The following is a 288,358-nucleotide window of genomic DNA, read 5'->3' on the forward strand; positions in this document are numbered from 1 at the left end:
TGGTCTTATTCCTATTTTCATTCCTTCTCCCTGACTTTTCTCTTTCTATTCTTTTCCATTCTTCTACTTAGAAGGAAAAACAATTGCACTAATAATTTAAGAAAACAAAGTCTGGTATTATCAAAAGCACTGGATGCAGTTTCGAACCTCAAATACTTATTCCAGGAATGTCCAGGAAGAGTATGCCAAAACTCTCACCTTTCTCTGCTGCCATTAATTGTGTTTATTATTATTATTTCTTTTTGAGAGAGAGAGAGTGGAGAGAGGGACAGGGGGAGAGGAAGAGAGACAATCTCCAGCACACTTGCCACTGAGTGTGAAGCCTGATGTGGTGCTCCATTTCACGATCCTGAGATCATGCCCTGAGCCAAAATCAAGAGTGAGCTGCTTAACCGACAGCCACCCAGATGCCTTGTTTGTTTGTTTGTTTGCCATCAATTTAGATTTGAACTTGATATTAACCTACCCATTTCCCTGCCACAGAATCACAAGGGTGTGGAGAATATATGAACAATACGTATTCTAGGAATTTTGTATCATGGAATGAACAGCTTTCAAACTCCATGACTTTCCACAGTACAATTGATGTTCAAGCAAACATGCTACTTGACTCCTGCAATTATGTCAGAGCTGCGACAAGGCCTAGTTGCCTTGTGTATGTCATTTATTGCCAGGTTGACATACAAGGATGAACTCCAAGGCTTAGACTATGCAGAGATAATAGGCGTGCCTGAGAGAAAAGGAAGCGAGGGATAAACCAAGGAGAGCCATCAGATAAAGAATTGATTATTTCTTCTGAGTATTACACATGGCGTCTTTCTCCTTATTCCAATCCTCTCCCCCAACCTGTCCTCAGTCAAGCCAAGCACCTATGAAAGGGAGAAAAATGTCTCTTTTATTATCCCTAAAATTAACATTTTCTACCCAGAATGGTGAATGTTCGCTAATGACCAGCAAGCTGCTGGGTTGTAGGGGCATTTGAAGCAGATTTTGAAGGACAAGGAAACAGAATGGATTTGCCAGTTGCCTTGGTTATGCATCCAACATAAATTCAAAACCCAGTAATACCTATCGTGTTTTGCATACCACCAAATGAGTAGCCCCTTACCTAGAGTCTTATTTGGCATTTTTAAAATGAACAGAACCTGAGTAAGAAATCCAGAAGGAGAAGCCTGAATCCACACATGAGGGAATGGAAAGAGGGAGGCAGAGAGGATGGAAGGCCAAGAAAGATGCCTTTCTAAAGCCACTGTGCAAGACAACAGGGTTGGGCTCTGTAGGGAGCCCAGAGGAGTGCACACCACATCCTGCAAGTGAGCACTGGGGCAAGTATCCCCTGCCTCCCATCCCATCTTGGATAGGGCCACTATGAGGGGGGTTGACTGCCTCCAACCCCACTTCCAGCTACCTGGAGGAAAGCTCCACTGCAGAAAGTGGAAAAAGGATCCATGTACTGCAGGTGGGTGCAGTTACTGCCAATGCAAGCAGATGCATGACTGTCTAGCTCAGCCACAGCTGCCATCCAAGGCGGCCCCACACACCAGGATGCAACAACAAAAGGGTCTGCTACACACAGATACATATCATAACCCCCTTCTGATCCTTTCACCTCATGACTTTTGGGCAATGTCTATGGAGAACAATTCAGCAGTGTTTCCAAATGAAAAATCACATACATATCGCTTGATCAAGAAGTTCAGTGATTTATCATACGAATATTCTTGCTCATGTGTGAAATGTCATATGTACAGTATTTGCTGAAGCAATATTTATAATGGCAAACAAATTGGGAGAAAAATAACTCAGCACCAATCAATATGGAACCAATCAAATAAACAATGATATATCCATGGAACAATGGAATCATGGCAATAATTAACTATGCTTAACAAGCTGCATGAAATGGTAAGTAACAAATCAAATCTACTGAGGGACACTCAATAGATCAGAAACCAGCTGGCACATCCGTAAAGATGCACACCAGCTGAATGTCAGTCACGAATGGCAAACCATGTGACAGTTAAACTATGTGACCTCCCTGTAGTCACAGTTCTGCTCCTATTTTTGAAGTTGATTTTAAATCATTGTTCAGGTAAGAAGCTCAGGTTGCAAGAGCAACCATCTTGCACTCAATTCCCCTGGCTAAATTCTTCTGCCCTGAGCACAGAACAGCCTTCCAATAAGCACACAATGTCCATGCTTCATTTAAAGGGTAAATGAAAGAATCTCCTCCATACACTAGGCTTATTATGCACTTATTAGTAGAGTTGGGTTTTTTCCTGTTCTGCTCTCCATTTTATCCTAGATTTTTAAGCAGTTGATTCCATTATAAAGCCAGAGTCCTGCATTTGAAAGGCCAGACCTCACAGAGTTAAACTAATTCCCCAGCAGGATCACTTCATCAAGCAAACTGATAAATCACACTCAGCAGGGCTATTTCTTCTTCTTGATAGCTTTCCTCTCAGCTTTCATATGCAAACAAAATTGAATCAGCCGGAAGAAGAAGTGTCCAGAACCCAGAACACTGCTCAGTCTTCTTCATGGGAACTAACATCCTGGAGAGCCCTGTCCAGCCCCGTCTGAAACCAACCTCCCCATTTGGCCTCCTACATTCTTTGTCTTCAAAGGCAAAGAAAATTCATCAAACTGCACTATGCCTTTTAAATCCCAAAAGATGCTCACCTAGATAGAATCCTATGCCTGGTATCAGGCCTTATTCTCAAGGAGAAAAATAAATTCTGGTCCTGGATGGGACCCTCCTTGAGTGTGAGTTAACCCTGCAGGGTTCTTCCTGCATCCATTTATGTAGGTCATCCTTCTCTCAGCTTCAACATGTGTTTCATGGGCAGGATGTCAACAGGGTGGGACGCACCCAAAGCAATCATTATGATTTAAACTGTCGAGGAAGCAGAAAGCAGTCCCTATCTAGTATCCTGTCTGCCATTCTGCCTTTTTTCCCAGTGGAAGAAATCCCTGAAGATAACAGGGAAGCTTCTTATACCAGGGTTAATTCCAGGAGTGGTGCAGATTCCACACAGTGTACAAGAAGGTCTCTGTCCATTAAAAACATCTTTCTTCAGCTGGATGTTTTAGGACTGTGAACAATCCCATAAAGCAAATGAACATCCCCCCTCTCTTTTCCCAACCATCGAGACAAAAGTTGGGATCCACAGCAGCTTAAAACAAAGCACATGGTGGGAATGTTCATTCATCACACTGACAAGGACTGCGGGAAAATTTCAAAGAATTGGGCACTATTCAACGATGTTCACAGGGGCTGAATATGATGAAAACCTTGTGGATTTCCTAGTCTTCAGGAAAGATTGTGGAGCTCAGGAGCTATGGGGAGGTGAAAGGGCTGATGATGGGGAAATGAGTGCATGAATCAGAGAGGAGGGGTTTGTGTGCTGACATCTGGTTGGAGCATCAGTCTCCAGACAGGCTTGTCCTATTCCTCTGCCTTGTCTCTGAACCTTGCTCAGTCAGGACTCACCTAATGAATTTGGTGAAGTCCAAAGTTTAGAAATACAGCTTAGGCACTTCCTGCTTAGATCTTGTAGTTAAAGGAAGGGACACATGATGCGGTTGGTTTGTTGTTGTTTTTTAAATTTTAAAATACTATTTAAATTAGTAGAGGGAATGTTCCCTCCTTTAGGACCCTTATTTTCCATTTGTCCTTTGAAAGATTTCAGATATATAAAATAGCCCCGTCCCCACCCTTTAGTTTCTCTTTCCTCCCCACATCCCCCATGACAACTATTCTAAGTCTGGTGATTATTTTTCCCACAAAGGCATCCCTACTTCAATTACATATGTATATACAGTTGACCCTTGAACAACATGGTTTGGAACTGTAGAGATCCACTTGTGGGTGGATCTTTTTCTTTTTTAAGAAATGACAGCAAAAGCCACAAGGCATTTATTCACAACTACCACCCCAGTCTCCATGTGACCGAATAGAAGACACAGAGGTAATGCTTGCTGCTCTCTGAGCTACTGGGGAAGACCCCCTCAAGGCCACCACCCCAGGGCTGGTACCAATCAATGCTACAGATTCCCCCTCCCCATGCAGAAGGGCTGGTAGAGTCAAGTGTAAGGACCAGTGGGCAGGATGCTGGGCTGAAGCAGAACACCATGTCCAGAGGGCAGAGGTGGTACTGTGCAGGGAGCCCAGCAGCCCCAGCTTCTCTGCCCTCTCTCCTACCAGTGCCCCATGCTGAGCTTTGGGGCTGTACAAAAGTGGCAGACCTCTGATCCCTCTTGGATTAGGCTTGTACCCCTCCCTACTACTGCACCCCAACCCCACTCATGAATGGCCACAGCTGTCCATGGCCACAGGCAGGGGGTGTGTCTCCAGGCAGATGAGACAGCTGTACTGTGCCTCTATGCCCTGTCCTATGGGGTAGCCCCCAGCTGCCTACTGAACCAAGACCTCCAAGCTGAGGAAAATCTCCATCCCAGGCCTTCTGCCATCCCCAGCATAGCCTGCCTCCAGGCAGAGTTTTTTTCAATAAATATAAAAACAGCGCTACAAATATATTTTTCTCTTCCTTATGATTTTCTTAATACTTTCTTTTCTCTAGCTTACTTTATTGTAAGAATCCAGTATATAATACATATAATATACAAAATATATGTTGATGGACTGTTTGTATCATCGGTAAGGCTTCCGGTCAATAGTGGGCTACTAGTAATGATTTTTAGGGAGTGCTAAATTATTCATGGATTTTTGACTGCAAGGGTGTCAGTGCCCCTAACCTATGCATTATACAAGGGTAAACTCTACTACTAAATAATACTTAGTATAATTTTGCATACATTTAATTTTTAAAAGATGCACATACTTTCTTCTGCACTTGATATTCACCCATATTGATCCAACTCCTCTAGTTTAATCTAGCTGCTATCTCTTCCCCTGCTGGTGGGTATTTAACTTGTTTCCACCTTCTCACTATTGTAATAGTAAATACTGACACACATCCTTGTGCTTGTCTCCCTGTGCACTTGGGAAAGAGTTGTGATAGGTTTTGTTTTGTTTTGAGAGAAATAGCACTCACGGGGGTGGGGGATGGAGCAGAGGGAGAGGGAAAGAGAGAATCTCAAGCAGGCTCCATGCTCAGCAGGGATCCTGACTTGGGACTCCATCTCATGACCCTGAGACCATGACCTGAGCTGAAATTGAGAGTTGGCTGCTTAAACCCAGGTGCCTCATTGTGATATGTTTTTAATGAGACAGTACAGGAGATATTTTCATGCCTGTCCATGTTATTTAACTCATCATATAACATCTCCATAGCATTCTAGGTTAGGAAAGCACTATTTCTAGTCCAGGTTTATTGCTGGACATTTATTTTATTTTTATTCATTTGTTTTTTTAAGTAGGCTCCATGCCAGCATGGAGCTCAATGCAGGGCTTGAACTCATGACCTGAGATCAAGACCTGAGCCAAAATCAAGAGTTGGGCACTTAACCAACTGAGCCACCCAAGCGCCCCCACTGCTGGACATTTAGATTGCCCCTTCCTTCACATGTGCTATTAACAACTGTGCTCACATATCTCCATGGATACACGTGACAGCTGCTTTGGAGGATGTATCTACAGCTACAATCACTTGGTCAAAGGGTATGTGTACTTTCAACTTTGCTACATATTGCCAAATCACTCTCCAAAGTAGCTTTACTCATGTGCACAACCACCAGCAGTATATGAAGATATCCACTCCTCTACCACCTCACTGTCTCTTAGTACTGTCGGTCTTCTACGTTTTTGCTGTTGGATGGATTTGAAACGACATCTCATAATATTTATTTTCATTTACATGATTAAGATTGAAGATCTTCTCATGTGTTTATTGACCATTTGTTTTTCAGCTTCCACTAATTACATGTCCATATTCTTGTTTCCTTTTCTTTTTGATGACCCTTATAAAAGTCTGTTCTAAATAATCCCCATATTCTATTTACTTTATAAGAGTCTAGTACATGGAAAGCCTGATTGAGGAAGAATCTAATAAGTGAATGATAAATAAAATAAGTCTAATTAGGTAAATAATTGAAAAATCCAATAAGTAAATACAATTAATTCATGTCTGCTTCTCAGAGTTCTGGAAACTCAACAATGATAACTGTACTGTATGTGAAAGATATCCCCCTGAGGAATGTGGGTCTCTGATTGCAGTGCTTCATGCCCCTTGGGCTAAGGGAATAGGAAAGGAACTAACATTGTTGAATATTGACTCTTCATTCAGTTTAACAGATAGCACCTCATTTAATCTTTGGGAAAAAAAACTGAAAGAAGTATTATTTCTCTCCCTTGAGGATGAGGAAATGGAGTCTCAGAAAGAATAAATGTTTATCCTACAGTCACAGATTGTATTCAGCAGAGCCAGAACTTGGACTCAGCTGTTTCTGCCTCTAAAGCACATACACTTCCCACTGTACAAAAGAATCATAATCTTTATGGATATTTATAGTTTGAAGAGAAGGTTAGTATGTAGAGGGGTAGCCATCCTTTCAAAAATAGTTATTGGAGAATGGGGGGGTAGCTAAAGACTATGCCTAACCTTTTCTGACTCCAACCATTAGAGATTTTCAAAGTCATACTATACTCTCACCTCACCACACCCCCAAAAGGAAACTGTGGCCATTGTGTTATTTTTCAAATATTATACCTGGCATGAGGAATTGATATGCATTCTCTTCTTCTCCTTCCCTTTGACTACTTGTCCTCTTGCTAAGAAAAAAAATGGTTAGTTTTTTCAGGAAACAACATCAGCTGCTTCCTCAGGGGGTTGATTTGACAAGGCATGCGAAGGGGGAGAGATGAATCAGGCTTTCAGAGAATATAAAACAAGTTTTAGTTTCAAAAAATGCTAGAATTTATTCTGAAAAAATGTAAATCAAACACACACCCAATGAATATATTACACTTTTTTTTTTTTTTAAACCAGTGGTTTATTTCTCAACTACAGTTGGGTGGTTACAGAAGAAAGCCAGACTGAGCCCTGACAGTATGCAACTGTGGGAAACTTCAGGAACTTCTGAAGTAATTTTCATAGCTCTTAAGATTTCTTGAACCCTGTAAATTTCTCATGAAGTTTAGGGCAAGGCATTTTCTTCCACCATGACGAGTAAATGGCCAAAGGCCTCTGCATTGTACATAGTCACCTTAGATGTGATTTCAGCTGAAACTCTGCTGGACAGTTCCCACTGAACTCTTCCACCTTCCACAAACCTTTCTCCACTTTCTGCCTTAAGATTCTTTCAGTGGTCAAAGAAACTGGCTCAGACTTTGTAAAGAACCAGAATTTCCAAAGAGTTAATGTCTCTTGAGGTTATTCTCATCCAATAGAAGACTGAGCCAATAAATGACTGTCCCATGTCTGGCCCTTCAAAGGGAATTTGTGCAGTGTATTCAACATCCCATTCACCACATAAGTACTTCATTCAATCTTGCACCTTTCTTGGCTTTTCTTCCTTCCTTCCTCTCATTCTCCCTCCTATCTCAATCCTGCCTCCTGGGATAAACTCCAAAACAAACTAGTCCTTTTCTCAGGTTCTGCTTTTGGGAGAACCTAAAGCAAGACCTCCAAATTCTCCTATGTATCCATCATCATTTTATTTTTTTAAGGTTGTATTTATTTATTTGAGAGAGAGGGAGAGAGAGAGAGAGGAGAAAGAGATAGAGAGCATGAGCAGGGGGAAGAGCAGAGGAAGAAGCAGACTTCCCACTGAGCAGAGTGCCTGATGTGGGGCTCAATCCCAGGTAGGACCTTGGGATCATGGCCTGAGCCAAAGGCAGATACTAACCAAATAAGCCACCCAGGTGTCCCCCATTATTATTTTAGACATAACCTCTTCCTCCAAGAAGTCTTCTCTGACCTCTTCTAAGTATAAAAAGTGCAGCTGAACTTCCCTTTTTACCACAATATGTGTTAATATACTCTTTACCCATATTCTTCATTAGTCTGTGAGCTTCCTGAAGATAGGGACTGCATACCATTGCATGTCTAGCTCCTAGCATAATATCTGGCACATAGCAGGCACTCAATAAATATCTAATGAATAAACAGAAACAGCGTGCAGATACTGGGCTAGGTAGTCATTAGTCATATATCAAGATGAAGAGTATTCACAGCATTCCCTTTGGTCAAGAGAATTCGGTGCACTAGAAGTGACAGATAAAAAACAGATAAATCACAAAGCAACATGTTTTGAGCTTCAATGATACATTGCCTAAACTGTACCTTGAAAGGCCAGGAAAAAGCTCTCAGAAAAGATGTTTGAGCAAAGACTTGAAGAAATCTGGTGTATCTTCATTAAATGAGTAGATAAAATCAATTAAAATAACTCACATTTGTTGAACCCTTATTCTGTACCTGCAACTTGTACAGAGGACTTTCTAGGCATTATCTCATTTAACCTCTATAGGTAGATGTGGAACAATTCTATTTTCCAATTGAAGGCTGAGGCTTATGAGGTTAAGAATTTGTCTCGATTTGCACAGGCAGCAAAGATAAAACCAGCATTCCAGATTATTTAATGCCCAGACTCTTAACCCAGCATTTATTATAATAAAACTTGCTAATTGAAAAAAAAAAGAGTCAAATCATGGGTTATTCCTTATGTGCCATGAATTCTCATGTGAAACAGGCTATAGGAAAGACAAAGAAAGCCTCAGGCAAAAAAGGTACGGTGTCATCTTTGAGGAATGACAAACACTCTCACGCATTCCCACGTACCCCAGCCATAGGCTCACCCCACACCAAAGCTCACATTTATCCTTTTGTAGTTGTAGAGTTTCAGGGTCTGCTTCCCTCTCTAATTGAAATGGGGTGTACCAGTCTCTTTCTAAAACCTCCCTAAAATATGGTTCTACTTGGAATCAGCTTGTTGTTCTTCAAACCTTTCTCAATCGTTTTAAATCAATCCTCAGAACCTCCCCAGAGATTCATTTGTGCACACTACACACACACACACACACACACACACACACACACACAGAAAGATGCACCAAAGAACAATCTCCAACAACCACCTGGGTTATACATATACGGTGTGCTTTAGGAATACTATTCACTAATTAAGGCTAATGCAAAATATTTTAGGGTGAAACTCTCAAATCAAGACTTTGAATTTCCTCTCAAAATCTGATCATCTCTGCTGTAGAAACAGATTATTTTTGGTGTTTCGTTTTCTGTAGATTCAGAGTACTATTTTGGCACCTCTTCAGAGGTGAGATTATGCTTGGCACGATCTATTACAGAAGTCATTGTATAAAAGTGATAGAAAAAGAGAGAGAAAGAAAGAAGACAGGAGGACGGGAGGAAGAAGAGGGGAAGCTGCTTATTCTCTAAGGGGAATAAGGGTAGCTGCTTAATAAAAAATAAATGGTAGGGATCCAAAATCATTTTTGAGGTTTCTTTTCCATAAAAACTAAAGAGGAAGCTCCTTTGTCTCTGTTCTGCAGGACACCAGACCAGAGGAAAAATTCCAGAGGAGAAAAAATATTTTGCCCTTATTTTTTTTAAAGATTTTATTTATTTATTCATGAGAAACACAGAGAGAGGCAGAGACATAGGTAGAGGGAGAAGCAGGATTTCTGCAGGGAGCTCAATGCAGGACTCAATCCCAGGACCCCAGGATCATGACCTGAGCCAAAGGCAGATGCTTAACCACTGAGCAACCCATTTCAAATCTTGCCCTTATTTGAAATGCAGTGTGGATAGATGAAGAAATTGAGATCTTCTAGTGGCCCAGATGAAGTAGAATTGATTAAGTGAGGAGACTGGGATGAAATGAGTGACTACACTTTATATTCTTTAAAGGAACTGGCCTAGGGTCAGCAGAAGAGGGGGCAGGCAGTTATCAGTACAATTCGATCGAAGTTTTGTGAATCAGATCGTAGAACAAGAATGGGGCTTCAAGCTGGTTTAGCCTAAGACAGTAAGAACCTCTTCCAGTAAGACTCTAATCCCCGTAGGATTAAAGAAAGCGACCGCACTGTGTAAAACATGACCACAATTTATGGCATACTTTCTGGCGAAGATCTCAGGCAGCCCCTGAGGGACCTATAAAGTTGTGATTCCACGTTAATTGATGCAAAGGGTGCTGCTTTCCAGATGACCTCACGCCTAATTGAAAGAGGCAGATACACTTACCACATGTGATCATGTTTATTGCATGCATTATCATCATTTAGCATTTACCACCCTTTACCAGTAGCACAGGACAGTTAAGAGGAGTGGCTCTGAAACCAAACAGACCCATGCCCCATCAAAAAAAAAAAAAAATAGCTCTGTGAATTCAATCATCTTTAAGATTATGGCAAAGCACAGCACTTACCATGAAAAATTGTTGTAAGTGAAGCAGACCAATGCATGAAAAGTATAATATTAGGCATACACTAAACATCTGTAAGTAGTACTATCATCTGCATTTCCTGAAAGCATTATGGGTGTATTAGCTAGACTTCGCTCCTTGGTCATATTCAACTGGTATTTTTCAAGGATCTATTTTGTACATAATGCTAAATGCATTCACACATGAGTTTTAGCCCTCACAGCACTTCCATGAGATAGGTATTATGACTCCTACTTAAAAGCTAAGAAAATCAAAGCTCAGGTAGGACAAAATAATTCTCTCTTCATCACTTGGCTATAAAGTTGAAAAGTGTTTGATGTGTGCTCATGTCTCTGACTCCAACACATGGACATTTGCCCTCCACTGTAACATGTTCAGACCTTTGACATACATGAATTTTTATAGTCCATGCAAATTCTACCCACTGCTGTTCTGGTAAACCAACTCTCCAAAGAATAAGCCCTGATTTGTCAAATTTGCCAACTTTTATAGCATAAGTACTCTCATATGGCTAATTCCAAACTACCACCAGCCATCTTGGAAAATTCTTCTATGCTTAACAATCTGCTCTCACTAGCCATTATAAGGAGATGGATGGAGGTAGATAGGGAGAGGTTAGTAAAAGATACAAACTTTCAATCATAAGATGAATAAGACCTGAGGATCTAATGAATAACATGGTGACTGTAGTTGATAACACTGTATTGTATCACTGAAATTTACTAAAATTTCCATGTTCTTATCAAGAAAGGGAAGGAAGGGGTAAATATGTGAGGTAATGGATGTGTTAATTAATTCAGTGGGAGAAATCTTTTGACAATTTATACATGTATCAAATCATCACATTGTACATTTTAAATATCTTACAGTTTTGTCAAATATAACTCAATAAAGCTAAAAGATAAAATGGTATGATAATAAAAATTAAAAATAAATTATTAGCAATTAAAAATAATAAACACAGGGGCTTCTGGTTGGCTTAGTTGGTTAAGCAACCAACTCTTGATTTAGGCTCAGGTCATGATCTTGGGATCATGAGATTAAATTCCACGTTGGTCTCTGTGCTCAGTGGAGAGTCTGAGATTTTGTCTCTCTCTGTCCCTCCCTCTTCCCCCACCTCTGTCAAATAAATAAATGAATCTTAAATAATAATAATAAAATACCCAGTTAGCACTAAAATTTAAACTTCCACCCAGTAGTTCTCAACCTCAACTGTACAGTAAGACAACATATCATATAGTTGAATTCAGTAATACTAGGTTTTAAAAATTGATATTATCACCACTAAAAAGCCAACTCTGTCTCAAGCAAAAGAGACTATTTTTATTTTATTTGATCCCATTTTTTGAGCTCAAGTAGAGATTATTGAATTGATCACCTTCTTAAATACCTGGCACATTGTTATCAACTAATCAACTAATCATGCATGACACACTTTTCAGATTGTTTTTCACCTTATTTCCTGCCCCAGTGCTATTCTCTTTCCCTCATAGACATGGAAAATACAAATATGGCTTGTGGGTAAATCCTTTACATTTACATGTATACCATGGTCTTAGTTAAGCTCAGGCTACCATAACAAAATACCATAGATGGGTGGTTAACCAGCAGATGTTTCTCACAGTTCTAGAGGCTAGAGTCCAAGATCAAGGTGTCAGCAAGGTTGATTTCTCCTCAGCCCTCTGACTTTGGCTTACAGATGGCTGCCTTTCACTGTGTCATCACATGGTCTTTCCTCTGTGTAAACACATACCTGGTCTCTAAATTTCCTCTTTTTGTAAGACGTCAGTCAGATTGTATTGAGGCCTAGCCTAAAAACCTCATTTTAACTTAATTATCTTTTTTAAAAAAAAGATTTTATTTGTTTACTCATGAGAGACACAGAAAGAGAGGCAGAGACATAGGCAGAGGGAGAAGCAGGCTTCTTGCAGGGAGCCCAATGTGGGACTCGATTCCCAGAACCTAGGATCACAACCTGAGCCAAAGGCACACACTCAATGGCTGAGCCACCCAGGTGTCCCATAAATTACCTTTTTTAAGTCTTTGCCTCTAAATGTGGTTACATACCAAAGTCCTGGTGTTAAGTCTTCAACATCCGCATTTGGAGGGAACACAATTAGGTCTATAACAATTATTGTTCTATTGTAGTAGATTGTTGCAGTCCTGGCAGCCAGTGAACCACACACATCTCCTTGGATCCATGCTCTCAAGGACACTCTTTGTCTGTGACTCCAGGTGTGGTACATAACTTGTTCTGGGTAATGGGACATCAGCAAACATGATCAAGCAAAGGCTTAATAACACCTTGTGCTTTGGTGCTTGACTTCTCTTGTTGCTGGAAGGGTCCTATTAGTAGGTGAGGGAGCCCAAGCGAGCCTGCAAGTTGTAGCAGACATGAGGCCCTCTGAGACAGAAGGAGCCAACATCAATGCCCACTTGGGCAGGTGAAGCCATCTTACACAACCTTGTAACAATTGTTCCAATTGCCAGCCAGTTGTAGGGGAAGGAATGAGGCCAGGAGAGACCAGCAGAAATGCCCTGTGCATTCAAACTCAAAATGTGGACTCACACCCTTGTGAGCTAAGAACAGTTGTTATAAGGCAGTAAGTTTGAATTGATTTATTAGCAGTAACAGATCCCATTCTACGATCTCATTCTATTTCCTACTATTTTTCATTTGACATTATGTATTTAAGATAGTGCTATTTATAGATTTGTTTCCCTCCTTCTGGTTGTTATATGGCATTCTGTCATATACACAGGTTGCATTTTACATACCCATTCTTCTAGGGAGGAACAGTAGGGCTGTCTCCAACTTTTTAATTCTACACATATTCTCATAGATTCTTATCATCCACCTGTGCGAGAGGTTCTCTGGATACACTACTCAGAAATGAAGCTGTTGACCTACAGGGTCAACATTTTCTACAGGGAAAATGATCACTTAATTGCACTAAATATTGTTGGATTGGTCTTTGAATAGCTGCAGTAATTTACAATCCTTCCAGAAGTGAAGGAGGGTCATCCAGGGGACTTTAATGTTTCTTTTTAGAGCAAGAATCAATCATCCCCTGATGGTGGCTAGCTTTCAGCATACAATAGAAAGTAAGAACAAGTCCCTATCTGGAACACCAAGGAATGGTGTTCCAGAAATCAAAGCCCAGTTACTGCTACAGGCATATCTTAATACTCTTTCCCTCTATCTCTCTTCATTAGCCTTACCTGGAATTGACATGCCATTGGGGTTTTGTTGTTGTTATTCACCTGATATATTATAAAATTCAGTTTTATATTCTCTAGGGTTAGATAAAAATTTTGTGATTTTTAGTATTTTTATTTCTCCACAATAAAAGGTCTAAAAGGTGATGAGAATTTATTGGTAATAGACAATTTTATTAAAACCATTTGTTCAAGTTCTTGATATGACTGAAATCATGTGAAGATTTTTTTTAAAAAAGTATTTTTTGATAATGTTTAAAATTACATTATATTGTTAAAGGATAAATATCAAGATATAGGTTATATGGAAAACAATCATATTATCTTGTTATAAGAAAAAAATCATTGCATACAGGATATACAATGAATAATCATAGGTTTAACAAGTGGAGCATTTGCTTTGAGGTTATATGTCAATACAAACTGCTTAGACTCTGGTCCTAAGGCTTTGCTAAGCAAGAGGCTCAAAGCCTGCCTGAGGTTGGAATTATTACAGGAGTTCTTTCCCTCAATAAGCATGACTCTTAAGGTTAGGGACAAACCAGACCAAAGCCATCTTCCAACCTCCAAATTCACAGACATACATAGCCTAGCATAGGCCAGGAAGCCTCAAGCTTCTAAGGCACTTTGGAGGAAGACCAATTTATCTTTGACCTCAAGGAATCTGAACAAATATTTTTCAAGTGCAATGACCAGAAGCTGGTGAATATAACCAGCTGTACAAGGAAGCAAGGCAACATGAAAGAAAATTGACAAAAGGAATAGACAGCAGAATTGCACACTGATTATAAGTCACCATGACCGTTACATGTGCAGAAATAAAAAGCAAGCTCAAAGATATTCAGTGGCAACTGAAAACTGTAAAAAATGATACAGTAGATCTGAGAAAAAGACTAAACAGAACTTCTGCATACAAAATATACAGTAAAAGGAATTAAGAGTTCAGTAGTTGTATTGGACAGCAGATTAGACATAGCTAAAGGGAGACTAGGAAAGAAGATGACATTTTCCAAACCCCTGGGTGTCTAAGTCCCTGGGGCTGTTGTAACAGAATATTACAGACTGGGCAGCTCATAAGCAACTAAGATTTATTTCTCACAGTTGGGGAGACTAGGAAGTCCAAGGTCATTGTACCAGCAAATCCAGTATCTGCTAAGGGCCTGCTTCATTTAACATAGATGGCATCTTTTTGGTGTGTCCTCACATGCAGAAAGAGTGAGCTAACCCTCTAGAGTCTCTTTTATAAGGGTACTGATCCCAATCACGAGGATTTACCCTTATGACCTAATCACTTCCCAAAGGCCCCACCTCCTAATACCCCCACCTTGGGGTTTGGATTTTAGCATATGAATTTTAGGGGAATGAAAGCATTCAGACCACAGCATGCATGTACAACACAGAGACAGAGAGACAGGAAGCTTGGTGATTATAATCTTAGAAGGAGAGGAAAGAAAATGGAAATAGAGGCAATATTTGAAGAGCTAATATCTGAGAATTTTTCTGAATTGGTGAATGGAACTAATCCACAGATTCAGTCTCAGAAAATCCAAGCAGGATAAATATAAAGAAATTAATATCTATATACAACATAGCCAAACTATGACAAAAGACAAAGTGATACAAATAAAGAAGAAAGAGAAAGAGAAAGAAAGAAAAAGAAAGAAAGAAAGAAAGAAAGAAAGAGAAAAAAGAAAGAAAGAAAGAAAGAAAGAAAGAAAGAAAAGAGATTATTCTCAAAGTTTAGCAATGGAGAGATAGCAGACTTCAACAGCAACAATGAAATCCTCATGTACTGAAAGAAAATTAATACAAGCCTAAAACTCTATAGTCAGTGAAATAATCTTTGGAGAATGAGGGTGAAGTAAACACTCTTCAAACACTACAAAACCAAATTCATGATCAAACACCTCACTGACAAAGGATATATTTCAAACCAAAGGAAAGGGATCCCAGATGGAAAGCCGATATGTAAGGGGGAATGAAGAACAAAGAAAATTGTAAATATGTAGGTAAGTACACACCAAATAATGCTTGGTCACATATATGCATATAAACAATGTCACACATATATGCATATGCATAACCCACAAAAGCGCATCCCTAGAGGATTAAAATGCCATTTAACAACAAGATGAGGGGAGGGGTAACTCAAATTGAAGTATGCTAAAGTCTATCAAAGTGGAAGGGCATGACTTTTATTAAATTTTAATTTTTAATAAGTTAGGTGTGCATGTTGTCATTTCTATGGTAACTACTAATGTAGTCATGGAAAAACAATAGAATGAAAATAGACCATCTATATTAACAATTCAATCCTTCTATGCACATAAACAGCAACTGAACAATTAAGTAAATGGATAGATGCTAGGAGTCAGGTTACTCACTGTTTGTCTGAGTTTACAGATAAGCAAGGGAGGAAGCTGGAATGGCCATGCAGTAATGCGCAAAAGTTGGAGACACCAGTAAGAATTCATGTTTAGCTTAATATAGATACATATGTTTACCTAATTGTAATATTTAGAGATATGCGTATACCAGTTAATATATACACACATATTTCTTTGCTCTGTCAGCTAAGAGGAAGTAAAAGAAATGATATTTCAGTAGCCATAAGCTTACCCAGAATCCAGATTTTCATTCCTAATACCATCCTCCAATAAAAGGAACGAGGGCTGTTTGGAGACACGGTTGCTTCTAGGATCAACAAAAGAAATAAGATGAACCTGGGATGTCTTGTATTGCCGTAAGGAAGTAAGGAAGTGTTCAAACACACACACACACACACACACACACACACACACACACACACAGTTTGATAAAAGTATTTCATGGAGGGGTACCTTGGTGACTCAGTGGTTGAGTGTCTGCCTTTGGCTCAGGGCATGATCCTGGTATCTGGTATCCTGGGATTGAGTCCCACATCAGGCTCCCCATAGGGAGCCTGCTTCTCCCTCTGCCTATGTCTCTGCCTCTCTTTCTATGTCTCTCATAGACATAGATAAATAAAATCTTAAAAGACATAAATAGACATAATAATATGTCTCTGCCTCTCTATGTCTCCATAGACATAAATAAATAAAATCTTTAAAAAAAAGTGTTCCAAGGAGACAACTCAAAGAGCTCTTAGTGGCCAAAGATGACATAATTTGAGCAATAAAATATTATTATTATAGCCAAAACACAAAACAAATATCTATGACTCAATAATGACATAAATACACAATTGAATAAATTAATAAATGGAAAATAAGAGATAAATCTGTACAGAAGAATTCCAAATAATGCATGTAGCTACTCATATGCCTTCCCACTGTTCAGCTGTGAATTTCCCGTAATATGTTCCTTCCAAAGAAGACAGTGTGGGAAGAAGGGGAAAAGAGTAACTTTACAGTGGTAGAATGATGAATACTACCTTAGCCGGGTGACCAAGGTCAACATCAACAGTCATAAATCACCTGAATGGTATATACTTTTTTTTAGATGACATAATGACAGTATCACTTTGTCTCTGGAATCTTCCTTCCCCAAACATGTAACTCCAGTCTAATCATGAGAAAAACATCAAAAAAAATTCCAATAGAGGGATATAGCTGACCAGTACTCCACAAAACTGTCAAGGTCATCAAGAACAAGGGAAGTCTAGGGGCTAGACTCAGTTATTGAGCATCCAATTCTTGGTTTCAGCTCAGGTTATGATCTCAGGATCCTGAGATTGAGCCCCGTATTGGGTTCCACACTCAGTGCAAAGTCTGCTTGAGATTCTTTCCCCTTTCCTCTCTGCTTTTCCTCAGTGCTCATGCTCCATTTCTCTCTCTCTCTCTCTCTCTCTCTCTCTCTCTCTCAAATAAATGAATGAATAAAAAATTTCTTAAGAAAAAAGGAAAGTCTAAAAAACTGTCACAGCCAAGAGGAGGCTGAGGAAGCATGACAACTAAATGTAAGGTGGTATCATAGGAGGGATACTGGAACAGAAGAAAGACATTAGATGAAAACTAAGAAAATCTGAATTAACTATGGACTTTAGTTAATAATAATGTATCAGTATTGGTTCATTCGTTCATTGTAACAAGTGTTACAATTAATGTACAGTTTAGGGGCACATGTATAGGTAATAAAACTATAAAAAAAACTATAAAATTACAGTGATTATCCATTAGTAAGGGAGGAGGTTGCAATCACAAGAGACATAGAGGTATTTTCTGAGATGCTTATAATATTGTATTTCCTGACCCAAATGATGGGCAATAGATATTAAAACAAATGTTTGATTTAGTAATATTCATTAAGTTTTATTACTATATATTAATCTATACACATATGTTTTATATATTTTTATAAAAGACCATAAAAAGTGGTATGAAACGCACTGAAATCACAAAGAAGATTTTCTCTGACTGGTGAGATCATGGATATTTTTTCTTCTTCCTACATTTTAAAGTATTTTCTGATTTGTCTGCAATAGTCTGGATGACATTTATTATCTGAGAAGAGTAAACTCTCCTTGTTAAAGAAGGAGAGAAAATCAGAGTGTCACAGAGTATCTGGCTAGGAATAGTCTTTTTCTTTCCATGTACAGCTTTTTGTTGTGCTAAGAGTCAACTAGAAATATGCCAGTTATGGTCATTTAATTGCATACCAAATGGAAATGTAAGGTAGAGTACAATGCCTGAAAAATCTAGCAATGCTATTGTAGTTTGCCATACGTCATTCTAATGCCTTAAAAGATTGTTTTCATAATTCCCAGTTTGGAAATCAGCTAACAAACAACAAAAATACAATGACTTTGGAGAAGACACAATGACCCACAGAAAAGATGGCAAAAAGTTGCTTATCATTTCCCAGCTTCCATTTAGAAGCAATTAAGCATCTGGCCTTGTGTTTTCATTTGTAATATCAAATACCAGAGGGGAAATTATATGTGAAATAGACAACAGCCTCAGCTTGATTCTGTGCAGGCATTTCAAGGGAGCTGCTCCACAAAATGTTCATTCTTACAGAAGTCCAATATTGAAGGTTTTTTTTTATTATATGTGACCTTTTGCAAGTCACAGAGGCCTCCCTGGACCTCCGTGTCTTCATCTGTAAAATGAGGGAAAAGAAATGACCTCTAAGGACCCTCCCAGCATTAAAATCTCTGGCTGAAGTCTATCCAACATACAGGAAGATAGATCTTATGCTAAAATCAATGGTAAAGAAAATGGCATTGAAGATTCTGTACAATTTTAATCTGTAATAATGTTTTTCAATTTATGTTCATTTTATCCTCAACAACTTATATTTTTGGAGGTAGGAATAGAAATGTCATTAGTTGAAATGAGAAAGCTGAAATGAAGTGGATACTGACATAACACAATAGAAAGTAATATAATGCAACATTCTGGTGTAGATTGAAAACTAGGACCTGGCACTAAATAACTGTGGGCTTTCCCGCATTCTGGATCTCAAGGTTTGTTGTTTGTTAGTTTTTCCTATCTATAAAACGAGCAGGTTGAATGAGGTTAGATGATCTCTATGATTCTCTTATTTTACAACTACAACAAATTCACATTCGAACAAGTAGAGGTGCTTAGACCAAAAGCAAGGTCCCGATCATGAAAATAGCCTTCCCTAATCAATGGTCACCTTATAGATAGCTCAGAAAACATATATATGTGTGGAAATCAATGCAAAGTAATCATACTGGTTCATGTATGGTTCATACTGGTTCTTAAATCTCTCCAAATTGTAGGACATTTGCTTTAAAAAAAAGTCATTCTGGGATACCTCAGTGGCTCAGTGGTTAAGCATCTGCCTTTGGCTCAAGGGTTCCTGGAACTGAGTCCCACATCAGGCTCCCCACAGGCAGCCTGCTTCTCTCTCTGCCTAAGTCTCTGCCAATCTCTGTCTCTAATGAATAAATAAATAAAGTCTTAAAAAATAATAATAAATTAAAGTCGTTCTACCACATTCTGTGTTGCACAATTCTCTGTTAATTTGAATATGTCTTCTCTCCCCAGTTTGATTAGATAGCTTGCATTCCAAGCTCCACCACCAATTATCTCTTGACCCTGAGCAAATTCTTTAAACTCTCTGTGCCTCAGTTTCCTCATATGGTGGTTTTGGGGACCAGAATGACTGTGCAAGTACACCTGTATATGACACTGATCAATGCAGAGGGGAAAGTGAGCCCTGTATGTGTTTGCTATTATTGTAAGCTGCTTAAAGAAAAAGACAAGGTAAATAGATATGTTTTAATAAATGGTAATCTTATAAAGGAATTGATTTCTCTAAGTAACTAAATTCAATTAATAACAGAGGCCTATCGCTTATAGAGTTAAAAATCTACAACTGCTCACTTCCTAGGAAAATGGATTGATCTGATTTAGCAGAACTAATGAATTCAGTGTTTGCTCACAAATACATTGACAGGTTGCTGGTTTTCATGCTTATTTTTCATTTTCTCAACACCTTTGCCTTTCTTCTGACAACCACCTACTGCCATCTGACAAGATGCATCCAGATGGCTACCAGGCGAGCCCTGTGAACCAGGCACCTCTTCTGAGTTAAGCCAACCAAAGGGCTGGCATGGGAACCTTGGAACCAGAACCAAGAAAGAAAGTCAGTGAGTCCTTGAGGGGTTTATTGTAGGATGGGTTGTGCAGGCTGGATTTATATTCTGGTTTCCTATGATAGGAGACTAAAGAAATGGAGGGACCACTTATCCATAAAAAGAGGGAAGAAAGAAACTGATATGTAGAGAGAATCATAGGGCACCTGGGTGGCTCAGTCCAGTAAACATCCAACCCTTGATTTTGTCTCAGGTTGTGATCTCGGAGTTGTGGGATCCAGCCCTATGATGAGCTCCATGCTGGGTGTGGAGCCTGCTTAAGATTCTCTCTCTCCTTCTCTCCCTCTATAAATAAATAAATAAATAAATAAATAAATAAATAAATAAATAAATACATTGGAGATAAAAGATATAGAAATTGAATTCTGAGGGTATCTGAGTTTCTGATCCCAGGAACTGGTGATATTTGTGTTCCCAGGTTCTGTGAGACATCCTAATGTCCTTCAAATAAATCCCTCTTTTGTCTAATTTAGCGAGAGTGATTTTCTTCCACTTGTACCTAAATGATCCTAAGTAATAGTATATCCAACCAAGGCAACTTCTCTTAAGGTCATCATTCATGTAGATATAATTGAGGCTATACCCATAATTCTCTAGTAACTTAGGTGTTATTTTTACTGAAAAAAAACGTGGCCATTAAAGTCTTCATCTGAGATATAATATCCAAGATGTTCAGTTCTTGAAAAAGAAAAAAAAGTTTTCGTGAAATTACAGAAGATCAAAGTCTGAATCTTACACAGGGCTCAGAGTCAATAAGAAGAAATAATGCAAGAGACAGGTTAATCCAGGCACAACTGGACTGCTTCTCCAGTTCAGCTCTGAGCTAGCTTCAGGATAAAATGATACCTTAGACTCCAGTGAGTGCTGCACATTCATAGCCTACCCCACTAGATGAGTGCACCAGACTCCAATAGACATCTGTAATCTCAGAAAAAGAAGTCTAAGACAAGGGGGAAGAAAGATTAATAAAAAAAAAACAAAGCTTCTTTCTGGATCTTCTCAAGAAGTCTTAAGCCACATTTCCAGAGTCCCAACCGGGCAATCAGAAGGCAAGCTTACAGGGTTAGTGGTGATGGAGGAGGATGACTCACAGGCCAGGCTTAGAGCTGTTCCCCTAAGAGCTGCCCTGTGTTGTCTGAAGTTGTGCTATGGTCTCCATTGTCCAGAAGAATGTTCAATGCTGCTCTAATAGGCACTTCCGAGAACTGACAAACCACAATCTGGGTTTAATGGTTTCCTCCTTATCTCCAAAGTAAAGTTATCAAAAAAAATCAGGAAGACTTCCCATGTGAGTCACAGCTATATTAATATGATGGCTGTTGCTAACATGGCTTTAGACTCGATTTTAATGGGAAAACCTAGCAGCATGTCTCCTTCCGCTGATATGCTCTATCTCGCTGCCCCATCCTACTGAATACCTGAAATTTACACCAGTCTGCAGAGGGAATATTTTAAGAAAACGTAGGAGTAATGAAGCTTTTGCCTAACCAAAGCCTCCTAGGTTGGGATCGTGCTATCATTCCCATGGCCTGTAAATAAGCAGTTAGGCAATATTACCCTTTAGATTCCATTATGATATACATCCTTTATTCATTCATTTGATTCCTGCCTTCAAAAGTTTGACTTCAATTGATTTTTTTTAAGTTTTTACTCATTCAAGTGATCTCTATAGCCAATGTGGGGTTCCAACTCATGACCCTAGGATAAAGAGTCATGTACCCTTCCAACTGAGCCAGCCAGAGGACCCCAATTGATTTTTTAAATTGTCCTCTTGTAAGGTGGAAAAGTCCAAAATCTCACACCATAACAAAAGAGAAGAGAAAAAGAGGTGGTCTGACTTAGAAAAGCACTAGAATAGAGAGGAAGAGCAAGTGATCATGAGAGCATTTGTAGCAGGACCTTTCACTTAAAGACGTCCAGAAGATACACTTACTTATCTCAACTAGTTAGGAACAAAATCCCATTATGACCATGTGGCCCTCTTGATACTAACTGTTGAAGTGTCTAGACAAGGGGATAATTATAAACTCTGAGATGCATATAAATAGGTAGTTATGGCTACTTTTTAAATTCACTTATCTTATAAGAGTTCTCTTGTTAAGCTCATCAATCCTGCCTTAATAGTTATACTCCTTCAGGGAAAAGACTGGGTAAAGAGTCTATGAAAACTTATCACTGTAATTCTTCTGGGTTGGCATCCTTAGTTCCTAAACTCAAGGCTGAATCCCCAGCTCCACCATTGACCATTATATGACCTTGGACAAGTCACTGAATCTCTCCAAGCTTCATGACCATCATTCAAAAACATGAAAACAAAAAGCAAGAAAGAATGAACACCTGCCTGAGAGCTGCTCTATGCTCTCCCATTTGTTCTTTCAACCAGCAATTATGATTCAATGTCATAACTGCAATAAATAGATTTGAACAAAACCCTGTGGCACAAAGAAGGCAGCACAATACCGTCTGGAGGAACAGGATGGGTGCTCAGGGAAGGCAGGGAGCACTGTGCATGTAGAGGCTGGCAAGGAAGGTTGGGCTCATTTCAGGTGCACTTGGAATCAAATAGGAAACTGCACTGGGAAACACTTTCTAAGTTGTAAAAAGAACATGAATATCTGCTGTTATTTTTTTTTTTGAGATTTTATTAATTTATTTGAGAGAGAACACAAGCAGGGGCAAGGGAAGAGGGAGAAGCAGACTCCCCACTGAGCAGGGAGCCCAATGCAGATCTCGATCTTAGGACCCTGGGATCATGATCTGAGCTGAAGGCAGACACTTTAACCCACTGTGCCATCCAGGTGCCCAAACATCTGCTATTATGATGACTTATTTTTCTCTTTTCTTCCCTAGTCTTTCTTAAGTGCTGCTCAAAATATCAAATTCTCCCATTAGGGTTTCACAAAGAGAAGCTTTGAAGCCTTCAAAACTGTACTTGAACCTTAGCTCCATGTACTTGCCCTGGGGATCTCCATCCTCTGGGGATGATAATACCTACTCTGCAAAAATGTTAAGGATGGTGAAGGTCACTCACTTATATGGAAGGCCTGGCACATTCTAGGTGGTCAATAAATGGTAGCTATTAGCATATTTTTATTAGCAATAATGTATCTAAAGTGCCAGGATCAATGCCTGGCACAGTGGAGGTGTTAATAAATCCCCTTCATTTTCCTTGGAGGTGACAAGGGCAGCTTCTGAATTAGCATTGTTTGAGAAAAGATCAGAATTCTACATCCCCCAATGATTCTCCTCATCTGAAATTTCTACTCTCGTTCAATAGGTTATGGGAAAATGTATCTGAAGTGTGTTTTTCAGGCAAATTGGCTGTATGGTCTGAATATGTATTAGAAACACACACTCACATGCAGAACCATGCAGCATTTCCCAAACTTATGTGACCTCAGAACACTTCCTCTGTCAAGACACTCAGCTGGAGAAGAGGCAGATAGGGCTTTATCTGTTGGAGGGCCCTGTTAACATTCAGACATCTTACCCAAAAGGAGATAAAATTTGAATATCTTATAGTAATAGTGATAATATCTACAGATCAGCATTCTTATATGCTTAGACTGTTACATGCATTATCTCATTTAATTAATGTTCATTAAGATCTTAAGATAATAATGGCCACAGTTAAAGATTGTATTTATTTATTTGAGACAGAGACGGAAAGAGCATGAGCAGAGGGAGGGGCAAAGGGTGAGGGACAAGCAGACCCTTGCTGAGCACAGAGCCTACATGGGGCTCAATCCCAGGACCCAGAGATCACGACGTGAGCCAAAGTCAGATGCTTAGCCAACTGAGCCATCCAGATGCTCCAATATTGGCTATGCTTACATAACACTTATATAGTTATGTAACCATAATGTCATTTCCATTAATACAGGGATCCATTGCTGGACTTGTAAAATCAAGGCACAAAAACAGAAGAAATGTTTCACAGGGAAATTGAATAATGCTTATGAGAAATATGACAAATACCCAGAGCAGCCTCTGAATTTCCTGGGCAAACCTGAAACAAGATGTAATTACCTCTGGAGATCTGGTTATTTTTTTTATTTATTTTTTAAGATTTAATAAACATCATTACAACCCTTGGAATGGGGGGAAACAACTGCAATCACGTAATTTTAAAACGGAATTATTTTCTACTCCAGGTGACAAGCTGTTACAAGAATATTTTGGAGTATTCTTGCACAGTTCATCTTGGAATTCAATCTTAATATTTTGTGTAGCCTTACTTTCTGTTTTTTTGAGAGGTGGGCTTTCTAAGCTTTTATAAGTTTTTTAATTTGAATTCTTCTTCTAATACTTTCTACCAAACCTTCCTGACCCAAAGACTGCAAGAAAGCCATACTTTGAAATTGACTGCACTCCACTTTTTGGAAAGATTCTGAACTGGTTAATAATTCCTTATTTATTTATTTATTTATTCATTCATTCATTCATTCATTCATTCATGAGAGGCACAGAGAGAAAGGCAGAGACACAGGCAGAGGGAGAAGCAGACTCTCTGTGGGGACCCTGATGTAGGACTCGATCCCAGGACCCCGGGATCATGACCTGAGCCATAGGCACATGCTCAACCACTGAGCCATCCAGGTGTCCCTGGAGAGCTGGTAGAGAAAACAGCATGTACCGTCATACAGTAGAGGTTGAGATACACGAGGAGCCAGTCTCACCTCCACAAGACCCTGGAAGTTCACAAGAAAATGTTTATCAGACAACCCTAAGCAAAAGAAGTCCCTTTTCCTGCCTTAGTGGAATCCCTAATTTGATATAGCACCTCTGGAGGCCAGTGATGGAACTAATATTAGCAATAGTGGTTTGCCCCATGAGCACCTCCACCCCAGAAAACACCAGTGACTTGCTACCCAAACCAGCCCTAATTGGATTAAACATCCCCAGGGAATGGGGCACACCTGCTGCTCATCACACTTGCTTAGCTACTTCCTTGTTAAACCAATTCTAGGTCCACTTCACTTACTGCTTTTCAATTTAACAAATGAGGCAATATGGCTCCTTCCTCAGATTTACAAAGCCACACAGGTTCAGTCCTACATCTGGCTAAAATATCTTGGACCATAAAATCAACTCAGTGGGGCTGGAGCTGGGTGCCATGTGTCATTGTCATTGACAGCACCTGCACATGGCTTTGGTTTTCCTCCCTCGGGCACAGTCACACTAATATCACATTGAGGACTTTATTACTTTTCCTGCAAGCTTGCTTGTCTTCTGAGGGAAGAGAGGATTTATAGGAGCTCAAGAACCCCCATGCCCTGAGACCTTCCCTGCCATTACTCAGCAGGCATCAATTCTCTGAAACCAACAGGACACCAGCCCAGGTAACTGATGCTCAGGCTAGAGGCCTCAAAACCTCCCCATGAAATAGTTTACCTCATATGAGCCAGCCAAATGATGAGCTATCACACAGCCTCAAAATGGAATTAGGAAGAAAACAGTGAAAGAATTGAAAAGCAATATTTTGATGTAAGAAAATTTAAAACAGCAAAATTCAGAATGTCCCATATACTCCGGATGCAACTATGCAAAAGTATCTACACACGTGATATTTCATTGGTAATGTGAAAGTCATTATTGTACTAGTGTGTTGGAAAAATAACTTTTTAATTTATAGTATACACTTTTTAAAAATGTTTGATCAACAATGTATAAGATGTTGACCATATAAGAGGCATATATCCCATGATAGCTTTGTAAAGCAAGGAAGTTAATAGCCACTGATTATGTACTACATGCCAAGGGATGTATATACAATATTGCAATTAACTCTTGAAACAAAATTACAAGGTGCATACTATCATCTCCCTCTTTCAGATAACACCAAGTAACTGGAGTGCTGGTTCCCAACCTTTACCTCAACCCCAATAACAGTATCATACATCCATTCCCACTGCCATGTAAAGCTAGTGCCCCTTTGACTCTGAGTTCAGCTGCATGACTTGTTATGGCTGATGGGACATTAGCAGACAGGATGTAAGCAGAGGCTACAAAAGTGCTTGTGTAATTGGGCTTGTTTTCTTGTACCTCTGCCATCATCAGCCTAGTTTTCTGGGGTTCTAAGAAGACACATGAAACAGAGCACTTCAACTGAATGAAGCCTTGGTCAGTCTAGCCCCTAAACACTCAACCCCACCACCACCACTGTCCCATGATACATGAGCTGAATTGGTCCTTACTGCTGTGCAATCCTGAAATTTTGTGGTTGGTTGTTACTAAGCATTATTGTGGCCATTGTCAGTTGAAATGGTGTCTAAATTCAAATTTAAGCTTAGCCACTCACTCCAAATCCATAGTCTTTTTTCTGTGCCATACTAGCACACAGTCTAAATTTCTACTAAAATCACACTTGATATATGGGAAATTGGGCTGAACCAAATGGAATACTGGACAAGTTCATCTTTGTCATCTCTTTCCCACTATGATCTCCCACCTTAAATATTCACATGACAATGAATTCTATTAAACCTATTTCAGCATGAGTATTTTCCTGAACCTCTAAAATTTGGCTAGACATGGTTGAGAATAAATTTTACATATTAATGTCTGCTCCTAGATAAACAGAATCATAGTTGTTAGAGATCTAGCAGGGAAATGATTGAATAGGGAAATAGCTGAATAAACTGTGGTATATCCGAGCAATGGAACATGACCCCTCTGTTTTATATACCAAAAAAAGCTAAATAATGTACAGTTGCTTATCTTTGCATGAGTATAAAGTGTGGAGGGATACACACCAAACAGTTCAAATGATTGCCTGAGGGTGAGTAGGGAACACAGCTGTGAGTGAAAGATTAGCAGCATTTGTTCTATATAATCTTTATATTGCTTCACTTGCTATAACAATTATACACAACTTTAAAGCCATTATTTTTAGGGCAGTCCCGGTAGCTCAGCAGTTTAGCGCCGCCTTCAGCCCAGGGCCTGATTCTGAAGACCTGGAGTTGAGTCCCACGTTGGGCTCCCTGCATGAAGCCTGCTTCTCCCTTTGCCTGTGTCTCGGACTCTCATACTCTGTGTCTCTCATGAATAAATAAATAAAATCTTTTTTTAAAAAAAGGCATTATTTTTTAAAATATTTATTTATTTATTTATTTATTTATTTATTTATTTATTTATTTGAGAGAAAATGAGAGAAAGCATGAGCAGCAGGAGGAGAAGCAGAGGGAGGAGAGAGAATCTCAGGCAGACTTAGTGCTGAGCACGGAGCCTGATGAGGCACTCCTGATGAGATCGACCTTGAGATCATGACCTGAGCTGAAATCAGAGTCAGATGCTTAACGAATCATGCCACCTAAGCACCCCAAGTTATTATTTCTTTGAACATTTTCTCCTCTTTTCTCTCTCCTCTCCTGGAATGCCCACAATGCATACATTGGTACAACTGACAGTCGCCCGTGTTTCTCTGAGATGCTCCTCATTTTTGTTCATTCTTTTTTCTATTTCTCATTTTGCACGGTCTCTACTAATCTACAGGTTTGGTAATCCTTGTTTCTGCCATGTCAAGCCAACTGTTGAGCCCCTGTAGTAAATTTTTATTCCAGTTCTGCATTTTTCAAGTCCAGAATTTCCACTTAGCTGTATGTTATAATTTCTATTTCTTTGCAAATATTCTCTATTTGGTATGACATTGCCATCATGCCTTCCTTTTATTTCTTTAATCATAGTTTCCTTCAATTCTGTGACCATCTGGACAAAGGCTACTTTGAAGTCTTGTTCATTCTGACATCTGGTCACTCCCACAAGCAGTTTCCATTGTCTTCTTTTTTTCCCCTCGTGTGTAGGTCAACTTTCCTATTTCTTTATAAGCCTCCTAAATTTTCATTGGTAACTGGACATTTGAGATTATGTATCGTAGCAACTTTGGGTACTGGTATCCCCTTCAAGACTTGTTTTGTAATTTGCTTATTTTTTGGCATCTAACTAGATTTTAGAGAAGTCTATTCTACATGCCCCCTCCCCACCACAAACACACGCTCCACATCAAGCCTCTGAGGAGTGTTGCTCCTGAGCAAGGTGCAGATTTGGGTAACCCCACAGTCTTGTCAGGATAATGAAGGGATTAGTTGGGATCTCTTTTCTCTCTTCCTCTGACTTTGCCCAGCTGTTAAACACTCGTCATTGTCAGTTGTTTTCAACAATGCCCCAGGGCATAAATTGCTCTATCTGCCAATCCAATCAAATTGTGACTCCTTTGGAGGAACACTTTTTGTGAGTTTGTGTCTGACATTTGTTCTGAACCCAGAAGGTCTCCGCCCAGCTGTCTTTATGCTCCAGTTCTCTCCTGAAAACTAGACTCTGCCTACTGTCTGCACTGCACTTTCATGAACTTCTTGAGTCTCCACCCAATTAATTACCTTTCACCACAACCTTCTCTGTTCTTGAGAGTGCCCTTAGGTTTGAACTTTTTCACACTGGATTGAAGAGGTTAGGAGCTATCCACCTTATTATGGTCTGCTTATCCCCTAGGCAAATCTCTGAGTGACATCTCTGGAGCTGGTGGTAAGAATAGGGCAAGCTTTGCTCTGAGTGACACTTGGCTCTATGTGCTGAGCACCTGGTTGGAGGTTGAGAGGGAGGCACAGCCTGAAGTCTTCTTGACTTGCCTTTCCTGGTATGGAACCACTACCTCATAAGCTCTGGCAAAGGCAGTAAGACCTCAGTATTGACAGTCCCCAAGGTAGAATGTTCTCCCACAAGTGGGGGCTGGACAGAAGAAGGGAATCTCTACCTCCCATTCCCACTCACCTGGATCTTAGCTTCAGCATCAAATAATTGGGGGCAAGATGAGAAAAGCTGAAGTCCTTCTCTTTCTGAGAAGAAAGCCCTCCAACTGGAAGCAGGAGTGAGGGAACACTGTATTCCCTACAGAAGCCTGGAATGGAGTCTCCTCTTTACTGGGCAGGAGTGGTGACAAAGGAAGTGATCTTGATTCAAATGCTACAAGCTCTGCCCTTTCTTACCAAATTTTCATAGTTTTCTTTCCTTTTTTTTTTTTTTTTTTTGGAGGGAGGGGATAGATTTTTTTTTTCACTTGCTGTTTGCCCCATAGGACCATTCCCAGAGGTTCTTAATGGTTGAGTCTTTAAACCATTTTCACCAGTTTCACTGGTGAGTGGATCAGCAAAGGTCCTCATGCTATCATTTCAGAAGTCTCTATTCAGTCAACCGACCTTATACAACATTTGTAATTAATGAAAATGTAAAGTGACAAGCAAAAGATCTGGAAGACATTTTTCTCCAAACCTAATTATTTGCAGGCATACAACCTGAAGCCCAAAGGCAGTGGTTCACCCTCATCCTCCTTCCTTTATTATGTCTCCCCAAAGCTGTGGCACGCTTGAGAACCCAGGCAGGTGCAGGAGAGATGTGGTAGGTGCAGACTAGGGGAGGATGACAAGAATCATTGTGTTGTCCTGCTTGTCCTTCCTCATTCAACAAGATTGCTCCCCTTGAGGAGATATCTTATTTATGTGGCACACAGACCCCAGCAATGCCAGCTAAAGCAAACATCACTGTGGAGCCAATTCCCAGATTTCCTTAAAATTATTACATTCAGTCACTGCTCCTTCCATGTTATATTACTAAAGATAACTCTGCTTTGTTTGACAAAAATGCATCTGGAGTACAGAATCTTAAAAGAGAATGTGTCCAGATGGTAGCGGTATTTAAGGAAATATAGTTTTCCAATTTGGGAACTTGTAACCCCCTCTGATTTCATTTGTATGATTTTTCAAACCCTCCTTTTCCCCATACACTGTTCAAGTTGCCAGGGGAGTTTCGTGGTGTAGTCATGGTAACCACAAAGCCTCACTATGATATCTCCCCCCCACCACACACACGCACATGCATACACTTGACATGCTTTACCCATCAACTACAACTCACACTCCAAAACTCATTTATATCCTGAAAATGGGTTTAAAATAACAAATACCAAAAGTTGTATGAACCACCACATGTTGTGTTTTTATCACTATATCTAATTACTATTCACATCGAAGGTAAAAAATATAAATGGAATTCAGTAGCAGATTGCTTGCTGTTGAGGATTTCCTTTTTAATAGGAAGAGAATGCGGGATTTGTGCATTCCCCCGCTCTGTTAGCAGAGCTGAAATTGAAGGTGGCTTTAAAGATGTGCCCCTTTCTGATTGTTTTTACTTTCCTTGCAGTAATAATTATTCTTGGCTAATAATGTTGGTTTTTAAAGCAGGTAATTAGCTTCCAACATTGTAATTGAATTCTCTGAAAGCCAAGAACTGCATTCTACAATCCGGGTCCCAATTATTTGACCAAGAGCTAAATCTCCAAGACGAGAGGCAAGAATTTCCCTGCAATTCCTTTAGTCAGACCACAGCTGGTGGGATGTCCTGTGCTCAGGAGACCGATTTCAGGGGCAGAGTGATGAATAGGTCTGTATTCATGGGCCGGAGACCAAGTCTGTGAACAGATCTGGAAACTGTGTCTTAAAACTAAGCCTGGGGGAAACTGAGAGCCTTTGGTCTGGAGAAGCCTGTGAGATTTTAAGTCTGAAAGTCTGTGTTTTATGTGAGATGATCTCTGAAGAGCAAAAAGGAGTGTCCTTAGCCAGCGAGAAACCTGCCCCAAGCATGTTCTGCCTCCACAGAACAAAAGATGGAGAAAAGTGTCCACATTGTTTGCCCTGATGCCCTCCTACCTCTGCTCCCCCTGGTGACAGGTGATGTTCAAGAAGCCTTCCCAGGGAGGCGATCCTTACCTGCTTCTCACTCAGTCTATTATTTTCCTAGCCCAGGTTAGCCTAGAGCAGAGCCAGAGACAAAGGTGGATGTTAGAGTCATTTATTTGGGAGGATGATTCCAGGAACAGGACTGCAGGACATGGGGAGGGAAAGGAGACTAAGGAAACCAAGAAAAAGAAGCGTTTGCAGGGGCAGCTTGTGTGGCTCAGCTGGTTCAGCTGCCCAACTTTTGATTCAGCTCAGGTCATGATCTCAGGGTACTGGGATCGAGTCCCACAATGGGTTCTGTGCTCAGTGTGGAATCTGATTCTCTGTCTCCCTCTGTTCCTCTGCCTGCTTTCTCTCTCTTTCTCCCTCAGATAAATAAATGAAACCTTAAAAAAAAAAAAAGGTATTTGTGGGACACCTGGTTGGCTCAGTGGTTGAGCATTTGCCTTTGTATCAGATTGTGATCCCGGAGTCCTGGAATCGAGTCCTGCATCACGGTTCCCACAGGGAGCCTGCTTCTACCTCTGCCTATGTCCCTGCCTCTCTCTCTATGTCTCTCAGGAATAAATAAATAAAATGTTTTTTTTAAGAGGTATTTGCATTGTCTAAATGGCCCTTGCTCCTGGGTGACTTACTCACACATGATCACCTGAGAAGTCATGAAATGCATCTTGGAGTCATCTTCCTGGGATAATGACTTCCTGGAGTCATTATCCTAGGTTCCTGTTCCCTGACGGTCCGGGGATGCTTCCCCTGCAGGACACTGACTCCCCTCTATTTCAGAGCAGAGCATCTGTGAATACTAAGCAGTTATTTGAGTGTGCCATGCCATGTGTCAGAAATGCCCAAGGCAGCAAGCAGGAGGTGCATAGCAGGGACCTGAAGAAAGGTGCTGTCAGGTCACATCTGCAAGAAACTACAGGAAAACCTGCATGGATTGATTGCCACAGTATCATTAATTAAAATAAGAGGCAAATTCATGAGGATTCAAAGTGGTGCCCCAGAGGTATGCAATCCCCCCATCAGAGGAGTCACAATGAGGGCAGAGCATAAGCAGATACTGTTCTGGAATCCTTGGTTATTCCTGGGGCATGTAATACTAAAGACCTGACTTTCCATCCCTGACCTACGGATGCAGTTTCCCGTCTCCCGCTTTAGAATCTTCCCCAACTACTGTACTGGATGTATATCCATCTAAAACTGTGCATCCTCAGACACGAATCCCATCTCCCCCTGACCTTCTGGAATGTGTGGTGGAGACTTAAGCCTATAATCTATGATTCTGCACCTCTTCCCTTTCCTTCTGTTGAGGGAATCAGAATTTCCAAACATGCTCTCCTTCTGTCTTCCTAGAATTTCTCATGATGACCTCTTTTTTCGGTTCTGTGTACACCACCGGCTGTCCCTTCTCACCTGGCCTCCATCCATGTCCTGGCCTCCTCCTCCCCTTCTGTGCTCTTCTGTGCCCATCGCCTAATTCATTCTCTCTGAATCTCCTCTTGATCCTCTTTCCTTTAGGCTAGTTTCCCTGGGGGAAATCCTCTATGCAGAGAAAATTACATCCAAGAACTTCATGCACAGGCGATACTGATTTTTTAAGCAAGACCGTGTAAATTGTGGATAGTCGATTAATTTGCTTGTCAAAATTCCTTTAACAATATCATGAAGTTGAAGTTCTTTAATATAAGGCAGGCCAAAATCCATATGATGAAATCATGAAAACATGCAATTCTTTAAGATTTTTAAAAAATTTATTATATATTCATGAGAGACACAGAGAAAGAGGCAGAGACACAGGCAGAGGGAGAACCAGGCTCCCTGCAGGGAACCTGATGCAGGACTCAATCCCAGGACTCCAGGATCATGACCCAAGCCAAAGGCAGATGCTCAACCACTGAGCCATCCAGGCACCTCAGAACATGAGATTCTGGAACATTCTATTGGTGTCTCAGGCATTGCATTCAGACTCCATGACACCCTAACACCAGAGTTTTGAAAGAGACAAAAATTTCTGCTAAATTTCACTTAGTCTTCTTACACCTGTTTTCAAGAAACCTGAACCTCCCTCTGTCATTCTTCACATGGTGCATGGCCTTGGTTTCTCAGTTTCCTGTAAAGTGGGTCACATTTGCAGTAAGCACCTATGTCTCTTAAAATGTCCTCCAGGCTGTTAATGTAGGATTTCCAATCCCATTAAGAGTTCCACCTGGTTATTTCTGTAAGTCCACGAGAGGTGCCACATGTTTGTATAGAACTGCTTTCCTCAAATTCAACTGTCAGCATTGGTTCCCTACTTGAGGTATGGCCTTCCACAAAGCCATCCCCACTAGCACCATTGCAAGGATTGCTGCTCACAGCCCCACAGCCGTCCCATCCCCACCAAGGCTCCCATGCAAGTCCAGGAAGTAGCCAGTAACCCATCTCTGAGACAACATCTTCTTCCCCACCCTTCTTTTCCCCAGGCATGCTACACACAACCGTCTCTGTTCTTCTCCAGCCAAAATGGATTCTGCTGTGCAGACTAATGCCAGGAAGGTCCATTTCATGATATACACCAGAACTCATGCTCAGACACATTTCCAGATCCTTCAGCCATCTGTCTTTTCTGGTCTCCTTTCTTTGTGTGCTCATCTTTAGCTGTGGAACATTCTGCAAATGGCGTGGTTTCTTCAGTCCAGACTTAGTGCACTGTGATTTTTCTATACACTCACTGGTACTCTTTCTACCCATTAGCTTTAGAGACTTGTTGTATTGAATAGATGAAACAGGAAACACTTTTTTTCCCCTTAGAACTACAGATTCAAGGGAAAGCAAAAGGAAGAAGTAACTAACATTTACAGACATTGGATGAGAAGGAAGAGGCTCAGAGGTCTCTCACTTGCCCAAACTTACCCATCTAGTAAATGACAGAACCAGGATTTGAACCCTGGGAATGTCTAGCTACATCTCTCTCTCTCTCTCTCTCTCTCTCTCTCTCTCTCTCATTTCTGGCCTTTCTGATTACCTTCTTTTGCAGTTTCCATTGTTACGGCTAAATGAAGTTTCCTGTCACTGTTTTGTAGACATCTCAGTTAACATCTGAACATAAAACTAAGCTCCACCTTCTCCATAGAAAAATCATTTTTCTTTTTTTCTTTAAGTTAGCCCTCAGCCCAGATTTCAGATTTCCCTCCACATTCCACTTACAGGTCACCTGCTGCTTTTTTCTTCAGCAAAAGGCACTGTGTGGAGTAAGCAAAGTACATCCTGTCTCAAAATGAAACATACCTAACATCACCTACATCTTCTTCCTTGCATCCTGCTCAGACTCACACTCAAACATTCTATTCTTTGTTTTGCTTTGTAAGCATTCCCTAGGGGACATTGTTCTTACTGTAGAAAGTCAAAACTTGGAGGGGCTTACATCCATTTCTCCATCTCTACTATTTTAAAGATGAGGAAACTGAGATTAAGTAACCAGCCTAAGAACTCATAGCCTTTCCCTTGATCATGCAAGTTAGGAGTAGAGCCAAGAACCCCCGACCTCCCAAACTGAGCTTCTCCTAGGGCATCTGACCACCTTTCCATGGATCAGTTGCGCTGGAAAGATTTGCTCCCATGAGCTCAGTTAGGGTAGGGGCTACAGGTGTTTAAATATGGTTGATGTCAGGGCCACCTCCCATACATCGAAGAGTTCAATATTTGAGTAGACACACTAAGAATATACAAAGCACTACTCACTTCTGCATTCTCATTTATAACACTTCATCTTCACAAATTCCCAGGCACACCCTGAGGTTTTGTCCACTATGAAATCATCCAGCAACAGTAACTGGGGAAGGACTCACCAAATCAGCATGGGTTAAACGTCAGCAGTCTGCTATGATGGTGCTATGTGCTTCACATGGGCATTTAATAAATGTTTACTAAATCAGGTCTAGATGAGCCCCACCAACATGAAAAAGGTCTTTGTGGGGTGCCTGGGTAGCTCAGTCAGTTGGGCATCTGCCTTAGGCTCAGGTCATGATCTCAGGGTTCAGGGATCAAGCCCCGTGTCAGGGAGCCTGCTTCTCCCCTATCTCCCTGCTCTGTCCCTATCTCTGTCTCTCTCTTTCAAATAAATAAATAAAATCTCTTAAAAAGAAAAAAAAAAAAAACAGAAAGAAAGAAAGAAAGAAAGAAAGAAAGAAAGAAAGAAAGAAAGAAAGAAGAAAGAAAGGTCTTCCTATGTCAGGCTGGAGTATATTTCTCCTGGTAGAATGCCCTGGGCTCTCCAGCAAATGTGTTCTGGAATCATCTCTATGTTTGGTTGGATGCATCTTAAAGAAGGGAAATATGCATAGCTTTGCAAAAGCTGTTTTATTCCACTTGACAGAGACTGAGAGGAAAGGCTAACAGGCCTGGAGTAGAAACCTATTTTGCATCTTCAAGGTCGTTACTGCCCTCTAGTGTTTTAGGAATCCAGCAACACTTGTCCATGGTAGAGTCTAAATCCAGCCTCAGTTTTTCAATTAAAGGCAAGTCTCTTGGCAGCCTCAGGAAAACACTACTTGGAAAACACCACTAGAAAGGGATGCCACACGGGGTTGACCAGTTGTGACCCCCAAGATTTCTACACAGCCAATTTACACCAATACTTCCATACTTGTTACAATATTGAAATGCTTTTATGCTGGTTGGCAAAAAGCCACTACCCTATGTGTCCCCATATCCACACAGTCACCCCAGAACCAGGACTCTCCCTTGGACGCCTCCCTGGGGCTCCCCAGCATCCAATAACACCAATGATGCTTGGTGAAGAAAGGGACCTCTAAGACCCTGATCCAGAGCTATGGGTGCAGGGTTAGGCCAGTGTTTGAATCCATTCAGTGATTAAGTATTTCAAATGTGACACTTCTTACCATTCAACTATTGTGATTCCTCATCTGTCCATTCATCATTAAGTGAGGAGTGTTCTATGAAACAATCACCGTCCTGTGGAATTCTCTGAACTTAAGATGTGCATCTGATTTGGTTAATATTGTCTTAATTGCCTGGAAACATCTGCAACCAATGATTAATCTATACCCAGGCTTCTTAGGGGAGAATTCAGGGAGATGATTACACTATCCTGTAAGCCCAGTGAGGAAGGATCAGTCCTTAGCCTCACCTCTCAACAGCTCTTTGGCCTCGGGCAAGTTACTCTGCCTTTCTATGTTTCAGGTTCCCTATCTCTAAAGGGAAAAAAAAAAAAATAACACATCATTAAGTTATGAGGATAATTAAGGGAGGTAATCTTTATCACATTCCCTGTCATACAGTAAGTCTTCAAAAAAGGTTTGCTAATACGTGGATCACAAAGCATTAAAGGTTAAAAGTTTAGTCAGCAATCATCAAATCAAATGTTTCTACTACTTTAATATACTAAAGAACAAAAACTGCTTGGGTCATCAGAGCAATTCCACTTTCCAAGGACAGTCAGATGGAAAACACTTAAAGACAGAGAGAAACTAGAGCGTGAAAGATAGGAAAACAAGAATGACTCTGGTCACTCTACGCTCGCAGTGTGAGCTTAATCATTCAGTGGATGCATTCACTGCACATGGTATTGTTGACAGACATATCCAAGCAGCTCTAGATGGACATATGGCAGAGGTTTATCCAGCCAGTCGTCAAGTCATTGAAACCCAGGTCATGGGTCCCCCATGCAGACTTCCCTTTCATGGCTCACAGCATGTGGCTCTGTCCTCCTCATGGTCATGGAACTGAGGACAGGTCAGTATGACACAGGTCTATGAAATACACCTGACTTATTGTCATCTCAACTGGAAGATGCTTTACAGAAAGATAGCAAGCTTCCAAAGACACCCTCTTCCTCCACTGGCTGTGTGTTAGCACATTTCATCAATAGCAATGGTATTACTAATGCCTTCTATCCTACAAAGTATTGTTCACAAATCTTAGAGCATTTCATAGGGCCACCAAGAATACCTGGTGAGATTACCCTTAAGTTTTTCCCAGACACCACTGTTCCAGGAGCTAGGAAGTATACCATCTAGTCAGAGGACTGAGATAGCCACATTTGTAGCAGTGGCTGTAGAAAAGATTGAAAACCATTGGCCAGACATTTAGGGAGACCATGAACAGTCACCCACATCTGAAACTTTTGACTTCTCCCCCTATATGGCATGTTTCTCAGCCCCCCTCCCACCAGAGAATAAAAACTCTTAATCCCCCAGCATTGCTCTTTGGAGCCTGGAAGCTTCATTTGGACTTTTCAAATTTAGCCTACCTATTTGAAATAGAAAAAAAGGTTCATAAGCATAAATTGGTATGGAAAGAAGCACCTGTGAACTTTAAGAGTTCTTCCTAACACCTCAGCCTCTTTGTCCACCTGTGCCCATCACATCAAGAACAGGGAAGGGATAATAAAGGATACAGATACTCCCCTAATCGCTTAGGTTTAGGGACCTCCAGGATTCAGATGGATCAAAAATCTGGGGCCAAATCTCATGCAGAAAATTAATCTCACACACTCCTCCATTCCTGAAACTGGAAATGTACAGATCAGCTATTTTAATGTTTGACCCCATTTGAAATGTAGAATTGACAAATCTGCATTTAGCTGCTTGATCAGGGTTTCATGTGTATACATTTTTAAATATCTCTTAGATATTATCCCTTATATGAAAATAGCCCAAATCAAAACTGGACCAATTCATGGCATGTAGATTAAACAATAAGAGTTTGCATATCTAGATGTTGTGGGTAGAATTTTTTTTTATTTTTATATGTCGCAAATACTTCCATCTTCCCTAAAATGTAACTTTAAAATGTTGAGCTATCTTTCAAAATAATGTGTTAAATGTGCTGGATACACATCGATATCCATTTTGTGCTTCACCTATGATCACCTAAGTTCTAACATACATCTCAGCAATGAGCAACCTATATTCTGAACACAAATCTTTGGGGCACCTGTTGGCACAGTCAGTTGAGCATTTGACTCTTGGTTTCAGCTGGGGTCATGATCTCAGGGTTATGAGATCGAGCCCCAATCTGGCTCTATACTCAGCACAGAATCTGCTTGGGATTCTCTCTCTGTCTTCCTCTGCCCCTTCCACTCATGTTCTCTCTCTCTCTCTCTCTCTCTCTAAAAGAAAAAAATAAAACTTAAAAATATTGTTGTTTATAATTTTTTCTACTGTAAAATATATAGACTGTAGGTTTCTAAAAATTATCCTTATTAAAATCATTAGTAGAAAGACCAGCAAATCAGGTATCAGTGATCCACTCCAAACATTTGTGAAACTTGGATTTCCTTGACTTCAACAGACAAATTCCAAATTGAAAAGAAAGCTATATCATAAAATACATCTTAAAGTTTAGTTTTATCACTCTCAAATATTTTCAAGGTCAATAGAATTTGCTTTGTAATTCTTTAGGAGATCACATTAATAAATAAGAGTCACTTATAATTAATGTGTTCATCTTTAGTTTACCACTTGTTTTTCTGAGTATTTTTGAAGCAGTCTTTTGTGATATGGTCCAAAGTCTGATTTTCCTGCAAAAACATTTTTACGGATCTTTTGTTCATGCCCTACTGAAATCACACAGGCTGCTTTTGAGATATTGGAATAACTGAGATTATATATTATATATAAGAAGTGGAGGATGGGATAGTGGGCTTGAGTGATAGTCACTGATTAAACAGACTCCCCCTTCTCAGAAAAATGATCAAATGTGGTGGCCACATTAACTTGGGTGGAGGACAGTCCCTTTCTGAAGGAATACATATTTGTCATCTCTGAAATTTTAAAATCATTTAAGTCAGCAGAACCAGAGGTGCACGGACAGCTAAGTATGTGTTTCAGGTGAAGTGACAGGGACTTGGCTCATGGCTCAGAATTTCGGAAGGTGTTATAGTCCTGTTAAGCAGATCCCCTCTTCATTCTGTAATTAGCAATGATGTAACTTTTATTTCTCCACTTAACCTTTGTTGGATAGCTCCAGTCTCTGTTTCATTTCATCATTAATCTTTTTGGAAACTTCATTGCTGTCACCAAAACCAAGCATATAAATTTCCTCTCCATACTTGTACAAATTAAATAAAACAGGCTTTAAGCTTGCCTCAAAGGCAAAGGGATTTATTTCCAAGCTGTTCCTAGGGTTGTACCTGAACAACACAGCACAGCTACCCACAAAAGCACAAAGCTTTGGATGGGGTCAGGAATGTGGGGACCACTTAAAAGTAGGGACCCACAGGACACATGGGAGCCATTCTATAAATATGTGTTGAATGAAGTCTAAGTAAAGACTCTGTTTTTCCCACTCTGCTTTTCTCTTACCTAAAGGAGAAATATCTTCACTTTTTTCAAGAGACATCTCCAGACCAAGTTCAAGTTGACTGTCAACAGGTCAGGTTCACACGTAGGTATGTTTTTATTACCCCCCTGTGCATCCCTAGATAGGAGAAAGCTTTTGGTGGCAAAGAGTACCAATATAATGCCTAATGGATTACAGTGTGGCACACATATATTTGTATCTATAAAAATCATTACCACAGGGGAACAGGCAAAACAGAGCTCATCAACCTCAGGTAAAAGGGTGTGTCCACCCTCTGCTGAGCCTAGGAAAGAGTTAGAGGCCTACAAATAGACATGGGCTCTTAAGTTCAAGGCCTGAGTGAAACCAAGCTGCTTCTAGGGAAGGGAACATTTTTATTGAAGCTCTTTGGTTACTGATGCACTGCCACTACTTGACTGTCTATGAACCTTGGGAAGATGGTGATCATTTTTCATGAGCTGCTAGCTTTTGTGAATTTCTGGTTGGGCTGGATTTAAATGATCAGGGTAATAGAGCTTCCCTCAGCAAATCAAATCAGCAGGTTGTCAGTGCGGCTCAAGATATGCCGCAAGGACTGACACCACCCACAGTCACCTAGGAGCTGTTAGAATTGCATATTCCCTGTTCCCACCCCAGCTGGGGGTGGGGCCCAGCACTGTGAGTTTGAATGTCCCTCCAGATGATTCTGATACACACTCAAGTTCAAGAGGCAGGAGCCACCTATCCTTTCCCCCTCCTCCCTTAGTGCCAGGATCCTCAATTTGGACAAAGGGTGACAATGTTCCCAGGCAAATGGCATATTTCCCAGCCACTTAAGGTTGATGATAGACATATGGAAGCAACTGGAAGAGGCATCTTAGAGAACAGTTTCCAGGGAGGTGTGCTTAGCGGGGACGTGCTGCTCCTTCGGCCCTTCAGCCCTCACTCTTCCTTCTGCTTCCTACCTAACTATGGATGCGAGGACCAGCGGGAAAATTGCCATCCCAGTTCCTGAGGCAGTCTCCTGGAAAATGTGCACTAAAAATTAAGGGCCTAAAGGCAGGAGTCTATTCCCAATAATCAGATCACAAAGCAGCCATATCAGCTATTACTTTTTTTCCTCCAGATTTCCTTAATACAAGAGAGAAATAAACCCTTAACTTATTATGAATGTACTCCTGCTGGTTTGAGTTTTCAGTTGTATGTTATCTATCCTAATCCTTTTTTAAAAAATATTTTACTTATTTATTTGACAGATCAAGAGAGCACAGGCAGAGAGAGCAGCAGGCAGAGGGAGAGGGAGAAGCAGGTTCCCCACTGAGCAGGGAGCCTGATGCAAGGCTCCATCCAGAACCCCAGGATCATGACCTGAGTCAAAGGCAGATGCTTAACTGGCTGAGCCATCCAGATGCCCTATCTAACCTCATCCTATCCAAACCCCAAATATGGTCAGTGTTAGCTCAGATGCCCAATAGAAGAGCCAACCATGAAAGTGGAAACCCCTTTCCTGAGACTCCTGGGAGCCTTGCCCACTAACCAATGTCCTGCTTGCATTCCTGGCTCCTATCCCTTCTTCCATGTACAACCCTCTATAAAGTCAATGAAGTAAAAATGAAGTAAGTTCTGGAGAAAATGAGCAAGGGTATCTTTTCCCTTACCTGGTTTATAAAGATAAGAAATTTACACACTCTTGAAGAAAAGAAACACAGGAAAGAAAACAATGACATGCAGAAATCCACAATTGACTAGTAAGGAAATAAGAACACTCTTACAAGCAGAAGGTACATTTTACTGATGATAAAATCATTGTACTTTGTTATTATTGCCAACCTAATAACCATCTTGCCCACTTGCCATAAGTAAAAGGAGGCAAGAGGCAGAAACCGTGACCAGAGTTTTCACCACTGGGTCCCCAAGGCTTAGAACAGAGCCTAGCACACAGTACAGGCTCAGCAAGGATTTACTGAATAAATGAATGAATCAGTGACTAGATGGATTAATAAATACCAATCTTTTCATATGTATGATGTTCCTTCCACTTGTTCCAGGTAAGACAATCATGTGACTTTTCAATGAGTGGCCTCCAGAAATGTAGGGTAAATGTTTGTCATGCCATCCCATTCCTCAGAGACTCAATGGGAGGCCTTGTAGTAGGAAATTACTGATTGAGAGCTTACTCCAGAATTATAGAGAGAGCATCACTGTAGGTCTTATAACCAACTCCATTGGTCCATGTTGGTCTTATAACCAACATCATTTGACCTCTCAAGGTCCCCAAATGCAAAATAAGAAAGGTGAAGAAAATACTTCTCAGCATGCCAACCCCAACTGATCCAATCAACTTAGGAATCCAGAAGAAACTTCAGTGTCTGGAAATAACCTCTAGCCTCAGTTCTTAAAGGTTGGTTACAATTATTTTTATTATTATTTTTAATGAGCTAATACAAGGTAGCAGGGGGACCCTGGGAATGCAGTTATTTATCACATGACCTCAGGTGCATGTGCTATAAACTTCACAAATAGGCACACCCCTGTCACTAATTATTTCCAATAAAACAGAAGGTCAAAAATCAGCATCAAGAGATGACACAACACAGTTGAGCCTGTTAAAAGTAACTACTCCCAAAACAGGCATCATAAAATACATCATGAACCATGAACAGCTTTGCTCAATGAAGGAGAGCTTCATCCTTCCACGCTGCAAGGATGCCACCGGGAATTTCTCAGAGTAGAACACGAAATGAAAAAGAAGTGCTTGGCCGGGAATGTTGTACATTATCCCCCAAAGACCTGCCACAGAGACTATTTTTAAAGAAGCATTTATCTCAGTAGGAATGACAGCACTTCTTAAGAAGTGGCCAGGTACCAGCGCCAGGCAATCCTTTACAAGGAAAGGCTGCAGAGTATGGCTGCACCTTTTACAGAGGCTTATGTGATGGATAAAACAAGAACTGCCCTTGGTTGGTTAGGTGATTGGTTTAAGGAGCCATAAAGTTAGAGCTTGAAAACCCCCAACTGACCTCCAAATTATGGCAGCCACCTCCATACTCAAAAATTAATCAGATGTTAGATTTACAAGATCCACCTTAAATACAAATGCAGACTCTAACTACTTTGTAAATTTCTTACATAGTAGCTGCTCATTAAATTGTATTATCCCACTGACAAATAATGTTACAAGGGATGTGGCAATCTCTGGTTTATACAATTGTCTTGAACAAACCTAGCCACTGTATTTCATATTGTCAGAATACAGAAAGTATATTACAGGTATGTTACACTGGGCCTTTCATTATTGACATAGCATTTACCTTAAGTAACTCCTATAAAACACTGAAAGAAATGTTAATACACAGTAGTATATTTATATACTTGGGGGGGGGATCAGGGTGTCACATCAGAGTTGACATGTCTTCCTTCGCTGTACAGAAAATAGATAAATCAAGAGGTAGGGACAAGAGAAGAAGCAGAGTAAACATTTTAACCATTAAAACTGATCTCAGATCCAAGGTGGAAAGGTGTCATAATATTTACTCTTTCCTCCTGTCTACCTGTTATTTCAGAGAATAACAGAAAGAGGGCCTGGAGCTATCGTGGGACCTGTCTCCCCAAAGCCAAGAAAATCTTCCATGTGGTCATTTTCCTGCTTAAGTTTTTAGAGATTTCTGGTAGGGAACGTGTGGCACTTGACAGCACTAAACACATTGCAAATCAACTCAAAGCACGGGTTCTTGCAAACTGATATTCATCTGGCCTCGGCCAGTTCACCTCTAGGAACAAGAGCTCATAGCTCACTGTCTTTCCATGCTAGACAGTTCTGGTGGATGAAACCTTCCTTTTCTGTGTTGTCAAGACTTCAGCCAATTGCTGACCCTTGCCAAAGTAGTTTTCCTGGGTTCCCCACTCCACCCCCACCCTCACCCCCATTTATGTTCCAAAAGGTCTCAAAAAAGAGTTCACTTGGAACAGTGAAGGGAAACATATTTCACATCTACTACATGCCCTAATTCCCATGCCAGTGACAGCTGTTTCGAAAGTCCCTGACCTAGACACACAGCATAGATTTCTCATAGGACATGACCATGATAACAAATATAGATCATGTTTTTCAGCTAAAAGAAACAGAAAGAATTTATGTTTTGGAAAAGTGTGGCTACACTTCCCCATCCCTCCCTCAATCAACCATGTTCTCCACTGTGTTTTATTCTCGTCTACAAAGAGAATGCCAGAGGCCCCTGAGCCCTTCTCGTGTTGTTTCTGGGGGAGCAGCAGCATCTAAAGCCGGTACTCACAATGGGTGAGCTTGAGTTTCACAAGTGATCTGTGTAAGAGAGAAAAGTAACTACTCCACCTACATGAAGAATAGTGCCTGGATTAAATGAACTGTACAATGTGAGCTTGCAAAGTGCATCCTCCTGACAGCAGGTTAAATGGCTATAAGTAAGATTATTCTTGCATTTCACTCAATCAGACCCAATCTCCTGGGACCCCAAACACCAACTCATCCCAAAATATGGCTACAGTGCTGGCAAATATTTGCAGGTACCATTTCTGCAAATTAAACCCAAATACAGTTATGTACAAAGTTAGTTTACAGAAAACCTATCACATTTAAGTTTCTTTGAATAGATCAAAACAGGAGTAAATAGCATCCTTAAATTCACCACCTAATCATCATGGAAAACTTAGGACACTTGGTTGAGGGGGGGAGTAGACTTCTATAGATATTGCTCAAATATCTGGTTTTCTATATCAGAGTATCTTCAATGCTATGTGCCAATTTTCAAATGGAACATATGATTGGTGATACTTTTAAATGCAAAAATATAAGTATCTTGTATTCCAAGCCCAATATTTATATGACTCTAGTTTCCTGGCAAGTCAGTTTGTTAGGTCATTGGGCTCCAAGGAACTTTATGGAGGAAGAGCTTAAATGTTTCTTACCCTCAAATTCATTTTGAAATGCAAATAAGTCCTTGCACCTAATCAGGGGGAATACACACTCCTTGCTCAGCATGTGTACCCACTGGAAGGTGTGATCCTTCTTCCCCTGCTTTGGGCTGGGGAGACCTGAAGCCAAGAATGCAGCTCTGGGATTCTACAGGTGATTCAGAACACCCCCAAATCAGTCACCTGAGTTACAAACATATTGACAGCTGAAATGGTTTCCTAAACTAGGAGTCACAAAATCAACTTCTCCTCCTGTGTCCTCTGGACAGTGTCCTCCAGACAGTGATAGACACAAGCATGGATGCATTGCAGGTTCCTAGATAAGGTTCTTCCAACATTTTCTTTCCCCTGAGGTTGCTTTCACATCAGGACCTGTTCTCGGGTTTCTGGCAGTCGAAGAGCAATCAGGCCACCCCCGACGAGAGAAGCAGCCGCCAGAAGTATGGGAACCACTTTGGTTATCCCAACAAAAGAAGCAAAGATGGTGTTTCCCAGGATGGCACCGAATTTGCATAATCCATTGAGGATGCCAAAGGCTGTTGCCCTGTAAAAGAAGAAGAAAGTAACTCATTCTGAAAGATGAACCAGTGCTCCTTAGATGAGTGGGACTGAGTCCTTTCTTTCTCTTGTTGTGAGAGAAGGCATGGTAAAGGTATGGGAGGGAACTTTTTTCTTTTCTTTTTTTCTTAAAGTCTTTTATTTATTTACTCATGAGAGACACATAGAAAGAGGCAGAGACACAGGCAGAGAGAGAAACAGGCCCCCTTCCCACGGGGAGCCTGATGCAGGACTCAATCCCAGGACCTTAGGAACATGACCTGAGCCAAAGGCAGACAGACACTCAACCAATGAGCCACCCAGACGCTCCAACTTTTTTTCTTAAATATAAAAGTGAGACATTCTCATTTTAATCAAATTTGGAAATACAGAAAAACTTAAAAATGCAAAGATCTGTAATCCCACCACTGAAAGGCAATCACCACTATTAACATTCTGGAGTATTTCCCTCAAACTTGTTTCTTTCCTTTTTCGAAATTGTCACAAGTAGTACACGCATATTGTGAAACACTGAAAAAAAAAAAGGAATGAAGCAGAAAGTGTCACTGTTCCTTCTTAATAACATCTGACCCTCTTACGGCAAACGCTGCGGGATGTCCCTAACAAGCCTTTCTCCAGATGTAGACTACATTTCCCAGACTCCCTTGCTGCGGAGTCTGGCCATGTGACCAAATTTTTAGCCAATAGGATGTAAGTGCAAGTGGCAGCTCCCAAGAAATTTCCTTAAGAGGTGTCATGAGTGGTATTTTTTGCACTCTTCTCTTGCATTTTTCTTCCTTCCAACCTGCTTCCAAAAATGTAGATAGACCCATCTGGGACCATAGCTGAGCTCATGAGAGGGTGAACAACAAGATAAAAAGAGCCTGCAGTGCCTGCTCTGGACTCTATGGGAGAGAAAAAGGAAATGCCTACCTTCCTTAGGCTGCATTTATTTGAGATCTCTATCACCCACAGCAAAACCTAATCCTGATTAGTATCCTTCAGTCACACTTCTGAGGGGCAACTATTACTTTTTTTTTTAAGTTCTTTTTTTTTTTTTTTTTTTTTTAGTAATCCTTACACCCAAGGTGGGTCTCAAGCCCACAACCCCATGATCAAGAGTCAATACTCTACTGAATGAGCCAGCTAGACGTCCCCTCCATGATAACTGCTACTAATCATCTGTCCTTTCTTGCCTCCGTCTGTATACAGAGATTATATTCCCAGCACCAACTCTCTTCAACTGAAGCAAAATATTTTTTTCATACCATAGGTTTGTTAAGAATGTGTTTATATTTTTTGTACCTAAATAATTTTTACACTTTAAATCACTTTTTACATAACCAGCCCCATCCCAATCTTTTTGTTTTCAGGATTTTCTTGGATATTTTCACATATTTTTCCAAATGAAATTTCCAAAGTTGTCCCAAGTTTCCAGGAAGAAGGGGAAAAAAATCTCATTGAATTCTGAATGGACTCTTTGAAGTCAAAAGGAAACAAAAGAAAATTTGAAATTTGTGCAAGAATAAATCTTAGAAAAAAAAAGAATAAATCTTAGAATTTCATAAGGTATACCTTGATATATATATGTAAGTTTTCTGTTTTATCTTGCAGTAAAGCTTTATGGTTTTCTTCACCTTTCTTATTATCCCACATATTCTTATATTCCTAGATATTTCATGATTTCTGCTATTATTAAATAGAATTAAACTTTACTTTTAAATTTTTGGATACATTATTAAATCCCATATGCTATTAAATTAGTTTTATTATTGACTACCTTATCAAATTATTTTACTATTTCCAGCAGTCTCTAATTAATTGTCTTGAGTTTCCTAGATGTAAAATCATATACTGTTGAAATAATGATAATTTTTCCTCCTCTTATTTTTTGTAAAACTTAGAAGCTCCCCAGTTTAGGGGAGAGGGGCTCCAAATATGGGATGCTGTGCATTGCCGTAGCTATTCATATTCAAATATCTCTGTCATCAATTTGGGGAATATCATTAAGATTTTTTAGAGAATTTCATTTCCCTGCCTTCCACATCACTTCTTACTCCTTTTTGACTGTAGGGCCACCTATCTGCTATCCTTAAAATTCAAAATTCCTTCTCCATAAAGAGATAACTGCTACATAATGGCTTTGACTCTTCCAATCAGGCCTCTTCCATGTGGCTTGCACAAAATAAAAGTAAGCACTGAGCATTTCTGCCACATCTCTGTGAATGCCCTAGACCACTGAGTCGCATTCCCACCATTATCTGCCCTTGCCTTTCCCTCGCCCTTTGTTTATCTAGTTCTTCACCATCCCCCCGGCCCCACTACACCATTAGAGGCCTGTTCTCACCCCTCTTTGGGTTTCATGATTCCTGTGGTGGCACCCTCACTCCTCTCTCCTGAACATGGTTTGCCCTTGTCCTTCACACCTAGCCACTCACTCCACTACATCAGGCCTTAGCCTGCTCACCTCCATGCCTATGCCAGCCCCCATGCAGGAGAAACTCAACAACCAAAGAGATGGTTGGTCCGTGAAACACCAGAAGACCAAGATGGCTTTGGTGAAGGACATTGGAATCAGTAGACTTCTGGCTAAAGTCCAAACAAGTCCCAGAGGGAAGCCCAGGGAAGAACTGACCTCTGGTTGGTGGGATACAGCTCCACTGTGATTACATCCAGAGCATTCCAGGCAGCAATGCTGGTCCCACAAAACAGGCACTGCCAGCCAATCATCGCAGACTCGCTGTTGCCAAAAAACAGGAAGAAGCAGCAAACCGCAGAGATTAGCATGGAGCCACCTACAGGGGGAGGTCAAGGGCAGGAAAAAAACAAACAAAAAAACAAACCTTGAAGCCCATGTTTTAGACAAGACTGTCACCCACAGGCCTTTCCACTCTCCCATCTTCACAAATGTACCTGAAGTAACAGGTTACATCAAGTAACAGGCCCATCTCTGCAGGGAGAAAACACAGCTTGAACCCCCTGCACGATACTCTGGCCATGGGATTAGAGCCCTTAGCATGGGTCATGTCACCAGAGTTAGCTTCCAAGAAGGATTTTGAAATCCTCACCCTGTGGTGCTGCTCAGCCCAGAATTACTGGGGATGGGGAGAAAGGACATTCCTTGAGAATCTCTTAGGTCCCAGACATTGTTCTGGGTGCCTGAGATACATCAGTATCACAAAATCCTCGTGGAGCTTATATACTACTGAGAACAGAACTGTAAATGGGCTGCAGAAGAAAACCTAAAGGCCCCTGCTGTTTATGCTCCATTTATCCCATCTCCACCCCAAGTATCTGATCTGCCCTTCTCAGTCCTGCCCTGTGTCCTGAGCAGCTAACCCCCAGGGACTGTGTACCTGTGGCTCCCTTAACAACTGGGAGCAGGTAGGGGTTGGAGTATTTCTTCTCAATTCCTATCCAATCTATATCTCCTTTTATGGTGATGGCTACACTGCCCCCCCCCACACACACACACACACTCCACTCTCTGACCTGCTAAGGACTACAGGTCCTTTTAGGAGCCTCCACCTCCACAGTTCCAGCTTACCCTGGGCTCTGTGAGTGTGCTGTTCTCTCCCTGTAGTCCTAGAAGCAGTACGAGCTGCCAGTTTTGCTAGCATCTGGGTGCCTCATTTACATTATTTGTTCCTACAAGCCTGCCCACCCCTCTAAAAGCCACATCCCATCTGTAAAGTCTCTTCTACTAGAACTATCTGGTGTGGATTCACTTCCCACCTGCACTCTGACTGATGCAGCTAATGATAAGAGGTCCCACCAAAAGAAGGCTGTCTCAAATGCTGCCCAGATCCATTATATCCAGTCCAGAAGAGCCTGGGGAGTGTGGAGTGAATGCAGGGTGTGGACCAGGAGCATGGCTGAAAATGCAGTGGGAATAGTTAGCAGAAAGAAGAAAGCATCTTCCAGACAACCAGCTGGGAGACAGGCCAAGGGTCCCAGCCAGGCATCAGGACCCTGGGGGAGAGAGGTCCTCTAGGAGAGGCCTTCCAGTTGCCAAGAAGTCATGTTGGTGGCTGGCCTTACCCACAAAGGCCTCCTTGGAGGGCCTCTGCCTGGAATCTCACCCTCAGACCTGGAGCTACCAACACTGATGCCAAACCCTCTGCTGATGAGCCATGACATGGTAACTATGGCCTAGATTCTGCTGATTCTGGGAAGGGGCAGGGCTGTGAGTAGGCCACCTGGTGACCTCTTTCCAAACAGCTAGGAAGGAGACAAACATCTATGAGACCACAAGTGCCTTGAGAACTATATCACCTAAACTCATGCCTTCCTCAAAGTGGCCAGCCATTGGCTCCTGGTTTACAATAAATGTTGACAAATGTTTATTGAATACAAAATATTACCCTCAAATAAATCAAGTGATATTCAGTGATCTGACCTCTCAACTATGTTAGGTAATCCTGCTATAGCTCCTGGTGGTCCACTCTCCTTCCATCCTGTTAATTCTCTTCTCCATTATGATGGAGAGGCCTGAGTCCAAGTCCCAGATTCCCCTGTGTGACCTTCTGTGAGTCTCATAACCTCTCTGTCTCACTTTCCCTATCTGTAAAATGTTGGCAAAAAATAGTCCTTACCTCACAGGGTGACTGAGTTTTAAATATGTTAATATTTTTAAAATGTTTGGCACACAGCCTGACCTATAATACATGCTTTGTGTTTGTTCAATGAAATTTCTAGTTCATGTCTCTCTCTCCCAATAGATCATTTGCTCCGTGAGCATGAGGATGCTGTCTGTGTCAATTACTGCTGTTTTCCCATTGTCTGCCATACCGCCTGGCAAAGAATAAGTGCTGCATAAATTACTGCTTATTGAATGAATAAATGAGGACTAACAGCCTCATCAGGGAAACTTCTACTCTGTTGTTAACAAGACACTACTTCTGCCCAGGAAAGAGCACAGAGTAAGCAGGACAACTTTTATGCCACAGCAAATTCTACAGGGAATTTGAGGAAATAACTCTGTCTTTTCCTAAGACTATTTCATGAGTCTCTTTCAAAGACTATTTCAGAACAGGTCATCCACATCCCATCGAGACGTTTATTGAGCATCTATTATCTGCATGCACTGAGAATATCACAGTTCGCCTTCTGCGTGCCAGACCTTTACTAAAGCTCACTATCTACTCTCACACGCCTTATCTCATTGGAGCAAACAGAGGTATTACTTTAACAGTTGTGAAACAGAAGCTCAGAGAAGGAAAGGAAGGTATGCAGACTCTAAAGCAAATGTTGGCTGAGATGGTCACCTGATTCCCAGCTGCTGGTCTTGTGCACCGTGCAGTTACCTTCTGCTGAAAAGCTCAGGCATTTACGAGTTAGTAAACACTGCCCTATCCTCAGGGCTCTAACCAGGGCCCCACCTCAGACACAGGAGACAGCTCGCTCAATCTGCCATGCCTAGATGTGACTCCATCCTCACCACACACTTTAAAAGCTGAAATCTTATGCTCACCATTCTGAATATTCCTGCTACTCTATAATAATAATACTCAATGAGCCCAACAGCAGGAAAAGATTCCCTTGCCAAGCTCTCAACAATTTGCTCTTCTCTGACAAAATGACTATGTGATTTATTTTTGTTTGCCTTTGGGCTTTGCTGCTAGGGAGTTGGTATTAATTTTCCTGATCAACTACATCCCTGGAGCAGACCTTCCATGGCATGTGTTTCAGCATGTGGTTCTTATCCCCACCCTGGCCTTACAATATATATATTTTGCTATACGTTTTCCCTAGCCCCGGGTGTACATGCTTTGTTTGTTGTTTGCCATGCACGCCATGTATGGCATTTCTGTGGTAAACTGCTGCAGATCCTAGTGTAGTGAAGCATGGATACATGAATTTTGTGACCATTTTTGAGAACCTACAGTGCACCAAGCACTATGAGATGCTCTGGCTACATTATGTTCAAACCTCACAAAACTCTGCCAGCTAGTTATAGGTACAGATATGGAAATTGAAGCCTGGAGAAGTAAAGGAACATGTTCAAAGTCAAATAGCCTCAAGGTGATAGGATTCAGACATGAGTCTTCCCACCTACAAAGCCTAAGTGTGATCACTATGAAATAATAAGTGATGCAATTTATTTTAAGCCCATCAAATGAACCAATGTTCATTGAAGAGCATTTTATATATTTTTCTGACTATAATCTTACAAAGCAAGTAGAATGGGCATGTTTAGTATTCCTCCTGAAGTGATTGTCACAGAATCATCCAGTTGGGAAATGAAAATGAGTCCCTGACCTGGACCATAGGTCTCAAACTACCTCCATGGAGTCCTAGGGTTTTGGAGACATAGCTGCCTCCTGGGCTCCACACCAGCAGATCCTATCCTACCTGTTTGGTTTCCAGTGAAAGATTTCTTTGAGAAAAAGATTCGTCTTCTTTAATACACTTTGAAAGCCATGGTCCTCACTTACTGGAGGAGATGTGGCATCCCTAACTACTCACCAATCATCTTGAGCCTTCCAACTCTATCCATGAGCAGGGCAGAAATGATGTTCCCGGGCAAGACAGACAGACTGCCAAGGAAGCTGACGAGGTAAATCAGGAAGTCATTATCCTGCTCAAAGTCCATGTGGCAGCCCTCCTTCTGCATCAGAAACGTAGAGTTGATAAACCGGCAGTTGATGAACTTATGCTCATAGAGGTCTGGGGAGAGAAAGAAACCTTTGATTCATGTACAGTGGACAGGGGCTGCAGAGAGATGGGGTAGAGGCAAGAATGGAGTCATGCTCTTTCCATGGGTAGGCTGCCCTAAGCCTCCAGCAATAAGACAGTCTTAAAGTCAAGGTGACATGAGGCCAGATGTGGATGAAGAGAGAAAACTGTAACAGTGTGATGACTGCTTCAACTTCCCGTAAGCATAGGAAATGAAACAAATGCTCACAGAGAGGCATGTCTGAATACATCATCTCTCAAGTAGGAAGCAGTCCTGTTTCTATCAATGAGACAACACTAAGGTCCACACCAAGGCTGAACCACTCCTCCGAGGCTACCCAACTTATAGGAAAGAGAAGACAAGAGAATTGAATCTGAATTGAGGTGACCACTCTAGAGTCCATGCAGAAACCTGAACATTCTTCAAAATAAAAACTGTTTGCAGGGTGCCTGGGTAGCTCAGTTGGTTGAGAGTCTGACTCTTGGATTCAGCTCAGGTCATGATCTGGGGGTCCTAGGATTGACCCCCCACATCAGGCTTCCTGCTCAGTGGGGAATCTGCTTGGGATTCTCTTTCTCCTTCTACCTCTTCCCCCACTCGTGCTTGCTTGCTCTCTCTTTTTCTAATAAATAAATAAAATATTTTAAAAAATAAAGATTAGATAAAATTTTAAAAAAAGAAAAGTAAAAACATTTGCTCAGTAGTTTCCAGGGTGGGGAGCAAGGGAGATGAATATGGAGAACACAGAGCAGAGAAAATGCTCTATATAGCATAATAATGGTGAATATATGCCATTATACATTTGTCTATGCCCAAAGAATGTCTAACATTCTTTACAATGAACCCTCCTGTAACCTCTGGACTTGGGATAATTATTATGTGTCAGTGTAGGTTCATCAGTGGTAACCAATACACCACTCTATTGGGGAGATGTTGATTGATAATGGGGAAGACTAGGAGAGGACAGGAGTTCTATGGAAATCTTTGTACCTTCTTTCTAATGAAATTAGAAATCTAACACATCTCCAAAAAAATCAAGTCTTAAAAAAATAGAAGCCATTCGCTTTGGACCTAGTTCCCAAGTCTTCCAACACCTTCTAACACCAACTCTTTAAGCAGAGAGTGTGTCTAAGTGGGCTCTCAGAAAATCTGGGTTTCAGGAACTGGCTCTACCACTGACCCTCTCTAACCTTCCTTAAACCTCCTCCTACAAAATTAGAAAAGTACACCTGGTTCTCTCCATCACTTCCCAGCACTGACATTTCATGACTGCAGGTGTCTGCAAAAATCCCCACATGAGAGTATGCAAACCACAAGGCAACATTAAAACTTGAAAGAAGAAACTAAAAGATGCCTGAGGTTTTAATGACAAATAGGAAGTGTATAGCACTCATTTTTTTTTAAGTTCAGCCTTAAAAAAAATTTAGGAAGGTACATCTCATAATAGATCATTTAGAGACTGAAGGGTATGTGGAGGCCAGATATTGAACCTCTAGAAGCTGACCTCATGGAAGAAGATGTTCTTGCATAAACCATGGTGGTGAGGCCTTGGAGAAAATACTGATATTGGCATGGTAAATGGAGTACAGTGGAGAGATCACAGACTTTACAACCAAGCAACTGAGGAATGAGTCCAAGCTCCCTCGGCTTGCTAGCTGTGGCCTTAGGCAAGAGCTAGCTATAAAATGGGAATAATTGGGATGCCTGGGTGGCTCAGCAGTTAAGCGCCTGCCTTCCGGCTCAGGGCGTGATCCTGATGAAGTCCCACATGGGCTCCCTGCATGGAGCCTGCTTCTCCCCCTGTCTGTGTCTCTGCCTCTGTGTGTGTGTGTGTGTGTGTGTGTGTGTGTGTGTGTCTCATAATAAATAAATAAAATCTTTTTAAAAATGGGAATAATTGTGCATTTCTCACTGGAGACAATGTAAATGAAGCCCCTGGAAAAGCTCAGGATGGTCTCCTCATGTCCCAACTCCACTCTGTATGTTATTAATATATGATGGTAGTAAATGTAACAAAGAATGATAGAATGGTGGAACTTTGTGAATATTTTTTTAATCATCGAAGCCTGAAAGGTACCTTTTAAAAATATTCTTATTGTCTCGTTTTATGCACAAGGCTTGAGAAGATACAATTTTCCCTTTTCCTTGATTATTGTGAGAACGTGAGCCTTGAAGTTTGCAAAACTCAAATATGTGAGGTCTTCAAGAATGCACTCCATGCATAAAATGCTGCTCTCCTGGAATGCTTAGTTTTCATCTGTGTCATATTTTGTTCCTACCAAAGATCTGAAGCACATATAACATCAGTCTCATTGAGATCAGAGCACTCATCCAGAACTTTTGTTTCCACTTCACACGTGGTAAAACATGAAGACAAATTAAATGCATTGGTAAGGACTGGGCAACTAATCTGTGCCATACTTGGGCTAGAACTCATTTCTCCAACCTAACACTCAGTAGTCATATCTGTGTATACCTTGATACTCTTAAAGCTTATGACTGAGCACTTTGCTTCTTACATAAGACCAGTCCACCCTTGATACTGTGCACCCACACCACCCATGTTCTCACCTGTGTTATAGAAGACAGTCGATTCAATAGTGCAATTTTTGAAATAGGTATCAGTAGATGTAACATCTTCAAAATAGCACTCGTCAAAGAATGTGTCCTCAAAGAGCACATGTTTAAAGTACATCTTTGTGAACCTGTGGAAAAGACGTTAGTCCCTGAGTAATTCAGCCAGGAAGAGAAAAGACTTGAGACCAAAATGGAAAGCACAGAAAGGCAGAAAAAAGAGAACTTCAAACCAAAAGATGCTGAAACATTATTTTCCAAGGTTAGTTCCCTATTCCTTAGCTGATGTTTATAAAGGAGGGAGGGCAGCAGGAATGTGGAAGCTGGTATCCAGTCTGGGTAGATACCGGGGTGTTATGAAGCAGCCTGGTGATTCCCAAATGCATTCATGGACCTTCTGTATCAGACTCATCGAGATATGGACTAGTGTGAAATGAAAATACTGATAACATGGCACTTTATGAGGAGCTTTAAAAACATGCAGGTCTGGGGTGTCTTGGTGGCTCAGTTGGTTAAGCGCCTGCCTTTGGCTCAGGTCATGATCTATCTCAGGGCCCCACTTTAGGCTTCTTGCTCAGCAGGGAGTCTGCTTCTTCCTCTCCCTCTACCCCTCCCTCCCCCCACTTGTGCATGTTCTCTCTCTCTCTTGCTCTCTCTCAAATAAATAAATAAATAAATAAATAAATAAATAAATAAAATCTTTTTTAAAAAAATGCAGGTCCCTCAGCTGGTCTTAGTAGGTTTGGAAGCAATAGATTTGTGAGGGGCTAAGAATCTTTGTTTTAAAATTTTCCCCCAACAAAGATTTGGAGGGACAGGCACTTTCATCCATATGGTTGGTAGAATAAAATTAGTGCAGCCTCTTGGGGGAGCAATTTTGCAAAATTTCAAACACGCAATCTCTTTGCCCTAGAAATACGACCTCTAAGAATTTATCTTACCTAAGCTTGCTCACGCATCCAAAGAGATACATTCACCAATGTTGTTGCAAAATTACTGGCAGCAAGAATTGATTACTAGATGGATGATGAGTAGGTAGACAGACAGACAGACAGACAGACACCACCCAGTGGAATAGCATGTGATTGTTACAGTTTTTAGGTAGTTTATATACCTTAATATGGAACAATTCTCAAGGTATATTGTTAACTGAAAAAAAATCAAATGCAATACAGTGTTTCTAGCCTGTGACTATTCATATAAGATATGCCTCTAAATGCATAGAATACACACAAGAAACTGGTGGATGTGGTTGGTCCTGGAGAGGTCCAATGGGAGTTGGGAATGAGATAAACTTAATTTTTCCTTTACATCAAGCATACATATTACTTTTTCACTTAATAATAAAACAGATGAAAGCATATAGGGGACTTTGAGGTGCAACCACATTTGAGAGCCACTGCTGTACTCCAACTCCTACATGAACTTAATAGGAAAAAAAACAATATTGCATTCAGAAACATATACCAACATACATTAACATCATCCTCTGCTGGACCTTTACCAAGCTTGGTCAAACTTGAAACTAGAAACCTTGGATATGTTTTCATTTGTGGAGAATTACAACTCATTTATTTATCTATTCATTTATTTATACACTCAATCTTCAGCAAAACTTACTTACATGGTATTAGGTGCTACGAATACAGAGAGGAAAGATATGGTTCCCGCCCTCAAGTCTAATTGGAAAAAAAACAAGCAGACAACAATACAGTGGGAATCACTGTGATAGACGTAGCATAGGCTATTCCTTTTCAGGGCAATCATATTATTCATCCCATGACCTCAGATAATGATCAGTTTCCCTTTCCATTTATGCTATATTATATTCTGCTAACAACCCTAATCTAGAACCACCTGTCACGAATTTCTGCAAACAGACCCCCACCACACCCAGTAAAAAGGCCTGAGCAAGTGTTTCTCAAAGAGAGATCCCCAGAACACTTGTGTCAGAACAAAACAGAATGTTGTTTAAAAAAGATGCAGTTTCCTATTTTCCTAGACCTCTTGAACCATAATCACCAGAGGCAGATGTCAGATCATTTAAAACATGTGAGAGTCACTGGTCTAGATTAGTCAAATTATTTTATATAACTTTTCATAGGGTCAAATTTGCTACAGACTTTTAAACAGGGGCCTCCAAAGGCTATCACTGGACTCTTCATATCTCCATGGAGATTGGTAAGCCTTGTATTACAGGAAGATGCCTTCAATTTCAAAATTAATGTAATTTGTGTGCTGAATATGTTTACTCAGGAAAGCTATTCCTGGATTCTGTCTCAGGTCTTTGCCTTGCTTAATATATCCTTCTCTTTAATATAGTAATAGGCTGCTGATGTGGCCCCCAGATATATTTTAATGTTCTTCCAAGAGTGAGTGAGGGAGCAGAGCCATAAATCATAATGGGCCTGACGCAAGCAGACCTTAAAATGTATCTTCAAGTGAGTTATAAAAAGCCAAAGTTATAAAGAAAGAGATAAAAGGAGAAAGGACCAAGGCATATTTCATGAGTCTTTATATAAATCATCCCCTAGCTCTCATTTATACACTGAAATGGTCTAAGATTCTTCACTCAGGAGAGTTCAAAGGCTGAAAGAAAAGTTAGTGCAAGTATCTTCTGGAACATGTTCTATTAGAAAACAGGAGCCATTGGCAATCCAGAATCTATGGCAGAATTATTACTACAAATACTTTATGTTAGTCACCCTCATGGCTGATGGTCAGTCCACCAGATGGTCTAAACTATGCCAAAAATTGTATCCGTTTAGTCACTGTGTTTTACTTGATGGCATCCTCAAGAAGCTCAGTCTAATGAAAGAGATAATCAAGGAAACTGGTCATTAAGATTTAGTGTGATAATTATCAAGATAGGGGTATGTTTCAAGATCAGTTCAAAGGGGGCACTTGTGATCTGGTTGGGAAAAGCATGAGGTGACCCATTCTGAAGGACAAATAGAGGTTATCCAAGAGAAGACATGGAGGACGTGCAGTCCAGGCAGAGGAAACAGCATGTGCAAAGACATGGAGTTGTATTACATAGACCCTTTAACTGCGTTTTCAAAAAATTGAAAAGTAGAAAATCCTCTTTTAGATAAATTAATTCACCTTGTGGGAAGAAAACCAACAAAGGGTACAGTTCTCCAAAGCTTCCATATACATATCTTACTACAATAAGCCTTCCAGCCACAGCAAAATGAAATAGAATGCTTTGGAAAATAACTGGAATTCTAGTCTCTCACACATTATCTCATGTCAGGTCCTAACCTGAGGTAAAGCAGAGCATAAAGAAGAGGATCATTTGCTTCAGAAAATATATGCTAGAGCGTGCCTAATTTTCTTAAAGAGATAAGGAAAGTGGTAGTCTTGCCTGATATTCCATATAACTTGTTAAATTCTCCAATGTGGTCATAAGGCCTTTCTCCCACCTCTGATACCACTCTCCAAAAACCAAAGAATGGAGTCCAACTTTCAGAGCTTAAGCACCAAGAGATCTCAGGCAAGTCTTTTCTCCTCTCTAGGTTGACACTTAAAAATCTTTAAAATAGAGGTATTGAGGAGGAGTTTTTTTTCCAGCTCTGTATAGTTCTATAAATGAGGAGTGTCTTAACTGTCTGTTGCCTAAAAAGAAATAAAAGAGGGGGGTCCCTGGGTGGCTCAGCAGTTTGGCACCTGCCTTCGGCCCAGGGCTTGATCCTGGAGTCCCAGGATCAAGTCCCACACCAGGCTTCCTGCATGAAGCCTGCTTCTCCTCTATCTGTGTCTCTGCCTCTCTCTCTGTGTGTGTCTCTCTCAAGAATAAATAAATAAAATCTTTAAAAAATAAATAAAAGAGTGGACTGAGGATATGACCATCTTTTTTCTCCAAATTGTGAAAATATTTTATCATGGAGAATAAGTATTCATGGAAATACTGGTTCCAATGTCAATCTAATAGACTCTCTAAGAACATACATTCTTTTGCCTTGGTGAATCTGCCAGTAAACCCAATTTCCTTTCTTCCCTTTCTTTTACACTCAGGCTCCCTGAGGAGGGAGCAAGATCTCATCCCGTTCCTTTTACAAAGATCCTAGCACATGACAGCCTTTGTAAACAAAATCTTAAGCAAGAATTATAAAAACAAAAAAAAATTTTTAAAGAATTATAAAAATAGAATTTAGGAAAAAAGAGAAATAATAAAGAGAAAAGCAATTATTGACTTGCAAGAGGAAAAAAGTAGAACAACTTCATATGTAAATATTGTTGTAAGCATCCTAAGTGAAACATTAATTTAAACATGCCAAAATCTGGAAAAAACACAAAATTCCTTCACCTGCTAAATGGATAAAATTATAGTAGTACATTCAGACCATGGAATAGTAAGTACTCTGTCATAAAATAAACTGCTGAATGTGCAACAATATGGATAGATCTCAAGTACACAATGCTAAGTGAAAAAAATAAGATTAAAAGGCTTCAATGTTGTAGGATTCCATTTATGTGACAGAGAGATCACTGGTTGCTAGTGACTGGAGGTGGAGTAAGGGTTGATAAAAAGTGGCATAGGAAATCTGGGGAATAATGGTATCTAGATTGTGGTGGTTACATGACCATATGCACTTGGCAAACTCAGAATTATACTATAAGAACGGTGAATTTTACTATATATAAATTATACTCCAATTAAAAGGAAGTCCCGGGCAGCCCGGGTGGCTCAGGGGTTTAGTGCCGCCTTCAGCCCAGGGTGTGATCCTGGGGACCTGGGATCGAGTCCCATGTCAGTCTCCCAACATGGAACCTGCTTCTCCCTCTGCCTGTGTCTCTGACTCTCTCTCTCTCTCTCTCTCTCAAGAATAAATAAATAAAACCTTTAAAAATAAATAAATAAATAAATAAATAAATAAATAAATAAATAAATAGAAGTCCCAACAAATTTCTATGGTAATAAACAAAAAAAAAACAAAGTTCAAATACTAACTAGATTGATTCAAAACTCCCACACCCTGTAAATGCTTAGCAAAAGAGATGTACCCATTCCTAAAAAGGTCTCTATTGTCCTACATATCTGACTTTCAACCAAATATTACAATACACACAAAGAAGTAAGAGTAAAACAGCATTATGTTAAAACAATATTTTTTAAAACAGGTATAAATACGATATCATTGCTGGAACTATTAGGTAATTTAATATAACTTTAACATAATGCCTTAGTGGAAAAGGTGAATAACATGCATGCATTATAGAGAATTCTAGCACAGAAATGCAAACTATTAGAAAGAGTCGACTAGAAATGCTAGAAATTTCTTAAAGCAGTAAAACAGATTAAGAATACCTTTGATGAACTCACCAGTAGACTCATCATATTCAAGGAAAGAACTACCTGGCTGGTATATAATTCAAGAGAAGTTATCAAAACTATGACATAAAGAGAAAGAGAAAGGGGAAACCCAGAAAAGAGTAACCAAAGACTTTGGGAAACTATCAAACAATCGAACTTAAGTGTGATTGGAATTTAAGAATGAAAAGAGAGAGAAAATTTGGCATAAGACATTTTGAAAGAATACTTGGGTAGCTCAGTCAGTTAAGTAGCCAACTTTTGATTTTGGCTGGGGTCATGATCTCTGAGTCATGAAGTCAAACCCCATATTGGGCTCTGTGCTATGTGGAATCCTCTTGAGATTCTCAATCCCTTACCCTCTGACCCTCCCACTGATGCCCTCTCCCCCTCTCAAATAAATAAATCTTTTTTAAAAATAGCATTTGATACTTAAAATGCACTTCTAAATAATTTGTGAGATGAAGAGTAAATATTACTGGAAAATATAAAATATATATTAGTAAGTATAAAAAGTTGTTTGATGCAACTAAAGCAAAATTGAAATGAAATGTACCTAATTAAATTCATTAACTTTTAAAAAAATCAAGAAATACAATAAAGAAACTAATGAGACATAAAAAAGTAAATCCTAAGAAGAAATTATTAAAGAAAGGAATATTATTATTTAAATATAAAATATGCAAAACTCCAGTAAGACTGATTATAAAATAAGACCAAAAGCACATGCGTAGTATTAGCAATAAAAAGGGAGGATTTATTATTGAAAATCTAATAAAAACTTAGAAGTCATAAAACAATGTTATGAACTTTGTGACAATATATCTAAAGCTTAAAAGAAATAATTTTACAAAAGAAAAATGAGCATACCTGAATATATTAATGCCATTTAAAAAATAAGTTGGTAATCAAAATCTGTTGCCTTGATTAATGGCAAGCTGATATAGTTATAAAGGCTAGCTTTACCAAATCTTTAAGGAAACAACTACCTCTATCCTATATAGTTTGTTTTGAAAAAGACCAGGGAGAGGGACAGAGAGAGAGAGGCAGAAGCAGACTCCCTGCTGAGTAGGGAGCCCAATGAAGGGCTTGATCCCAGGACTCTGGGATCACAACCTGAGCCAAAGGCAGAGGCTTAACTGACTGAGGGACCCAAGCACCCTCTTCCTTTACTTTCTAAAGATGATGATTCAAAAACACACAGCAGATGTCATACTTAAGAGGGAGATACCAAAAGCACCCTCTGATGTCAAGATACCTGTTAGCACTGCTCGTATCCATCAACTGAATGAGAGATCCTAATCAATGCAACACAATGAGAAAAGAACCCAAATACCAAGGTAGGAAAGGAGGAAATAAGACTATCATTAATTTTTTTCAGTGTGTCTGCCATATACAAGAGCTAGGCAAATCTACCAAGAAGCTATCAAAATGAATGGAGGGTTGGGCCAACATGTTAGAGCCCAAAAAATCATGTATAAGGGAAAAAAGGAAGAATAGGAAGAAAAGAAAAGAGGAGAACCACAAGAGAGAAAAGAGAGGAAGAGGAGAAAGAGGAGAAAGTAAGGGCCCCACTCACAACAGCACCAGGAGCAATGAAGCATCAACAATAAACCTCACAAAATACATATGAGATCAATTTTTTTAAAGTAGGCTACATGCCCAGCATGTAGCCCAATGTGGGACTTGAATTCATGACCCTGAGATGGAGACCTGAGCTGAAATCAAGTGTCGGACCTTTAACCAACTGAGTCACCCAGGTGGCCCCATATGGAAACTTACAGAGAACGTTATAAACCATTATCAAAGAATGACTAAGTAAACAGAGAAAAATACCACATGGAATGATTGGGAGATCCTGTATTCTAAAGATGTCCTCCAATGAATCCAGACATTCTATGTCATTCCAATCAAAATCCCAAAGAGCTGTTTTCAATGGAATTTTAGAACTTGATCCTAAAATTTGTCTGGAAAAGCACAGGGGCTAAACCACCCAAGAAAAATGTAAATAATGAAGTGAAAGAACCTAATCCTCCTGGAAACACAACAAAACAATAAAGTTACAGCAATGAAGTCAGTATGGTAAAGAGAGAGACATGATTACTGCTTCTCTCTGTTTGGTTCCATGTCCGTTAGAACCATGGAACCAAACAGAGTGCACAGAAACACAGTAATACAGACAAGAAATCTTGACTTACCATAAAAGCACCACTACTTGTCAATAGAGAAAAGATGGGCAATTTTACAAACACGAAAACAATTGGCTATTCACATGGGGGAAAAATCAAATTATTCCTGTCTCATAGAGACCACACCCAGGTAAGTTAAGGCCTTGAATGTGAAAGAAGCTTTAAAGAAGAGAAACAAATGGAAAATGACTTTATGACTTCAAACATGAAGGATTTCTTCAAGAACCTTAAAAGGAAATGTGACAAACTTGGCATTAAAATATGAAGTATCTGCCCTTTCTTGGGGACTCCTGAAGCGAAATAAAAAAGCAAGCTACAAACTGTCAGAGCCATGAGGAGCCTGAGGGGGCATGACTACTAACATGGATGTGGTGGCCTGGAAATGATCTTGGAAGAGAGAAAGAATAGGAGGTAAAAGGAAATCTGAGTGGGGCACCTAGGTGACTCAGGTGATTAAGTGTCTGCCTTCGGCTCAGCCCATGCTGGGCTCCCTGCTTAGCAGAGAGTCTGCTTTTCCCTCTGCCTCTACCCTTCCCTGCCCCTGCTCATGCTCTCTCTCTCTCTGTCAAACACATAAACAAAATCTTTAAAAAAAAGGAAATCCAAGTGGAGTATAGACTTTACTGAGATGTCCTGATATTGGTTTATTAATTGTAACCAACATGCAATAGTAATATAAGCTGTTATAACAAAAGAAACAAGGTGCAAGATATTCAGAAACTCTCTACACTACCTTTGCAATTTTTCTGTGAAACTAGAACTGTTCTAAAATTACAATCTTATTTAAAAAAACACAGAAAAATGTCAAACATATAATTGACACTTGATTTTACACATAAGTTTAAAGAACTCATGTACTATGGACTGGATGTTTGCGTCTCCCTCAAAGATCCATATGATGAAACCTAATCCTCAATGTGATAGTCTTAAGAGGTAGGGCCTTGGGGAGGAGTTAGGTCATGAGGGTAGTGAATGGGATTAATGCCTCTATAAAAAGGGCCCCAGAGAGCCCCCTCCTGCATTTCTTCACATGAACACGCAGCAAACAGATGTCCATCTATGAACCAGGAAAAGGGTCCTTACCAGATATAGTATCTACCTGTGCCTTAATCTCAGACTTCCAGCCTCCAGAACTGGAAGAAATAAATTTCTGTTGTTTATAAGCCACCCAGTCTGTGGTATTTTGTTATAGCAGCCAGAAGAGACTAAGGCATTATGCAAATTAATATGAAAATGAATATCCAATAAATAAAATAAACAAAGTCCATGAACAGGTATAGAAGAAGAAACCCAAAGAGCCAAGAAACACAGGAAAAGATAATCTCACCAGGATTGGAAAAATATAAGTTAAAAGACAAAGGAATACCATGTCACACTCCTCAATCTCACAAACCAAGAATGGGCCCAGTAGTAGAGAGAGGCGTGCTCAGTCTGCTAAGTGGGAAGTATAGTTAGTACAAGGCTCGTGGAGACTAATGTGGCAGAGAAGCTGAAGATGTTCACATCCTTCTGTCTGGCAATTCCACCTCTTAGTATCAGGCTAGAAAATTTCCCCCATCAGAACACTCATTGCAGTATTATATGTAACACCCAAGAATTGCAAGTGACTTATATGTCTATCTAAAGAAGAACAGACAAACACACGATGGAATACTCACGTAATGACATTTCAATGAATGAAAGTGAATTATGTAGCTACGTTAACCAACAGAGTCTTCCAAACCCTGATTTTACACCAAAAAAGTTGCGAAATTTATAGTATAATTATACATTTGCATATATAAGATGGTATAATATTTATCTAACCTTTAAATCATGCAAAAGAACACTGTACAATGTTTATAGATATAGAAATACATGGGAAAAGTATAAAAACACGAATGTAAAACACCCGATTTATTAACAATGGTGATCATCACCACTTTGGGAGGGAAAGGAATTGTATTGAGGGTCACAGAGTGAGAAATGTTTAATCTATTTTGAAATCTGAAGTAAGTCTAGCACAGCTTATGATTTTATAAAGCTAGATGCTCTGAATCAGGTTGTTTGCATTATTCTCTATTCTCCACCTCCTTGATGTACTCCACAATGGAATATAAAAGAGAAGAAAGGAGACAAAACAGTGATTATTTGCAGAAGATGGGATCATACAACAATCACAAAGGGAAACTCTTAGGACTAATTAAAAAGCTTAGGTACCAAGTAAACACCTCCAAATCAATAGGATTTCTATTTATTTGCAATAACCTCTGTCAATATTTGATGGAGAGGAAGCAACCCAATTTTCAGTGGTGAAGGAGGTTATAAAATATCCCGGAAGAGTCTCCACAAAGAACTCTGCAGGACCTGTATTAAATGGAGAGATTTAATCAGCTCTGAAGCAGGAGGTATGTTATCTATCGATATTACGGCTTTCAGATGTGGAATCGGAGGCTGACACAGGTCAGATAGCTCAGCTAGTCTCCAACCCATGAAGCCTAAAACCCAGTCCCTCAAGCTACTTCCTCAGACTGGGAAGCCAGAAGGTGCTTTTACCCATTTCCCACTCTGGGCAGCTTCATGGAAATTCACGGCCTTGAAACAGACCCAGGGCAGCTGAAGAAAATTCTTCTTTCTACCTCACTCGAAGGAGATTTGCAGTGTGAGTAATGCCTCAGTGTGATGTTTGAAACCAGACTTCTCTTTTCTGCCAAGCCACCCTCATTTCAGAGTACCATCCCCTGACCTTCTGTAAGAACTCATGAGAGCTTTTCTCCAATTTCCCTCCCCTTGGCTGACTTGTATCATACTCTTCCCCCATCTTCACCCTCTCAGAAAGAAGCCCTGCCCAGCAGGAGTCTTCCCAAGCAGAGAGGGTAATTAATTAATTAGTTTACACATGCTCTCATATCCTGCTTTCAATTAACAGCACAAGAAGCCTAGCCTGATGTTTTGGCTTGGGGTTTAGAATATCAGTTTTTTTTCTCTTGCTTTTCTTGCATTTTCCAAAAACATACAAGTTCTAGAGCAAAAGCAGTATGAGAGTTCAGAGCCACCTGGTCCCATTAGATGCCCAGGAAGCCTGCAGGACGGTGCTTGGGGAACAAGTGCAAACTAATCTGTATATTTTCATTTCTTCTTGGGGCCAAAGGGATTGTCTTAGAGCAGGATGAAGTTTGGATGTTTTTTTTAAGATTTTATTTATTTAATCAATAGGAAGAGGGAGAAGCAGGCTCCCTGCAGGGAGCCAGATGCGGAACTCGATTCCAGGACCCCAGGATCACGACTTGAGCCAAAGGCAGATGCTCAACCACTGAGCCACCCAGGCGCCCCTAAGTTCAGATTTCAAGAAGTTTTCCTTTATTGACAAAGCCTGTGGGTAAAGTTTGAAGCCCTACTTACACAAAAGTCATCTTCCCCCGTGTGCAATAGTCAATGAGGTAAACAATTTCTATTTAAATTTTAAATTAGTCAGTGTGGATAAAGTCAGAGGAGGAATACAGGGCATGTATGGAGACATGCGCCACCCAAGCTCAAGTACAGCAGTTCACTCTCCAAAGAGGGTCAGGGTTTTCAAAAATATGGTGCTTTCTAGCCCATGATCAGCAGGTGGCAGCATAACTCAAGAAAAGAAACCAAGTTCCTTCATTTCTTAGGTAAGTTTCAAGGTTCCTAATCCTACAAAGAGGAAAACACCCTTTTTATTCAATTTGCTGAGGGTAAAAATGATGGGTTTCACATGATAGTGATTGTACTTTTAGGATCCACTGGTTAAGAAATGTAAATGAGGGTGCCTGGAAGTTTGGTTTGGTTAGGCGTCCAGCTCTTGATTTCAGCTCAGGTCATGACCTCGGGATTGTGAGATCCGGCTCCCAGTTAGGCTACGTGCTGGGTGTGAAGCCTGCTTAGGATTCTCTCTCTGCCCCTCTTGTGCTCTCTTTCTCTCCCTCTCTCTCAAAAAAAAAAAAAAAAGCAACATATAAATGACAAGTTAAAATTAACTCACTGCAACTTCTGAAGGAATTTATGTTGTAAAAACTACACAGAAACATTCACATGCTCTTGAAACATGGAAACATATCTGTGCATGCAGAATATCCTCACCCACTCTCAGACAATCCTTGGCATGCCTCTGCATTCCCAGACCCTTGGTAATAACTGTATGGTCCCCGAGGGGGTTCTGGGTCCACACAAGACCTCCACTTTCAAGAACCCTTGCTTCTTCCCACTCCCACTCAGAAGCTTAATGAAAGCTTCCAGAGGCTGAGAAAGGTTAGAAGAACAGAGTGAGAAATGCCTGGGTGGCTCAGCAAGTGAGCGCCTGCCTTCAACTCAGGGCATGATCCCAGGGTCCAGGGATCAAGTCCTGCATCAGGCTTCCTGCATGGAGCCTGCTTCTCCCTCTGCTTGTGTCTCTGCTTCTCTCTCCCTCATGAATAAATACACAAAATCGTTTTTTAAAAAAACAGAGTGGATCAGAAGTTCCCATTTTTTATGTAGCTAAGTCTAAAAACTACAAAACCAACCTGCTGCAAACTATGAAGGAGCTGGCATAGGGATGAACTTTTTAATGCAGAAGATACTATGTAACACAGGGCCTCTGTGGGAACAGAAAGTTTCCTGGTGAAACGATATCTAGTTTTTATGGCAGCCACATTTATGATCATGAGCTTCATTATCAATGTCATACTATCATTATTATTACTAATACCACAAGAGAGTACCAGTGAACATTGGAAACTTCATGCATGAGGTCTCTTACTGAATTTGTCTCTGGAGAGAATGGTGTCATGTCATGGGTGACATCTGGCCATACATAACGTCCCTTCATTTTCAACATTTCCAAAGCATTCTTATAAAGCAAGGGTAACGTTTTTTCCTTGGCAATGCTACCACAAGATCTCTGATTTATACCAAAGATCCCTGAGAGTGAGAAATCCCAGGGTAACCACTGCCCACCCCTACTAGCTCAAGATGCCATCCCTGGACTGAATGAAGTGCAGACAAAGGGGCTGTGTGCATGCATGGGCATGTGAATGTGTAGATGTTTGTGATTGGGCTTCTTCATTAAAAAGAAAAAAAAAATCATCTGAAAGTCTAAATTCCTTATCTATTCATGTTTGGTCCTAACCTTCCTCCCCAGAGGTCTTACATTTGCAGAAATGATATTCCCCCCTTTCCTCTCTCTCATCCTGAATAACAGTGAATGTCTGCTCAGGTGTGGCCTGTACGAGCGACATGGACTAGCAGCCAGCAGAAGACATCCTCCAGACTGAGGATCCTCTCCTGATGTGGCTGATAGTCACGGGCCAGGCCACTTCACTTAGACACAGAGGTGGGCATAGGGGTCATGGGAGACCATGCACTGCAGGGGAGAATTCTTGGTGTTAATTCTTGTATGGAGGTGGTAAATGTGGGGCAGTTTATATCATTGATGCTGAACTACCTGGGCCGTGGTATTTCCAATGCTGTCCTGCATCCTGACTTGATGAGCTTGCTAAGTACAATTCAAGAAGGGGAACAGGAGTAGATGTTCAGCTTGGTGAATAATGTGGCCTGGGGTCAACTTTATTTTTTTTAATAATAAATTTATTTTTTATTGGTGTTCAACTTGCCAACATACAGAATAACACCCAGTGCTCATCCCGTCAAGTGCCCCCCTCAGTGCCCGTCACCCATTCACCCCCACCCCCCGCCCTCCTCCGCTTCCACCACCCCTAGTTAATTTCCCAGAGTTAGGAGTCTTTATGTTCTGTCTCCCTTTCTGATATTTCCCACACATTTCTTCTTGGGGTCAACTTTAATGTGTTGTCCTGACCCATGTGGGGGCTTTCAGAGGGCAGCTTCAAGGAGGCATTCTCAAAGCCCAGCGATGGGACTGCCCACCTAGTTGGTCCCAGGAATAGGAAGAGAAGTGTAAGTGATTGAGGAGGCAGCCCCACAAAGATGTGGGTGGGTCTCTTCCAATACACCACTGATTTTACCCCCAAGGGACAACAATGGCAATTGTTGTTGATGGCAATGGGCCATGCTGACCAACCCTTGGAGGTAATATTGGGTGAAATAACATAAGACAATACCACATTAGCCTCTAGATTTGCTTCTAGAGAAGCTTCAAAAATCAAAGAAAAAGCTAAAAAACAAGCAGTAGATTGGTATAGGGAGCTCAACTCTCTGGGCCCTCTTTCTAGGCAGACACTGATAAGAAGCCACAGCCCTGTGCATATCTCCATTAAAGGTATGATGTCTCAGGAAACATGGTCTGATTGCCTCTCCCCAGTCAAATGTCTCTATCCTTGGATGAATCAGCTCTAGCCTGGTGATGAGGGATAAGTGGAGCCTCAGTAGGCCTCGTTGTGTTTCTGAGATTCTACAACAGTCTTGGGGCTCATTCACCTGCCATACTGAATTCTCTTTCCAGTGGCCCCTCTCCCAAGAAACAGTCCCCAGAGACTGCTCTCCTGATCTGGGGAAAGCCTATGGTCTCTCACTTACTTGTCATTCACAAGTTTCCCACGTTGGTGAATCTGATTCTCCATCGTAAAGTTGATGGTGGCACCATACACGTGCTCACCATAAAACACCTTCATTTTGGACTTGTATTCTTCATCTTGAAAATACCGGATCATATCAGGGAACCAAACTGTCAGTCCGTAGTAGCTGTAATAAAGAAGACAGAATATTCAAGCAGCAACATGATTTATTCTTTCATGATCACAGTCTATATCCCTAATCTGATGTAAATCCAGCTCATTTTAAATGTATGACTATGGTTCATTATTAGAAATTAAGACATTAGGGCTATACTATCACTCATTATATGAACAGATCTAAGGGAAAAAATCATGACTATCCCCATAGATGCTGAAAAGGCATTTGATTTTTTTTTTAAAAATTTGTTCCTGATTTAAAAAATATAGATTTGGAATTGGTGGGCACTCCTTAGCATGTAAGAAAATACATATCTCAAAGGTAGAATCATACTTCAAGTGGAAATAGTAAAGACAGTTCCACTAACGTCAGGGATAAGACCCAGACACAGGTGATGGGAAACCAAGCAATTTCACAGATGGAAGTTTAAAATCTTGTTGACAGTTCCTTGTTGATAATAGTAATTAATTGAGCACTTCCTAATTGCCAGAAACTATAGCAAGCATGTTCTTTATACAATAAATAGCCTCATAATGCTGTAAGTGACTTAAGTGGCATAAAGAAGGTCATGATATTTGGAAGTGCATGAAATGAGAGGGGTGAGAACCTGCCAGTTAAGAGAGGAGCCAGCTAATCACCATTCCTATTATATTCGATTTTCCGTATCGTGGGGCACAGTACTGCAGAGTCTCACTGTTGTATCCCATAGCCACAACACAACCGAAGGCTGCCTACATAGCCCTCTTCCCCACTCACTTCTGGAGAACGGAAACTAGATTTTGTTTGGGTACCAACCCTCAGGAAAGCTAATGGTATTTTTAGCTCAGACGCAAATCCTGATTAGTTTGAAATCACTGGGAAATTATAACCCCTTCACCAGTGATTAGTTTGGCACTAGGTGTGTGACACACATCTGGGTAATAGAAAAACTGCTGATGTGGGGGCATGGGGTGGGGGTGCTCCTGAGAAAGCTTTCCTTGCTATTACTAAGAGAAGCTCAGAGAGGCAGCCTCTTCCTCCTTGGGACATTTTCCCACATTGACAGGGTGCCAAGAAGAGTACAGGCATCTGTCAAACACCAGGAGATCTAGCCTGGGGCTGAAACCCCACATGGAGCCTGCCTCTCTATGGAATTCTTGTTACAAAGGACAAGACATGTGGGTTGCCTGTTACTTGCAGCCCAAAGCATCCAAACTCTATGAGTTAGAACTAATTGTAATCTCTGCTTTACAGATGAGGCGCTGGAGGCATAGGGAAATTAATGGAGTTAAGTGAGATAGAATTTACCTTAGAGCCATGGTGAACCAGATCACAGCCAGAATCAGTGTGTTCATCCTGTAGGGCCCCATCACACAGTACAGAGCATTATCCCAGACCTGCAACCCACAGAAGGGTTATTAAAGCAAGAGACTTGAGACTTGAAAGCTCATTTCTAGGATTTTCTGATAAATTTCCTAGGACCCCCATGAGAGAATGGACAATCGTGATCTCCCAGAGGCAGCAATTCTGTTCAAATAACAAAGCTTCTTCTTTTCTTACTGCCTGGCCTTGGCCTCCAACATAACAGTCCCGGGGCATCTTCCCTGGGAACACAATAATCCATCATTAAAAGCACTGGGTTGAGATTTCGAGACACTGGATAAACTTGAGTAGTGAGCTTTGCTTCTTGCCTCTGGAAATAGGTGATATTCCTAACATTTAATAACCATTAAACCATTCATTGGCTGCCTCAGTGCCCAACAGCTGAGTTGCCTAAAGGAGTCACTTCTAGGGAAATGACCTTGCCCTTCACAGACACCTTCTCAGAAACCACCAACACACCTCAAAGGGCCATCTATTTCACTCATTCCTTTCTTCCTATGGATTATGTAGAGAGAGGGATGTTTAAGAGTAGACATTTCACCTGCATTCAAAATTTCTGCCTTGGGAAGGAAGAGCAAAGAAAAGAAATGAAGGTTTAGAGAGTTTGTGGCTCAAGTCACACAGTGAATAAGAAGCAGGCACAAGCTGTGTCCCAAGCATCCCCATCCAAGGCACTTCCTCCTATCACACTGCCTTGGGTTGATGGGGGTGTTCAGGGTCTTTATCCTTCATCCACCAAAGTTACAGATTTCTAGACATCCTCTCTCTCATCTCTCACATGTACCCAATCATACCTGCTTGAAAGTGGTCTTGAACCTGACCAGACAGCGCTGGTACCAAGTTCCTGTTGAACTTTGGATCTCAATGAATTCATCCATTTGCTTGGGAGTTTTGATGTGGGAAACCTGCAAAACAAAGATAGTCTTAACCCCACTCTGTGTCAGACTTTTCAATGTTTAGTTTAATGTAACTGAGTTTCTATTACTTATCAAGGGCTACAGGAACCTTGAATGACCCTCTAGGTCAGTGATTCTTTTTTTTTTTTTTTTTTTGGGTCAGTGATTCTTAACCAAAGATGTATATGGCCTCTCTTTGGGATCTTGCTCAGAGAGATAAGTCCCACTGCAGACAAGATGAACCCACCTTTTCACCACATCATGCTTTTGAGAAATTTATATTCATCAGTCATAATATGCTGAATTCCCATGTACATGTGATTTGCCACAGTAAAGTTCACTCCACCTTAAAATTCACCAAGGCTATCCATAATTGGTATTAACAATTAACATCACAGAAACAATGTAACAATAGTGTGTATGTTAGACAAGGAGGTTGCTGTTTAAGATTTTTTTTTAAGATTTGTATATTTGAGGGGGAGGTAAAGAGAGAGAGAGAGCTTGCAAGCAGTGGGAGGGGCTCAAGGAGAGGACAGATAGAGAATCCTCAAGCAGACTCCCTGCTTAGCACAGAGCTGGACACAGGCCTCAATCCCAGAACCTTGAGATCATGACCCAAGCTGAAATCAAGAGTTGGCTGATTCACCAACTAAGCCACCCATATGCCCTACTACTTAAGCTATTTTTAAAACACAGCAGAATAAGAGATATCATGTCCTCCTGGCTGTCTCTGGCTTTCCTAGTGGAAACCAAAGAAATGGGGAGTGAGGATAAGGTTATATGTCTCAGTGCTCCGCCGAAAGGACCCTGGAAAGTGTTGACTTGTCTAATGTCAGCAGGTAGCCCCAATGAGCAATTCTGACTCACGAAGACAGTGATTGTCAAGTTAAACAATGTTTAAAGCAACCAGTGTATTCTGTAACTAACCATCATGTTAAGGAGATCCCCAACCACAGGTACACTTTTTTAGCCAAGTTGGGAAGATACATGCTTGCAGACATTCAGAGAAAAATAGAGGAGCACACTCAAAAAATTCAGAGTTTCCATCACCCCGTCCAACAAACTTTTGTCTAGGGAAAATTGTTTTAGTCGTAGGAATGTCTCTATTGCCTTCTTCAGCCATATGAGATTGTGAGGAGATGGGAAGAGATACGGAAATAAGGCTGGTAATCCACAGGAAAAGAAAGAGCTCCTGGGTGTGGACAACAGACTCATTAACTCTGAGCACTAGGACCAGAATGGCACAGCTATGCTTTTCTAACCTAGAAACAGTAGTTATTAAACTTTGGGGAGGGCTGCATGCCCCTTTGAGAATCTGGTGAAAGCACCATGTTCTTCCTAAAATTGGAGGTACATGAGCATGCTGAGAGCCTCCTGGGCATGTCCTCCCATCTGCAGCTGTGCGCCCTTTGCAAATCTCTTTGCCTAGCTTTGACAAGGACACAGGAGAATGAATGCACAGACCCTGCAACAGAACTCTCGGCTGGAGCTGGGCTTCATGTTATCAGATACCCCCAGGGAGACCATGAACTCTCCAAAGCAGCCAAAAGAAGCCAGAGGACAAGGCTGAAACCAAATCAGGAAGCATGTCAAAAATCATACTCCAAAGCATTAAGATATCCACTCAAATGCAATTTTTTTCCTTTCGTAGTTCCTAGGGAAAATAACATTCTATTCCCTAGGTATTTGGGAGTGAGTGTATTTGACAACCTCAAGCAAAATTGCTCTAGTTTACAATTAACTAGGATACTTGTCCTTGATTGGGTCTAAATCAGAATATGGCCTGTGTTCACCCCAGCCCTGCAGAACATTCTATTGGGGACACTTGCCAGGTAGCAGTTTAGAAGCTCTTGAGGGAGCCAGCAAATGGGATGGCTGAAATCTGGGGCTTTGTAGGGGATGAAGAAGTTTCCCTAACCTCTTCCAGCATCCTAAGCTGGGTCTGAAAATTAAACTGACAAAGGAGAAAAGCCTGAATAACAGGAGAAAAGCCTACACATTTTATTGAATTTTAACATGGACAAGGGAGCCTTCTGAAGAGAATGAAGGCTTGATGAAGTGACCAGGGCAGAAAGCTTTTGTCTCTTTTAGACCATGAAACAATAAATTTGTGAAGAATCGACAAGACAAAGGGGTGTGAGCTAAGAGTAGCAAATGGTGAAGAAGTAACTGGGAAGAAAGAAAGTTTGTCCCTCTACCAGGAAGAAGACTTTCTTATCACCAGAGATGGGTGGAGAGATCAAGAAGGCTGCGTAAACAGTCACTTCACACAGGAGATCTATGACCTGTTCCAGAAGAAGGGTGACTGTGGAGAGGTCAGAGTAACCTTCCGGCTTCTATCACTGTTTCGAACTCCTTCAGCTTATGATATTCACTATGCCAAGGTGCCACATTTTGGGGTAGGTGTCCTGAACCCCAGCTGCTCAAAGATGAAGGTGAGGACCCTATCATCTGTTGCTCTCCGCCAGGCTCCCGAGTACATACATTCAAGGATGCATTCATTATTTACTGTGGGGAGCATTCGGGAGCAAAGCAGTTAACCCCATGTAGCAGGAGTTCACTCCCCGACAGCCTCTGCTCTCTGACCAGTCAACACTTTATGGTTGTTTCTTTCTTTTCTTTCCCTTTTTCCCATCCACTCATCTATTTCTACCTAATCAATGTGATTACCAATGCTGAAGCCACAACCTTTCTGAATTTCTTTCTTGTTAGATGATTCTGATTCTGATTTTTATTCCTTCTGATTCTCTTTCCTATTAGATGAAAACTACTAAAAGCAGAAGTGATGCCTGAGAACGTATGGCTGGCATGCAGGTTGGGGTAAGAGAAACTGCCCACCTACAGTTCACATTCCTGCTGCAGGAGCCCTGCCTGAACTCTTCTTCCTCGGGATGCATATCCATCCCAGAGGTGAGGGGCTCTAGTGCTGAAGTGAAAGGCTGAGCTTTTGCCTTTGCAAACTGGAGGCTTTACTGATTTCCAAACTAAGTAAGACCTCATTCTTCAAAATCAGGCTGCTTAACAATAAACCTGTTGTGAGGAGAGAATGTGGGATCACTTTTCTAAAAAGGACTCCCAGTCTGGCAAGCCCACGCATTTGGTTTAGAAGTGGGTCTTCCAGAAGCAACAGACGGGGAAGCCACTGGGGGTGAGATGCTGCATGGCCACGTGGGTAAGACGAAGGCCAGGAAGAGTTTACAGTCACTTTGGGCAGGTGGGGACAGACATACAAATGAGATGGAGAGCAATCATCCATCAGGACTCCTCCCAGGAGAGCTCTGGGTTTGCTTGGAATAGATACGCTAATAGTCTACTTGAGGGACTCGGGAATGCCTGGGAGGAGCAGCAGCCTGCCCTGTGCCAGCTAAGGAAAATTCACTATTCCACAGGGAGGGCAGGGGAAAGAGGGAAAACTAGAAAGGAGGAGGAAAGGAGGGGGAATGGGACACGGAGGAAGCTCCTCAAATTGTCACAAAGATTATTAAACTCACAAATGCTTGGTATAAGTGAGATATGTCTGTGTGTTTGTGTCTTCATGTCTATGTGCATGCATGTGTCTGTATTCATGTGTCTGTGTGTATGTGTGATGTGTGTGTCTGTGTGTCTGGATGTGCCTGTGTTTATGCGTCTGTATCTGTGTGTGTGTGCATGTTTCAGTATATATGTGTCTGTGTGCCTATATGCATGATGTTTGTGTCTGTGTGCGTGTGTGCATGTGTATCTGTATGTGTGTGTCTGTATACATGTGTCTGTGTGCCTATATGCATGATGTGTGTGAGTTTGGATCTGTGTGTCTGGATGTGTTCATGTGTCTTTGTGTCTGTATGTGTCTACGTGTCAACATGTGTGTTCCGTACCAGATTGATGTGGCCCACAATCCAATGCAGCTGATGTGGATTCAGAACCTTGAGGCAGAGACAGAAGACCATGAAGACGTCTCTTGGGAACAAGCAGGAGTTTGAAGGGCAATCTATGGAATGGGTAGGGGTGGGGATGGGACCGAGCCAAGCACACCCAAGCCCTGGTGTGGGGGGAGCCCGCGAACATCTGGTGCCCACACCTGCCGTCCAGCTGCAGCATTACAATCCACCAAGGACAGCAGTGGAGATAGGGAGCTTGGAAGAACCATCTACGCCCTTAACATCTTTGATCTGTTAGTTGTGCTTCTTAATAAATGTCAAAAGAAAGCACCGGTCCCATATTTTAGATATTTTTAGGAGCACTGGAATTGAGGGAAAGAGGCAGTAAAATTTATTGCTTGAGTTAATTTAAGAAAAAAATATGTCATAACGGTTTTGAATAATAGTTGACATCTATGTAGCCCCTACTCCAAGGCAGGCAGTGGTTCAGGTACTTTATTCAATCCTTACCATGACCATATTTACAGCTATTATTATCCTTCTGTTCCCAATAAGGAAACTGAGGCAGAGGGAGTAACTTGCCTAAGGCCACATAGCTAGAAAGTATCAAAACTGGGATTTGGACCAGACTGTCTGGCTCCAGGCTGTGGATTCTTAGCTGCCACATAATCCTGCCTGAGCATCAGGGCTTCCAAGCAACGGTTAACAAGGACAAGGGTCTTGTCCAAGATCAACAGCTGAGGCCAAAGAAGCAAAACAAGTGAATTGGAGTGGGAAGGGGTTAACACAAGAGGGCTTCCTAGTGGAAATGGATTTGAAGTCAGCCTGAAAGGAAGTTATGCAAAACAAGGACCCAAAGCAGGAATTCCTCCTTGGCCCCAGGGTTTGTGGAGGGAGGCAGGGCAGAGCACAGATCTTGGTAACTAACAGGACATCTTTATGGAAATTGTCACTCACTGGTTTTTCACTTTTTAAACTAGCAAGAAACGAAATTCAGGCTAAGAGCCAATGCTGGTAAGGGTGGAGAGAAATGGTTATCCTGCTGCTTATGGCACTGTAGACTGGCAAAACCCTATTGAAATGCAATCTGGCAATATAACTCATGAGCTATAAAAATACTAGTGCTTTCTAAGCCAGTCATTTTATTTCTAGGAGTCTATCTTGGAAAACAAACCTAGAACATCAAGGGGAAGGAACTATGTGTGTTGCATGAAGGTTCACTGAAACAGTATTAATAGGAACTAGGTAATAAAACAGGGTAAATAAATTTCTAGTATTCAGGACACGTTTAGGAAGACTGTGTTAATGTTCCCAACCTTAATGTTTATTAAAATGATAATTATGAATGTCATGAGACAACATACAGAATGCTTATGAGTACTCTTTAAAAACATGTAGATGCAGGGGCGCCTGGGTGACTTGGTTGGTTAATCATCTGGCTCTTGATTTCAGCTCAGGTCCTGATCTCAGGGTCTTGGGATCAAGCCCCGTGTGCTGAGCACGGAACCTGCTTAAGATTCTCTTTCTCTCCCTCTCCCTCTGCCCCTCCCACCCTGCTCACACATACTCTCTCTCTCTCTCTGAAAAACAAACAAACATGTAGCTGTAAACATATATACATATGCTTATCCCCATATGAATACAGCTAATTTTTTCTTTCAGTGATTTTTTGAACAATTAGCAGTTACAAGAAGGATATCTATCAAAATGAACAAATAATTATGACACCATAATAGGAATGTCAGGGGTTTTATTCTCCCTTTGATACATTTCTTTGCCAGATTAATATAACATCATACTAATATAATAAAATTAATATTTTTAGCAAGCCAAAACAGTAAAGAGGGGAGGCCCCCTCTTGCTGGCATAGGTGTCACACACTCACCGTGAACACCTTCTCCGGGGCCCCTTTAGCCCTCATGTTGGTGTCATGGACTTGCTTGAGAATCATCCAGGCTTCATCGTGTTTGCCCATCTGGTTAAAGCAAAGAAAGACGGATAAGAAATCCTTTGCTGATGAGGGGTGGAAACCCTGCACATCCAACCCGGAGTGTGAGGTGATTAGACATGAATACACTGCCAACTAGGGCTTGTGAAAGACCAGGACGAGTCTCTGTCCCTAGCCGATCTTGGAAGGATACTAAGGTGGTGCCTCCACGGTGTAAACATGAGGCAGTTATTACATTATTACAGTGCTATTTCCACTACATAGTACAACCCTACTAGTCCGAAGGTTGAATGACTGCTGGGTGGAAGCCATATTCTTCCCCAAAAGAGAAAGCAGAGAAACAACATGTAATGGATTGAATTGTGTCCCCACCCCCAACCCCTGGTACCTTGGAATATGGCCCTATTTGGAAATAGGGTTACTGTAAATATAATTAAAATGAGATCATATGGGAGTAGGGGTGGGCCCCTAATCTAGTTCGACTGGTGTCCTTATAAGAAGCCAGGAGAATGCCAGAGATGGCCCAGGCAGGAAGCATAGTGGTGCAGCCAAGAGCCAAGTAATTGCCAGCAAAGCACTGGAAGCTGGAAGAGGCAAAGGAGGACTCCCCCTACAGACTTCAGAGGGAACATGGCCCTGCTGATGCCTTGGTTTCCAGCCTCTGGAATTGTGACACAATTTCTGTTATCTGAAGCTACTCAGTTTGCAACTTAGTCCTTTGTCACAGCAGCCTTAGGAAACTAGTATACCACAAAGGGTAACTTTTGGTATATCCCTGGTTAAAAAAGCCTTCCTGCAGTGCCTGCCCCTGATCAATGGGACAAAAGGGAATTTGATAAGGATGGTCACTCTGTAGAAAGATCTAGAAGGAGACACAAAAGAGTCCTATTGCTCCCCTGCCAGCCCCCTCTGTCTGATCACTGCAGCCACAAGCAGCCCCCCCCCCCAGGTTGGAAAGACTCTTCTCAAGATACCAGGAGTGGCTTTCCCATGGGGAAGGGTCCTGGCTGGTCAAGAGTCCTGAAGGGCTTGGAGGCAACGCAAGTTTTCCCCACAGATCTTATTGCAGCAAGTTGAAAAAAAAAATTTCACAACTTTGAAGAGTTCCTAGAGAGGGTGGGTGCTGGAAGCAGCATCAGAGGCCCCCCCTCTGTCTCTGACAGTCTGTGAATCCAGGGTAGGCAGCCATCACAGCCGGCAATGAAACCAGATGTAATGATGGGCCAGGTGGGTTGACATGGGGGTAGTTTGCAACATGCCAGTGGGAGAGGAGGTGGGGCCAAAGGGCTATTGCTCTCGCATGGGGGGTGGTGTGGGGTCAGGGGCCTGACTCACCTCTAGCAGGAACCTTGGACTCTCTGGCATGAATCTCAGGGCCACCATGGACACGGTACAGGGCAGAGCACAGATGATGACAAACACCCTCCAGCTGTGGAAGTGGTAATTGGTGCCCATGCTGAAGCCCCAGCCTGTGAAGACAGGGGATTTATGACATTCTCTTAGAGTAACCTTAAAGCCTGGTTCTCCAATGAGGGCATGAGAGCATCACCTGGGGAGCAAGTTAAAATGCAAACCCTTAAAAAATAAAATAAAATAAAGTAAAATAAAATAAAATAAAATAAATAAAATGCAAACCCTTGACTGCCCCGAAGCTTCTGATGCAGAAGTCTGGATAGGCACTGGCAATGTGCATCTCAAGAACCTCTCCCCAGGGTTGGCCAGATCTGACATTCACAGGGCTTTGGGCAAGAGTACACATGGAGGCAGCATCCCATATTTCTCTATATTCATTAAACTTTAAGTTAACAAACTGTTAAATGACAGATGTTCTATCCCCTTGCCTTGACAAATAAGGAGCCAGAAGGCTAGGCCGTGACCCACCCTTGCAAGACCCCTTTCATTTTTTCTCCTAGCACCTCCCACGGAGTGAAGGGGCCTCATGTTGACACATGTGAACACATCACATGCCACCTCGGTGACAATGGGTATCCTTGTCATGATTCCTTGAGTTTAGTGGGATCTTCTCAGTTCTGAGTACCCAGAGCATGATCTGAATGGAAAAGAGGATGATCATGCATCAGGGGAAAGAAAGCCAGATCAGGGCCTTATGACCAGGATCCCTCTTACCTAGGTCAAACGGCAGTACCAGCCCCAGCTGATTCTAATGCAAAGGGTTCAGGATCACACTCTGAAAAGCACTATCAGTCATATTATAGGCACATCTCATTTTATTGTGCGTCACAGATATATCATTTTTTACAAATTGAAGGTTTGTGTCAACCTTGCATGGAGCAAGTCTATTGGTGTCACTTTTCTATCAGCATTCACTCACTTTGTGTCTCTGCATCGCATTTTGGCAATTTTCAAAACCTTTCAAACTTTTGTATTATTATTATATTTGTTATGGTGATCTGTGATCAGTTGTTACTACTTGCCAAGAGCTCAGATGATGGTTAGCTTTTTTAGCAGCATTTTTAAAATTAAGGTATGTACTTTTTTTAGACATAATGCTATTTGCACACTTAGTAGACTACAGTTTGATGTAAACATAACTACTATTAGATGCCCTAGGAAACCAAATAATTTATTTGATTCATTATACTGTGATATTTGCTTTATTGGGGTGGTCTGCAACCGAACCCATATCTCCAAGGTATGCCTATATTAATTTTTTTTTAATTTTAAGGAGACAGGGCTTCTAAATTCAAACAAATTCTATCATCACTGAAATGGAGAGCTCCTACTCAGCATTCGTTATTGGAGGCATTTCTTTTTTAAAAAAATATTTTATTTATTTATTTATTAGAGAGAGAGCACAGTGGTAATTGGAAGTGGCAGAGAAGAGAGACAGACTCCCCAATGAGCAGAGAACCCAACGTGGTGGGGCTTGACCCCAGGACCCCGGGATCATGACCTGAGCTAAAAGCAGATGCTTAACCAACTGAGCTACCCAGGTGCCTCTTGAAAACATTTCTAAAATTCATTTTTAGAAATTGCCTCTGTATCTACAAAACATTATTTCAAATATCCTCATGGGTCACAGAAGTCCCTCCTTTATGGAATGGGTAGCACAGTGGAAAGAGCCTAGATTTCTGTAGTCATGAGATCAAAGTAGAAATCCTGGTTTTCTCATATAATTACTGGGTTGGTGGGTTTTCACAGCTGTAGAATGCAGGTAACAATATCACCACAGATCTGATAAGTGCAAAAGCTCCTGCCAATCAATAATAATTCATCTGCTTTGAGAGTAGATTTGGTTTGCTTAGAAATAGCTAATTTACATTTAGTACCAAAGTTGTTGACTGAAATAGATGAACATCAGCAAGGATCAGCAAAATAATTGCTTCTTAAAAAAAAACAACCCAAGGTTAAGGGGCATCTGGGTGGCTCAGTGTGTTAAGCATCTGACCCTTGATTTTGGCTTGGGTCATGATCTCAGGGTCATGAGATTGGGCCCCACATTGGGCTCCATACTCAGCGGGGAATCTACTTGAGATTCTATCCCTCCCTCTTCTTTTGCCCCTCTCCCTACTCATGAAATAAATAAATAAATAAATAAATAAATAAATAAATATTTGAATAAATAAATAATCCAAGGCTCTAAAATGGCTTGGTTTTCTCATGCCACTCAAAGTAGCTCTGAAGACCATTCCAACAGCATTTTTTTAAAAAGACAAAACTATAAATGGAGGACATCTGGGTGGCTCAGTGGTTGAGCATCTGCTTTTGGCTCAGGTTGTGATCCCGGGGTCTGGGATCGAGTCCCACATCAGGCTCACTGCAGGGAGCCTGCTTCACCCTCTGCCTGTGTCTCTGCCTCTCTCTGTGTCTCTCAGGAATAAATAAAATCTTTTTTAAAAACTGTATAAATGAATATATTTATTTCTAAAGGTCAGAGGGTAATCATTATTGGGACATAAAATCTCTATTCCATTTACTATCTGTGAAGCACAATAAAATGAAATGTCTATGCATAAAAATATATCATGTGGCCAACTGCAGTGCTGGCAGTGAGTGTCTTGAATGCTCTATTACTCTCATTGTGATTTGACCATTTCTACTTGCCCTTGACTCTTAACTCATTGTGCTTCAACTCACTCTACTTGCACTGCTGTTTCTGCTGATATTTCCTACTCTGTGCTATTGAAGGACTTGCCAGAGGGAACCCCGGGTGGAAAAATGTGGGACTGAAGCTGCTGTGACACATTTGTCCACACAACACACACATCATCCAACTTTCTCAACCAAAATCAAATCTCTTTTTGCACAGCATGCTCTCCCTGGGGTTTGTTTGTTTTCATTTTAATTAAGAAACCTTTCATTTCTCCTGACAGTAACACTAGAAAGAGGAAGATAAAACCATAGTAATATTTACACATCTTGCAGCTCATATCAAAAGCTACTCTGGAGTAATTAGAAGTCAAGTTGATCAAAACTACGTAGCAGTCAAACTCAGGTGGATAATGAGAGAAGGACAGCAGAAGTGGGTACGTTTATAAAGTATTCTTCCTGAGACTAATTTTTTTCTTTATGATAATATGTGTAAATTATCCCAAATACGTTACTCCCTAATGCCTCTATGATTTTTATGGTGATTTTAGTAATCTGCATTTATTGCATTCATTAGGCAGATCTTTGGGACTTTAAGTTAAATAAAATTAAATAGTGAACTGCTTCCAAATATATGGAACAACTATTAATTTGGAGACAGGGATTGTTCTGTTCACTGATCTTTTAGCTTGCCCTACTTTTCTCCATCAGGATTTCACAAACAGCTGGTGGTGCTGACTACAATGGGAATTAATCTTCCATAATATATCCAATTTTTTTTCTGGGCTGTGACCATGAGTTCCCAAGAAAACATTCTGAATTTTGTAATTTTCTTTCTCAATGACTCAGTCACCCAAATTCCTGGTGCCAAGACCTCCCATCACTTCATTCCTGCAAAAGCGATTAAGTGGGTTGCACAAGCCATCCACAAACATCAGTCTCCTTTTCTGTTGTCACACTGGCATTTGTCCCTGCTGAGTGGAGGGGTGTTAGAGGATTAACATCTTGGGCACATTGAGAAATATCATCAAATGTATGGTTCACTGTGGACACAACATCTGGTCCTGGTAAAATGAGGCTTAAAATGAATAATCACTCCTGTTATGCTGTGATTCTAGAACACCATGTTTCTAGGGTGGGTTTCCCCCAGCTAATGCTTGTTTCAATGAAACCCAATTGCCCAAGTGGTTTGGATCTTTTTTCTTTTTAAGATTTATTTATGTATTCCTGAGAGACACAGAGAGAGGCAGAGACATAGGCAGAGGGAGAAGTAGGCTCCTTGTGGGGACCCCAATGTGGGACTCAATCCCAGAAACCCGGAATCACACCTGAGCCAAAGGCAGACACTCAACCACTGAGCCACCCAGGTGCCCTAGAGGCTTGGATCTTAAAATTGGACATAAAAGTCACAGATTTCATACAAGCATACAAACAGGAAAAATATCTTGTACGTTTGGGGTAAAATAATTGAACCACAAGCCCTGATGTTGGCCAGCAGTGGCCAGTCAGCAGCCATGTGGCCCCTCTGCCATGGGCATCCCATTCAGTCTTGGTCAACACACTCCCAGCCTAAATATTTGTATCACTTCCTTAGCAGCCAGACCCCCGACCGGATTGTGTGCTTGTGTGTGTAAAGCAGAATGAAAAAGCGACGCAGCATGTAGTAACTGTTGTGCATGGCCCCTGTCACAACACCCCACCAGGAGGGCTCCACTGTGCTCGGCCACCTGATATGGGTGGGACTGACCCTACCCCATCCCCACCCCTGCTGGATTTGAGGAAGGAAGTATCCGGAAACCAATCAGGACCCAGCATCCTCTGGAGTGTAGTGATTGGTTGAGGTGGGAACATGACCTAAACCTAGGCAGTCGAGGTTCTCTGGTCAGGTGGGACCGCAAGCTTCCCTTAGGGAACAAGCAGTCTGCAAATAAGGAGGCTGACATTGTTAATGTTATCAGGAGGGAAGCTAGCTCAAGTGTAAGAATCGTTTTAAATATTTTATTTATTTATTCACGAGAGACACACAGAGAAGCAGAGACATAAGCAGAGGGAGAAGCAGGCCCCACAAAGGGAGTCTGACATGTGACTTAATCCCAGGGCCCTGGGATCACGACCTGAGCCAAAGGCAGATGGTCAACAATTGAGCCACCCAGGTGCCCAAGAATTGTTTTAAATATATTCTCTGCACTGCTCTTTGCATCTCAGGAATTACTGAAGGTGAGGGCTGGCACAATATCTACAGTCTGCTCTTTTGCTTCCTTCTCTCTCCTTATAGGTAAAGGAAGACACCAGACAAGATGGAGGGACTTATCCCCAGTCACACACCACCACTATTTTGACTCAGCTTTTATTCAGATTTTACTTGTCGCCCATGCCCCCCCCCCAAAAAAGGATTTTTTTTTTTTTACTCATTTAATTTAAATGTGGAAATAGTTTCTTAGCACTCACACAGTTGGACCAGTTAACAGTATAAATGATGTTACAGCAAGAACTGGGGAGAGGGGAAGTGATTCCTCTGACCCATATAACCCACAGCACAGTACAGGGATCATTAAAGTGTGTGTTCGGGTGCTGGACAGAGTGCAGAAATGATGTTAGGAGTAATATGATTTTGTATCTAAAAATGATGGAGAATTGCTTTTGGTGACAGAATTATCTGGAAAACTCTTTAGCTGTTTATTTCATTATTCTTGTTCATATTTCTTCTCTGTTTCTTAGATGAAACCCAGTGGGTTCTCAAAGACTAGACAGGACAAAGATTACTTGTTCCCAAATCAGTTTCTGGACACACAACAAGATTACATTGCCAAGTGTCCTTGGCAGTAGGGGTGATCAGATTACAGATTTGGGGCCAGTGAGTTGTAAGCAGGAAGGACACATTCCATTTCCCAGCCTGCCTTTCAGAGCCTTCCATCTAGAACTGCCCATGCTCTTTCCCCAACCAGAGACTTCAAGCCACATGTTGAAGACAGTGGAATCACATGTAGGAAGGAGTCTGAGCCCCAATATTACCGATGAAGCAGAGCCACCTGCAGATCAGAAACATTAGCCATACTTTACAAGTGGGGAAACTTTTGTTGTGTTAAACCACTGAGATTTCAGGGTTTATCAGATTACCAGAATAATGCACCCAGGATCACCTTAACTATAAAGTAGGCATTGTCTACACTACAGCTGCTTCTTAAAGAGATATACATGGAACCTCCATCACCTGCAAATACACAGAGGATGAGGTTTCAAAGACACCAAGGAGGTGAATGGGTAGAAAAATGTTGGTTAGCTTCAGGGCAGTTACCTGCTACCCTTCTAGGTCTGCAGGTTTCTAAATGATGACAAAGCCTATACCCGTAATTGGTGGTTTACAAAAAAAAAAAAAAAAAAAAAAAAAAAAAAACTTGAAGGACGCGATGGCAGTTTTTGCCCAGGATGCTCAAAAGACATAATCAAATTCAAAACTGCTGCCTTCTCCCTACTTTACTCTTAACAAAACCAATTGTGAAAGTAAACATTGCCAGGTCTCTGTCCAGAGAATCCGGTTTTTGCAATTACCCAGGATAATAAAATTGTCCCGGCTGAATCCAAGACCTTGTCTGTAAGGGCTCTCCACTTCGGCAGCCAAACAAGAGCGACAGCAGGCACTAGAGTGGAAAGTACTACATGGGGGTAGGAGGCAGGCAGAGCATCAAGTCAAGGTCATGCCGGGGACCTGACCTTAGCCAAGTCACCAACTTCTCTTGACTTCTGTTCCATCATCTATAAATGGGGTTCCCGAAGCCTAACTTTATGCGTGTGGGAGGAGGGCTAGGGAGGTAAAGATTGAAATTCTTTCAAATAAAAGGAAGTAAAGAAGAAAGGAATGGAGAGAGGGAGGGAGGGAGGGAGGCAAGAAGAACAGTTTGTATTATTTCCAGAAAGACATGTATATTGAAATTAGTGATGTGTATCCAGTATTGGAAGTTCTATAGAAAGATCAAAGGTATAAAAGGGAACTGTGTGTGAGTATGGGGAATAAGGTTAAGGACAGGAAATGTTGGCTGCAGGTTCCATAGTAACAAGGGCCCCTGGGCTATCTGAAGGCAGTGCACTCACCGTAGTGTGGAATGATGCTCCAAGCCATGGCAGATGCATAGATGCCCCCCGTCATCCAGAAGATGCCCAGCCAACTAAGATGTTCTCCTCGCTTCTCACGAGATAAGAATTCAGAAAAATAGGCAAAAACAATGGGCAGAGCACCCCCGATCCTGTGAAAATAAGATGCCAAAAAGAATCAAGTCATAACACTAAAAATGGTCATGCCAGAAGCCTAGTTACTTTATACTCCACCTTTGTGAGTTTGAAAGAGCAGCCAAGGCAGTGCCAGGTTATGTGACCTTACACACTGACTTTACAACCTTTTCTAAGGTTCAACTTTAATACAGTATCTTGGAAGTCAAATACAAAACTCAGTCCAAGGTTTTCTGGAGGTACCACTCAGAGCTAGAGTAGCAGGACGGTCTACAAGGGTCTAGCAAAGCCCTGCATGTACATACCCTATGCCTGAGAGGAGACGGCAGAAGAGGAAGGCTCCATATCCCTGCACGAAGGAGGAGAGAGAGGCGAAGGAAGCGTTGAGGGCCAGAGACATGCTGAGGACTCTCTTCCTCCCCAGCTTATCTGCCAGGCCTCCCAGGACGAAGGCCCCCGCCATCATTCCTAGGTAGACAATCAGCCCTGTGAGGGTGAAAGGAAAAAGAGAAGAGAGGGTGGAAAGAAGATACAAAACATTAGAAACCATGCAATGTGCTAGAAAATCCAATGCCCATTTTTATGTATTCTAGAAATTTCATGTCAAAGACATAAAAGGTGGGCTATAACAGATGTTCATGGCAAATTAGAAGTATGGTACAGACTCAAATCCTTAAGAATGTTATTCAAAAAAATAGCCTCACAGATTGATACATATGTGCACATACTAAAATAGATCAACCATAGCTCGGTCTGATGTACCTTTCTTGAAGATGACTCTTTTAGAGGCATAATCTGCAGAAGGCAGTGCTGTCATTTTATTTTTAAGTGAAAAAGAATGTTTGTGTATAAAAATCTCTACCTGCAGGGGTAGGTTTAAAGAGAGAATTTCCAGGGAAAAGGCCAAAAGGGTGGAAGGAACATGGGAAGGAAGAAAAATGTACAAGTGTAAAGTAGCAATTACCAATAAGCCTGGCTATTTTATTGTTCCAAAAAAGATCTTCTCCACACTACAACCAATGTTCAGATTTCTTAGGGGAATGCAGAAGAGACAAGCAATGAGCTGTCCTGTCTTTAACACGTGTAACTTCTACTTGTCTTCTAATAATAAGATCAGTCAATTTAAGGTGTCATATAAATATATTGTTGTTGACATGTTTATGGTGTTCCAGTGAAAGTCAGCATCCTGACAGACATGGCACATCTCCAAAAGCATGTGGATGATTCCTTCCTGATAAATAGTGAGTGCTTACTAATTATCAACAACTGTGCTAAGTCCATATGTGATTTACTACTTCTCTGAAGGAAACTTTGCAGACCATCCTTCATGAGGAGAAAATGCTGAATGCAAATTATGGAAGGATCCTTTCACCCAGCCTTAACTGTAAATCAAACGATGAACACAAATTATCTTTCACAGAAAGGAAGCTTTTGGACATACAGATGCTTTATTTATGCAGATGTGTGCCAGGAAGGGCCGACATAAAGCAAAGAGCTTCAATTAGCTGATTAATCAACTTGAAGGCTGGTCCCCAAAAGGAAAGATTTAACTATGCTCTGTTTTATCTTCCCAATGACAGAGTTCGTTGTTTTATCGTCTTATTCTATGAGATGAAAAGAAATGATAACTTTGATATCGTCAATAGCTTTCATGAAGATTTCCTTCACTTACCTGGATTGTAACTCTTAGCCTTTACATAGCTCAACACTATGTAAGATGCTATTTCCTTTTATATTTCGGTGTATGCTGTTACTTCATGGAATATGTCAACGGGTCTACAAAGTATCTATTAAATGTCTGTTATTAGGTAAGCACTCTTGTAGTTACTGGGGATACAGTGAGGTAGAAACACATGAAAATCCCTGCCTTCACAGAGCTTACATTCCATTTAGGGGAAAAGAGATAATAAATACATGAGCAAAATATACGGTTAGTGGGGAACTGATAAGAGTTCTAGAGAAAAATAATGTGAAGGACGGGAACAGGGAGATCCAGGCTGGGAGGTAGCAATTTTAAAGAAGATAGTTCAGGAGGCCCTCACTGAGATGGGACATTTGGACAAAGACCTTAAGGAAGCCAACAATGGGGATATCTAAGGGAAATTACTGAGCCTGTGCTCCTGATCTGCCATTTCTCTGCATACTTGAAGGATCCACAGAGAAGTAATAGAGTGAGGACACCTCCTCCTCCCTATTTCACCAGTTTCCCAGCCCAAAGCTCCAAAAATGTAATGAGCAATTTCCTACTAATATTAAGTCACCAACACTTGTGTTTCAGAAAATGAGTAAAGACTTGCAAACACAACTCAGTATATGTCATGCTGTGTTGTAATAATGTGTGAGTCAGTGTGCTCTGCTAGACTATGATTTTATCTGCTATCCAGCCCTGACCAACCAAGAGTCCAATATCTAGTTCCCTGCAGACTTAATCTTGCTCAGTTCTTAGCCATTGTGAGCCATGTCCAGCAGAACTGCCTTACTCACTGATGAGTGAGTGATGCCTTACTTACTCATCTGCTGCTGCCATCCCTATGCCCACCAGATAAGCCTGATTGAAGGTCAGACTGCAGCCTCCCTGTTACTTTCACCTCATGGTTTTAGTCCTCATAACTGGCTCATGACTGTGATCCTGATCCCCATGCTAGTTTCTGATTAGCATCTCATATCCCAACCAATTGGGAAAGACCCAAACTCTGTCTATGCCTAGCCAGGTTCTCCCCAGGAAAGAACTGGATTCTATTTCCTCTGACTTAGGTAACCTACCAACATGCTGGCCATAGTCAGGAGCCCCATACCTGAGATGCCCTGTCCTTCTGGATAGACTACTGGGATGTCACCACCAGCCCAACTCAAAGTGGGGTTTTACCCAAGTCCTTTGTACTTGGTAATTTAGAATTCTAGACCAGAGCAGAGAGGGAACATCTTTTTCCAAGTTATATCTATTCAGCTCCCAAAATTTGTTGGCTTCAGCTCAACTCCTTGTCAAGAATTTCCAATACCCCATTCAGCCAACAAATACCTGGTGGTTCTCTCATGATATGTGGTCAATAACGTTTGGAATAAAGAAACAGATATTGAAAGGAAGGAAGAGAGGATGAAGGGAGGGAGGAAGCGAGCCTTACCCAAATTGCAAAGTAAGTGTTATGGATGCTTTAAGACAGTGAGTAATCCAGCAATAGGTCATGAGAGCCTAATATATCAACTCATAGCACCGAGGTAGCAAACACAGAGTGAGCACTCGCTACTAGCCTGACTCCATGTGAACCATTTCACAGGCATTGTTGGTCCCATATAATGCTTATAACAACTCAGTGGATACCACTTCTGTCCCTGTTTTGTAAAGGAGGAAACTGATTCACAGAGAGGTAAAGTGGTTCCCCAAGGTTACACAACTAGTGGAAGTATGAAGATTGTAATCTGGGAATTCCAACCTCAGAGTCGAGGCTTTAGCTACTACCCTTTACTGTTCTTTATAGATAAGCATCAGATAGATTTCTTAGCTTTGTATTAGTTTATTATTTCCGTGTTTGCTCACCCTCAGAGTGGGGCATGGTTCCTTCCTTTCAAGGAGATAAAGAGTAAATTATGTGATTATCTCCTGGTGAGAAAGAACATTCCAATAAAGGCATATGTCAGGTAATATGCAAAATGGAGAAAGAGCACAGTCTGGATGCACCTCACTCAATGTGGGAAGGCTTCCAAAAGAAAGTCATTGAGTTGCTGGTGAAGGACAAACAGAAGTTATTCAGGTTTCTATCTTGGTGGTTGGGGTAGTGCATCACAGGCAGTGGCAGGCAGCACATGCAAAAGACAGGGAGACAAAAAGAACACCTGATATGTTTGGGCAACAATGTTAGAGTAGTTCAATGTGAGTAGAGCAGAGTGTACATGGGGGAACCTGGTAAGGGATTGGGGCTAGGAGGTAGAGCAAAGGGCACACCATAAATGGCTCATTGGTGTGCATGCATGCATGTTAGAGAGAAAGAGAAAAAACCTATGATTTTTTGATCCATGCATGTGTAGTTATATGTGTGCATGTTGCTGTTTGCACCATGTATGTGGGCCTATAAATTGGGAGGAAGGAAGAAGAGAAATCAGAGGAGTGGTCAGGAGACTTGCTGAGAACCAGTCTGTACACCCTATGCCCTGGTCCCACCCTGGTCTCTCATGAGATGAGAAAAACACTAGTATCCAGTTAAAGTTTGTTTTTCTTTTTCCAGTAAAGCTATCTTTAGCACTTCTCAAATGCTACTGTGCACATACAAATCATGGAAGGATCTTAGTGAAATCAGACTCTGATTCAGTAAGTCAGATGTGGGGTCTGAGATTCTCCATTTTTTTTTAAATGAGAGAGAGAGAAAGCAAACATGCTAGCTGGAATGGGGGAGTGGGCAAAGGGAGGGGGTGGAAGAGAATCTTAAGCAGGCTGCATGCCCAGTGTGGAGCCCGTCGTGGGGCTCCATCTCATGACCCTGAGATCATGGCCTGACGCAAAATCAAGAGTCAGACGCTCAACCAACTGTGCCACCCAGGTGCCTAAGATTATGCATTTCTAACAAGACTGATGTTGCTGATCCATGGACCACAGTCTGAGCAATGGGAGGCCATAGCATACCTATCTTCCTGGAAGCACAGTGAGGGGATAGTGATGAGAATTCTGGCCTTAGAATCTCAAAATGTCCTTCAATGATTGTGAGATTTGGGAGGAAATTCTCACACTCTCTGAGGGCCTTACCACCGCATGTGTAAACTGATTACTAGATAATTTCCAAGCTGCCTTCCTATTCATTTGTCTTTCAAAAATATAAATCATGAATGATGAAGTTGTGTGGTTTTCCCAGGAAGAACATGTTCGGATTTTGGAAATAAACCCAGTGACATATGTTTGATCAAACTATTGTGAAGCCCACACAAGACATGTCTATGGATGACACATGGCCAGTAGAACCATCAGTGTGCAATCTCAGTGATGGACTTTGTGCCAGTTGTTATTCAGCACCTACTTGGTCCATAAACACCTGTGCGTTGCCAGCCAGTCACTGCTAGGCCCTGGCAATAGGGAGGCAGGAGAGAGAGAGAGAGAGAGAGAGAGAGAGAGAGAGAGAGGCTGAAAGGCTGGAGCAGGAAGAAGGGACCTGTGCTTTCTGTTCCTATGACTTCCACCTCAGCGTTATTCACCAGGCAGCAGCAATGCTGTTCCACATGGGAGCAGCTGAATCCAATTAGCAGAACCAACCACATCCTGCCCTCCCCTCTTCTCCCACACCAACATCAGCCAGGAAGGGTCCCCCCACTTCCAGAGATCTGAATTATAGCTCCATGAGCTCCCTTCTCTGAGCATTTTGAGGCAGAGTAATTCCATTCTCTTCCCTTTCTTCCCACAGTCCTAGGGTGGCAGCTGCTCCCTGCAGTCACTATCTCAGTATACTTTATAAACACATTTTACTCACCCTGCTAAAAATTTCTTATATTAAATTCTGTCTATTCTAGTAACTGACTATACTCTGACCGATCCAGGCACATCGGCAAACTGATGTATCACAGAGATTCGGTTTGGGATCCAATTCCCTTTCTTTACTGGCTGAGGCTGCTGAGCCCCAGATCTGGTCAGTGACTCTCCTGGAAATTCCCTGCTGGCTCAGGACCTGCTGGCACTGCGATTCTGCTGTCCTGGCTCCTAGCCTGGGGCTTTTGCTACTCACTGTCCAAGGCAGAGGAAGAACTAGAAAGAATAAGAAAAGCTTTTCAAGATGCCATTGTCGGGGATCAGAATACGCAGCCCCAAAAAGTGCCACTTTGGTCTAAGGATTATTTTAAGCTGAAGATGGTTGAGAAACAGCACACTCCAAAAGGAAGCTCCCTGCCCTCCTGCATATTTGCCTAAAAGCAGGCCTAGGCGTTTCATCACCACAGACTCTTCCCAGCCCAGAGACAGCACAAAGAAGGATGGACATAACGAAGCTTCCTAAAACAACATTAAGGGGGGCATGTGATGGAATGAGCACTGGATATTATGTAAGACTGATGAATTCCCAACTTCTGCCTCTGAAACCAATTAGACATTATGTTAATTAATTAAAGTTAAATAAAAATTTTTTTAAAACAATGTGAATCAAAAATTTTAAAAAATTAAAAATGATAATAAAAACCAAAACAATCTTCCATTAGTTTGCCCCGTTTTGCCACCCAGGGAAGCCTACAACCCTGCTCTTTTGTCTTGTTCCTTCTTTCCAAGTGTATTGTTCTTTGTGAAGTTCCTATCTAAAACCCAAGTCCTGGGCAGCCCTGGAGGCTCAGCGGTTTAGCGCCACCTTCAGCCCAGGGCGTGATCCTGGAGACCCGGGATGGAGTCCCACATCCAGCTCCCTGCTCCATGCCTGCTTCTCCCTCTGCCTGTGCCTCTGCTTCTCTCCCTCTCTCTCTCTCATGAATAAATGAATAAAATATTTTAAAAATTAATAAAAATAAAAAATAAAAGCCAAGTCCTAACCATCCCTTTGAATGACTCCAGTGTAAGACACGTGCTAATAAATGGTTTTTCTCTTGCTAATCAATCTTTTGTCAGTTTAATTCACTGGGCCTCCAGCCTGGGAGGGCTGAGGGAAGAAGCTTTTCTTCCCCTGCACTTGTTGGAAGGCTATGACAAGAACGAATGAAGGAAAGAGGGGCCAATCCACAGAGAAGAGAAATATAAAATTAACAATGCCTCTGAAATGGCTGTGCTATTAAATGCATTTAAAATTTGTCTTTAGCAGAAGAAATTAAGACAATAAATTTGGAAAACTGAAATGTAATGGAGTTATCAAAAATTACTTTAGCACAAAGCAGATAAGGGACTAGCTAGAAAGTGAGAAAGTCTATTATTCTTCAGTTCCCCTCAACAAGCTCAATGGCAGATTAAGGAAATCTCCCCTCCCACAATAAATGAGCGTTTTAAGAAAATCATAAGCAAAAATTGCTACTTTCAGAGTAGGGTTGATAAGGGTAAAGGGAAGGGGATGTGGGAGGGTGAGAGGAAGTTTTAATGGGTGATAACACCACAGAGGAAATGAAATATGTCTCCATGGAAGAAAGAGGAGCCCACAATGAGCAAGAGGCGCCATAAAAAAGAAGAGACCAATCTTGAAAGAGAGATGATCCAGTTCCCAGTCCCGGTTCCACCAAGTACCCACAGCATGACCAGAGGCAACCCATTCAGCTTCTCTGATCCTTGTTCCTTCTTTGTAAAAGTCAGATGATAGTGCTTAGTGCTCATCTTGTGGAGTTGTTAGCATGACACAGCACAGTGGATTGGAAGCACCCTAGCAGGATGCTAGCAGGATGCTAGCACAAAAGTAAATGCACAATTAATCAAAGTTGCTATTGTCCTTAGGAGCAGCGCAGCATAGAACTGGCTGTGACCTAAGAAAGCCCAGGGTTACAAAAATGAAAATAAGTTGGTGGTATTTTAAAGTCAAACCAATCATATTTTAAAGGAATTGGAGGCAAGGGAACAGAGACTAGCAGAAGAAATTTATTTATAGTAGCACGCCCTTTAAACGCACCTCCCTTCCTCCCTACCTGAAGAGGAAGCCAGGTTCCAATAAAAAGCTTTTTTTAACTACAACATTTTTCAAGTTTCCTCTAAGGAAACTTTTCTGGGAATTGTTTTTTCCTTTTGCTAACTCATATTTAAGCTGCCAGATTGATTGTCATCTCCTTAGAGAGGCATCCCTGATATTCCAAACTAGAACTCAACAAACCTTTTCTGTTAAAGGGGCAGAGGAAAAAAAATCTTTCACTTGTAAATAATTTACTTTGCAGATTTCCTATGGTCTCAGTGACATCTTCTTCTTCCTTTTTTCTTTATAATCCTTTAAAAATGTAAAAACAAAAAAGAAGCCATAGTTTCCTGACGCCCTGTTCCAAAGGAAATTCTCTCCTCCCTGCTGGTACTTCTGCAACATACCGCTCCTTCTTTCCTATCACATGTATCTGTTTGCTATTATACACTCATTTGTTCAATATCTGTCCAGTCCCTCAGACTGCAGACCCCTAGAGGAAAGGACTGTGTTGGTTTTGTTTGAGTGAAATTCTCTCTGTGTCTCTAGCATCTAGCTCGGAGGCTGGCAGGCAGTAGCAATGCTGTTCAGATGGAAAAATCTGAAAAATACAAAAAAATGTACAAAAGTGAATGCAAAAATTGTCCATCATGCCATCCACCCAAAGCTATTGTGATAGCCTGTGTTACTCCTTGTATTTGTACTTGTACACATGCAACTACATACTCTACATAATTGAGACTATTCTGTATTAGAAGTTTCATGACCTATTTTCCATTTGCTAAATAACTCTACAAAGAACATCTTTATGCATATGTCCTTGTCTGTCATGGGGTCAGAATTGATTCCAAGAAATGAAATCATGAGGTCAAAGGGGCTCAGTGAGTTTGTGGTTCCTGAGACATGATGCCAAATTTCCTTCCAGAGAGCTGATCTACATCACAAACCTCTTGCAATCTCTAGAGATGCTTTTTGTGAATATACTCTCTGAGCATTGGAGGCAGTGGGATGAAGTATACAATTAACCAAGGACAAAGAAGCCATTTCTAACTTTTTTTCTTGAATACATGGAAATTAAATGCATTAATTATCCTGGGAAGATTCTAAGCTTCCTTTCCTTGCAACCACTCATTTATTGGACTATACATACATGCTTTGCAAGGATCAAAATTAGCACCTCCCAAATGAACTATCTCCATTCCATCTTTTTATTATTCAAACAAACATACCTTTTTAAAGGGCGATATTTTCTTGGACTACGGTCTGGGAAGTTAATTTCATAAAGATTTCATGTATACAGGAATCCCCTAGTGACATCTCATTTTGGTATTAAGTCATGGAAGAATTTCAGGCTATCTATCTGCACACCTCCATGAAATCAGATGCATTAGGTTAAGTTAGCCAAGTGCTGTGTATGTATGACATGTAGATGCTTGGAAACTTCTGGGATGAATAAACACTTTCTTTTGGATCCAGGTACTTGGCACAGAAAAGGTTTGGCTTTAACAACTTGTCAAGTGAAAACAAATCTGGCAATCACGGTGTTGGACTTTTCTAGTACTTCATGTGTCCAATAAACTCAAGTAAATGAATCTTTGGTAGTAGGTTGACTTTCCTTATCTATCAAAAGTTGGAATTCTTTTCCAAATGTCACATATTTATTTAAAAACAAATGGGCAGATGAGAAAGGAAGGACAAAGGAACTAGTATCTGTTCAGCTCCTATCACATGCTAAGTACTATAGTAGGTGACATAGGTTACAATTTCAACTTGTCATTCCAACAACATGAGGGAAGTACTAATATATTCATTAACAGGTGAGGAATTTGAGATTAAGAGTTTTCCTCTCTGATCACAATTATTAAAATATCAAAGTAAAGTTTTCTGATATCTGATGGAAGAAATCCAGGTTTGCAGTTGAGTGACTCATCCATGGCTCAGACCAGGGTAACCCTCAAGAGAAGATACACCAGGACTATTCAGGGACACCTGGGTTGGATAAGGCATTTGTCACTCTGCCTGAGGATGCATCACACTCATTTTCATCTGGTCCTTCTCCTCAGTAGAAGCCACAGCCCTATGGAAGAGTAGAATTACCTCTTCTGGAAGTTCTAGGTTCTGGGTGTGACCAACAGGTCCAAAGGTAGAAGTCTGCAGACAGATTGGGGAGTCTGAGAGAGAGAAGCTCCTTGTTTCAGCAACATAGAGTAAGGGTAAGATCTTAAATCAGGAAGCAGTTCTCTCTTCAACCATACTTAGGGGAAATAAAGACCCTGCTAGGCAGCCTGGAGACTTCATTGTCCCAGCAGTGTGTGACCAAGTTTAAGTCATGAGGCAATATTCTGGGCCAAGCTATGAGCCTATGAGGAGACCAGGCCTCAGATCCCTGGCCATGTCTTTGGTGAGCAGAAGATAGGCCCATAGCCATGGTGGGAGCAATGGTAACAGAAAGGATTCAAGTCACTAATAAGGCTTCTGTCCATTAGCCCTGGGGCAAAGTGGTACCTGGCACTTACCTCAATTTTCTTTCACACCAGAAACAAGAGGCTTCAAGAAGCATTTCCTGAGAATACTGTGAGAATCTTGAAATTGCCTTATTCACATACTACCACACTAGAGATCTCTTTAAAAAGCAAAGCTTCCAAAAAAAAAAAAAAAAAAAAAGCAAAGCTTCCCTTCAGGTACCTCCCATAGCAGGTGAGACGAAGTGAGGGAGGCAATGGAGGGTGTCACCTGTGCTAAAGCCAGTAGAATTATGACATCTCTGATAGTTGTTCTGGTACTGTGGGTGTCTCAGATGTGATCATTACCCAGGGAGACCCAACAATCCCTTGGCCATTCCACTAAAGACCAAGTTGGGGCTGCCACTGTGGTCATTTCTAGAGGGTGGACCGGTCCAGGGAAATCACAATAAAGCCAGTTATGGAGTATAGCCAAGAGCCAGAAGCTGAGAAAAGATTGGATGATAAAAGATCAGAAGAGGAAACCAAAGTCTTTACAAGGAAATTTGCTAACCCCCATTCTCTACATGTCAGTGAACCTGGCATAGGGGCATAAAGATAAATAAATCCTAGCCCTCTGTTTTCAAAAACCTCACAATCTAGCAGAAATAAAGCGGTAGGAAAATAGGACGTGGTGGATCAAGGCAAGGGCCAAAGAACGGACACAGCAAGAACTCTGGCAAGCTGAAAGAGGGTGATAGCTGAGCAAGCAGATGGCCAGTGGGGTGAGAGTGAAGCTGAGCATCACAGCAAGGGATCAGAAAGTGATGCAGCTGATTATTGGCCAAAGTCAAACCCATGATCTTCCAGAACTTAGTTGCCTTTTTGGTATAATCACTTTGCACCAAAGTGGGTCACCTTGTTTTCAAAGGACACTATCCTCTATGTTAGGATAGAGTTGATTTGCAGCCAGATTGGAAAAGAACTATCTTCCTCTCTGGAGATACCTGGATGTCTGTCTCTGACTTTTGGGAAACATAAGAGCAATGGAATTTGTGACATGCTTTTTTTTAAGTCTGAAACTCCCCTGACAACCTCAGGGGCCAGTTTGTTTACTGATGATTTCCAGTGGTATAAGTGATTGGTCAGCCCAGCTTGATCACAAGACCATAGGGACATGACAGCCCCTGGGGGGACTTCTACCATGAGTTATCACAGAGTGATGGTTTCTTGCACAGATCTTGGTGGTTCAATCTGGTGACAGGTCCATCTGAGAATAAGAAGGACCCTGGAGAGACTGCCTGGATGTGTCTTGAATTCCCAGTGCTTGCCTATATGATCTTTCTCTGGTCCTTTGTCTTTAAATAAAAGCCTTATGTGATTGTACTCGGTGGAGACTTGTGAATCCTTTCAAATACCCAAAATGATGAAATCTTTTCACCACTTGGCCCAAGGGTTGCAAAATCAGATGCCTACAGGGACCAACCAGGCCAGGAAGCGAGTGAAGCCAACCAGCCATACCTAGTAGGGAATACACACCCATCTAAAGGGAGCAGCCATACCCACCTTTAGCCAATTGCTGTGTTATGGAATACAGATGCTATTTCTAGAATTTCAAAGAGCATCAGAAATATGGATTTCTAAATAAAACTCTTTGCTTTTTAAAACACTTGACTGGGAAAGCAATTATTTTCCTCCACTCTTTAAGAACCCTATGTGAGAAAGAGTTGTACAGGTTTTAGTAGTATATTAGGAACATGAATATTCACATTTTCATTAAAATGTTTCTTGTGGTTTAGATCTCTTCATTTTTTCTATTCTTATGACAACTTGTCTTATTAGGTATCAATTACCCCCTGGGTAGTGTTTTTCTATGCTCACATCTCAGAGTCTTCATACTGCTTTTGTTTCACTTAGTATGCTCTTTATTCATCTCTTTGCATGGATGGCTCCTTCTCATACTCCAGACCCAAGCTCTGGGAGGCCTTCTCTGATCACCCATTCATAGTGATTCTCCATCCAAAAGTGTAATCAGGCCAGTTAGAAGGCCATGACATTTATTTCAAGTGAGCAATGCTGACAGTATGGGCCAGAGTGGTAGGTAACAGTGTAAGTGGTAAGAAGTGGCTGGATTCTGGATACATTTCAAAGGTAGAGTCAAGAAAATGGGTGGTACTTAAAGCAGAGACAACCAGAGTTCCCAAGGAAGGGGCAATGAGAAGAGATCCCAGGGCGAAGTAGTGAAATGTTCCAATGTTTAAGGGTCAAAAGAATGAAGAGAAGCCAGTAGCTGGGAAGGACCAGCAGGGGAGGCAGGGAAGGGGGGGAGAGGCAGCAGGAAAGATAGAAGATTATGGTAGCTGCAAGTCCAATTAAAAAAGTGTATCACTGAGGAGTGGGGGTAGACTGTTTCGGTTGCCACTGACAGGTCTAGAAAGCTGAGGACCAAGATTGGACCGCTGGATTGGCCAAGTGGGGCCACTGGTGATCTAGACAAGCACAGTTTTAGGAAGTGGCAGGGACTACATCCTGTTCCCAGAGGGCTCCAGGGAGAATGAGAAGTGAGGAGCTAGACTCGCTGAATTTTACCAAAAAGGGAATAGAAAGGATGAGTGCAGAGTCAAGATGGGAGAAACTGTATCGTGTTTGTGCATTGATAGGAATGGCTGAGTACAGGTAGAAAATGAGATGAAGAGGAGGAAATTGATCATTTTGAAAGTTGTGTCTCCTTCCCTGGGCATGGGCATCGGGTGTGAGAATGGGCACATTACACTAAGGTTCCTCCACTCCCATAGGAATAAGGTAAAAACAGAGGCAATTAGCAAGGGAGGGGTGGGGGTCAGAGCTGTGGGGCTTCTTTACTGGTGGTTTCTGTTTCCTTGAAGAAAGAGGGACTGAATGTTTTGCACTGAGAGTGAGGATGAGGAGGAGATGCTGGGAATTGACAGCAGAGGGTAAGGCAGGAAATAGTCATCAGGAGCATGGGAAAGTAAATGGTTCATGGCAATGAAAAATGAAGGCTGGCAGCATAAAGGGCCCCTTGAGGCTATTGATCATGAATTTAATGTGAGGCCAGTGGATAGCACTGTGTGTGGCTCACCAGCCGTGTTCAGCTCCAGGGTCCATGGAATAGACTGATGAAGAGTTAGAGGGAACCAGAGTGGGAGAACACAGCAAAATAAAAGATGCACAAGGAAGTTGATGGCATATGCAAGGGATGGTTAAGATTCTGGTCCATACAGTTTAAGTTGTAGTTTCTTTTTTTTTTTTTAAAGATTTTTAAAATTTATTTATTCAGAGAGAGAGGAGGGGGCGCAGAGGAAGAAGCAGGGCCCACGCTGGAAGCCCAGCGTGGGACTCGATCCCCGGTCTCCAGGATCACGCCCTGGGCTGAAGGTGGTGCTAAACTGCTGAGCCACCCAGGCTGCCCTGGTCCATAGAGTTTAAGCTCAGTGAAGAATGTGGTGGGGACACAGACCAAAGGACAGACCAAAGGCTGAAGGTGTCCCTGAGGCTGAAAACAAGTGGAGGCTGGAGAACTAGAAACAGAGTGAGTTGGAAACAGAAGAAGGGGTGTTTCCTATTGGGGTTGCAATGGAGCTGGAGTTAATGGTCATGATAAGATCTAGATAAGACCAGGAAGGTAAGTAATTGAGATCACTGGATTGGAAGGTAAGTAATTGAGATCACTGGTAAGTAACTGACATCACCTCAATGAATGACAGACAGGGATATTGGAGAGCACTTACTGAAATCACCAAGAATTCTAATGGAAATAGTTTTGGAGTGTGACAGTGAACCTGGAATTAAGATCCTCAAGGAATGAGGGGGCATGAGACAGAGATCAGTAGGTGACTACCACAATAATACACTGTAGGCAATTATCTCGGTGACACATTAAATATGGATATAAGGGAGGAGGAGGGGATAATGGTCTGGAACTGTCAGTGAGAAGCAAGGAGGAGCAATGGGACTAGGGGTATGGAGTATGAGAGAGAAAACAGCCACCACTCGAGACTGCAGAAGGATACATTTCAGGTACAGCAAGAAGGCAAATGGCCTTAAGAGAAGAGGTGAGAGAGAAGAGACAGGGAAAAAGGGATGGACAATGCTGTACAGTAATGAGAATCTGGGTGATAAGGAAAGTCATAGAAGACACAGACCCCTCACACTGACCAACACAGAGAGTGATAAAGGGCATAATGAAATTAGTTCTGATGCTCTCAAGACCAATTTTGGTGGCAAGGCTGATAGTGTAGGGAAGAAAAAAGTATTGGAGGGCCTACGATGAAGAGCACAGTGAGCTCTGGAGCCCCCTTTGTTCCTGCCAATGGAGGAGTGGAGGTTAGGGGAACCACCTTATTTATTGTCTACTTCCCTGAAAATGTTAGCTCCATGACCAAGGGAGCTGTAAGTCATTCATCAATGAGTCATTCAACAAATAATTGATTCCTTAGAGTTATTATATAAAATAAAGAATATACAAAGCAACTTCATGTGTATTGGGTCCTTATTGGGCACTGTGATCAACTCTTTATGTGCATTATCTTATTTAATCCTCCCAATGGTTCTGCAAGGTAGGGATTTATAGTATTTTAATCCCATAAATAAAGAAGCCAAGGTTGGGGATGCCTGGGCGGCTCAGTAGTTGAGCATCTGCCTTTGGCTCAGGTCGTGATCCCGGGGTTCTGGGATTGAGTCCCCCACCAGGCTCCTCACAGGGAGCCTGCTTCTCCCTCTGCCTAGGTCTCTGTGTATCTCATGAATAAATAAATAAAATCTTTTAAAAAGAAGCCAAGGTTCAGGGAAGTTAAGTGACTTGTCTGGGATGATAGACGTAATTAATGGTGTAGCCAAGATATAAAATCACACAGTCTGTCTTTAAAGCACTTATACATATGGTAGACTCTGTTGGTCACATTCCAAAAAAACTTCTTCCTTCTTCCTTATTAAAGAAACCTTGGTTTTTCTTTAGGTATTAAAATGTGCTCAGAGAAATTGCCCGCCTATGTACATACTCAACCCTAAGGGGTAGATCATAATTAATTCAAGATGGCCATCTTCATCCAATTCCTTTTGTCAGTGATTTATTCAGGAAGGGCAATAAAACATATGGGTGTATTTGTCAGAGGCTTCTGGGCAATATTTTTCTGCCTAATAAAAGCAGAGAAAGCACTCCCTTGCCACCATCTCTCTTACTTTCTGTTTGGAAAGTCAGTATGGGAAGATGTAGAGCTTAGAGCTTCAGTGATCATCTTGTGACCATGAGAGAAAAAGAAGATGACGGAGATGACAAGCCTTATACCCTGACATGGGTGAACCACTGACCCACCCCCTGGAACCACCTAATTTGGGAATTCTTGATAAGTAAATAATAAACATCTCTATGATTCAAAGCCATTGTTATCAGCAACTGAATTGCATCCAAGACACATACTGCCTCCTAAAAAAGAAATCATACAGGTAAAAGATCATCTGATTGATTTACATAGTCTTTCTTAAAAACAAAAGGCAAGACAACTTGGTATAGAGGAAAGAGCTCTGTGCCAGTAGTTAAGGGTCTTAGGTCCTAGCCTCAGAGTATCTGACCTTGACCAACTCATTCCCTCTTGGTGCTCAGTTTCCTCCAGTTAGAAAGGAAAGGCATGCTAGGAGTTCTCCTTCATCCCTCTCACTTCTAATCTTAGATGATTCTATCATGTTATAATTAATGGCTTGTGCCTTATAATTTGTTATCACATGTCCTTTCAAAGATAACACTTCCCTTTCTGGGACCCAAGAGAGGTGAGGCAGAGGGACCAAGGAAAGGATGAAACTTCTCTGGGCCCTTTCCTACATGTCCCCAGCAAAGAGGGATGCATGCCTCCGAATCAGCAAAAATTCCAGCAATGAAACAGATAATGGTCACTCTGCACATTTGAGCAGCCCCAGCTAGGAACCCCCATGGAGTAGAAGGTGTTCACATTCAATCTGTTTAGTGGACTCCACAGGGCATGTCAAGGGCTATTACAATCCCAAGACCATATATTTGACTCTCCCCTCCCTCTTTCCTGCCCTGCTACTAACTGAGACTTTTTCTGGAAACTAAAACAATCCTTTGCAAAGTGAAAACTAACTCATCTTGGCTTGTGGTGCACATGATTTATAAATAAAGTTGGATTTTATACACCCACTGGCCTACAGAGGACCATTTTAGCTGAACAGTTGTGAATGCCACATCTGACATGATTCTTGGCAGTGCAGTGCGGGTATAGGGGAGTTCTTTTTGCCTCTGTTGCTCTGGTCTCTACACAGTGATGGATCATTGCTTGAGACTTCTTGTATGGCCTGATACAGGAAGGCAGAGCTGCTTTTCACTCTTTGGACAGCCTACTGGGGGCTGATGGTCTATGCCTCAGGGACCCCTGCGAATCCCCAGTAAAATCAACATCTGCCTTTCTGGTGCAGCTTGTTGGGACATGGGCTACATCCTGCTCTCATCTACAGATATGAGCTGTACCCTACTCCAGCACTCCCATGTAGGCCCAGTGCTTGCAGCATCCTGGAGTGGGTACCTAGAAACAACTGCCATGGATGGGACAGCAAGGGGAAGGAGAAGCAATAGACTTTGAAGTCAGACCTAATCACTGGTTTCAAATCCTAGATGTATCATTAACTACTTTTGACCAGTTACTTTAACCACTTGGAGCCTAACTTTTCCCACCTGTAAAATGCTGAAAACAATGCTTTCCTTGCGGGTTGCTCTAAGGATGATAGATGTCATATATCAAATACCTAGTACAGAATGGTTGCCCGGGAAGAGCTTACCAGATTATAGCCCTTGGTGGTGGCAGTATAATTATTATAATTGGCTTTTAAATTAGAAGAAAAGTCACAGAGGTTGTATCAGGCACTGGGAAATAACTGATTTCCAATAAATGGATTCCTTTGGCTTTCTATGAAAAATTTTGTACAAGAGCAAAGAATCTTTCAGCCTCATCACTAGAAAGTAGCCCACAGTGAAGACAAGTGACAATGAGTGACAATACAGGATAAGAAAATGCTTTCAGAACTGAACTTTGGGCTGGCATACATCACCTAAGATCTCTGACAACATTCCTCTCATCACATAAACTGGAGATGATCATTCTGACCATCTTACTAGTTTGTTTAAAATTCAGAGTATCCATGAACATCCCCGAAAATCTGTAAAGCACTGTGCAAAAGCAAACATGATTTTCAGATGCAACCCCATTTTTTCATGCTGGTCAAAGTAGACACAAATATCCCAACCATCATTACAAACATAAGAAGGAAGCCTTTTGGGGACATTCTTACAGAGCACAATAAGCAAAAACCCTGACATCTCAGCAGTCCTACTGCCACTAAGCATCTGTAAAATACTTAGCTCTCTAACCTGGCTGCACCACAGAATCACCAGGGACCTATTAGCAAATACCTATGCCCACACTTCACCCGTAGAGATTCTGACTTAATTATTCTAGAGCAGGGTCTGTTTCTCTCTAACGTGACCTTATGGGAAGCCAGGACTGAGAAAATTCATCTAGAAGTGGTTCTCTGCTGGAGCTGATCCCCCCCTCTACTACCTCACCCCTCTCTGGGGGATATTTGGTGACTTCTGGATATATTTTTGGTTGTCATAAGTGGGAGCTGGGTGCTTCAGGCATCTGGTGGGGTAAAGGTCTAGGGTTCTGCTAATAGCCTTGAATGCCCAGAACAGGGTCCCAGAGCAAGGAATTATTTAGTCTCAAATGGCAAGAAGGTATGCTGTTGAGAGGGGCCACCAAGAGGACTGGTTCAAAACAATCAGTCACTGATTGCACCGCACAAAATGGCTCGGCAATATTTCTGGTCCCTCCTGCTCCCTCCTCTCCAGAATGTTGTCACTCTGCCATCATGAGCTGGGGTCTATTTCCCCTCCTCCTTGAAATGGAAAAGGTCTTCATGATGGCCTCAGTGAAAAGAATGCAGCGGAAGAAACGCTGCCTGCCTCCTTAGAATTCATCACAAAACAAACAAACAAACATGGAGATATATATCACATCTACTTTATCCATTCATTAATCAATGGACACTTGGGCTGCTTACATTGTAGATAATGCTGCTATATATACATTGGGGTACATGTACCCTTTGAATCAGTGGTATATATACACAGTGGAATGTTACTCAGTAATAAAAAGGATGAAATATTGTCATTTGCAATGATGGATGGAGCTAGAGAGTATTACAGTAAGCAAAATGAGCCAATCAAAAAAAGACAACTGCCATATGATTTCACTCATGTGTGGAATTTAAAAAAAAAAAGAAAACAAATGAGGAAAGAGAAAAAAAGAGAGGGAGGCAAACCAAGAAATATACTCTTAGAGGACACACTGTTGGTTACCAGAATGGAGGTGGGTGGGGGCATGGGTGAAATAGGGGATGGAAATTAAGCAGGGCACTTGTGATGAGCATCAGGTGATGCATGCAAGTGTTGAATCACTATACTGTAGACCTGAAACTAATATTTTACCGTATGCTAACAAGAATTTAAATAAAAACTTAAATATATGGCTTTTACTTGTCTTTCTCCCTCAGAGTAGGCACCTTGGCCACCCTGAGCCAACAAGTATGAAATCTGTCTTGAGGCTGCCATGTTGGTGTAGAGAGACCCTATAACATAAACAGCCCCCAGCTGTTTGTGTCTTCCCAGTCTTGGCACCAGGCATGTGTGAGTGAGCCTTCAGATGATTCTAGCTTCACCTTCCAGTTGCCCTAGGTAAAGCCAAGTAGAACAGAGGCCAGGTGTCTGCCCAGACTGCAGGTTCATTAGCAAAGAAGTCAGGTTCTTTAGCAAAGAAAATGGTGCAAAGGTTTTGGTTCTACAGGGAATGCATGTTTGTTTGTTTGATATGCAGCAATATAGTCAGAAGGAAGCCCACTACAATTCTGTGAAAGATCCGTGGCAGGCTCCCCTTGACTGAGCCAATGACATCAAAGTCTTTATATACTTTTACAGGGGTAGGGCTATCTATATATATTAAGCCCATGTCCAACCCTGCAACTTCCCCTCCATTTGCAATAAATATACCAGTTTACTTGAGAATTCCTCTCATTCATTCCTGTTGTATTTTCCATGGTCAGGGAATCATATTTTCAAATATGTGGATTAAGAGTCTCATGAGCTTTTTTTATTTGCTGAAGTTTTCCATGATGGGGACAAATATAAATATTGGGAGGTCAATATAAATAAATAACTACATCATTTTTATTTTGATAATAAGTAAGTCCATGGTTAACCAAACATCTTTTATTTACAAGGTTTCAAGGAGTGTGCATATAACCATAGAGGGGAAAAATATCCTTCAAGTCTTTGAAAGTCTTATTGCCAAAGGAGATGTTCTGCAAACAGAATAGACAGAATGTGCTCAAGTGTCCTTGCTCTAACCAAGGTTCAAACACGTGAGAAGCTAAACCATCAGGTTTTGCGGATGGATCAGAGGTGCAGGATGAACACTGAGTAAGCACCTACTGTGTGCACATACCAAGCTGCACAGTTAGCATGAGCTTCCATTTAATCCTCCCAGAACCCTGGAGGGTTGCCTATCATCCTCTGTTTCCTTCTCCTCTCTCTCTCTCTCTTTCTCTCTCTCTCTCTCCCTCCTCCCTCTCTCTCCAGACAATGCCATTTACTCCAAGTAAAACTAAAAACTACACATACATAAGCTCCAAATATTGTTGATTCAATGTAGGTTAAAATCAGAGTAAAGGGACGGCCTTTGTTCGGCCCAGGGCCTAGGAGTCCCAGGATCGAGTCCCACATGGGGCTCCCTGCAAGGAGCCTCCTTCTCCCTCTGCTTGTGTCTCTGCCTCTCTCTCTGTGTCTCTCATGAATAAATAAATAAAATATTTTTTAAAAATCAGAGTAAAACCCAGGATACATAAATTTGCACCAGCAAATAATAATTTGAAGTGGTTGACACAAGGGCTTTTGAGACAGAGGTAGGCACCAACCTTTAACGTAGGAGTGAGTGAAAAGGCACAGAAACCAAAACAGCTGTGGGCAGGTGGGAAAGTCCCTCACTCAAAGCCAAATCTATACTTAATCTGTATCCCACATCATGAAAGTGAGGATTTTCTTTGCAAGAAGTTCTCCTTGTAAGATATTTTTTCCCCAAACCTCCATCATTAATTGTGAAGAAAAAAAAAAAGACTCTGAATCTTAAGAACATGATGCTAGGGATCCCTGGGTGGTGCAACGGTTTAGCGCCTGCCTTTGGCCCAGGGCACGATCCTGGAGACCCGGAATCGAATCCCACATCGGGCTCCCGGTGCATGGAGCCTGCTTCTCCCTCTGCCTGTGTCTCTGCCTCTCTCTCTCTCTGTGACTATCATAAATAAATAAAAATTAAAAAAAAAAAGAACATAATGCTAGTTTTTTGGATGGATGATTGGCCAGTGGGTTAGTTGGTTGCACAGGAAATTGTTTTTATTCTTTGTATGTCAGTTTCAAAAATATTGGCTTTATTCATAAGCTTTGTAATAGTCAACCCTTTGCTATGAATGTGCTGATCTTATAATAAACACAACCAGCTGTGGGAAAGTGTAAATCTCTTAAAAGGGGCTAGCTTCTTTGCCCAGATCCTCTGCTTCCTTCCTTGCATAAATTAAATTAAAAATGATACTTATAGCAGAAATATTTTAAATCTCTATATAAAAATTTTCAATTTTTCAAAACACTCAAATGGCATCTACAATTTCCTCGACATACCAGTCCAGGGGCTGCACATTTCTCCCCCAGACCATTCCAGTAATCTGTCAGCTGTCCTATCTCTAGCCTCCCTGACAATCCATTTTTCATTAATGTGGGCTTTGCCAATTGCTGAGTAGATCTACCCCAATGACACATTCCAGAACTGGGGGAATAACCACAGGAGGGTTTGGGGATCCACTGAGTCCTCTGTGAGAGGGACCTGAGCTAAATCTCCATTGATCACCTAACCTCCATGGATTCTTACTCTGCCTGGTGGGCGACAGAGATGTTAGGCTCTCCCAGAATTAGAGCCAGTTCAGAGCCAATGTCTCGCAATCTTCAAAAAGTATCATTATTTCCATTTCCCCAGTGCACAATTGGAAAGATTGTGAGAAAGGATGTTTTTGGTAGTGTACCAGGATCCATCCTCAAAGAGACTCAGCCTCTTCCTCATTCAGGGGTTCTGGGTCTGTAAACTGGCTCAAGTCTGGAAATTGACATGATGCTGCTTTAATGATACAAGTTGGAGTTTTGTTCAATTTACCCAGAATTTTTCTGCTTATACAGAACATGAGTACACTTCCTGCCTGTTTCACTTCTGGAAACTTCTCCACGAATCAGACTGTTCTAATTTCTTCTCTGACCCTGCCAAACTCATTATACTCATTAGCCGGACAAAAAGTTCCAAGGGATTCTGTACATGGTCGCCTTGCCTCTTCAAAGTATTCAAGGATGATAATTTGCGTATCTCTGCTGCCACATCACACCATGGATTGTCAGTGTTCTCTTTACTGGAATAGTCAATCATGTCTATATCTAATCAGATTAGAGAGCCATTTCCAGAAGCACCAGAGCCAATTCTGATTCTCATCCTTAAGATTCTGTTCCTCTAGAACCACTCCCAGTACGAAAACCACTGGGGCAGCTAATCCTCCTAAATCACAGATCCCACCTCGTCATTCCCTTCCTCAAAGGCATTTGATAGCTCCTCATTAAACAGGTCCCCATTGCTTGTGGACTCAGACCTATTGATATAAATAACATACACACACACACACGTGGCCAACCAAAGCAGGCACACACATGTGTGTGTGTGTGTGTGTGTGTGTGTGTGTGTGTGTGTATTCCTAGCAGTGAATTTCACCATCATTAGTATTTATTTTCATGGTGTTAGGTAAGTACTTACTGAGCACATATTTTGTGTCAGGCCCTGGGGCCCAGAGTGGCCCTCCTTTCAGGAACTGACACTCAAAATTCAGGGCCCAAAGAAAAAGTAGTTCATAAATCAAATGTTCTGCCCTGATGTTCACCTCGAATTCACACATAAAACAATTAAAGGATAATTTTCCATGACAGCAGAGTAATAAATGCATCTCCATGGACGAGATGCCTATGGATGAGCTGCCATGGAAATTCAGCTCAAAATTTATTCTAATGAATCCACCCCCTGGGACATTGCTCTGTGTCTGCCCCACAGTTCACACAGACCTCAAGCCCCAGGGGTCTCTTGTTAGGTTCTAAATTACTGTCTTAAGGAGTCCTACTCTTAAGTCCACTGCAGATGGCAAGAAAAACTAAGAGCCAATAAAATACATGCCAAGCAACTAGACCCTTCCAGGAAATCAAAATTCTGAAGGCAAAAATGGAACTCTTGCATGAAAATGGGACTTTCTTTTGGTCAGCATTAAGGTGGGAAGAGTCCACCTTTAGTCCACCAGTTTAAGGAGTATTTTTGTAATCGTGGAGAAACTTTGGTGTCAATGGACAAATCCAGGCAGAGGAGGATGCCGTTGGTTTGCCCTATGTGTCACCAGTATTAAATGCAAGGAAACAAGGCATTGAGATGCCAACAGTGGTTGTCACTTGAAAACATCAAACACAATCCTGAACTACCTACCTTTACCATTATTTCTCTGAGTGATTTTTTACTTATAAATGGAAAATACATTGTATTACCTGAAAGGGGATTAAAAAGAAATGTGAATTCATTCATCAACTACCTAAAATCATGGAATCTCAGAGGCAGACTTCAGAGCAGCCTATTCTCCAGCTCCATCCAGTACACATCTTTGTTTTCTTCATATCTATACAATAAGGATAACATTGGATGTGCCATTGAAAGGTTCCCTATGCTGTTTTATATTTTATATCTACTGTGTGAGCTCTAACTCTGCCTTTAGAATAAAACTCATTGATTTGTGTCAACTACACTTGCATTAAAAAAAGCAGAACATAAAACTGCAAAAATAAATAAATTTAATTAAATACATAATACAGTTGGACATTAAGTATCAGATAGCCTCCCCCTAAGTTTTAACTTTTTAAATGGACTTTAAATAAATAAAAGCATTTTGCTCTGTCTCACAGTGTACAGACAGGCCTTGCCAGAACCATCAATCCTTGAAATGTTCTGAACCACACTCTGAAAACAAGCAGCTGCTTAAAGCACCAGACTAGCATTGAGTTTCTTTGTAAGGAAGTCGTGGTTTTGAAAACAAAGTATTTTATTCCATGAAAAATATATCTTAGACCAGAAAAGTGGTATACAGAATTTTACTTCTTGTTTTGTAATAAACTACCAAGAAACCATTCACATAATAATGTTGATAAGTTAGCACACATATATATATATAAATAAATCTCACTGTGTGCTGTGCCCTGCCTGCTTTGGTTGACCATCAACCAGAGGGAATACCAGACATGCAGTAATACTCAGTAGTTTTAAAAATAATAATGAAGGAAGGTTTTAATTCACAAATGGATGCATTTTCTTTGTCTTAAAAGAGACTGACCACTTGACAGTAAGCAGGGCAGGACCTTCAACACTAACAACATTTTCACAGACTTTTCTTCCCCAAGTGAGATAGTTCTAGATGAGTGACCCACTAAAACACAGCCCTTGAAGGAACTCACTTGCATCTTTCTGAAAGCTCAGGAAAGTGGCACAGAGGCACTCAGATATTTTTGTTACCTGTCCCAGGGACACTTCTCTTATTTTCTGAAACGGATTCATTTGATTCCAGGGAGAAAACTAACAAAATACTCTATGATATGAGGCCTGAGTCTGGGGTGGGAGATGTTCTCTTCCGAATTCTCTTCCTTGGAACATCAAGTTAGGAGTCAAGTCTAGAGGCATCACTTTCTGTTTCTTTTTAAAAGGAAGAGATTCAAGAAGAATGAATGAGAAGAGAGGTCACAGACTGGAAGATATTGGCAAAAGACACATCTTGAGAAAGGACTGTTATCTGAAACATACAAAGAACTCTTAAAACTCAACAATAAGGAAACAATCTAATTTTAAAATGGGCCAAGCACCCTAACAGACACTTACAGAAGTTACATATTTGGTAAGTAAGCATATGAAAAGATGCTCCATGTGGTATGTCATCAGAGAAAGGTAAGTTAAAACAACAAGGAGACACACCTATGACAATGGCCAAAAAGCAGAACATCAAGGACACCAAATGCTGGCCAGGATGTGGAGCAACAGGAGGTCTCATTCACCGTTGGTGGGAATGCAAAATGGTACAGCCACTTTGGAAGGCAGTTTGGCAGTTTTTTACAAAACCAAACGTGTTCTTACCATATGATCCAACAATCACACTCCTTGGTATTTATCCAAAGGAGTTGAAACTTACATCCACACAAAAATCTGCATGCAGATGTTTAAGGCGGCTTTATTCTGGTTGCCAAAACTTGAAAGCAACCAAGATGTCCTTCAGTAGGTGAATAGATAAATAAACTGTGGTACAATGGGATCATATTCAGCACTAAAAAGACATGCACTATCAACCCATGAAAGAAATGTAAATGCACATTATTCAGGTGAAAGAAGCCTGTGTGAAAAGGCTACATACTGTATGATCCAACTATACAACATTCTGGAAAAGGCACAATCTTATGGAAACAACAACAACAAAAATCAGTGGTTTCCGGGGATTGGAGTCAGGGAAGGGCTGAATGGGCAGAGCACAGAGGATTTTTTAGGGTAGTGAAACATCCTTGTATGATACTATTTATAATAGATGCATGTCATTATACATTTGTCCAAATGCATTGAGTGTATAACACCAAGAGTGGGCCCTAAATTGAAAGTAAAGTACAAGTTTGGGGTGACAATGATGTGTCCACAAGGGTTAAACAATTATAACAAATGTATCATTCTAGTGGGAGGTGGAATATTGGTAATGGGGGGAGATCAGGCATGTGTAGGGGCAGAGTCATATGGGAAATCTCTGTACCTTCCTCTCAGTTTGGCTGTGAACCTAAAACTGCTCTAAAAAGATTAAGTCTTAGGGGCACCTGGGTGGCTCAGTTGGTTAAGTGTCTGGCCTTGGCTCAAGTTGTGGTCTCTGGTTCCTGGGATCACATCAGGCTCCCTGCTCAGCAGAGTGTCTGCTTCTCCCTCCCCCTCTGCCTGCTGCTCCCCCTACATGTGCATGCTCTCTTTCTGTCTAATAAAAAAAAAAAAGTCTTACACACAAACATACACACACACACACACACACACACACACAGAGGGAAGGGAAAGAAAGAAAGAACTGGGTTAGCACAGAAGAGAGGAGGCCTTGTTACCGGCCAACGTAGGACAGCTTGACCTTAAAAGCCTACAAAAAATAATTTGGCCTGAAAAAAAATGTGCAATGTCATCACCTGAGAAGATCTAGGCCTGAATTTAGGTGGCTCCTCATTATCAAGCCATCAGTTTAGTAACAATAACAACTATTTAATAATAATAATAACAAGATATCTCAAGCACCTATTACATGCAAGGCACTGTTTTAGGAAAGTTAAATGCATTGAACTCACTGAAACTTCACATAACCCTTAAATTAAAGCCTGCTGTCATCTCCATTTTGCAGGCAAGGAAACGAAGGCATAGAGAAGCTAAGCCACTTTCCCCAAATCACCCTACTAGGAATTGGCAGAGCAAGAACTCAAACCCAGGCCACCTGGCTCCAGCATGCATGCTGCTCCATTATGTCACTGCAAATATAATTTGTGGCAAATGCTGGGAAGGATAATGTCAAGATACAAAGTAGCAAGAACTAACAGTTGTTCAGGACTTATGTAGAGCTGGTTGCTCTACCAGCTTTATCTAATTTAGTTCTCATCAAAAAAAAAAAAAAAAAAAAAAGGTACCATTACCCTAGTCCACATACGGGAAACTCAGAGAATTTATGACTTGCCCAAGGTCACTAACTGACAAATGATATAGTTAGTGGCCAAATCATAGTGGCCAGACTCTAGGGCCCACCCCATCATCTATGACACCATGTTACCTCTCTGTTGGAAGCAATCTATGGTCCTCTAAGCAATCTATGGGGTTGCTTGATGACATGGAAAGAAGGCCTGTCCCATGGCATGACCTCTTTTCCAAAGACCATGTAGGAGAGAAAGGTAGTATGGTGGAGCAGAATGAGTAGAGACTCAAATCAGACAGACCTGGATTGAAATCTCAGCTCCAGCAATTACTGTGTAAGCTAGAATATAGCTCTCTGAGCCTGCTTCCTGTCATGTACAAATGGGGTAAAACTCCTCTAACCACCATGGTGACCATGACGGTCAGATGAGATGGCGTGTGGAAATGCTGGACCCTGGAGACCATTCCACCATCTACTGCCCCAGATCCATTTCCTTGACCACAAAGGGAGCCCCAGAAGTCCATCTCTGGTCTGGTAGTTTGCATGTCCTTCTTGGGCTGAGTCATAGTGTCTTCTTGGTAAATACTGAAAGCAAAATTGCACAAGCATGAGCTCTCCAGATTAGGACCCTGTTCCCTCAACTCCCAGCAATTGCCCTAGGAGCCATTAGTAGCTCCAACTATACCATGGCTCTATTAATGAGGTTGCCAGGCACCAGGATGGCAGAGAGACCAAGAGGGCATGAAATCATTCCTGACATTGCCAATTTGGCCTAATGGGGACCCAGGGTTTCAGCTGAGAATACCACAAAGCAAATCAATACTTTGGAAATATTTAGATAAGTTAGGGGCTGTATGCTTTGGTTTGGGGCTTGGGGTTTGTTTTTTGCCCTTATCAAAAAAAAAAAAAAAAAGGATTCAAACTTAAAAGCACAGAGCAGAATTTTTTAAATAAGAATACAATTTTAAAAGCAACTAAAATTTTGTTGGTGTTTAAAAACTTCAAGTGATAGCCTTGCTCCTCAAATCATTCTTTCTACTTGTCCATACTCAGTCTCTTCTGGTTCCCTAACGATCATATCTGACACATTAATCATTTTTTTACATTAATCATTTTAAATGGCCCTTTAGTTAGGCAGAAATGGATAAAACAAATTTTAAAAGCTTCCAGGAGCAATTCTTTATTGCAGATGTTTTCTTTATTTTATATCCCAACCTTATTTATAGCGGCTTTATATCAGGGCTGTCAAACTACAGCCCATAGGCTAAATCCAGCCCTTTGTCTTTTTTCATAAATGAAGTTTTATTGGAACAAGTTATGCCCATGTGTTTGTGCGTTGTCTATGACTTCTTTTGTGCTACCAAGGCAGAGTTGAGTGGTGGTGACAGACTATCTGGGCTTGCAGAGCCTAAAATATTTAGTATCTGGGTCTTTATGGAAAATGTTGCCAACACTGCTTTTAAAAAAAAAAAGGTTTATTTATTTCAGAGAGAGAGAGAGCATGAGGGGACGGGCAAGGAGAGAGAGAATCTGAAGCAGACCCCATGCTGAGCATGGAGCCCAACTCAGGGCTCACTCTCATGACCCTGAGATCAGGACTTTGAGATCAGGACCTGAGCCAAAACCAAGTCAGATGGTTAACTGATTGTACCACCCAGGCACCCTTGCCAGAGCTTGCTTTAAAGCAAGTACTAGGGAAAAGAGTTATATAAGATACTTCATAGCACTTATCTCTACAGTAATTAAATAAGTCTCTGTGTTTGTTAATGCCTGTGTGTTCTGCTGTGTGAGTCCCTTGAGAGGCAAAGACTATGTCAATCTGATTCAATATTTCCTCCCCAAGGCTGAACATAGAGACTGGCACACAGTATACATGTAACAAATATTTGTTGAATTAATAAACTAAGTTGCTAGATAGGTTTTGGGTTCTTGAATGTTCTTAAGAATATGACTTACATCAAGTTCTCAATAACCGTATGTTTGGTAAATAATCAACTGCATGGACTTTACATTTAGACGTGGATATGTTTGCAAGATGTTTAATGATCAAGACAAACCCTTGTCTGTATTATGATGAATCTCTTGTATACCACGCCATTGGTGACCTTCCTCTCTCTAACTTAAAATCCTCTTTGTCTCAGGTCCTGATATCTGACACTTTGACTCTGATGGTTCAAGTCTCATTACTGACTTGCAAAGCTGGTCCTCCATCCTGTGGAATCCATCTGTCCTTCACAGTGTGGTTCCCAATGGCCTGCAGGGGTCCTAGGGGTAAGTTCAGTCCAGCATGCATCCCCAAGGTACATGGGTAGTCAGCCCAGTAACATCTACATACAAGAGAAACTGGTAGCAGATGCCACTGGATTCTAGAAGGACACAGAGAGGGCTAAGTGGAACAGGCCTTCTGGCCTACCACTCACAAAATGTGTTTGTCATTTGGATATGGTTTAATATCCAAATGGGAGATGGCTTAATATGAAGATGAGAGAGGTCTGACTCTCAAAAAGGCGATAGGATTTGGAAAAAGAAACAAGAACTTGAGAGTCAGACAGACCTGAGCAGGGGTTCAAGCTCCAGTACTTACTAGCTGGGTAAACTTGAGCAAATTAATTGTCTCTGAGATAAATTTACCTTAAAGACAAATGGATGTAATGTGAGAACATTACAAGGGCATTGTGATAGATTTAAGGCACCCAATTGTGACAGGTGCTATACAAATTTTATTGCTCTTTCCCCTTCATGATTTAATACCACAAGAGAATGATCTTTGGAAATTTCTACTTACCAAGCATTCCTTTTTTGGAACTGGACAGACACATGTCCTTCTCTGCACTGGGCAGGACAAAACTCACCACGAACACCTCCACTCCATCAGCCATCAGAGCCAAACCCAAGACAAAAAAGAGGATCCACTGGAAACGTCCATGGCCACACTCATCAATGATGGTCTCATACTGGTGGGCCAACTGCTCCTCATCTTCCATCCTCTCGGCCATCAGGTCAGCCTGGCCCCGAAGGCCATCTGCCCTGGAGGGCGCCATCTTGGCCTGCTTGGCCTTGACATCATCTGGGTGAGGGATGCCCTGGTACTCGCCCTCATAGATCTCATCCTCCTCGTCATGGCCTTCTGTAACATCACTCTGTGCATCCTCCTCTGGGTTGGACTCATTGCCACGATAATAGGCATCATTGGGGGCATAGCCCTCATAGTTGTCCTGATACTTGTAGTCATCCATTCCTTGGTTCCGGGACTGCCGGGTCGCCTCTCGAGCTATATCCCTTGCACCGTGGTAAAGGTTTGGGCTATTTCGATAACCATCATCCATCGTATGTGCAGAGGTGTAAATGAAGAAACTGTTTGTGTGACTTCTTGGTTGATTCTCCCTCTTATCTCCCAAACAGAGTAGATTTATCCAAAAACAATGTAAGTATCCTTTTGCATTCGATGTCTATTGGAAGTCTTTGGAAAGTTTCAAATTCTGGTCTGGTCTCCTTCAGTGACCCAGCAGTGTTTTGTTTTGTGGGGGAAATGTTGATTAGAAATGGGGCCAGCTGTTTTCCTTGACAAGGAGCCCACAGGACTTGGCAGCTTGCTGGCAGGACTGATTTGTTCTGCTACTGAAGGTTATGCCCTGGGAGTACAGAGAAGAGAGAGAGGAAGTGTTACAAAATGCAGAAATTATGAGAAAATACTCTCAGAACTAAATATGTTTACTAATGCCAGTGCTTCACGTGTTAAGTGGAAGAAATCTTGATTAGACATTTGGATTCGTATCAAATGAATAAAGACTGAATCAGTGAGACAAAGCGGAAGGAAAGAAAGAACAGTGGTCAGAGAAGCCCTTGGTGGTATTGATTAATCTATGGAAGGGGTCAACTCTTACACAGGAAGGAAATAGAAAGTGGGCAAGGGAGTCTCAATATAAGACAATTTGTGGTTTTTTTTTTTTTTAGATTTTATTTAATTATTCATGAGAGACACACAGAAAGAGACAGAGACATAGGCAGAGGGAGAAGCAGGCTTCCTGTAGGGAGCCTGATGTGGGACTTGATCTGAGGACCCAGGGATCATGACCTGAGCCAGAGGCAGACACTCAACCACTGAGTCACCAGGTGCCCCATGTGCTACTGGTTTTCTGTTAGAATTTATCAAGCTTTTGGCAACAGGACAGGTTTATTACAACTCAGCTTCTGTTAAGAAAATGGCCAGCTTTTCTAACTTTGTTACCAAGTGCCTATACGATTTTACATCCAGAAAGGTGTGGCAAACATCGAGGACCGTTTCTCCAAAGGCCCAACTCACTTGGAGACTCAGCACTGAGGGTCAAGGACCACTGTGACCTTGAACTTGGCTGGAAAAGCTGCTGAAGACTCAGAGCCAGAGAGCTTGATTCCACCGCGTCAGACCTGTGTGACCATGCTCACGTCTCTCTGAGCCTCCATTTTCTCATCTGTAAAATGGGGATAACAATACTAGCTAACTCATAAGGTCATTCATAAAATGCTTGGGACAGTATCAGACCTGAGTGGGAAACACTATTTAAGCCTTGACATTGTCATTCTTTTTTTTTTTTTTTTTTTCTAGTCTCAATTGTGGAAACCAGGACCTAGTGCTATCAGAGCCAAAGTCAATCTCTGTGGCCACTTGTTACGGAGTGACTGGCACACTCTGTCCCAATCACATCCTTTCAAAACACAGCTCTTACGAGGTTTGGAGCCACCACCACATGAAGTGTACCATGTGCCAGAAACTGCTAAAATGTGCCACATCCCTTCTCCCTATTTCTCACAATGATCAAAACAAGAAGAAAATATTTGTACTTTATTTTACAGATAGAGAAACTGTGGCTCAGATGGAGTTAGGTCAAGATCAAACAGCCAGGAGTCAACGCCAGACCTGCTGATTCCCAAAGTCAATTCTTTCCATGGCACCCGTGCTTCCCAAATGCTATTCAGAGGGACTGTCACATTAAATCACCTGGAGGACTTTAGAATACAGATTCCCAGCACACACAGAGGGGCTGGTTCAAGCTCAGGAGTCCAAGTTTTCACACAGCTCCCCAGGGCAACACGGAGTCCCACCTGCTCCCTGAGCAGCCCTCAGGGGCAGAGGCAAGGCTATCCCATACACCTGACCCCACTTTAGCTCTCTCTGGCTGCCAGACACCTTCACTGGAACTGCCAGAAACCCACTCCCCAGGTCAACCCACCTGCTGTCATATATACGTGCCATCAACCTTTACAGGTCAACCTGTTCCATCTGAAATCCACACTGATCTGTTGCCACATTCAGCAGATGCCACCCCACAATGGACAGGACACATCCTCGTGATGCTGACGGCACAGCCCTGGGTCCCCTGCCCCAATGCCTACCTGCCTGGCTCTCCCCACCTTCAGCCCTGGACAGTCTCCAGCTCTGGAACTCATGTGACTCAAAACCAAAAAACACTTCTGGGTGATGCCGGAGACCAGTGGTTCTCAGACGAAGGGTGGGCCCAAACCACAGTGGCTTGAAGCACTTATTAGACACGCAAACCCTGGAACCCCTCCTCCAAAGCCTCTGAACTTGCAGAGCAGTGGGTGAGACCTGGAAACCTACATTTTCCACAAACATCCCAAGGACTCCAGGGGACACCCCTCTCAGAAACAGTGTCATAGGAGCCAGCAAGAAAGATTTACTAAGGACTGATTCTCACTTTATCTTTTCAGACTTTCACCATCTCTAGTAAATAAATTTGTATTAGACCATGCTGGCCTGAACCATGTCAGATTAATATTCTAAATGTTTTTATTATATCCATTTAGGAACCACAGGAAGAATATAAATCACATGTAAACAGCATGAGAGTTTCACAGAATGCTATATAAAAAATATAAAAAAAATACAGAGAAAGAATGCCAACTGCCTGAGATCTGGTGTGTTATTTCCATCCTGGGGGCTCTGCAAAAAATGTCATGAACCAGAAATGATAGATTTGCAATTCTAAAAGCACATGTGGGAAATGTCACAAGGGGCAGAGGTCCTGGGATTTGCTTTGTGGAAAGAAACGGATCTTCGTTGAAGCTGATTCCACTTATCTGATCCAGTGAAATGAACTGCTGCAAATGGCAAGCGCAGTAGAGTAGACAGGAATCGCTGTCGGGTGTTGTAGGGTTGTTTTCTCTTCCATTGAGAAATGCCAAGTTATCTCTCCAGCAAAGCTTTTCGTAGAGAATACAATCTTTAATCACTTTCAGTGTTATGGGTTGAAATGTGAATCCCTAAGAAGGTATATTGAAGCACTAATCCCCAGGACCTCAGAATGTGACCTTATTTGGAAATATGGTCTTTCTAGAAGTAATTGAGTTAAGATGAGATCATTAGGGTGGGCTCTAATCCAGTATGACTGATGACCTTATACAGAGGGGAAATTTGGACTCAGATACTGATCTGAATAGAGGGAAGATGACATGACACCGGGAGAGTGCCACCATCAACAAGCCGGGGAATAACTAAGGCTACCTGAAGCTAGAGGAGAAGCCTGGAACAGTTTCCCTCACTGCCCTCCAAAGGAACTAATTTTGGATTTCTAGCCTTTAGAACCATGAGACAGTGAATTTCTTTAAGCCACCCACTTTGTGGTACTTGGTTAAGGCAGCCCCAGCCAAGAAACTAATGAATTCAACATTAACCTAACCAGCAATAACAAAAGAAGCACGAGAGCCACTATGTACCGAAAAGCAAACTCATTTATCTTCACAGCCAGTAGTGAAGCAAAACCATTCTCTCCATTTCATGGATGAAGAAAACTGAGGGTTAGGGAGGAATAAAGAATGTGTCCAAGTTAACGTGGAGAACCGATGTCAGGGATTAGATTTGAAGCAGGTTCACAGAGAACCTTAAAGAGGAGGTACAAGGGAGAGAGACTGAACTCCAAAGAGACAAGCCAAGGTCACACACTGAGTTGCCTGCAGAGCCAAGAGTGGCATCAAGCTTCTGATACCCTGGTTAGGCTTTGTGCACTCATCCTCCACAAAGGTCCCCCAGGACCTTTGGTGCTTCAGACATTGTGATTAATATGATATGACTTGAGCCCCATTCTCAAGACATCCACCCCTCATGGAAGAGTTAGACAGAACAATGCAGTAATAAAAATGACGATCTTAATTATTAATAATATTATCTTTTATTTATCAAATACTTGCCTTGTGGCTTTGTGCTAGGTACTATGCTAAGTGTATCACGTGTATCCTGAATTTTTAACCAGGACAACAACCCTACGAGGCAAGGAGTATCATTACAAACTCATTTCACAGTGAATAAGACTAATGCTAGGACATCACAATCGTAGGCTCTCCCAAGGTGGTTCCGAAGAGGGACGGGTTGTTTATGCGCTGGGATGTGCTAGCATCCTAGAAGCTGGGGACCGTCCAGGGCAGGAAAGGGCTCAGAGAAGCCAGAAGGGAGAGGAGGCCATTGCACACTGGAGAACAAGGATCAGTAAAGTTATGGAGGAGAACATGGCTTAACTTGTTTGGGCAGCAATGAAGCACCTGCCTATAGTGGATGACCCTAGAAGGGAGGCTTACAGGCGATACACTGGGGGAGGGAAGATCAGTCAGTCTGCACACCCTGCTCTGGGACTGAGAATTTTCCTCTGAGCAAAGGGAGCCATGACAGTTGTTGAAGTTGGCAGAGCAGTGTGTCACGCAGAGCAGGGATCTAGAAAGATCTCCCTGGTGGGGATACATGGCCTGGTTTCTAGGAGAAAACCTGTGAACAATGAAACTAAGTAGAAGTTTTTCATGGAGGGGAGGAGTAATAATCCAGAGGTGAGGTTAGGCCAGGATAAAGGTGGTAGGCCATGAGGACAGATATGAGGAGACTCCCACAGGAGAGTAAGTGCTACATTTCCTGTCAGCTGAGAAGGAGAAGGTGAGGTGACTAGGATGGTGGTGTCTCTAGGGAAGGGCGCAGACTCTAGCCAGGAAATCTTTCCAGAATGCTCCAGTTGCTGTATAATGAAAACAAACAAAAATATTCTTCCAGACTTCTTTCAGACTGCCTTTTGGGTGGGGTGGTGGGACACAGAGCAGAGTGGTTCAAAAGCACAAACCGGTGTCAGAGGGCCCCAGTTCAAGTCCTGACTGCCACGCCCTATGACCTGGGCACAAGCTCTTAACCACTCTGTGCCTCAATTTTCTTATCTGTAAAATGACTATAAAAGTACCCAGTTGAGATAATCCATGAAGAGCGCTCAGCCTGGTGCCTGGCGCAGATGTGACCGATGTAAATTTGATATAATTATCGTTGTTGTTGCTGTCATTATGATCATTATCTGACTGAGCGTTGACAATTAAAATGTAGCCAGGATCCCAGCTTGAGCCCAGCCCAGCTCTGCTTGAGATGTGGGGGTCCATCTGGGCCACGCTGGGGAACCAAATACAAGAGAAAAACAAACTGACATTTAGCTCCTCCTGAAAACCACTGCTCTCAGACGCATGCCAGCCCTAACCACGTCAGCCTCTTCTCTCACCTCTCACATTCTCTGAACCTCGGGGTCTGTGCTATTCGACTCAGCATCACTGTGTGGTAAACCCTTGCGTGTAATTAAATATCACGGAGAACAAAGCTAAAAATAATATTATAATAAAATGATGTAATGCTTCCCAAAATGTGTGCTCTAGAATGTTAGGCCTTTCATAAGCTCATCTCAGGAGGGGTGGTGGGAGGAGAGGGAGAGAATTGCAAGAGCAAATAAGTTTAGGAAACATGGCATATCCTATTCACCATTCTCTTCTGGAGATTAAAACTGTACATTTCTATGTTAAAGTCTGTGAAAGGGACGCCTGGGTGGCTTAGCGGTTAAGCGTCTGTCTTCGGCTCAGGGCATGATCCTGGAGTCCCGGGATTGAGTCCCATATCGGGATTTCTGCATGGAGCCTGCTTCTCCCTCTGCTTATGTCTCTGCCTCTCTCTTTCTGTGTTTCTCATAAATAAATAAATAAAATCTTAAAAAAAAACTCTGTGAAAGACCTAAATAGATATATATTTAATACCACAATGAGCTGTACAACATACCCATTGGAACAACTCCAATCAACAGACAGACAATAGCAAGGATGGGCTGGGATGTGCTGAATCAGAACCCTCAAACATCGGGGCTAGGAATGAAGAATGGTTCAGCTCCTTTGGAAAACAGTTTGGCAGCTTCTTAAAATGTTAAACATGCACTTACAAAATAAGCCAGCAGTTCCATCCTAAGAATCTACCTGGGAGAAATTTTAAAAAAATAAAAAACAAACATATGCCCACTCTAAAGACTAATACAGGAATGCTGATAATAGTATAATTTATAATGGCCCCAAACTGGGAACAATACAAACATCCATCACAAAATGTGGTATATCCAGGCAATAGTATAATCATCAGCAATAAAAAAGCACAAGGTACTGATACATACTACAACATGGATGAACCTCAAAAACATTATGCCAAGTCAAAGAAGCCAAACACCAAAGGCCTTATTTTATAGTATTCCATTGATATGAAATGTCCAGAACAGACAAAAATCCATAGAACCGGAGTGCAGATTATTGGTTGCCAAAGCGAGGGGTGGAAGTGGGGATTGACTGTAAGTAAACTTCAGGAAATTTGGGTTGGGGAATGACAGAAATGTTTTAAAACTGGATTGTAGTGATGGTTGCACAGCTTCATAAGTTTACTAAGAAACCATTGAAATGTATATTCATGAGTGGATTTAATGGTATATACGTTATACCTCAATAAAACTCGTGTTCTTTCCCTCACCAAAATAAATCCATTTAACTTGTTGAAATCAGTGTTTCCCATAATCACCACCTCTTTTTCCTTGGAACCTGTGTTAACATCCATGGAATCCAAGCTTTTCCAAACAGTTACACACTACTTTTGTGCCTATAGTTGTAGGTATATTCATCCTATGATTTTCTCGTGTCTTGAAAGCCCACGTGGTGAGCATCCCAAAGTCTACTTGCATGTGGGACCAAGAGCTTCCTATTGGAAGAGAGAAGCGGGGAGCACAGCCTGGTCACAGCCCAATGGGTCACAACTGGAGGAAATGCATAACTCAGATTTTTCACCGGATTCAGTCAAATCTTGGTGATGTATCAAGAGCCTGGAATGTAGCAACTTCAGCGCAAGCAACAACAAATGATGGTCCCCTTAGTAAAGATACTAATGTCCTCAACACTCACCCCTGGAAAGCTGGGCACACTCTCTGGCCCCATTGGCAGGAATCACCAGTAGCTGTACCCTCAAGTGCAATTGGCTTTGAAGGGAGATTCACTCTAGTGAGCCAGGGCAGAAGAAAATGGCAGACAACCTAGACCAGAAGGACTAATACACCAAGTCATGAGCTAGACTTGAGCACCCCTGAAATTATTTGGCAGGAATTTAGGGGGAACTGAAGCATATAAAGGTTTGTGAGTAAATGTTATTTGAGAATCTTGCTGTAATTCTATTTACATGAACAAGAGGTAGGGTAGTCAACAAACTCCAGTGGGTAGTAATCAGATGTTCAATGGGTCAGTTAGCTTTGCAGGCACCTCTTCCTTAAGTTTCCATCCTAATTGTGTAAGTCATAACAAAAATGAGTGCTGAGAGAGGTCAGGAGGACTCAGTATAAAACATTGTAAGCTAGATAAGAGAAAGATCACCAGATCACTGGATAGAGGACCTGAGTTAAAGTCCTATCTCTTAGGGCAGCCCGGGTGGCTCAGCAGTTTAGCACTGCCTTCAGCCCAGGGTGTGATCCTAGAGACCGGGGATCAAGTCCCACATTGGGCTTCCTGCATGCAGCCTGCTTCTCCCTCTGCCTGTGTCTCTGCCTCTCTCTCTGTGTCTCTCATAAATAAATAAAATCTTTAAAAACAAAACAAAACAAAAAAACAAAGCATTATTTAGAACATCAAACCTGGAAAACAAGCATATATTAAATAATGGGGAATAGGTAAATAAATGTTCACATACTCATACAGTTAAATATTACTATGTTATAAAAATTATGTTCTTTGAAAGACTTATTAAAAAAAGAGAAGAAAATGATCGCACTATAATAGTAGGGGAAAATGCTAAGCAAATCATATATTCATATCATTTTACCAGTAGTTTCCATAATATTATATATTACAAATATGTATTTTTATTATGCAAATGTATCCAGCAGAGTGATTTGTTAAGATGTTAATGTTTGCCTGGTACTCCCTGAAATGCTAATTTTCTCCCTCTTGGCTCCTCTGTGTGCTAAAGGCAAGTAATGTTTTCCATGGTGTGGTCCTCAAATCACCTGCAGGAGAATCATTTTGTGCCAGATAAATACAGATTCCTGGACCCCATTCCAAATCTTCTGAAACAAAAAGGGGACAGAAATCTGTTTTGCTAGCAAGTTCTCCAGGTAATTTGTGCTTACTCAATGTCATGAATCTCTGCCCTATGTTCTTCCTTCCTCAGGAAGCAGGTGACATTTATGTGTGTCATCGATTCAAGGGCAAGACCAAAGAAGGCTCCTACCCAGTCTTCACACTATTAGGCCCTTCAAGAGCTAAGCTAAAAGGGAAGACAACAGGTACTGGTGTTTTGACATGTAGATGAGGTGCCCAAGCTCTGGGAGAGGGGAACTCTAAGAAGTAGGAAGTGAGTTCCCTGAGAGGAGACCCCCGTCCCTCTCGTAGGCATCACTCTGGATGGGGAAGAGCTGGGGACATCTATGGAGCCTATTAACCCTGCAGCCTTGAGACCAGCCACGTGGATCCCACCCAGTTGTACAATCCGTAAACAGAAACAAGAATTGTTGAGTGGTGTCACTGTATTCATCCACACTAAAACTGCCTAGCAGATGGTGCAAAGCTGGCTCCTGTAGGCAGACCTGAGAAGCAGCAAGAACAAGGACCATGGTGGCCATAGCCATGGGCTGTGAGCCAGGCACTCCCTCTGTTCAGGGAACCACATAAGTGGTCCAGCAGAGCAGGGAAGGAAGCTTTAACAAAGAGTGATAATGGCCATCTTATCAACACTACTTGCGATTTGATGAAGAAAAACACTTTTAACGTTCTTTCTTGCCCTGGGTAATGTTATAAAGCAAATTCTTGCCCACTGCACACATTTTCAGATACCAGCTTTGCTTCTTATAAGCTCAGAAAATCAGAGCAAGTTATTTAACCTTTAGGCTGCAGTTTCTTCATGTGTGAAATGAAAAGAATACAGATTTTTATTCATTGGGTTGTTATGAGAGTTAAATGAGTCAATATGTTCAGAAACCTTTGATAAGAGCTCAGTAAAAATAGCTATTGTTATATCAATGCCCAACACATAGATCTGCATTTCAACATATTTACTAACCTCTGCAGCAATGCCTAAGAGGGCCAAAATGACAATAAGAGCCTTACCTTTACCCTACTACTTGACCAGCAAATCTGCAGCCTTTGAGGTGAGACCTTCTGGATGTTTAGCACTCCACTCTGCTGCAACCCTGCTCTGAATCCCCACCCCCAACCCTCACTCCCAGACCTCTCCCCACCACCCTATATCAGCTCCCTTCTCTGGGGATCCTGACCCTGACCCACATCCCTGTAGTCATGAGCTAATATTGTGCTCCTAAATGATTGATGCCCAAGACTGGCATTTCCCAAAGTGGAAGATGCTATATCTTTTGTGGGACCTGACATCATTTCAAAAGATGTTCAAGCATAGCATTAAATACCATTGAATCACAGAGAAGAAGGGTGATTGTATTTTCAATGTTCTTTCAATCCCTTTTGATAGTCAGGGACATCAAAATCTTCTTTGGGGGACCAGTACAGCTCTACCACCTACCTGCTAACTAGTGAATTGCCCTTTTGCAACAAAGTGAGAACCTTTTGCAACAAAGTACAAACAAGATTAGCTTCGTAGCCTTTAGCAGGGAACAGTGTCTGGCTGAACATCAGTAACATAACACTGTGTTGTTTTCATTGTGTTTGTTTTTATAGTTACCCTATGGTTACAGGAGTGATATAGTTTCCTTCCTAAGTAAAGGTATTCTATTAATAAGAATGGGTTGATTTTTTTAATTAAATGGGAGTACAGGTGATGTTTGATCTTTGCCAGTGATATGGTAAAAGTCTCAAGAATCATGCATGATTGATGGAAAACTGGCAAATACCACCCAGACAGAAAATGCTGTCTTCCAAGTAGAAGGAACGCAACATTTTCTCACTTGAGTACTAAAAATGTATCATCTCATTTAACTTCACAACACTGCAAGATGGATAACCTTATTTCTCTATTCCATAGAAGAAAAAACAAGCTCAGAGAGGTTGAGGCACTTGTCAAGGTTATACAGCTAGTAAGTTCGAGAGTCAGATTCAAACTCTCCACCTATACTAGGCTTCTGCCCCCTTACCCTTACTTCCTCTCCTGTTGCCAGCTCAAAAAAAAAAAAAAAAACAAAAACAAAAACAAAAACAAAAAACCTTGCATGTGTGCAGGAATCTATTGGCTACTACTGAGAGGGCCTGCCCACCAGACAACTCAGAGCCCCCAACCCAGGTCCTTGGGATCTGGGTTCCTCTATTCTATACCAGAACATTCTTCTACCATCCCACTTTACCTTACAATCAGGCACACTCAACGAGTATATACTGTCCATGAACAACTGAGCACAACCCTGGTATGTTCACTTAGAAACACACGTGCCCAAGTAAATGATCAAACTCACAAAATTATATAGTGAATCCTGCAAATGTGGATGGAAAATTTTCCCATTCTTGCCTTCTGGGTTCTTTGGCTGACCTAATAATTGACATAAGATAGATTAACAGGAAAAAAAACAAATTTAATTTTGTATGTAGATGAGCACTATAAAAATATGATACTCAAGTGACCAAAGCAGGCAGCTTTTATACCTTTTAGACAAAGAAACAATAAATTTGTGAAGAATTGACCAGATGAAGGGATTTGATCTTGGGATAGTAAATTAGTTAAGAAGTGACAAGTGTTCTTCACACAGCCCTCTTGGCCCTCAATTCCCTATGTTTGGTGACAAGGATGCCTTCTACCCTCCTGGTACAAGGAGCGTATCTTTCACAAGGGGGATTTATTTTCTGCTTTCAGAGGAACAAAGGAGAATCTGAGGATCCTTCTTGCAACAATTCTTTCTTAAGTAAGCTCAATTCAAAATAATCAATAGGCCAAGGCATCTTTTGGGGTGGCATATTCTGTTCTTCTTCGGTGATGCCAAATTATCTAATGATGTACCTGCAAGGGAGCTGATGGGTCAAGAGGGAGTGCAGGAGGATTCTGGGAGGATGGCTGGAGATAAATGTGGAAAAGAAGTTAGAGCCAGACTGGGAAGGTCCTTGAATGACAACAGAGGGTATTCAACTAATTGATGCCTCAACGCTCAAGGAGGCTAGAAGAAGAGAAAAGAATGGCAGCAAGTTTTGTTTTGTTTCCTGAGAAGCAATACTTCCTTTGGAAAGAAAAGAGCTGTTAAAATTGAACCCCTTTGCTACACAGATCCACCAGGAGCCTTAGAGAACACAACACAGAGCTATCTAAGGGAACATTTATAGGTAGGTCACGTTGCTGATGGACTTCAATCTCCCAGAGCAAGAAGAGCTATTAGAACCTGCTGCGCCTTTCAGACACATTTTTGTCCTTCCCCAAATAGATGTGATTCAAAAACAGTCCTCCTGGTTGAAAGACCGGCTTGAAGAGAAGGAACAAATAGTTTAGACAACAACACCAATAATAGAATTGAATATAACTTTGAAGACTACCATGGCCATCATCTAGGAAAGCCAGAGATCCCCTCCTTATGTGGCCCGCAGATTTTGCCAGCTGACCCTATTTGCTTTTAACTTTTGACCTGATGCCAAACAAACAAGGCCTGGAGTCATGCCCTGAGCTCCACCCCACTGACACAGCCTTGTGCATCGCTCAACTGGATTCCCTCGACACAGCCCCCTTCCACGCAGCATGACTCAAATCTCTTAAGTAGCTTCTCAAGACCTTCAAAACACTGTCCTTAATTTGCCCTTGAAAGACCCTCATGAAAATCCATCCACCTCCCTGGCTTCATTTATTCCCTTCCTGGTAGCCCCGTCCTAGGGGATTAGCCCTACTGAATTGTCATTATGATAGTCGGTCCCAATTTCATGAGTACTTCGGTGGGCTCCTATATTACATGGTAGGTGCTGGGTGCCAAGTGCCATGAACCCCAAGGAGATTATAACAAGCTTCTGCCCTCATAGCCCTCATATTCTAGCTGATTGAAATTTTACTAAATCTAAAAACAACAGTCTTTCTGTAAGGATAGAGTCTTCTTTTCACCCATGAGCTATTCTCCATCTTTTGCTTTGTTAGAACCTTTGCAAATCTACCCCCCAAAAAGTAAAAATACAGAACTGGCATGAAACAAATATGTTACTCCAGGAGAGGATTCTGGTTAAAAGTCTGGATCTCTAAAAACTTTGTAGATATAGATCTGTGAAGAACATAAAGACTGGCAGATGGACAAACTGATGGAGATGATATCAAGGAGAATCCAAGATCTTCCCAATGTGCCCCAAAGGCAAGTCCGAGAGCCGATACAGCCGGGATGGGCACTTCTGGTGCCCTGATGCCTTGATTGGCCTGTGCTCTCCTCTTAGCCTTCCTGTATGTTTTTTTCTTGAAACTAACCAGCTTTTTGCTACATTCTAGCCTTGTAATGACTCAGGTGCCCAAACACCTTCTTCTCCAGAATGGCCTCCATTTCCCATCCTCTGGGGCTGGGGCCCATGGGCTTACCCCAACACTGCTTGGCTAGGGTCTCCTGGTCCCTGCTGCCCAGTTATGGCTCCACCCTGAACCCCATCAGCCTGCAGCTCTCCCAGTGCCAGAAACCTCCCCACACCTCTCACTTTGGGGAAAGCATAAGTAGAGGCTCATAGCTCGTCTTGTACTTATCAGTCCCATGTATTTCCCTGAAATAATATTTTTTTTAATTACCTCGGTATGTCCGAATTCCTGTCTGCATCTCCTCATTATCCTTGAATTACTCAGCCTCTGGGTGTTATGGGCCCTCTGGTTCTTCTCCTTCCCCTTCCCCCACTCTAGTGTATTTAATCTCCATAATTAGCACCCCATCCCCTTCTCTCCATCCTCCAGCCCCTAATTCAGCTTTGGCAAAGTATAAACTTTGTAATTAGAAAGGGCTAAAATGTTGCCAGGATTGCAAACATATTTAGTGCTGCAGCCTAGCGTTTTGTACAGTTCTGGGCTCTGCTCCAAATCCTAGAGTAACAGGGAAAGGATGGGGAGAGGAAAAAACCCTTTAATGAGCTCGTAGTATATGTTGGGAGCTTTCTCACTCAATCTCATATAATCCTCACAAAGTCTGAGGAGGGAGTGCTTGGCAAACAGGAGCTCAGAGAGGTCAAGGGCATTGCCCAAGGTCACAAATCTGGAGAGAGACCATGCCATACCTCACAGCCTCTGCTGAGCTCTGCGGGTTTCCCCACAATATCACAGAACACCGCATATTATCTGTCTGGCGTCTCTGGCTATTTGAGGGATGCATCTTTGACGTACCCTTTTCCACTGTTTGGCTTTACTGTTGAAATTACTCCTACATATTTGGCAAGGACAATTTTCAAATGATGTCAATGTTTCAAAGAACTCTACTTAAACCACCAAAAATAGTGTTGTCCCCATTGCTTACCCTCATAGCTGACCGCCTAGATCACTAAGCACCTTGAGGACAGGGTCCATCTCACATTCATCTTTGTCTCCTAGCAGGTGGCAGAACTTTGCTTTGATAAGCCCTCAATAAATATAATATTGCGGGGACACCTGGGTGGCTCAGTGGTCGAGCGCTGGCCTTCATTCAGCCCAGGGCATGATCCTGAAGTCCCAGGATCGAGTCCCACATCAGGCTCCCTGCATGGAGCCTGTTTCTCCCTCTGCCTATGTCTCTGCCTCTCTCTCTCCCGCTCTGTGTCTCTCATGAATAAATAAATAAAATCCTTAAAAATTTTAAATAAATATAATATTACAAAAGAAAAATAAAGAGGATACTGGACTCCTGCCCAACTGAAGCCCAGAGCAGTAGAGACCCAGGTAACCCATCACAGCATCCTTTAAACTGCCCTTGAGATGAAAATGAACTCTGAGAGAGAACGTGCACTATGTCCCAGCATCCAGAGTGTAGATCAAAAGGAGGGGCAGGTAGGAGAGAATCTGAGTGACAGCAAGATCATTTTTTTGAAGATGTGCCTTCACTGTCCTCCTATTCCTACGTTGCTTATTATATAGAGGGCTGTCATACACAAGGAGGGAAGAAGATGAATTGTGAGAAGACCTGGCAGGGATATTTTCATGGGCTCCTCCACTGTTACTAGAATCATTCTAGAAACAGATGGCACATCACTGCAACACGTCTCATGAAGGACAGTTCCTCCTCAGGCCTCATCCAGGGTCCACCTCCAGAGCAGCCTGCTGTTGTCATCAGGAGCCCTGAAACCAAATCCTCAATGTCTTTCTGCATTCTGTGAATATACGAGTGTCATGAGCAAAATGATCTTCAGAAACTTTCACCCCTGAAACCAGCTAATCCAGTGTTGTTTTCATTTCAAAGGGGGAAAATACCACTTTCTTCATCATAAACCACACAGTAATGATTCCCCCTAGAGATCTAAAGAAAAGGAGGTTATTTGCAAGCTGTTGTGCATATAAGTAGGACAGACACACAGTTTGCAAAATGGAAGTGGTCTCTGCGGGAGAAGTGGAAAGAAGCAGCTCAGACACTGGTCAGTTTCTAGCACATCAGAAAAGCTATAGCTGCTTCCTCTAGGCTCAAAGACCTTGGTTAGGCTGTTGATCTCAAGCTGACCACTCAAGCTTGATAGCCATGCTCCTAATAAACCAGCCCTTTGTTTGGATGAACTGGACAAATCACTTCCCTGGTGGGCATCACACAGGCCACTTTCAGATACAGAGACTAGAAAGACACCCCACTGAGGCAACTCTTGGCTCTTGACACAGGATGCTTTCCACAGAGGTATTTTTCAGGCCCACCTTTTAAAATTTGCAGCAGATGAATGCTTTCAAGAAAGCTGCTTATGATTCCATTTCACATCTTTTACAGAGCAGTCTCAACCAAAATGCCCCTTTCTCACTCTCTCAGGCCTCTCTGAAAGACGCACATCCCCAGAGCTGTGTCATAGTCTTCTTTCCTATTTGGGGTGATATAGCAAAATAATGGATCCTAACATCAGAACAGCAGCCTTTCAAACTTCTAGATCAATCAGAGGACCCATCCTCCCTCCTCTGGACACCCCTGACTTTAAACTTGCTCTCTTTACAGTATAATCAAGACCAGAGAAAAGACAGCAGGTACACTAGCCAGACCTAACATTTGTAACTTCATGAGCACATCACTTGATAAATGAGAAGACAACTTCCTTATCCGCTTAAGGAGTCATGGATCCCCTCAACCCCACCCCCATTCACTCAAAGTGATTGCATGATCTTTAGCTTCCCAGAGGGCATTTTGCACAATGTGCCCAGATGGACAGCCTTTCCAAAGCCCCCAACAAACTGGAAGTTTTCAATCTTATTATAGTCCAAAGAAATTCCTGAAGGGGTTTCTGACTTTTCTGAACTGAAATTCAAAATAGGAGCCATAGCCGAGCCTCTGAAGAGCAGCCCCATGTGGATCTGTGAAGCATCCATATATAGATATAGCATACATATGGCTATATGCATGAACCTTCTGGAAGGGTGAACTTCTGTAACATAATATTAGCAATAGTTACCTCTGAGAAAGGAGAATCATGTGCATTATACCAAGACAATAAAGCCTTCTAGAAGAAGAGGATGCAAAGGAGGGAGAAGAGGAGAAAATGCAGCAATAAAGAATCACTGAACTTTCAGAAGTACAGTGAGTCGGGAGGCTTTAGGCAAATGTTTATTCACAAACAAAAACTGGGGCCCCTCTTTCAGCATTAGATCAGCATGGGTTTGAATCTGAGTTTAGATTTGAAAGTTACTTGACCCCCTTCAATGTCGGTTTGCCCCTCTGTTAAAAACCGGTTCCGGGTGCCTGGGTGACTCAGTTAGCTGAACATCTGACTCTTGATTTTGGCTCAGGTCATGATCTCAGGGTCGTGGGATTGAGGCCCACATCAGGCTCAGCAGGAAGTCCACCTAAGATTCTCCCTCTCCCTCTGCTCCTACCCACCCCCACCTCTGCTAGCTCTCTCTCTCTCTCTCTCTCTCTGTCTCTCAGATAAGTAAGTAAATAAGTAAGTAAATAATTTTAAAAGGCTCATAAGGAGACCTTGCGCTGGCTTAGTTGGTAGAGTATGCAACTCTTAATCTTGTGGTCATGAGTTCAAGCCCCATATATGGCATACAGTTTACTTAAAATCATCCCTCCCCCCCCGCAAAAAAAAAAAAAGTAAAAACAAAAAAAAAAGGTAAAAACATAACAGGCTCCTAAGGTGGTGGTGAAGGTTAGAAGAAAGCAACTGGATAGATAAATAAGCATCCGTTCATGTGTGTAAATCCCAATAAGTATTATCTACCATCATCAACTCTCAACCTACATCACAGATGTGGGTTAATTTTTCTTGTAAATAAACACCCTTATTCAAAACTAAAAAGTGTTAGACATTTACAAGAAATGAAGGAATCATCCTCATGCACTTGTCCAGTAGAACTTTCTGTGCTGCCCATTGATGTAGGAAACAGGCAAAAGAAAAAATTAAATTTCCCTACTGCCTACAGCCCGTTGACAAGTCCTTGAAACAGAGCAGGCTTCCTCTGGGAGCTCAGTTCTCTACAGTATAAATGACTCTTTCCTCACAATAGCTAGCCCCCTCAGGATCCTGGAAACCTTGTTTCCAAAATTCCTTGGAGGCTTATACTGTCCCTCATCCCTTCCCAACTTGAAAGTTTATTTATCAGCCACTCCTCACAACCCCAGTGCAGCTCTTTCTGCCCGTGTGTCCTGATCCTGTGCTTTAATAAAACCACCTTTTCACACTAAAGACGTCTCAAGAATTCTTCCTTGGCTGTTAGCTCTGAACCCCAACATTTCCACTAGCCACAACTGGCCATTGAGAACTTGAAAAGTGGTTAGTGGGACTGAGGCTCTGAATTAATTTAAATGTAAATTAAATTTAAATAGCCACACAGGGCTACTGTTAGACAATGCAGATCTCGCAGGCAGAACCCCTTCCACCAAGGGGACAATGAGCTTCAGAGACAGTAAGGAACTTAGCAGAAGTTCTCTACCTTCCAGAACCCATCTCACACTAGACTCCACTTCTCTAGCTTAAAGTCATGGTTCTACTGGTCCCCAACTTCCTTTAAAGAAAATGCTCAAGTGAAGAAATCCAGATGAGAAAAAAGAAAAGAAAAGAAATCCAGATGGTTTGCACTAAAAACATATGAAATTCAAGCAAAACCAGAACAAGATCACTGTATTTGGAATAATTTAAAATGGAATACTTAATAGTCTGTTTGAATAAAGATAGAAAGGTATTTCATCATGAAAGCTCAAGCCTTTAGCTTTTACAGGGTTATTTGCATTTCAACAGGACACTCTTGATGCTTTTTAAAATGCTTCAATACATCATGGACTTCTAATGGTAGAATTCCAGGTGATAGGGGCATTTCCTTTATTTTTTTTTTAAATTTTTTTAAAAGATTCTTTTATTTATTTGAGAGGGAGAGAGACCACAGAGGGAGAGGGAGAAGCAGACTCCCTGTTGAGCAGGGAGCCCAATGCAGGGCTCAATCCCAGGACCTTGAGATCATGACCTGAGCCAAAGGCAGATGTTTAACTGACTGAACCACTGAGGCACCCTAGGGGTGAGGGAGATTTCCTTTAAATGGCATTAAACACAAGCCTGCTGACCTTTGACTGCTCAAAAGGCGAGCCTTGTGTTGTTCTAAATCACCTCCATCACAGGGGATGAGGTAGACCCACTAACCCCTCAGGCCTGTCCTAAGTAATAAGGCACCTGGATAAGCCCCCACTTGAGGAAGTCTACAGGGACAAAGGCTCATAGATCAATCCTAAATCTTTACAGGCAAGCTGACTCTCAAAGGATGGCATTTGCCACTTAAAGCAGTGCAGTAATAAACTGTGATTTTGAGCATTTACTAAAGTTTATTGGAGGGGGTACTGGCCTGCTGCACCCCGACCTTCACGTACTTTGGAGACTTCAACTCTCATTCCCCAGCTCCTGGGAGTGTGACTGGCTGTCTCTACCCTAGAGAATGGACTTGCCCGAGGCCATGCCCCTTCCAGAGAAGCCTGGAGTACATGACTCAGTGATGTGGGAATATGAAGGCCAGGTACACTTGCCCCAGTGCAAGCCAATTCTACTGGGTCCTTCCACCTCCTGCATTCCTTGAAGTAATGAGACCGAAGCCACCTCCTCCCTCTTGCCACTCTGTTTATTATTATTATTATTATTATTATTATTATTATTCCTTCCAGTGTTGCTCTCAAGAGCACAAATCCTGTATGTTAAACTCCCCCACTCTGCTTCTCAGTTCCTGGGACAGGAACTGTGTGCCAAGCACCATTCTTAGGATTTATACGTGCTTAACTCTTAGAAGCAAGTACTATTATTATGCTCATTTCAGAGATAAAGAAACTGAGCTGAATGGAGGCAAATTATTTTTCTATAGTCACCTAGAAGCCCTCAGAGAGCTTGTGAAAGATTAAAAAGAGATGATGTATATAAACACACTATAATAGTGACTAGCACAAAGTAAGTAGTCCTCTCATTCATTAACGTTTTTGTTCACACTATAAATATTTATTGAGCATCTACCATATACTAAGTGCTATTCTCAGCACTGTAGACACAGCATTAAGCAAAAGAGTCAAAGTTTCTACCCTCAGAGAGATAACATTCTAGCAAGAGCAGTGAGAAATGTACAAATCAGTAAATGTAAATGTTATATGAGTGCTGTGCATAAAAATAAATCAGGTTATGGGGGATGGAAGCCACGGCAGTAAGAATAGAGCTATTTTATGTAAGAAGGTGAGGGAAGATCTCATTGGTAAGTTGGCATTTGAGTAGAAACTGGAAATACGGGAGTTAAGCCATGAAGATATTTAAAGAGTATTTCATGTAAAGGGTGCAAGTGTAAAGTCACGAACAATGAAAGATATTGAACAGAAGTGTGACATGATCTGACAGATTTCAGAAGGCTCACACTGGCTGCTGCCATGCTGGGAATCGGCCAGGGGTGGAGGGACAAGGAAGGAAGCAGGGAAGCTAACAGGAAGAATGCCCTGCCATCATCCAGGCCAGCAACAGCAGTGGCTTAGCCCAGCACAGTCACAAGGGAAGCATTAGGAACTGCCAGATGGGGCTCAACCACTGAAGGGAAAGCCACCGGGATTTGCAGATGAATCAGATGTGAGTGTGACAGCAAGAGAAGAGTCAAGAAATCAAGGATATGTGGGCCTGAGCAGTTCTGATGATAGAGTAGCCATGGACAGTGACGGAGGAAAAAATGTGTGGGAGAACCAGCTTTGACTGCAGATGAGGCAGGATCAGGAGATCCATATGGTTGCAAGGTAGCTGTTAGTAGGCTGTAGCATTTAGGGAGAGGCACCGTGGCACACTGGTTATGAACACAGATTCCATAGGTAGACTACCCAAAGTTGAATCTCAGCTCTACTACTATGAGCTATGTCCCCTTGGGCAAGATACTACACCTCTCGTGGCTTCATTATGCTTATCTGTAAAACAGAGAGAATATTTGTGCTTACATCGTGGGGTCACTATGAGACTTAAATGAGTATGTGTAGAAGTGCTTAGAATAGGGGTTCTTATGCAATAAGCGCAATATTAATATTTAAAAATAAAAGCTATCCCCTCAGTTGATGTCAAACTTGAGGATTCAGAGGTAGTATGTAGGGGAGGAAACAGTTTTCCCCAACCCTTTTAGAGTTGGGTCTGAAAATTAAACTGACATATTAATAGGAGAAAAGCCTACACATTTATTTAATATGAACTTTATGTGACATGGGACCCCTTCTAAGGAAATGAAGACCCAAAGAAACACTTGTAGCTGAGTATATTTATGCTAGCTTTGATGAAGAGTGGCCAGCTGGGTAGACATATGATAGGTTAAAGAACATAAGAGAAGTGTAGTAAACTGGGGGAAACTTAGCAAGGCCTATTAGGACTCTTCTCAGGCAAAGGAAGCCTGAGAAGCCTTTGGCTTCAAAGATAAACATGGTCCTTTCCTCTGGGTATAGGAAGGACACCTCTCACATGTGGTTTTTATGACCCATTTAGGGAAGAAAGGCAAAGAACGGCAGGTCACAGTGACCTTCCTGCTTATGCCATTTTTCTCAAGCCCCTTCTGCTTAAAATATTCCACATGCCAAGGTGCCATTTTTGGGATAGCATGCCCTGAACCCAATCTAGTACAATATGGTCCCCAGGAGGGGAGATTCACTGTATCTGAAGATTTGCTTCCCAGAGATGAAATCTGAGCTTCACTTTGAAAGATGAATAGGAGGTAGTCAGATAGATACAGGGTGTGGGGTGTGGGGGAGCATTCAGAATAGAAGGGCCAGGATGTCCATTTCCCAAAAACTATAGCCAACACAAAATAGTTATGACATTTGTATTATTCCTTCTCCTTGATGCTCAGACTTGGTGATACATCTAAAGAAAATGAGAATGGCTCTCAATTTATTTATGTAAGATAAATCAACTCGGGTCCAGTCCATTGGACCTTCTCATGTACCTGCCTTTAATGAGTTGGGCCAGGTCTTGCCACCACTGACCATGTGAAAGCCCTCATTGACACACTGGAGTTTCCAACAGCCGCTAACAGTCCCCGCCAGCCCCTCTGAAGTTTCTTCCCTTCTCTCCAGGGCAAATGTGTTCAAAAAGTCATCAACAGCAATTGGCATTTGCCTTTCTTCTAACTGCAGATATTCCCCTCTTTTTGAAAGTTCGCTTTACACCACTTTGCCTTTAAGAAAGACCTACCTGTTTTCACTAACCAAAAGAAATCCAGAGAAGATTCTTGCTTTTGTGAAAAACATGAAACTAGCATTCTGGGGTTGTTTTGCAATAGGCTGTTATAGAGACAGCATGCACCCCAAGCAGCAAGAGTGCCCCCCTCACCTCACCAACATCCTTCCCCAGAACTCCACACAGCATCTAAGCACCAAGCACCAGAGCTTTGAACTATCTATGAGCAGCTGTGCTTGATCTCAATTTATTTTGTGCATAAAATAAATCTTCTGTTAGCAAGATGTGTCCTAAAGTATCAGAAAAGTCTGAGATGTTATTTTGGGGGTCTGGGAATGCTCAAAAAATTTTCCATATAAATTAATGGAATTGCTTTTTTTGTTTTACATCATTTTGGCCCATGAAGGATTTCATAGAAATGCTCTACTTTCAAATGATGGGGAGAACCAGTATATATGAACAAGTTTCAAGGCCATATGGCTCAATAAATCTCTCTAAACTCTCTGTATATCGCCATTCTTATCAATTCTAGAAATAGCATTTCAAAGGTCAAAAGCTTGATTCTGACAGAGCAATTCCACCTGGATCTCAGTGAAATGGGCCACAAAGAACAGACATAAAAATTAAGCATCTGATTCTCTCAGCAGAAACCTTAGCTCTACGTAAATTATCAAATATCAGAACATAAGCAGTAAGAGATGTCTGAATCTGTGTAGGATCAAGGCAGTCCCCAAACTTTTGAATGCACCTCAAATACATAAATATGGAAAGTCCTAACCAGTGGTAACAGTTCAGAAGAAAGCCAGACTCTGAGCTATCAGAGCTTGCCTCTCTAGATGGGCCAAATATCTGAATCCCCTTGGCACTTGGACCCAGCCCCACCTAGTCCCTGGTCAACGAGAAGCACACCTAACCACCCAGCTGCCACAATATGTTCTGAAGAGCAGCAGAATGTGCCACCCCCAAATATACCACTTTGGCATATCAATTATTTTCAGCTGAAGACAATTGAGAAGAAGCAGATACGAGAAAAGCTCTCTGCCCTCTCCCATTTGCCTGAAAGCAGAACTTAAATCTGTAAAGATGTCCCCTCTTTCCTTTCTAGCAGGAAGGACAGAATTTAATCACCGTAGACAATTCTAGACTCTTATCAGCCTGAGGCAGCATGGGAGGAATCTACATCACAAATCTTACTAACAAGTCTTTCCTTTCCATTAGTTTCCCCATATTTGCCTTCCCACAATATTGCACCTTAGAAGCTCAAACTCCTTCTCTTTTGTCACTTCTCTCAGAATGTATTGTTGTCTTGCTAAGATGCTATCTAAGCCCAGGTTCTAAAACTCTTTGAGTTTCTCATCCTGGAGTCCACCCATGTGTATGCACACTGCACTTGTCCCAGAGCTTCAATTTGTTTTTGTTGTTAACCTGTCTTCAGCGTTTAGTTGACAGGGCCCTGGCCAATGAACCTAAGATGGATAGAGGAAAAGAATAGTTTTCCTCCTCAGTGGTTGAAAGCTACTTCCTCATCAGCAAGTGGGCCTGAAATTAATAGCCTGCACCCAGACACTTAACCTCCCAGGTTCCCCCATGTAGTTCTAGCTAACTTACTTTAACTGCCATATCGTATTCCCCTGTACTTTTCTCTTTAATATTCCATCCTCCTCTTTACGGCAATGTTTTTTGTTATTAAAAACTGTGATGAGAACATTCTTTTATGTTAATTGATACTGACTCTCTGGGAAGGAGTGTGATATTTTGATAAGGCCAGACTCACTCCTATACCTATCAGGAGCAGGGCATACAGGCCTTCCTCATTTGCTACCAGCTAAGACCAGCATCTATGGGCTGACAGACTGAGCAGAAGAGGGGCAAGATCCCACAGCCCTGGGATTAGATCTCAACTGCCCTGTGTGGTAGGGCCAAGTGTCACAGCCAGGCAAGTCACCAGTACTATGTGAAAAACAGTCATTGTTCTTATTACCTGCCTGACCCTGTGCTTGGCTAGAATCCCAGGGCTCTCTTCCTCTTTGTCCCCTTTAGACTTACCCCATAGAGACACTTTTATACATTAACAGACACAAATGGCATAGCCCTTATTTTAATGCAATGTCATCTTGACAAACCTCAGTAGGCACATCTTTCTCAGCCAGAAAAAAAAAAGATTTGGTTGATATATAAATAGAGGATAATTCATAACTTTGCCAATTTTCCTTCTTTTCTGTCTCTGCTGTTTCTCCAAGGCATATGTGCCAAATGCATATGGCTCTACAATATTCCTCCTTTGGCTGCAGAATCAAATCCAAACTCCCTAACTTGGCATGGAGGGCCTTACAACCAGCCTCAGCTACTTGCCTCATCTGTAGCCATATTCCAGAGCCTGTCTCCTAGTTCATGCCTCCTTCCACCCCACAGGGTCCCACATATTCAAGGAGTGTCCTATTAGCCTATAAAACACAATTCAAATGTCCCTTCCTTTGTCTAACACCCACCTAGATATAACATGTCATTCCCAGCTTTTCTATGTAACTCTGTAATGCACCAGCACTTAGTGCATCTTTATTTTCATTCCTTAATTCTTTATATAGAATTATATGCATCCCCTAGACTGATGTTTTCTGCATCATTTTACGCCCATGCCTTGCCCAGGACATAGGAGAGTGAATAAATGTTTCACAAACACATCAAATGTGATTTTTCTTTCCATGACTAATTTCTAGCAAGAGGAAGAGAATTCTAGTGTCTTGGGCTATGTGTGAACTATTGATTTATTTTTGAAAGAAGACACTTTTAGTAGCAGATCTTTAATAAATTATTATGAGCACGAAGTCTAAAGCACTTAAACAGTTTCCTTTGTATGGATATTTTCTAGGCCTGCAGATTTTTTTTTAAAGAGATATACATATTTTGTTCCAGCTATAATAGAATAGAAAGAACTGCAGAATGCCAGCCTTCTCCCAGGCTGTTCAATTCTGCTGACAGAAAATGTACCTAGGTAACAATATCAACATCCATAACCCGGTAAAGACAGCTAGAGCAGGTAACCTAGTGTCGGGCACTCTGCTATGCTTTATCTGTACTTTTGCATCTAACCTGCCCACCACCCTAGAAGGCAGTGAAAGTTCATTTTATGTGTTAACTTGAATGGGCCATGGAGTGCTCAGATTAAGTATTACTTCTGGGTGTGAGCATGAGGATGTTTCCAGATGAGATTACTCTCAATCACCCCAAGCTGGCAGCAACCCGGCTGCCCACAGGCACTATCCCAACTTCATCAAAACAGGAATTGAAGCTCATGAGGCCCAGAGACATGAGTGGGCTGGCCCATGGTCACACTTTTACAAGGCAGAGGAGAAGGGGGGTGGACACCGAGCCTTCTCTTTCCATGGGCATTGCTCTGTTCATCGTTACTCGAGGGGTGAAGCAAGAGCTCCCTGCTTTTCTATTGTACCATTTCTGCTTAACTGTAACATTGTCTTCTCTCTCCAGGACTTCTCTCTCTGCTAATCTCCCTAGTACAAGACACTAATAAAAACTGCCTTCAACTGATCTCAGCTGACTCAACCCAAATATGATTCTGTCCTGCGCCGGCCATCCATTACAGCATCCCAGTGCCCTGGCCAGGTTCCTATGAGAAAGAAAGCTCTCTGACTCATCTATACCTTAGTGATTAGTTAGCTAATACAAACACAGGTTTGCAATTTCCGCATTTTCACTGTAAAAGGAGGAGAACATTTGGTGGGTCCATGAGGTTATAATCTAAGTGTGATATACTTAAATGTGCTATAAGGTGGAGGAAAACAAAATATTTTTCTGGCCTGCTGTCTCTGAGCCGATAAGTACATTCATACCACTTAAATCTATTCCAGTGATCTCTTTTGGGGTCATTTTACAAGCATTTCTGCTTGGGAATTAGTCCTCACATTAATATAAATGGACAGTTATGAAAGCTGAGTGCTTTCCAGAACTAGGATGTGAAGCAACTTGAGATGATGGGTGCTTTCATTCTGTGTTGGCAAAGTGTTTTTGCTTTTCTCATATATATGGTTGTCTTCAAAGGCCTTAACATTTTCAAAATGCATGATGTGGATCCACTCTCAGATCTGCCTCTTCTTGCTTAGACCTGGCAAGTGCAGCCACCATCTGCTCTGTTCCAAGGGAGAGAAGGAACTGCAGGCGGTCTGGGTCTTCCTGAGGGGGCTCCCTGGCTCTGATGGTGCTTTTGTTCTTGTTCTTTTTAATATTCAGTTTGGAAAATGTCAGGGTAGAGTAAAGTTAGCCCTACTTTGTTGGAAATAAGAGGCTAATCATACCCATCAAGTCAACAGGGTACAACAAATGTTTGTTGAGGTACTACTATAAGGCAGGGCATCAGGCTGGTATGGCAAAAACTCCCTGAATAATCTCCCCTCCCACAGCTCCCTTCCAGCTTGCTGTCTTCTCCCCTACTCATTCACTTCCAAGAGCTGAATAGGGGCACCTTGTTGAGCAAACACAGATGCCCAAGGAACAGACGCCTTAATGAGTCAAAGTGACCACCAAGTATTAACAGACAGATAATAATGACTAGATTTTTCCTTCAGAAAGGAAAAAATGGGCAAAAATGTAAGGTATGAGAATAACATGCCTGAAAATGACAGGTATGAACTGTCCAGGCCAACTTGCTGCAACGGAAAGTAACAGCCATTCTGCCCAGGCTCAGGAGCCTGCACGGCAGGCACTTGGCAAACAGCATGACTTGGTTTCAAGCTAGGATTCACATTCTGGTCCCTAAGGCCCACTCCATAAAAAGAAGCTGCTAAAAGTTATTAATTGCGCACAGCAAGAAAAACTTTCTATGTTTTTGTTTTGTTTTGTTTTTTTAAGTAGGCTCGCTGCCCAAATATGGTGCTTAAACTCATGACTCTGAGATTAAGAGTTGTGTGGTCTATTGACTGAGCCAGCCAGGTGCCCCTATGGTTTTTTAAAATGGGAAAAATCACAGCAAATTCCCTAACCTTGTGAAACAGAAGAAAACATCACCTTCTCTCCAGTTTTCCTCCCATCCTTTTGTAAAAGGAATAATTTTATCAAAAATTTTAGAGCCGTAGGGGCAATGCATATTCTCTTGTTCATAAACACATCAAGAATATCATGTCTTATACACTATTTCATTAATTTCTTATCACATCCACTGTAAAATATGTACTGATATTATCTCATTTTTGCAGATAAAGTTCAGTGAGACCTCAGATCTTATAATAGAAACACTAAATTCAAAAGGTCATATTTACAAAGATTAGTAGTAGGCCAAGATCAAGGTATAGTCAAGAAGAGGGTTAAAAAGGGCCTGAGAGACGTTTGGTCAGGAGGGAGTCTTTGTCAGTTGAAATAAAGGAATGAAACAATATGAAACAAAAGAAATTCACAGTAATAACCGTCATATTAGACCAGATAAAACTTGGGTAAAAATTATCGTAAGGATAAATACATATGATCTATACTGGTAGATGAAATACTAGATCAAGAAATTATAATAGTCATGAATATAATGCTCTTAATAATTCCATATCAAAATATACAAAGCAATGCTGATAAAACTACAGAAAAAAGTAGATAAATCAACCATTGTAGCTGGAGATTTTAATACTTCCTTCTCAGAAAATGATAAGGCAAACACAAAGTCATTTCATAGAAGAACTAAAAAAAGTTTCTGTGTAGAGAGGTGTGTTGATACATACAAAATATTTGCAAAAATTTACAATGTAACACAACACAACAGAAACTTCATACATATTAGTCTCTGACCTTAAAGCAATAATATTAGAAATCAACATTATATGTCTGAAAAATAATATTCTATGTCTGGGAGAAAGAAAATAAAAGTGGGAGATGCCTAGGTGGCTCAGTCAGTTAAGCATCTGACTCTTGATTTTGGCTCAGGTCATGATCTCAGGATCATGGGATCAAGCCCCACATCAAGTTCCATGCTCAGTGCAGAGTCTGCTTGTCCCTCTCCCTCTGTCCCTTCTCCCACTCACACTTGCTCTTTCTCTCTCTCTCTCAAGTAAATAAATAAAATATTTTAAAAAACAAAAATGGAAAATTGAAGATTCTTGGAACTTAATGAAAAAGTATTTGTGACTATATATAAACACATTACCAAAAACCTATAGGAAACAACATACTTAATGAGAAAATTTTATATTCATTCACTTTAAGATCAAGAAAATAATACACACTTTTACCACAACTGTACAGCAGAGTATTGGAGGCCCTCATCAATGCAATTAGGCAAGAAAATCGAAGGGGAAAAAAAACAGAAAACATTGGAAGTAACAAGGCATAATGAGCATTATTGATGAATGATGTTATCTCTCATGTAGTTTATACATTTAGATGTAATAATTCAAGGTTGATAGATAAAAGATCAACATACGAAAATAACATTTCTCTTTATCGACAGTAACTAACAAGAAAACATAAAATAGAATAAGATAATATACACAACAGCAATAAAATCTAACATGTATCAAGGAATTATTCTAAAAATAAGTGTATAAGACCTTTATGAAGAAAATCTAAAACTCTGCCAAAAAACACTTTTATGTTATATATTACATGGAGAGATTTACCATATTCATGTATAAGATTGCAACATTATATATAAACGGAGGATTTTCTTATGATTAGATTGTATTGGTAAGTTAATTTAGAGAAAATTGACTTCATAAAGTCAGAAGCATTGAAATACATATAAACATATGCACATATATACATTAGCACATACAGATTAGCATGGGTAGATATTTTTAAAATAGCATTGAACAAAAAAGGAAGAAACAACAAAAGTATGATGCCATGCCATCTTTGTATATAAAATATAAAAAATTAAATGATGAGGGGTACCTCGCGACTCTTAGTTTTGGTTCAGGTCATGATCTCATGGTTTCGAGGTGGAGACACATGTCAGGCTTTCCACTCAGTGGAGAGTCTGCTTGAGATTTTTTTCACTCGCTCTGCCCCTCCCATTTGTGTGCTCTAGATAAACAAATAAATTAAATCTGTTTTTAAAATGATGATTATATTTTAAGAATTTATGTAGGTGGTCTCGCTAAATATGTTGCAGTGAATGCATCTGAGAAGAGGTAAATGGGATGGAGGTGAGGAAAGAATGACAATAACTAGATTCCAAAACACAGAACATCTTTCCAAGGACCAATTATGACAGTGTGCCATGGATTAAATGTGATCCACAAAAGGAACAGATGAGGGGAAAATATACGGAGAAAAAAAACTAAGGTAAGAAAGAGAATGCAGATAATTAAAAACTAAGTCATGAGAACAATAAGAAAAGCAGCCTATATTAATAGTTGGTGGGTTATAAAAGAGCTTCCCAATAAATTTCTTTTTTAAAAAAAGCCTTTAGATAACTTTCACCATCCAAACTATACATTCATGTTCAGAGTAAAAGGCATTCCTCTGGCTTCCCAATTCTCAGGACTCAAATGGTTAAAGCATATACTCAACCAACAGACGTATTCCTGGGACCTGTCTTGGCCCCTAGAAGGCAAGTCATAGAGCTCTGCTTATCTCACTTGATCTCTCTATAATTATTCCTTTTTTAAAAAACGGAAATATAATTGACACACAAGGTTGTATTAGTTACAGGTGTACAACACAGTGACTAAGCAATTCTATACATTACCCTATGCTTTCCATGGTAAGTGTAGCTACTATTTGTCACCAGAAAATATTACAATATTATTGGCTATATTCCCTATGCTGTACTTTTTCCACTCATGACTTCTTTGTTTTATAACTAGAAGTCTCGTACCTCTTAATCCTCTTAACCTACTTCACCCATCCCCCCACTGTCCTCCCATCTGGCAACCACCGGTTTGCCCGCTGTATTTGTGATTCTGTAATTATGCCTTTTAAAATAAGGTGAATATAGGAAAACTTATTGGTCAAATAAAATAACTGAATAAAAGCTAATATATAGTCTTCATACAACATGTTAAGCTTTCAGCCCAAAATTTCTTAGTAATTTGCATTTGAATATTTTATGAGTATCAATTAATTTCATTATTATTATCTTGTAGTTTTTGACATTATATTTTAAATTAAATCCAAATATAATGAATCAGAGCTAGCTTAACTTTCATTTATGTGGTTCAGTTTTTCTTCAAAAGCTCTAAGCATCAAAATACCAGCTGTAAAAAATACATATAGTCAGAGTTCTGTGCAGAAAAAAATCCCACAAATCCCAAGTACTGTTTCTTAATAAATGAATATTGAAAATTATTAAATTAGTTATAATTTACACTCAATAAAATTATACAAGTCCATTTATCTTTGTAGCAGGAGAAATTCTTATTTACTGTTGCAATAAAAAACATAAAATCAAATAATTTCAAGATTATCACTATTCTTCTGGATATCAAACCATTATTTGACAGATGTTATCTGTCAAATTACTTTACATACTGCAAAAGATTTTTAAATTTTGGATTTTATAAGCAGGGCTACTTATTTCAAAAGCAGTAGCAGCTTTCAGCACATTGGACAGTGACCTTTACCTGCTGTTTTCTGATGCTGGTGAGCAAGCTGGTGGGAATGCTCTCCTACTCTGCTGTCAAGTAGAAAATAATTGATTAAATGTGAGACTCTGAAATTTATCTTTTACTGAGAAACACTTAAGAGCATTATAGAATTCATTGTACCTATGCAATGTATCTATTGAGAAATGAGAAAGAAGAATCCACTTGCAGATATGGAGAAATATTTCCTCAAGCAGTCACACCAGATAAATTATTCACCTCCAACAATATGCCACAAAGTGTAATGCCAGTAGATTTTTTTAATGCAATATTCACACATCCAGGGATGGATGCCTGTGAAATGTTAATGCCTGTCAGTTTTTCTTTAAAGTATGCTTTATGTGTGACTCAGGACTTCTGCACTCATTATAAGAATACAACGTGCTCAAACAATCATCTCTTTCTAGTGCAAAAACAATATGTGCTTTACAAAGGTAAACAAGTCCTCCAAATAAATTTCTTTTGTGTATTTGGTTGATGCATCATGCTTCCAAGTTAACTGCCTAAAAAAGATGAGTCTTATTTTTTAAAGTTCATTAAGCACATAAATCTTTTCACATTTCTACAGCTTATTCAATAATTCTGCTGGTAGATCAGCTTACCTCCTCTTAAAAATTAGAAAACCAAGTCTCAGAGAGTTTAGGTGGCTTGCTAAAGGACACAAAGCAAGTAAGTAGTGGAGCTGAGCTTTGAGACTAGCTTTGACCAACTCCATACATAATGATTTTTATATTTATCATGATGTTGCTCCCCTATAACATGTTTTATAAATAATTCTTGCTCAATACTTTATCTCACTTCCAGCAAAGCATAAAGAAATTTAAACTATATCATTAGTTCTATTTACATAAAGGAAAACATGTTTATGACAGTGAGCTGTCAAATGGGTCCCCTGAAGACCTGTATGTACCAGCTTCGGGTGTAAAAGAAACCAGTCTCAGCCTTTCATTTCACATCTCATTAACAAATATTCAGATTGGCCAGGGCATATTTTGTTAGGAGAAAGTAAGCAGGAAATTTCTTGCCAACACCCACACTTGTTTAAAGAAGAAATATACCACAGTGTAATAATCCCTAATTTATAAATTATATATTTATAAGTGATTAACATAGGAGAGAAAAGGAGCAGGGGTCTAGAGAGAACCTCAGATAGGCAGGAGCCTATCTTTGGAGGGGTTTGACCATACCCCACTGGGTTATCAGGACACACTGGTCAGCCTCATTAGGGGGTGATGGGTGTGGGTTTCAGAATCTGGCCACAGCAACATGACCTTAGAGAAGTTACTTAACCCTCCTGAATTTTAAGTTCCTTCATCTGGGGAAAAGAGATAATGAGATCTACCATATGGGATAGCAGAGAGCTCAGTGACTTACTGAGTGCAGGGTAAAGGTTGAACAAATGCCAGCCATGATCATCACCCTAATCACCATTATATCACTTTTCCAGTTCAGCAATTTGACTTTTGAAAAATGTACTGATTTCCCCAGGAAATCTCAAAAGACACTGACCTTGGGTATGAAGGGCAGAATCATCTCTATTCCATTTCATTCATTCTCATATGCTTTGCTGGGGAAAAACAAAATACCTTCTAATAGAGCTATGAGTTCTGGACTCATAAGACCAAGACATTTATCAGTGTGTGGGAGACATCTGCATATCTTACAGGTCAAGCCCACTAATTATTTATTTAAATGAAGGAAGGAAAATGCCATCTGTATCATGTCAAAAGAGCTACTTGCAAAAAGCCAAATAGATGCAAACAGAAACAAACCAAAACAAAATAGAAATATGCTTTGTGAATTAAAAATCAAAATAAATTTGATTCTTAGGGGTTTTTTTTCCCTTAAATGTCTTAAAATTGATATTCAACTGGATGGAGAGAACATCTGGTTCAGAAGTTTCCATGATAGAGGTGCCTGAGGGTAGCTCAGTCGGTTAAGTGTCTGACTCTTGATTTTTGGCTCAGCTCATGATCTCAGGTTCATGAAATTGAGTCTCACATTGGGCTCCACACTAGGCATGGAACCTGCTTGAGATTCTCTCTCTCTCTCTCTCTCTCTCTCTCTCTTCCTCTACCCTTTCCCCCTCACAACCCAAAAAAAGAAGTTTCCATGACAAGATGGAATAATTTATAATATTATACTCCTTAAAAAATGAAAGAAATACTATAAATATTTATCTTAATTGAAGCAAATGCATAATAATTTTATTCTACTAATATTAGTATACCAAGTACATATGCATATTTTGTCTACATTTATGCAAAATAGTCTGAGAAATCCTAAGGCACCATGGTGACATCTTGGCTTAGAGTTTCCAAGCAAACATTTGAGGAGATGAAGGGCAATTGCCTCTGACTGCTTGAATTCTGAATAAAGTGGTGAAGGTCAGATAGATAAGTTGGATGCCACTGATAAAATGAAACATATGGCTTTGAAGTAGCAGGGAAGTCATGAGTAAGCACTTTCCAAGCTCACAAAGGAAGAAGCAGCTGACTAGCAATGGAAAAAAACAAGCTAAAGAAAAAAGAAATGGGAGAATAGAAAGTTCTGGGGTGGTGAATCAGAACGCAGTATAGGTTCTACTAGCAGGACCTTGGGGGAAGATTCCAAGGGACATTTTAAAGAGCTTACCAAGGCCAAAATTTTCCCCCAAAAAATAACTGATGCCCATGCATCAAATCTCACAACATCTACCATCTGTTCATTATGCCCAAGCAAGATACTAATAGGTAGCATATATTGAAAAGTTACTATGTTCCAGGCATCTTTCTAAGCATTTTGCAAGCATTCTTTAACCTTTCCAGGTGGGAGCCACCATCATCCCCATTTTTCAGAGGGAAAAACTAAAGCTCTGAGAAGTTAAATGACTTGCCTAAGGACGTGTAGCAAATCCATTGTAGTGCCCAGGTATGACCAGAAAATGTGATGCATGCTCTTAACTACATAATGGGATAAATTGCTTGAAAGTTAAAAAAATTTAATAGCGTTCAACCCAATGATATAAAGAAGGGAGAATTCCATACAGCCCCTCTTCCTTCAATAGTAAAATCTCATTGGCTATCTATATATATTATGTTCTCACCCGGCCATACCCTGGTTAAAACTGACAGTATGAAAGAGTCCCAGAACCATGGGAATAATAATTCCATAGCATCAGAGACTTTCTTAAGCTAGGTAGTATTTTCTCTGTTTCCTTTTTATGCATACAAAAAAGCACTACTTCTTACTGCTCTAAAGCTTCTTTAAAAAATATTTCAGTTCATTGTCTTCAAATAATGACTCACTCAATTAACTAATTAGATAAACAAATGGTATAATCAGTTTGGCAGCCAAAATGAGGCTGTCACTTCTCTCAGTAAAGGGGCTGTCATGTGTCACTTCTTCCATATGGGAGTCATAGTTGAAATTGAATTAGATTATTTGTAAAATAATGTAAGAAACATGGAGTGCCTGGGTGGCTCAGTTGGTTAAGTGTCCAACTCTTGGTTCCACTCAGGTAGTGATTTCAGAACCGTGAGATTGAGCTCCACTTGGGCTCAGTGGGGAATCTGCTTAAGATTCTCTTCTCTCTCTGCTCCTCCCCACCATGCTCTTTCTCTCTCAAATAACTAAATAAACCTGAAAAGAAAAAAAGAAAAGAACGAGAGAAAGAAACAAACAAACTTCATGGCATCTGATCTTCTAGAATGAAAAAGATTTTAGTTTGAGCTGGATTGTATGTCTCTGTAATTGATATCTAAAGATAGATAAATGACAGATGATAGAATGATGAGAGGTAGACAGATGATAGATAGATGATTGATAGATAGATAGATAGATAGATAGATAGATAGATAGATAGATGATAGATAGATAGATGACAAATAGAAGATGTGTATATGCATATTTACATTACAGGCATTTTTAAAAGAGTTTGAGTCTAAAAGATAAGGAGAGAGAATAGACCTTTGGGATTTTGCACTTTCTTCTTTCATTTTGAAATACACATCTCAAATAAGATTGTCTAGAACCACATTATTGCTGGCCTCCTGATAAAAAATGCATTCAAATAAAAAAATACAGTGACATTTCAAAATAAATTGAAGTAGGAGAAACATGATTTGTATGAAACAGAAGAAGAATGTTTTTCCTATGATAAATTTAAAGTAAGGATCAGTTCAAGCAGAGAATGCTTTCCTTTTTAGAAGCCTCTAGAGGTGTGGTGTATGACCATCCATCCAACTGTCATCGAGATTGAGCACCTGCTTTGCTTTAAGCCCTGCATGCAATTTAGTGACTTGCACTCTGGCTGACACATAGCTAGTGCTCAATTAATATTTGGATGAATGCATGCATATTAATAACCCAATAAAAGCTATCTCAAAAAGCTCAAAATCAAGAAGTTCCTATTTCAAGAGTGGGAAATATTATGAACCTGAATATAGTCCCAATGATGATGATAGTATTGATGATACTCCTCAGGCTATGTTCATGAACCTGATTCCCTGGGAGGCCAGCTAGCTTTGATGATTCTGAGCCAGGGGCCCAGTGGGCCATCTCTCAAATGCATGCCACTGACCACAAGGACATCTCAGATGAATCAGCATTGGGTCACAGCTGGATGGAACAACTCCAAGTGCCTGTTCCATGGAGGAGGTCAGGATCACCTCTTTGGGTCTTTCATTTTAAGGACTTCCTCTTAATTTTCTTATCCCTACCACCTTTAAAATGCCATTTGTGAATGGGAAAGTCCATAATTCTACTGGATATTAGTTAGTCACAAACCAGGCTCAAAAGCACATAGAGCTTTCAAGTTTGGAAACTGTTACAGAGAATTGCCATTTATCTATATATCCAGGGACTCTAAGGTTTGCTTTACTCACTCATTTGTACTTATTCAGCAGCCTCTATTGAGAACCTACCAAGTGCCAGGCACCTCCTGTGACAAAACTGGAGAGACTGGCCCTCATGGAGTACATATTCTAGGGAAGAGATAGACATTATGAATATATAATTCAATAAAAAACAAAGGATAAGGCAACATTTATAGTAACTAACACCAGGATTTTACTGAGTCTAGGATCAAGAAAGAAGGTGGCCTAAAGGATGTAAATCCGCTTAAAAAAAAAAAAAAAGCCATGGCCAGCATGTGATCCTGATTACATACAAATTGGGATTAAATTACCTAGATAGATATGGGAAAAAATTGGCTTTCACTTGAATGACCCAGATCCTGTCATTTGATTTTCTATCATAAACTATTGAAATACCATGTAGAGACCAGAAAATATGTTTGCTATAATCATATAGACCCTTCATGAAAAGTGGTTAGATAAGAACTATATACACAGTTGCTTGGGTTCACCACCTCACTTGGGACGCTTGTGTCCAGTTTAAGATTTAGGGCTTGAACCAGGTCAAAACTCTGAGGCATACCTCTCAAAACTCTTCACACCTATTATAGTAGATTCCATCATAGGCTATTTCCATGCTTGTAATGTGTCATTGATCCTTCTCCATAGACTAAGCTCTACTGTTGAATCCATTTTCTTGGCCTGCACAGTCATTTTGCTGTGTGACTACCCAGGCATTCATGAAGATGACAAAGGAAATGAAAACCCTATCCCAAAGCTGTGTGAATGTCAATGAGCAAACAGATCAAAGAAGTAAATAAGCGAGATCCACATTCACTTGTGATTAATAAGAAAACAGAGGGGGAGGAAACTATTTGCTGAGGACAGGATGGAACACAAATTGAATTTTCCTCCTGGCCTTTGAAAATGTTGACATTTTCATCTGCTCATCATTTCTAAATGTCTTATTTTCACAAGTAGCTTAACACCCTAAATAATTGCCTGAGACCAAAAAAAAAAAAAAAACAACTTCATTTCTGGTCTTTTAAGAAGAAACTGTATCCACCTTCATATCTTATGAAGCATTTAAAACACTTAACATTCATAACATTGTGAATTCATAAAGCATAAGAGGGACTTGAAGAATACAGGTCTCACTTAACTTTGTGGCACAGTACCTAGCACAGACCTGCCACAAATGTCCATTAAATAGAGCTCCCCCAAATCTCTGAGCATGTAACAACTTGCCAAAGTGCCCATCACCGATGAAAGTGGAAATTGGTGGTCTCAGGAGTCAGAAACATGAGATTTTGAATGCTGATCTCTATTTAAATAGAGCCACAGGACTATAGATTCTTTATCTACCAAGTGCAGGTAAATAGCACCTACGTTGTGGGAACAGGATGAGAAGCAAACCAGATCATGCCCATAAAATGTCAGCACTTACTAGGAATTAAGGAAATGTTTATTCTCTCTCTTTTACTTAAAATACCCAATACATCAGCTTGAGACCTGTCAACGATATGGAATTTTTACTTTTCTTTTACCAGTGGAGGAAAGGGGAGATGGAGGAGGAGATCGTGCTACATTTGATATGACAAATACTTTGTTGGAAAGCTACTCTTCAACAGATTTGCTTCAGTCATACCAAGACAGCATACTACATATTCATGTGTCTGAAATGTGCTCCCTTATGGGACTGATAGAAAAGACTTCCTACATCCATGCTCTTAGAGACATTACCCCATCATCATACTCACCTTTTCTGATGCAATAAACAAAAAACCTTCATGGCCATCCACCTCTTCTTTCATCTCTTCTATGAACTACAGGATGGGCAATGTTTTCCTCACCTCCAGATCAAGACAGCTGGGTGGAAGCTTGCCTTCACTCCACTCAGTATCTACAACTTAAACTGAATCTTACACTTGGGATGCCAGTAGGCTCAGAAGGCTCAATGCTGAAAGGCTGACCCATTCAGGAGTGGCTTGAACCACCTTTTAATGAGCTACATAGAAATGTTACAAAGTTGAAGGAAAAGAAAAAGCTTTTCCTCCATTTTCACTACAGTAAGATTCCATTTGCCCCCAAAATTAAAATTTGCTCCATGGGCTGCTCCCTGAAGAAGAAACTGCCTAAGCTAGCCAGTAGCTTTACGCATGCTAGATCCCATTAATGAAGAATATTGGGGTGCCTGGCTGGCTCAGTCAGTGGAACATGTGATTCTTGACTCAGGCTTATAAATTTGAGCCCCATGTTGGGTGGAGAGGTTACCTAAAAATAAAATCTTTTTTTTTAAGAATATTAATGGGAAGGTAAAGGAAGGTAAGATGGGATAGTGCTGGGACTTAAACTCTTGGGAGAATATGATCTTTGGCTTTAAGTTAAAGCCGACGAAAGTAAATGATAACATAGCCCTCAACATTCAATTTCCAGCCAAGAATGGAGTTAAAGTATAGAGTACCTACTATGTACTATTAGACAGTTTACATGGTTATCACACACAGAACTATCACACTGGTAATTGCAAAGCTTAATTATCAACCCCATTGAAGCACAAAAAATTCAAGTAACTTGCCTAAAGCCACAAAAATAGTCAATGAAGTTGAGATTCAAAGCCAGGTTTCTCTGTCTCTTAAATCAAACTTTCTTAACCATGAACCCTTCTATTGTTCAGGTTTTAATGCATTTCATTTGCAATTTGCTCAAATCAGAATTGGAGTTGCTGAAGGCTGTTTCTCTAGATTGATCCGCTGGCTCTTCCAGAATCTGTTTAGTGTCAGCTCTGTCAGACAAATGATCAGAAGACTCATGCTGTCAGGACACTAAAATTGCTAAATGATCAGAGGAGATGACAATTGTGTGTATTTTCTCACTTCAACAGTAGCTGTCTTGGTTTGAGGACCTTTGCAGTGGTTTTCAACATACACTAAAACCAAGATCCCAAGGATAAGATGGAAATCCACAGACAGGTAAGATCAAGGTAAACCCACATCAAAATACTGAGAAGGTATCCAGAGGAAGAGGCTTCCACATCAGAGGCATGGCCAGATCTGAGAGAGCCACAAAGAACAGTCCTTTTGTTCAGTATTTCCCCCAGCCAGTTTGCGTGATGACTAATTCTGTTGTTGGAAATACTCACCAATGCATATGCACTTCTTCTGTGGGGCTTCCTAATTAAAGAACTTTGAGGCATTTGGAAGAAATTGGGAATATCTCTCCCAGGTTGGAACTGGACAGTTTCTTAGGAAGGTCATGAAGGTGTGGGCACAGGCTGGGTTGGGGTCAAAGAAGTGGGCTGAGAAAGCTTTGAGAACAGGGCAGGCCTGGGTGGGCCAGTCTTCTGGAGGAAACAGTAGCAATATCACCATGGGAGAGCCTTTGCAGGGAACAACCCAGAAGACAGTGTTCCTGATCTGGCTTCCACCAAGGAAACTGAAGGTATTAAATGTTCTGGTAGGATCAAGACCTGCTTAAGACTCTCAGGTGGCTCAGTCAGGTAAGCATCTCTTCTGCCTTTGCCTCAAGTCATGATCCCAAGGTCCTAGAATCGAGTCCTGCATCAGGCTCCCTGCTCAGCAAGGAGTCTGCTTCTCCCTCTGCCCTCCCCACCCCCACCGCTTATAATCTCTCTCTCATGCTCCCTCTCTCAAATAAACAAATATATTTTTTAAAAGACTCTCCAGTGTCTTCTAACACTTAAAATCTAATTCAGACTTCTTGCCATAGCTGGCACATGTCTACATGACCACACCCCTGCCAGTCTTATGACCCCATCTCCCAGCCTCCCTGTGCTCCAGCCATAGCAGCTCCTTTCCGTTCTTCTAACACACCACACTCATGCTGCCATAGGGCTTCTTCACTTGCTGTTCTGTCTTCCTGGAATACCCCTCCTATGATCTTTGTATGCCTGGCCCCCTCTCAGCACTTAGATTGAGTATACTATCTTCACAGAGGCCTCACTACACCAGCCAAAAAATTCTTCTTTCCTCCAAAAATAATTGCTCCCTAGCACATTACCCTCTTTGTTCCTTTCATAGCAGCTATTACAATGTGGTATCACCTTGGTATTGACTTGTTCATTTGATTGTCTGAACTTCACCAGGAAAAAAAAAGTTCTTTCAAGGTGGGCTTTTACTCATCTCAGTGTATTTGGTGGGCAGGAATAATAATATCAATATTTATATGACCATTATTATGAGCCAGATACTGTGTTTAGTACTTGACATGTATTAACTCAATCCTCTGGAGTAGAAAACTATGATTGTCCTCATTATCTTTAAGATATAAAACCAAGATACAGAGAGGTTAAGTAACTTGCCCAAAACCACACAGTTAGCAAGGACAAGAGCTAGGAACCTTGACAGGCTGTCTTCAGAGTCCAAACTCTCAACCACTCTGCTCTCCTGCTTCTATCTGTTGGAGGGAGAACAGGAGATGTCTTGGAAGAAGTCACAAAAGAGAAGCTTTGGGGATCTTATTTACATCAACCTGCCTGTATCTAGGTCCTCCTGTCTGGTGCTATCTCCCACCTTTCCCTCTGTTCTAAAGATCCCATGTGCCAGAAACAAGAAACAATTCAATGGGGACAGAAAGGACAGAAATGCCCTACAGGGGGAGGTAATAGACTTGTCTAGTGGTATCCAGAGACCCTGGCACATAGATCTCAAAAGAAAGGAAAAAGAGGACAGAGAAGAGTTGTCCTGGAAGAAGAAACCAAATGCAAATGTTTGGGTTTGTGTGTGGGCATGGCAGGCCAGGAAAGGTGCATGGCTACAGTGTAGGGGACAGGGAAGCAGAGGCTGGAAAGACACTGTGGCCAGGTAGAAGCAAGTTCTGAATGAGCACCAAAGGATTTGGGGCTTCTCTCTGCTCCTGGTTACTTTTATTTTATTGAGGTGTAATTTACATATTATACACTGCACAAATTTTAATGATGTGGTGTTAATGTAGTTTGATGAGTTTTGATATACAGTCACCACCACAATCATGACCGTCAATATTTCTATCATCCCAAAAGTCTCCCTCACCACTGAAGATTTTTAAGCAAAAGACTGATACAATCAGATTGGTGTTCAAGAAAGATGATTCTGCAGCTTGTACGGGGGGGTGGGAGGAGAGGATCAAAGACGCAATAATAATCTTCAGTCGTCTCAGCTTTTGATGCACAGAGCAAGATAGATTCATAAACAGCCAACCACTTCAAAACACTCCCTGGAACATTGTTAATTCGCAGACTTTGTCAAAATGCCAAAAGAAAAGAAAGCACAAAACAGCAGAACTGGTCTCTGCAGGGTAAGCACAGGGCTTCTCGTGAGAACAAGAGATCGTTGCCTGATCAATAAGGCCGCAGCAATCCATATGCATCACGAGGAAAGATGATGACCATTTTAGCCGGGTCTGTGTGTTTTATGACTGCAGGCGCAGCCTCTGAGTCCCATTCCAACCAAATGCTCTGGGAAAATGAGCTGCCAACTTGACACACGACCCAAACCAGCGGAGCAGGCAAGTGTAAAGTGTCTGACACCAACTGCAGTCAATTGCATAGAGCTAGGCTATTGCCAGAGCTACTGCAGCAGCAGAAAGGCAGCCTGGCCCAGATGATCGACACCACATAAACCACCAGCCTGGTGCTTTGCACCCGCTCAGAAGACCAAATATTCAAACTCTCTGTACTCAGAAATAATAATAGAAAGTGACTGTTGTGCACTTACTATTTGTTTTACATAAAAACTTATTTAATTGTCTAAATAACCCTATTAGGTGAGTATGAGTCTTATCTCCATTTTAGAGGGGGTGACACTGAGGCACAGAGATGTCTAGCTCCTTATCTGAAGTCACAGAGCCTGATTCAAACCCCAGGCAGCCCAGCTCCAGAGACCTTGAGACTTCAAAACCACGATCCCCACACTTTCTTGCCTTTGCACAGAGTAGCAGTTCAGAGCCCGGGTTTCAGAGCCAGACCTACTGAGATCCAAATTCTGGTTCTGCCAACCAGCTTCATGACCTTGAACTTGACTTCTCTCAGCCCATAGTTTTCTCATCTGCAAAGTGACAGAGTTGTGAGGATTTAAATGTTGGGATCCCTGGGTGGCGCAGCGGTTTGGTGCCTGCCTTTGGCCCAGGGCGCGATCCTGGAGACCCGGGATCGAATCCCACATCGGGCTCCCAGTGCATGGAGCCTGCTTCTCCCTCTGCCTGTGTCTCTGCCTCTCTCTCTCTCTCTGGTGACTATCATAAATAAATAAAGATTTAAAAAAAATAATAAATAAATAAATAAATGTGTAAAAGCACCTGGCACAGAGTGAGTCCACAATGAATAGGGAATGTCACAGTATTTATTTAGGAGCTCACAAACCTCTTAATGACAAGGTGTATATTATTCAAACTTCACTGGCAAATGGCCACCAAAAAATCTGAGTACTAATATACTTTTGTTGGTTTTACTTTTCTTAAACAATTTTTTAAAAGATTTATTTATCTATTTTGAGAGAGAGAGAGAGCATTCAAACTCATATGCAAGCAGGCAGAGGGAGAGAGAATCTTCAAACAGACTCCTCATGAACATAGAGTTGGAGGCGGGGCTTTTTCTCACCACCCAGAGATCATGACCTGAGCCGAAACTAAGAGTCAAGAGTTGGAAGCTTAATGGACTGAGCCACCCAGGCAGCCCCTTTTGTTGGTTTTAATAAAAGCTTTATTATTCTGTTGGACTGGAAAACCTGTATTCATTTGACAAGTATCAAGTACTTACTCCTGCTAAGCACTATTCAGTTTCAGAAAATACAATGGTAAACCAAAGAGGAAAATCTTTGACTTTATGGGCAAGGACAGTTAGATTTCTTCTTAGTGTATTTTTAATCAGGTTGGCATAATGTTCTTTTTCATTTTAAAAAGTTCTAACATCCTGGGGCACCTGGGGGGCTCAGTCAGTTAAGCATCCTACTCTTGGTCTCAGCTCAGGTCTTGATCTCAGGGTCATGTGTTCAAAAACATTTTTTTAATTAAAAATAAATAAATAAAGCTCTAACAAATAGAAAAAAAGCATGTAAAAATTCCTAAATTCTTAAATAGCATATAATGCAGTGTTTGGGTCAAGGGTGGTCTTGCATATACTGGACAGATATTTACTGAGCAACTACTATGGACCAGGTACCGGGCTAAGTGCTGAGTACATGCAGGAGAATAAAACGGATGTAGTCCAGGGTCTTAAAGAACCATTATTGCAGAAGTCCAAGCCTGGAACATCTGCAAAGCATACACTAATGGGACTACCTCAAAGATACATGATATATGCAAAGCCCTTATAAGCATCCAGGAACTGATGAAAAAGAAGAGACTATTCAGGATGATGATGGTGATGATGAGTAGTTTATATGCAGAAAGATAAAGTAAGCTCCTACAGACATCAAATGAGCAATAAATATTTACTGGGGTTATTTAAAAAGTATCAATAATCTGCCCCTGGAATAACGAGGAGAATTCAGTATAAGTTCTTCCTACAGATAAGATAAATTATCATGGCCAAGACTGATGGTGTATTTCACTTTCTTATCTAAAGCCACAGCCGTGTTGTCATTTATATTATTAATAATCTAGCTGGGACTTCCAGTTCTGCAGGAAATGGGATGACTACACTCTGCTCTCTCTCTCCCACTGGTTGCAGCTAAAATCTCTGGACAAGCTAGATAAAACACCTCTATGAAAATTGAAAAAAGCAAATAATAGCAAGCATGCTGGGGAGGAAAATCAAAAGTGAAAGTACAACCAATACAGCAGTGAGTTTCCTGGTTTAATTTTTTAACTCAATTCTCTCTTGGACCCCAGGGTGGCCCAAATCCTAGAACTACATAGCAGGCACAGACAGCAAAAAAAAAAAAATCCCCAAGAGAAACTTCCCCCTTTTGGCCAGAAAACCAAAAGGGGGGCCCCAATGAGACAGAGGATGTGGAGGTACCCCCATCTTTTTTCTTCTGTTTACTTCCCTTGGCTCTGTCCCAAGCAAGCCCTGAGCATGAACCTACACTTCTATAGTAATTGCAACGGTGTCAGCCACAGAGGCACCAACTGAGAAAAAAAATCCTGTTCTTTGACTGGAGGAAAGAGCCTCTCTGGTGCAAAGAGTGTGGGAGAAACCCCACTGTTTTCTTTCTATTTTGCCCCATTGTTTCACCCTAAAGTGGACCTGTTCACATTAAGTGTGGAACTAGGCAGAGAGATTGGAACCCGAGACTTAAAGCCAGAGAATCAAAAGAGTATGGAAGTCATCACCAATTGGAATGGGCCAGCAGAAGCTATTCTCTAAATTTAAGTATGAAATCCTAGGCTCACTCTCAAGCCACCTATGTGTAGAATTTCCCAAAGCAGCCTGGCAAAACCTGAGCACTGAACTATAGCATGGGCCATCCCACAGAGCCCAGACTGGCCCGAGTGAGCAGACCCAAGTAGCAATACACTTTGAAAATAAAATTCACATTGGAACCAGAGCCTACAGAATGTAGGACTTGGAATATGAGCCTTACTGAATTGGTTACTTGCCTTTAAAAAATAATAATAATAACAAAAATACCACATTCTCTAGAAAATTTTAATAGAACCCAGGGTCTCATAAACATGATATTTACTATGTACAGAACGCAATCTGTAATAGGCTAAAAAAATGTCCACATCTTAATCCCCAGAACCTATGAATATGTTAAAAGGGATTTCACAAATGTGAGGAAATTAAGGATCTTAAAATGGTTATCCTGGATTGTCTGGTTGGGTTTGTTGTAGTCACAAGGGTCCTGATATAATATCAGAGGAGCAGGAATATTAGGTCCAAATAGGTGATGTGATGATAAAACCAGAAATCAGAGTTACATATTTTGATGATGGTGAAAGGAGCCGTAAACTAAGGAATACAGAAACCTCTACAAGATGGGAGAGGTAAGAATGTCTTCTTTGAAGACTCCAGAAGGAATGCAGCCCTGCCCAGACCTTAATTTTAGGCTTCTGATCTCCAGGACTATAAGAGAATAAATTTGTGGTTTTTTAAAACCAGTAAATGTGTATTACTTTGTTATATCAGCAATAGGAAACTGAGTAATTTAAAATCACTCAACAGAGGAAAAGAAGAAAATTATTCCACAAAACATTTGGAAAATCTTACCCCTCAAGAAAATCCAACAGATGCCAACACAGAGGTAACCCAGATATTGGCATTATCAAAGACTTTAAGACGGCTATTGGAACCATGTTCTGTGAAGTAAAGGCAAAGTCTCTTTAAATACATGGGAAGAGAGAGATTTTCAGCAAAGATGTGGAAACTTTTAAAAATAGAAATTTTAGAACTGAAAAATATAATAACTGAAATTAAAAGTTCCCTAGATGAGTTCAACAGAAGAATGATGACTCAAGAAAGACCAATGAAGGGGGATCCCTGGATGGCTCAGCGGTTTAGCACCTGCCTTTGGCCCACGGCGTGGTCCTGGAGTCCCAGGATCAAGTCCCACGTCAGGCTCCCTATGTGGAGCCTGCTTCTCTCTCTGCCTACTCTCTCTGCCTATGTGTCTCTGCCTCTCTCTGTGTGTCTCTCATGAATAAATAAATAAAATCTTTAAAAAAAAAAAAAAAGAAAGATCAATGAACTTGAAGATTGATCAACATAAATTTTCTAATGTGAACAAAAGCAGAAAAAAAGTTGGAAAAAATTAGTAGGGTTTCAAGGGCCTGTGGAACAATATAAAAAGTTCTAAAATCCATGTCACTGTTGTCTCAAAAAGAGAGGAGAAAGAGACTAATTCAGGAAAAAAAATATTTGAACAAACAATGGCTGAATACTTTCCAAATATGTAGAACATATACAAATTCAAGAAATTCAGTGAAACTCAATTAAGATAAGCTCAAAGAAAACTATGCCCAGATATATTATAATCAAACCACTGAAAACCAAAGCCAGATGGATGGATGGATGGATGGATGAATGGATAGATACACAGATGATGGATGGATGGATAGGTAGATACAAGAAAGAAGGAAGGAAGGAAGGAAGGAAGGAAGGAAGGAAGGAAGGAAGGAAAGAAAGAAGAAAGAAAGAAAGAAAGAAAGAAAGAAAGAAAGAAAGAAGAAAGAAAAGGAGGGAGGAGGGGAAGGAAGGAAGGAAGGAAGGAAGGAAGGAAGGAAGGAAGGAAGGAAGGAAGGAAGGAACTTTTTTTCACATTACATATAAGGCATCAATGGTTCTCAACAAGGGTGTCTTTGCCTCCCAGGAGACATTTGGCAGTGCCTGGAGATATTTTCATCTGTGATCATCATCTAGTAGACCAGAAGTAGGGTGTTACTGTCATCTAGTAGGGAGGATGCTGCTAAACACCCTGCAGTACACAAGACAGCTCCACAGCAAAAATCATTCAGCCCAAAATGTCAATAGTGTTGAAATCCAGAACTCTGAAATAAGAAAACAATTCAAATTACTGGAGACTTCTCATCAGAAAGCACAATGGACAGAAGACAATGAAACAACATTGTTAAAGTTCCAAAATAGTTGTCCACCTAAAATTCTAAATCCAATGAAAAAAATCCTTCAGAGATGAAGACACAATAAAGACATTTTCAGATGAGGAGGGGAAAAAAAAAAGAATTTGCTGCCAGTGGATTTGATGTGAAAGAAACACTGCAGAAAACTTGTCAAGTGAAAGGAAATAATGCTAGAAAGAAATTGGAAATTGGTAAATATTCAAGTAAATATAATAGACTATTTTTCTCCTCTTCAATTCTTTAAAATATGTATGATTGTTGGAAACAAAAATTATAACATTGTCTGATGGGACTTTCAACATTAAGATGTAATATGCAGGAAAACTACAACCCATGTGATTGTAAGGGTTCTAAATTTCAATGGTAAAAAATTATTTAAGAAGTTAAATACAGGCATACCTCCTTTTACTGTGCTTTGCTTTATCACACTTCAGATACTGCATTTTTTACAAATTGAAGGTTTGTGGCAACCCTGCATCAAATAAGTCTAACAGAGTAATTTTTCCCACAGCATTTGTTTGCTTTGCATCTCTGCATAATGTTTTGGTAATTCTCACAATATTTCAAACTTTTTTATTATTATTATATTTGTTACAGTGATCTGTGATCAGTTTACTACATGCCAAAAGATTAAATAGTGATTAGCATTTTTTATCAATAAAGTATTTTTTAAAAGATTTTATATATTTATTCATGAGAGACACAGAGAGAGAGAGGCAGAGGCATAGGCAGAGGGAGAAGCAGGCTCCATGCGGGGAACCTGATGCGGGACTCGATCCTGGAACTCCAGGACCACAACCTGAGCCAAAGGCAGATGCTCAACCACTGAGCCACTCAGGTGTCCCGCAATAAAGTATTTTTTAATTAAGGTATGTATATTGGTTTTTTTTTTTATTTTTTTATTTATTTATGATAGTCATACAGAGAGAAAGAGAGAGAGGCAGAGACACAGGCAGAGGGAGAAGCAGGCTCCATGCACCGGGAGCCTGATGTGGGATTCGATCCGGGGTCTCCAGGATCGCGCCCTGGGCCAAAGGCAGGCGCCAAACCAGGGATCCTGTATATTGGTTTTTTAGAAATAATGTTATTGCATACTTAATAGACTATGGTGTAATGTAGACATAACTTTTATATGCACCCGGAAACCAAAAAAATTTATTTGACTCACTTTACTGCAATATTCACTCTCTTGTGGCAATCTAGTAACAAAACCACAATATCTCTGAAGTATACTTGTATGTACATTGTAATTCGTTAGAATATTTACATTGCAATTCTTTGTTTTAAAAAAGGGGGGAGAAAGACTCTTCAAAGAAATACAATTTTTAAAGCCAACCAATACAATAAAATATTATAAAATAATTCCAATCTAAAAAGAAGGCAGGAAAGGAGAGATAGAGCAAAGAAAATCAGAGAACAGAAAACAATGATAGAAAAATGATACGTGTGAATCCAATCATATCAATAATTACATTAATGGTATAAATCAATAAATTAAAAAACATTGTAAACTGATTTTGAAAAGACCCAACTATATGCTATCTTCAATAACACACCTGAATATATAACTATACTGCTTTGTTTGCTGAGTGCTACATGACAAAGAAATCCTTGGGTTACTAGAACTTTTGAGATTCTTTTGCATGTTCATCCTGTCTTCAAATGCTCTTGTGTGGCTCTCCAATGTCAGCTCCAATCTCTACCAATTTAAGTGCCTTATTTTTTTAAGGTCATTTAATTCCGTATCCAAATCTTAGAGACATTTGTCAAGGCTTCCATGTGTTCTAGTCCCTTTCTTGTAATTTTCTTTATCATAGAATCTTTCTTCAAAGCAGAACCTATACCACTGGTGCTACTTTTAAACATCATTTATTCTGCGTTCCTCATTAACCATTAATAGGAAACGTAATCTCTCACTATTTTTCCACACACTTCCTCTGTAGTCACAAGCTTTGCCTCCTGGGTCCACTCTGGGTGTTGCATCTTTCACAACCTACTTGTTTGTATGAATCCCTCCTGCTTCATCATTCCTTCATTTGCATAATGTAAGTACATTGCTAATTATGTGCTCACTAAATGGGTAAGTTCTGTCCACAGCTGTGGGACAGAATCCTTTCCCTTAGGAGCCATCCCCATTCCCCAAATTTGTCTAATTTCACCTTTCAAGGGAGAAGCACCATGTCTTGGCCTATCATCAGAAAAAAGTTTGAGACAGTGTAACCTGGAGATGGGCCACTTTCCTCCCTCAGATGTGTCTAATAAGGTGATGTCTGAAACCTTACATGTTCAAATGAGTCCTTAGGATGTGCACTCTTTAAAAAAAATACTAAAAACTGTAAGAGGATAAACATCCACAATTTCATAATTTAAAACATGTAAAAACAAAGGAAAGTCTTCTCTGCCCCATACAATCCCACTCCCAGAAATAATCACTGTGAACAGTGTGCTCTTGAATGTTCTTTTAAAAAAAAAAAAAGATTTTGTTTATTCATTTGAGAGAAAGAGAGCACAAGCAGGGGGAGCAGCAGAGAATACTGCAGAGGGAGAGGGAGAAGCAGACTGGATGTGGGGCTTGATCCCAGGACCCCAAGATCATGACCTGAGTGAAGGCAGGTGCCTAACTGACTGAGCCATTCAGGTGCCCCCTCCCAAATGTTCTTGAATGGCTCTCCACTGTCCAGCTCCATATAAAATTGTGTCTGTACATATGTAAACATATCCATCTGTATGTCTAGCTATATATAAACACAAACATTTTTAATGGATTCATGGTCAATCTTTTGATCTAGAAGTAGCTTTTTCATTGTGGTAGGCTGAATTCTAAGATGGCACCCACTATTTCCAGATCCCAGTGTACACACACCTTCTCTCACTATTCAATCAAATATGGATCTAAGCATTTCTGTAAAGTGATTTTGCAGATGTAATTAAGACCCCAAATCAGTTCACCTTAAGATAGGGAGATTATCTAGGTACATCTGACATCATCACATGAACACTTTATATCTGGGTCAAGAGGTCAGAGACAGAGGAAGTCAGTCAGAGATTGAAATCTTGAGCATTTGATGTGCTACTCTGGCTTAAAGATGGAAGAAGATGCTTGACAAGGATCGCAAGTGGTCTCCAAGAGCTGAGAGCAGTCCCTAGTTGACAACCAGCTAGGAAATAGGAACCTCAGTCCCACAACCATAGGAACTGAATTCAATCAACAAGAAGAATCAAGTTGGAAGATGGCTTCTCCCCCAGAGCTTCCAGATGAGAACACATACCAACTGATACTTCAGTTTCAGTCTTGAGATACTCTGAGCACAGAACCCAGCCATACCAGACTTCTGAGTAGGTGTTATTTTATGTTCCTAAATTTGTGGTAATTTGTTACACAGCAATAAAAAAACTAATAACAATATGCAGCTTTCCAAGTCAATATAGATAAATGTTTCTACTTATTTTCAAGGCTGTGTAATATATTTTGTATCATACATTTGTATAATATAGGTTTTGATATTATGTTGATATAGCAAAACATATTCAAACACATCCCTATTTATAGGAATACACCTGTTCTTATTTCTTATTATTTTCATATTATCTACCAACAAACATCCCAATGCATTTGTCTTGAAATATCTGTCCTATTTTTTTCTTTTAAGATTTGATCTATTTATTTGAGAGAGAGAGCACAAAAGAGCTACAGAGGGAGAAGCAGAACCCCCACTGAACAGGGAACCTGCTGCGGGACCCAATGCCAGGACCCTGGGATCATGACCTGAACTGAAGGCAGACAGTTAACTGACTGAGCCACCCAGGCACCCCTGTCCTAATTTTTATTGGACAACAAATTACAAAAAGAGCAATTTTTTACCAAAAACACACACATTTTTTATTTTAATAGCTATTATCCAATTAATCTCCAAAGTTGTTGAATTGATTTATACTCCCAAAAACAGACTGTGAATTTCCTTACACCATTATAAGTAATACTAAGTATTATTAAATTTTATAAATTTTGCTAGTCTTATCAGTTGTCAGTTCAAACTTATCAAAGTTTTCATGTCCGTGACTACGTAAGCAAATTTATTCATTATATTGTCCATTTATACTGTCTTCTGTTAATATCTTTTGCTAATTTGAGATTAGATTGTTTGACACTTCTAATTTTTATGAGGTTTTATGTAATAGAAGCAGTCACTCTTTGTTTTTTTACCAATGAGGACAAATACTTTATCCAAATCTATTATTTGCATTTTTACATTTTAAATGTCTCTCACCATGATTTTTGTTAATTTTTGTGTAATCAAAAGTACATGTTTCTCCATGGCTTTTGTTTTTTATGACTTGTTTAAGAAATCTTCCCCACCATAAGTTTATAAACCATATTTTCCAATACATTCCTCCAAAATTTAATCTTTTTCTTCTTTACCCATAACATTTTTAATAGCTTTACTGAGGACAATTCACCCCCAAAAAACCACCCATTTGAATTCTGCAGCTTGAGAACCTGTAGTAAACTTATGCAAGTGTGCTACCATCCCCACCATCCAGTGTTTGAACACATCAAACATCCTGAAAATGTCCCTCATGCTCGTTTTCAGCCAATCCTTGCTCCCCTTCCAGACCACAGGAAACCACTGATTTCATCGATTTTGCCTTTTTTACAAATGGCATATAATGGAATCACAGAAGACATAGTATTTTGTGTTTGGCTTCTTTTATTTAGCATGATTTTTTTTGTTTTGTTTTGTTTAATCCAGGTTGTTGTGTATATCAGGAGTTCAATCCTTTTGTGGCTGAGTAGTCAGTATTCCACTGTACCAATAAGTCACATTTGGTTTATCCAATCACCACTTGGCACCACTTGGATTGTTTCCAGTTTGGAGTTACTCTTAGATTATTATTCCACATGCAATTTATTTTTATTATAAGGTTTCATGTCGGGATCTATTTTTTTCTAAATGGATAACAATCCTTCCACCACTATTTAATGAGTAATATTAACCCCCCTGATTCAAATTCCTATATTTATCACATGCTAACTTCCCATTTATCCCTGAATCTACTTATAGACTTCCTCTTTCATTCTACTGTTTGTCTGTTTTGACCACTGTAGCTTCGTGCTATATTTTAATATCTAGTAGGATAGTTATTTTTCCTTTTCAAAGATTTGTTAGCCATTTCCACACTTTTAGCATTCAATATGAAACAGAATACATTTTTCAGTTCCCCATCGCTCCAAAAAGATAACATTATGATTCTTATCAATACTGCATTAAATATTTACGTTTGTTTTAAAAGGATTTTTATCTTCAGGATGTTAATCTTCTAAGAGCATGGCATACCCTTTCAGTTATTCCTTTGGTAAAATTTATGTTCTTCTATAAAAGCTTAGAATTTCCTTCACATTGCTAGTATATTCCTTATTTAATTTATCCTCAGTTATTTGATAGTTTTTACCATTTACCATTTTTATTCCATTTTATTTTCTAAATCATTTTTGACAGGGGAAAATTGAAAACTTATGTTTACATATACACCTTATTTCTAGCTAAATTCCTTATAAGTTATAATAGTTTTTCATTCAGACTCATAGCTTTTGTAGCTATAAAGGGCTATCAGAAGCAGGTAGTAATAATTTTATCATTCACTTTCAAAATTTAAATCACGTATCTTTATTGTTGTGTTCCATCAATTAGAAGCTTAAATTTTTCATTGAATAATAGCAGGGTTAACAAATATCCCTGCTTTATACAAACCTTGAATGGGAATGTTTTATACTGTTTGCTATAATGCTTGCTGTTGATTTTTAATATATTTCTCTATCCCTTTTATGAAGCTTTCTTCAACTCTTACTTCCCTACAGCTTATCAGAAATGGTTACTGAATATTAGCAAATGCTCTTCTGCTATCTATTGACTTGGCCATATTTTGTCCCTCTGATTTGTTAATGCAGTTATTTGGCTAGGTGATTTCCCAATGTTAAGTCACTGTGACAGGCTTAAAATAACTCCCTTTCAGTAGGCAGAACTTTGTTGTGTAGGCCAATCATCTGAATAACCAGAAATTTTATTTTCAATCCTACCTCCAACTACCCAGTGAATCATTTGGATTTCTTTGTGCAGCTAGACCTTCCAAACCTATAACTAGAGGTGCACTTGAAGGAAATAATTTTGTACCAAAGATAACTTCACTGATTGCATTCTCTGCCTCTTTAACTTTGGTCCAGACAAATTAAGACTATGCTACTCTTCTGAGAAAATATTATTAGGTCTGTAAGATAAAATAGTATAAATCTTTTAAATAACTCAAAGTCATTGTCTGCTTTCCTTCCTAGACAAAAGTCAACAACAAATTTTCAGAGAACACTTTGCCAAGGGTATAATTATACGTTTCTGTGTTTGCCAATTAACTCAGAAGTTCCCACTAGACCACAAGCTCATGATGGGCAGGTGATCTCATCTGTTGTACTCATCACTGTAGCTGATGGGCTGCTATGTAGGTGCTCAAAAAATATCTATTGAGTCAATAATGTTTTTAAAATCTACCTAAAAAGAAGTTAATTCATGTAATTCCAGGAAATTCTTCATTCGTTTTCCATCTTTTCTATCTATAATGTCAAAAATATTTTTTAAAAGAACTGTACATTTGTAGTTGCTAACTGTTCAACACGCACAAGCACCAACAAGAAAATTCTCACATGGACTCTGAGTCTGCCAGCCAGGATAGAGGCTGAGAGTCTCCCAGTCACAAGATCATCTGTCCAGATCATGAAGGGAAAAGGTTGAACATTACATCCAAAAGCTGAGCTCAGTCCTGCTGCCAAGTCCAGACCCAGGGAAGCTGAGCAGCAGGACTGAGAAGCTGAGGCAGCGAGGAGGTTGCCAAGCAGCAGTGAGTCAAAGTGATAAAGCAGCTGAGCTCTCCGGAGCAGCCAAGAAGCGAGACGGCTATGATGTCACAGAGCTCCTGATGACTGATTTCTGGTGCTCTTGACTAAGACAACTCAAGTCCACTTACCCAGCCTCTTCATGCCTAGCCACCTCATTCCCCAGACCCAGTCTCCACAGCTCTCCTCCTCCTCCCATACTGCCCACATTGCATTGGCCACTGAGGCTGTCAGGTGTATCTCTAATAATCAAATCTTTTCATGTCCCTCAATCCAGCTGGTCTCTGCCTTTATGGGGCCTCATTTCATTTCCCTCCTGCATTGCCACAACCAGGGCTGCCTATAGCCTATCAGACACCTTGGATGAAATTTGCAGAAGGGCCAACTGGTTAGAAAAGGTGCCCCCTCCACACTGGCTCAGTCTCATGTGGCTTAGAGACTGCAAGTAACTTCAGGAAGGAAGGAAAGGAAGGAAGGAAGGAAGGAAGGAAGGAAGGAAGGAAGGAAGGAAGGAAGGAAGGAAGGAAGGAAGGAAGGAAGGAAGGAAGGAAGGAAGGAAGGAAAAAAATGCAACTTTTAAAAGAAAACAGGTGACCTTTCTCCAGCCCCCCATTCACCTGCCCCACAGACACTCTTGTGGAAGTCACAAACACACCCACATTATGCATCCTATCTACAACAGCATCCCACCTGGACTCCTGCCCTCTGGGTTTATTCCCCTCTAATCCTTCCTTTGTGCTGCTCTACATGTGATCTCTCCAGAGAGGAACTCAGATCATTCAGAGGCTTCCCATCACCTGCAGAATAAGGTTCAATCTCTCAAGCACAACAAAGAAGGCCCTGCCTGCTCTTCCCTGAATGCACCCCCTCCCGGGCTCTCTTCCAACATGCTTTGTCTCAGCTGGATAACTCTTATTTATTCTTTGGGCCTCAACTCAGGTGTCATTTTCCCAGGACACTTTCTCTGAAACCCCCAGGTTGGGCTGTATCTGAAGATCCCAGCACTTCCTGGGAGTGGGGAAGCCCAGGGAGTTGGGAAGCTCTTTCAATTCCATGAGGCAGGATTTGAAAGTTTAATTCCAATTAAGAGAGTTAAGTAACTTGCCCAAGGTCAAACAGCAAGAGAAGAGCAGGTGCTCACACCCCCATCTTTGACTGCAAGTTTGTGCTTTTAACCATGAGGTAATCATATTGACTCCAAAAGGCACATGGTCAAGTTCTTTTCATATTTTTAAGCTACTGGACAGGCTATGGGAAATGTCCACGGAATCTTAAAGGACTTCTTAAGGAAACTTGCCTAAGTTAAGGCTCCCATCACATATGTTAGGAAAAGCCCACATGTTCTGCTGACTACAGCCATCTGGACCAGGGATCAACAGTGCTTGTGCCACAGAGGCCAGCGTGTCTCAGATACACATGATAGGTCAAATGCCTCTGAGGAAGTTTGGTATAAAACTGTGCGATGGAATATTCCATATGGCAGGAAGATAAATGACTCAAATCAGAGCCTCTCCTAGCCTCTCCTAGACATCAAGTGGGATGCATGCACAGAGAAACTGGAGCAGAACGTAAGGCCCAAACTATGCCCAGAATAAAGGAGATATTCATCCGCGTCCATCTAGATCACACTGTAATGTGAGAGCATCACAGGATCCCAGAGTGTCTGAACTGGAGAGACCAGGGGACTATGAAGTCCACTCTCTACCTTTCATGGGTAAAGAAATAGGAGGCCAAAGAGGGCAGCTGGCTCACTCAAGGGCATACAGAGGTCAGTAGCAGAATGAGCTTGGGCCAAATGCTCAGAATCCAAGGCCAGCAGTGCTTCTAGCTGCACTCCCAGAACTGAACACGCCTCAAAGATCAGAGAGGACAAGGTGGAGATAAGAAAGCACACAGAGTACTTTCAGGCATACACAGGGCACACAGCAGATGGGGCCCAGGTGGAGGACACTGAATGCCAGGCCAGTGAACTTGTTATTCATTCTACAGGCAGAGCAGGTAACAGCATGGGCTCTCAATCCAGATCCCAGGTCAACTCCTGCCTCTGCCACTTACCAGCTCCGACTTGGTACAAGTTAATTAAGCCCTGCCCATCTTAGTTCTCTCCTCTTGAGAATGGGGATGATGATAGCATCTGCATCAAAGTGTTGTTGTGAGAAATAAATGAGCTGCAATGTGCAAAGCGCACAGAACACCCCCCAGCATATTGTAAGCATCAAAAAGTGTCTGTGTTATTACTATTTTTGATCAAGACAGAGTCATGAAGAAAACCATGTTTTCAGATGGTTACTTTGGCCAAAATTATCCTGGAGTCAGGGAAAGATGAGAGAAGCGTTAACATCACCTCTTGTGTGGGATGGGAAGGAAAAAGGAAACAGAATGGCTGGGTCTTCCATGGTCGATCTAGAACACCTCTTCTGATTTCATGCCTCTTTCTTGTCGCTTCGGGGAGATGAACTAACACAGTACCATTTATTCTCTGTGCATCCAGTAATTTCACACCCAGTTTCTTCAGAATAGGGATGGAAATGGGGAAAAGGAGAAAATCCTCCCTGAATCTTGCTCCCCTGTCCCTGACTTCTCCAAGCTCCCCATCTCTAACCTGCCCTCATGACCTCAGTGTTTAATACACACAGGCATTAACCACACCCTTACCAGAGCCTGACTGACACTGCAGCTGGGGCCAAACACAGCTACAGAGAGCTCCAGGCAGCAAGCAATGGGCTTGTGCCCACACTTGTTGACTTAAGGTTTTGGCTTCTAAATAAAGCGTCTGTCCCAGTGCTTTACATAAACACAAAAGCACACATAAAGGAGGTAGGTTCTGTATCCATGTGGCTCATACACCAGGGGATTGCTCATGCCCAAAACAATGGGCTAAAAGGAGGTACACCTGGAGGTTTTCCAGGCTGTGTGAGAGGCAGGTGATATTAAGCTCCTTGGAGGACTCTACTTTTCACTCTGGCTTGATGATTAGTCTCCATCTATCTGACTTTGGCTTCAACTAGAGATTTCCAAGAAGAAATGAGTACATGCCCCTGTATGTTTAAGCCAAGCCAATGGCCATCAAGGGTAGACAGTCCAGAGTCATTAGCACCAGTCTCCCCTGTACATCTTCCCATCACTAACCTGTTCCCATTCTGCTGTGATCTCTCTCAGAACCTGCCTTCATCTTCAGCTACTGGTTCCCACTCTAATTCAGCCATTTCGTTTAGGGCTTTGGCCTGATTGTTCTGAGCTTTCATTTGTCTGACGCTTAGATACTCCTACTGACCTCCAACTCCAGGCTTATTTAGCCTTGGTGTCTTGTGTAATGTCCCCTGCTATAGCTGCATCCCAGGGAATTAAAAGTCCAGCAGGCCCCACATTGGTTCCTAAGAGGATCATCAGGAAAAGGAAGGCTATGCCTGTGGCCCTCATGGCCAACTGAGGCACACATCTCTGACACTGGATGTCACGAGTCTCTCCATACTCTACTAGGTGCACACAATCATCAAGTGACTTCACACCAGAGAACCCATCTCCGAGAAGTCCCAAGTGGTCACACTAGGCCTCCCATTTCACTCCAGGGAAGGAAGGATGGCTCTCTCTACCCTTTCCCTGAAATCTAACAGAAAGAATGCAAGCTTATTGGGATCTCACTTTTCCTAAGTCCTTTGGGCATTGCCACAAAGTTCCCCTGAGACATTTTTCCCTGAGCTCCAGCCTGGAGCAATCTGGAGGACCCCATGGCATGAACACAAAGCATTTCTCCATTCCTTGACCTTCCTGCTCCTCCCCAAGCAAACTCCTGTGTTTGAAGTTCATGCCTATATGAGCTCAGCAGAATAACAGTATCTGGAGCAACCAGTTCTTGGAAGGAGGGGAGGTGGCATTCAGAGTTGAGGTAACATGAATCTGGAGCGGCCACATGGGTCTAGGGAACTGCTAGATTCCACTAATTCCAGATGATGGTTTTAACTATCTAGAATAATGACCACCACACAATATTAAAAAATCAAAACAAACAAAAATAACAAAAACAAAACAGAAACAAACCTGTTATCCAATCCTTCTAGTTTTATCATATGGCACAGATTATTTTAAGCCTCTTCTTTAGTTTGAATGCAATTCAACTGACAAGTCTTTCTTTTCATAAAAACCATTGTGAGGGGAAGAACTCCCCACTCCCCTGACCCCTGTAAAAGCAGTGGAAGGAGCAGCTTCTTAGGGCTGCCATAACAACCACAAAACTGGGTGGCTTGACACAACAGAAATTTATTGTCTCATAGTTCTGGAGGCTAGAAGTCCAAATTCAAGGTATCTGCAGGGCTGTGCTCCCTTGGAATCCAGTAAGGAGTCCTTCCTTGCCTCTTCCAACTTCCAGTGGTTGCTGGCATTTCTTGGCATCCCATGGTCTGCACCTGTACTGCTCCAATCTCTGCCTCTGCCCTCACGTGGTTATCCTCCTTCTGTGTGTGTCTCTGTGCTCAAACTCCCTCTACTATGCGGACACCAGTCACTGGACTAGTGTCTACTCTGATTCAGCATGACTCATCTGAACTTGATTGCAAAGACCCTATTTGCAAATAAGGTCTTCTTCCCAGGTATTGAGGCTTAGGATGTGAACATATTTTTTCAGGACAAAATTCAACCCACATCCGGAGAGTCAGGACAGACACAGAGACCATTAATCTGACCCCACAAGACAAGTGGGGCTGGGCTGGTGCCTGGCATCTTGCCTATTCCAGCACAGTGTCCCACTCTAACACTCAATTTCTGTGCTTTGGTCCCAGTATTTCCAGGACCCCACACACTGAATCTTTCTGGCCAACCATACTTCTGTGCTACCCTGCCTGGTGCCACGCACTGTACTCAGCACATAACAGACATACAAAAGATGATGAATGCATGACATCCGGCTAGTCTTGTTCTGGAGACAAGACCAAGGACCCTAGCCATAGTTGTCTCTGGGGAAATAAAGTCCCTTAATCAACACCACCCACCCTCACAAGGGATAACTGAGGACCAACAAAACTGCAGACACACTTCAGCACTGCCTGCCTGGGTTTGGGGGCCCTCTCTCTTGCTCCTACCATGATCCTGACAGATGTTCTATTATTGCCCCCTTGCGGGGGAGTTCTTATCTATTTTGTTTGTCTTGCTCTTGTGGCCTTGAGACAATAGGAATTGACCCTCAGCACTCAGCCTGACCTCCCCCTCCTCCTGTCAGTTTTGGTGGGCTGCCATGAGTGGCAGACCCAGATCTGACTAGTAAGGACCAGCCCCGCACTGGCTGTTTGTCAGATACACAACACAAGCTTGTCCCAGCATCCTAGCTTACATGTGTGGAAAACTTAGTCTATGCCAGACACGGTGCTAATGGTTTGCCATGGATCAGCTCATTAGATCCCCAGAGCAATCCCAAGAGGAAAGAGCAGTTCCCATCCCCATTGTACAGATAAGAAAATAGCCTTAGAGAGGCTGGATACCTGCCCCAAGGTCACACACCTAGGAAGTGGTGCAATTGATTCCTTCTTGGCCTCTAACTGTGCAGCCACTGGTCCCAGAGCACAATGCCACTTTCCCTGAGTGTGGGATACACAGTCCTGTTGGCATCACCATGATTTGGGGTGGTACACAAACACAGTGTTCATTTTATTCCTGGCATGAGAATCTTCTCCCATCTCTCTGGTCTTACCATAGAAAAAGTCTTCGTTTGATGCTGTGTGGCATTAGATTTAACACTTTTCTGATATTTGCTATTATCCTCTCCACCACCACCCCCTTCGCCACCATCACCCTCCCTGATTTCTTTAAAAAGGCCAGGCAAGCCTGTAACTCAGGAAATTTGATAAGCAACCATCAAGGAAAAAAATAATGATACTGCTCATCATCTTATTTATTTTTTATGGTGACTTTGAATTCATGCAATTGATACCATTTTTCCTGCCATGGTAACAATGAAAGGCTTTATTTTGTAATGCATTTGTTTAAGCACATGTGATTCCACTTCTTAAAAATTGACACTGTATGTGGTACACCAACATGGACCACTCAGAAGGTGGAACACAAGAGACTCCAGAATGAAACACTGAGGCCTTGTGTGTTACCACCCCCCGAAACTGGAGACAGGGGTGGGGGGGTGTGGATGTCCCAGCTGCCATACCAGCCAGGCTGGCACCTCCCACTTCGCTGCTCTTTAAACACCTTCATGGTTTGTAATCATTTAGAATAGCTACAAGTTTGAGAAACATTAAGGAGTACGGACCCATTACCTACCACATTCTCCTCCAAATAGCCCCAAAGTTTTGAGAAAGTTAAGATTTAGTTCAGACCGAAGAAGTAAAAATCTGCCTGGCGATTCATCAAGCTGAGATAACACATACAGACAAAGCCAGCAGCAAAGTAATAGAAAATAATATTTCTCCCAAGGACACACTGCCCATTATAACCTTCTTTGAGTTAACCATGGCTTTCTCACATCCTGGAAATCCTTGATCTCTAAAATCAGAGACAGCCAGAAACTCAGCTTTGGAAATTATATGGATAAGAATGAAACATGTCATTCTCGCCTGGGGGAGGATCTAAGTCACTCTGACACAGAGATGTGGCCCTGATTTCCAGCCCAAGAGCAGAGCTTCAGAGAAGGGGGTTCGGAAGACATTCACATTTATCTTAACTATGTTGTTTCCAAGGAAACAGGAGCCTGGACCAATTTACAGTCCAGAACTGACACTGACACCCTGATACCCATCTCTGCTTTGTTTTGAACTTTTATTTCCATTTTACCTAAACTTTACCCTTCCTAAACATCCTATAACCATTCTACCTTTTCCTGTGCTGGGTGAGAAGCCCCATGGTTCTTTCACCGTGCAGACCACCCCCTCACGTGGCAATGAGCCAATACCTCTTCATCAGGCCACAGAGGGTGGTATTAGGCTGATCTTAGATATACCCACCTCTTTTTGTTTCTGTTTACCTTTTTAGATAACCAGCCAAGCAAATAAATCAAAATTTGTCCCCTAGGGATATTACAGCAAAATGATAAAACTGAAATTTAACTCTTTTATAGAAACCACCTGATAAGTTGACTCAAACTCCCCGGGCAACCATTACTGTTATGGTTCTTTTTTTGATGGTTGTGGTTTTGTTTTGTTTTAATCAGAAGTCCTGGCTTTGATCAATGTTGCAAGTAAACACACAGGTTTGAATTTGCACAAGCCTGCTTAGCTGTCCATGCTCCATGTCTGTACTGGCTAAGTTCCATGCCCATCATGAGGTAGCATCTGTGGTCAAAGCCCACAGGCTCTTACACAAATCATGTTGACTGGGGATCATCTGGATGAAAAGAAGCCCATGCCCCTTCCCAGTTACATGTGGGGTTCTTCAAGCAAAATCATGTGGCTCTTTTCAACAGGGGAGGGAAGTCTAGCCTGGGGAGGGATGGGGTGCAGGATCCAAACTCCTTGCCATCTGTTCTCTTGTCTCTGCTTCCTGGCAAGCATCTGCCTGCTTTCTGCTCACTCTGAGCTCCTCTGCTCCTCCATAGCTGAGGCTCACACTTGATTTTGTAGCATGGTTGGCCACAGCGTGACTATTTTGGTCTCTCACAGCCTCAGAAATAAATCTCCAGGACAGGGGCACCTGGGTGGCTCAGTGGTTGAGTGGCTGCCTTCCTCTCAGGTCATGATCCCCTGGTCCTGGGATCAAGTCCCACATCGGGCTCCCCACAGGAAGCCTGCTTCTCCCTCTGCCTGTGTCTCTGCCTCTCTTTCTATGTTTCTCATGAATAAATAAATTTTTAAAAATAAATGAATAAATCCCCAGGACAGAAAATATAATCTGATTGGTTCCCCTCTCAAGCATGTATCTGCCTTGTGCTCATGAAAGCAGACACAACCATGGGTGCCTGGTCCTCCCTTGTGCAGGGGCTGTGCATCAAGAGGGGTTCCAAAGAAGGAGGGGGCTTCATACATTTGCTCTGTATTAACCTTAATAACAGAAGGATTGAAGAGAGCCAAATTTCTTTTGCAGCTTACATTTGTCTAACTCACATATCGCAACTGTCTGACTACTGATACCTCAGGAGGAAGTATCAACAGGTCAAGGGTATGGTTAGCCCAGCATGAGCTACCATGATGGGCTCAGGAACATGACACTAGTGCTACCAACAGCTGTATGTATCTGATGAAAGAGAGAGAGAGAAAGGGATTGAAGGAGACAGAAGGAAAAGGCAAGGGGGGGAAGAGGAGAAAGGAAGGGAGGCAGGAGGTCAGAGGGTCACTGCAACTTATTCTCCCATTAGAAAAACAACTTTCTACCACTGCCCTGGGTGTGAGTCAGCTGAAGAAAAAGTGTAGAACTGTATAATTATAGTATTATTAATTCATGCTGAGCCTTTGAAAGGTTATTTTCCTGGAGGAACAGCTGAGTATCATGGAAAGGGCACCGGTTTTATCGTCAGGTGGCCCTGGACTCCACTGTGTGACTTTTTCAGCTGTGTGACTTGCACAAATTCCTCCCTCTTCCTGACCTCAGTTTTCTCTCTTGGGAACAACGGATAGCACCATCTTGCCCGAGGTTGAATTTGAAGGTTACATAAGGTAATGTGATTCACCCTCCCTCACGGAGTGACTAAGACCTCAGCTCCCAGTGGTTGTAACAACATCAATAGTCCCATCCCTTAAGCTTCTGTTTATAGGATCCTCATTTTGTCTTTAGTGGTTCATTCCCAGAGAAAATGTCTTAAGAGCACAAGTTTCTCTTCTGAAATAAAGTCCTAGAGGTCAAAACATCTGAGACTTATCAATCTACAAATCTAAAAACTTTTAGGAGTGCCTGTGTGGCTCAGTTAGTTAGGCATTTTGCTTTTAGTTTAGGTCATGATCCCAGGGTCCTGGGATCGAGCCCCACCTCAAGCTCCTTGCTCAGCAAGGAGCCTGCTTCTTCCTCTCCCTCTGCCCCTCTCCCCTTCTCTGGCTAATGCTCTCCTTCACTATCTCTTTCTCTTTCTCAAATAAGTAAATAAAGCCTTTTTTAAAAAAAAAAAAAAAGTCTAAAAATGTTTTGAGATTAAAAAAAGCACTTATTCAACCTCCATGTGCTTCACCACACCATACATGGCACACTGTCAGTTGATAATGGCCTTGCTCATCCACATCTCCTCATCTTACTACTTGAGAACACCCTCCAGACTTCCAATGGCCAGTATCTGCTTTGCCTGAAGTTATTCTCTGGCCGAAGCCTGTTTGCCAGCTCATGGGCAGAGCAAAAGTGTCAGGGACTAAACCTGCCCCCAGCAGGCCTCAACCAGTGGCTGGTGGAAGTATGGTAACTCCCTAAGAGTACATTTTGCTCTGGCTCCTGGAGTCACTCCATCAGAACTGGACTCCAGCTGCCCTCAGTGGACAATGCCCTCTTTTTTGGTGTGATGGTTAACTTGAGGTATCAGCTTGGCTGGGTCAAAGGATGCCCAGACATTTAGTCAAACATTATTCTGGATGGGTCTGTGAGGGTATTTCTAAATGAAAGTAGCACGTGAACTGGTATGGTAGACTGAGCAATGCAGACCACCCTCCCTGGTGTGGTGGGCCTTGCCCCCTCCACTGAAGGCCTGACTAGAACAAAATCTGACTAGAAAGAATTCTTCCTTTCTGCTTGACTGTCTTTGAGTTGGGACATCTTCTGCCTTCAGGTTCAGACTGGAATTTATGCCATCAGTTCTCCTGGGTCTCCAGCTAGCTGACTGCCAATCTTGGACTTCTCAGTCTCCCAAATCCATGTGAGCCAATTCCTTATAGTAAGTGTGTGTAATAATATAAGATATATGTTATATATATGTAATAATGTGTGTGTGTGTGTGTGTGTGTGTGTGTGTGTGTGTGTGTAAAACATATTGGTTCTATTTCTCTGGAGAGCTCTAATACATGAGGCTTCTCCTTTTTGCCTCACTTCCCCACTTCCCTATTAGGGGTTATTCCACCAACCAACCTAACTACTACCTTCAAATCCTTCTGTAAGCATCTGCTTCTGAGGGAATTCAGACTAAAACAAACCCAACTGCATTCCTGACCCTCTCTCTCTTGCTGTCTCCCCCCCATTGAGGCTGGAAAGCCAGCGGTTGTTTTCCTAGCTTCCTGTGTAGTTACAGGAGGCTGGGTGACCCAATCCTGGTCAATGAGATATAAAAGTTAATCTTTTGGGGCTTCTGAAATGCTGTTTTCCTTCTTGTTAAAAATGGAAACATGTGAAAAGAAAACTTATCTCTTCTATTCTTCTCCCTGCCTTAAATTCTGAGATGGTACCTGAAGTTTTATCACCATCTTACAACCAGAATGAATCCATAGCCCCTAAAGGCCTGTAATATTTGCCATCTCTAATAAGACAATTATTTCCTCTTGGGCACTGTGATATAGTATTTTAAGATATTAACTCTCCCTTGCCCCATTCAAGCAAGTAGTGAGTTTTGCACATTGGCACCCAGGAGAGGTTTACAGCAGAGCAGAAAATAAATCACCTGAGAGTGTTTCTGGCTCGTGTGTTCCAAAGACCTAAGGCCTATTGGAAAGAGGATTCTGTACATGGGATTGAGTGTCCTAAAAAGAGAGCCTTGACCTCACATGGGCAAAAAGAGATTCCCTGGAGTGGGAGAAGAAGAGCAGAAGCAGAGATTGCAGAGAGGTCTCTGAGGCAGAGGAGACCTATATCCCACTGCATGTCACACTCTGCTTGCCTACAACACTGTCACTGGCCAATGGAAAAACCCAAGAGAGGAGTGGTTGCATGGCCCATCTGAGCTGCCTGGGCTGGACCACTGGTGTCTCTGAAGCTTCAGGGAGCTACAGAAGACTCTTAGACCAGAAGGACTGTGTGGGAAGGACAGGTTGCAGCCTCTGTGGGCTGGCAAGCCCAATACTCTGAGATTGAGTGATGAGTCCAAATTCCTTTATGGACAGAGATATGTTAAGAGTTTAGGGCTCAAGAGTTTGTACACACCATCACTATCTCCTGCTCCTTTGTGAACTTTACTAACCAAACGAGGCCAAATCCTCTTTCATTCTTTCAAAAATGAGTTCCTACCCTTAATAGGCAGTGGAGACAAAAATCAAATAGGACACAGAGTGTGTTCCCAAAGAGCTAGCAGTGTGATAGGATAAACAGTCATGACCAACTTGTAGACTCATGAGCTGAATTACACATCTTAGAACCTTTTCATCTATGGAATGAACAAACATGATTCCATCTATAGAATGGACAAACATGACTCCAGTTGGTTAAGCAACTTACCAAAGACCACACAGTCACTGTGGGTGGCATTAAGACTCAGATTCAGGTCTGACCGATTTCAGTGGACAGGTTCTTTGCACTCTGCTCATCATCCTCAAATGCCTCCAGAGAGCCTAGTGGCGTCTGAGGACCACCCTTTATTCCCTGGTAGATTTTGTCAAGCAGAATTTGTTGTGTTTTGCTGTCCAGTGTGAATGTTTCCCAAAGACAATTGCTACATCTGCTAAAGCTCTAGGTGACTTCCATGAAAACCAGTTCTATTCATCACACCTTAAGGGAAAACAGCAATCTCCTATATGCACACATTAATTAACACAGCAAAAATAAGCTCCAGTTAATTATAGAACCTTCCTACTTTAAAAAATGAGGAACAGGACAGCTGCCAAAGACGACTCAGCATCACAGAATAAAGTGAGAAAAGTGGGGGGAAGCATCACCTCTCTACACCGTGTCTTCACCTAAGAGATAACCCTCTGTTGAGAAAAAAAAGGTTTAGTGGCCAAAGCCTCCAAGTCCTTGGAACTAGCTACAGTCTCAGAAAGTCTCTCTCAGCTTCATCTACATTATACCTCCCTTTAAGGAAAGGCCCTTTGCCACCAGAAAAGATGTGTGCATCAATTATTCAGAAGGGCTTATATCAAAGAGGAAGGGAAAATTGCATGTCATTTTCCTAGTATTCAATATTTTTTCATTATTTATTACTAGCATCCGTCTATTTGGGGAAGAATGAGCCAATGCTTTTTAAAAATCCATGAAAGCTTTGACTCAAGAACTGGAGAGATATTGAGCAGTGTCTTCTCCAAGACCCAGAAAATATACACTTACCACTGACTCTCCTGAGACCTTTTCTTCTTATTATTCAAGCATGCCAAGGAAAAGTGTGTGTAAGCATGCTATATTCCTCAAACCACCTCAGTCTTGTGTTTGCCCTTCTGTGTTTTTTTAATAAACGTGATACCAACTAAGAACCTCATCTTGATCTCTCTAGCTAATTCCTGCAGGTGTATAAACATGATCCAGCTTCTTCAAAGTAAAGTGTGTGTGGTCTGCTGACATCATCAGCAAGCACTGCCAGAGCAAATAACATTTTCTATTACAAGGAGAATGTGCAGCCTAGATATTTTAAAGGCAGCTTAGTATCATATCTTCCCTAAGAAAGAAACAGAGGGACATCTAGGTGGCTCAGTGGTTGAGCCTCTGCCTTTGGCTCAGGATCCTGGGGTCCTGGGATCGAGTATCACATCAGGTTCCCTGCTTCTCCCTCTGCCTATGTCTCTGCCTCTGTGTGTGTGTGTGTCTCTCATGAATAAATAAATAAAATCTTTTTTAAAAAATAAACAAATAATATTTGACCAGTTGTCACTACCCACATGAACAGAAGATTGTGTTTTAAAGAATCCAAGATAGGGAAAACCATGACTCACCCTCTCTTAACAGATGACAGGATTCATAGACTCTGGAGATACAGGGGATTTTCATGGCTACCCATTCCAATAGTCCCCAAACCTAGGTGTGTAATCAATCCAATTAGGGGTTTTTAGGGGTTACATGAGATAGATACTGGTGTTCAGTAAATGTTGGTTCCTCCTTTCCATTTCCTTTTGTTTTTCTTCTCATGCTCAATTTGTTGTGGGATCTTATTTCCAAGTATCTCTTGGATACAGTCTCTCTTTCCATTGCTAATACCACCTCTGCCACCCCCATGATCATGCCTATATTTGCTCAGCATCTTGTTGCTTAAATATTTTAGTTTGGATCGGGGATAAAAAAGAAATTATCATTTTAAGAGCAGCAGAAACCCTGGAGCATGGGTTAGCAATAAAAAACAGAAAAAGGGGTCCTGAAATGATTCACTTTTGGAGTGAACTGGATGAGTTGTCAGAACAGTGGGATATAAGGGGCCACAAGGAAGAAGGGGTCTTATAACAGGGAGGCTTACTATTTGAGTTTAAATTGTTGCCCTACTATGATATAAATTCATGCCCATTTCTCCAATCTTAAGTAAAACATGCCGTACATCCAAAGAGTTTTTGTGGCAACCAAGGAAAGTTGCTGTGCAAGCCAGAATAAAGGACAGAAGTCAGCAGAGGAAAGATGTCAACATTGACCTTGGCATGAAAGTCCCCAAGACCTGCAATAAATGTGGGGCTTTCCTACAGTGTAAGCCAACCCATACCTACCTTGAAGAGTCAGAGTGCTTCTTGCTAACATCTGGGCTGCATTGAGATTCCTGCAAGAGCCACCTACTCTTTTATATCTCTACTTCTTTTGTGCTATTCAGCTGGCTGCTCAGGAGCCTGAGCGAGCTCACATCAACATTGTGGGACCCTAAGTTCTTTACTGCCAATTTCCATCAGAAAGTGTCTGTCTTCTAAACCCATACTCTTCCAGGTACAGCATTAACTCTCGAAATGAAACTTTCTATCATCTCTCTTAGCGGAAAAGTGTCACCAAAATGTGAGCTCTCTCCAGGAAAACAAACAAACAAAAACCTATGTGGCAACTATAGGCTTGAACCTTCAAGAGAAAAAAAAAAAATGATTTATTGAGTATACACCATGTGCTATGCTATTGACTAAATATTTTACTTATATTCTCTTACTTAATCTCCATAAGAGCCCTCCAAGTAAATATTATTCTTATCATTGTTCAAATAAGCAATGCGAGACTCACAGGAATTTGCTAATTCACCCCAAGTGGTGAGTAGCAGAGCCAGGTTTAGCTTGTCTGTGCTGGGGGCCTGTCTGTGTTCCCAACCAGGCCACTCTGATGGACTCACCCTTCACTAGGTTGGGATAGGTTGGAGCAGTAAACTGCAAAGATGTTCCTGAAAACATCAAATCTTCCCAGAGAAGAGCATGTCCCTAACATCTGGGCTGCAAAAGACCATAGATGACATCAGCAAAGGACTGGGGAAAACTTCCAGCCCTTGCCAGAACATCTCTGACATTAGCAGTTCCATACTCAAGCTGTATATCAGAATCCCCCAAGACACTTTCCGAAATTGAAGTTTCTCAGGTCTCAATTAGCAGAACCTGCTAATGGAAATTGTTTTGCGATGGGGTGCAAAAGAGGCTCTATATTTTAAAAGGTTCCCAAATAATGTAGGGAGTTCCAGAAGTGGGGTTTAAGAAACACTGCAATTCTAGGCCACTCTTTGGGTCCAATCCATACCACCTTGGTGCTTCTAGCTTCCATCCAGTAACTGCTCTATTTTTAAGAGATGTTGGGGGAAGTGTGGACAATCTTAGCATTAACATATGTTCATCTGAGGCTCTATGGGTTTCTGTTTGATGCCTGTGGCCATAAGAAAGCAGAGAGACTTCTATCTCTCCATCTGTTTACTAACTCTCAGCAAGACTGTAATTAATGAGGGGCCCATCCTATTATGCTTAATACAAAAGTGATAAACAGCCACTGAGGCATGCCAAAACTTTGTTCAGGACAAGAACAAGCATGACCTTAGCAGGAAAGGGTGGTTTAAGCCACAAAAAATATCTGGTACATATCCCAAGCCCAGTTTGGTGAATTCAGGAAGCCCAGTGGGGAAAGGGAAGCTTAACATCAGCCATATTCTCCAATTTTTGTTGGAGTAGATCAAAGAGAAGAGACAGGAATGGTTGCTGCCCAGATCCCAGGTTAAGTGAGACCAGCGCTAAATGAGCTAGTGCTGATTAAAGACAGTTACAGCCAGAAGCATTTAAGAACCTAACTCCTTGGAGGAAGGATCCCCAAAATGGCACCTAAGAGAGCCATATATTTAATGAAAGGCTCCTTTAAGAAGGTGTTATTTTGTCCTTCTCTGGGACAATCACCATACCTTTGGGATAGAAAATACTTACATAAAAGGCATTTTTATTATTTTTAAATCCTTCTTAAAGGATAATTGCCATACGACTTTTATTATACCTTATTTATAGACCTACCTAGTGCCATTAAATGTTTATTATTGGGAAAATGTTAACTGTTTTCCCATCTGCTATTACTTTTAAGAAAAATGTCATTGGCATAGTGACATTCGTGGAATGTTTCCTAATAGCTGATGAACATCAGTTTTAAAATGTTTACCTAGACCAGTATTTTTCAAACTTGGTGCATCGGAATCACATGGAGGAGTTGCTCCAAAACACCTGGCTAGGCTCCATCACCTACTTTATTAGATTTAGGGTAGGGCCCAAGACTTTGTATTTCTAACAAGTTCCCAGATGATGCTAATGCTACAGGTCCTGGACCACACACTGAGAACCACTGATCAAGAGCATGAGCCCAACTTCCAGATGATCTGGGGTGAGATGCAGATTCTCACTCCCACCAAACTCCAGGAACAGAAGAGACCTTGTCTTCTTCCCTCTTGTTTGTCAGGGGGCCATATTCCTTGTTTTCTCCACAATCTGGGTTTATATCTTTTTGCAGTAATTTATACATGTTAGTTATTTTGGCACACCGTCTGATCTTCAAAAGTGCCCCAGTTTAGATGACAGGTTCTACATACACCCTAATATTTGTTCATATTTGCCTAATCTTAACCCATGGGAATTCAACATGCCAAAATGGAGGATGCTGTCTTGCAAAGTGAATTTGAGAATTTGAGATCTGAGAGCCAAGGATACTAAATATGGGATCACTTTAGCTAGGATTGCAACTTGCTGGAGAAATCTTAGTTCTTGTCCTGCAATGCTTTCCCTGGCCCTAAACTTATTCTCCTTACTACAGTATCAATAGTGGTGTTTGCCCTCAGGGGACCCTACCTTCCCCTTAGGGTAACCTTTGTATATCCTCTGCCCCCAACTCTCAGCTCTGATTTCAATTCAAAGGTGAGGTTCTTATTGCTATTATGGCTATTGTTATTTGGGGTTGGAGAGGGGATTCTTGGAAGTTTCCCTTACTTTTTTTTTGTTTTTTACATTTTATTGTGAAAATTTCCAAACACTCTCCAACATAAAGAAAATGATATAATGAACTGCTATACACCCACCAACCAGCTTCAACAATTACCAACTCATTCCAATTTTGTTTCATCTACACCTCACACAGTTTTCCCTTTCATACACATGGGATTATTTTAAATTAAGCCCGAGATATTACATGATTTCATCCATAAATATATCAGCAGTGTCTCTTTAAAAATAAGACTCCTTTTAAAAATAGGTCTCCTCTTAAAAACAATCAATATAGCATTATAACACCTAAAACAATAATACTTTTGTAATATCTCATAATCTTTTTAAAGTATTTGTTCAAATCACGATTCAGATAAGCCCCATACCTTATAATTGGTTGATATCACTTGTCTTTAATAATTTATGCATTCTCCTCACTACCTCTTATTTTATTTGTTGGTGAGAGCAGATAGTTTGTCCTATAAAGTCTCCTATAGAGTGTGTTCTGCTGCTTGCATTCCTATGGTGTCATTTGACATGTTCTTCCATCCCCTGTGTCTCCCATAGTTCATAGGTAAGTCTAGAGCTGCCCAATGTAGCAATGCTTAGCCACACATAGCTATTTAAATCTTAATAACTAAGTACCTCAGTCACACTAGTCTTATTTCAGGTTCTCAATACCCACATATGGTTAGTAGCTACTACATTGGGCTGTGCAGATAGAATTTTTCTATCATCACAGAAACCTATTGGACAGCTGTTATTCATATTCAGGTTAGCTTTGTAGGGGGATTAGGAGGTTGTCAAAGCTACTTCAAAGGCATTGTAGTATTTCTATCAAGGGCACATAAAATCTTGCTGTTTTTCTTCCCATGATGCCAATAGACACAGATGATCATTCCCTAGACCCCATGACAGGATTACAAAATCCTAATTATAAAATTATTTCTTCAATCATTAGCTGGAATACTTATATAAAGAGAAACTTCCCCCATATCTACTATTTGCTTGTCCTGAGATACAGCTTGCAAAGGAAAAGCAAAGTAAACATCTGATTCTTTCCCTTATCTACCAGTTTTCAAAATAATAAGATGGTTCCCTAGCATCCTGCAAAGTGACCAATAAGATATGTTATTCTGAGTACCATTATGAACCTATAGGTTTTAACCTATTTGATGTGTTTAGGTCAACACATGTTCTGATGTTCTTAGCTACAATTAATAACATTGGGTATATATTTTTCACATTTCCATTGCTGTACTTTTATAGTTAAATCATAGAAGTAAGATTTCTGAATCTAAAGGTAAATGCATGTGTAATATATTTACCCTCTCATGCCTGGCATATAGCTACTCACTAGTTATTTGCTGCCTCTTTATCCATAGTAAACTTAATAATAATAAGTTAGAAACAAGTAATAGATTTAAGCAGATGCTGCGATGTCACTCTTGTCTTCAGTTGCTGGATTCTGATATGAGCATGCCTTAAACTATTCATTAGTTGGGGTGACTAATAATTAGAGTCTGGAGGGGTTCTCTAATAACATATTCCAATTTTCAACAAAACCATTTTTAAAATATATAGAAACAGGGGAAAAAATGGTGTGTGGAAGTTATCTGACCCATCTCATCTTATAGCTGGAGAACTGAGGCTTGCCGATGGCCTTATTTTCCCAAGTCATCCCAATAGCTGGTTTATGAGTTGGGACTTCCATTCCCTGCAAATCAGGCACAGGCACTTTTGATTTGCCTGCAGACTGTCTTCTGCTCAGAATCTAATTCTTCATTTAGGACCAGATATTTCTTTCTTAATCTGCTGTAACACTTGTCAGGTGAAGTAGCCTGTTTCCAGGAGGGCAGGAATGAGCAGCCCCTTCAGAGCCATCTTGCTTCTAGGGCCAGAGCTGCTGCTCTGTGTTTCATCACCGCCAGTTCTGGATCCCTAGGAGCCAGCCTCCAGATGCCTCTCTGCGCAGCAGGAGAGCCAGCCAACCCTGGCTGTCACCGCCCCCACCTTCCCAGGGGAAAGAGGCAGCCATTCCTGCTCCTGGAGAGACAGACAGGATAACTAAAAAAAGCAGTCTGCCTACTGGAGCCTGAGCTCTTGCTCCAGGGTATGGAAGCCAGGGTGGGTCCTGTCTGGCTGTCAGGTCAGGACTCAGCGTATCAGGTCAATGATGAAATGAAGGACATAAGGGGCTTGGGGATGCTGCCCCCAAGATTCCTTATCCCCCTGCATGGTTCTCTGCCTGGGGCAAAGCACCCATAGAGTCTGGGCCCTCCTATGGCTGTTCCACTGGCTGGGATCCGCATATGTAGATTAAAGTTCTCTCCCTAAAGACATTCCAAAGGGCCCTAGAGAGGAACCTCCCAGAAACTGATTCCTTATATTCTGGAGTTGTCAGATATATTCCCCCTGCATCAAATCTCCCAGCAACCTGCTCAGGTAGGGCCACTCTCTTCTTCCAGATCTGAGGTTCATACCTAAGCCACACCATTTGCCCATGACTGACCAAATGCCATCCTGTTATAATATCTCCAAAGAGCGCAGGTCACTCTTTGCCATATCAGGGACCAGTGATTTAATCTGGGATTCCCAGATCCTCATAGTTTGAGGATGGTAGTGATAATTACAAAGTTTTCAAAACAGTATTGTGTATATTTCTCTTCCTATCTGTGCCCTAAAAAATTGAGTGTATGTATTGGGGAGAGGAGTTGAAACACATAAATTACTGGTCATGGGAGGAAGCTACAACTATAGAGGTTTTCTCATTCTCCAGGAAGGTAGAGGCTCAGAGCATGTCCTCTCTCATAATGGTCAGAGACAGGGGTTCTAGGAACAAGCAGACCTGGGTCATAATCCAGCTTTCATAAATGCTGTCCATGCGAGATTTAGCAAAATAATCATTGCAAACCCATTTTCATCTCTAAAACTGGGACACCCACTTCACAGAGATAAGTACCTAAAAGAGCCCCAGCCACATAGAAGGAGCTCAGCTAATGCTGGTTTTCTTTTACCATCACCTTCTCCCTGGTCTTCATGAAGAGGCAGTGTGGCCTAAGGGTTTTCAATTTTCATATCTGACAGACACAGTCTTAAATCCTCTTTCTGTCACTTGTCACTTCAGCTGTGGATGACTTTCCCTCACTGAGCTTTAGCTTTCTTATCCATGAAAAAAAAAATTGTCTTGCAGGGTTGCTATGAAGGTTAGTAATAAAGTGCCTTGAGGCATTTGTTCAAAGGAAGGTAGTTCTTCCTGATTCTCATTGCTCTTCCCCCTCCCCATCATGTAGGCTCCAACCCAGAAGCACCAAACCCCATGCACGGGAGGATCTAACATGGAGTGGGAAGATAGATGTTGACCATGGTATATGCTAAGAATTCTCAAAGGGGGAGACCTTGGCCCCATGAGTGTGAAAATCATTTCTTGAATGGGGAAAAATTTGGCTCTGTGAGGTGAAGGGGACCCTAGGTATACAATGGTTTGTGGCTCCTTAAAGGGCCATGATACATAAATAGAAACATGGAGCATCTGTGGTATTAAAATTTCATAAGGAGGGAATCATTGGCAATTAGTGGGGGGAAATGTCTGAAAAGCCTCCTGAGGGCTAATAATGAAAAAAAATGTTGAGAAACACCACTATATAGAGATAAGAAACACCTGGGGAGAAGAGGAAAGAGCTGACCAAAAGAGCAACACCCCAATCTGGGTTACCAAGAGTACAAGATGTGGGGGAGGGGCAGAGAGTAGGTGGAGTTCAGGAATCCTATACATGATTTTGGTGTAGATGGTTTTTATTGTTGCTGTCTTTTTTAAAAAATCAAGTCTATGTTCTATTTTTAAATAGATTTCGTTTGTTTGTTTGTTTGTTTGTTTGTTTAAGAGAGAGAGAAAGAGCACATGAGTGCAAGCAAAGAGAGGGGTAAAGGAGAGGGAGAAAAAGAGAATTTCAAGTAGACTCCATGCTGAGCACAGAGCCCTATCCGGGGCTGGATCTCACAAGTCTGAGATCATGAACTGATGCAAAACCAAAACTCAATGCTTAATCAATTGATCCATCCAGGTGCTCTGAGTCTCTGTGTTTTTTAAACTAAAAAGAAGAAAGAGCTAATATGTATTGAACACCTATGTGTTAGGAATTGTGCTGGGTGTATTAGCTATATTACTCCCATGTGATCATGAAGAGTAAGCTTCGGTTTAACAGATGGGAAAACTAAGGTCCCTTGAAGTTAAGCATACAGTTCATCTGAAGCCCTTATTCCTTCAAGAGTGGTCATCATGCCAAATTGCTGTCACTTGTTGCTATGAAAGAGCGCCCACTTTTCACTCTGGTAAGTGTCCTGGGTCAGATAATAAATAATCACCCTACATCACAGCTGCATTATTGCACTGTCTCTCCCTCCAGATATTTCCATAATGAGGGCTAGAATCAGAGTAATCCTGGATAGCCTTGTGCAGCAACATCCTCATCAGAGGAGGCAAGGAAGTTCCTGGAGGAGAAGAGGCTGAGCAGTGGCAAGAAAAGTGGAGAGTTATGAGAGGACTCCCATGTTCAGAAATCACAGCCCGCCTCAGTTTTGGAAAGATGCTGCACAAAGCTCCAATGCATGGATGTGGACCTTTGGGAGCTCAGAGAAAAGCAAAACTGCATGTGTGGTCACCATGGAAGCATGTGGCAGCTTTTCTAGCATCTGGAAGTCGGCATACTTTACAGCCACACCTACACGAATGCAAAGAAGCTCCAGCCAGGGTCTGGTCACCACGGTGCCAGTCCTGCCCAGGGATACCACAGCCTGGGGCTGGAAACAGGGAAGGTTTGGATTTATAGGCTCCTGGACAGTGGATGCGAGCCCTGCCACCTGCCTGCCCAGGGTGTCGTCTGCAGATCCGCACTGGGCTCCGCAAAATAACATCTGTAGGTTCAAGCAGGAAGTCGAGGCTGCTAGAGACATTCTAATTGTGCCTGAGTCTGAATAATTTAACACTCCCTCCAAAATAGACTATCATTAGAATTTGTCAATTCCTGTGCATTTGAGCAGGCAGTATCCAAAAAAGAAAAAAGAGACAGAGAGAGAGAAAGGGAGGAAAAGTTCCCACACATATTGCCTGAGAGCAGTGCAGCAGGAGGGCAGCAGTCGAATAGGGTTGGTCTCCTTTCTACGGTCAAAGTCCTGTGCTTACTGATGCATCTGGCCCAAAAGCAAAAGCTACTCCTTCATGCCCATTTAGTTCCAAAACCAAGTCTGCACTGCATGCACAGAATGTCAAAAAAAAAAAAATGCCTTTTCTTACATGGTCACAGATGTCCATTTCCGCCTTCACCATTTACTCTGTATATGACCATATTCAAGTCCTTTAACTTTTCTGGCCCTCAGTTTCTCCATCAGCAAAATGTGAATAAAAGTGTAGCCTTCCTCACAGGGTTTGAGTGATTCATTTTGTGTTTTTTTTTTTTAAGATTTACTTATTTGAGAGAGACAGAGAGAGAAAGAGTGTGTGTGTGTGTGTGTGTGTGTGTGTGCATGAGCAGGAGGAGGGGCAGAGAGAGAAAACACCAAGCAGACTCCAGACTGAGCGTGGAGCCCTAGGCAAGGCTTGATCCCATGACCTTGAAAGCATGACCTGAGCTGATGTTCCATCAGCTGAGCCACTCAGGCACCCCCCTCACTGAGCCAATGCGGATGATGGGAAAGGTCTCCCAGACTGTGGCACATAACAGATCCCAGTGTTCTTTGGTCTCCCAGTTCCCATTATGCACTGACTGTATGTGAAATGCTGACGGTTCCAGGAGATACCACAGACAGGCACCGTTGCCAGCAGAAACCCATTCTCTCTTTTTCCCATTGCTTATGCTGCCAAACACTCAGTGTAAAAGAAAATCAACAACAGTGAAATAAAAAACAAACTACACGTATCCATACACACACACATAATATGTGTAGACACACACACACACACACACACACACACACGTACTCATCTGCTCAACCTCCAAGGCAGATGCTCAAATCAGCTGAGCCCCTGTCCTGTTTGTCAGTGGCTGGAGAGCCCATAGTAAGTGCCTCATCTTAACCCCCCCCCCCCCCCGCGGGGCTGATTCAAGCCTTTCTCAAGAATCCCACCCCACTCCCTGAACTGCCACTCTTACTTCCTGACCACACCCCCAGATCCATAAATGCTGTCACCTTCACTCACAGTGCCTCCCGCGTCCAACCATCCCCATCTCCCCCTCTCCATGCCTGCTTTTCAGCACCACCACCACCCTGTTTCTAAAGCTCACCTCCCCCTGGGCTCAGCCTTGCTGCTCCCATTTGTTCCTAAACTTGGCTCCATCCCGCACCTCTTCCTTCTGCATCTCTAAGCTCCTTACACGCTCCCTTTTTCCACCCCGTAAAGACACGCAGATATCACACTATCTGAAAACATTTCTCTCTGCTCCCTTTCCCATCACCTCAATCTGTATCCTGTCCTTCCTTTTGAGACAGGGAAGCTGAAGGGGCTCCATTTTAGAAAGGCTCCACATCTGCTGTTTCCATATCTGCTCTGTTTCTCCAGGCCTCCAGTTCTGAACAAGCCAAAGAACCTTGAAGTTCCCACTTCAAGGGGGAAGCAAGAGAATTAATCATTCTCTGAGTTTTGTCCTAGGCCCCAAACACCTGATAACACCTAAGAAAATCCAGGTCCCAAACATGTCACAGGACATTAGCTTCAAATAAACCTTGGTTGACGCTGGCATCCATACTTGTACTTTTAATAATTTATGGGATAATACCTATTGTTCCCCTGATGATTGCATTTGACTGGACCCCACCTTGGATTCCTTTTCTTTTTTTTTATTTTTTTTTTAAGATTTATTTATTTATTCATTCAGAGAGAGCGAGAGAGAGGCAGAGACACAGGCAGAGGGAGAAGCAGGCTCCATGCAGGGAGCCCCTCATGGGACTCGATCCCGGGTCTCCAGGATCACACCCTGGGCTGCAGGTGGTGCCAAACCGCTGCGCCACCGGGGCTGCCCTCCTTTTCTAACATAAACCCCTAGCCCAAGAAATGATGAGAGTCATTCTTCTCTCCTTTCTGAGTCCCCCGGACACTTCCTCGGCTATTCTCTATCACTCATGCTACTCAGTAAATTTATTCTGTGTGTACTTTCTCCGGCTCACATTTGATTCCTATCCGGCACGAAGCAGACCCTCTTGGCTGGTCCTGTGGGAGCCTGGGTCCTCAGACCCAGCCAGCCTGCATCACTTTCACCACCAAATACTTTGAGGAATGTCTGGATTCACTGGCCTGTGTCCTGCCTGCCCCCCCGCCCCGCCCCGTTAACTGCTGGTCACTCTTGGTCTTGTTTTCACTGCTGTGCTGGCAGTGCATCTTCCAGGCTCACCAGGATGCGCTGATTACCATCCAGGCACCTCCTTCAGGTCCCTCTCCTTCCGGACCCCCTTCTTGATCATCTCTCTCTTGCGCTGGGATCCATGAACCCTGCTCTTTCCTGACTCTCCTGATTTCTTCCCTGAATGCTTTTTCTCTCTCTCTTGTTCTCTGTTCCTTATCCTCCACTTCCAGCTTAAACGGAAATATTCTCTATGGTGCTCTGCACAACACATCTCTCTCTTGCCTCTACCATCTCTCTGGAAGATTGCTGCCATTTCTACCACATAACTCAACCTTGGCCCTACCCCTGAATTTGCAATGTGCTCATGCACCTGCCCATGCAGATGTACCCAGCCCCTGAAGTGCCCCCATGTGGAATCAGTACTCCTCCAACACTGCTCTATCCTCCCTCCCAGCTGCCCTGACCTGGGAACCTCAGCCCCACTTCCTTCCTCCTACACCTGCCAAGTCCCAGGCATCTAATCAGTCATCATTAGCTTCTCCTTTCCCTCCCCTACTGCTGTCCAGGTGCAGGCAGGGGCACATCCTCGACCTGCATGCACAATAACTGCCCAAATGGCCCCAAAATGACAGTCTCCCATCTTCCCAAGGAGTCATCTCCTATTAACATGCACTCCCCTTGCTGAGCCATGCCAAGTACCAGTCACTAGCAAAGTGCTCTAACAGTTTGGCACACTGAACTCTCTCAAGCCCCCTACATGGGTACTATTCTCCTCTCCATTTTACAGAAGACGAAGCAGAAGCTCAGGAAAATCATACTCTCGGGCACACAATTAGTAAATGGCAGGGCTCAGAGTCTAACCAGGGAGCAGGCCAAAAAACACAAAGTCATACTGCCTCCAACCACAGACCAGATCAGACTAAAAAAAAATAAAATAAATCCCTTCTAAAGAAGCCAGGGCTGCCTACTGCCCAGCAACTTCCCAGCATAGCCCTTAAGGCCCTCCCGGGCAGCTGTCACCCACACTAGGCTCATCGTGCTGGACACCTACATGTTACTTCCACTTGGGTTCCATCCACCTTTGCGGCCACATCTGTGCACTCAGACCACATTCTAGTTCTGGGCTTTTCCCAAACATACTACACCTTTGCTGGCTTTGCCTTCTTTCTTGGTTCAGCCACAATGCCACAGTGCCTCCCCTAATTCAATCTACTCTAGCTGATGTGATGGTCAATTGCATATCTATTTTGCCAATTAGACTCTAATTATTTTGAGGGCAGATACCCCCAACAGACTCAGTTCTGGATGTGTTGTGTATCTACCCCAGGACATTTTTAATATTTGTGATGTGCCCCGCTGCCAGGGATCTCACATACCAACTTCCTCTGTGATTATTTGACCCTGTCTAGAAAGCAGCAGGACAAGAGACTGGTACACGGGGGCATGAGGATCTTGTATTCAGTCAGGTGGCGGGGGATTGAGAGTCTGGGGGATTCCAGACCCTGTATTGCTATCTGGTCCACTCACTTGCTCTGATACATGCAGAGAAATCCTTGCTTACAAGCTGCAAAGTTCATTTTTAAGGAAAGAACAGAACAGCTTTTGCGTTCTGACACCTCCACCCGCTCGCACATCCCACTTCCTAGGAGAACAGCCTCTGAGGCTGGCTGGCCGTGGGAGGGGTGAACTGCTCCTGGGAGGGGCTGACAACCTCTGTGAGAGATCAAGAAGGGCTGGTGATGGGATGTGTCTCAGGCGGGTGGTGCTGCAGTTTCTGCATGATCTCAAGTTTGGTTTGAGCCCTTGGGATGAATCTGAGAAAGAGAAGAATGCTCTCCATTTCTCTGCACAAATACCTAGGGGGTGTTTTTCTGTGCAGAGCCCCAAATGTCATTATTCACAACCTCTTCCAAGCCTCCTTCTAGTCCACAAAACACATGCCACGTTAAGGTTTATAAGAGAAAAAGAAAAGAAAAGCTCAAAGAACTATTCCTGAACCTCCTTAGCTTGGCAGAACTAGCACGGAAATCCTGGTGAACCCCTGGATCTATTTATATACCCCCAATATGCAGTGACTAAAACTTGAACTCCACCCATAAAGGCATTGTGCCAGAGCCCAGTAGAACACTCAGCTTCTCCTTCCCCTCCACAACCCCACATCCTCATGGGCATTTCAGCTCCCTATGCCCCCCTACTCCCTCTGGGCTGTCCCTGGGCCCATTCTGTGTCTGTTATGCCTCTGGAGTATTTTCTTTCTATTCAGAAGCTATTTGTTCCATAGAAAAAAGCTTTTCTTTCCCAAAATCAGGACAGGTGGACATTGTGCTTTATCAGCCCCTACTGAGCCTTTCTGCCAGAGGATGCAAGAAAAGCTGGCTGGACAGTGCTTTCTGTGTGGGTTTGGAGAATAAAATATCTTCCCAGCAGCCTTGAACAGGGGGCACCGGGTAATAAGCTCATTCTAGAATGGCCACACAAAGGATCAGTTTCCAGGCTGGCCTCTGTCCATTAATTAATTACATCCCAGAATGTTTAAATCCATTTTCCACACTCCCCACCACACTCATCCACACTTTGCTCTTTTCTCTAAAGGTATTGCTAAGGACTGAGGGGAAGGAAGGGTAGAGAACATCTCATGAGCATCTGCCATGAGCCTAGCTCAGAGCCCAACACTTGACATTCATTCAGTCCTCACAAGGACTTCCCAAGGTAGCTACAGTTATTATCCCATCGTATAGAAGAAAAAAAAATGAGGCAAGCTCACAGAGGTCAGGTAACTGGCCCAGCATCACACACTAGGGATGAACAGCTAGGATTTTGGTTGGAATCTTTCAACTGCAACATCCGTGCTGTGTGACCTACAAGACAGATCACCAAGCTGAACTGTTCAACTGAACTCCTTAATTTTTTTTATTGGAGTTCAATTTGCCAACATATAGCATAACACCCAGTGCTCATCCCATCAAGTGCCCCCCTCAGTGCCTGTCACCCAGTCACCCCCACCCCCCGCCCACCTCCCTTTCCACCACCCCTTGTTTGTTTCCCAGAGTTAGGAGTCTCTCGTGTCAACTGAACTCCTTTAGAAAAAAAGCCATACCTTAGACATCTCCATACTCCCCACAGCACTCACCAGAGGAAAGGCCTTCTGTAAGTGATAAAAGAATGAATGAATAATTAGTGAATGAATAAATGAATGAATGAATTTAATGAAATAAAAGATTTTCCTGCTTCCTTTTCGAGGTGATTTGTAACCTGGTTTGTTGGCTCAGTTTTATGAGAAAGTGCAGAGTGACACCAGCAACTGAGGAATGTTGGCTTTTGAAGCAGACAAAGCAATCCCCAGCACGCCACAACACCTGTATGCCTTCTTTCTACATTCCCACCACCTGGTTGGGAAACTGTATTCCTTCTCATGATTCTCTACTTATTTGTCTCACAGAAATAAATCTCAGCATCCCTATCTGTTAAATCTGGGTTGGAAAGGAAGCATGGTATAATGAAAAGGATAGCGCTGCTCGCCAGAATAGGTTCCAAACCCACAAAACTACTCAACTTCCATGAACCTCAGTTTCCTTGATGTTCATGTGGGATATGAATGCCCTCCTCCATGCCTCACCACGAAGGGAGGACAACTTCAAAAAGCAGAGTATATGCAGTGACAAAGGGGACGAGCTGACCACCATCCAAGAGTTCTCCCAAAGGGGTATGTATTATCTCGGTAAGGATAATGATGGTAGACAGAGTAATGGCTCCTAATCCCTGGAACCTGTGCAGATGTTATTTTACATGGTAAAAGGGATTTGCAGGTGTGATTCAATTAAGCATCTCGAGATGGAGGGACCACCCTGGGTTATCTGCATGGACCCACTGCAAGAATCCCAAGGATTCTCATAACTAACAGAGGAAGGCAGGGGTTGTCAGAGTCAGGAGAAATTTGAAAATACTAAGCTGCTGGTTTTGAACATGGAGAAAGGAGCCACAAGCCTAGGAATGCAGTTGGCCTCAAGAAATTGGAAAAGGCAAGGGAACAGATTCTCTCTTGGAGCCTCGGAAAGAACGCAGTCCTGCTGACGCCTTCATGTTAGCCCCGTGAGACCCATTTCAACCTCCGATCTCCAGAACTGTAGGACCATAAATGTGTATGGTTTTAAGTCACTGAGTGTGTGGTCATTTGCTACAGCAGCCATGGAAAACAATCCTGAGATCTAGCCCCCACCCTAAATCAGGTTTCATCAACCCTAAAACATGAGTCCCTCTGAGATATCAACCAGAATGCTACATTACTTATCTACAGAGAGGTCGATCTGTAAAACAGGACCCTCAGCTTGGCACAACTAGCATTCCGCTCCCCCATTAGGCAGACCAGCATGGAGAGGCTATCTGGAAGGACGCTGAAGAACACAGAATCGTAGCAAGCACAGGCAGATGAGCCACCCGGCTGCAGTCTCCAGCTCAGAACCTGTTGCATTCATGCCCACAGTAGAAGCAGCCCTGCCAAGGGAACCCTCCTACCTGAGCCTCTTGGCTACAGTGCCCTCTATCTTGGGCAGTATTTAGAAGGCACCTGTCAACACCACCTTCTGCACAGCTCCTCTTGCTCCGCATACTCAGCTGACCAACACCTCTTCAAAGTGTTAGATGAGCTTTCTTTAGTTTGGTGACCATTAAATAGGTAATACATTTAAAGCACTGAGAACACAGAAAGCATGCAACAAATATCTGTTATTGTCATCATGAATCTATTCAATTCAGTTGTGTCTGTGTAGTATGACTTCACAGAAGCCTCTGATCTCTCTGAGGGCCTGAAAATGTTTTGCACAGGGAGGGCACATGTGTTCCCACCCGCACATGCTTGCTGGGTTTGGCACCCACGGGAGGGTTCTCGGTCCCTGAGGGAGGGGTTGCCCTTAGCCTCACAGCATCCCCGCCCCCAGTTCTGCTTAGAAAGTCAGGCTTTGTAGCCTGCGGAGGAAATACCGCTGGTGCTGCAGCTACGAGAAGCTGCAAAATCGCAAATGACAGATTCGTGACATCCCTAAGGGAATAAATAGGGAGAACAGATGGAGAGACGAGGCGGGGAGATTTCATTTAAATCTTAATAACGTTTTGATAATTTAATGGATGTGGTGAGAAAAGAATAGCAAACCAGTGCCAGCGAGCCAAAACAGTTTGCCCACCCTGGTGTTACCCCAAGGTGATCTGCCCAGAATGAGGCTACATGGAGGGATCATTTCCTCAGGGATGTTAAGAATCTTCCCTGAACTGGCAAAGCTAAACACATCATGATGGAGAGACATTCAGGGCAACACAATGCACCCGCCTGCCCTAAGCATTTCTTCAGGGCAGGCCTCGGGGCCACAGTTCTCCATGCAATCCAGGTGATTTCCAGGTGAAAGGGGATCTTTTAAAAAATATTTTTTATTTATTTGACAGAGAGATAGCACAAGCAGGGGGAGCAGCAGGCAGAAAGAGAGGGAGCCCCCATGAGAAAGGAGCCCAAAGCAGGGTTCAATCCCAGGACCCTGGGATTATGACCCAAGCTGAAGGTAGACTGTCAACCGACTAAACCACCTAGGCATCTCCAGGTGAAGAGGGAACTTATAGACATGCAGGGGACACAGATCAAGTGTGCTCAGAGCTCAGGTTTACATCCCCTAGAAATGGCCTATCTACAAATTCAGCCTTCTCACAAATCACCTCTCCCTGCTCATCTCTGGAGACCTTGTGAAGACAGATCCAGTAGAGAGAAAAGAACACTACACAAGTTGTCCAAAGACCTGGATCACAACTCTATCAAGTACCAACCATGGGACTCAGGCCGGTGGGTAGGTGAGGGGTGACTTAGTTTCCCTGTAAAGAGGAAAGAAGACTTCCTACCTTCAAGGAATTTGTTACACAGAGTAAATGAGGTCTACTCTTCAGAAAATGGTAGGCAAGTAACTGGCATTCAACAAATGCACACCCCCCTTTCATTTCTGTCCCACAAATAGCACAGTGTACACAGGGGCGCATGAGCATTTACTGCATGGATCTTGACTTTTGAGGTTATTCCTCGAGAAGCAAATGCAGGATTTATGGTTTTATGCCCCACCCACACTGTCTCGTCCTCAAGCCCTTATTTAAATAGATGTCTTGGAAAGTGTAGGACTGACAACAGACGAAAGGTTAGAGAAGATGAGCCCCAGATGTAAAATATCCTAACTGGAACATCCAGTTTTGTTAAATCACTGAGAGATGAAACAAGCAACTAGGAGCAGCAAAAAGGATAGAGAAGGAGCCAGAACTGGGGAGTGCCAGCTCTGCAGCAAGTGTGCTGGCAGAGAACAAGCAGGGGACTGGTGTCCAAATGGCTCACGATGCGTGAGGATGGGGCAGAGTAAACCCAGCAGGAAAAAGCTTAGTGATTAAAGATGATTCAGAGAAACCAACCCCAGGTACTCTTGCTTTCCTGACTGAGTCCCCAGAAAAGATGTCTGAGGACCCCATTTATGAGCATCACCACCTAATTTTTGATAGAGGGGAAGGAAGGCACCAACGATAAACACCCACTCTGAATCAAGTTCTATGTGCATCTTATCTGCATCCACAACATCTATGGTCTAACGGGACATATGTCAATGAGATAATAGGTTCATAGCGCTTGACATAATGGGTTTACCAAACAGAGACTGTCTAGCACATATTGGGAATATAGTCTTTGTAGTAAGACTCCTGGAGTCAATGGGCAAGATTGCATTAAAAATACAATTGATAATAGGGGATCCTGGGTGGTATAGTCAGTTAAGCATCTGACTCTTGGTTTCGGATCAGGTCATGATCTCAGGTCATGGAGCCCTAAGTCAGGCTTTGCATTTTCTCTCCCTCTCCCCCTCCTGATTGTGGTCACTATCTCTCTCTAAAACAGATAAACAAATCATTTCAAAAATACATTATTGATATAAATAGACACTTTCTTGAGGTGGGTGTGGAAGGTAAGGGAGTAACAAAGAGGAACAAATTCCCTGATTAGAATGAGGACCCACCTAGTTCAAGAGACAGGATGTTCTGATCTCATTTGCTACTATTTCTACACCAACCCCTTCCTCTTCCTTTCCAGCTAGGGAGTGCCCTGTTTGATTTGCCTGGTTGTGGAGTCCATCTTCAGAAAGAAAAGAACAAATATAAAAAGGTACAAATTATGAGAGAATATAATAGGCATGAAAGACAAAGAAACAAAATTCTACCCAAGAATTATGGATGACTCCAGAAGGAAAATAAAAATGGTAGAAACCAAAATAAATAATAATATGAAGATGTACTTTATCACTGGGTCATAACCTTTGGCTGCACATGGGGGTCACTTTATTTTAAAAAGTCAATTTCCCAGCCCATCTCTAGTTTTGAGCTTTCCGAACTCAAATTTCCTGAGACACGACATTTAGGAAGTTTTATTTTTTTAAATAAATTCTTAAGCTGATTCTGATGTACATAGCACTAGGTGAAAACTTGCCTAAAGTGACAAAACAAAAATTATAATGTTCACTGACTAGTTCTCTGCCACTTCAATTTGCAGAAATCTTAAGGAAATGATTCTATTGTAGAGGTTAACAGCTCAAGCTTCAGAATCAGAAAGTTCTGAGTGGGTGCCATGGCTCCACCATTTGCCATCTGAATCATCTTGGGTAAGTTGGAAGGATTAAATGAGATACTGAATTTAAAGAACCCAAAGCCTGGAACATATTAAATTCTCAAAAGGGTCAGTTTCTATTATCTTATCATGATGGTTTTAAAATGCAAAGCTTTATAAGGAGACTGAAAATAAACATTGTAAATAAAGAAACTTATCATGTTCTGTACCACCAATTCTCACTGAATTAGTTTGTAATGTAACTACATAAATATAAATGTAAACTGTAATGAAATTAAATTGTAATTTCTACCCAAATTCCAACAGGGTTTTTTTTTTAACTTGACAACATGATTCAGCAATTAATTTGGAACAATAAATGGGTGAAAATAGCAAAAAACATTTTAAAAGAATGAAGAGGGACTTGTACTGCTAGATATTAAAACATAACATAAAGCTAAAATAATTACATTAGTTTGAGCACAAGAGGCAGAGAGGAAAAAAAAAAAAACCAAGAGGCAGAGAGATCCAATGGAACAATATATATGGTAGCTTTTCAATTCACTGAGGAGAGGAAGAGTATTCATTAAGTACATATGAAAAAACTAATTAACAACAGGAAGTAGACCAAAATAAGGATAGATCCCTACCTCACACCAGAAGTCATAATAAAGTCCAAACGATGAATACTGTATCACATTTAAAATCAAAATAATAAAAACAGTTAAGATTTACAGATGAATACTTTTCTAAGTTGGGGGGGGAGACTAAGCATGAAATGAAAGAGATCTTAACTGAAAATACTGGTAATATTAGTCTAGAAAACTAGATTCTACGTGGCAAAAAAGACCACATAAATACAAAGTAAAAGGCAAATAGACCAAGGAAACATTTACATAAATTGTAAGTCACTGACTTAATATCCTCAATATACACAGAGCTCTTACTGACAGATAATAGAAAACAACATACTCAGTCTGAAATGGCATAGGGCATGGAAAGACAGTGCTTAGTCAGTAAAAGTACTGAATCACATCTGCTATCAAATAAATGAAAAATAAAATAAGATATCTTCTCAATTAACAAATTGACAGTGTTTGATTTTTCTCTTAAAAATAATACTTCAAGCAAGGATGCATTGGGGAGGCACTCATACATTGTTGGTTGTAGGATAAATTAGAACAAACTTTGCAGCTAGCCGACTGGCAGCACAAATAAAGAGCTTTACGGTGTATAAGTCTTACTATTTTCTAAATCTTATTCAATAACGAGTACCACTTTTCTAATCAGAAAAAAAAAAAAGTAAGTATAATGGAATAAGGACTACCTGGTTGGCAAAGTTGAATACTCACTAATTTCACCAGTAGATTTGGGTAATCTCAACTTTCCTTGCAAACATAAGGCTTGAAATAAGCTTCACTTCATATATTACATTAGTTTACAACCAGAGCCATAAGTGGGATTTGTCACTTGCTGAATTCAGGCTGATCAGTAAGCAGCCCAAATCTAAGCATGAGAACAAATGAATTGCTAATCATAGCTTTGTACTTGCATCTCAAATGACAACCTTCGACACAGCTTACCTTTCCTCATCCACTTTAGCCACTAATCTCCCCCTGAAAGCTAAAAGACGATCAAACTAGTAGAAGATTTATCTTTAAAAAATAGCTCTTACTGTTGAGAAAAGCTTGTTCCCTCAGAAATGCCAACCTTTTACTCCTTGCAAAGATAGGTTCCCTACCAGGATTTTTTAAATGTATTTTGGACCCTACCTAATTCTCAAAAGTGAAGCAACTTGGTAGAGCCTCCTGCAGAGAATTCCATCTGCTGCCGGCCAGACAGAAGCTAGAGATTAGGAGTAAAAGCCAGGAACCCCAAGCGGATCAGCCAGAGTGCCCACACCCCCAGACCTGGCCGCCATGCAGAGAGAACTCATTAGACAATGCATAAAATTTGTAAAGCTCCAAACTGAACTGAAGGAGCTCTAAATAGGAGTCAGAAGTGGAGAAAGGAAGCAAACTAATTTTGTTCATTCAAACTAGAATGTGAGTGAAGCATAAAAGCAGCAACAATGGTGATGATGCTGATGAAGATGATGATGACGATTATAGGAACTCTTTCTCCCTGGCATTACTCTGGTTTGCACTGGCTCTTCTGATGCCAGTGGCTCCTGTGTGTGCAGTTTTCTTCGGGCAAAGTGTTCAGCCTCACTTCAGTCTCCGTCAGCACTGTGGAGCCTCAGAGAGAGGCAGCCAAGTCCCACCTCAAAGCCACCAGTTGTCCTTGCATCTGGCCACTTCTTCAGGTAGATTTCTCTTTGGTGCAGGATTCAGCATCATAATTCAGCTGCTACTTGGACAGCTCTGGGGCTTCTGCTTCTCTTCTGAATTTATATGCTCCCTCCCATGGAGCCTTCTGCACCTTCCTGAGCCCCTAATGAATGTATTGGAAAAATGTTCTTACTTCCCTTGGCACTATGGGAAAGATGGCACATCCATCTTTCCCTGCTAGCATAGGCTACTCCATGAAGCCTCCTGTTTGCCAACATTTCCAGGCTAGAAGTAGGCACCAGCTGGCACATCAAGCCCTCAAAAGAAGTCTTTTGTACAGCCTGTTCCAGTCCATTAATACCCTAGGGGGTTGGAATGTGGCTGGTTAACTGGTCAGCAAACACTCAGCCAGGGTGCAGGTTGTCTTATCTCCCCTCCTGGCAAAATCTCATCTCCACAAGGGAGTTTCTCAAACCCCCTTCACTTGACTTTGTGGAGAGTGAAAAGTCTCACTTTCTTTTTTTTTTTTTTTAAGACTTATTTATTTATCTTAGAGAGAGGGAGAATGAGAGTGAATTGGCACCGATCGAGGGAAAGGGAAAAGGAAAGAACCCCAAGCAGACTCTGCACTGAGCATGGAGCCTGATGTGGAGCTGGATCCCATGACCCTGCGATAAGACCCGAGCCAAAGCCAAGAGTCAGACATTTAACTGGACTGTGCTACCTGGGGGTCCCTAAAAGTCACTTTCAAGCAAGAACTTTATATACCTATGATTCCAAAGATTCTACCTTCTGTTTCCATCTCTATATTTATATAGACCCTGGACTTATAGTTGAGGGCTCCAAGGCCAGTTTTGATATCTCCTAGAAAGTCACGAGGGACCCCAGCTATCCATGCCTCACTTTATTTTTTAAAAAGATTTACTTATTTATTTAATCTCTATACCCAATGTGGGGCTGAAAACTCACAATCCCAAGATCAAGAGTCATATGCTCCATTGACTGAGCCAGCCAGGCACCCCTGTGGCTCACTTTAAAAAGTAGAGTGCCTAAGAATTCTTAGTTTCAGATTCTCTTCTGTGTGCCCATTTGGAAATGATAGAAAAATCTCACTCAACAACCTGCTACTGAGCTAACTTGCTTTGGTATATCAAATCATTATTCCCAATTCTCCTCCCTCCTGTAATCATAATCTGCATTCTTAGCCATGTAACACTGCAGTATTTTCCACTGTGAGAGAAGGAGTATATTTCCCACCTCATTGATTGTTGGGCTTAGCCATGTGATTTGCTTTGGCCAATGAAATGTTAGCAAACATGATGAGTACAGAGGCTTTAAATGTGCCTGTACAGTTTGGCATCCTTCATATCCTTTTATCATTTGCCATGAGAAGAACATGTCCCTAGTAGATGCTAGTAGCCTCCTGAGAGGTGGATTGAATCTGACCTGCAGCATGAAGGCGAGCCATCCCAGTTGATAAGCCAACTCATGAATAAGATAAATAAGGTTTGTTGTATGAGTCACTGAGCTATCTGGGGCTGCCTGTTATGAAGCATTATCATTAGTCAGCAGGAATAGCTGACTAATATGCTTGTGATATAGCCAACATTGTGCTGAACCCTGTATTATCTCATTCAATTTCTTTCTCTTAAGAACTGTATGAGACAGAGCACTATGAATATTTCTCTTGTTTTACAGCTAAGGAAAGTAAGGCACAGAGGACTGAAGCACAATTCGTAAGTAAAGGAGATAAGATTCAAATGCAGTAATCTGACTCCAGAGCCTAACCGCCACGGAACATAAAACAGAAAGAGAGAAAAGTGTAAGCTCTGTGCGCTTCCAAGTCTGTACTCTGGTTGCCAACCTTGGGCTCAAAGCCACAGTGGCTGCTTGTGAGCTCCCTATCAGCCATCAGTGCAGGTCCGACCAGATCCCCCGGGGCCAGGGCAGTTTTTCTAACTCTGTCAGTGCATGCAAAGAGAACGAGACAGGCTTCCCTTCCAGAATGCATGACCCTTTGCTGAACTTTGAGGAAGGGAAGTCCCATGGGGAATTCTAACCAAGGAACAATCCCGCCTTTGTGAAGCACAGCTACCCCATGTTCTGCACGGGATTGTGGAGCACACCTCATTCTCTGCCTATTTTTGTTCTCTCTCTAAGCAAACATCTTCAGGATTTTTCTTTTGAAAATTATTACACACCTGCCAGCTGCTGGGATTGTACAAATAACCTGATAAGAGCAAAGCAATACGCTGTCCGGTGTTCAAACACCACCCAACAACAAAGCAGCCCTGGTGGCACTTCCCATTCACCCTGCAAACAGAAGCAGCCCAAACACAGGCCACCCACTCTCTCCTAGCCTCAGGGAGCAGGCAGTTTGATCCCAAGATGGATGTTTTTACTCATTGTCTTCCAAGATTTTCTATGCACACAAAGAATGCAGAGTCACATTCTTTGGCAGAACAATGTCATCGATGTGATTCAACAATGCACTTTCTTTAACTGAACTTAGTACCCCTGGTGAGCAGCAGTGGTGCCTACAGGTCTTCAAATTATGGACAAACTAGCCATTCAGAGGCACAGCTTATGTCTTCCTTGCTTACCACTAATCCCAGTGCCCAGCTCAGCAGGCGGCCAATAAATGCTCACTGAATAAATCAATGTAAAAAGGATTTAAGGGGGAAGGGGAATCCATCTTTGAATTTTGCACATTTTAATTCTTAACATGCAAGATTATGGCAAGCAAGGACATGGTTACGAAAACCGGAAGCCCTCTGAAGAGGAAGGAAAGATGGACATATAGCCAGATTCTCAAAGTCTTTGACACTCACCCACAAAGCTAATATTTAGGAATCCTTATGTCAGCAAGAGGGTGTATGGTGGCCATCTGTGGGGACTGTGGGGACCGTGGGGACTGCCTGGCCAGCAACCAGGTCTGCTTTTGTGACAGTCCTCAGTTTTCCTCTGAGAACCCTCCCTTCCCTCACTCCGTGTGCGATTTATAGCAAGGGTACCCTGGGGTATGGGCCAGCCAGATGTCCTTCATCTCAGAATTGGAATCTTGAGCCGAGTACGCAAAGCCAGAAAGTGGTTGGGGGGACTCAGCCCCATGGAGATTTCTAAGTAGCCCACCTGTTAGCAAGGAAGCAGGCTGGACTTTTCACAGACAGACTGGAGACTTCTCCAGAAAAATACCAAATTTCCATCAGCACTGGGGCTCTCCCACCGATCCACTATTTGACTCTCTCAGCTAAGCTACTTTTCCTGAACCCTTCATCAGAAACGAGCACAGAGCCAAGGAGATCTCCAGACTGGAAACGGTTCTGATCACAGATCCGCTACAGGAAATAATCAGTTACTTCCCCTGCCGGGCCTCGGTATCTCCCTCTACAGCACGAAGGGGTTGGAATAAATAACCACAAAGGAGCCTTGTGTGCTGGGTCAACAGAAATTGACCCCTGGAAGCCCTGGTTCTTGGCAACATAAAGCTCACATTGTCAGGGCCAGTGAGGCTTGGAGTTTAAAGCAGTTAATCCCCCGGCTGGATGACTCGGACAAAGAGGATTAACCCTCAAACGAGACAGTCATCATCCAAATATAGAGCAATCCCAAGCACACACAACAGAAATGGGAAGCACTCCCACCTTCTTTTGCAAATTCTTGTTTTCTAACCCTTTTGGTAAGCTGATAGATTAACCCTCCAGCACCCCAAGGTCAAGATGCTACACCTTCCCCATATTCTTCAAGAACCACGAACCTTTCTTGGTTCTGTAATCCAGGGCACTTCCCCTTTCAAAAAATCTTTTTAAAAAAATTATATGGGGCATAGAATGTACCACACCAAAACTGAATTTTAAGGTACACTATGGCCTGCAGGGGATTATGATGTGTCAGTATAGGCTCATCAGTGGTAACACGGGCACCACTCTGGTGGGGGAGGCTGCTAACAGTGGAGGCTCTGCATGTGTAGGGGCAGGTGCCCATGGAAACTTCTGTAACTTCCTCTCACCTCTGCTGTGAACCTAGAACTGCTCTATAAAAATAAAATCTTTTATTTTTTAAATTTTTAAAAGATTTTATTTATTTATTTGACACAGAGCGCACAAGCAGGTGGAGTAGCGGGCAGAGGAAGAGGGAGAACCACACTACCTGCTGAGCAGAGAACCTGACCTGGGGCTCAATCCCAGGACCTGAGCAAAAGAGGGTCATGACCTGAGCAAAAGGCAGACACTTAACTGACTGAGCCACTCAGGCACCCCAAATTAAATCTTTTTAAAAATGAATTCTACAAGATAGCCCCATCATTTTGCACAAGTCAGAAACAATGAGAGAAGGAAAGGGAAAATATGGAACTTTAGACTTTTCAGAGTATATATGTTCCTGGAATAGTCACCAGAGGGAACACTGATGTTTAACCCATACCGTTCTCTATACTGAAGGAGCTCTTCAAAAACAGATCACCCAATAGTCAACCCAGGGGGCAGCTTTTTAATCTTCATGTTGTCAAGAAACTCTCTTCTTGATCTTTCACAATGTGTTCCCATAAGCTTCTGAAAAAAACCAGTAAATTGCAATTCCAGGGTCTGTACTGGTGAAGGTGGGCGAACCACTGTAACAAATGAACTCTATGATGTCCGTTGGTGTTTTAATATAGGCAGAGTTTATTTCTTGCACATGAGACAGCCCCAGGCAGGATGGGGAAAGGGCCTGGAAGAGCTTGTGGAAGTTCACAGACCAGGGATCTGTCATTTGGCCACACCCACTTGCAAAGGAAGCTGGGAGATGTAGTTTGTGTGCACCAGAAGACAAGGAACCAGGTGTGTTTGATGAAGAGCTTTCCAGTCTCTGCCACAGGGTTCCAAAAACTGCATAATTAACAGTTATTTCTAAATAAAGAAAATAACTCAAAATTCCTACATAGCTTATGGGATTACAGGTGGGTTTCCCTCTTCTTTTCCCAATTTTCTAGATTATCAGTAATGTGGTTCTAATATACTTAAAATGGTGACAAGAAGGTGAAAGAGGGGAAACCTCTAACTAGTAACTCTTGGAGGAGTTATGGGTTGGAATCATGTAATCAGGCAACTGTCTCAGAAATAGTAACTCAAGCTTTTCCAAATGCGGGAAACTGAAAATTCTACTCCTTTTGTTCTGCACAACTGTGGTCTAAGGGCTTTTCTATATTTCTTAAATACTATCCATACTCTCTTGGGTCTTTCTGTACCTTAAAGCATCTCCAAGACATCAATCACAGTTTCCAAGGCTGCTATTTCTCTAATTGGATGGATGTCTGTGATAGAGCCCATATCAGACTTCTGATCCACTCAATTCACACAGAGCCAAGCCTTGTGTCCGTAGCATAGAACAGTTGAGCAGTTATCTCATTACTCAGAAGACCATTTTGCGGAGCCAAGACAATCAGCTCCTCTATGTATCTCAGTGGTTCCTGAGCTTTTTCCTCCTTGGCACACCTGATAATCTTTAGACAGCCCCCCACCCAAGAGATTCCAGTGGGTGTCCACAACACTTCCCAACAAACTTATCTTCCCCATCCCTCTCTCCTCATCTTCCACCCCCTGACTCAAACCACTTCACACGCCATGCTCTAGCCACACGTGCCTATCACTTCCTATTATTCCCAAATCAACCAAGCACTTGCGTGTCTGTATGTCATTCTGCAAACTATCTTTGCAGGAATCCCCTTCTTCCCCTCCCCCCCACCCCCCCGTCCCTCCACCACCATCTGGAAAACTCTTACCCATCCTTCAGGGTCCAATGAAGCAATATCCCTTCACCCACTCCAATAGCTTTCCTGGCCCCAGTATTCTTTCCTCACATAGCAACAGCAACTGCTTAGAGTTTGTGCTTCCACAAACATTCACTCAGTATATACCTCTGTGATATCACCTTCTCACTTTGGGCTCAAGGTATTAATCAATGAACTCCCCAATGGCATAGCCCAGGAACTGCAGCCCTTGTAGGACCAAGCCAACAGAGGAAACTCAGGCCCTATTCAAGTCATGGTCCTGCTTCCCTGATGAGACAGAGGTGTAGAGCCAAGAGTATGACCATGTGAGCTCACAGACCATGTGAGCTCTGAAGCAGGAAAAAGTGGTATGGAGATATTGTGAGCTGTGCAGACAAATCACTTGGGGATCTCAGTAAAATGCAGATTCTGTTTCAGCAGGTCTGGGGTAGAGCCTGAAATACTGTATTTCTAACAAGCTCCCAAGTGATGCTGCTGCTACTGGTTCAGGGCCCATACTTTGAGTGGCAGGGCCCTGGAGCTTGTTTTGGGACACATGATACACCTGGGACAAATCTCAAAGACCCCACTTCCAGAGGATGAAAAGTTCTAGACTGAGAAAACAGATACTCTTTCAATAAGAGAAAAATATAAGCAATGAAGCATAAAACATGGCAGTGGCTGGATAGACATCTACAGAAGAACATGATCTGGGTATGGGTCCACACCCAATGTTAGTATCCAGAATAAATGAAATCTGATTATGCAGAGGAAAACAAGCAGATTTCTCTCACCTCATCCTTAGGGAAGACAGGACATTGGTTTTAAAGTAATAGAAGAAACTCAGTTATGAGCCACAGAGCACTGAGTTAGGGCCCATTAACCATCAAGGACACTTGAAGTTTGACCCTTTCCAAAGTTAAATATCTCCACCTGCAGGTAAGTGATGACCCTGAGAACAAGCCTGCAGGAGGGCAGATGGACATATGAATGTAGGAAACCAGCTCCACAGGCTGGGAAGCAGGTTGGATTCAGTGCCTGGGTTAAGCCCATGTGGCACTATCAGGTATTAGCAAAGTCCCTTTATAAGACAGTGAGTTATGGTATCAGAGTAGAAGAAGCTAAGTCTGGGTAGTGGGTTGAGGCCCGGAGCCCCACCTAACATGCCTTCATGGATGTGGTGAGGAAGGACCACAGCACAGCCCAAAGAAGATGTTCTAGACCGTGAGGCAGCTTTGCATTTGAATCCACTCTGACCTTTAGTGGATACTAAACTTTGGGCAAGTCATTTAACTTCTCTGAACCTCAGTTTACTCCACCATAAAATGCAATACATCCCCACTTCATAGAAATTGTGAAAATTCAATGCAGAATAATAATTCTTATTTTCACATGATCAGACAGCTAGAGGAACCTCCAAGAGACATAGCATCTAATGGGGGCACCCATTAGATTGGCCAGCATGATCCAAAAGAAAAGAAGAGGACGTGGCTCAGCACCACATCCTGCTTCCATATTGCTTATGACAATTCTCCTGTAATTCATATTCTATCACTTTAATTTTTAAGCTACTGCTTTTACAGTAATCCCATAGCTTCCCTTTCCTTAAAGATTAATTTTTATGCTTTGCTTTAAAAAAAATCAAGTGGTTGCATTTAACCCATAGACATTCAAGCAAGCATGGGTGGGATGTGTTCATCACTCATCATAGCGGTAAGAATGGAACTAAGTCCCTTCAGCCTCCAAGATCAGGAGCTCCTGCCTTTGCCATGAGCTTTTCAGCCTCATCCCTGGGACCAGCACTCTGCCTGAAGCAAGCCACCCCCCAACAAGGCCATTTCCTCTCCCTCAAAGCCACCCACGTGCCAGGTGAGTTCTACCCCTCTCTCTATTGTCATCTGCTGCACCCCAGATCAGATCCAAGCCCATGGTCAGATCCCGGGCATGGCAAGAGAGCAGGGGCCACAGGCCGAGAAAGAACAGCCCTGGGCCTGGGCTTTGGAGGCCAGAGGGGGAAATCCCAGGGGACTTTTCAGAGGAAACCATTGAGGGGGCTAACCAGGGACCCACCTGCCTGGGAAAACTAGCTGTGCTGTTTGGGAGGATTTCTAAGCATAATAATGAAGGGAACCAGGACCTATTTTTTTGTTCTCTCCAGGTCCCAACCCCAGGCGAACTTATGTTGCTGCAAGCCTGACTAGGCTCTGGTCCTCTTGCCTTCATTAACTTACTGCAGGACCTTAGATAAGTCATTTTCTTCTCTAGACTCAGCTTCCCGCTTTGCACAGGAGGAGGACTTCCACTCCTCTCCCTATAATAAGCAGTGAATGCATCCCAAGGAGTTGAGATTCCTGCGTTCTAAGATCTCTTTGGGTTGGAAATGCTAAGACCCTGTAGTTCAAGAAAGTCCTTCCACTGCTTTGGACTTGCTCTGGACCCAAAAAGGAAGATGTCTGTTAAATAGCCACTAAAACAAAACTTGCATCCTTGGGAGGAATGAAGGCATGTTTATCCATGGACAGGGATTCATCTGCAGGTTCCTGTCATGGGAAGACCTTGAAAACCTACACCCTTCTCTGCTTAGGTGTTAGGTGCCCAGAACTTCTGCCAATACGTGTGTCATCTGCAGTTGGCATGGAAACAGAGAAGGCCACCGAGCCCCCAGCTTAAATAGCCAGCTTCCAGATTCAGGCATCTGTGATTCGAAAAGGCTCCAGAGGTCTAGCAAAAGTGCCTCCTCTTGCATCTTTGCAGAGCTGGACAAGAAGGAAATGAGGTAGTTCCTCCACGTCTCCAAGGGTACTTTTCTCTGTGAATTCTTTTTTGCTGGGCTTCACATTTTCCATCTGTAAGATGGAAGTGGGAGAAAGGACGCGGCCTATATGATCTAACTTCTAAAAGTGGTGCAGTTCAATTCTATTTCTGAGGAGTTCTGCAGTCACCAGTGAAAGGAGAATTTTCAAACACCTTTTGGAGAAAAAAAGTTAATGTTACTCTCTCCCCTGCCACCCAAGGCAGAAGCAAGCTCTGAAAAGAGAACAGAAATTGGGTGAGCAGGAGTTTCTATAGAAAACAGGAAGATCTGATAGGACCTCCTTCTGTGTGGTGGGAATCATGATGTGGATCTTCATTGCTAGGACAGGCAACACTATTGGGTGAGCTGTCATAAATAATCAGGACAGCAAAGGAGGTTTGGCCTTTGCTGCTGATGGATCTGAGAGTTCCAAGGGAAAGTTGAGTGTAGGATACTTGATCTAGAAGAGGTTGGAATGGCAGCAAAAGCACAGAGGTTGGGGAAAGAGACACCATTAGCTGCTGAGTACCCATTAGGTGCTGAAGACTTAGCTCATCACTGTCACTTATGCTGTCATTTCTTGCCCAGGCAACTGAAGAATCACCAGGAAGAAGTTTAGCCAAGAGAACAACCACAACAGTATTTACTCATTCAGGTATCTAATCTATATCTAGGGCATGCTCACTATGTGCCTGGCACAGAGATAACAGTAGATTTTTCCAGTAGAAGACACCATGGGGTAGATTTTGTAGGAACAATGCCTGGAGGCATCTGGGAGGACAATTTCTGTATCTACATAATCCAAGGGACTCAAATTTTCATCCTGGAATTCCAACAAACTATAGGATATTATTGAGCTGAGCTAGTGGGGTTGGTTTACTGCAGAGAATAGAAGGTTGGCTTCCTTCTGAGGCATTTGGAAATCTCCAGCCCATAAGGCTGATTATTAGTCACTTGCCTTATTTTGAATAGCATGAGCCCAATGCAAATAATCCTCTCAATAGCACTGGTAACATTAAATTACAGGTTCTCAATTTTCTCTTAACACAGGACTTAAAGATATGGTGATCACTTAATTAACATTTGACCAACATATTTCCAAGTCCAGGAGCATGAAAGGAACTGCAGAGTACTTAGATGTTATTACTATCATCATCACCACTATCATCACCATCATCACCATCACTACCATCATTAATATCACCATCATCATCATCATCATCATCATCATCTTACAAATGAGGAAGCCAAGGCTCAGAGAAATTAAATAACTTGCTCAAGTTCACACAGTTAGAAAATAATGAGGTTTAGGTGCCTGTGCCTCAGTCAGTTAAGCATCTGCCTTTGATAGATGACCCACATGATTTCAGGGTGCCTGGATCGAGCCCTACTCAGCAAGGAGTCTGCTTCTGCCTCTCTCTCTTCCTCTGTCCCTCCCTTTGCTCATTTTCTCTCTTTCTCCTTGTCTCTCTTGCATGCATGTGTGCACACAAAAATAAAGAAAAAATCTTTAAAAAAAAAAAAGAAAGTAATGACAATTGAGCTAAAACCAAGTTGTCTGATTCCAAACCCCACTGCTCCATCCTATGCCCCATGTGGTCAGGCTTATTACAAACACACAAAAAAATGAAGGCCACATTACTATCTTTCTCTTACTTCCTTCTGGGCTTCAATTGTTTTTCCTCCCTACTATTGACATACACTCTTTCTCCCCCTCTCTCTCAAACACACACAAACACACACACAGAGGAAACCACTTCCAATGGTAGTACCTACTTTTTTCATTCCCTCCTTCTCAATATCATTGCAAACAAAACTCGCCCTCACACATACCTAGCCACACCATGGGAAAGAAATGGATAGCACCCAGAATTTGAGACTGAAGTCAGTCTAACCTTCCCCCTTTGCAATAAAACCATTGCCTACTTCTCTCCTTTTATAAACAGGAACACATTATGCAAGATGCTGTAGATGTGGGATTTTTCAAGCGAGCTGGTGACTCTCTCTCACTTGGCATAAAATTGATTTAAATAAATCTCTCCCTTTTTCAAGATTCTTCCCTGCTCCTGCTTAATCTTAAATTGAGAGCAGTACAATAATAACCAAAGAACATCACACCCCTGAATTTCAGCCACCTCTCTCTGGAAGATCTTGTCTCCTTTTTTTGAAAGTATGAGCTATTTTTTGGCTTCCACTTATTTCTCTTTCTTACTTGTCACCACATATTGCTTTCTGTAAGATATAAGCAATTGAAGCCTTTGTATCTAAAGTCTGTTTTTAGCCCAGGAGATCCACAATAAGGCTCCCACAAGACCTTGGAAAGAAAGGGAATAACTTCAGAGAGTTACACTTCAAGATCCACTGAAGCAACAATATGCAGTCACCTCCAGTGAATAAACTGTTCCATTGATTCATTCACTCATTCATTCAAAAAATATTCATTGAGCACATACTATATGCTAGGCATCATTCTGGGCACTGGTGGTGATACAGCAATAACTGGTTTTCTGAAGGACAAATAAATAACGTATCCATGACACCCAAATGTGTGTCTCCTGCTCAAACCCCTTCCTTCAACTCTAGACTCACATATATAGCTATCTACTTAACATCTCCCATTGGACATCCATTGAACCCCATGACTGTTCCTTCTCCATCTCAGTAAAGGGCTACTTCTTCCATTTGCTCAAGTCAGAATATGTGGAGTCATCCTTGGCTCCTTTCTTTCTCTCATACCGTAAATCTACCAATCAGCAAATGCGGTCTTCTCCACTATCAAATATATCCAAAATTTGATCACTTCTCACCATCATCACTCTCCACTCTAGTCCAAACCACCTCTTGCCTGAAGAACTATAGTAGCCTCCTGGCTGCTCTCCCTGTTTTCATTCTTGACCCCCTAGCGTCATTTATAAGGTCTAAATCTCAAGTGATCATTGTAAAACATAAATCAGATCATGGCAACCAGTGCTCAAAATTCTCCAAAGGCTTCCCATCCTGCTTAGAGCAAAAGTCAAAGTCCATACAAGGCCCTACAAGACTATGTACTGCTTAGCTCACTGCTATTTATCAGATCTCAACTTCTACCATGTTCACCCTCTCTCAGTTCCTTCTTCATAAGTTTCCTTGATGTTTCCAGAACGTACTAGTACTCTGTTGCCTCAGGCCTTCACACTTGTTGCTTCCTCTGCTTAAAAGAATCTTTCCCCAGATATCAATCTGGCTCACTCTTTCACTTCCTTCATGTCACCCTGCCCACTTGCTATAAAATGCCCACCATCTACTCAACCCCTCACTCAACCAGGCACTCTCCCACCCTCTCTTCCCCGCTTGATGTTCTAACATTACACATTAACTTATTTACTTTCATATTATTTATCTCCCCCAACTAGAATAAATGTTTCACGAGGATAGATGTTGTATTTTTATTGCTGTGTCCCCTACCTATAATATGCCTGACATACAGAGAACACTCAACAAACATCTGCCGAATAAATGACTATCTAAAGGTATATATGTCCAAAGTTGATTAGCCATGGAAACAGAGAAGAAAAGAAAAACGGCCAGTTGCAGGCATTTCCCATTTAAACAGAGTTCAGAAGAAAAGGAGACTTAGCCAGAGTACTTTAAATATTAAGGTCCCCGGGATCCCCCTTGGGATCCCTGGGTGGCGCAGCGGTTTGGCGCCTGCCTTTGGCCCAGGGCGCGATCCTGGAGACCCGGGATCGAATCCCACGTCGGGCTCCCGGTGCATGGAGCCTGCTTCTCCCTCTGCCTGTGTCTCTGCCTCTCTCTCTCTCTCTCTCTCTCTCTCTCTCTGTGACTATCATAAATAAATAAAAATTAAAAAAAATAAAATAAAATAAAAATTAAATATTAAGGTCCCCATAGTAGATTGATCACAAAAATACTCCTAATTCCTACCTTCCCTGTATCCATACTCTTTGCAATGCGACTAAGTAGCTCCTCTCATCAAGAAGTGGAGTTTATTCCCTGCTTCCTCACTCTGCACTAGCCTTGTGATACCCTGCCAATAGACAAGGATGAAATGATAGTGTGCCAGCTGTAAGTTTAGGCTATGCAGGTTTCCCCTGTCTCTCGAACTCCCGCCACTACCACATGAACATGCCAACTCACCTGTTGAGGAATGAGAGATCACATGGAGCCGAGCTGAGCCATCCCAGCTGAGGTCATCCTAAAGCAGCCAGCCTTCCACCACTCTATCAGCAGACCAAAATCAGATGAGCAAATCCAGCTGAGATCAACCAAGCTTAACCCAGATCTGCAAACTGCCCGGCCAACCCATAGACATGTGAGAAAATAATAAATGGTTGCTTTTAGGGAGGTTTCTTCTGTAGTCCCATTGACAATATCAACCCTAATGTGTGTGATCAATCCCTAGGGTAGTCATCTAAGCTGCTTTGCTCTGAGTACGTGCTTTTGGGAAACTTCCTCCTTAGGAGTTAGACTTCATGAAGGGGAGTCTGCAGGAAGACCTAGTAGCCATGCCACATAGTTTGTCTCAACCATTACAAATCAGTAGAGTCGTGTGCAGGTGAGCAAGGTCACTAGGATGTGGCCCAGAAGTGACAGACCAGGTTTGCAAGGCAGCAAAACTAAAAGCCAGACCTTAGTTGGAGACATTCACCATGGTAAATGTCACCTTCTGAGGCATCTTGAGAGAAATCCTGCCAGCCTCCCTAACAGTGACCCAGCCACATGATATCCTATTTCACAGAAACTTTAACAAGGTTCTCAGGCATCCAGCCCCATTTCTGTCCATAGAACACACTGCAATTGCCCTACTACACCACGAATGGTTATGGGATGGAGCTCTCAAATCTGTAGAGGAACAAAGTCTCAAAAGGGCAGAGCAGCAAACTAGAGTCTTCATACAAACTATAAAAGTCTCAAATAAATTAATCATATGACACTAGGTAAATGCGTTCCATGAGACACCAAAGGTCAGTATATTTCCAGTTAACTCCAACACCTTTCCACAACCACAGAAACTATTAATTATCCTCTGAGACAACAAAGAGCTAACAAGAAATCTGCAGGACTATTCACTAAAGATGATGCTTTCTTTCTTTATGGGGGTGGGGTCGGGGAGGAAACAAACATGATGTTCAGGTTTAAAGGATCACAAATACTTGATCTGGATGAAAGGTACCTGTACACTGTTTGCACTGCCTTCCTGATTCCTGTGCCATTTGTCACCATGCAAAAATTTATGCCTCCACTTACTACACTGACTTACGCTCTGAGTGACCCCAGGAACTTAACGTTTACCAACCAACCTTCTTCTAAACGTAGAGTGTAAGATTTAAGCCAATTCTTAAAACAAGAGCTCAGGACATAAACTTAGTGACAAATACAAATAATAAGAGGCAATACCCCAGTGACCTTGCCATGTCACCTGTCCTATCTTGAGTCCTACCCCTCTCTCACTCAACCACAGCCTCCTTGGCTTCCTTTCTGATTTTCCTATGAACACATCTCTCTCTTGTTTCAGGGATTTTGCAGGTGCTATTTCTCTGTCCAGAATGCTCCTTCTCAGCATCTGGCTAGCTCACTCCCTCACTTCCCCAAGGGATCTGATCAAATGTCACCTATCAGCAAAGCCTTCCCTGACTAGGCTGCATTAAAAAATAACAATCTTCACCGCACCCTTTGGCAGCACTCCTCATTCCTCTTACCCTGCTTTATTTCTCTCCATTATAATGTATCGTTGGCTGATTCACTATCTAGTTATTTAGCTATTTGTTATACATTTGCATACACAAACACACACACACACACACACACACACACACTAAGCTCCTTGAGCATAGGGGCTTCATTTAGTTCATTTCTGCATTCCCCACACATAAAGCAGTCACTGACACATAGTAGGTACTCAATAAAGGACTGCAATTTCTTGAGCATCAACTTTGTGCCAAGCAGTTTATGTCCAAAAATCATTTAACAATGAACAAATATTTTGTAAGCACCTACTATGTAATACGTATAACAACTCTATTGTTATCTCCATGTTACAGATCAGAAAAGTAAAGCATAACAGGAGGCTATGTAACTTGCCCAAGATACTCACCTAGGTTTGTTTGTCCATCAAGCCTGCTTTTCAAACACCTTAATGATGGTTTAGATTACCGAATGCATGTGATATGCAGCTCTAGTAAACACGCATAACACAAGAGCTTTATCATATTTCATCCCCTACTACAGTTTTGTGCAGGACAAAACATCCATTAGTTTGGATTAGATTGGTAGTAACGGCTTTAGGTTTCCTTCCCACCCATTTAGACATAATCATGGTCAGAGCTTTCCCTCTGAACTGGGCTGAGACAAGTACAGACAGGTCAGGGACCCAAGGGGGAAGAAAGCAGAAGTTCATCTGCTCTGAAAAAATCCCTCAGAATTTTCCAGAATCCTTGCCTTTGCAAAGTACTGCTTCAAAACCTTCTTGGTCCTGGAATTTAGGAAAACAATCAATTTTTTTAAAAGGAGAAAAAAAAAAAAAACCTGACCTGCATTGGGTGCACTCTTGTGTGTGTGTCTACTGGGATCTGGTCATGCACTGCAAATGCCAGCCCTGTCATGACTTGTACAGCTCTGCCCATCCAGTAGCTATGATGCTGATGGGGTGGAAGAGTCATGTGGGTCACTCACAGACCAAAGGACCCAGGGAGGGACCCAAGCTCTACTGAAATCCACGCCCTACCTCATCTGCGGAGGGCTTCGTTTTAAAAGTAATCTCCTGGCACAATGAATTCCTTCCTCCTCTTTGCTCCCGCCACTCTTTCCTCACACCAGCACGACTGAGCTCATCACACTCGATTATTACAGGTGTTTCTCCCCCACCAGCTGTGAGCTTCTGGAAAACCTAAACTTTGTTTTCCTCATCTCTGCATCCCCAAGGACTAATCCAGCCTCTGACACATACTAGGTGCTCGGTAAGTATTTGCTGACTCAAGAAAGATGCAGAATGAGCCTCTACTGGATCTGCTGCATTGACTAGAGCAAGCAGGACGAGCCACCTCTTCTGGGAAAGGGCAGAAAACAGAAACATAGAAGAGGTCCAGTGCAGCAGAACAACTGCTGAGCTGGCTGCAATGCCCACCTCTTCCCCCTACACATATCTCTCACCCCTCACCTGCCACTCCTTGAATCCCAAGGCCACCCACATTTCCCTTTCAAACAGGCTTGAAGAAAACAAGCAGGGATCCCCCTGCACCCACCCCACTCAGCTGCTCTTAGCGAAGCCCAAAAGGGACGTTAAGTTACCTTGAAACGGAGCTAGTTTGCATTCGTGATTGCCGGTTCAAGGGTCGTGTTTCCCCAGCCCTGCCGAACCCCTCGACAGCAGAGATATCTAACAGCCGTCTGCGGAAGAACCGGCTGTGCCTCGCTCCTCCCTGGCCAAACGCGTTTGCTCACCCATCCCTGCAGAACAGATCATGTTCTTTTCCTTGCGCTAAAATCCATCTCTGCACAAACCCTCTCTGTGTCCCTAAGAAGCGGCCCCCACGCCCGCGGAGGGCGCCCCCACACGCAGAAACACACACTCACGAACCCCAACCCAGAGCCACCAGGTGTAAGCACGTTTATCATGTGTTCTCTAGGAACAAACCGCCAGCAGCAAAACCCACCTCCCAGAAATAGAATTGAAGCTAAAAGCCGTGGCTGGGAAGCTCATGCAAAGGGACTTCACAAATGTCGGGAGCCCAAGTTGCAGAACTGTGCGGCGCTAACAGTTGGAACCGGGCTTCAAAGCAGCCCTTGGGGATGCCGCCTTCAAGGAAGCGCGCAGCCGCGGGCGGCCGGCGAGCGCTTGCTTCTCTGCACCCGCTTTCCAAGACTCTCCCCCGGCTTTGGAGCCGTGGACTATGCACAGCGTCCAGGGGCGGCCGCGTGTGGGCGCCGGCCCCGCAGGCGGGCAGGGGAGGCCCCGGAGCGCGCGGGGTCGGGGCCGGCCCGCTCCGCACGCTCCCGAGCTAGCCGCCGCGTCGCCTACCTGGGTGGGAGATCCGCGGCCGGGGCGGCGCGGGCGCGGGCGCGGGTGCGGGTGCGGGTGCAGGTGCGGGTGCAGGTGCGGGCGCGGGTGCAGGTGCGGGCGCGGGCGCGGGCGCGGGCGCGGGTGCGGGTGCGGGAGCGCGCGGCCCGGCCCGCAGCTCCGGCCACCGCGGCGCGCGGGCGATCCCGGCGGAGGCAGGAGCCGGCGGCTGTCACACCTGCATCACGGCGCCCACGCCGCCGCCGCCGCCTGCCCAGGCGCAGCACGCAGCGCGCCCCCGCTCCGGGCTCCGAGGGCGGGCGGCGCCGGGTCCTCCGTGCAGCGGCTCAGATGCTCGCGCGCTCTCCCCGGCCTGAGCATTAGCGGCGTCCGCGGCTGCAGCCGGTGCTTCTAAATCCCCTCTGATTCGAGGCGGGGTGATCGCGGGGAGGGGGCCGGCGGGGCCCCGGGCTGTCTGGATTTGCAGCCCGGTTGATGTCAAACTTCTCATCCCTCGAGTTTCGAGTTTGGTGCCCGACTGCCTCCGGCCGTCATCCCTCTTGGCTGTCTCCTCCCCGCCTGCCGGGGCGAGGGGGCGCCGCGTACTCCGCGTCCTCTCTCACCAACTCCAAACCGGGACCCATCAGAGGGGACAGGACTCCAATGCCAGGCAAGGGGAAGCCTCTGCTAATGCATCGCCCAAGTATCTCAGATAACGGATGCACCTAAATCGCTGTGTCCTTGTGCCTCATCAGGGAACTGAGAGGAGCTTCTTTGGCGAGTGGGAAGAAGGTGGAAGACACGGCGGGGCTTAAACAAACCCCTGCACCTGTCTCCCTCCTTCCAACACCCTCCCCCGCGCCGCCCCCACCCACCCAGAGAAGAGCGCACCCTGCAGTGAAAGGCTCTTTTCGGGAGCAGGGCGCCTTTCTAGGAGGAAGTGAGAGGCAACCTAGTGACAGTGGAAATTCAGAGGCGGAATCGAACAACGCATCCGCTGGGTGCCTGGCCTTCTGGAGGGCCTGGGACTGCTTTCCTCCGCTGGTAGTGCTGAAATGCTGGTCCTGAAAGACTTCTCTTCCCCTCCCAGCACAAGCCACCGCCACGAGGTCTTCGGTTCCCGCGTGTGAGCCGCGTGAGCCGCTGGCCAGCTCCTGGGTCCCAACCCCACTCCACACCCCCACCGTCCCTCACCGGGACCACCCCAGGAGCTCCCACTGCTCAGCCTCCTAGATCCCTTTCTTAAGATGTAAACGTGATCTTGACTCTCTCCCAGCTATTACCACGAATCGGCTTCCCAGTGGTCTCAGAAAACCCGAGACTCTTCTAATACATCTCATTTAGTCACCAGAGGGTAGGCCACTCACTTGCCAGCCACCCTACCCTCCCCCCCCACCCCACCCCGTGCTTTCTCCTGCACTCAGACAATACCAAATTGTCAGTTGCTTGTAGATGTGTTACTCTCACCTCCAGGACTTTGCACACACTGTTCCAGCTTGCCTGGAATGTTCTCTTCCTCCCATTCTCCTTTTCCTAATGCCTAATGGTTCTCAGCTGAGCCATCTGTTCTTTGAAGAATTCTCCCAGCATCCCTGGAATAACTGAGTTTCTCTCCACTCTGTGTGCCTAGAGACACCACCAAGTCCTCTACCACAGCACCCAATACATGTTACTAAAGTTATTTGCCTAATGTCTGTCCTCCTCACTAGACTGCAAGCTATAGGAAAGCATGATCTCTTGTCTGCTGCTATTGCAAAGGGCACAGGCATAGAGCATCTGCCCAATATAGATTAGTGTGGCCCCCAACCAGATGAAGATAAAGAAGAGTTCCAGAATCCAGTAGTTTCCCTGTAGGCCTTCCCAAGCAATAACTACTCATCCCCAGATGTAACTGCTAGTCTCATCTTTCTTTTTTTTTTTTAAGATTTTATTTATTCATGACAGACATACAGAGAGGCAGAGACATAGGCAGAGGGAGAAGCAGACTCCCTCCCTGTGGGGAGCCTAAAGTGGGACTCAATCCCAGGACACTGGGATCATGACCTGAGCTAAAGGCAGATGCTCAACTACTGAGCCACCCAGGCATCCCATCTCACCTCTTTCAACATCAGTTAGTATTGCCTGTTCTTGAACCACACATAAATGGAATCATTCAGTGAGTATTTCTTGTGTATAGCTTCTTTTACTCAAAATAATGTCTGAGATTCATCCATATTATTATATATATGTAGGACATTCCTTATTATTGTTGTATAGTACTTTGCTGCCCAAATATAACACAAGTTATTTATACTCCTTCTCCTGAAGGCAGACATTTGGGTTGCTTCCTGTTTGGGGATGTTATGAATAAGTTGTCATCAAACAAAGTGTATGATGGACAAATGCACTTTTCTTTTGGGTATGCAACCAGAAGTAGAATTGCTAGGTCATAGGGTAAGTACATGCTTTGCTTTAATAGATATTACCTTACAGCTTCCCAAAGTGGTTGTGCCAGTACAGACCCACCTGTAGTACCAGAGAATTCCAGATAGTCTACTTCTTTTCCATTACCCGGCTTTGTGTTTTTAATTTTAACCATTCTTGTGGGTGAATAGTGATATATCAGTGTAGTTTTAATTTGCATTTCCTTGTTGACTAATGATGTTGGCCTTTCCAAATGGCTTATTGGCCATTTGAATATCCTTTTGTGAGGTGCCATTTCAAGTCTTCTGATCAATTTATTGGTTTCCTTGTCTTTTTCTTATTGATCTGTAAGCATTCTATTTATTTAATATGAGCCCTTGACCGGATATATGTAGTTTTAATATATTCTCCCAGTTTGGGGCTTATATTTTTATTCTCTTAATTTTGATGAAATACAATTTGTCAGTTTTTTCTTTTAAGATTCAAATATTAATCATATAATTTTGGGGATCCTGTTTAAGAAATCCAATCTACCTGAAGGTCAAGCACCTATTATCCTTCTGGCATGCCTTTTTGTTTTACCCTTCATATTTTGGTCTACTATTCATGTACAGAATAAGTCCAAGTTTATTTTTTCTACATAGATATCCAGATGTTCCAGAAACATTATAGAAAAGACCACTTTTACCAATTGGTTTACAATAGCACCTGTGTTGTAAATCAAATGACCGTCTAAAGTAGATCTATTCCTAGATTCCCAAATCTATTCCATTGGCCTACGTGCATATCCTTGTACCAACATTATACTGTCTTAATTAGTTTACCTTTATTATAAGTCTAGAAATCTGGTAATGTTTGCTCACCAACTTTGTTCCTCTTCCAAGCTGGCTTGGCTCCTTTAGGTCTCTAGATTTTCCACGTGCATTTTAGAATCAATTTATTGATTTACACATACATACACAGGCATAGGTACACACACACACACACACACACACACACACACGCCCTGATGGGATTTTGATTAGAATTGCCCTAAATCTGTAGAGGAATTTGGTGAAAATTGACATCTTAACAATATTGTCTTCTACTCCTTTTACAATGTATATCTCTCCATTTATTTAGGTCTTCCTTTCTCTCAGTATTATTCTATTGGTTATGATGAAGAGATCTTGCACATATTTTGTTAGTGCTATCTTTAAGTATTTCATGCTCTTGATCCTATTGTAACTGGTACGTTATCTTCATTTTCCAATTATTTGTTGCTAGTATACCAAAATAAAATTTTTTATGTTGACTTTATATCTAGTATCAAAGTAAATTGATTCAATATATTGTCATCATATCCTGTATCCTTGTATCATTGCTAAATTCACTTACTTATTAACATTATTTCAGATCTGAAGGAATGTAATATATATGTGAATATATAATATATATATGAATAAGACAAATTTCACTTTTTCTTTCTAATGCTTATATTTTTTATGTGGCATAGTTTCTAAACATTTGAGGGTTTCTACTTTCTGTTTGTTCCATCTTTTATTGCTTCTTGATCTTTTTTCTATCTTCTTTCTCAATAATCAAAGTTTTTCATTAAATCAGTATATACACTCAATTTGCTTTTCTGTTTTCCCTTATAGTACTTTTACTTTGCTTAGCTACTCTAGAGATTTTATGTGCAACTCTAACTAATTGCACTTTACCTTTTCACTTATCACTTCCCAAACAATACAAATATTACAAAAGTTTAACTCCACTTCATTCTTACTAATCTTTGTGCTGTTTTCATATTTTTTTTGTTTTTACTTTTAGAGAGAGCATGCAAGTCTGGGGGAGGAGCAGAAGGAGAGGGAGAGAGAGTACCAAGCAAGCTTCACGATCAGCATGGAGGGAAAAGTGCAGGGCTCAATCCCATGACCACGAGATCATGACCTAAGCCAAAATCAAGAGTCAAATACTCAACCAAATGAGCCACCTAGGTACCCCTGTTTTCATTTTTTTTTTACAGTGACTGAATTTTAAGTGTAAGGATTAGTAAACAGACTTAAATCTTTTTAAGTAATTATATCAGCTGCTTAGTCCAAGTACATTTTCTGAGCTATTCATCTCCCATACAAAAACAGAAACTTGATCCAATAGTCTCTCTCTACATATACATTTCAAATAAATACTCTCAGACTACTGAATTTCGTTTTATTACCTAATCCTTAGATATCAACATGACACCCTAAAGCTTACTATAAAGTAAGGTTGACTAGCCTTAGCATAACATCCCTATCATGGGGTGACAAATGTGGACTGAAGGAAGTTCTTATAAAAATAAAGCTGTCCCAAGCACTGGTCAGGCTAAAGAGTTTTGATAGGACAATCTTTTATGTAGCAAACTACTATGTATTTTGTATGTTATACCAGATATGTAATATATTTAGCTGTCCCTTGAACAATGTGGGGGTTAAGGCCACAGTTCATACACAGTTGAAAAATCCATGTATCACTTTTGACTCCCCCAAAAACTTAACTATCAATAACCTTCCATTGACAGGAGGCCTTGCCAATAACATAAACACTTGATTGTTACATATTTTATGTGTTCTATGCATTATGCTGCATTCTTATGATAACCTAAGATGGAGGGGAAAATGTGACTAAGAAAATCATAATGGAGAGAAAATACATATACAATACTGTTTTGTATTTATCAAAGAAACTGCATATAAGTGAATCCATGCAGTTCAAACCTGTGCTGTTCAAAACCAACCGTACATGAAAACCCATAAGATATTGTTATTGTTATTTTAAATTTTCGATATTTTTTTTTTTATGATAGTCACAGAGAGAGAGAGAGAGAGGCAGAGACACAGGCTGAGGAAGAAGCAGGCTCCATGCACCGGGAGCCCGATGTGGGATTCGATCCCGGGTCTCCAGGATCGCGCCCTGGGCCAAAGGCAGGCGCCAAACCGTTGCGCCACCCAGGGATCCCTAAATTTTCGATATTTTTATATGTCTATTGCCACATATTTCCCAGGTCTAGAGGTTTTCATTCCTTTCTGGAGTTCTGTGCACCTATTGGAGATCCTTTTACTTCAGAGACCAACAATCCTCTCAGATTTTTTGACATAAAATATCTTTATTTCATCTTTATTTTTGAAGGTTATTTTTCACTATGTATTGAATTTGAAAATGAAAATCTCTCTAATCATTTTACAGATGTCATTCATTGTTTTCCTGCTGCCATGCTTTCTTTTTTTTTTTAAGATTTTATTTATTTATTCATGAAAGACACAGAGAAAGAGAGAGGGGCAGAGACACAGGCAGAGGGAGAAGCAGGCCCCATGCAGGGAGCCTGAGTGGGACTCGATCCTGGGTCTCCAGAATCACGCCCTGGGTTGAAAGCAGCACTAAACCACTGAGCCACCCAGGCTGCCCATGCTGCCCTACTTTAATTTGAAAAGTCTGTCGTTTGCTATCACTTTTTCAAAAGTAATCTTTCTTTTCACTGCTTTTAATATTTTCCCTTTATATTTTCTTTCAAAAGTGTAATTATAATATTCTCATGTATTTTTCTTCATATATATCCTGTTTGTGGTTCTCTAAGCATCTTGAATTTGTGGGTTAATGTTTTTTATCAATTTTAGAAAATTCTCAGCTTCTATCTTTTCAAATGTTGTTTCTGCCCCATTATCTCTCTCCTGTGCTCTTAGATCAAGAAAGAGTACATCTAGGGGCACCTGAGTGGCTCAATCGGTTAGTTTGGCAGCCAGCCCTGGAGTTCGGCTCCGGTCATGATCTCAGGGTCATGGGATCAGGCCCCACATTGGACTCCACACTCAGCATGGAGTCTGCTTAGGATCTCTACCTCTTCCTCTGCCCCTCCCTCTACTCATGCTCTCTCTAAATAAATAGTTGAGGTTTGTTGTTTTTTTTTTTTTTTTTAATTTATAGGGGCAACTGGGTAGCTCACCTAACTCATGGTTTTTCAGCTCAGATCATGAGCTCAGAGTAATGGGACCAACTCTGCATTGGGCTCTGCCCAGAATCTTAGGATTCTGCCGGGGATTCTCTCTCTCTTTCCCTCTTCCTCTGCCCCTCCCCCTGCTCTTCCTTTCAAATAAATAAATAAATATTTTTAAATTATTTTATTTTTTTAAAGATTTTATTTATTTATTCATGACAGACACACAGAGAGGGAGAGAGAAAGAGGCAGAGACACAGGCAGAGGGAGAAGCAAGCTCCACGCAGGGAGCGTGATGCGCGGGACTCGATCCCAGGTCTCCAGGATCACGCCCCGGGGTGAAGGCGGCACTAAACCACTGAGCAACCCGGGCTGCCCTAAAAATTATTTTAAAAGAATGAAAAAGAGAGAGCATATATGTTACACATCATTAAACCATTTAGATATCATCCTACATTTCTATTACACTATTTTTTTCTTTTCTTTTCCACCTTCTTTGGATTTCATTAATATTTACTATTTACTATTAACTTTTCTCTGAGTTCACTTAACTTGTTTTCTGCTGTGACTAATTTGCTGTTAAACCCACCCATTTAATTTTTAAGCCTAAACATTACATTTTTAAGATGTCTATTTGATTACTTTGCATAGGCTTTTTTGAAGTTTTCTTTTTGTCCATCTTGTTCACCTTTTCCTCTATTTTCTTTAATATATTTATAATAAAACCTCTAACTTCAACATTTGGATAATTTAGTCTACTTAACTGTCTTTTCTATTGATTATTAATAAAAATATTCTTGCCTCTTTGCATGTAACCTGATTTTTTTATTGTATGTGAAGAAATAATTGAAAACAACTTTTTGTTTTACTCCAGAATGGTTCACTTTGCCCCCTGTTAGGCAGATAAGATGAGGTGTTGATCACCTTGATCCATTTAGGAATTAAGTTTCCAAGGAGCTGGGTAGTAGCTTTACTTAGACTAGTTTCACTCCTGTTTTTATATATCTCAAAGATGAGATCTCTTCTTGGAATACTACTTAACCATCAAAAAAAATGAAATCTTGCTATTTGCAATGATGTGGGTAGAACTAGAGGGTATTATGCTAAGCAAAATAAGTCACTCATAGGAAAATTATTGTATGTTCCACTCATATGTGGAATTTAAGACAATTATTGTATGACCCACTCATATGTGGAATTTAAGAAATAAAATAGAGGATCATAGGAGAAGAGAGGAAAAAATAAAACAAGATGAAATCAGAGAAGGAGACAAATAGTAAGAGACTCTTAATCATAGGAAACAAACTGAGGGTTGCTGGAGGGGTAGGGGGTAGGATGGGGTAACTGGATGATGGACATTAAGGAGGGCACATGATGTAATGAGCACTGGGTATTATATAAGACTGACGAGTCACTGACCTCTACCTCTGAAACTAGTAATACATTATACATTAATTAATTGAATTTTTAAAATAAATAAAAATAATAAATAAATAAATAAAGATAAACAGAGAAAAAAAGATGAGACTTTTTATTTGTCCTAGGACATTGACTCCAGGGGAAATTTTTCTCAAAAGCACTATAAGACTGCAAAATATTTCATCTGCCTCCTCAGTCCAGCACTTAGCTTCATGTACCCTCCAACTCGATGTTCAACAATATCCTATCAGGCAAACTATCTGACATTTGGGGGCTCTCTAGATTTCAAACCAGCATATCAAGCCATATGGAAGTCTAAATCTCTGCTGGTTTCTCTTCCCCTAGTATAGTACTTCTGCCTCTTCCTCAACCCATGGTCAGACTCAGTAAATCTGCATAGGGAAGAAAAAAGTAAACTCAGCTCACCTGGGAAGAGCACTTCTATTTTTTGGAAGCTCACTTCGTCTTTGTTGCTTCCACTTTCCTCAGATATTTTTTAAAATATGATTTTTAAATTTTTTTCTAGTTGACGCACAGGATTAATGGCTTTCCATTACTTATTAAATCTTACTGGAGGCACAACGGGTTGCTCAGTTGGTTAAGCACCTGCCTTCAGCTCAGGTCATAATCTTAGGGTCCTAGGATCCAGCCCTACATTGGGCTCCCTGCTCAGTGAAGAGTCTGCTTCTCCCTCTCCCTCTACTGCTCCCCCCACACTGTGCTTGCTCTCTCTCTCTCACTCTCTCTCTCTCTCTCAAATAAATAAATAAAATCTTTTTTAAAATCTTACTGGAAAGTAGAAATTGATATATTAACTCCTCAATACTCCCAACATTTTTATGAGGTAGGTACCATTTTCAGATAAGTTGTGTAACTTGCCAAGGATCACATAATAGCAAATAATGAAACCAGGAGATGGACCTAAACTAACTCATTCCAAAACTAGGGCTGATATTAGCCATGATCTTACCTCCAATGAATGTTAATATCCTTTTCTAATAGGTAAAGAAATGCTAATTCTGATTTCTAACTGAAAATCTGAAGAGACGATCATTTTTTAAGCTTTCTTTTCAGATTTGTTTTGAGTCAGATATGTAAATAAATTACTTTAAATTCAAGGCACATCTCTTACCAAAAATTTTCTATAGAAACTAAATTACCCTTTTCTATTCCTCAAGCCCCAAGAGATAAGTTTCACTTAATCAAAGGCCTTTTTTTGCCCTTGTTTTCTTCAGGAAACATAAAAGACAACTGTCAAATTTTCCATATCCTCCTCCCACAGAATACTATTGTCAATTATGACAATTCCCTTCAATAATACAAATGCATTGTAGAGAATGCCTTCATTTCATATTTTTCATTTTTGGAGTGTGAGTTCAGTGACCTCCTAAGCTGCTTGATTAGAACAGCAAAGGCTAAGATAATTAGAGCAAAACTGGGAAAATCCACAATCAATTTGTATTTTGAAAAAGACCAAAGAATACTAGATGAGAGCCTAGAGGCTAACAGGCAGCTATTGATTCATGGGTACAAAGGATAAGTCACAACATACATTACAACATGGAATCCAGCACATTCTGAAAGCACCAGTGCTCACTCTTTGTGGGCCTTTGCCTAAGAATAATGTGATAATGATAAAGTCCTTCTAGCTACAGCTTTAACCAGACAAAGGTTTAAGATGCAAAGAATCAGAATCTCTTCCACTCCCTGTATTGGCAGGAAGGAACTTGAGATTTGACCATAGTAAAATCCAGCACATGAGTCTACAACTTCAGGGTGTTGGCTTTTAGGGAGGAAAATGTCACATGATAGTGCAGAAAAAAACAATTTTATAAATGAAAGTAATGGTCTGCCTGAAAGCAGAATTATAAATCCAAATCTTAAAGAAGAAAGAAATCCACATGATCTCATGACAGGATTTTAAATATTCCCATTACATTTTGCTACTTGCCAATTAACCAAAGAAGGCCATGAATTCCATGCATTGGAGATGTCTGGTAGACTTGTTGGTTCATTTCCTAGATTTTATCACTCTATAAATCTTGATGGTTTAATTATGATACCATCAAACAATGTTAAAATGTTACTCTCCCTGTGTTAAAAAAGAAAAAAAGAAAAACCCTTTAACCCTACCTGCCATTATAATCATCAATATTACAGCTGCCTTTCCCATGGGATTACCACTTGAAAAGCATTCTATGTATATTTTGCTAATCTTCCTAAAAACACTGCAAGTTATGCAGATTATTTTTATTGTAAAGATTAAAAAACAAACTTAAAATGGTCAGGTGATTTGTCTAAAGCCACACAAACAGTGGTGGAGTTAAGAGTTAAATAATGATATAGTTCCAAAGCCTGGGCTCTTTCCACAAGATCACACTTTTTCCAATAGAAGTCTTGGCTCCTCCTCACTTTGGTTCCATCCTAACTCTCCTGTTTTATTCCTTCTCACTTCCATTCCCACCCCTTCCATTCTACCCAAGTTTGTCCATTTGCTCAAATATTTTGTACTTATTTTCTCTTCTACATCTTTACACACATAATTCCTCATACTATTTCCAGTCCTCAACCCTATTAAAAGCCAATTTATCTTTCAAGTTCCTGGTGAGATTCACCTCTTCCAATAGACCTGACCAAAACACCCTATTACCTCCCTCAACTCTCCACAGCACTCTCTCCCTTTCAGATATTTCTATAACATGTATTTTGCACTATTTGTTCATTTAACAGAAATGTATTTGCTTCAAACAATGGAGACGCAGAGTTGACTGGAAATGAAATCCTATAACAGATACATAAAGATGAAACATGTTTTAAATATATTAGGGGCACCCGGGTGGCTCAGTTGCTTCAGTATATGACTCTTGATTTCGGCTCAGGTCTTGATCTCATGGGTCTTGGGATTGAACCCTGTATTGGGCTCTCTGCTCATGGAGAAGTCGGATTGGAGTTTCTCTCTTCCTCTCCCTCTGCTTCACCCTCAGCCCACTCACTCTCTAAATTAATTAATTAATTAATTAAACAGTTTTTAAAAATAAAACATATTAATATGTACACCTATATGTACAACCATATTAATAACAGCTGACATTACTGAGTACTTACTATTTACCAGACACTATTTCAGGTCACTCACATGTTCTAACTTACTTAATCTTCATAGCAACTCTGTGAGGTATCTTTTTATTTGTGAGAATACTGACACTTAGAGAGTTTAAAGATGTTTCCCGAGGTTACACAGCTAGGAAATTGGGTGAACTGAATTCAGAGCCTATACTTTCAAAACCACTACCATATTTATGTCCAGATATAGTGGAAACAAGACAAGCCTGCTTCACAGAAGAGTTCACAAAAGAAGTGATTTTTTTTTAACAGTGTCTTGGAGAAGGATAAGTTCATCAAGAAGACCAAGAGAAGAAGGGGGTAGTGGATATTGTACTTGGTTCCCTAGTATCCAATCCAGTCTCCCTAAGCAACTGTGAAGTTAAGAAAAGTTTGGAGGAGATGTGAATGCCATGAGGGGCCAATGACTGACCTAAGTTCACCAAGTCAGTAATTCCAGCAAATAATTCCAATGCCATGATCCATGATTCACTCAGAAACTCAAGCCTAATAGCATTTCTTTGCAACAGAAATTGGTTCAAGTTGGTCCATGAGATCACGCTAAAGAGAAAACTACTCTTTCTCTTTCCTGGACATGAAAGAGAAAACAAATAGCCCTGCTTCTTACTGGCAGCCATTTTACAACCATGAGAAAGACCAGCATTAACTCAATGGCTAGGTCTTAACCTAAGGTACCCATTTTAGGCCAGAGTTTCACCTGCTTTTCACCCAATTCTCCATCATAGAAAGTCTTAGTTGTAATAGTCCTGCAGGCCAAGGCTTCACACCACTCCACTTTCCACCAACAATGGGGTCCTTACCACCATCAGACTGGTGAGTGATCCAGTCACAGAATCCAGCCTGAGTAGCAAGTTTCCTAGGTTATTTCTGGTAGAAGCTGTTTTAGCTTAATTTTCTCCTGAAAGCAGAGCTTGAGGCAAGGATTTATATGCAGGTAGTTTATTCAAAATGACCCCAGGGAACAAGATTGGGGAGATTCTGAAGAGCAAAACAAGGAGAAAAGAAAAGTAAATACAAGAGCACATTAGCAAACCAATCACTACTGCTGATAACTGGTTGCTGGTTCTGCTGGAAAATTCTGAGGAATTATTTAAAATATAACTCAGAAATGTGACCATTGGACATTTGGAAGAGTGAATCTTTCTTCTGCCAGTTTTCATCTCCCATTATTAAAATGTTGTCCATGCAGTGTAGACTTCTTCATACTTGCAGGTTTTATTATACACAAGTATTTAGCTGGCCCTCCATTAGGTTCTTACAAGAGTCCCAAAACTGGTATCAGAAAAGCCTTGGGGCAGAAAGTAAAAAAACACGCTATGCAGCTGAAGCCAGGTATTCATACCACTGTGCAGAGTTTATTTCTGCACCAATGGCTGAATGAAATGTAGAATGAGCTTTGAGGTGTCCGTACAGAAGTACCAGATGTCAGAGAGAAAAATCAAAAGCACCTGCAAACTCAAGGTATTATCCAGATGCTAGAATTTGGCTACCTCTGTAGGTCCAGTTATATGAGCACATTAACTTCCTTATTGTTTAAGTCACTTCTTTTCCTTTAATCCTCCCTTTATTAAAAGTAGACAAATGCGGGGGGGGGGGACATATAGATATAGATATATTTGTGAACTGTGACATGGCAAGTAGCAACAGGAAGGCAGACAGAAATATAGAATTTGTTTTCCTTGAGATAGAAGATTTGTTTTCCTCATTGATAGTGAAGCCTTAATGGTACCTTATTGTCCATGTTCAAAATTTATTTATATTTGCTTCTGTAAACTAAAGCATGCTGTCTTTTCTGTAATCTGAAGCTGAAATCGTGTCAACTCTTATGGAGGGCATGCTACACAGAAGAAATGGGACAGACAAAAAAAACAAAAACTTCATTAATCAGCCCAGTTTTTCATTCCACAGATTTGGGGTGCCCCTCATGTACTGGCCATCATTGTTGCCTCAGAGGATACAACAGGGAAACATAGACAAAATTCTCCACTTTTGAGGAGCTTAAGGTCTAGTAAGGGAAACAGATGGTAAACAAATAAATACTCAGAAAGAGGGGAAGATAAGACTGACATAATTTTATTTTTTTAATATTTTATTTATTTATTCATGGGAGAGGCAGAGACATAGGCAGAGGGAGAAACAGGCTCCCTGTGGGGAGCAGGATGGGGGACCTTGACCCTGGGATCAAAACCTTAGCCAAGGCAGAGCCTCAACCACTAAGCTACCCAGGTGCCCCAAGACTGACATAATTTTAAAGGATCATCTGGCTTCTGTATTTAGGGACAGACTGTAAGGGATAGGGGAAGAGGCATGGAAACCAGTTTAGATGCTAATGCAGTAATTTGGGCTAGAAATGCAGTGGCCCGGACAAGAGAGGTGAGAGGTGCTCATTCCCATCCACTTTATGATGCATGCTAGTAAAATCTTTGAGGAAGCAAATGGCTGAGGAAGAAAAATGAACTCCAGAAAGGAAAGAGAGAAGAGAATAAAATAGAAAAGGCTACTGGATAGGTGTTGGGAAGGATATTTATTTGATTACAGTGGAGGGGGTGGATGGGGAGGGACAAATATGTGAAGAGATAGAGATTGGAAGAAATGTGGGTTGTGAATTTAATCCACTTTAATGGGCTTTTTAAGATTTATTTATTTATTTTAGAGAGAGGGAGCACACAAGTGTGCCCATATGGGAGGAGGAGTAGAGGCAGAGAATCCTCAAGCGGACTCCCCACTGAGCACAGAGCCCAATGCAGGGCTCCTGAGATGACCTGAGATGAGATGAGTGAGATCTCAGCCTAAGCTGAAACCAAGGGTCAGGTGCCTAACAAGCTGACCCACCCAGACGCTCCAAGAATCCACCTTTATGTAAATCAACAGGCATATGATTGATAATATTGGAATTGCTTTTAATTACTTTCAGTCATTAGGTTATGTTTCTTTAAATATATCACTTTGCCAAGACTAGACCATGTGGGACCCAATATATATCAGGTTGCACAGGCTTATACTGAGTGAAATTTGTCCAGTTTAACACATTCTGAAAGTGATTTTTAAATAGTATTACTCCTTAATTTACTAAATCTTTCCCTCTGGATTACATCAAGTACCAACTCCTGCAAAGAAAATGAGAGAGAAGGCAGTTTAGATATGAATCAAACTAGAATTATGATCAAAGACAGTCTCAGGAGATACAGTGTAGTTCAGAAATTAAGTTAACTAAGTCTAGACTTTTCACATTAATCACTTCATAATTCATATTTCCAAATATTTATACTTTATTAAATAAGTCTATTTTCTTTCCCTGATAGAGGATGCTTGGTTCTTAAGGAACCCCATGATTTATTTTTTTTAAGATTTTATTTATTTATTCATGAAAGACACAGAGAGAAAGAGAGGCAGAGACACAGGCAAAGGAAGAAGCGGGCTCCATGCAGGGAGCCTGATGTGGGACTCAATCCCGGGACTCCAGGATCATTCCCTAGGCCGAAAGCAGGGGCTAAACCGCTGAACCACCCAGGGATCCCCAGCCCCATGGTTTATTAAAGACAAGTATATGAAGTAAAGTATGAAAGACAGGTGACCATGAAGGCAAATCTGTAATTTGGCCTCCATTCCAGACTTAGTAGAACAATAAAGTAGAGGAGTAACTGGATGACCAATTGGCCAGAGGGCACTGCACGACCTCCTCATTTAAAAAATTGAGGACAACAAATTCTTTCTTTAAAATGCAAGTATAGGGGGATCCCTGGGTGGCTCAGTGGTTTAGTGCCTGCCTTCAGCCCAGGGCATGGTCCTGGCGTCCCAGGATCGAGTCCCACATCGGGCTTCTGCGTGGAGCCTGCTTCTCCTTCTGCCTGTGTCTCTGCCTCTCTCTAAGTCTCTCATGAATAAATAAATAAAAATCTTTAAAAAAAAATAAAATGCAAGTATACTTGGGGTGCCTGGTGGCTCAGTCAATTAAGTGTCTGCTTTTGGCTTTGGTTATGATCCTGGTTCCTGGGATCAAGCCCGTGTCGGGCTCCCTGCTCAATGGGAAACCTGTTTCTCCCTCTGCTGCTCCCCCTGCTTGTGCTTGCTCTCTCTTGCCCCAAATAAATAAATAAAATCTTTAAAAATAAATAAATAAAATGAAATTTAAAATAAAATGCAACTATACTTTTAGACTGTATGCTCCATAACACCTCTATGCGGTTATAGCAATGCCCCAGTTATCAAAGACAGTGGGCAATGGGGCAGTGACAAAGAATATCAGGGGAAATAATAAAAACTAAGGAAATCAGGGAACTGAAGTCCTGGCCCATCTCTGCTACTATATAGCTCTATGGTTTTATGAAAGTCACATTGCTTCAAAAAACAGCATTGAGAAAACTGGATATCCACATGAAAAAAATAAGTTCAACTCTTACCTAATGCTGGATTGAAAAATTAATTCAAAATGGAACAGTGACCTAAATATTAGAGGTAAAATATAAAACTCTTAGAAGAAAACATAGGAGGAAATCTCCTTGACATTAGATTTGGCATTGCTTTCTTATATATGACACCAAAAAGACAGGCAACAAAAGCAAAAATAGATAAATTGGTCTCCATTAAAATTACAAGCTTTGGTGCATCAAAGAACACAATGGAGTAAAAAGGCAACCAACAGAATGGGAGAAAAAAATTTCAAATTATATATTACATAAGGGCTTAATATCAAGAATATATAGAGAGAACGCCTATAACTTAACAAAAAACAAACAATTTAAAAGAGAATAAAGAACTTGGGGCACAGTGGGGAGCCTGCTTCCCCTCTCCCTCTTCTTGCCATTCTGCCTGCTTGTTCTCTCTCTCTTTATCTGTCAAATAAATAAAATATTTTTTAAAATTTAAATAATTAAAAATAATAAAAATATAAATGGACAAAGAACTTGAATAGATACCTCCCCAAAGAAAATATACAAATGCCAGTAAGCACATAAAAAGATGCTCAACATCACTCATCTTTAGAGAAATGCAAATCAAAACCAGAATGAGATACCCCCTCACATTAATTAGGATGGCTATTACAGGAAGGAAGGAAGGAAGGAAGGAAGGAAGGAAGGAAGGAAGGGCAAGTGTAGACAATAATGTGGAGAAATCAGAGCCCTTGTGCACAGTTGGTGGAAATGTAAAATGGCACTGCTATAGAAAATAGTATGGTTTTTCCTCAAAAAATGAAAAATAGAATTAAAATTTGATCCAGCAATTTGACTTATGTGCATATACCCAACAAGAAATGGAAGGACTTGGAGATCTATTTTTAGACCCAAGATTATAACAGCCTTGTTTATAACAGCCAAGCAGTGAAAGCAGCCCAAATATCCATCAACAGATGAGTGGATAGACAAAAAGTGGTATAATCATACAATGGAATATCATTCATTCTTGAAAAGAAGGAAATTCTGACTCATGGATGAACCTGTGGCCATTACATTAAGTGAAATAAGCCAATCCCAAAAAGACAATATTATATGATCCCACTTCTAGAAGATACCTAAAATAGTCAAATTTGTAGAGATAGAAATACAATCGTGGTTGCCAGGGGCTAGGAGAGGGGAACGAGAGTTATTGCTTAATGAGTGGAATTTCAGCTCTGAAAGATAAAGGGAGATCTGGAGAAGGATGGTGATGATGGTTGTACAATATAAATGTACTTAAGGGCACTGAACTGCACAGTTAAAGATAGTCAAAATGGTCAATTTTGTTACATGTATTTTACCGCGATTAAAAAATTTTCTAAGATAGGGTCTGGTTGGCCAGTCAGTTAAGTGTGTGACTCCTGATTTTGGCTAGGGTTATGATTTCAGGGTCATGATATCAAGTCCAGCATCAGATCCATGCTCAGTGAGAAGTCTGCTTGAGGATTCTCTCTCTCCCTCTGCCTCTGCCCCTCACCCCCATGTACTCTCTCACTCTCTTTCAATAAGTAAATAAATCTTTGAAAAAATTTTCTAAGATCATGAATAGAATATGCTTTCACAGTGTGGAATACACAGAAAGTACTACAATGATAATAAATTGTATACCTGTTATTATTTCACTACATTTTCTTGAGTGGAAGCCCGAGATAGTTCCGTTATGTCAAGAGTTCCTTTCTAGGAAAACGCATGTGGGGGAATAATATCATCAGAATTTTTAGAAATGCCCAAGTGATCATTTGGTCCCATTCCCTGGTAGGGAGAAGAAAGTTACGATGCCTTGATAACTCTTAGAGTTCCTATTTCTAAAATGAGGAGTTTAGACAATTAGCTTTGGCAAGTCCCTTCATCTCTCATAGTTCTGTGTTCTGAGTCAGTAGTGTGTGAAATGTGTTCAGGTGCTGCAGGGCAAAGGCATGCCAAGTGGTTTGTGCTCTAGATGCTTCAGTACATTAATATGTGCACACACCTGTGCACACATGCACACGCACACATACATATAAACACACATCTTGCTTCAAGCAGAGATACTCTTACTTTTTTAAATACTGCAATTATGTTCAATATGTGTTTTTAAAAACACTCTCCTAATTAAAAAAAAATTGAAAGCTGTATTTTTCAGGAAGCCAGCTACATGTCCTAAAGAGAGGCCCCAGCCCAAGTGAAGCTGAGGTGTGGAACCAGGCATGGTACTAGAGGGCAAATAAAAATTCATTGATTGAGGAACGTCTGAGTGGCTTGGTGGTTGAGCATCTGCCTTTGGCTCAGGGCCTGATCCTGGAGTTCCGGGATCAAGTCCCATATCAGGTTCCCTGCATGGAGCCTGCTTCTCCTCCCTCTAACTATGTCTCTGCCTCTCTCTGTGTCTTTCGTGAATAAATGAAAAAAAATCTTTTAAAAAAATCATTGGTTGGGGCAACCCGGGTGGCTCAGCGGTTTAGCGCCGCCTGCAGTCCAGGGCGTGATCCTGGAGACCCTGGATGGAGTCCCGCGTCAGGCTCCCTGCATGAAGCCTGCTTCTCCCTCTGCCTGTGTCTCTGCCATTCTCTCTCAATCTCTCTCTCTCTCTCTCTCTCTGTCTCTCTCTCTCTCTCTGTCTCTCTCTCTCTCTCTGTCTCTCTCTCTCTTTCTCCCTCTCTGTGTGTCTCTATGAATAAATACATAAATAATCTTTAAAAAGAAATCATTGATTGATATAGGGAAAAATAAGAACTGGGCTAGTAGGAGGTACCAAGTTCCTCCTCAGTTATTATCTTCATTTTGGTCTCAAAGTCTTGTATTTTTCTTGAAAAGAGAACAGAAACTCACAGGTATTACTCTATGCAGAGCAGAGCCCACCATATGTCAATCACTGCAGAAGCCACACTTCCCTAATCTGACTATGGTCAAAGAATCCTATTTTACAAGGAATGGGACAAAGGTTAGCTCACATAGGATTTTTCTCAAACATTGTTGGAACTTAAAAGTTTTGTGACTTGAAGGAGGTTAATTTCATTCATTTATAAAATTCACTTACCTGGCTTCCTCAGCCTGCTATTCATCTGGATGAATTCTTGCCATTGCTACAAACTCGGCTCATTTGCTATCACTTAAGGAAGCCACCCAATCTGGGTAAGGTGCTTCTCCTCTCACCCCCAAACATTTTGTCATATATTTATACCATATACTTACTATGTTTTACTATCATTGTCATTGTCTGTTTGTTCATCTTCTCCTTAGCTAGATATGTGCTCCGCAAGCCAAAAATCTATGTTCTATATACCTGTATCCTCAATTTAGAGTATTTAATATACATTTTTTAACTGAACTAAAATAATTTTATTTCAAGATTCACAGACAATTGACTTTCTTCTAACCAACTTTCCTCAATTCATCAGTGGGTTTTCTACCATGAATCATCTTTAATTACAGGATGATTAAATGTTAACTCCTGTTAATAAGATTATTTAGTGACACAGAAAAATACAAATGGAAATTAAGTTAAAAGTCTAAATACAAAGGCTGTGCAAACTATAATCAACAATTTTTGAAAGCAGTTACATATTATATATGAATGTATGAATGACATGCATACACACACACACTATATATATATGCACTTCTATATGAAAATGCATCAAGATAGTTACCTGTTTTGGGGCACCTCGGTGGCTCAGTGATTGAGCGTCTGCCTTTGGCTCAGGACATGATCTTAGGGTCCTGGAATCGAGTCTCCCATCGGGCTCCCCATAGGGAGCCTGCTTCTCCCTCTGCCTCTGTCTCTGCCTCTCTCTCTGCATCTCTCATGAATAAATAAATAAAATATCTTTAAAAAGAAAAGATAGTTAAGAGTGCTCATATTTTGTAGGGATGTCTACAGATTTTTACAAAATATATTTCTAAGACTTCCAGCTTTCAGTCTGAAATATAAGGAGCTGGGAAATCCTCACTCTGTCTTAACAAGTGAAAAAGCTAAGCACACTTAAATCCATATGAAAAGTGAGGTCACAGGGCAAACTGCTGCTCTCAAAACTGGAGGGACAGCAGGCAAATATAGAGACTCACAATTTACAGGAAGAGAAATCCCCAGGTAGAAACCTCTGCAGAAACCAGCACCCAGGCAAGAGACCCCATACTATAACTGATAATTTGCTGGAAGTTTAACATGGAAAAGTTTATGGGATTAAAAATTCCAGAGGGACCCAGTCACGGGGGGGGGGGGGGGGGGGGGGGGGAGTCCCCATACTTTTGTGAGTTTTACCTCCAGGGGTTGGACGAGGTTCTCACAGTGAAGATGGGAAAAAAAGTCCCCTCAGGCTTCTGGCAAAGGGAAGGAGAAATGTGACCATTTTGAAATATGCCAGAACATTCTGTTCTTCACAAGACCTGCCCTCAAGAGAAACTGTTGACCCCACTAGGGTTTGTCAGAGCCTAACCGACATTGGGGAAGAGAAATATCCAACATCAGTCATCCTGTCCCACCTAAGCCAGGAGGAGGGAGACTGAGAGTCATCGGTGAAGTTCACAGCCCATGGGTGCTGACTTGCTAATAGGCTGATACCTAATCATAGGATTGCAGAACACTTTCCCTCCCCCTGTACCTTACCACCGTATTAAGAAAAATCTCTTTACTGCAGTTCCTTTACCCAGCACATCATGTCCAGCTTGCAACAAAAAATTATAAGGCAAACTAAAAGGCAAAAAACAGTTTGAAGGGACAGCAAACATCAAAACCACACTCCTATATGGCAGAGATGTTGGAATTATCAGAAGGTGAATTTAAAACAACTATGATGACTATGCTAAGGGCTCTAAAGGAAAAAGTGGATAACATGGAAGAACAGGAGGATAATGTTAGCAGAGAAATGGAAATGCTAAGAAAGAGTTTTAAAATGCTAGAAATCATAAATGCTGTCATAGAATCACAGAATGCCTTTAACAGGTTCATTTGTAGACAGGACATGGCTGAGCAACCTTGAAGATGTGTCCATAGAAATTGAAAACTAGGGGGAGTTAGGCACTAGCAGAGATGGCAGCTGCCACAGCAAGTCTGAGAATTGGGGCCAAAGTTGCCCTGCGTGAGATTCGTGTCCACTAGTGCCAGTGCTCGCCCGGCAGTCAGGGCATCAGGGAATTCATCGAGAAACACTATGTAGAGCTGAAGAAGGCGACTCCTGACCTGCCAATCCTAACCAGCGAGTGTTCCGATGTGCAGCCCAAACTCTGGGCCCACTACGCGTTTGCCCAAGAGAAGAATGTCTCTTTGAACAGCCTGAGCGCTGATCAGGTAACCGGAGCCGTGGAGAATGTGCTAAGTGGCAAAGCCTGAAGCCTCCACTGATTGTTAAGAGCAACAGCCCAACAGCTTGGGCTTTGTTGGACTGAGTAAAATGTGAAAAAAATGTGTTCTGTTCTTTATACAGCTTGTGCCGAAAAATGAAAAAAAAAATAAGAAAAAAGAAAACAAAAAAAGAAATTGAAAACTAGGGCAGCCCGGGTGGCTCAGCGGTTTAGTGTTGCCTTCAGCCCAGTGCCTGATTCTGGAGACTTGAGATCGAGTCCCACATCGGGCTCCCTGCATGGAGCCTGCTTCTCCCTCTGCCTGTGTCTCTGCCTCTCTCTGTGTGTCACTCATGAATAAATTTAAAAATAAAGAAAGAAAAAAAAGAAATCGAAAAACAAAAAGCAAACTGAAAAAAAGCGGAACAAAATATCCAAGAACTGGGACAACACAACCTGAAATTAATGTAACACTATGTGCCAACTATACTCCAATTAAAAAAAAAAAAAAAAGTATCATGCAGTTGAGACGAGAATTCCCCCCATAGAATTCATAACATACAAGTAATGGGGACATCAAGAGGAGAAGAGAGGAAGGAATAGAAAAAACATTTGAAGCAAGAACAACTGAGACTATCCCCAAAATTAATGTCAGACACCAAACCACAGATCCAGAGAACAATGAGGATAAATTGAGAAAAACCTGTACCTAGATGTATCACATTCAAACTGCAGAAAAACAAAGATAAAGAAAAAAATCTTGAAAGAAGTTGGAGAGGAAAAAAAAACCCTCACTTGTCGGGGTTCAAAGGTAACAACTGCATCCAATTTCTCTTTGGGAACCATGAGAGCAACAGGTGAACTGTTTGAAGTGTTGAGAGAAAAAAAAAAACAAACTCACCAACCTGTAATTCTGCATTCTGACACACTATCCTTCAGAAGTGAAGAATAAATACTTTCTCAGACAAAAATTGAGGGAAATTGTCACCAGTAGACTTTTCTTACAAGATACAGATTAAGAGAAGCTTTTCAGGGGTACCTGGGTGGCTCAGTCTGTTAAGCATCTTCTTCAGCTCACATCATGATCCCAGGGTCCTGGGATGGAGCCTGGCATCCAATACCCTGCTCAGTGGGGACTCTGCTCCTCCCTCTCCCTCTGCCCCTATTCGCTGCTAGTTCTTTCTCACTCTCAAATAAATAAATAAATCTTTAAATTTAGAAGGAAAAAGAAGAAGAAGAAGAAGAAGAAGAAGAAGAAGAAGAAGAAGAAGAAGAAGTAGTAGTAGTAGTAGTTGCTTTTCAGAGAGAAAGAGTTGAATGGAAACCTCAGAGAGACCTAAGAGAGAAACAGCCACTCTAGGTTGGAAGGTGGCAGGTTTAACGAACAAGGGAGCTTACCTATGAGGTTCATCTTAGCAGGTGGCAGGACCAGTGGATCTCTGCACCCTGCCCAGGGTGTGATCAAATTTCTGGTTCTGCATTCAGTAAAACACCATCCAGTTTATTTCAGCAGCACCTTACTCTCTCAAAACTGCATACTTGAAAATGGTTCCCACGGTGGAAGGGTGGGCAGAGCAGACATTCCAAGAACAGGGAGTGATTCCAAGGACAGAGAGGTGAGGAGCCTTCGATTGCCCTGGGGCGGCTGGAAAATCAATCAGCAGTCAGGTCCTCTCGGTGACTTCCTCTGATAGAAGGGAATGCATATAGGTCAGAAACTAAGACCTACATAAAGAAAGACCAGCAGAGAAGGTGTACATGAAGTAACTTTTTTTTTCTTACTCTTAACTGATCTGACAGATTTTTAAGAGTGTGTTAAAAATAACAAATGGCAATGATGTGTTCCATTATGTATGCTTATTATTATATATAAACACACAAGTATATGCAATTCCATAAAGAAGCATAAGTGTGTGTGTGTATATACACATGTATCTCTGTATGCCTCTGTATAAGTGAGATGAACTACACCAATGATACAAGGTATAAGTAAGGGACAGGAGGAAGGAATTTAGAATGTCTTGTTATTATAAGCTATTTGCATGACTCACAAAGCAATATAGCATTATTTGAAAGTGGTCTTGGATTTGTGGTAAGTATATTTACAAACTCTATCTAGGGCAACCACTTAAAAAAGTGAAAAAAAAAGTCTAATTAATATGCTAAGAAAGGAGAGAAAACAGAGTGATAGAAAATGTTCAGTTAAAACTGAAAATGATGGAAAAAGAATGTAAGACAAAAATAAGAACAAGGACCATAAATAGAAACTAGAAACAAATATGGTAGCTATTAATGCAACTCTATCAATGATCACCTTAAAAGTCAATCGTTAAGTATACACCAATTAAAAGATAAAGATTGACAGAGTGGATCAAAAAGCAAGACTCAACTATATGTTGTTAACAAGAAAGAAACCTACTTTAAATATAAAGACACATGTAGGTTAAAAATAAAAGGATGAATAGGCAAAACACAGAGGATTTTTAGTGAAACTACTCTGTGTGATAGCATGTGGTAAATGCATGTCATTATGCACTTGTCCAAACCCGTAGGATGTCCAACTCCAAGAGTGAATCCTAATATCAACTGTGGACTCTGGGGGATGATGAATCAATGTAGGATCAGTGAGTTTAACAAGCACAGCACTCTGGGGGCTGGGGATGTTGATGATAGGGGACACTCTGCATGGGTGGAGGCAGAGGGTCTATGGGAACTCTGTGAACTTTCCACTGAATTTTGCTATGAACCTAAAACTGTTTTAAAAATAGTCTATTTAAAAGGGAAAAATTTTTTTAAAGATTTTATGTCTTTCTGTATTCTCCAGATTCCCATAATGAGTATGTGTTCCTTGCAGATAAACAGAGATAAAATATGTTAAAATTCTGTCATTCTCCTTTCCTTACTATCAAAGAGGGAAAAAATCAAACTGATGCATTGGATCTCATCAAACCTCATGCTTCCAAGTCTTGAGTTGTTTGAGGAGAAACACACTCTTGTTCCTTGGCCCTGATTGAGATTATTCTGTAGTAAAAATACAGAAAAAGATTTCAACCCTCCCAGTCGGCATCTTCCATGGGTCTGTATTCCTGGTCCTCCCACATGGTAAACCCAAAGGACAATGAGAAGTGTGACTTTGTGGTGTTCTTATGCATAATGCAAAATGCATTGATTTGAAAGGAACTGATTCTCTAAGAGTCAGTAACAGAGAATTAATATTTCATGGCTTTTCTGTTCATGTATAGGGACAACTCCAACCGGACTTCTTAGTTGTAAAAAGGAAGGTAAGGGCTGCTGAAGTCTAGAGAATCTCATCTGAAATTGTTGAGCTCCAAGTGGGACCTCATTTCACATACGCAGGTCATCACAGACTCTAAGATACCAAGATGTATTTAGTCAGGGAGCATGTTTCCATGGCAATCTTATATTCCTATGTCTCTCTTTCTTCCCCCATCAGTGTGTTAAGCCCATATTGAGCCTCTGCTAGCATTGCCCATCTGCAAAGCAGCTGGAGCCTCAGCTGCTTTATGGGCCACTAGTAATCCCAAAAGTTAGGCCAAAACCCAGGGTATAATGTTCACAGTATTTATCTCACACTTTCCTGCCATTTTTCAATTCAAAGATGTTCACAAAGATTTCACAAGGAAAGTTGCTGTTACATGCAGTGTAACATTTGCAGCAGCAAATCACTGGAAGTCACCTTAATGTTCAACACGAGGGGATTTTTAAAGCAAATCATGGTGGCTGCACATGCTCTGAAACCATTAAAATCACTCTCTGGAAGAATATTTCATTGCAGGAGGAAGTGTATGATCAGATTATAAAGGGGAAAGGCAGGGTCTCCAGATAAGCTATACAGTATGATCCTGCCTTGGGGTGTTTAAGAGACGAGACAGGTGCTCCCAGAGAGTTGATTAACACAGTTCCACCAAAGAACCATGGCTGGGTCTTTCCGTATGACCTGACCACTGTTCCTCCAGTTGTCCAGGGCACAGTCTCCAGCTGGGCTCACAAGTGTTGTTGACCAATGAAGCAGACACTGGCCACACACAGGTAATTTGGATGGAGACTAGCAGTGTCTCAGGGAACAGATGGACAGCACTCGTGCCAGCTGATCAGTATGCCAAAAAACCACCGGCTGATCTCCGTGGGCGTTTCTAGCACAATGGCAAGGGTAGAACATCGACTTGGTTCCTTGGCACTCATAATACAAATACTTACTCATGTGGGACATGATGGCCAGGGGGCCCTGACACAGCTCCCTTCAGGCTCCCCATGGCCAACAACAGATGGTATTTGCTCAGACAGAGGCTGGGGCAGCAGCTCAGGGCTTGCTCCCCCTGAGGGCCAGCCTCACCCACGTCTCTCTTGGAAAGGACTCTATGTCCCCACAAGGCCTTCCCCCAGGCTGGGGATTCCTCATCTCCTGTGAGAGATTTGGAACCTGGCACCTCTTCCCTTTTAGCTGTTTATTCCCAATTTTATGAACTGAACTCATCAGTATGAGAACTTTGAAAAGATTCACATCTAAGAGCTAGACATTCAAGGCTTTTAATTCTGAAAATAGTTTGACAAAGCAATTGTCAAACTTCAAAGAAATGGTGGAGTAGAGGGAGGAGTGAAGGATGACCCCCAGGGTAGTAGAGTACAAGGGAATGCAGTGGGGGAAGTTACCTAGATTAATATCTCAAATTTATATCCTATCATATAAATATACGCATGGAATAAATATTAGAGATTAATAATACACCCTTAACAATCATTACAATTGTTATCTCCAAGTAAAAGGCTGAAAATTTTTCAAATTTTCTGTAATGAACATATAAGAGAAATGTATTTATACATTTAAGAGAAATGTATTTTATGTTAGTGTTAGCTTCCAATGGCAGCTTGTAATGTGAAAAAATCACAGTCGAAATTGATTCCTTTAATTGTCTTCAAGCACAGTACTCAGATATACATTGATCGATCCAACCAACAATCCCTGTGGCATTGGAAAAAAAGCTATTTTTTCAGCTAAGCACAGATGAGGAAGTCAGCTGGCATGTAAGCTCCATCCTGTGTGAAAAATAAATACTAGAATCACATACATATAGCTGACTTTGCTTAAGTTAATGCATTTAAAAAGCAATCATACTGTCAGAAAATTTTAAAAGGCTATATAAAAACTTGTTATTCAAAAAATTATTGAATACAATATAATAACTTCAATATCCAAAAAAAATAAATATAAATGTACGACTCAAGGGGCTTATATAATCCCATTTTAATTCCTTTCCAAAAAATTGCCCAGCATTTTCCAACTATGATACTTACTAAATATAAATTAAATAAATAAATCACTATCCTAGTCTGCAGAATGGACATAATCCAACAGAGTAGATGCTCTCTCCTACTGTATTCCAGCCAAGCTGCATAGACAGGAATGTACTGGAACTATCCAGCCTGGCTGGAATGGACTGGTCAGACGACACATGCAAAGTACATGTAAATATTTTCAGGTCATGTAATTCCAGAGAAGGACGTCACAATACAGAGAGGATCTGATCCAAGCCTCCATTTAATAGATACAGACCCAGAGGGTCAGAGAAGACAGGCACCAACTCAAGTTCACCAGCTAGCCTGGAAAAATGGAGACAAGACCTCAGGTCTCCTAATTATTTGTTCAAAGTGCATTCTGAAGCTTATTTTTCTTTTCTTTCTTTCTTTCTTCTTTTTTTTTTTTTTAAGAGAGGAAGAAACAGAAGCAGAACAGGTAGATGATTTTTAAATATGGAGTCAGAGAACTATAGACATAGTTCATACAAGCAAATCTAGTACACAGAACTCAAGAAATATTTGTTAGGGGCACCTGGGTGGCTCAGTTGGTTAAGCATCTGATTCTTGGTTTCAGCTTGAGTCATGATCTCATCAAACCCTAAGTCCTGCTCAATGCTCAGTGCTCAGCCAGGAATCTGCTTGAAGATTCTCCCTCTGCCCCTCCACCAACTCTCTTGCACATGAATTTTTCTCTCTCTAAAATAAATAAATAAATAAATAAATAAATAAATCTTTTAAAACACACATTTGTTAAATGAAATTCAGCATATGCTAATGCCCTATTTTTCTCAGATTTGAATTTTTTAAGCAGACACATTCTCATAGAAAAACTAAATCCCTGGGTGGCTCAGTGGTTTAGCGCCTGCCTTTGGCCCAGGCCTGATCCTGGGGTCCGGGGATTGGGTCCCATGTCAGGCTCCTTGCAGGGAGCTTGCTTCTCCCTCTGCCTATATCTCTGAGTCTCTCTCTGTCTCTCATGAATAAATAAATAAAATCTTAAAAAAAAAAAGAAAAACTAAATCCTGAAATATACAAAGAAAAGAATTAAAATTCTACCCCCATCCCATCACTAGAGGAAATAATTACCAGCCATTATTAACAATTTGAAGAATATCCTTCCAGATTTTTCATATATATAAAGAATATCTTATTTTATATGTATAAATTTTATCTGTGATATAAATATATTATATAAATATACATTATTTTTATATTTTATATGTAACATAAATATATATTATTTGCATATACCTATATAAAAACAAGTATTTTATTTTTTTTTTTTAAAAACAAGTATTTTAAATAAAAGTTGATTCATAATGCATACTCTTCTGTATCCTTTTTTTTTTTACTTTAATATATGAGGGACATTTATCTATGTCAGTACATATGGATTGCCTTATTTGTTATAATGTCTGAATAATATTAGTTCATCTCTCTCACACTAATGTTCTCCCTTGAAGAACAAGATAAAGAAATTAAAAAGATCATTGTGGGGATGAACATTTTATAAATGACACTAGGAAATTTGGAGAGTCATTTGGGGAAATAGAAAATTAGATTGATTCTTCATGCCATACACTAGAATAAATTTCAAACAGATCAGAGGTTTAAAAGTAAAATATGAAATCAGACAGAAGAAAACAAGGGTGAATGTATCTAACCTGGGAGTGGGGAAATCTTCCCTAATCATGACAGAGAATCCAGAAGCAGTAAAACAAATTGGATCAATTTGACCACATAATTTTTTTCTAATGGTCAGGTCAGAAAAAAGAAAACAAGGAAAGGGAACCAAAAATTAAAAAGACACTAAAGAGATAAATCAATAAAATACAATAAATGGACCTTGTTTGCATCCTGATCCCAATAAACCAAGTATAAACATATGCACACATGCATACACATGCACACACATACATAGATGCATGCATGTATACTCACACGTGCATACACATACACGCATGCATACGCATGCACATGCACATTGTTACAAGAGAATCAGAAAAATTTGAGACACTCATCAAATATTCAAGATTGGAAAGTAGTAAATTTATGTCATTGAATGATATTACAGGGAGTTTTTTCAAATCACATATTTTTGAAGACAGATTAATAACATTTATAAATTAAATAACACATCTGAGATTTGCTTCAAAAATAATCCAGGGAGTAGAGTGGGAAGAAGCAGTTGGCATATAGATGAAATTAGAATGATCATGGGTTTTATCATTATTGGATTTGTGAAATGGGTGAATGATGGCTCAACTTAGAGCACTCTTTTGTATATGTTAAACATTTTCCACACTCAATTTAAAAAATTTTTAAAACTACAAATACAGTGATACAGCCAGAAAATCCTCTCTTAGCTTTAGTTTTGCTACTTACCTGAGTGCTGCTAAGCAAATACCAATTTCGTTGTATAATTACACACCATACTCTACCTTATTATTCCAGCATTCTCTACATATGTTCATCTCGCAGTTAAATTTCAAATCCTTGATGAATAGAATGTTTTGTTCATCTTTTTTCCTCTAATGCCTCACTTAGAGTAGGCATATATGGGAGAATGTTTCTCAAATGTGTCCATGTGCAGAGAAGACAAAGCTTGCTCAGCACAAATGTGGACCACTGGTTCTAGTAAATGTTTGAAGTTTAGTAGTGTTTGATGCCACCTGTATACAAATTTTGGAAATTAAAAAAAAAAAAGGAAATGGTTTCCACTTTGTGAGGTGACAGATATGTTTGTTTATGGCTTTAGTGGTATTGATGGCTTCACAGGTATATACTCATCCCCGAACTCACTAGGCTGTGTACATTAAACATACACAGCTTTTTACATGTTGGTCATACCTCAGTAAAGTGGATTTTTTAAACCTCAAATCAAATTTTATTTTTAAGACAACATAGTTTCTCACTGGACAGTACTTTCCCTGCCCCATTGGATGCTACACTGACCATCAATGACATCTGAAAGTCAGAAGGTAAATGTTTCTGGGGGAGATGACTTTGAAGACAGACAACTTTCACCCTTTCATATCCCATTGCCGTATTCAAATGTGGATATGGATTTTTTTTCATATCAAACACCCTATCTTCATCTTCATCTTTTAATCTAACAAGAGAAGAAAATAGGTAAATGGGCAAACTCCACACAAGCAAACTCTACAGTACAGTTCAGCCTAGTGAATTAATCCTGCTATCGTGTCCTGAGTACCCATGTAGAGGTTTTTTGCCTCTAATATGATAGGTTAGACCTCTAATTTACACTATTCGAGGTACTGAGGTTTATGAATTAAGACATAAATAGCATTACGAAAACTATTTTAACGTCATCCCTTATTTCAAAGACAAAAATATATCATTCCCCCAACCAAAGCAGCGTACTCACTGGGGAAAAGCAATGTTGCCCTAACTGTGTGTTTCTCCAGTCAGCATGAGAAAATGTGCACATAGAGGTCATGATTTGTTCTTATTCACAATTTTTAGTATTTCCTTCAATGCTAAGTGAAGATTAGGAGGCATACGGTTAGGTGCCAGTTATTCTTTGTGAGAAAGCATTTTGTGGTTTGACACTCAAGATCCATCCCTTTGATGCGGCTAAGAAAACTTTCTTGCTGTAAATCAGCTGGTGCTCCACCAATATTTTTCCCAAAGACCCTCGTTAAGTGAACATCATGGCCCACAAAGTAAGACTGATTAAATATTTTAAAATCTTTCCTCTTGAAACGCACAATTTCAGTAATAAATGGAATAAAAAGTCATCATGCACTTCATATGCATATCACAGTGACCCTCCACTCTGCCCAGAGAATGGGCTAAAGGGCAACCACAAGAAATATCAGGCCCTAATCCCTGGAAGTGTGAATGTTACCTTACCCGGGAAAGGTAGGGATTTCACAGATGGGATTAAGTCCACATGGGCAATGCCAGGATGGAGGCAGAGATTGGAATGATGCTGTCACAAGCCAAGAAAAGCATGTGATGCTTGCCAATTGTGCGAAAACACCAGTGGTTATATGTCACAGAGCAGCCACCAGAAGCTGGAAGCTGTAAGGAGCAAGTATGCGCTAGAGCCTCCAGAGGGAATATGGCCCTGCCAAAACCTTGATTTCAGCTCAGGGTAATTCATTTTACACTTCTAGCTCCCACCACAGTTTGTACTCACTTTTTGCAGTGGCCCCAGGAAACTAATACCACCCCTCAGTGACTATATCCAAATGTAAAGTCAGATAGCTCTCTGAATTTTCAGGCAGTGCAATTGCTCTTCAACGTTGTATGCTATTGATTTTATTCAGCATCCAACACTGTCATAATACCCCATTCTGTCAGAGGCTCTCTCTGTGTCCTGCTGCACACAATGTTTGTCTTGAACTCTCAGGATGGTTTTTGAAGCACTCAAACAATAGGATAATTGTGCTTTTTATTAGAAGAGTGCTCCTTTAAATGATTCCTTTATAGTTTTTGGTCTCTGTGATTAAATTAATCAGTTTCTTAAGAAAATCTTTTTTTTTTCTTTTTTTGCAATTTTCTGGGAGAAGGAAACTCAACTAACTTATAAGAGGTCTTGTGCTTTGCAAGAAAATGATACAAAAGCTCCAGGGGTTTTGTGTCACTATGGGAAAATTTCTTTACACATGGATCTAGGGGACAAGTGAATCAGCAATTCATTGAAATTCAACTTTCAGATATTTATCACTTTATCGTCCTTTTAGAAATCATCTTTTTTTTACTTGTACAAAATCAGTAAACTACAAATTTGATTGTTTTTCCCTGAAAACCTATTCATTATTCATGCTTACAGCTTTATTATGAATTATAGCATTTATTGATTTTTTTTTTACCTCAAAACCCACTAGGATTGGTATAAACATTTGAAAAGTGACCTAGCCAAGTTGAATATTTGCATTCACTCTGATACAGTGGTTTTGCCCTTAGGTTGGTAGCTTAAAGAAGCTTGTGCATCCACATGTGTACTGGGAGACTTGAACGTGAAAATTCAAGCAGCATGATTTATCAAAGCAAACCAGCTTTCAGCACCAACTATAGTGTCCACTAACAGTAGAATAGGTAAATGAATTGTAGTATATTCATAGGTTCATTCTATTGCAGAGAAAATAAATGACTCAGAGCTAAATAGCTTGGCATGAATGAATCTCAAAAACTTGTTAATGAATCCCAAAAAAGTCCTGTGAGACTAGAACTATTATTAGTAATATTTTCCAATCTAAGAACAGTATTTTTTCTTTTTTTCTTTACCCAAAGTGGGCCCTGTCACTTGTCTGGAAATTTGATTATGTAGTGTTTTCAAACAAAATTCATATATACTAACTGAGCACCAGGAGACCTCAAAAGGGGACACTATTTTGATAAAATCACCAAGTTCCAGAGTCGATTCCTCAGGCAAGGAATTTATGCATCAGGAGTCAGAGAGAATGTAACCACTTCTCAGGGGTGATCTCACACTAACACAATTTTCAAAAACTTGTGAATAGAACACAGAATGTCAGTTTATTAATTTATAATGAGTAACATAATAACCACACTGACCAAAAGACTCAGACTTTGTGGAATGTACGAATCAGAATCCAAGTCATCAGATAGTTTCTTGTATGTATAAAATAAGAACAAGGATTAAGATGTTGAGTGGCATCTCAGTGGGAATCCGCCTTCCACAGGACCATGAAAATCAACTAGGCTGGAGAAGATGGATCTTCCTTGGATGGAGATTGGAAAAGTGCTATAACTTATCTCTGCGCTAAGCCCGTGCTTCTTGAATTTAAGTACCTCTGAGGACACTCCTGCAGCATGCCTGGCACAAAGCAGACCTTACAATAAATATGTGGCAAAGAAATAGAGAGAAGGAAATAAGATTAACCAAAGCCTACAAGCATGCTCTATCTTCTAGTGCATTGAATAAAAGCAATTGCAAATAATATTTAAAATATTATATAGGTATACGTTATAATATTATATATCTTATAACATATGACATAGTATACAGCACTACAAAGAAAAATGAAAAGGTCTATGCAAATTTCTGATAAAATGCTAAACCAGAATGAAAACATTTGATAGGCTTCTCGCTGTGCCTCCATACCTTCAGTAATATGAATCACTTTTACCCCATCCTATCCCCTACATCCACCATTCCCCTTCTCTTCCACAGTCTTTCTTCATACAGGGAGCCAGCAGTGGATTGGGTGAAAGGGTGTGCCTTGGAAGGAGGCTGACACAGTCAGTAGCTCAGCGCCTGAGCTCAGGAGCTAGACCCCCCCGAGCTGGTGGTCTGTCTCTACCACTTTCAGCTCAGTGATTCTATTTCTGTGCCCTAGTGGCCTCATCTATAAAACAGAGAGAGGCAGCGTACCTACCTCACAGCCTTGTTGGATTAACATATAAGAATAACATTTCATCCGGTCACCAGCATGCAGCAAATGCTGCCATAAATGCTGACAATCCTTTTCCAAAATTGTGGTCACATCCAATAGTCACATCTCCTTGAAACAGTGCCCTACCTGGATGATGAGATGATGATGTTGAGGATTGCCTTTTCCTTAATACCGGTGATCCAGGTGCTTCGGATACAATTACCTCATTTGACTGTTACAATATGTTCTCTACTGTATACATTTCTGCTTAAAATCTCAAAATAAGGAAGCTAAGATTTAGAGAAATTAATAACTCTGTCCAAGATTATACAAGTAGTGAAAGGTAAGTGCAGATTTGAAAGTAGATTTTTTGTGACTATAGAGCCCTTATTCTTCTACTTGTTTAGAGCTTGGGGTATCCATCAACTCTTTGCCTAAATATTTATTTTGTTAAGTTTACTTTGAAGATTTATTTGTTTAGAGGAAGTGAGAGAGAGAGAGAAAGCATACAAGTGGGGGAAGGGAGCAGAGAGAAAGGGAGAGAGAGAAAATCTTCAAGCAGACTCCATGCTGAGTGCAGAGCCCAATATGGGACTCCATCCCAGAACCCCAAGATCACGACCTAAGCCAAAATCCAGAGTCAGATGCCTAACCTACTGAGCCATCCAGGTGCCCCTCTGCTTAAATATTTAAGACAATCTCATAGTTTATTCCACAGGTAGATAATCCCTTCTAGCATGAATTTTTCTATTCCATTTTCTGAGTGCAGTCTCATTTCCCTTATTTCCAAATTTGAAGGGGGCAGGGCCCTACTTTACTGCAGTCTTGCTGTATCTGCTCAGAAATTACAGAAAATGAAAGAGAGAAAGAGAGAGAGAGAGGGAGAAACATCAAAAAAAGCCTTCAGAAGCAAATTTATTTCATTGAAAGAGATTCATTTTCCTACAAGGGAGCAGACTTGCCTGTGCCTGGAACCTTCCCTTGTCCCCCCTGCCGGGGTTGTAAGTAAGCTAAACATTTCAAGGATTAAAAAAAAAGAAGGTTTTGGCTCCAAACCTCATTAATCCAGCAATGAGGCCTCACCACTAAGTTCAGTGACACTGATAATCAGATTGAAAATTATTCATTGCATGAGTCACTGTTAGTTCCCCAGATTTATTTTTTTTTAAGATTTTATTTATTTATTTATTTATTTATTTATTTATTTATTTAAGAGAGCAAGAGAGCACAAGCAGGGGGAGCAGCAGAGGGAAAAGGAGAAACAGACTCCCCGCTGAGCAGGGAGTTCGATGAGGGGCTCCATCCCAGGACCCCGGGATCATGAGTTAAGCCAAAGGCAGATGAGCTCAACCACTGAGCCACCCAGGCGCCCTAGTTCCCCAGATTTAATATTCTGACTCACAACTTCCCTGTACATGCTATTGTTCAATGATCAGAGAAGAAAAGTGACCTGAAGATCCCAGCATGGGTTTTCTGTTTACTTGTCAAAGATGCTAACTCATCCTCTGAGTCTCTGCAAATCTAGAGACCCAGGAGGGAGCTTGAGCTCCATGGAATCTGCGCAACTCAGAGCCCTGCTTATAGTTGAAGACACTCAGAAATGTGCTACTGAGTGAAAGAACTGTGGAGGGGTATGCACACATGGGCACGGCTGTGCTGAGATGGTGGGCCAGGCCTCTGCTTTGAAAAGATATTAGGAAAGCCAATAAGATAAAATTAATATATCATATCATATCATATCATATACATTTAATGAGTTTAGCTTTTAAATGTATTCCCTGCGATGCCTAGGGGGCTCAGTTGGTTAGGTGTCCAACTCTTGATTCCAGCTCAGATCTTGACCTCAGGGTTGTGAGTTTGAACTCCACACCCAGTGTGGAGCCCACTTAAAACAAAATAAAACAAAACAAAAACATAGTTCCCAGGACAAGTTTGGCCATCCCCAAAATATTTGAAAGTAGAGACTCTTTTACCTCTTTAACAAATGAGGGGGAAGAGGTTCTGTACAGGATTTAGGACAGCCAGAGTCTGAGTCCAGCGGAATGTCTCTGAAGCCTTCCTACTGCTGCCCTTTGCTCAAGTGCATCCAGGGCACATGTGGAGCTCCAGGTGTGTACCAGGCACTGCGTCTGCTGCCCCGCGAGAATGCAGACAGGACACAGTCCTTGAGAGGCAGGGCGCTGAAGCATCAAACAAACAAACAAGCACATGGAATCCTCTACAATGATCTCCACCAGGGGGTACTCCTACCATGGGGCAAGGGAGTGAAACTGAAAGTGAGGCCTGAGTGATGGCCAGGGATTGGTCAGACAAAGGGAATGTCCCATGAAGACTTTGAGTCTGGGACCCCAACTTGAACAACCTCCAATCTGACTGCCCAAAGCATGATGTTCCAGTGCTATTTGGGGCTCATGGAATTCATGTACTTCACATTTTCACACTCAGGCAAATATTCTTCAAGAATTATCCTTTTGAGAAAACACTGTATATATAACACTCATATATTATGCATAATTATGTACGTGTGTGCATGTATGCATACTTATATACATATTCATACATATGTATGTCTATAGAGATATAGATACAAATATGTTACATAAAGAACAAAAACACTATTAAATTCCCTGAGTACTATTTTTCCATGGGGAACATTACTTAAACAGTTTTTTCGGTTATTCATTATGCAATCACTTGTTTTAGAAACACTTCAAAAGTATTTACTGAGCATCTATAAGTGCCAAGCATTGTGCTAAGCACTGAGGATGTAGCAGCAAATAAGAGCTCTATCTTCATGGTACTCATTCCACTGGGGGAAACAGATACAAGTCAACCTAAATAAATAAGATACTTATAGAATAAGATAAGTAGTATGAAGGAAACAAAATAATGAAAAGAAAGGAAAACAGGGAACAACTTTAGGTAGTCTTTTTGGATGAGATGATGTCTGAACTGAGATCTGGCAATTTCAAGAGCTGGGAACAGAACTCCAGGGGGAGGAACAGCAAGGACAAAGGCCTAGAGGCAGTAAAGAGCTCGTCATATCAATGCTCTGATTTTCAACCTTGGCTGTCTCTTAGAATCACCTGGACAGCTTCCTAAAAATACTGATGCCCAGGCTTTGTTCTAGTACTAGGTATTTTCTTCTAAGTGCCCCAGGGATTTTGAAGTATAGACTGGGTATCATGGTGTTAATGGATCAGAAAGGATGCCTGGATCAACGATGAGGCCGTCACGATGTTCAGGCAAGAAACAATGGTGGCTGGCATGGGAAGATGGTGGCAGGGACAGGAAGAAGTAGATAGGCTAAGACAACGTTGTAGAGGCAGAAACAACAGAACTTCTGGTAGATTGGATGTGGAGGTAGAGGGGAAGACAGAAATGATGTGTGACACGTCACTCCAAAGCCTTTACAAAGGGGTTGGTGCAATGCAGCTCTGACACCAAGCACCCGAACAAAGGTCAGACTGAGCAGGTTTAGAGCATGGTCCTCCACAAGACTCCCCTCACTCCAGACACCATCTCCAGGGCCCCTGGCCACCCACACTTCTTAACCAACTGGCTACCTACTTGGAAGCTTCCAATATCCTTCAGGTTTGATCGTTTGCTAGAAAAGCCCACAGAACTCAGGAAAACACTATACTTCATTTTATCATATAAGATACAAATCAAGACCAGCTGAATAAAGAGACACATAGGGCAATGTCTGAGAAGGTCTCAAATTTGAAGCTTCTGTGTCCCGCAGACTGGTCACCTTCCCAGCACATCAATGTGTGTCACCAATCAGGAAGCTCACTCAACCCTGGTGTCCAGAGTTTTTACTGGGGTTTCCTTACATAGGCACAGTCGATTGAATCATTGGCCACAGAGCTAAATTAAATCCCCAGCTCCCCTCCCCCTTCAGGCATCAAGCTGGTATCACCTGGCTCCAAGCCCCAACCATCTAGTCACATGGTTGATATTTCTGACAGGGTCAGCCTCTGTCCTGAGTCACCTCTTGAGAGGCCCACCACGATTAACAAAGACACGATATCACATGGGAGAGTCCACGGATTCATGGACCCCCCTCTCAGGGATGGAGACAAAGAGCAGACAATTCATTATTGGCGTGGGGCCAGTTACGGAGCTAGACGGCAGTGGGCTTCATGAGGGTTGGTCGTGTCTGGAATCAGGAGTGTGGTTCTGCATTGTCAAGTTTGGATTACCCACTGGACTGCCAAGTGGAGATATCAAGTAGGCAGCTGAATAGACAAGACTGGCCTCTGGAGTGAAGTCTGGGCTGCTGAGAAAAGTCTGAGAGTCATCAGCATGCTCATGGTATTCAAAGCCAGCAGACAGGGAGAAATCATCGGGGAAGTTGGCATTAAAAGAGAAGACGATCCAGGTCTAAGCCCCAGAGCAAACCAGTATTTCAAGTGATCTCCACCGACAACTCTGCTATTCCAACTTTATCTGCTCAGACAGTGAGAAATGAAAGCTTGTCCTGAGTGAGACAAGTCCCATCCTTTATATACACAAATGCCTTCAAACACGAAATGTTACCAGAGCAGAGCCAGGAGGTTCTCACAGTGGACATCAGGCTCCAGCTGGTGAGGACCCATGCTGTTCATTAGCTTCTACAACAGACAATAATTTAAGTGGGGGGGGACATAATCCAGAATATTTGAAATAACACTTGGGATATCCCAAAACATATTCCTTTTACCCACATAAAAGTATAAAAGGATTTTAAAAAGAGAGGAGTTTATCATTTCTTTTTTAAAATATTTGTTTATTTATTTATTTTATATATTTATTATAAATATTTATTTATAAACAAATAAAGAGGGAGGCAATCATAAGAGATGCTGACTCCAGGAAACACACTGAGGGTTGCTGGAGGGGAGGATGGGATGGGGGAGGAATGGGGTGACGGGCATGAAGGAGGGCACTGGATTTTATATGCAACTGATGAATCACTATATTCTACCCCTGAAACTAACAATACTGTATTTGTTAACTAAACTGAATTTAAATAAAGAATTTTTTTTAAAAATTTTATTCACTTATTTGAGAGAGAGAGTGAGAGTTGGGGGGTGGGGAGGAGGGCAGAGGCAGAAGGACAGGGACAAGCCTGGATGCCTCCCATGACCCTGAGATCATGACACACCCCCACATACACAGTATTATTATATTTGTAAATCCAATAGATAAACTCTCCTTAAGAGCAGTGCCACTTTAAGACCAAGATTATTGGGGTCATTCAAATCCATCCCAAGGGTGGTAATAATTAATAATAAAAAGAGCAGTTAACATTCATGGAGTTCTTATGCCAACTCTCAGTGACATGCTTCCCAGACATTATCTAATAAATACATTTAATATGTATTGAATATGTGCATTTAATCTTTATTTAATAATATGGTTGAGATGTATTAAACAAAACTGAAAAATAGAAGAGATATTACTTTCCCATTCCACTGGTAAAGAAACCGAGGCTTAGAGAGATAAAGTAACTTGCTTCTCTATCAGTCACAAGTTGTCTAGCCAAGGTAAGTTAGTAAGCGACAACACCAGGATGCTGACCCAGTTCTGTCTGAAGATGAAGGAGTTAGAAGTCTGGGAATTAAAGGAGGGACAGTCACTGATGTCCTTAAACATGTCCTGGATGCCTGACTGCTTCGTTGATACAGAGTTTTTCCTGATAGAAATCAGTTAGTACAATCTGCAATCCTGCGGAGTTCCTTTGCTTTCCTAGCCTGAAGCAGTGAGAAGAATCAAGACTAGTGGTTGTTCAGCAGCGCTGAGCTGGCTATTGGCTTAAGGAAATTCAGCAAGAGCGTCATGCCATCAGTGGTTCAAGGTCAGATGAATTTTCTGTTAGACTTTCCTTCTTTGTCCTCTTCCAATCCTGGAGGCCTGTCTGGATTGGAGGGACCCCCGCACCCCCCCAACTGTGTACCAGGAACCCATCACAGCTGTGAATGGGTGAGTGAGCTTGGCCACCAGAAGACAGGTCGCTGACTTTGTGCCAACAGCCTTTTGTTTGCCAAACACCAAGACGCCCAAATGTCTAGACCTCAGGACATCAGATTATTCATAAAAACTACCTTTTATTTCTCATTTGTTATTATAAAAATGTCATAAATATAAATATTATTTGTATTAATCTTGTTATTACTTGTGTTACTTTGGGTTCCCTTGTCTTTGTTTCTGCCCCCCTTGTACTGTTCTATTCCATTTTGGTTGATGCAGTGGTCTCCCTAGGTAGCCTCTTGAAATTCCCCTTGGTGCCCATCATCCTGGGTAATCCCTACCAGAGCGTTGTCGCTGTCAGAAGTATCCTTGTTTGGAGATGTATTGTGCTTTCTGACTGGTTGGTCACCTTCCCTTTTCCAGTGTCCATAATCCTATGTATTTCTTTACTACAACATGGAAAGAAAATGACCACAGAGCACTGATTTTCACTCTTCCTTTTCAGCCTAGAAAGGTGATGTCTTAACAGTGTATGTTCTCATTCATTTGGGGAATATAAATAATAGTGAAAGGGAATATAAGGGAAGGGAGAAGAAATGTGTGGGAAATATCAGAAAGGGAGACAGAACATAAAGACTCCTAACTCTGGGAAACGAACTAGGGGTGGTGGAAGGGGAGGAGGGCGGGGGATGGGGGTGAATGGGTGACGGGCACTGAGGAGGGCACTTGATGGGATGAGCACTGGGTGTTTTTCTGTATGTTGGTAAATTGAACACCAATAAAAAATAAATTTATTTTAAAAAAATCTCTTAATCATAGCTATAGTAATAAGAACTATCATTTATTAAATGCGTTCTATGCATCAGGTACAAGTATTTTTATTTAATCTCCACATCACTCAGCATAGTAGATATTTTATTTCCCTCTAGAGGCTCAGAAGACTTAAAATCTTGTGTCCAAGGTCACTCAGTGACAGGGCTGGAGCACCCAAATGTATGTCCTTACCCACATAAATTCTGCCTCCAGTGCACTGGGTAGCAATCCCTTAGCTCCAGGCTGAGGTCAGAGGTGTATGTTTATCAGTGATGTCAGTGTCTGCCATCTACATTCCCGCCTTGCTGCAGGTAATAAAGATCACCCATCTATTTTATTAAACTGAATATATTAACATTATTTGAACAGCTATTATCAGTGCTCTGATACAGAGACAGCCTCGGGGGTTATTGACATGCATAGAGTTCTTTGCCTCTGTGCTAAACCATGCCACATTGACATGCTTTTGTAAATTTAATTTTTTAAAGCTCCTATGCGCGTTTTTATCATTTTTCCACCGCCTTCTTCACTGTGAGGTTGTAAGTAGCCACACACATCTTGTGGATGTCCTTATGACTGCTTCAAGGGCAGCGCTATTGACATTTGGGGTAGATAATTCTTGTTTATGTTGGTGGAGGGGGTTGTCCTGTGTGTCTTATGATATTATCATCTTCTGGATGCCAATAACAGTTCTCCCTTCCTCCCTAGTCATGGCCATAAAAAATGTCCCCAGACATCACCAAGTGTCCCCTAGTGAGGGGAGAGGCAAAATCACCCCTAGTTAAGAACCATTATTCTAATAGAACATCCACATCCCACCACACACACACACACACACACACACACACACACACACACACACTGTGCACTTCTAATATGTTCCTTCTCACTGCTGCTTAAAGGAAGAATCAGCAAACCAAGCTTACTAGACAGAAACACAAAATTAAATTAAGTAAACTCTGAGTGATATGGCAAGGAAATCACTGTGAGTAAAAGGCGTGAGCTTTAGCCCATGAAGTTAGTGACATGTTTTTTGTTCTGAGACCTATTTTATTTTATCTACATCTTATATTTCCAGCATCTTCTGAAGAGAATAGGTCCTCAGGTAAGTCCCCACATAAAAGAAAATTTTCTACACATGCCACTCTCGTGATCATGCCATGCTCCTGTCATGTTACTTGAATACTCAGTCTGCAAAGCAAATTATTATCTATAAATCCCCACTTACCCTACAATAGATAAATTATATACTTTTTCTTGCCCCTGAATCAATAATTGTATTAATTTTTTAAAAACTAGGAGGTGCCTGGCTGGCTGAGTCAATGGAGCATGTGACTCTTGATCTCAGAGTTGTGAGTTCAAGCCTCACATTGACTACAGAGATTACTTAAAAATTTTTTAAAAATTATTTTAACTGGTTAAAATGTGACTGTAAGGTATATGATCCCTTCTCATGTATCTGCCCATGTACCTGTAAGAGCTAATACTTCCTTGATTCTTGTTGGCACAGATATCTTTTCCTATTCAAATTCAGAATCTCAGATAGGCTTGCTTTGAGGATGATGATCTCCACCATTTAGAAACTTGCTGCCAATTGCATTTTCAGCTACTGACAGTGGCATTCCAAAAGAATTGATTTCTCTCTCGTAGGAATGGTCAATTTTTTCCTGCTCTTCAGATGTCATCTTGTAGAAAAATGAAACCACTGGGAGTCATTTATATATGCAGTTGTTTGTACTCTTTAGTTGTCTGGGGTTCCTGACTGGGAAGTCAATCCTTACCAACAATACTGATGGAATTGCTGGGTCATAGGATACCCGCAACTTCAACTTCAAGATACGACACCAGTTTGTTCTCCAAATGGCTAAAGCAATAAAAAACTCCAAAAGCAGTGTTTTAGAGGTGAGACTACTTTTTTCACAAAACGGCATTCATTTATACTAATAATATTTGCAAATACATTGACATTTGACATTCTTTACAATCCATGGAGGATATTTTAATATTTTACCCCTCCAAAGACTTTGTTGACAGATAGATATGCTTCATGTGGGATGGGACCACTCTGTTGAGGAGATAGCATGTCGGTCAATCAATGATTTGTGAGAAAGCTTGACCTTCCCTCTGAGGTCATCCAAATGACCTCCCCTTCTTGCCACTCACTGCTAGTTGAAAAGTGACTTTGGAGGAGATTAACTCTTGAATTTTTCCAGAATTCAAAATCATTTCCTTGAGTCATGACTATACCTATAGTAGAAATGATTGAGTGACCACCAAAGATGAGTGACTGCCTCCGTGGAGTAGAATTGTTTCGGAGAAGTGACTATCCAGTCGGCATTACATTCCCCAGGCCCAGCTTCTAGGCAGGACTCATGCTCACCGATGAGATATGAGCAAAAGTGATGTTATCTTGGGAAGCCAAAAAGATCAAGAAATATGTGTGCCTTCCACACCACACAAGCTCCCTCCCCACACCATTGGCTGAATGAAAAGAACCTTACATACCTAGTGGAGGGCAGAGCCACAAGAGAGAAGGAGCCTGGATCCTGAATCGCCTCATGGAAAGCTTCCTAAGCAGTTCAGACAGGGAATTGAGAAATATATTTTTATTGGGTTAATCCACTGAGAATTGGTGTTAATCCAATCCAGAAGCTAATACTACCCAAATTAATGCAGAAAATGTATGCAGCTAAAGTATACTTTTTTTTTTTGAACAAATTTGAATTCCCCCGTTGTTATAAAGAAATATACATACATATTTGTAGCTCTCCGGTTCACAGATGCAGGAGCCAAGAGCCACAGATCTTCATTAAGCCAGCATCTTCTCCTTGGTATTTATTCAAAGGAGCTGAAAACATGTTCACCCAAAAGCACACATGGATGCTTATGGAAGTTTTATTCATAATTGTCAAAACCAGGAAGTGACCAAGGAGTCCTTCAGCTGGCAACTGGATAAGTAAACTGTGGTGCATCTGGACAATGGAAAATTGTTCAGCAATAAAAAGGTATGAGCTATTACGCCATGAAAAGACATGGAGAAAACTTAAGTGCATATCACTAAATGAAAGCAGCCAACCTGAGAAGATCTGTGTACTGCATGATTCCAACTACATGACATTCTGGAAAAGTCAAAGCCATGGAGTCAGTAAAAGTATCAGTGGTTTCCAAGGGTTAAGAGGTGGGGAAGGAATAAAAGAGCGTAATGGATGTTTAGGGCAGTGAAACTACTCTGTATGACACTATAATGGTAGATGAGTGTCATTATACACATGTCCAAACCCACAATGTGTCCAACACCAGGAATGAACCCTAATTTTGGATGATAGTAATATGTCAATGTAGGTTTATCAGCTGTAACAAATGTATCTCTGGTGGAGGAGGCTGATAATAGGGAAGCTATGCATATGTGGGGAAGAGGGTATATGGGAAGGAATTCTCTGTACCTTCCTGTTTTCCAGTGAACCTAAAATTGCTTAAAAAATAAAGCCTGGGGCACCTGGGTGGCTCAGTGGTTAAGCGTCTGCCTTTGGCTCAGGTCATGATCCCAGGGTCCTGGGATTGAGTTCCACATTGTGCTCCCCACAGGGAGCCTGCTTCTCCCTCTACCTATGTCTCTGCCTCTCTCTGTGTGTCTCTCATGAATAAATAAAATATTTTATTTAAAAATAGATCAATAAATAAATAAATAAACCCTATTTTAGAAAACTGAACTGGGGGAAAAAAGGTTAGATCTTTGGATTTTCTCTTAACCCCCTTTGGACTCAAAGCCATTAGACCATGAGAAGAGTGAAACCACTGGTCCAATGCTCAGTACATTATAGACATTTAAATGTCAATTTTCCTTATTTATTCAGTTTCTAATCTCTAAGTGAATGATGCATGCTACTCAGACACTATGCATCCTAGAGACATAATCAAATGGAAAGAATATAGTCACCAACCACTTGATCAAAAGTAAGAACAGAAAAAGGAAGCCTGCATGCAGAGAAAGCAAAAAAATTTCTCTAGGCTACAAGTAAGCAGAAACACTGCTCTCAACTGGTTCTGCTGTTGTCCTTAGGGTATGGTTACTGTAAGAATTTGATATTGTTTTGATCTTTTTAGAATCTTTTTTTTTTTTTTAAGTAAGCTCCACACCCAGCATGGAGCTCAGCACAGGGCTTGAACTCATGACCCCGAGATCAAGAACTGAGCTGAGATCAAGAGTCAGATGCTTAACCGACTGAGCCACCCTGGTGCCCTTTTTTAGAAACCTTTTAAGGAAAGAAGATATACTTTTACATTACCTTATGGATTTTATTTTATGCTCATCACTTTGAAAATTGATAGTACAGGTTTCCCAATTTCTCCAAAAACAATTCTTATAAAGATGCCACAGTACTCCCTACTTCTTCTTTAGGGGATGGCTCTATTCCTGACCAATATGCCAGCAGAATAGAGTATGTTCGTTAATCTTTTTCATTTTTGCTATATGCAAAAGTAATGCACACACTTTATAAAAATAAATTCAGACAACAGAGAAGTGCAAAAAAATAGGAGGAAATGGAATCATATTGTACACACAGTTTAGCAACCTGCTTTCTGGACGAGACTATTTATCTTGGGTATCTCTTCATGAATGTCTTTTCCACGGTGGGCGCCCTTGATACATTTAAAGACCTGAGATCTGGCTTTAGTGACAGGAGTCAGCAACTGATATACATCCAGCATTTCTTCAGCACTATCTGCCTCCTAATTCCTGCCCATTTCATGTGAGTGTGGACAGAAGCAGCCAGTCCCAAGGAACTCATCTGTGCAAAGATGCACCCAAAGATGGGTATTCCAACCTTTGGTCACAGCTGGCTCTCCTACAAGGGCCTCTTTGAAGCAGGAACCTGCCAGCCAATACTGCCAGAGAGAAGATGCTAATTATTTGAACATGGTGGTAACCATCCACATGCAAAAAAGCCATCTATTGTGGAGTTTCTAGCTGTAACACCCAAAGATCTGAGAAGTAAACAGGCAGCAAGACTGAGCCCCAGCCATGGGCAGGATGTAGGGGTGAAGTTGTCTCCTGCGCACACAGTGGTCTTATAACTTTGCTTGCATCACAACAAGTACATACATAGAGGTGATCTCTGCAGCATGCTGAGATAAGATACAAGAGCTGCTCTCAGATCACTGTGTTCCATAGAGGTGTCTTCCTCCTTCCCTAACATCACTGGGCTTGGGCCAGGAGGATGGCACCCTGTGACAAAGTTGTCTGCTTCAACAGCGACACTGTGTGGCAGGACCAGCAACAGCAGCCAAAAATCCTGGACACTGATTTTCCCATTTTCTCTGCTGGAGATGACAGTAGACAGGAATCATGGAGTACCCCTGCTGGGAGTTATCACAGGAAAGATAGCAGGAAAAGAAAAAAATGCATTTTCACTCTAACTAGGACAGGATAATAGAATGATTTAAGTTAAATATTAAAATAAATCTGTATCTCAAACTGATGAATAAGATTGATCACAAAGGCAGCTACTTTTTGTTATGTACTCTCTATGACTCAGGAATGTGAGGTGCTTTGCATATGTCAGTTCATTTACTCTTCTCAGCAGAACTTAGAAGATGTGCATTTATTTTCATCATTTAAGGAAACTGTAAGTTAGGAGAAATTAAGGAACTTGCCTATGTTTACATGTGTCAAGATATGGTAAAGTGACTGTTCTGATCTAAAACTGCCTAATCCCCAATCTGTGCTCTCTTCATGATTCCAGAGATACATAAAATAAGCCAATGTCCTGAGAGGGAAGAACAATGTCCCTTATTATATTCTCTGTCCTCTAGTTGTGGAAGGGTCAGGAAAGACCTAAAAGATTCCACAAACCCAAGGATAGCATTCTTACAAATTGAGAATTCCAGTTTGTCACATCACTGGCTCTAGTCCAAACCTTACAAAATAGCCACACATTTTCATCCCCAATTTCTCATTGTGACTGGTAGAAATCAATAGTCAAATGTATCAACGGACAGTATTCTTCTTACAATTATGTCATACAAATTTCCTAGGCAATATGCCCAACTTGGTTTAATTTATTTTTATAAATAAGATTATTACAGTTTGGTCTTCAGGAGCTTTGACAAGATTGAAGGTATATTCATCTGGGATTATGTGGTTGCAAAAAAAAACACACTAAACTAGTTCGTATAAGGTTGTGTATTTGCTGTATAAAATAATCTTTTCTAAATTATCCATAGCAGCTTTATTCACAATAGCCAAGAAGAAGAAACACCCTAAATGTCCATCAGTGGATGAATAGGTAAACAAAGTGTGGTCTATACATATAATGAAATATTACTGAGTTTTAAAATGGAAAGGAATTCTGACACATGCTATGACATGGATGAACCTTGAAGACACAATGCTAAGCCACATAGGCCAGTCATAAAGACAAATACCATATGATTCCACTTATATGAGCTACCTGGCATCATCTAATTCATAGAGGCAGAAAGTAGGAAGATGGTGGCCAGGGGCTGGGGGAAAGAAAATGGGGAACTAGTGTTTCACAGGTGCAGAGTTGGGGAGATGAAAACCTTCTGAAGATGGATGGTGTTGACCGTTACACAACAATGTGAATGTAGTTAATGTCACTGAACTGAATGCCTAAAAATGGTTAAGATAGTAAGAATTTATGTTATGTACATTTGCCACAATGAAAAAAAGCTGGATATGAGCTGCAGAGAGCAGCCAGCCTGGAGGCGTGATGTGGGGAGGACAGGAGCTGGGCAGAGGATGGCTGTTATTGGGCAGTTAGATAGGGCGCCCCAGGAGGAGCCTCATGGAAACCCAACTGCACATCCCAATGGGTCAGGAGAGTGTGCGGCCCTCGGTTGGAGATGGCAGGACAGGGCAGTCCAGCAAGATATCATTCATATAGGTGGACAAAACATTAAACCATATTCTACGTTCCCGTAGGAACCACGTGTGTATAATAAACACACAGAAAAAGATCTGTAAGCATACCACTAATTGTGGTATCTTTGGGAAAAGCAAAGACTTTTAGCTTTCCCTGAATGTTTGGGTCTTTTATTGCCAAGAGTATATTTGTGGATTTATGCAAGTATGTATTTAATATAAGAATAACAAGCTTAAATGATAAAAGGATGGTCTGCTAGTTTCTTTGTTTTAACCATATATGTTAACCAAAATAGCAGTATCTATTTTATTTGACAATGTTCACCAAAGACTTTAGGTACCATCTTGGTGCAAGCTCTAAAAATTTTCACAGAATTCTAAAAAATTTTCCCTCGGGGACATCACCTTGAGTTGTCCCTGGGGAATGGATGATGCAGGAAAGTTGCTGCTGCAGCTCCCCCTTCCCCGCTCCCTTAACCACCCCCTACCAATACTTGGCATTTGAAGTGCACATACCGAGCGAGTGGCTGCCAGCCTTCTCTGCTCCACCACTCCACGCCAGGCCCGCCCTGTCCATGCTAAGGCTAAGCAGCTTATCTCTGCCACTCTTGACCTCTCTCTTACTGTGTTTGAAATGTTTTGTGCAACTGGGAGTAAAACAGACTTCAGTGCTTCCTCGGCCACTTGTTCACTGCTCAGAACTGGCATTTTACTTAAAACTCTGTGCTTCTCTATCTGAGTTTAAAAACCAGTGACAAGGGGATCCCTGGGTGGCGCAGCGGTTTGGCGCCTGCCTTTGGCCCAGGGCGCGATCCTGGAGACCCGGGATCGAATCCCACATCAGGCTCCCGGTGCATGGAGCCTGCTTCTCCCTCTGCCTGTGTGTCTGCCTCTCTCTCTCTCTCTCTGTGACTATCATAAATAAATAAAAATTAAAAAAAAAAAAACAGTGACAATAGTAGCGGCTGGTATCACTGGATTGTTGCAAAACCTGATGGAGAATACAGGGATTTAAGATCGTCTACATGAAAACCAGTAGAAAGGGATATTTGTCTTGGGAAACTACTAAAGGTTAGCAGCAAACAGACGGTAGCTTGGGCACAACACTTGTTTCCCCAACGAAGCTGCCCAGGGGATTGTCTGCTGTTTCTCCCACAAAGCTTTCAGACTTGTCTTCATTGCTTATCTCCCTTTGGTGTGCCATGAAATGCTCATCCCAGCAGATGGCACAAGAGAACTGAGTCAGGCAAAAGCAGCCTGCGCATTTCAATATGCGTGGTGAACCAAGTTAAAGCACGCACGCCTTCCTGTGCCTCTGAAAAATAGCTCTAGACATTGACTTCACAATTGTTATTGAACTTCCCTAGTTGGGTCTGGAAGTCATCAGGATGACCACTGCATCAAAAAAACTGTCCCTAAGATTCCTTTATTCAAGAATATTCATTCCCTGAGCACCCCCCAAAGTACTGGAGACACAGAGATGGTTACGAAATATACCCTGCCTGGGGCACCTGGGTGGTGCAATTGCTTAAGCACCTGACTCTTGGTTTGGGCTCAGGTCGTGATCTCAAGGTCATGAGATCAAGTCCGACATGGGGCTCCACTCCCAGTCCACAGTCTGCTTAAGACTCTCCCCGTGCCCTAAATAAATAAATAAATCTTTTAAAAAAATGTATATTCTCTGCCTGCAGGGAGTTCATAGTCTGGCTAAAACCCAGCAAGGAGATGACAGTTTGCTTTTTGCCAGGCAAAATAATGACAACAATTGCCTGAATGTGACAGGATGGGTTCAGGTTGTCCATGTTAGCCATCCTATCTGCAGTAGCCATTCAGTCTGACCCAACTGACTCAAGCCCAGCTCATCATCTGTGGCCCGGGTTACCCCAGACACCTACTAAGAGAACTCCCCTCTAGTTTTGTTTATTTCAAATTCATTCTCAGGGTAATCATTCTTAAATGCAAATATCATTATAATATGTATACCACCTACTTTAAAAGATTTAACACGGGGATCCCTGGGTGGCGCAGCGGTTTAGCGCCTGTCTTTGGCCCAGGGCGCGATCCGGGAGACCCGGGATCGAATCCCATGTCGGGCTCCCGGTGCATGGAGCCTGCTTCTCCCTCTGCCTATGTCTCTGCCTCTCTCTCTCTCTCTCACTGTGTGCCTATCATAAATAAAATAAAATAAAAATTAAAAAAAAAAGATTTAACAGCTCTTCACTGACCTCATAATAACACTCCTATCCTTAAACTTACTTAAAAGGCCTTTCACGATCTGACCTCTGCTTTTTTTCTCCCCCTTTTTCCTGCAATCTATACATTAACCCAAGAGATGTACTTTCAATTTCCCAAATGCTCTTTATCCCCTGCTGGTCTTTGCCCAAGTTGTCTTTTTCTCTACTTAGAACATCTTAAACTAAAACCCATCCCTTCTTACCAGCTGTTCTCCTTAATCTGGCTTACTAGTATACAAACCTCAAGTTTGAGATTAGATGTTATTTCCTTTGTAAAACTATCTCTTATGGTTCAAGACTGGATGGGATAAACCTCCTGGGACCCCCTCACTACCGCCATCTTCCTAGAATTTACCGTATGTCTTCATACTAGGTCTGCCTACCTTCCCCTGTCTACTGAAGCTCCTTGAGGACAAGACTATTCCCTCTTGCTCAACAACGTATCCCTACGACGGGCACAGTTCTTGGGACAGAGCAGCACTCAATCAAAAGTCACTGAGTACATGAAATCATAAAACACAAATGATACCATTCAAGAAATCTTAAGATCTTTGGTGCATGAGCAGTTCTTCTGGTGTATGTCAGCCATGATTCCTTTTCCCCAAGAAGTTGTCAACCACACATGCTCAGATAGCACAATGGGCTGAGACATGGAGGTCACCTTATCAATCTTTTCATCCATGGCAAAGAAGTTTTATAAACTAAAAAAAAAAAAAAAGTCATTTTTTATTTTTCACAGTGTCTTATTATGTCATCCCAAGAAGTTAAAATGCAAAATTTTTAATGCAGGTATCTTTCTCAGAGTTTCCAACAAGTTTAAGGAAACAAACAAGGAATATGGTAAGGCATATAGGAGACAAACAAAGGTGAGAAATGGTCAACACCCCCAGGCGTATTGACACAGGAGCAGGAAATAATATTAGTAGATCCCAATGAGAGCAGGAACCCTGAAGGAAGAGCCATTTGGTGGAGTTGTGCTTATGGAAGGAGGCAACTATAGCCACGGGACACCAAAGCAGGAAGAAGCATGGAAGAAATTTTCAGACCTCTCTTCATCCCACCCTCCAGGCTCCTCCCTTGTGCCTCCCCTGGGCTGAACCTGAAAGCCAGCTGATGAGGGAACCTGGCTGCCCCAGTCCATGGGACTCAGCACAGAGGCCATGAATCCAGGGGAAACCAAAGAATAACCGCATCCTTACCTAAAACCACATCCATGAGAGCAGAACTATATCTTCTCTCTGTCCTTGGAAAAACGGAATTAAACATAAACTGGAGAGATTTTGTGGCTTTTTAAATTACTCCTTTAAATACAAAAAGAGGGATCCCTGGGTGGCGCAGGGGTTTAGCACCTGCCTTTGGCCCAGGGCGCGATCCTGGAGACCCAGGATCGAATCCCACGTCCGGCTCCCGGTGCATGGAGCCTGCTTCTCCCTCTGCCTGTGTCTCTGCCTCTCTCTCTCTCTGTGTGACTATCATAAATAAATAAAAATGTAAAAAAATAAATAAATACAAAAAGAAATCCAGAAATTAATATAATAGACACTCACATTCTACAACCCAAATGTAACACATTAACTTTTTATCATGACTGCTTCAAGAGTGGTTCTCTTAAAGAAAATAAAAGTGCAGCTAAAGTTAGGAGCACCCACTTACCTTCCTCCCATCCCATCCACTCCTATCTTCTCTTGAGATAACCACTAAATTGATGTGTATTCCTCCACTCACAATTCTGCTACATATTTTTATATTCATAAACAATAAATAACATTGTTTTGCATCTTTTTGTATTTTGCAAAGTGGTCCCAAAGGATGTGTATCCCTTTGAATCTCATTTGGTACACCCAGTACAATGTTTCTGAGATGCCTGTAGATACACACAGATCTAGTTCGTTTGTTTTGACTTCTATGTGGTTTCTCATCCTATGAATTTTTACATTTTTTGTGATTACCAATAGATTTGAATTTATTTCCACCATCCTTATTTTGCTTTTTTTTCTCTATTTATGCTTTTTCCTTTCCTACCCTTTTTTGGTGGAAAAGGAGCATCATGTTGTCTTTATTATCTATTTCCTCTAACCATCTAAGAAAATACAGATTCTGTTTATTTTCTTTTAATTTATCTGAAATCATTAACATCTATGGTTGCCATAAAGAAAATATTAGAGGAGCGCCTGGGTGGCTCAGCCAGTTGAGCGTCTGCCTTCGGCTCAGATTGTGATCCCAGAGTCCTGGGATGGAGCCCTGTGTCAGGCTCCTTGTTCAGCGGGGAGCCTGCTTCTCTCTTTCCCTCTACCTGCCACTTCCCCTGCTTGTGCTCTGTCTCTCTCTGTCAAATAAATAAATAAAATCTTTTTTTAAAGTAAAATATTAAAATGTTTTAACTGTGGATCATCCTCTCTCATCTTTCATGTTATTATTGTCTAAAATTTTAGTTCTACATCTTTAACCACAAAATATAATCATTTAAAGTTTTATTTTTAGTCAAATTTTATTTAGATTTGCTCACACTTACTAATTGCTTTGTTCAACTTTGTATTCTTGCATCTCAGTCCTTTCTTCTGAACTATATTTTCTTCTCCTTGAAGCACATCCTTTAGTGGCTCTTTCAGCAAGAAATGGTGAGTGATCATTTTCATTATTAGCTAATATTTTGGAGGCACCTGGCTGGCTCTGTCAATGGAGCACATGACTCGATCTCAGGGTCATAAGTCTGAGCCCCACATTGGACATAAATATTAAATAAAATTTAAAAATTAATCTTTATCTAAGTATTTTTATTTTTTCAGTGTTTTTATTTGATCTTCACCCCTGAAAAATAGTTTAGAGAGGATAAAAATCACTGAAGATTGAAGGTTGCATTCCTTAAGCAGCTTGAAAATAATCCTATTGTCTATGGACTCAACTGTTGCTCATGAGAACTCTGCTGCCATGACATCATCTCGCTGTAGGCAATCTATTTCATCTCTCTGGTTCCTTATTTATTTTTTGTTCGTGTTTGCATTTTTTAATGTTCAAAAATAGTTTCAATTTTAAAGAAAATTTGCAAAATAAAAATAGTTCAATGGTATATATTCATATACCATCTACCTAAATTCACCAACTATTAACCTCTTACTCCTTTTGCTTTATTTGTTCTCTCTCTCTCTCTACACACACACACACACACACACACACACACAATTTTTTCCAAATCACTTGAAGATAAGTCATGCATATCATGCTCTTTACTCCTAAATACTTCAGTATACATTTCCCTAGACATTCTATTGCATAGCCCACAGTACAGTTATCAACTTTAGTAAATTAAAGAATGATACATCGTATTTAATCTTTCATCCTTATTCTGATTTTTTCAATTGATCCAATAATGTTCTTTTTAGCATCCTCTCCCCTACCCCCAAAGTACACAATCCAAACTAGTCTTAGGTATTGATTTATCTGTCATATATCTTTAGCCCCTTCATGACTCTACACTCTTCATACAGCTTTTCTCTGTCTTTTATGACACTCACCATTTTATTACAGCCCCTTCCCAGTGTTTAAATAGAATATTCCTCATTTTTAGTTTCTCAAGTTTATCTTCATTAGATTCAGATTATACATCCTTGCCTGGGAATATCACATCAGTGATGTATCCTCTCAGAGTATAACATTTGGAGGTTCATTTCTACTCTGAAGAAGGGAAGGTTTTTCTCTTTCTTCGTGATGTTACTAAAATTGGCAATAAATACAAATTGATTTTATATTAACTGTGATCTTTGTAATTTCACAATTTGAAGGTCATGTTTTTTAAAGATTCTATTTATTTATTCATGAGAGACACAGAGAGGCAGAGACACAGGCAGAGGGAGGCTGCAGGGAGCCTGATGTGGGACTTGATCCCAGGACCCTGGGATTATGTCCTGAGCCAAAGGCAGACACTCAACCACTGAGCCACCCAGGTGCCCCTGAAGGTTCATATTTAGCCACTGTTTTCATTAAGCTAGACCAAAAGAAAGGTGTAAGAAAAAGCCAATTTGATTCTTCTTTCAGTCCCTTCAGACCTTCTCTGCAATTCCTTCCCCATTCCAATAATCTCAGATAATAACTTAACAATTACATAATTTCGGGCTAGTCCAATATAAATTCAAAACTGTAAAGTTATTCCAATTCACATCTTCTCCTCTGCAGCTCAGAAAGCAATCTTTAGCTACATTTAATGGAAGTGCAGCCCTGTCCCAATATTGCAGCCACAACTTACTGTTCTGCTACCAGGCAAGAGTGGCTCTACCACCGACTCTTGATGTTAGATTTTTCAGGAATGAGTCATAGACCTTCCCTAGGATCCTCCAATACAGGAAACACATGTTGGGCTGGCCAAGCAGCACCACTGAAGTCACTTTCTCTTAGCCTGAAATGAGGGCAAAGCATCCTCCTGCTCCTCCTCCATGATGGTCATGAAAACATAGCATATCAGTAACTCTCTTGACAACTCCCTTCTAAGGCTCTTCATCTTTACTGGCTTATGTAGGTCAAAAGCAGGCAACTGACTCATCATCAGACCAGTTTTGCAATCTATTAGTGTGTCTTGCATTTGTGACCAAGAAGCTAACTTTTAAATCTAGGTCATAGTTGTCTCCTGTTGAATTGTTCTCAATCTTTTGGTCCAGCTAAAACTAAAAAGAATCTTATTTTCACATGCAGTTAGACATGTCTTTTCTTTTGGAAAAGTCTCTGTCATTCTCTTTTTTAAATACTGCTTTTTCCTAGTCTCTTCTCTTCTCCCTTTCTGGAATTCCAATTGGACTTGTGTTGGTCTGTCTCATTCCATAGGCATTCTACTCCCACCTCGAAAACTGTCTTTCATTTTTCCCATCTCATAATCTTTCTGTGGCATTCTAGTAATTTCCTCAGAACAGACTTCCAGTTTCCTAATTATCTCATCAGACCTGTACAGCCTGCTCTTTATCCCATCCACAGAGGGTTTTTCTACTTTCAATGATTATTTTTAATTGTTAAAAGTTTAATTTGCAGGCACCTGGCTGGCTCAGTGGTTGAGTGTCTGTCTTTGGCTCAGGTCGTGATCCTGGGGTCCTGAGATCAAGTCCCACATCAGGCTCCCTGCAGGAACCCTGTTTCTCCCTCTGCCTATGTCTCTGCCTCTTTCTGTGTGTCTTTCATGAATAAGTAAATAAAATCTTTTTTAAAGAAAAGTTTAATTTGCTTATTTTCCAAATATATCTTTTCTTATAGTATCCCCTTCTTCCACCATGATTCTTTTCTCTAAAATCTTTTTTTTTAAGATTTTATTTATTTATGAGAGACACAAAATGAGAGGCAGAGACATAGGCAGAAGGAGAAGCAGGCTCCATGCAGGAAACCCAATGTAGGACTTGATCCCAGATCCCAGGATCGCGCCCTGAGCCGAAGGCAGATGCTCAACCACTGAGCCACCCAGGCATCCCTCTTTTTTCTAAAATCTGATTGTTTTACAGATTTTCATGTTGTTATGTCACTCACATCATTATACAGTTTCGTGTCCTTAAGGTCCTAATCCTTCCTTGTGTTGTGTTTGTCTCATTCCTAATGGTGGATGGTTTCCTTACATGAACTGTTTTTTATTATTATTATTATTATTTGAGAGAGAGAGGGTGTGGGTGTGTTTGTGGGGGGGGAAGGGTTAAAAGGAGAGGGAGAGAGAGAATCCTCAAGCAGACTCCCCACTGAGCGTGGACCCCCCACCACCACAGGACTTGATCCGAGGACCCTGAGATCATGACCTGAGCCAAAATCAAGAATTGGTAACTTAATCAACTGAGCCACCCAGGAGACCCACGACCTGTTATTTTTTTTATCATGACTTAATACTTACTGGAGATCTCATGCACCTTAGGTTAAGAAAGTATCCCTTTAGAGTAGTTTTGTATTTGTTTCTACTGAGTACTTTAGAGAGTTCATCTGTCTGAAGCCATCCATCTATAATGCAGTTAACAAAACATTTGCACTCAACATTCACATACAGCACAAGAATGTAGTTTCAGTCCAAAAGAGATTTTTTTTTTTTTTACCCAAAACATCAGGCCGAGACAAGTTTTCTTACTAATTTCCTGGGATACTAAGAAGAATTTTCTAATCCCTTTTTTTGGAGAAAGGGTTCATTCCTTGCAATCTGGTTATATGCAGGATGTTCAGTTTCAGTTCTTTGTTTCACATGCTTCCTGCCACTACAGACCCAGGTTCCAGAGCTCATACCAAAAACTGATCTTCCCTACATCACTGTTGCATTAGCTGGTGCATTTATTTATTGCTCTCCATGTGAGTTCTTTGCAGTTTTGCCATCTGAGAGTCTTACTTTTTCTTTGAGTTTGGCTATGTTTTTATTTTTCCAGATGTTTTGTTTTCAAATTTTCAATAATTTAAAAAGAATAATAGCAAGCTCAATATCTGTATACCCATCACCGAGATTCACCTCTAATTAAGGAGAGAAGAAGAATGAGCTTGGCTTCCTCTTTACTGAAGTCCCTGTTCAACTCCTTGATTGGCTTTTTCTACTGAATACAATTCATTTGTCAGTTAGGCGTGTGGCATAGATCTTTCTCCACTCCATAATATGTATGTTCACTCTCATAATGCTGTCTTTGGATAAGTAGGAAAATCTTAATTAATGTGGTTAGATTTACCAACATATGGGCAGCCCAGGTGGCTCAGCAGTTTAGCGCTACCTTCAGCCCAGGGTGTGATCCTGGAGACCCAAGATCAAGTCCCACATCAGGCTCCCTCAATGGATCCTGCTTCTCCCTCTGCCTAGGTCTCTGCCTCTCTCTCTCTCTCTCTCTCTCTCTCTCTCCCTCTGTCTCTCATGAATTAATAAATAAAATCGTTTTTAGAAAAAAGATTTACCAACATATTCCTTTATGGTTAAGTAATTTTTTTGGTTCTTCATATGAAATAATTCTTTTTTTTTAACCTTTATTCTTATATAAATATATGTAGGTGTGTGAATTATATGTATGCACACATATTAATTATATATATAGTTTATATATGTGTGTATTATGTATATTTGTGTGTATATATATGATGATATACTACATATATATTGTTTTTATACACATATATATACTACATATGTATGGTTTATCCAACATTTCTATACATTTGTAATAGAAGGTGGGGGATATATTAGCTCAGTCCAGCATTTTTCCAGACCCTACAGTAGTGATTGTTAAGGAAAGCAACAAAGAAAGAATAATAAACAATAAAGGGACTTGAAGTTTGGCTCCCATTACACCACCTGCAATATTTGTGTAATGTATGGAAATTATTTCACCTGTAGTGTTTAGTTTAAATTTTCTTCAAAAATTTTGTCACCCTATTTTATGTTTTCAAACCAATTAAATATTAATTGTGTATTCCCAGGTGTATCATTAATCAAGACCTCAAATGCACATCATATTTACAAAATTGACAAAATTTTAAATATGCTTACAACTGGATTTTTTCCTAGGAGAGGGGTTAGGGAAATCTGTTATCAACAGTATCCATTTGTGACTAATAAAACAAGTTTCAAAAGAAAATCTTTTCACTTCTAAGAATCTGCTTTCTGATCAATAGGAGGATCACATAATTTATTATCCAACCAAGACATTTTGATAATGAAAGAAGCTACCATTATTTATTATTCTGGAACAACTGGTATAAACATGAATAGTCCCAGGCATATCTGCATGTGGTTGCTCTATCCATTTAGAAAACAGGATAGCTATACCAAATGATCTCAAAGATTTCTTCTAATCTCCCATTCTATTGCCCTATGAGAAAAAAAATAAAGGAAGAGTTATATTCCTTAAGCCCATTTCCTACTCTGACAAATATGTATGTTGCCCCTTCTATCATGTGATTTAAGTTTTAATGAGCAATGCCATGGTGAAAATTCCAATAATTCATAAAGGTGGAGGAAAAAAGGGAGAGGGATATAGGACCAGGAACAGGCTAATTTTCCTTTACCTTTTTCCCAAAATCATGTAATCATACTCACAACTCCAGTCATGTAACTTGTACATTGAATTAGTGAGAGGGACAATCTGAGCGTTTAGAAAGTGGTCCATCCAAGTCTCTTGAGTTTACACTCAATATGTCTGCTGAGAATCAAAGTTCCTCAAAACTCCAGTTCTCGCAGCTGTGAAAGCCCAGACACCTCAGATGAAATAAGAAGCCTGGAAACAGATCCACCCACATATAAATGGTAACTTGGAACTCAAAAGCAGTGGTGTTTAAAACCACTGAGGAAAGAAAACACAATTTAGAATATACTGCTGGGACAATTGACATCATGCAGAAAAGTGACCTATTAGACTCTATCCCACATAAAACAAATTGTAAATGTGAAAAACAGTATTTCTTTCACTTTTGGAAGAAAATATAAGAGACTGTAATTTTATGATACTACAGTAGGAAAGTAATTCATAAGGCACAAAAAAAAAACTCCACCAGAAACCATAAAGGTTAAATTTTATGAATTACAATTATAACCTCCAGATAAAAAAAAAAAGAGGTCCGTAACAAAATAAAAGGACAGCCACAGATAAACATATAATCAACAAAGATTAATCAACTAGGACAAAGAAATATTACAAACATTTTTAAAAGGCAATCTCATTAAAATGGGCAAAGGATATGATTAGAGAATTTACAGAAACAAACAGAAACATCCAATGAACATATAAAAAGGTGTTCAGGGGAGGGGTGCCTGGCTGGCTCGCTCAGTTGGAAGAACATGCAACTCTTGATCTTAGGGTTGTGAGTTCAAGTCCCACATTGGGTGTAGAGATTATTAAAATAAATAAAAAGAGGTGTTCAGGGGAAATGAAAACTAAAACAATATTTAAATATAATTTGACACTCATAATTTGGCAACAATTAAGAGTCTGATAATACTAAGTATGACAGTGTCAAGAAGAACAAAGTGTTGTTCATTGCTAGCAGAAGTGTAAAATCAGTTCAGTCACTCTGATGAACAATCTGACAGTACTTTGTACTGTTGAAAATAATTCTTTTTCAACTCAGAATTACATGCTGAGGAATAAATTATGGAAGTCACATGTTCACAAGATGTCATGTGAAAATATTAATTGCTGCATTGTTTATAACATTATAAATTAAATCTACTTTTCCAACATTTGGGGAATGGATAAATAAGCCAATGGGATACCCTAAAGTAGTTAAATCTATTTTAATTTTATAATTAAAACAACTAAATTGCAAAGAAAGATACCATAATGCCATTTCTACATATTTTTAAAACAAAAATTATATTATATATTGTTTCAGACACATTCCAGTATACCAAGAAGTATGAAAACATGATGGAAAGGATACACACTCACTTCAGGACAAATGATTACCTTTGAGAACAGAAAGAAAATGGGATGGGGCACCTGATTTGCTCAGTTGGTAGACCATGCAACCCCTGATCTCAGGGTGTGAGTTCAAGCCCCACATTGGGTGTAGAAATTACAAAGGACGGAAGGAAGGAAGGAAGGAAGGAAGGAAGGAAGGAAGGAAGGAAGGAAGGAAGGGAGGAAGGGAGGAAGGAAAAGAAAAGATCTATCTCATTCTTTTTTCTTCTAAGGTGTCATTATACATATGTTAGATCATTTGATATTCCCCATACCTCTTTGGTTCTCTAGCATTTTTTATTTTTCATTTTTATTTTTTCTTTGTGTTTTGGTTTGGGTGTTTGGGGTAATTTCTTTTGATCTATCTTTGGGTTCACTCATTTTTCCCTCAGTGGTATAGTCTCCTAAACTGCTTATTGACAGAATTCTTCATCTCTGTTAGCTTGCTTTTTATTTCTAGCATTTCCATTTGACTCTTTCTTATATTTCCCATCTCTCTGCTGAAATCTTCCATCTGTTCATGTATGTCATCCACGTTTTCCATTCAAGGTTTTAAGACATAAATCACAGTTATTTTAAAATCCCTGATAGCTCCAACATCTGAATAGTCCCTGAGCTTGGTTTTATTCATCTTTGTCTTTTAACAATGGGCTTTTCTCCTATATGTATATCCTGTAATTTTTAATTGAATAGGCAGTGTGATTAAAACAGTAACAACTGAGGTAGAGAGTATTTATGCCAGAAAAAGGGCTCGTGTCTTCTTTTAGCAGGTCATTAGTGTGGGGGGTTGAGTTGATGGAGTCCGAAATTGAGTAGGGTTTGAACTTTGTTGTTGCTGTGGTTACCTTCAGTGCACCTATGGCTTCAGATTCTCCTAGTGTTACCTTGAGCTTAGTGCAAGGGCTGGATGTTAGCAAGGTTTTCTCGATATTTTTGTTCCAATCTTAGCATACAACCTTCCCCGTGTGCCTGTACCACACAGGGGATCTCCTTCTATACTTTTGTTCCCACCCCACTGGTCAGCTTTATACTCAATGCTCACTTGCTTGAATTGTGTATGTGTGGTGGTGGGGGGTGGTGGTAAAAGGGAAACTCTGTATTCCTGGAAGTCCATGTGCACCTGGGTCTCAGAGGTATTACTTCCTTAGTGATCCTGTCCTTCTACCTCATGGCAACCAAACTCTGCTTTATACCTTTATAAGATCTTGTTCAGGAAATAGCTTTCTGCACCTTCCCTACCGGTAGGAGACCACAAATAAAATTGGTCTAAGATTCTTGTTTAGAACTGTTTTCTACCCTCTTTCCCTGAGATAAAAATGAATATTTTCTTTTATCTTTCCCTCAGCCACTGTGTGTCTTCTGGAGGTGAACACTCCTCCTTCAACAACTTACAGCATTAGTTCCACAGGGAGAAAGTCTCCTGCAGTGGTTAACAATCTCCTCAAGGTCAAAACAACCTAGGCAAGATTTTTCTGGCCTCCCTTCTTGCCTCAGTCTTTCTCATGAGCACTCAACAGAGGTCCATGATGAAGAACCTAGCTAATCCCTTACATCTGGGAATTCCAAGATTTCTGTACTATCACAGTAACTCACATTAAGCCTTTAGAAATTCATCAAAAATTTTAGTTGACTTCTTCCTGACTAGTATGGTACCAGTGTTTCTCCCAGCCTCTGCCAAAGGGAAGCCTAATGTTTGTATCATATCTCTCCTTGGAGGGATCGTCTTTCTTTGGATTTCAGTCTACTTCATCACCCTCCAACCTTAATTCTATAATGGTTTCCAAAAAAGCTTATGGTTTTGTAGTTTACCTGGCTTCTTCTTGCTAAGCAGAAGAGACTCTTCTAGCTTTCTACATCCTCAATGAAAGTAGAATCCATCTATATCTTTAATTCTTCACTTCTTAATTTCAAACCTTAAAAATGGACCCAAATCAGCAAAGTGGTAACATATGTTAAATCTGGTTGGTGGTTCCATGGTGTGGCAAAGATTTTTTACAAGAATACACCATCATCTTGAATAAAAGACTTAATTTTCTGCCCACCATGCAATTAGACATCGTCACATGACTAACTAAATATAGCTAATATATGCGAAAATGTTGTAGGAAACTTCCCAAAAGTTAAAGAGGAAGAGGCATTCTTGTGGATGTGATCGCTGGACTTCCAACAACCATCTTAGAAGCATGAGGACACCTCAGGAATGGCACAGCAGAAAACTGAAAGTTGATTTCCTAATGATGATGTTGTTGAAGTGTCAAGTTAGCCCTGGACTGACTACCTACAGATGTCTCTTATGTGAGAGAAAAATAAATGTCTATTTTGTCTAGCCAGTGTTATTGCAGTGGATGAAGGAGCATTCTATTGCCATCAATCTAAACCACTACACTTGGTGTTGCTATTTTCCATATATTTTAATTATTTCATAATTTAAAGTTTTAATTATACCAAAATTATATACACAGTACAGATACCAACAATATAAAAATATGCACTGACAAAGAAAAATATACAAAAATATTAACATTGATTATCTGTGAGTAGTGAGATTATCTGTGAATAATTTTTATTCTTATCTTTACCCAAGTCTATTCAAATTTTCCACATTGAGCAGTATTCATTTAAATTTTTGTTTGTTTTACTGAAGTGTGATTTTCTTCCTCTATTAGCACTAATAATGTCATTTCTCTTGGGCTGCTTGAAGGAATCCTTCAGCATTTGCCACTCCCATACCACCTCTCTACAATTTCATCTGTCTTTGTGATTCTTGTCCTCCCAGCCATATGGTAATCCTATTCTGAAACCAGTTATCAGTGAATAAAGACCCAAATGTGCCTATCTGTCTCACACTTAACACTTCCAGGTGTGATTCACCAAAGGGGAGATTTCCTCCCAACCAGTGACTTCAGCTTCAGTTAGAATCCCAAAAAAATCTTAGCTCCTCTGGTTCTGACATTCTTTCCCCAGGTCTTGAGATAACCCCTAGGTACCATATTAAAGACCATAACTGGGGTGCCTGGGTGGCTTAGTCCGGTAAATGTCCAATTCTTGGTTTTGGCTCATGTCATGGGATCGACCCATGTGGGGCTCTGTGCTCAGTGTGAAGTCTGCTTCAAATACTTTCTCCTTCTCCATCTGCCTCTCCCGACTTACACTTTCTTCTCTCTCAAATAAATAAATTAAATATTTTTTTTAAAAAAAAGGACGCCTGGGTGGCTCAGCAGTTGAGCATCTGATTTTGGCTCAGGGCATGATCCTGGAGTCTTGGAATGGAGTCCCACATCGGGTTTCCTGTACAGAGCCTGTTTCTCCCTCTGCCTATGTCTCTACCTCTCTTTCTGTGTGTCTCTCATGAATAAATAAATAAAATCTTTAAAAAAAAAAAAAAGACCATAACTAACACTAGACCATGTTCTTCAGAGACCAAGAACCTCTGTCTCCACGAATTGAGGATGATCCACTACTTCATAGTGCATTCCCAACCCACTAAGACCACCCAAAACCCCAGAGTTTGGGCACAGAATTTGTTTCCCTCTTTGTTCAAGATAGTAAGTTTCATTGACCTGGCATATTAGTTTTGTATTGAGGCATTAAAATTATCCCCAAATTTAGCGAACAAAACTACACACCATCATATCACAGTTTTGGAAGGTCAGGAATCCAGGCACCACTTAAGTGGGTCTTCTGCATCAGGAACTCTCACAAGGTGACAGCTGGGCTGCAGTGAACTCAAGTTTCAAGGAGAGCAGTACACACTTCCAGACTCAGCCAGTAGTTGTTGGCAAGTTCCAGTTCTTCACAGGCATTGGAATTGTCAGTTCTCCACAGGATGTTGGCCAAAAGCCACTGTTATTTCCTTGTCACATGGCAAGTTCCTCTCCAACATGGCCTCTAGCTTCCTGGAAGCATGAGTGGAAAGGACTAGAAAGAGAATGAGAAAGCAGTAGGGAGAAGCAGAGTCCCAGCAAGGTAGAAATCAGTCTTTTGTAACTTAATAATGGAAGCCACATCCCGTTACCTCTGTCAAATTCTGTTCATAAGAAGCAGGTCACTGGGCCCAGCACAAATACAGGAGGAGGCAGTTACATAAATGAATAAGTACCAGGAAGTGGAGAATGCTGGAAGCTGCCTTAGAGGTCTGCCTACCACACAAGGCTTATCAGCCCCCAAATCCTCTTCCCAGCTCTTCCCAGGAGACCTTAGGGGACCTCAGACAAACCGGACTCCACATGACCCCTTCTGAGGTCCCTACTTGCAAAATGAGGCCACACAGACACACTGATTTCTACTCTCCAGAGTTGGTCTACTGTCCCCTCCTCGTCACACAATCCAATTGAGCCTGTGCTTTCATAAAATGAAAATGGCAGACGGACAAAAGGGAAGCTTATCTGAAGTGAAAGAAGCATTTAAGGATGCTGCCAGCTTCCAAAAGAAATTCTATCTCCTGGTAAAAATAAAATCCTCACTCGGCTTTGTCCTGGACACTGGACGCTTGACCCAGAGCCCAACAAAGGGGTATTCCTGTTCATGCTTACTGAAGCCACACTGTCTTCCTGAAAGATGGTCTTGGCCCTAGGCTGTGGCTCAGCTCCTACAGAGGGACTCTAAAGGAAACAACAGTTCTTGGTCCAAAGTAATAAAGAGACAAGTGAGTCATAATAGTCTGGATTCTCCAGGAGCATACGCAGTTCCATGAATTGCTTCTATAAAAATTCTGCCTTTCTAGCCCAAGCTGCTCGAAGTGCCAAAACCTTCCATTCAAGAGTTTTACAGCTCAGCCCTGTGCTCAGAAATGTCACTGCACATAAGAGGGCCTTTGATCTCTGGCCATACCCAAGCCCAGAGTCTGCAGCAAGGGGAGGTTTGATTGCTATCTAAAGAGAAAGCGGCTTGGTTTCCTCTGGTCTATTTTTCTATTCGACTTTTAATAGGCTGCTGAGCTTCAGGCATCTGCCCTTTGCCCTCCACACTTCCCAGCTCAACCACAAGTCAAACCAGCCCCTGGTCCTGTGCTCCAGGAGCCCATGAAGTAACAAGAATGGTAAGAAAGGGTTCACTATGTGCCAGCACCGTCCTAGGAGGTTGATGTGGACAATCCTATGTACCAGGTTTTCACAGGGATAATGAAATTGGAAACACAGAGAGGCTAACTGACAAAGTCACAGAGCAAGTAAAGTATCTGCAAGAAAGCAACAGATCCCCAAACTGCATCTCACCCACTGGGCAATGAAAGCAAGTAACATAAGCCCCCACGGGGAAAGCAAAACACAAAGTCAGAAAGGTGAATCTCCCTTTAGTAAGGGAGAAACATTGGGACAACCTTCTTAGATCTAAAAGTTCTCCCACGCACCTCTAGGTACTATGTTAGAAATCCCTTCAAGTAAGAAGACTGACTATATAAGCCTTTGAACTACACTGAAACCATGAGCTGCTTAGTCAAACTGAACCAAAGGCCCCAAGTCAGACTAGACTGCTCTCTGAGACCCATCAAAGCAGCAACTAGATCACTTCTGATTTCTTCTCCATTTGATACACAGACATAAGGGCTCTATTCTTGTCAAATTGCTTTAGTAAGAGACTTTCTTTACTCATCTGAATTGGAAATGTCTAAGTTTAGGGCTTGTTTGGGTTTTTTTTAAGATTTTAAGTCATCTCCATGCCCAACATGGAGCTCAAACCTACAAGAGTCAAGAGTCACATGCTCTACCGACCAAGCCAGCCAGGTGCCCCCAAAACCTTAAGGTGTTTATGCGTGTTTTTGTTAAGTATGAAGATTTGCAAAAGACACCCAGGTAGAAGATAATGGTAGTTCATAAAGTAGACCTGAAATCTGTCATAAACATAACATAACATAAATTCAAACATCAGTTATTGAAAACTGGCTCCAGAGGCAGTTTCTATGTATGCATAGCTCCATTGGCGAAAACTACCTTTCTTCTCTGAGTCATCGCGTGGTGAATCCTCCCCAGGCCTGGGGGTGGACATAACATGTGTGCTGCTGGTGAGAGCAGTCTGTCATTCCAGCCCAGGCCATCGCTCCAGGGACAATCACATGGCCTTCTCTGCACACCAGGAAGCGCCTCAGACTTGTGCTGGAATTCGTGAGCAATAGCTGCTTTTAGACTGAGAACTTATGAACCAGTTGAAGTACAAGCTGTGAGGGCTCCAGGCCACCACGCTGGGGAGAGTCAGCCTGAAAAGGAAGCCAGTACAGAAGAAAGCAGACAGAAACAGATGCTAACGATTTCCTGGGAACCCTTGGGTCCAGATGAACCTGAATCTGCTCCTAGGCTATGCACACATACACTTAAGTGAGCCTTTCAATCTCTTTGAATTCAGATCTGTGGATCGGGTTTCTGCCCCTGGCAACCTAGAGTCCTGACTGAACAGGGTAGCCCTTCTATTCTGTTCAATTAGGACTGAGCTCAGGAGGTAGGGGCAATAACACCCAGGAGAGCTGGGCATCGGCAAGCCCCGCCCATTCCTGGGGGTGTCTGCTGGAGCAATCCCACACCAAGTGCTCAGTGGGAGCAGATTGAAGAGCTCCTGGCAAGGCCCGCCCTGTGGCAGTGGAAGGTCTAGAAAGACTTTTAGAGTGATAATAAACAACACACACACACACACACACACACACACACATCAGACAGAAACACCATATATATATTCCTCTTTTTTTTTTTTAAGATTTTATTTATTTATTCATGAGAGACACAGAGGCAGAGACACAGGCAGAGGGAGAAGCAGGCCTCATGCAGGGAGCATGACGTGGGACTCGATCCCGGGCCTCCAGGATCACGCCCCGGGCTGAAAGCGGCACTAAACCGCTGAGCCACCCAGGCTGCCCCACATATATTCCTCTCAGAGGAAATAACCACAAGCAAAGTATAGTTATGAGTCAGTAACTGACTATAATTAGGGGCTTTTCCCCCCAGTAAAATCTGAATTAAGGCAGAGCACCTAAGCACAGCCGAGCAGTTGGTAAAGAAGTAACCACATCTCTCTTGATGTTTCCAGTGACTCAATCCCCAAAGAACAGGCCTCTGCAAGTCAGAAAAGAAAACTTCCTAGGAGAATTTAATACCCAAGTAATTGGGAGTTTCCTCCTCCCTATCAGGGTCAAAATAATGCTGCCTTAGGTCTGCCACTCTGAGGCCCCAGATAACTCCAGCGTCCACTCCAGAAACAGGACTTTGGATTCATTTTTATTTCAACAATTTTATCACAATACATATAATATAGAGAGAAGAGTGTACAAAACATGTATGTACACTTTCAAAATAATTAAGCAGCAATGTTCCACCACCTAGGTCTGAAAATACAAGTGATTTTTATTTTTTTAATTGTAATGTTTACATATTAAGTAATCTCTACACCCGTGTGGAGCTTGAACTCATGACCCCGAGATCAACAGTCAGCCAGGCACCCCTGTTACAAGTGATTTTATTTATTTATTTATTTATTTTTACAAGTGATTTTAGAGTCCACTGTGTGCCTGCCTCTAAATGCGTCCTGCTCCCCACCCTCGCTTCCCAGAGAATTAACCCATCATCCTCCTATTAATGTAAAGCATTCTTTTGTATTTAAAAAAAGAGTAATTGTAGCATGAGTATATGTATCCCTAAACAATAGATCACTTCATTTTGAAAAACTCAGTAATAAGCACACCCCTAGCCATGGAAGAAACAGGCAATGATGACTCTTAGTTGAAGGCTCCTGAGAAAAAGTAAAAATGAGCAGAATGTCTGAATCATAGCCTGGCCTCAACTACCAGCCTTCCAGTGAAGACTGTAGGGCCAGGGCTTGTCAGGGAGTCCTCAGAAAACACAGAGCTTGCCACAGGTAGGGCTTCGGGCAGGACCGCAGTATGAGCCAGGCACATGGTATGCAGCCTTCTTAGTGGACTACGGAGTATTTTCTGCTTCTAAACCTGTAACTTAGTGCTGGCACTCAAGAGTCAGTGTAGACAGAAATTCCATGGGGTGAAATGAATGTCCTCAGCAGGTCTGAGCAGCAGTGCATGTAGACATTCCACCAGTACATGGTCAAGACAAGCCAAGTTTAGAAGGTAGTAAGTATGACTATCAGACACACTGCTCTCGACTGGAAAGAAAAGTTAGTGGCAGTTGTGGATCTTGCTGATGGCAGCACTCAACCTGTTTGTCAAGTTCCCTCCTCCAATCTGTACCAACCAGCCACTGTGCAAACACAGGTCCCATTCTGGAATCTTTTATTCTTTTTTTTTTTTTTAAGATTTTATTTATTTATTTATTTATTTATTTGAGAAAAAGCATGAGTGAGCACAGGTGGGAGGAAGAGGGCTGAGGGAGAGGGAGAAGCAGACTCCCCACCTAGCAGAGAACCCAATGTGGGGCTCGATCCTAGGACCCTGGGATCATGACCTGAGCTGAAGGCAGATGCTCCACCAACTGAGTCACCCAGGCACCCCCATTCTGGGATTTTTTCACCATCCTCCATGGGACTGATGCCTCGTCTGTTCTAACTGGATCTCCTCATTCCTGTGCCCCATGTCTCTCTTGATGTGTTGTCTCCTTTTCTATAGACTACATCCTACTTGAGATGAGCTCCTTGTGAAAGAGTGCATGAGACATAAGGGGTTTTTAAACTTTGTGTGCCTACTAATGTTTTTTTTCAACTCTCACACTTAAGTGATAGTTTGGGTAGAGAATTCTAGGATGAAATTTTCCCTCAGAATTTTGAAAGTACCACTCTATGATATTGTTTCTGATGTGCTGTTGAAAAGTCCAAACTCATTTTTATTCCTAATCCTTTTTATTAATCCTTTTTTCTCTCTCTGAAAGCTTGCAGAAATTTCTATTTTTAACACTTTCTGAAATGTCAAAGATGTCCCTTGTAAGTTTAATTTTATCCATATTACTCTACATTTCAGTGAACCTTTTGAATCTGGTGACTTCATGTCTTTCAATTCAGGGAAATTTTCTTAATGTTTTTCTTTGATGATTTCATTCTCTTTGTTTTCTCTGTTCTCTCATTCTGGAAACTCAGGTTATTTAGATATTAGATCTCATGCACTGATCCTTTCATTTTCTTACATTTTTATTCTAGCTTCCCTTCTGGACTTTTGTGCTCTACTTTCTGGGTACTTCTCTTTTCTTCTATTGAGTTTGTAATTTCCAGAAGCACATTTTGTCCTCTGAGTGTTTCTTTTTTATAGCCTCCTGGTTTGTTTGTTTGGGTTTTTTTCCATAGACACAGTATGTTCTCCTTTCCTTCTGAGGATTTATAGTTTCTTTTTTACTGTGTGTTTTCTCCCTGTCTTGCCTCTGTCTGCTCTACCTTGTTCTTATTTATTTATTTATTTGCTTTAATTCGTCTCAGTCTCTCATGATAGAGACTTCTCAGACATCCAGAACTTTTTGGTTCTCTACTCGTAATAGCCAGTAGAGAAGAAAAGTCAGTCAAAGGTCTGGGCAGATAATGAGTTGTGTTGACTTTGAACTTCCCTGGAGGATTGGACAGATGGTGTCTTTTATTTTTATTTTTTTTTAAGATTTATTTATTTATGATAGACATAGAGAGAGAGAGAGGCAGAGACAGAAGCAGGCTCCACGCTGGGAGCCCAACGCGGGACTCAATCCCGGGACTCCAGGATCACCTCCTGGGCCAAAGGCAGGTGCTAAACCGCTGAGCCACCCAGGGATTCCCCAGATGGTGTCTTTTAAAGTAAAACCCTGAAGTCAGTATAAATATCTCTTCATTCTTTGTCTGGTCTATTTCACCAAGAATAGCCTTCCAATCTCCTGCCCAGAGGTGAGGGCCCTGGTGCCAGTGTTCTGATAGCAGATGGAAAAGCAGGGCAAGAGGGCCCTTCATTCTGAATTTAGTGTGCATCTGATCACCTAATCTCTCTGTTTGGGGCATAGTGTTCACATAGCATAGTGCCCACACCCACAAATATGTCTAGAGGCCCTCTATTCTACTAAACTTCCCTCTCTCTGCCAGGATGGGCAAAGGACAATCATAAATGACAAGGCAACATAGCTTTACTGCTTATAGTTTTTTAAGTTCAGATTTTCCAACTGCGTTCCTGTTGCTGTAGTTAAGTTGTTCCCACTGATTGCTGAAAAGCTCCACACAGACGCTAAAATGTAGTTGATGTGAGTGTTTAAATTAAGACATTCTGCAAATGCCCACTGCACACCACCCCTACAAACACCTGTGGGAAACCTATGTGAACACCTTCTCCAGCTGGGGTGGAAGAGACAGAGAGTTCTTGGTTCTACATAGGAAAAGAGGAACTCCTTGGTTGTATGTTGTCTTGAAAAATCTCTCTTGTCACTCAAGGCCATTCTATCTGTGGAGCTCCCTGTGCCTTCTGCCATCAAAAGGTCCCCCTGTAGTCAAAGAAGTTCCATTTGAGGTGCTCCTGGGTAGCTCAGTCAGTTAAGCATCCAACTCTCGATTTTGGCTCAGGTCATGATCTCAAGGTCATGGGATCGAGCTCCAAATCAGGCTTAGAGCTGGGCATGGAGTCTACTTTAATATTCTCTCTCTTGCTCTCTCTCTCTCTCTCTCTCTCTCTTGCTCTGTCTCTACCTTTGCCCCTCCCCTCTGTCTCTCACTCTCTTTCTCTCTAAAAAAAATCTATGTTAGGGTGCCTCGGTGGTTCATTCAGTTAGGTGGCTGCCTGCAGCTCAGGTCATGATCTCAGGGTCCTGGGATTGAGCCCTATGTGGGGCTCCCTACTCAGTGGGGAGTCTGCTTCTCCCTCTGCCCCTCCCCACCCCCAGTCGTGCTCTCTCTCTCTCTCTCTCTCTCTCTCAAATAAATAAATAAAATCTTTTTTTTATTTTTTTTATTTATTTATGATAGTCACAGAGAGAGAGAGAGAGAGGCAGAGACATAGGCAGAGGGAGAAGCAGGCTCCATGCACCGGGAGCCCGATGTGGGATTTGATCCCGGGTCTCCAGGATCGCGCCCTGGGCCAAAGACAGGCGCCAAACCGCGCGCCACCCAGGGATCCCTAAAATCTTTTTTTTAATGTTAAAAAAAAAAGTTCTGTCTGATACCCTTCTAGGGATTTTTCCTGTTAAATATTCCACACCCATAAAGGCATGGTTAAGATGTTCATATACATCATCTCATTTGTTCCTAATAACAATAGCCCTGTGAATTTGGAAGGTTGGGCATTATTATTATTATTATTATTATTAATTACCCACCTTTTACAGAAGTGGAAATTTAGGCTCAGAAGGATTGTATGACTTGTCAAAGATCACATTGTCTACACTAAATAAGGCCAGGGTTATAACCCAGGTATTCCACTCCATATGCACCACTGCCAACCATGCTACATTGCTTCAATAAATTAGCAGGCCCCTTGGGACATATCCACTTAAATTTTCACAGACAAGTTTTAAGGAAGGGAAAATGTATCATTGACCTTGAACAAAAGTTGAGATCTCACCTCACTATGTGTGCCTTTTCTGGTAGGCAGAAAATGTGAGTGGTTCCTTTTAGGGACCTGGAGCTCTTGCCCTTGAACACTAGCACTGAAGCCACCTGATGACATGGTGACTGAGTTACAAGATGCACAGTGAGAAATTCACTCTGCAGACAATAAATTTTACCTCATGGCTAACAGGTGCCCACGCTTGGAGTTTCCACTGCCCTCTGCTCCTCAAGTCAGCACCACTTTGCCTTAATGTTCGATTTCATCATTTCAACTCAGTATAGCACCAGAAACAAGTTGCGGCTCTGCTACCCTTTGAGTTTTACTTAATTATAAAGAATATTACTAATATGGAGGAAAAGCACTCATTTTGTGGAGCTTCCCAAACCCTGGCTCTTTGAGTTTGACTATCTGGATTACATTAAAGCTATAATATATGCCTAGAAACTCTAATGAACAGAACATGTCCCAAAAGTCATGTGTAAATTACATTTTGGAAGTTGGAATATATTTCCCCACAGGGAAATCGTATTGTACCTTTTAAAAGCATGACCAAATGAAGAAATAAATGGATAATTAAGTTCCAAGGTCCCAAGGTTTTTAACCCATAATATACCTAAAATATAATGCCAGTGTATTTCAGATATATTTGGTTCTGAGCACTGAACATTATTTTTGTGGGAAAACACATTCTCCAAGTAGAAACATCTCTGATGCCTAAACAGATTAAGGAAGGATAAGAGTCCTAAAGGCCTTTTTTTGTGTGAAGTTTTGTTCGAAGTGCTGGAATACACATTCACTCATTCTGTCTTTAGGACAGTCCTTTAAGGAAAGCATTAAATAAACCGAGTCTCAAAATGGTTAATAAATATTCAGTGTGCATTAAGAATATGCTCAAAGACGTGTACATAATAAGTGGCAGAGCCAGAATTTAAAATCAGGTTTAGCTCAGCCTGATCTTTCTACTAAACTTGGGTACCTCTCTAAGTTTATAGTCCAAATATTCCAAACTGAGAACAACTTGTCCCTACAGGGGTGCAGTTAGGGGTGAGATGGATGAAAGCTGGTACTCTAATCTAGAGCGATGAATCTCAGCTTTGACTATGCATCAGAATCAACTGGAGGTCTGTTAACCACAAGTTCTGGGTCCCACCCACTGTGTTTCTAATTCAGTAGGTCTGAGTGGGGATAGAAAATTCACATTTCTGACAAGCTCCCAGGTGATGCTACAGCTGCTGGTCCAGGGACCACACTTTGAGAATTCATTAAGGCTTTCCTAATAAGTCATCTCAACAAATAGTCTACCCAGAAGCAATGTTCTTCCTAGCTGGTAATAAGGGATGAAAATCACTTTGCTCTTAAAGATCTGTGATTATGATGAGTACCCAAAGGGAGCTAGCAGGTAAGTTCACTGCTATGGAGAGACAATATGGAAAGGAAAATAGCGTTCCCAGCAAAGTCGCTCTCCACTCATATATTTCATTTTCTCCAGAGGAAAAAGGGAAGCTAACAATACAGAGAATGTGTGGCCTTGGAGATAGAAGCAATAATAAAGCAAGGCAGGAGCAGCATGATGGCTACAAAACAATTGAGTTTCTGCTATTTTTTGCTCAATGTCTACAAAGAAGCTTAATCAGCCAACATGTATTTGATTTCTTACAGTATGCTCAGGAAGCTATAGAAAAAGCATAGAGCATGGCTCATGACCTCCAACAAGTTACAGTGGTGCCTCATGATCAGTTTCTTGGGAAAGGGAACTTACCACAGAGTGAAATTCCCAAATAAAGCTAAGTCCTTAAGGCACCTAAATTTTATTAATTTGAAATGTTTTTTATTTTTTTAAAAAAATCTTTCTGAAATGTATGTCATCCTATAGATTTTATTTTTTAAGAATTTTTTTATTTTTAAAAATATTTTATATGAGAGAGAGAGAGAGGGCACTCTTGAGTGCACAAGTGGGAGGAAGGGGCAGAGGCAGAGGGAGAAGCAGACTCCCTGCTGAGCATTGAGCCCCACATAGGACTCCATCCCAGGACCCTGAGATCATGACCTGAGGTGAAGTCAGACGCTTAACCAACTGAGCCACCCAGGTTCCCCAAGATTTTATTTTTAAGAAATCTCTACACTCAACATGGGGCTTGAACCTACAAACCCAATATAAAGAGTCACATATTCCACCAAGAGCCAGGCAGGCACCCCTACGTCATCCAATGGATTTTTTTAAAGATTTTTTTTAATTTATTCATGAGAGACACACAGAGAGCAGCAGAGACATAGGCAGAGGGAGAAGCAGGCTCCCTGTAGGAAACCTCATGTGAGACTTGATCCTGAGACCCTGAGATCACAACCTGAGCCAAAGGCAGACACTCAACTACTAGCCACCCAGGCATCCCGCCATCTAGGGGATTTTAAACCAAGAACAAAGAACATGGTTTAAATTTTTCTAGATAATTCTAAACCACATTACAAATATCGACTTTTAGGATATTAAATAATGACCACAAAACTTATTGAGGGGTGTGTGGCTGTTTGCCTTATGTTAAAAGACTCAAATCCAGTCTTAATATTTGAGTTTTTTCATTCTTTATCAATTGTCACCTCATTTTTGTCTTCGTTGGCCCAACTTCTAATAGCTCTTCTACATCACCTCTTCTAACTTACTGTTTCTTCTCTGCTATGGATTAGAAAATTCATACTTTGTAGGAAGTAAGCCTAAGAAAAAAAAACTCTGAATCCACACATATATGGTCAATTAACTTATGATAGAGAAGCCAAGAATATACAGTGGGGAAAGGACAGAATCTTCAATAAATGACATTGAAAAAAACTAGACAACAACACGCAAAAGAATGAAAGTGGGTCACTTTCTTACACCACATGCAAAAATATTTGCAAGTCATATATCTGATAAGGAACTGATATTCAATATAGACACAGAACACATACAACCCAAGTAAAAAAAACAAACATTCTGATTGGGCAGAGAATCTCAATATACATTTTTCTAAAGAAAACATACAGACACATGGAAAGATACTCAACATCACTAGTCATCAGGGAAATGCAAATAAAAACCATAATGAGGTATTACCTCACACCTGTTAGTATGGCTATTATCAATTAGACAAGAAATAATAAGTGTTGGCGAGGATTTAGAGAAAGGGGAAGCCATGTGCGCTGTTGGTAGGAATGTAAATTGGTGAAGCCACCATGGAAAATTGTATGGAGTTTCCTCAATTAAAAATGGAACTACAATATGAGCCAGCCAGTCCACTTCTAGGTATTTATACAAAGAAAATGAAAACACTAACGCAAAAAGATATCTGCACCCCCATGTTCATTGCAGCATTATTTACAAGAGCCAAGATATGGAAACAACCTAAGTGTCCATCAGTGGATGAATGGATAAAATGGATAAAAAAGATGTGTTTTATATATATATATATATATAAATATATATAATTCAGCCATAAACAAGAAGGAATTCTTGCCATTTACGACAACATGAATGAAACTTGAGAGCATTATGCTAAGTGAAATAAGTTAAACAGAGAGACAAATACTATATAATCTCACTTACATGTGGAATCAAAAAAAAAAAAACCAATAACAAAAACCAAGCTCATATGCAGACAACACACTGGGGGATGCCAGAGGTGCGGGCATGGAGGGTGGGCAAAATAGATGAAGGAAGTCAAAAGGTACAAGCTTCCAGTTATAAAATAAATAAGTCACAGGGATATAACATGTAGCATGGCAACTACTGTTAATAATACCATATTGCATATTTGCAAGTTGCTAAGAGAGTACATCTTAAAAGTTTCCATCACAAGAAAAAATATGTTATAACTTCATATGGTGATGGATGCTAACTAAACTTACTGTGGGGATCATTTCACAAAATATACAAATTTTGAATCATGATATTGTACACCTGAAACTAATATAATGTTGTATGTCAATTACACCTTAATTTAAAAAAAGAAAAAGACAAGAAAACAGGTCTGAGTGAGGGCTTGAGTATCTTGCCTATGACTCAAGTGAGGGCTAAGGGCCCAGCCCTTGTGATCTCACTTCTGACAAGCTCCCAGGTTATGCTGTTGATTATGATGTGGGGACCACACTTTGAGAATTCTGCTAATACATGTATTTCTTCCTCCTTCCAAATTATTCTCTCAGCAGGGGCCGGTTTAAAGACTTCCAAACAGATCTCCACCTTGAGGGGATGACTGACCCAATCCTCCCAGCTCATCCCTTCTCCTTCTGGACCATTTACATTCCTCTGAAATTTTCCAAGCACTCAGAATAGGACCATATTTCCTGGCCCAAAATCTCTGTCCCCCGTATATTAGATGAATAAATAAAGGATATATAAACACACATATATTATCAAGCACTCCCAAAA

At 41.3% G+C, this 288,358-nt stretch overlaps 1 protein-coding gene, 1 long non-coding RNA gene and 1 pseudogene across 18 annotated transcripts; 1 reads left to right on the top strand and 2 right to left on the bottom strand.

The window, feature by feature from the left end:
• Positions 1 to 32,647: 32,647 nt before the first annotated feature.
• LOC140595466 (uncharacterized) lies at positions 32,648 to 40,153 on the bottom strand. The gene is made up of 2 exons (XR_011997097.1): positions 34,373 to 40,153; positions 32,648 to 32,955 (listed from the first exon to the last, which is right to left on the bottom strand). It is a non-coding gene; the product is annotated as an uncharacterized lncRNA (long non-coding RNA).
• Positions 40,154 to 41,600: 1,447 nt separating this feature from the next.
• On the bottom strand, positions 41,601 to 215,148 carry SV2B (synaptic vesicle glycoprotein 2B). 17 transcript variants are annotated; one of them, XM_072737223.1, is made up of 15 exons: positions 214,279 to 214,368; positions 211,129 to 211,211; positions 191,673 to 191,720; positions 113,058 to 113,904; positions 84,717 to 84,897; positions 84,277 to 84,428; positions 77,473 to 77,606; positions 76,075 to 76,164; positions 70,228 to 70,338; positions 69,359 to 69,447; positions 67,916 to 68,080; positions 53,936 to 54,069; positions 51,154 to 51,354; positions 47,321 to 47,480; positions 41,601 to 44,692 (listed from the first exon to the last, which is right to left on the bottom strand). In XM_072737223.1, exons 4-15 carry the CDS (start codon positions 113,596 to 113,598, stop codon positions 44,509 to 44,511), a joined length of 2,142 nt encoding a protein of 713 aa, XP_072593324.1. In that variant the 5' UTR covers positions 113,599 to 113,904; positions 191,673 to 191,720; positions 211,129 to 211,211; positions 214,279 to 214,368; the 3' UTR covers positions 41,601 to 44,508. The 17 variants fall into 17 exon arrangements, with proteins under 17 accessions (XP_072593324.1, XP_072593327.1, XP_072593329.1 ...); XM_072737226.1 differs by lacking the exons at positions 211,129 to 211,211; positions 214,279 to 214,368 and adding an exon at positions 215,009 to 215,105; XM_072737228.1 differs by lacking the exons at positions 191,673 to 191,720; positions 211,129 to 211,211 and adding an exon at positions 114,576 to 114,723 and having other exon boundaries at positions 214,279 to 214,545.
• A 20,177-nt stretch (positions 215,149 to 235,325) lies between these two features.
• LOC112923388 (NADH dehydrogenase [ubiquinone] 1 alpha subcomplex subunit 2-like) lies at positions 235,326 to 235,648 on the top strand (annotated as a pseudogene).
• Positions 235,649 to 288,358: the final 52,710 nt, after the last annotated feature.

Source organism: Vulpes vulpes, chromosome 14 (genome assembly GCF_048418805.1).
Source record: "Vulpes vulpes isolate BD-2025 chromosome 14, VulVul3, whole genome shotgun sequence".
Lineage (NCBI taxonomy): Eukaryota > Metazoa > Chordata > Mammalia > Carnivora > Canidae > Vulpes > Vulpes vulpes.

Bases quoted from the DNA above. Each gene is read 5' to 3' on its own strand.
- SV2B (XM_072737217.1), bottom strand. From the start codon at position 113,598: ATGGATGATGGTTATCGAAATAGCCCAAACCTTTACCACGGTGCAAGG. The intron at 84,429-84,716 runs GTATGTACATGC...TTATTTTCACAG, and splicing joins CGTCTCCTCTCAGGCATAGG to GATCGGGGGTGCTCTGCCCA. The intron at 44,693-47,320 runs GTCAGTTCTTCC...CTTCTTTTACAG, and splicing joins CTGTATCCCACCAACCAGAG to GGCAACAGCCTTTGGCATCC.